Genomic DNA, 270,518 nt, shown 5'->3' with positions numbered 1-270,518 from the left:
TTTATATAATATATAATATTATATATTATATAAAAAATAAAAAAATTAAAAAAAAAAAAAAAGAACAAGAACAGGGGCACCTGGGTGGCTCTGTTGGTTAAGTCACTGCCTTCAGCTTGGGTCATGATCATGGAGTCCCAGGATCCAATCCCACATCAGTCTCCCTGCTGGGCTGGAAGTCTGCTTCTCCCTCTGACCTTCCCCCTTCTCATGCTCTCTCATTCTCTCTATCTCTCTCAAATAAATAAATAAAAATCTTAAAAAAAAAAAAAAAAAGAACAATAACAAGTATTGGAGAGGATGCGGAGAAATTGGAGCTCTCATGCGTTGTTGCTAAGAGTGTACAATACTGCGGCTGCCTTGGAAAACCCCCTGGAAGTTCTTCAGAAAGCTTAAACGTAGAGTTACCATACGATTCAGCAATTCCACCCCTAGGTTATATATCCAAGAGACCTGAAAACATATGTCCATATAAAACCTCATACGCAAATGTTCATACCAGCATTATTCATAAGAGCCAAAAAATGGAAAGAGTCCAAACGTCCATCAGTTGATGAATAGACAAACCAAAGATAACATATCCCTACCATGGAGTATTATGCAGCCATAAAATAGATTGGATTAGTAATGTATGCTACCACCTGGATGAACCTTGAAGACATTATGCTAAGTGAACAAGTCATACACAGAAGGCCACGTATTATATGACTGGATTTATGTGAAATGTCCAGAAGAGCCAAATCCACACAGACAGAGGTCTGGGAGACAGGGTCTGGGAGGAGGGAGAAATGGGGAATGACTGCTTCATGAGTACGGGGTTTTTCGAGGAGCTGATGAAATGTTCCAGAATTAGATACTGGTGATGGTTGCATAAATTTGTGAAGATAATGGAACCACTGAAATGTGCACTTTTAAAGAGTAGTCAAGCTATATCCCAATTTAAAAAAAAAAAAAAAAAAAACTAAAACTTCTAAAAGAAAACATAGAAGACTTTTGTGAACTTGGGTTAAGCAAATGTTTCTGAGACTTGGCACTGAATCACAATCCAGACAAGAAAACAAGTTGATACACTGAACTTTGTCAAAAGTAGCATTTTCACTCTGAGAGAAGTTGCTAAGAGAATAAAATAACACGCCCTACCCTTGGAAAGACTCTTTGTAAAAGGTGTATCTAATAAAAAGACTTGTGTCCAGAATACATAACAGACTCTAGAAACTCAACATTGCAGACAACTGATTCTTTAAATGGACTAATGATTTGAGCAGACACTTCAACAAAGAAAGCAGACAGAAAATAAATAGTATGGGAGAAGATCTCAACATCATTAGTCATTAGAGAAATGCAAATTTAAAACCACAGTGAGGTACCACTACATGTCTCTCGGAATTTCTAAAATTCAAAAGATGGCCACACAATTATTGGTAAGGGTGTAGAACAACTAAAACTTGCATGGGTCAACCATTTAGGAAAACTGGCAGGTTTGTTTTGTTTTTGTGTGTGTGTTTTTTTTAAATAAACATATTCCTACCCTATAGCACTATATTTACCCAAAAGAAAAGATAGAACAAGCCCATAAAAGACCCACATAAGAATGCTTATAGCCAGGGCGCCTGGGTGGCTCAGTGGGTTAAGTCTCTGCCTTCAGCTCAGGTCATGATCTCAGGGTCCTGGGATCAAGCCCCACACTGGGCTCTCTGCTCAGCAGGGAGCCTGCTTCCCCCTCTCTCTCTCTGCCTGCCTCTCTGCCTACTTGTGATCTGTCTCTCTGTCAAATAAAATTAAATTAAATTAAAATCTTTAAAAGAATGCTTATAGCCATTTAACTTGTAATAGTCCAAAACTGGAAGCAACCCACACTCCCATTATTAACAGAATGGAGAAATAAATGGTGGGACATCCATACAATGGAGTATTTTTTTTTTAAGATTTTATTTATGTATTTGAGAGACAGAAAGAGAAAGCACGAGTGAGGAGAGGGGCAGAGGGAAAGAGAGAAGCAGCCTCCTTGCTGAGCAGGGAGCCTGACGCAGGTTTCGATCCCAGGACCCTGGGATCATGACCTGAGCCAAAGGCAGACGCTTAACCCACTGAGCCGCCCAGGTGTCCCCACAATGGAGTATCACCCTGCAATAAAAAGAAATGAACTCCTGTACACACAATATGGATGAATCTCGAAGTAATCATGCTAAGTGAAAGAAGTGAAAGAATTATGTGTAAAAAAAAAAAGTACATTTTGTACAATTTCATTCATATAAAATTTTAGAAAATGAAAACTGATCTATAGTGACTGTGGTTGCTAGAGGCAGGGAGTAGAAAAAGCAAGAAAGAGTGGGAAGGACGGATATAAAGGATCACAAGGAAACTTCTGGGGGTGATGTGTAGGTTCACTATCTTGATTGTGGCAACAGTTTCATGAATACGTTTAAAACTTTAAAAAATTGTAAACTTTAATTATGTGCAGTTTACTGTATGCCAATTATACCTCCATAAAGCTTCAGGGAGAGAGAGAGAACACTCATGAGAGAAGATATAACTTCTTATTACAATTTTCTACAAAGTAGGAAAAGTCCCATTTTTATTCCACCCACAAGACTTTAAGTGTTTTAGGATGGAATGATCCAAGAAAGCCCAGACAGCAGACCCTCCCCCAAGATCGTTGAAACTAACTCTCCCTTTACCAGAACACCCTTCCTTCACCTTACTGCACCTTACTGCCTGACGAACGCAGAGCATCTTTCAAGCCCCGCTCCTCTCTAACCTACCCCCTTGAAGCTTCCCTTGTCTTTTCCAGGCAGGGTTAGGCAAACTAAGTCTCCTAGCACCCAGGACTCCAGTAATATATTTGCTGAGCATTCTGGAATGTAAGATCTGCGGTTTCAGAAGTTCTCAAAGGATCCCAAGGATCCACAGCTTGCAATGATTTGTCATTTCCCCTAAGCACAAACTTGACTCCAGCCAGCTGGGAGGTCCCCACAGAAGAGGAGTAGCTGAGACAGGAAGTGAGTCGAGCCCCCAGGTAACTCCAAGCCTTCCTAGCACAACCCAGCTTGATTGGCCTCTACTTGTTATAAAAACTTTTTTTTTCCTTTATGAAGGATGGAGTGCCCCGAGAAAAGCTATCAGTTTGTGATAGAAATGATGACTGAGTGAAGCCATCCAAGAGAGGCATGGTTCTTAGCCAGAAAATAGCTTTATAAATTACTTTAATCTTTTATTAAGAATCTGGAAGCATCACTTAAAAATCTTAGTTGTACTTAACAGCATTTAATGGGGAGAAGTTACGTACCACAGTGGCATTAGCAGGATTGGAAATTTGAAAAGGCTCTGGGCTTGCCCCTCTGTGGTGTCAAATGCTCCCAGTACTTCTAGTGAGTACTCGTCACACTGCATCATAAGTATGTGTTCGGCTATCGCTCCTCTAGTCTGAGAAGTACCGTGGTTACTTTAACTAGACGTTAAAGCTAGGTTGTCTGGGCTCAGCTCTCACTTCACTTCATAGCTGGGTGACCTTGAACAGGTTACTCAACCTCCGCGTGCCTCAATTTCCTCATCTTTGAAGTGACAAGTAAAAGAGGACCTGCCTAACAGAGTTAATTCAAATGATTAAATATGGTAATACATAAAAAGCACTTAAATCAGTGTCTGACCCATCAGAAGTGCTTGATAAATGCTAGTAATTAGTTTGAGAGTTTCCGCTAAGGCAGTGTTTATGTATTTAGGGACCTTTGCAAAAACTTCTAGTTCTCCGGTGGCTCCCCCGGTGCTTAGCATATGGAATGTGCACTAGAGAGGTTCAGAGAAGAAGTGAGCAAGTCAGTGAGTAAAGGAGTTACGGCTCTGCAGTTGAAGGAGCATTACGTCTGGTAGAATGGGGGCATTTGGGCTTGGCTTCTCGAGACACCACTGATGTGCTCGGTATCCCCACCACCACCATGGGCGCCGCCATTATCAGTATGAAACTATTGGGAATAGGGCGTACGAGTGGGAGGGACAGGAGGAGCCGAGAGGATGATGGTAGAGGATCAGAGTCGGCCTGTGTTCCTGCTCTGGTCAACATGGTACAGACAGATGACGACTGGAATCAGATAAAACACTCAAGAGAGAAGCAGAGAGGCCTTGGGATTCAGTTAGCACCCTTGCCCCCGTAGAGTTGATTCCCAACCCAACACCCAGAGTGATCCTGTTAAAACAAGCTGAATCTGGTCACTCTGCCCTGCACAAAGCCCTCCAATGCCTTCTCATCTTGCATGGAACAAAACCCACAATTCTCACAACAGCCTGCAAGGTCCCACATGTTCCAAGCTGTGCTACCTCTCCCACCTCCTCTTCTGCCTCGCTCCTCTTTACACACTCCACTCCAGCCTTCTTGCTGGATGCTGGCCTTCTTGCAGCTCCTCCAATACACCCAAGGGACCCCTGCTTAGAGTCTTTGCACATGCTGTTCCCTCTGCCTGGTGTGCTTTTCCCCAGCAATTCGTGGTGCATTCTGTCACTCTGTCAGGTCTCAGCTCAAATGCCACCTCATCAGACAGGCCTTCTGCGCCCACCTCGGTAAACCCCCATGAGAGCAGAGACTTTGTCTGTCTTCTGCATTGCTCCAGTCCCAACATCTCACCCACTACCTGCCACGTAGTACCCGGTAAGTACTTACCAAATGATTAGGTGAATAAAACCCCAGGAGTCCACTGATTTCTGATTCTGTTTCCCTCCCAGGGCCAAGTCCTCCCCAGATGGAGACCTCTCCCAGCAATGAACTGTGTCCAAAAGAGTGCTCGTGCATCCCCAACAGAATATGGTAGATAAGAATGTGTTCCTGGTGGGGCACCTGGGTGGCTCAGTGGGTTAAGCCTCTGCCTTCAGCTCAGGTCATGATCTCAGGGTCCTGGGATCGAGCCCTGCATCAGGCTCTCTGCTCGGCAGGGAGCCTGCTTCCTCCTCTCTCTGCCTGCCTCTCTGCCTACTTGTGGTCTGTCTCTGCCAAAGAAATAAATAAAATCTTTAGGGGAAAAAAAAAAAAAAAAAAGAATGTGTTCCTGGAACAAGAGGGAGCTCTTGAGTACAGAACAGTCTGTTGGGGAATCTCAGGAGTCTCTGGCTTAACAAAAGGAATATACATTTGCCAGCATTTTCAAGAAAATTATAATAAGGTATAAGATATTCAAAAGACAAAAATATTGGCCACTGTAGCCTCTGAAACAGCTGAAATAGAGGATGACGATGTGGAATGAAAAGCAAGAAAGAGAAAGGAAGAAACTAAATCTTTGATGACATTCTCCCTGGGGCTGGGCTTAAGAATATGCATTTTGGGGCACCTGGGTAGCACAGGCAGTTAAGTGGCCGGCTCTTGGTTTTGGCTCGTGATCCCAGGGTGGTGAGATCAAGACCCTTGTCAGGTTCCCTGCTCGGCGCAGAGTCTGTTTAAGACTCTTTCTCCCTCTCGGGGCACCTGGGTGGCTCAGTCGGTTAAGTGTCTGCCTTTGGTTCAGGTTATGTTCCTAGAGTCCCAGGATGAAGTCCCACATGGGGGGGGGGGTCCCTGCTCAGCTGGGGGTCTGCTTCTCCTTCTGACCCTCCCCCCATCATTCTCTCTCTCTCTCTCTCTTTCTCTCTCTCTCTCTCATTCTCTCTCTCAAATAAATAAAATCTTTAAAAAAAAAATGACTTTCTCCCTCTCCTCCTGCCCCTCCCACTTCTCTAAAATAAATAAATCTTTCATTTAAAAAAAAAAAAAGGGAATACGCATTTTAACACATTCCCTGAGCGATTCCTAAGTGAGCAGCTTGAGAAAGGTCCTTAGAAAGGTTTTTGGAGATGTAGCCAAGTATAAATGCCACACACTACAGCAGGAAAGTCCTGGGCTGTTGGAGCCAAACAGGCCTAAATTCAAATCCTACCATCACTACTTTTTATCAGGATAACCCACTGCTAGTACTTAACCTCTCAGATTCTAAGATTCCATTCCTAGTTAGAGAGATAATTACACTTATCTTATTGAACTGTTGTGAAGATTGAATTAAACAACACAGGTAGGGCACCCAGCGGCTCAGTCGGCTTATCATCTGCCTTCAGCTCAGGTAACGATCTTCAGGTCCTGGGATCCAGCTTCACGTTGAGCTCCCTGCTCAGCAGGGGACTCTGCTTCTCTCTCTCTCTCTCTCCCTCTGTCCCTCCCCCTGATCATGCTTTCTCTCTCTCTCTCTTTTTCATTCTCTCTCTCTCAAATAAAGAAAATCTTCAAAAAAATAAAAAATAAATAAACAACACATATAATGTGCCTGGAATATAGTAGATGTGAGTTTATTTTCCTGGTCTTCTGTTTTCCGAGTGTTTGCACCTCCCTCCATGGTTCTACCGCAAATTGGCATTCTTACCCCTCCAGCACTCACATAGATGAACACATAAAGTCAAAGGGTCAACTCTTCTGCAAATAGAAAAGTCTTCTGCTCATACCTTCCCTAGAGTTCCTCTTTCCCCCTCCAGAATAGATCAAGGCACATATTTTTGCTCTTAACTACCCGTTAATCATTAATAATAAATTTGTATCTTTTTACAGTGTTCAGTCTGCCAAGGCTTTCGCCTGTATTTCAGGACAAAAGCTTGAGAAGAAGGTGGGGCAGACAGGTTTATCACTCACTCAAAGAGGTCTGGAAGTAGCTCGTGTGCACAAGCTAAAATGTGGGGGCACTGGGACTTAGAAACCACCAACCCGTGTGTTCCCCATTGGGCTATACTCCCCACCATCAAGACCTCAAGACTCAGAGCTTGAGGACAAAGAGGAAAAAGAGTCAGGGAGTATCTATCTCCCGTTGTTTCCTGCCCCTCTCCCAAGGCAACATGGTTCTGGAAGGATCGCTGGAGAATGAAGGGGTTGCAGAAGTCTGTCTCCCAGGCTTGTCTGTGCATACCCCAAGCACCTCATTCCTCAGAAGAGCTACTCCCGTCCAAAGTCCAAATCAGAAGGTTGCAGCCGAAAGGCATAGGCGGCTCTGCCTTCCCGGTCCAGGGGAGGCTACCAGCCTTCTGCAACTCCACACCCCCACCTGCTGGACGCTGCCTTGCACAGATCCTGACTGTCCACAGCCTGCCTTGGACAGCTGCTCTCGAGGAGTCCCCCACGCACACTTCTGGGGCTGCTTTGGGGCCAGAAAAGGGCTGGAATGGGTTGGGGGGGGGGGAGCTCTGCTATTTCATTCCCTATCTTACTATAAATCTTAATTCTTGATAGTGAGTGAATGCTTTGCTCTCTCAGAACTTGTTTCTCCCAAGTAGTAACCAGAGGAAAATTCAGCCCTGAATTGCCCTGCCCTCCTAAGGGTGAAATGGGATAGAATAATAAGACACCCACTCTGCCAGATGGAAAGAACTGGGGCTTTGGAGAGGAAACTGCTATAAATTTCAGAACTAGAGAGATAAAAGCAGCAGCGTTCCCAATAAACGACTACAAAAAAGAGACTTTATTTATTCACTGACTTATCCAATTACTCAGATATATTAATTGAGCACCTACTGTGTGCCTACCATGGACTGTGCTACATGGATGAAAACTCAGTTGCTGTATTTTGAGACCCTCTCCTGGACCACTCATCACCTCTGTCCTCTCCACCTCCCTGTCTCTGTTGTCCTTTTGACTACTTCCCCCTGTGCTCTCAATAACCCTCATTCTGCTATAAACAAATTCGATATTCACAACACCCTCCACGAACTTTCACTACATCTCCTCCTCACCGTAACTAAAACCTGGCCTTACCCCAAGGACACTGGTTCCCTTGCAGCCTTCTGGCATGGAGGCGGCTCTTCCTCCCACAAGTTCCATTTTCCAGCCAAGAAGGGTGCACTTGGAGTCAGCAGTCTCCCAGCATCCCCTGCCATTTCCATGCTGTTGCTTTTCTACTCTCATTTAAAGCCCTGCTCAAGCTGCATGGCTCATTGCCCTCACCTTTTGTTGCTGTCATTGACCCTGGCCCCACCCGCTGAGGGCTCTCCCCACTCACCACTGCATTAACTCCCACCACCATCCTGAGACAAATTACTGAGGCCAACCCTCTGGCACCCTCGCCTCCCCCAACCAGGTCCTGAGCACTTCAAATAACCTACTCTATTTGTCAAGTCCACAGTTGGACCCTTACTGCGTGGCTCCACCTCCCCAAAATTAAACTGCAGCATCCCATTTAGACCAAGATCTTGCCAACTCTCTTCTAGTTCTACTTCTCCGCTCCTCAACCTCACGGAGTTCTAGCACTTTCCCCCTTTTATGGCCTATCAGTTTATCTTCCCTTCCTCCTCAACCCCGGGGCTCAATCCTTCGAAACCCAAGCTAGACCTCTGGTCAGTATTTTGGATGATTTCTCATCAGCCTCCTCAATATTCTTGTTCTCTTTCCCTTCCACTCACAAGTCCTGGAAAACCCTGACTCTGAGTCAGTTCTACAGCTGTCTGCCCTGCTGAAGGCTGTATTTCTGAGTCCTGGTAGAGAAAACTGTATACTCCAGCACAAACTTGTCTTTTGCAAATGTTCATCAAGGGCTATTACAAATCCACCTCATGCTCCCCAGCCCCTCAGCGGATAGCCTTCCTCCTACTTCACTGAGAAAATCAAAGCCAGGAACTCCCTCCGCCTCTCATTCCCCCCTTCTCTCATAAATATAGCCACAGGTTACCCACCATGAATCCCTCCTGTGGTCTCCAGGCTCAAAGAATGTTTCTCTCCCTGTTCAGAATCAGCCTTTCCCCCAGGTTTGAATTCTTGTCTTCCATGTCTTCTCCATCTCTGACATTTCTATTCCCTTCTTTTATTGGTGTATCAGTCAGGGTCCACTCAGGAGACAGAAACCACACCCTAATGGAACAGGGAAATTTTAATACAATTATTAACTCTGCCGGGGATTACCTTCCAAAGAGAAAGAGAGAACTCTCTAAAAGACACACTCCCCTATATAGGGAGCAACTTCTACCTCTGGGATTGAGACCAAGTATCCAGAGAAGACATAAATCCAGACAAGGCCCCAACCCCCAGGGGCCTAACCTATGTTGCAAAGGGATGATGACAGGCTGACTGAGACAGTGTGCCAATAGATTTCAGCAAGAAGCCACCGTCTGGCTTCTTAAAGTAGCCATGTGCATGGAGGATCTGGGCTTCAGAACTTGCTGAGACTACTACACACAGCCCAGAAAGCTATCCAGGGTGCCCAAAGGACACACTTGGTGAGGTGCTTGCTGGGAAAGCACCTGTAAGGATCCCACACTCTGGTGTGCTGACAGCAGCTGTCCACAGGGAGGGGGCACCCCACTTGCACCTAACTACCATACGCTCTGACATTCAGCCACAGGAACCTGCCAAGAGAAGCACGTGGAAACCAAGAAGGAAAGCTCTTTTCTCCCAGGGTCCCTTCTGCACCTTTTATTAACAAAGCTTAACATTGTGCCAGTTGGTGAAAGAGTAATGTGTACAGGGTTCAGCTCTCAGATCGTGGAGCAGGCAATACAGGGTATATTTGGAGTGGAGAAGCAATACACTGGAAACTAACATATTGGTATCTTCCACTTTCTTTACCAGCCTCTTTCACTCAGCCTATAAACATGTGCAAGTATTATCAAGTAAACACACAAACACACACACACACACACACACACAATCTCTCCAGGTTCTCTACTCCCCACTGGTTAGGACAATATCATTGTCCTTTCCTTCGAAGCCAAGCTTCTAGAAAATGGAGTCCTCACGAATTGTTTCCTTTCTTCTATTTTCTTGTCACCTCCATCTCTCTTTTAACTTGGCTCTAACTACCACTATTCAAAAAATTTTCTATAACCAAACTCGTCAATGAAATTCAAAGAATAATTTGCATCCTTATCTTCTTTTACTTGACACTCGAGCACTTTACAGTGATAACGGCTCTCTCTTCCCTTGGATTCTGTGACATTCGCTTGACAGGTTATGTTATTGGCTTAAAATTTTCTTCTTTCCACACTTGTCATGGGTCACTGTAGGCAGAGTATACTTTCCTTCCCCAGTTTACTTGGGGCATGACTAATGAGACTTGACCTGGCCAATGACAGGACAATGTGGACATTCCAAAAAGAGACTTTTTCACTGCCCTCTTATACTCCAGTCCTCAGCCATATAAAGTGGATGCCCACAGTCACTGCTTCTCTACCACCCTGAGCCCCAAAATAAAAAACACACAAAGCAGACTGGAATACAATCCACAACCTGGATCTGAGCTGTCAGAGCCTGGTCACAATACCATAAACATGCTGTAAATATGTGTGTTGTAAGTCATTAAAATTGTAGGATTTGGCAGTGCAACAAAAGCTAATTAATCTTTACATACATAAAAGGAAAAAAAGAGAGAGAGAGAAAAAACACAATTGTCAATATCAAGAATAATAGAAGAAACCACTACAAATTTTATTAATATTAAAAGGACAGGATTTAACTATCTTACAATTTTATTTGTCAATTACACTTCAATAAAGCAGGGGGAGGGAGAAAAATACATGAAGTGTACAAATTCCTTGAAAGACAAATTACCAAATCTGTCACAAGAGAAATAGAAAATCGGAATAGCCCTTTATCTATTGAATAAATTGAATTTTTAATGTAAAAACTTTCCACAAGGAAAACTCCAGGCCAACAGCTTCGCTGATGAATTCTACTTATCACTGAGGGGAGAGATGATACCAATCACACTTGCATTCTTCAGAAAGTAAAATAGGAAAGAATTATTACCAACTCATTTTATGAAACCAGTATTACCCCATATCAAAACCTGACAAACACACTACCAGGAAATAAAATTGGGCCAATATCTCTAATGAATGTTGATGCAAAATCCTCCATAAAATATTATTAAATAAAACACATAAATATAAAGAAAGGATTTTTAAAGGGATAATGCATCACAATCAAGTGGAATTTAGCTCAGGACTGCAAGATTGATTTAGTGATAATTGACCATTATAATTTACCACATTAAGAGCAAATAAAGGGGAAAAAATCATAATCTGAGCCAAAATCAAGAGTTGGACACTTAACTCACTGAGCCACCCAGGCACCTCTCAAATTTACATTTCCTGCACACTTTTCCCCAGAGCTCCAGACAAATTTATCCAAAGGCCTAATGAAAAACCTATATCCTCAAATCAGCATGTCCGAAACCGAGATCAAGTATTGCATATAAATTCAAGCCTGCGTTTTCTACTGTACTCTTCGTGTAAGCTGAGACACTGTGCCTAACATTTAGTAAGCACTGTATGTATATTTGTTGAATAAACAAAAGATGGAATCACTAGCAGCCAAAAACTCCTTCACATCTCTTTCCTTCTCTTATATTAATTAAGCACAAAACCTGCCTATTTTGTCTAGCCCTCCCTCTCCCCACCCCCATCCCTTTGCTCGCAGACTGGCTATGTGACCCTGAGCGAATGTCACCCCTCTCAGGGCCTCAGAGACATAAGATAAAAGACACGAGGTTGGGAATCAGATAGAAGCAGATTCAAATTCCTTCCTACAACCGATATATCTTTAGAGAGCTATGTTGATTCTTTGAACCCCGCCTTCCTTTTCTATGAACCAGAAAGACCAATATCTCTATTCTCGGGTTATTCTGAGGATTAAATGAAATAGAAGGACACCATGGCCTGGAACCTAGGAAGCACCCCTAAATGTTGGTTCATTCTCTTATCCTTTCCTTCTCCCCCCTACCACCTCTGCTCCCACCCCAGAAGGGTGGGGTGTGAGAATGCAGTTGGTACATGTCTCTGAATGGCACCTTCACAGACTGACAAGCTTCCGTACTTCAAGGTAAGGAATGCTGCTCTCCCCCACCCACTCCCCCACCCCAGGAGCACTGTGGTCACCCCCAGAACCTCCCGCCATTGGTATCCTCATCAGATGCCGCCAAGTCCAGAGACACTATTGATCCGACGGTGCATCTGTCTGGGAAACCAGAAAAAGGAAAACTGTGTTTAGAAAGTATATTTTCCCCTCCCCGGGTAAGCCAGAGAAATAATGGAATTCAAATTGGTATGACCATGAGCTAAAACTCCTGCTCACCAGGTATTTATCCCAGCTCATAAAAACAACTACTCTAAGGTAATGAAAAAACACTCCCTGTTGGGGAAGCAAATGGAACCACATGTGTCTGAAACAGTTTGAGAGCTAACAGCAAATTCCATGAACCGACAGCAGCTGCATGTCAAGGAGGAGATGGGCACAGGCAGTGCTCACAGATACTTTCCACTGACCAGGCTCCAGGAAGGCTGGACCCCTTGAAATCCCACCACCTATAAGGAAACCATATGCACCTTCCATCTGTCAAGCCCCCCGCTTCAGGGGGATGTGGAAAGTCTTCCCTTTTTTCCTACATCCACAGCTGGAGAATTCAACCTCATTTCTGTCTCTTTGCTGCTGCCCTACCAACTCTGTCCCTTATGACACGGCCTCCCCTGTGCTTCCTTTTTCTCTGTTGTCCCCAAACATAAGTGCACAATCTTTTATGGTTAGAAGCATTTATTATTAATGACTAAAAAAAATGAACAAGAAGGAGGCACCTGGGTGGCTCAGCCGGTTAAGCAACTGACTCTTGATTTTGGCTCAGGTCATTATCTCGGGATCAAGCCCTGCATCCGGCTCCACACTGGGCGTGGAGCTCACTTAAGATTCTCTCTCTCCCTCCGTCTCCCTTTGCCCCTCCACCCCCGAAAAAATGAACAGGAGTAACAAAATCAACAAAAATGAAGACATTATTTATTTATTTAATGAGCCCTTACATGTAGGGTAATCAAATGTCTCTGTTTGCCCAGGAGAGGCCGAGTTTACAACTGTTGTCTTGACATAATTTTTTTAAGAGAGAGAGAGAGAGAGAGCAAGGGAAGGGCAGAGGGAAAGAGAGAATCTTGAGCAGACTCCATGCTGTACGCACGTGGAGCGAGACACAGGGCTCGATCTTATGACCCAGAGATCACAACCTGAGCTGAAATCAAGAGTCAGACGCTTAACCAACTGAACCACCCAGGCGTCCCTTATTATTCATGTTTGGTAATAGAGTAAAACAAGTTATTATGTTTATATGGCACTTACTCACCTGCTTTATGCCAGGCATGTGAACATTAACTTATTTAACCTTCAAAGCAATCCTGTGAGGCAAGAAACAGTTTTAAAATACTATAATGAAATCAGAGCATAGAGCGGTTAAGTAGCTTATCCAAGGTCACACAGATAGCCATTATCTGAGTCAGGATTTGAACTGAGGCAGTCTCTAATGTCACTGTCCTTAATCACTAGTGTAGCTATGACAAAGATTTAGGAAATGCACTTGTTCTTTCATTTAGCAAATATTTATGCCTACTGTGTGCAGACACTATGCTATAGACTAGACAACTATGAATCAGGCAAAGCCCCTACCCTCAAGGAGCTTTTGTCTGGGGGAGACACAGATAGAAGTAAAAAGACCAGAATGAGAAAGAGAGGCAGGAGACCAAGCAAAAGATCAGGGCACCATCACAGACACCAAGAGAAGGAGGAGGAAAAGGAGAAGAGCATCCAAAGCTTCCGGGAGCACAAGTTAGGGCCCAGATATCTGCATGGTTTATCAACAAGATGATCACAGGGAACCTTAGGAGAACAGTTGCACAGTGCAGGCAGGGAGGGATAAAGCTAAAAGGAGACACATAGAGGGAGGATGGGGGATGGGGAGAAGAAAGTGATCTCCAAAATCTTAGAACTAAGGGAAGGAAGAAAATGGAGGGAGGTGGAATTGGGATCAGGTTCTGGAACAGACTTCTAGCTCCCTGGTTTCTTGCGTGTCCTTTCCCTCCCTGCTACCCCTGCCCCGAGTTCTACTAATAAACACTACAGGAAAACAGATGGCAGTAAGAGAAATAGGAAGTCTTACTGAGTTCGTATCGTCATTTCCCTGTTTTATAGCACTAAGCACCTAGCAAAGGCCCTCATGAATTTTATTCTCCACAGGACATCTTTTGCTAGCTGCCATCAGGGCAGAAGAGGACTAGCATCATCTCCATGAACTCCCATCCAAGAGACCATTCGTCTTAAGAGGATTACTGGTACTCCTGGGAACCACCCAAACAGGTCAGTACATGGGTCAATTCCAAGATCATTTGTCTGAGTTCACCAGGTCCCAGGCACTCTTCTAGACATTGAAGAGTAAATCATTAGAAAGGGAGCTTTCAAAAGGGTCATCTAAACTCTCTGAACTTCTCTGGTACCTCCAGGGGTATAACCCAGGGTTTCTTGCTAGGAAGGTTTACAGTAGGCTGAAGTAGGCCACAGAAGGTTGTATCTCCCCCAACAATCGTGTTCACGATTATCACCATAGCTGGAGACGAGGGAAAATGATTCATAGAGCACATTTTTTATAGTGCACTTTCTTGTATGCATTCCTTCCATCCTTCCTTCCTTCAATAACAAACACGATAGAATACCTACTATGTGCTAGGTACTGCGTTAAAGTGCTAGAGATAAGAATCATGAGCAAAACAGACACGGTCTCCCTGCCCTCAAGGAGCATACAAAAGGGTTATGGAAAGCCACATTAATCATCATAATTGCACAAATACATATTTACAAATTGTGACCCATGCTATGAAGGCAATATACTAGAACCTACACGATCTGGGTTGAAGAAAGTCTCCTGAGCAAGTGCCATTGAGGTGAGATCTGAAGGATGTATGAGTTTTAGAGAGAGAGGAGAAAGAGCAGCCCAAGGAAACAATATGAGTGAAGACCCCGAGGAACAGAGTCTTAAAGCCAGCCGGCGTTAAAGAAAAAAATTATCCCAGCACTTGTCGAAACAGTAAGGCAGACTTTATTTAGAACTATTGCCAACAGGTGTCACAGCTGTGGCCAAAGGGGCGAAAGATCAGGTTCAACTCCAAATCCAAAAGGACAAATGGGGAACCAACAAGGAGAGTGAGGGGTCCGCACAAGGAAAATGTCTAAGAGGTCCCATCAAGGGTAGGGGGATTCTTGCTAAACCGGCTTAACAGGATTCTTGCTGAAGGTTAAGGAACTTTACGTCAAAGAAGGGGGATGGAGAACTTGATCAGATATCATGAGTGATACCCTCCTCAGCGGGGTTATCTCTAAAGCCAGCCACACAGGCCCAGCAAGGCGGGGGAGGGCTCGAGATGGCGCAGGGGAGCCTGACTAAAGTTTGTCTTTGTCACTAGATGTCTGAGGCAGAATGGCAGCAGATGATTCTGGAGAGATACACAGGAACCAAATAAGGAGGGCTTTGTGAATCTGGTTGTCCTAAGAGCTCTGAAAAGTTTTGATTGGGAGGGAGGGGTGTGACACGATCAGGCTGTGTCTTCTTGGAGTTGGCTCAGCCCATTACAGAGAGGGGACTGGAGGGGCCAGATGCCTCAGAAGACGTCACGGAGAGAGAAGCTATGGTCACGGAGAGAGAAGACAAAGGACAGACCAAGATGGAGGTGAAGGTAGAAACAGACATAGAAGGATCTGAGATATTCAGCAGGTAAAATGGACAAGACTCGGTGACAGATTGGTGGCAGAGAGAAAAAGGTATAAGTAAATCTCCTGGGGTCTCGTTTCATCTTCACTACAATCCCATAGTAAACACAGTATTATTTTCTCAACTTTATGGATGGGGGATTTGGAAACTCACGGTAGATAAGTGACTTGCTTGGGTCCCACAGCGAGTAGGTGGGGCCATAAAGTCACTCTCTTTTCACTGTGGTCACCCTGGGGTCGGGCAGCTCTTCCTGACAGAGTCCACTCCCCTTCTTGTGCCTCTGAAGCTATGGCTCTTCAGTACCCCTGGCCCTGTCGTTCACCAACATTGGCTCGTCAATGCCGAGGGAAAATAAATAAAAATACAATCACGGAGGCTGGCTGCAGTTTGAGTCAGTTGACTTCACCAGAGAGTACAAATTGATTCCTTTGTTGAGGAGAGTGACTTCCTGGGTTTCTCTGGCAATGAAAGTGAGGTCCCCTGGGTAGAACTGAGATGAGAAAAGTTTGGGCCACAAGGAATTAAATTGCTCTGCCTAGCAAAGCTAAAGACACTTTGGACCAAACCACCCCTGCGGCCTTAGTGCCCAGCACACAGGCACTCAACATATTTTTGTTGAAACTCTGGAAGCGGGGTCCAGCGATCCCTGATTTAACAATCTGGTTTCCAGATGATTCTGATATACCCTCAAATCTGAGAACCTCCAATCTTTTTTTTTTAACTTTTTTTTTAAGATTTTTTTTTATTTATTTGACAGAGAGATCACAAATAGGCAGAGAGGCAGGCAGAGAGAAGGGGGGAAGCAGGCTCCCTGCTGAGCAGAGAGCCCGATGTGGGACTCGATCCCAGGACTCTGAGACCATGACCTGAGCCAAAGGCAGAGGCTTTAACCCACTGAGCCACCCAGGTGCCCCTTTTTTTAACTTTTTTAAAAGAAGATTTTATTTATTTATTTGTCAGAGAGCAGGAGCACACACAAGCAGGGGGAGCAGCAGGCAGAGGGAGAAGCAGGCTCCTTGCTGAGCAGGGACCCCAATGCAGGGCTCCATCCCAGGACCCTGAGATCATGACCGGAGCTGAAGGTAATCACTTAATGGATCAAAACAGTCACTTAATGCCTGGAGCCACCCAGGCATTCCTAAAGAACGTTAAATCTTTAAAAGCTTTTTCTTTTCTTTTCTTTTAAGATTTTATTTATTTGACAGAGGGATAGAGAGGGAGCGCAAGCGGGTGGGGAGGGAGGCACAGGCAGAGGGAGAGGGAGAAGCAGGCTCTCCACCAAGCAGGGAGCCCAATATGGGGCTCACTCCCAGGGCCCGGGGACCACGACCTGAGCCAAAGGCAGATGCCCAACCAACTGAGCCACACAGGTGCCCCCAATCTTTAAAAGCTTTTTATAACACTGTCCATATAATCCTCAGACCCCAAATCCTCAAAAAAAGCTGCTGCACACAAGAATCTTCCTTCAGTAGTGCTTCAGACAACAAAGGACAAAGACCAACCATCCCAGAGTTTCTGACAATGACCAGTAGGCAAGGAAAGACGAGGTCAAGAGTTGGGCAAGGCTATAGAAGCAGGCTGCACCTCAAATTGACCTGAGAGCAAACATGAGACCACCCCCAAATGTGGTGTAAACACTCATTGTTTGCTTCCCAAACATCCATCCTGATTTTTCTCTGCTAATGGAATGAATGAATGAACGAATTTTCATTTGAGGTTATGGCTTTTCCCCACACTTAATCCATAGCTCCAAACAGAGCACGTGACCCAGATCTAGCCAATCAAAGCAACTCTTCCCCCTGATCACAATGAATGATTGAAGGATGAACATAAAGTCCAAGAGGAGCCCAGAGAACAGAATGGGATTTTTCTCAGACTTCTGGGAAAGAAAGAGGAGAATATGACCAGATACGAAGCCCGAGTGACTCTGCTTACTTCCAACTGAGGAAGAAAGCAGGTCTGAAAACAGAACCAACACAGAAGTAGAGTTAAGAGTCACAGAGAGAGAAACCTGGTCCTACTAACATTTTTTTGAGAAGCTGGATCAAGCCTTCTCTGAAGACAGCCTTATCCTGGACTTTTTCAGCACATGAGCTAATGAAGACTGTTTTTGCTTTGGCCAGTTTAGTTGGAGTCTCCTGTCCCTTACATAGGGAGGAATCCTGACTATGATGTAAAACAGTGGATCGAATGATGTTATGTGGAAAGTGTGGTTACAGAAAGAAAGACAACTGGGTTCAACCACAAGTCCATCTCCCCTCAGGACTATGAGCACCTGAGGTCAGACCCATGTGTTATTTCTCGTGGTAAGGATAATCGCCATGCAATGGTCCCTTTAGGAAGAAAAGGAGCACAAAAAGAAAGCAAGGTGGCAGAAATAAAAGGTGAGGATAAATGTACAGATCCCTTCCAACTTGCATCCCCTGGTCACTCTGTTAAAGGCTGACCACACCCTGCAGGGGCCCAGCAAGAGCCGTGAAACAGGAAATGAGGGCATAGAAGTTTCTAGCATCAGCCTACTCCAAAGGGCTACTTACCAGGAAATTGCCTAGAAATGATGATACAGTCATAACTGGGTCATTACTTTCCCTAGAAATATTTCTCCCTTTTGTGAGCAACAAGGACCCATTCAACCAACTGTGTGGTACCTCAGTTGAAAAAACAGACCAGGGGAAGTGTGTAGTTGGCTCTTCTCAGATCGAAACTGTAGGGCAGCTAGGCTGAGCCGAAGTTCTGTCTCTGACTATAGCACAGAAATTACTTTTTGCTTAATGTCAGCCCATGTATAGGGAGGAAGTGGGGATAGAGGAAAAGAGAAAGAGAACCAGCCTTCTGGTCAGTTTCAGCCCTTCTGGCAAGGATACTCAGCCCAGGAGGGGGCTCTGGCTCCAGACTTTGGGGAGAGAAGTCACCCGGGACAGAGGAGGAACAGGAAGAGAGACTGAAAGGGGAGAGGCTGGAAGAGAGGGAAAGAGTTAACCTTTAATGAACTAAGTCAATTTACCAATTAAAAAAAAAATGGCTAACCGAAATCTTTTCCCATCTGTTTGCCTCTGTGAAATTTATATTTGGAAATAACAAACATAACATCAACTAGTTTATCAAGTCATCATCTGGTATCTGTCTCTCCATAATAATTTAATAATTTCAGAGATTAGAATGAAAAGGGAAATTTGGGACTCATTCAAAGGGGCATGGAGTGTTCTTCCAGAGACCTATGACTAATCTGTTGTTTGGTTATGAGGGGGTGAGTTAAAAATGACCCCAATCCTCGGGAACTTGCCTGGGTGATTTGGGAACTTCGTGGCTTGTCTCATCTACTTCCAGGAATTTTGTGTCTGGGCTAGGGCCGCCAGGCAGCCCAGGTAATGAAAAGAACAGTGAGTCACAGAGGCCTGGGCTCCGTCCCATTCTGTCTACCTGCTGGCTCCACGGGACAGTGATGCAGGGGAAACTGTGGGATTGAGGTCAAGAGGACCTTGCACTTTGACCTCGGTCAAGCTTCTCAGCTATCTACTTCTTACACTCCCTAAACCTCAGTGACCTCCTGAGTAAAAAGGAGATTACAGTAACCATCTTAAAGGTTTGTGGTGAGAATTAAAAGAAATAATGTGCCCGCTGTGAAGTAGGCACTGAACAAGTTGGCTGATGTTGTTAACATTATTGTTGTTCTAACCTCTCTGCACTAGCTTTGTTATCTGAAAAAACAGAATAGTAATCACCTCTTAGGCTGATCACAAGGATTATATATGTAAAGGATCGCATGTGTGAAGATCACAAGGATTATACATGTAGAGATTACACAGGATTGTACAGGTAATATAGGTAAAGCACCTTGGCACAATGCCTGATGCAGGGAGATTTCATATCTTTCCCTTTTCTCCCCAACCTTCCCCTAGCCCGTCCAGGATAAGAGTGTTGCCGCTCCCTCATGGCCAAGCTGGCCCCAATATTTAGCGAGAAGCCAGAAGAATCTGTCCCTGAAGGTGGTCCTTGGAGCCCCTTACCTGCTGAGCGCTGGCCTACATCCATAAAAGGAAAAACGGCCAGGTGAGAAACCTTCCTTGAGCGCATGGGTATGGCCAGGAGGGAAGGGAACGGCTGCAGGATGCATCTCTGGGCACTAGGGGGAGCAATAAGCTCGGGAACACAGTGAGGACGACGCCCCAAATCTCTCCACTCCCTCTGTGCCCTAGTCGCCCAGTTGGGCCTATACAAGCCGGAAGAGAACGCTTAGGGATTACTGGGAAGGGCCTTTGTGGGGATAAATGACGGGAGAAAATGCAGGGATCTGTAGAGAGGGCGCACCTTACCTCCTGCGTCAGCTTGATACCAGCCTAGAAAGCTCTTCTTGGCTTCTAGACTTCTACCTTTGGGTCTTCTGGTGAAGGAATTCCATGTCGGTCAAGGAAAACCCGAAGTAGGGAAGACTGGCCACTTTTTCCAGTCACTCCAACTTCTACATTTAGCCCCCTAGCATCTCAGCAGTCCCAGTAGCTCACAGCTAGAAGAAGTCTTATAGAGAGCCCCAGAAATTGAACCCCCAGATGTTAGCTGAAGGACTGGAGCCCAGAAAAGAGAATGAGCTTGAGCAAGATCTCCCAGACAGTTTATAATAATCCCTCAGAGGTCACCAAATACTTTCATGTCTATCATCTGTCTTGGATAGTCACCACCACCAGATTTTGGGGTCAGGAACTATCCCATTTTACAAACAGGGAAACTGAGGTTCAGGTAAGTACCCATAACTCTCCTCTTCCCTACTAAATTTCCATGACCACCCACCATCCCCTCCTTTCTTGCTTTCCCTTGTTTTAAATAGGTCTGAACTATACTCATAACCTCAAGAAGATTGCTACACAGCTCCAAGTAGTCCATAAATCTTGTGACATTCCCCAAACTCTCAACCTATCCAGCATGATAGAGAGATGATAGAGCAAAGTAATTAGGAAGGTACTCTTTGGGAGCAGATCTGAGTAAATATTCATTGTTCGTCTCTTACGAATTCCATGACCATGAACTTCTCTGTGCCTCAGTTTCTTCATCTGTAAAATGGGAATATTCATCCCTATCTCTTGGAGTTCTTTTATAGGTTAAATAAGATGAACCGTAAGGCAATTTCACAATGCCTGGCATATACATAAAGACTTGAGAAATGTTTCTGGTATATACAATTTATCATATAGTCATAGAACTGAAATGACCTTTAAGAATCAGTTCCTTAGTTTCATGCCATTTACCAATGAACTTAAATGGAGTTAAGTGAGGAATGTTACTTTGTGAAGTAGGTTAGCATACTGGTTTGAATGGTTTTCTATCCTTCCCAAAATTCACGTCCACCTGGAACCTCAGAACGTGAACTTGTTTGGAAACAAACGCCTTTACAGATGTAATGAGTTAAGACAAGGTGGTACTAGATTAGGGTGAGCTCTAATCCAATGGGACTGTTATCCTTATACATCCTTATAAGGAGAAAAGAGGAGGTACGGAGACAAAAGACACCCAGGAAAGGCCACATGAACACAGGCAGAGCCTGGAATGATTTAGCTACCAGCCAAGGAAAGCCAAGGATGGTCTAAGCCCCCAGAAGCCAGAAGAGAAGCAAGGAATGGATCCTTGCTCAGGGCTCCCTCCCTCAAGGAGCCAACTTGCCAACACCTGGATTTCAGACTTCTAGGCTTCAGACTGAAAGTGAGTAAGTTTCTGTTGTTTTAAGCCATCCAGTTTGTGGTAATTTCCAGCAGCCCTGGGAAACTCATATGGTTTGGGGAGAGGGAGAACTCCAACAGAACTCTTTTTTTTTTTTTTTCCCCACTTCTAGTCTACTCCATCATTAACTCCCCAGGCCAGCAAATAAACATTTGTAGAACACCTACCTAGGAAGTTTACCTATTTGGAGAAAAATCGACACAAGCTATAATTGTGACCACTTCTTATAAAGTTGTCGCCTGAAACACAGTAGTTGCCTGAAACACAACATTTACTGGCAAGTTGATAAAGCTATAGATATACAAATGTAATACAAACTTAAGATATTACTATGAACCCACTCTCTACCTCTGCATACACCTTTGTACCAGACTCTAAATTTATTTACATGCTTTTCATATCGAAGAATCATAAAACTTCAGAACCATCTCACACTGCAGCCTAAAGGTCACCATGGGCTTTACAAAGCCTGCCTGTTCACTACCTCCAGAGGTGATGAATTAAAAGGAACGCAATCTGAACACCCTTAGGACTCTGATTCCTCCCAGACAGGGATGATGTCATTCTTGGAGATCCTCCCACACTCACTCAGGAATGGGCAGAGGGAGCCAGGAAGTCAGGAGAGAGGCTGATTACCATCAAGGAAGTAAACCAGGCTGGGAGGCGAATGGGTGGTGGTGGGTTAGCAGCTACAAAGGAAAGGAGGGGAAGGAGGGAGGAGCTGATTCACTAGGACAACTCTTAGGGTGACTCAGAAGCTAGCAGAAAATAGCCTGTTCTCCCACATCTGCCTCATTGTCAGGCAGTGAGGCACTTCCCTCATTGCAAATGCAGAGGCAGGGCGAAAGGGAGGAGGAAATGGGATTTTTCACATTTGTGGGCCTGTTCCAGCACCGCCACTCTATGTTTTTAACCATTTCAGACATTCTGTTTCAAGTCAGGTCAGTGTTCACTGAACACCTACTATGTGCCTGGCCTTCATCGTGCCTTTCGGATTGTCTGCTCTCCTGAACACAGGGCATGATCCCTTTCGGTTCTGAATTTCCTATGTCATTACTTCAAAAGCACTTGGCCTGCCGCTGAGCTTCTCCGTACAGTCTTCCTGTCCTTAAATAGGGATGATTCTCTCAAGCCTTGCAGGCAGGCATGGAGCCTTTCTCTGGCTCTGATTCTGGTTTTGTATATACTCTCCCAGGCCCATTCTGTGGACCCGTCCTCCTCGTGAGAGTCCGTGTGCAGTAAGCAGAATATGGCACAGGTTTAGAGTCATAAAACCTCGTTGGAAATTCTTTCTTTACTATTTACTAGCTCTATGCCCTTAGTTATTTGAGTTCTTTTCATTGCTATCTTCTCATCTGTAAAATGGGCAGGATGATGTCTATCTTACAAGTTAGGACAGATTTATCATATAATAGCGGAGATTAAGTAAGATAGCATATGAAAGTGCCTGTCACAGTGATGACATATCTTCCTAGATCAATACTATGCCCCTAGTACTATCTTGCTCAATAATAATTGTTATGATTAAGAATAATATATTTAAAACAATACATTACTTAGCCATTATAAATTTTAATTGTATCATAAGTATTTATTATATTGTATTTTAAAATAATGTTATTATTATTTTTTATTATTTATTTATTTATTTACAGACAGAGATCACAAGTAGGCAGAGGCAGGCAGAGAGAGAGAGGGAGAAGCAGGCTCCCAGGACCCTGAGATCATTACCCCAGCCAAAGGCAGAGGCTTTAACCCACTGAGCCACCCAGGCGCCCCAGTTATTATTATTTTAACCAGCTAAATAGATCTGGTGACCTGGAGAGTAGTCTATGGGAAAGGAACCCAGAAATCTTAACCTCTGATAGGGATGCATCCCTATCCTGGGATAGGGATGGTCCTGGAAGGCTTGCTGCTAACAGCAAGATTTGCATTCCTGTGTTCACAAGAAGGGACAGACATTTCTTGCATCTTCTACATTGCCTTTGTTCCAGCTTCACTGCAAACGCCATTGCCCCACAATATAATAGGACCAAGAACACAAAAATATCCCCTCATCGGACACGCATATTGACAGACTAATCTGCAATCACTCGACTTTTGCCTGGAAGGCAGGTGGGACTGGGTTTTGCCCTCCCTGGTGCTACCCAGTGTCCCCGCGCCAGGAGCTCCAGTGCTAGTACTTCCCTTCCAAATGTAATGGGAAAAGAGAAGGCCGAGGTGGGGCGGGGAGGTGGGGGTGTCTCCGGGTTTATCATCTTTACGTTCTTGCTTCTAGCACCACACCCACAAGCTGGTCCCAGAGAAAGAAACAGCAGGAAAGACACGTTACCAGGTTTGCGACAACTAATTCTAAAGCAGACGCCAAAGGGCATTTCATTTATTAACATTTTGGATAGAATGAAACGTTAATGTGCCCAATCAACCTGAGCTCCGCCATTCCTAAACCTCCCAGACTAGGAGGGTAAAGCACGAAACACTCGGCACCGTGCTGCCCAGAAACCGCATACAAGGTGGAAAGTTGCAGAAGCCGAGCCGGGAGGGGAGCAAGCCCACCCCGGAGCCCCGGCCGGAGGAGCTCGCTTCCTCCAGGAAGTGACGCGGGCTCAATCCCAGCCCGGCTCTCCCCAAACAAAAGGGATCTTGGGGCCCCGGGAGGAGCCTAAATGACTTTGGAGAAGCCCCTCCTCCATCCGGCGCGGATTGGTGCCGGTGCTGAGGAAGCGAGGTGGCGATTGGCCCTAGTGAATGCCATTGCGCCCGTCTCGCGGTTGAGGGGCGGGGCCTCAGGAGGCTTGGATGGGAGCCGGTGGCGGAGGCGACCGGTAGCAGAGTCCGGAGCGCGGGGAAAAGGTAGGAGCCGCCAGGGCTGGGGCTTGGCGGTGGCTGGGGGGCCGGGTTCTCGAGAGAAAAGCAAGAGTAGGACCACCGGTGTCCTCCCACCGCCGTCCCAACTGCCACTTGCGCCCATCCCCTGAGGGGGCGGGGCCGTCTCCTCCGCCTCCCGGTATTCCCCGAGGAGGCGGCTCCTCATCCTCCGAGGGTCCTCGCAACTGCTTATTGTCCCCCGTCAATCCCAGCTCCGTATAAGGGGCTTCCCTCCTGACACCCCTCGTTTAAGGGTCCCGCTCGCCCGGCGCCTCAACCTTGGGGAGGGCGCACAGGTTCCCATTCTCTAGGCTGCCGCCCCCACCCCCATACGGTACCCCCGGGAACCCAGACATCCCTCCCTACACTTGTCCCTGCTCGCCAGAGTGGGACCAGAGCTAGTTTCACCCGTAAGATAAAAATCAGTATTTTCCCAAAAAGATGGGTGAGGCAGAAATCAAGACCCTATCTAGACAGCCAGCTCCACAGAAGAAGCGGCCTTCCCCCACTTCAGTTCTTCCCATCCCCCACGCTCTGATACTCAGGCTTCCTCTTGAAGCCCCTCGGATCCTCTCTTCCCTTGGGCGGGGGAGGGGTAAGGTGGCGCGGGCCCAGAGCTCACCTGCTTCGGGACTGTTTTAGACTCTGGAGGAACGAGAAATACTAACTCCCCGTTCCCCCTTCACCCTTTGTGCCGTCCCTCCAATCTTTGCTCCTTGAGGGAGAACCCAACTTCTAAGGCTTTTTCAGGTTTGAGTTGCGTTTCATTTGCCTTTCTACCCTATTTCTGCCTTGGGAACTTGATGAAAAACCATCCCTTTCTGTTTCACAGATAGGTGGGTGTGTTGGTTATCTGCAGAGGTTGCCTTACGTGGGTAGAATGCAGTGTATATCGTAGGACTGCTAGTGAGTAATAGCACGTTTTCAAATAAAACAGTGTAGATAAGTATACAAAGAGCATTAGATTAGGACTGAGTATCTCCCAGTCTAGGGTGGGCTGGTCCGTTGCTCAGGGAGACTGCAGTTAACCTTGAAGGTATAGTTCTGTTGAAACAAAAGGCAGGAAGTGTTTGAAGAAAATTCAGGTTCAGCCATCTAGGTTTATCATTAATCCCCTCTGTGGCCTTTAGTTACTCTGTAGCCCCTTTTTTATGGCGGGTTTTTCCTTCCAGAGGAAACTGAAACACACATGATGTTATTGACTGGTTTTGTAACAGTGGTATCACCTGCCAAAATTTAAGGGATGAGAAGTAAGAGCCAGGTTTAAATCTCAGAGATAAGGATAAATAAAAAGCAAGGTCAGCCCCAGCTATTCATGGACCTGTAACCACCAAGAAGTGTCTCTGTATTGTGCTCATAAAGGCTTTGTCAAGTTGACCTTCATTTCAGCAGGTGCAAAATACTGATGATTTTGGCCTATTGTTAATGATATTGAATCCCCAGTAATCATCTATTGGTAGCACTTCCATGTATTAAAATTTGCCATATTTTTTTAACATCGTTTCTTTTGCTTTCAAGTTTATCTTACTACTGTTAACTGTAGCCAGGCTTATAGCCGTGAAATGCAAAGAGTTGAAATCATGGTGGGCAGTTATAATGGCTGTCTCTTACCTTCCTGATTAAACTTTCTGAAGGTAGACTTCCTGAAGTTTATTATTTTTGAATAGTTAGCTTTGAAGTTTTCAGAGCCACTCTTAGTGCTCACAGATCTGTTCAGTGATTGTTTCCAGACCTCCAATAAAAAAAGCACAAAGAAAGAACCATGTGGTAGGTCTCCCCAGCAAACAAAACTTATGTGATAGGAGAGGGTAAGACATGGGGCCCCCGGCAAAAGCAGCAGGAAAAAAATAAAAGCAGAACAGGAAATCCCAAAAAGATATATCTTATTACATGAGCAGAGAACAGAAAATAAACTGAGGTAAGAGACTAAGAACTAAAGCAGTGATGATTGCCAGAGCCTTAATGAGCAGAGACGAAAAAGCAAATAATGCTCTTTGATTATTTGGCACAACAAGCAGGACCTGTCTGATACACGTTTGGGTCTTGGAAATCTTTGCTCTGACTTTTTCAACAACTGTTTGGTCATACTAGATGAGGAAAAGTATTGTATGCAGAGGATTTTATGTATATATCTACTCTATGTGACTTAATTATAAATTCGTTGAGAGCAAGTAGTAGTAATTCTTTTTTAATCATTGTGTGTTTCCCAGTCCCTGGGACAGGTGTTTGTTGAACTTTGTTTGAAGCTGTCACCTTAGGGTAGACTAGAAAGATAAATTGCTGATAGGATATGACACAACTTAGTATAATCCGTTTCTTTTTGCTGTGATTTAACATTATTTTCCCTACCTGATGTCTTAGGAAACTCCAGTATCTTAAGTGACTCTAAAATATTGAATTTCCTATAAGAAAATATCTGCTGTTTATATATATATAATTTTGCTGTAATGAAATCTGAAACAGACTTACTAATGTAATCACTGCTAGTCATTTTGGAATTTTATTTCTCTGAGACTCTGACCTGAGTGGAATGAGGTAAATTTAGGAGAGCACACTAGGAACTGATTGCTGGTTTTTAAGAATGGTTTCCGAGTGTTTGATTTAGACAAGTTACTCATCTACTTTGGGATTTTTTTCAAGTGGATTTTTAGTCAATTTTGTGCTTTTCCGAACTAGCACTAAATACATGAACAAGGACACAAATAGAATTGGGTCCCTGAATGGAATCATGTGGACTGATATGGTGGGCCCAGTGCACTCGGGTCTATAATGGATGTGTCTTGGCAGAATCAGGTTTGCAATGCTACCAGTTTATTTGCAGAACAGGATTGGAATTCTTAGCTTTTTTGAGTGTAGGAGACCCATGTTTCAAGGGGTTGCCATTGAACTGGCATCTGGTGGCATGATATGAGAAGCAGAGATTTATTTCTAGAGGAAATATGTCCAGTCTCTGGTGGTTGACCCCAGGAATGACTTGTCAGCCTGTTTCTGAAGGCCCATTTTTTCTTATTTCCTACATGTTTGCTGCTAATAACTAAAAATCACATCTTGTAAGTTGCAGTTCAAAGCATTTCAATGACAAAATGGCTTATTTGTTTTGAAGCTATAGAGTGTGGGAGTTGACAGCAGAAACTCTAAAGGCAAACCTGGGTTCAAATCCCAGCTCTGCTGCTCTTTTACAAAGTGTGCCCCAGGCAAGGGCAGTTTTCTATCTCACCACATCCCGTTTTCCTTAGCTGTGACATAGAAGTAATTTTTAGAGTTTTGTTTTTTTTTTTAAGGTTTACATGAACTAATGTATACATAAATCACAGAGCGAGGTCCCTGGCATGTAGGAAGCATACAGTATTGGTAGGTATTATTGCTGTCCTTACTAGCACTTTGCATGTGAATTACAGAATTTAGTGTTAAATATTCTTTTACTCCTTTGGCATTTTAACGAAAGTAAATAATCAGTATATGACTTTAGTTATCATTTGGTTGCTTTTAACTATTTTAGTATATAGCCAAGATTCCTAAGTTGAGGAAACAAAGCTTCTATACATCATGATCTCAAACATCTGATACAAGGATACAAGGATTTTTAGGGGAGTATGTATGTCCGCCTCATAGAGTGTGTATTTCATAATTTTGTCATGCAAATTATCTTCCTTGAATTTTTTGGCCTGAGAAAAAGAAAGGCAAGGGATTCAACCATCTTGTGTCTTCTCTGACTTGTCAGTTGCTACAATCCAAACTCTACCATCTTAGGTACCTCCATCCTCAGTGTCCTATAATTGGTTTTGTGGACATGGGGATGACAGTACAGGGTTGCACCTTCTGTTAGATTTAAGGATTTTCAGTGGTAATTTTGATCAAAAGTGGTTTTTGCCTTTTGAAGACAGCTCCCCCAACTGCCCCCAAAGTAAGGATCGATGATGGAACAGGTGAGAAGAAACAATAGACAGGAGTTAAGAGTGGAGGTGAAAGGAGTTGAGGACAGGGGTGTGTGGGTTGAGGAAAACAGGACTACAAGCAGGCATTGAAGTAAAGAATGCAGTAATATGCTTCCTCTCTGCCAAGTATTTCCAAACTCTGTATTTCAGGTCCAAAGCCAGAGTTTCCCATCTAAATGTATCCTTTGCTGCTAAATGAAGCCTTTCTGACTTGTGGAGCCACAAAGAATGTTATCCTTAATTGTTACTGAGTTCAATAAAAACTAGAAAAGAAAATAGGAGAGCACAGGATGATGGGGTTTACAGACCAAAAAAACTTCTGACCTTGAGCCTTAAGAGCATCTGCTTGGGTCCTTTGTACACAGCTGCTAGGCAGGGCAAGGCTGAAGAGTGCTGTAGGTTTGCCATCCTAGACTGGTGAGAGCCAGGGAAGAAGTATGGCAGGGAGAAGCAAGCAGGGAGGAATTGTTTTCACAAGAAGTAAGAATTGTAAGTTACAAAAGAGAAAGGAACAAAGGGTAAGTGACTGGTAGGTTATAGGAAAAAGAGAAGCACTAACTTTGCTTTGGGGACGTGTGGGGGAAGGGGTGCCCCGTCTCTCAGTTTCTGCCAGCCAGACCTTTCTGTTGCAGCAGATGGTTCAGGAATAAGGACAGAACAAATCTGGTTCTTAAGTGATTTAATAGTTGAGGATACAAAAATGATCAGGTCTCATCCCATGTATCAGCTCCTTCCTATTGCCTCTTGTTCTTAAATTGAAGGCACAGAAGGAATTTTCTTAAAAGGCTCTACCCATGAAGACTTCTCCACTTCGAAACCTTTAGTCTTCCCTACACTGACTCTTAACACATTTTGTTCTTCTTGGGAGTCTGATGACTTCTCATTCAGTATGTCTCACATCAGTGACCATTTTCCTCTAAAACCAGTTCCTTTTCTAACATCCCTGTTTCTGTTAATGGTGTCATCATTCTAGTCAATCAGTCTAAAAGCTCAGCCAAGCTGGGATAATTTCGCCTCCTGTGTCATAGAATGGAACCAGTACCAAGTTACTGTAAATTCTGAACGAAGTCTCCTGCATCCATCATTTCTCTTCCATCCTGACTGCTGCCATCCTACTTCACACATTTTTGCCTCATACCTGCACTGTTGAAGTTTTCTCTTAACTACTTTTTCTGCTTCCAATTTTTCAGTCAAATCAGCTCTTTCCCTTCCTAAAAGTATGCTTCTGTTATGAAATTTACCTGATGAAAAATGTTTAGTGGCTTCTCATTTCCTAGAAGATAAAGCCCAGTCTTGCTGGCTGTAATTCAGGGCTGTACATTTCTTTCCAACCAGCAAACTTTAAAAAACCCCTTTGAACCACACTGCTAGGTGCTAAGTGTAATCAGCTTGAGTTTGTCAAGGAGAGAGGTCTTAGAAGACAGATATGAAAACAGAAGAATTGATACAACAGAAGGTCGTAATTGCTCCTGGGTTATAAATATAGATACATATCCACTATGCATTTAACATAATATAAAAAATAGCCATGTTATGTTTAGAAAATCAATTTCTCAGGCATTAAGTTAAAATTGTGACTTGAAAAAAAAAATTGTGACTTGATTAAAAGCTGTAAAAAACTCTGTGGAAATGAAGTCATGCTTTTCACCTGTGTCCTAAAGTCACAAAAAGCTAGTGTAGGCAGAAGGATGTCCTTTTCTTTTCCCAAGTATGGAGATAACCATTGGCCTGAACAAATGCTGTGCATATTCCTGAGCTGTGACTTTCAACCTGCCAAGTCGGAAGGATTAAACTTGTTTTGATTTCTAAATTAGACACATGAATAATAGAAAATGGCAACTCATAGGAGAAGTAAAACTTCATTATCTTTGCTAATGAAGCCACATATGTGCTCCAGGGATGAGAACTGACCAGCTACTCATTCTAACTGGTCGATATCCTGTTAAAGTAGTTAGTATTAGCCCATTTTATAAATGAAGAACTGAAAACTCAGAGGTTAAGTGGATAGAGGAATGCTGAAGTAGCAGAGCCAGGATGCAAACCTAGGTCTGTCCTACTCCAAAGCCCACACAGCTTTTTGCTGCAACATACCACCTCTCAGGAGCATTACTGTCCCTGAGGAACCTTGGAGCAAAAACAATTGCTAGGTCCATTGTCGGTAATTTTCAGCTGATAGCAAATTGTTAAACTTTTACTTTTTAAATCCATGATCTGATTTAGAATACAAAAATTAAAGGGTGGCTGGGTGGCTCCGTCGGTTAAGCTTCCGACTCTTGATTTCAGCTCAGGTCATGATCTCAGGGTCCTGAGATCTAACCTCGAGTTGGGCCCCACATTGATTCTCTCCCTCCCTGTCCCTGCCCCGTCCTGCCTCCCCCTACTTCTGTGCAGTCATGCTCGCTCTCTCGCTCTCTTTCTCTTAAAAACAAAAAATTTTTTTTCATTTAAAAAGGAAGACAAAATTTGAAAGGTAAAACACGCACAGTTATAATATTTATTGTGGAATTTTTTGCAGTTCTAGGAGAATCAGGTTCTGAGCATAGCTACAATACAGATACCTTGATTGTTTTATGGCTTGTATGTATGTTCTGTTTCTTCCCGGTTTGGAATCCTGATGGAGTCAACAACTTCCTTCTACATTGACATTTGAAGGGTTTTTGTATTTCAGGCTGTTCCTAGAATTGTGGCCCATGAATCATTTTACTGGAAAGAAAATCAATCTATATGTTATTTTTTTTCTTTGTTGTAGTATTTTACAACTCATGGTGGCATTATTTCAGAAATACAGAAGTTTAGGGGAATGATAGGCAGATAGATGATACAGACAGATGTATATGTCAATGAATCTTGTTATAATTTCATTTAAGCTAAATAAAGTCAACCAGCATATACTTAATGGTTCATACTTCTGGTATTTTTCTAATGCTAAAAGACATTTTTAATGAAAAATATTAATGTAAAATCTATTATTCATTTTCGTTAACACACATTCCAGTAGCTTAACTAATGTAGTTCTTCTGGTTTGGTCTTGTCTCAGATGAGAATACTTGAAAGGCTGTAAACAGATATCCAGGTAGACAGACCTGTTTTTAATAGCGTTGTGCTAAATGTCCTCATTTTGGGGGAGAGATGTTTGAATATTTGTTTATGGGCATGAGGCCACTTCCTTGTTTTCCTCAATACTCCTGTAAATCTTATTGGCAACAAATAAGAGAAACAATGAGAGAAACAGACATACACACATACACACATAGTGAGAGGAGATGGATATTCACACATAGAAAGAGATAGACCAGAGATGCAGGAGTCTTCAAACAGAGTGAAACAAAACAAAAATCTCATATCCATCATGGTGTCCCAGAAGGTGGATTAGACTGGATCTATGTTTTCTATAAACATAGGTGTTAGAACTAGTTTTACTATTTAACTGTAATCTTCAGGAATTCACTGAACAACCCTGGCCTCAGTTTTCATCTGTAAAATGAAGAGTGCCAAATGAGATTATTGCTGAGGTCCCTTCCAGATTTGTGGATCACGTTTTAGAGAGGTTTTTCTACCATACAGTTCATAAAGCTGGTAAAATGAGAAGATCAGATGTGAACAATGGTTACCAAGTTGCAGTGGTTGTTAAGGAAGCCACTGGAATCAAATTACTTAGGCTCAAATCCCATTTCTGCCGCATACTGTATCGGAGACTTCAAGCAAGTTATTTAGCCTCTGTACCTCACTTTTCTAGTCTGTAAGATGGGGATGTGATGGTGGTTGTAGCATCTGTCATCTAAGGTTGTTGTGGGGATTGAATTAATTCATGGCATGTACTTGGAACACTGCCTGGAACACATTAATGTTTATCTTTTTTGTTTTGTTTTTATTTAGCTCGATTAATGTCTTTTTTGTTATAACTATTCCTGCTTGAATTCTTCTTGGAAAACTCTGCTATAAAACTCTGAGGTGGTGGTGATTAACATTGATAGGCTCAATTATATCATTATTCATTTCTGCACTAAACATAAATCCAGAAAATTTGGCATCCTAGAATCTGCTGTGAATAGAGTATGTTTGAATAGAGTACTGAAAGTATTTTAAATGTCGACGTTAATTAGCTTCATTACAGAACTGGTTTCTTGAGGCCTACTTCTGTATTGACTATCGATGCACAATCATCTCGATCCCTTAGCACTGTTGCAATTTCTTTCTAAGTGTATTCATTTCAGGGTCGTGAAATTTATAATCTTCAAAACTGTTTTGAGACCATTTTGTTTTATATAATACTATCTATAGTGTGGCTTGAGAAAACAAACTGATAGCAATAAGACAAAGCAAGGCATTCTGAGAAGTGTATAGCACTCTCTCTCCTGGTAATGGGAAGGCTCAGATCTAGTTGCTCTAAGAGTCTGTAAAGTAGTAAATGGTTAACATGTTGTATTCATTTGCTTAGACTGCCATAACAACGCAGACCGGATGGCTTGAACAACAGAAATTTATTTTCTCGAAATCCTGTAGGCTAGAAATTGGAAATGTGTCAGCAGGATTGGTTTCTTCTGAGGCCTCTCTCTTATACTCGTAGATGACCCTCTTCCCCCTGTGTCTTCACATGGTCTTTCCCTGTCCCTTGTTTGTATCCAGGTTTCCCCTCTTACAAGGCTACCAGCCATAGTAGATTAGGGCCTACCCTAATAACCGCATTTTAACTTAATTCCCTCTTTAAAGACCCTGTCTCCAAATGCATTATATTCTGAGGTGTTGGGAATCAAGACTTGAATATATGAATGGGGGCAGGCATCCAATTTAGCCCAAACAGTTTTGTGGTTTTTTTGTTGTTGTTTTTTTTCCTGAGAGAGAACGAGCAGGGGGTGGGAGCTGAGGGAAAGGGAGAATCTTAAGCAGGCTCACACTCTGCGTGGAGCCCAATGCAGGGCTTGATCTCACAACCCTGAGATCATGACTTGCGTGGAAATCAAGAGTTGGAACTTAACTAACTGAGGCACCCAGACACCCCTAGTCCAAACACTTATTATAACACGTAGACATATAAGGATCCAAATAGTCCAGTAATATCTTTTATCTTCAACTGAAAGATTGATTTGACATTTGTAGTAAAGCTTATATTGCTTAGTATTGCAGAATTCAATAAAATGATATTTGTTTTTATACCTTGGTTTTAGAACCTTTGTAAATAATAGCAAAAACAACTCTCTTTAGTAAACATACAAAAGATCTGCTTTCTTGGTCAGAAAATTATTTTCTGATAGTATTTTGACATGTTTTTCTTCCCTAGACTAATCCTAAAATGCCAAAACCAGAATGAGAAATACAGTTTGGAATAGTGTCACTCTCTTACCCCCAAATGCATAAATAACCCTTCCGAAAAACTAGAAGTGCCAGAGGGTGGGGAAACAAATCTTTTTGAGATAGTCAAGGTAATGTGTCAACGCCTTCCACCCCCAGATAGTAGGTTGCTTTGGATACATTTTTAAAAATAGCAGTGCATTTTTGTCCATATTTAGATTTAGTATTTATAAATATGACATGTTTATTTTATTTTTTAAGTTTCATATATTCTGGATTTTTAAGAAAGTACATTATCTAGTGGAAAGCTCTCAAAAACACCCATTTTGTATGTCAGTGTTGACTCTGAATTTTAAGAATTAATTGGCCTCCTATATGTTGCCTTAGCTGATATGTATGTGAAAATCCTCACATAGTGGGAGCAAATTTGCTTTCTGTCTTATTGCTAATACTAAAAACTTACTAAATGGCCTGAATCCCAGTCAGTTGCAGCCCAAGTATAAGTTTTTTTAAATTTGATGTCTCAGTTTATATTAAAGAAGTGATTTTTATGCAGTTTGCAAGTGTGATTTTCTGGGCAAAACAACTGATTTGTTTTTTATACTAGCCAAGTTGACTTAAAAAAGAAAAGAAAAAAAAAAAAACCCAGATCTGTGTAGATTTTTTTAAGGTGTTTCTATGTCCAGAAGTACCTAAGACTTACCAAAAATGTGCTTTCCCTCTTTCATGCCCCATACTACCCACTATTTAGAAGTCAAGCCTACTGTTCCACATAAAGACATACACACACCCAGATACTAGATATACAAACATGTACTTGCACTCCACCCTGCCCTGCCCTCCTGCTTACATAGCTATAGAAACCTAGGGTGTTTCTTTTTCTGCCAACCAGTGTCTCTGTGATTAAAAAAAGGCAGCAACTCCTGCTCTCCTGTAGAATTAATTCAGATTTCTAGAGCAAAACCTGGGGCTTCGTCAAGAACGAAAAGGATCACCCAGAACCAGAACGAATGGAGCTTGGGTATTATCCAGAGAAGGGAAAATGTCAGAATAAAATGAACAGAACCCAAGCCACAGCAACACACCTCCATGGCAAAATCAGCACTGCCACTGAGGAGGGTCGGGGAGGGGTGAGGGCATCCTTCTTGGTAGCCTCCATTCTTGTGACTGTTGGCACATAAAAGTTTGTGTCAAAGACTCACACACTCCTGACTGTTGGTCCTGGCTTGATGGAAAGTAGCCTGTGAATAGACCAAATGGTGTGCTGGGCAAACTGGTGTTTAAAATTATTTATTGATAACCTAAAAATAAGTTTCATACCTATCCCATAAATAGGTTTCTTTTTCCCCAGGTAGCAAAATATGTATAATTTATCTTTTTTTTTTTTTTTTTAAGATTTTATTTATTTGACACAGAGCAAGATCACAATTAGGCAGAGAGGCAGGCAGAGAAAGAGGAAGGGAAGCATGCTCCCTCCCTGCTGAGCAGAGAGCCCAGTGCGGGACTCAACCCCAGGATTCTGAGATCATGACCTGAGCTGAAGGCAGAGGCTTAACCCACTGAGCCACCCAGACGCCCTGTCTCTTTTCTTATATACATTTATTTTTTAATTGAGAAAACTATAAAGCTTACTATAGCTACAGTTAGCTGTGCCACAGTGTGTAATAATGTATTCAGACAACTTGTCTACGAGTGGTTTTTATTTCAGATTTATAGACTGTGGCATGCCTTGAACAGACATATCTGCCTCTAAACTCTAAGGAAAGTTGTGTCTTGGAGACTTTCAAATGGAAAGAATGAACTGAGCATCTGGTTGAAATGATCTTGTCTTTCAGTGTTACTTAATGGATCATGACAGTGACAAGTAACAGCTCATTCAGAAAGCAAGTGGAGAATGAGTCTGTAGATGACGACGCGCCAGAAATCTGGCACTCTTACTTCTGACAATTAATATGGAATTAGCAACAGCCTTTTTCCAAATATCTTGGGCCACATCACTTATATATTAGGCAAGAATGGGAGTCAAGTTTAAGAGTTGGTGCCTTAAAGTACAGGACAAAAGTTGTGTTTCCTCATAAAATTTAAAGTCTTATCATTTTTTTAAAAGTTTGCAGGGTCTGATATACTGTTAGGAAAATATAAACACAGAATTTGCATGTAATTCAACACTTAATGTTTGGGAAAAAATGGGGAAAAGTAGGAGCTAGGATGAGGAATTAGCCTTACAGACAAAGTCCAGATGGTGACAGGTTGATTTGTCTGTTCATTGCCTGGCAGAAGGTGAGGGTATAAAGGCGTACCTTACAAAATTTAGCAGTTTGAAAAGTTCGGTTGTAATTATGTAATCTTTCCATCCGAGTGTATTGTGCATCAGTCATGGTGATTTAAGCAAATAGGCTTTTGTCAATTCAGGGAGACAAAGTCATTTCTCTTCTAGGGCATTCATAAGTTAGTCCTTGAAATGGCAGTGCACATCTTAAAGTAAAAAGGTTTTGAAAGCCCTCACCTTCCCTAACTGTAATTGCAAAAAGGAAGTCAGATGCATGGTATTTTTGTTTTATTACTCAGCTTCGACTTGAAGAAGTGGCTGTTTTCTTTCTTGTCTGTGTCAACCCACACCTCTCAGGCCTTATTAGTTGTAATAATAGTTGACATTCATGGGGTTTATCCAATCATTTATGGTATAGTAACATAGAAATAAATTTCTTATTATTTTGCAGCATCGGACACTCTTCCACCATGCTGATGGTATTTTAAATATTTTGCTGATTTTCCCAAATTTTAACTGAAGAAGACCTTAAGAATTTATCCTCCAGGCGGAAAGTGTGACTGCCACTTATCAGGTCAGTATCATCCCCACCCCTCACCTTTACCCCCACTCCCAGGAATATCGCTATTCCCCTAAAACATGATGTGGTTTTATGGTCTTTCATTTATATTAAATTTATTGCAAATTTAAGATTGGATTCAAATATAAAGAACAGCAAAGAACTGCTGAATTTTAGTATTTCCAAAGAAAGGTTATAAGAGTACATGAAAACAGACCTATTGGTTTTTCAGTTACAGAGCTGTGACCCCTTTCTTCCTCCTGTGTCATATTTGTATTGTATTTACCTTACGTAGACACTCAGCTGGACGAGTGAGTACATATTAGCAGATTGTTCCAGATACTAAGATTTGTATGGCGAAGTGATTTACAAATGCACATAACAAGATTATAGTGCTTTATGCCATTGACAAAGATTGGAATTTTTTCTTGCCTAGGCTGAATAGTTAAGTGACTCTGAAGATTGTTTCAATTTTCCTCTTTTATGAGGACGTATATTTATCACAACAGAGCCAAGACTTTGATCTAGGTACTGTCTGTTTTAGTTTATTGTATATTCACTTTATTCTTATTTCACTGGATTCTCTAACAATTAGTTCTGGATTTTTACCCATGAAAGTTTGGAATGGAAACCAGAAGGACTTTAGAGATGATCTAGTCTGTCTGATTTACCTGTGAGGAAACTCCGAGCCAGAGCAACTGGGTAACTTTTGTCCCCACAGCCATAGAGCTGCTCAGTGGCAGAGCCCAGACTGAAATTCTGCACACCTCGCTCCCGGTCTGTTAAGCTTTCCTCACCGGGCACTGCTTCCTTCAGCCCCAGTTTTAGATCTCTAAATAAGAGTTTTGAAGGACTACAAAGATACTGAAGGAAAAAAAGGAGAATACGTGTGAACACTGCCATTGTTATTTTGGTGTTTCTGCAACCTGTTCATTTCCTCAGGGTAGCTGGTGTTTACAGAGTACTTGTCCAAGTGCCTATTATTCTGCTTAACATCATGGGAGGGAAGGGAATGGGCATAAAATGATAGGATTTTTCCTCTGCTTTTTAATCTCTGCGAGATTGAACCATGAAACCGTCAGGAAGAGGGGGAAGGGTTTCATCCACGAAACCAGTGTGACTCAACTGGTGGCTTAAATTCCTCACTGTTCTTCACTCCAGGATGCTATCACCCCTCTCCACTTGTGTTTCCAAACCACAAAAGGGCAGCTTGAAGGTATTTCTGAGGTCATTGATCTTGGCTGCCCCCAATTTTTATAATGCCTTTCTTAGAATTCTTGTGGAAAATGAAAGAGGATACTAGTTATTAATAATTAGACCATTGTTCAGCTTGTATCGGGAATTTGGCGAGATGTTTTACATTTATTAACCCGGTCTTCCCAGCAATCCTATGAGTTTGATATCATCATCCCCCTTTCACAGATAAGAAAACCGAGAATCAGAACACTTGCCCCAAATCACACAGCTAAGGTTATACAGACCTGGCATCTATCTGACTGCAAAGCCAGACGCTCTTTCCAGCATCCCATCTTAAATTAAGTGTGTGGCTTTATTAGGTTTATGTGGTTGTGTGTTTGTTTTTTTAGTTATGTTTAAAATACCTGATGTGAGAGGTCTTCTCTAATCTCAAAGTGAGGACCACTTAACCAGCTGCTAACACTCGGTAGTTAGAAAGTTAACAGTTAAAACTGAAGTTAGATGGAACATATTTTGCCACGTGGCAAAAGATTCGTACGGCATGTCTTGGAACACAATCTAACAACAGTGAAGTAGGCCTTCCCTACATGCTCTCCCTCACTGAGAGGCGGTAGCTCTGGAAGGAATCAATGACTCTTTTGTCTGCCTCCTAAAATTTCATGTGCTCGTAAGAGTTGGGAATTACTGGAGGGTGTGTGAACTAGTCATGTTGTAATTCACTTTAAAGGAAACTATACGAGAGTGACAATTTGGAAGTAAAAAGAGGGAAAAGGAAAGTAGTATTTGCTCAGCCTCGGAAGTTACAAAATGTATCTCACCATACCCACTGGTCAGAAGACCCTTGGAAAATTGTGTAGCAGTCTAACTTCTGTCTCTTTGTGATTTTTGAGAAATTAATCTTATAGAAAGGATTGAGTCTGTGGTATGCAGTTTGCCATTTAACGTATTTCAGAAGATACAAGACTTCTTGGAAACGTGAACTTGCTGAGTCAGATAAATTCAGTTTGAAGTAATCTGTCCAGTTAAGATGTTTAATAAGGAGGGTATATTTTAAGAAATTATTTGAAAGTATATTTGTATGATGGTTGCATTGAAGTCTTATTTTACTATATGAAATATAAATACCATGGTAGGTGTTTTTCCTTTTAAACTCTATTTCAGAGAGAACACCTATCACGTGAAAGCAGATGGTTTAAAAAGAATTGTCTCCCATACTGCCACCAGCCATTGTCTTTGCCCAAGTTTTGTTTCATCCAACTTCAGAGGGATGCCAGAATGTTTTATAAACAGTTTAGGAATTTGGTTCTCTAAAACTGGGAAGTCTTTTCATGATCTCGTGATTTTCTGGTGAAATAGTGTTCATGGTAACAGAATTTTACCTGTGCTTCTAGTAACAAAACTCATGACTAACTCTTTCTGAGACCTCCCAGGATGTTCGTAAATATGCCTGGAGGAAAAATGATGAAAAATTGATCTTTGTGAATAGTGATGAAATCCATAATTAAGGTGAATTTTATTTTCCCTTACTGCTCAGTTTATGATTAACATCAGAGGCTCTTATTTCTTCTACTTAATTGTACTGTTTGCCATCTTAAACCATTTTTTACTGTAATTATTGTTCTTTTCTTGTCTGACTCACTTTATTTTTTTCTTTAGTAATATCAAACTCACTCTGTCTTCTGGAGATTGTCTGATCGTTGTTTTTGTTTTAGGCTTTCAGGATGAATCTGGAAAAACTCAGCAAGCCTGAACTCCTAACGCTATTCAGTATTCTTGAAGGAGAGCTTGAAGCAAGGGACCTCGTGATAGAGGCTTTAAAGGTGTGTTAAACCAAAAAAAAAAAGAGGTCATCGTATGTTTTGAAAGTCATTTCATGGGTTGAAATTTCTTTAACCTGTTTTAACCTATTTCTGTAGCCCCTGTTGAAGTTCAAGGTCTGGTTATACATACTGATACTTGCTCTGGCAGCTACCTGTGTGGTGTGCTTTTAAGGATGCTGGTAAAGCCTTTCTGACCCCAAAATAGTTCTTTAGTCTCTCTACCTCATGTCTGGACCTTGAACTTCATTCTTTGGCTTAGAGGCCTTAACCATTTTTGAATGCCAGCTGCTTCAGAACGCAATGAGACTTGCTTCCTAAAAAATGTATATATGTCCATATACCAAAATTCAGGTTATAATATCTGGGCGATCAAGGACTCCATGAAGACCATCTCTGGATTCCCTAGACCCCAGATAAAGGATTCTTACTGTTGTTTTAGTATTTGATATCTGTTAAGACATAAGGGGGAGGGGGGAGGCAGGTATGACATATGTGGAAACTCTGCTTTCCACTCAGTTTTTCTGTGAGCCTAAAACTGCTCTAATAGGGGTGCCTGGGTGGCTCAGTCAGTCAAGCATCCGACTCTGGATCTCAGCTCAGATCTTGATCTCAGGGTCATGAGTTCAAGCCCCGCATTGGGCTCCATACTGGGCTTGGAACCTACTTAATAATAAGTAAGGGGCGCTTGGGTGGCTCATTGGGTTGAACCTCTGCCTTCGGCTCAGGTCATGACCTCAGCGTCCTGGGATCAAGCCCTGCATCAGGCTCTCTGCTCAGTGGGGAGTTTGCTTCCCCCTCTCTCTCTCTGCCTGCCTCTCTGCCTACTTGTGATCTCTGTCAAATAAATAAACAAAATCTTTAAAAAAAAAAAAAAAGTAAAAATAAGATGAATAATAAAACTGCTCTAAAAAAATAAAGTCTAATTTAATAAATATAAGGGGGTATACCTCCTATCAAGTTTCATGAACCCTTTACACCGTTGTGAGGATGTTTCCCAATCTGTTCTGAGATCAGATTTGCAGATGCAAAGAAAAGACAGTAAAGGTATCTGTGTGAGCAGCAGGAGGAAGAGAGGGAGGAGAAATGGCCAAAGAAGAGAGACTTGAGCATGCTGGAGAGAGTAGCCCCTGCAGAGCGCTCACCGAAGACTAAGGATCTAAGAAGAGGTTTATAGTCTCAAATTTTAATTAGAGGTTATATCCGTATACATCTTAAAACTCACTGGTAAAAAGTTTATGAAGTATTTTGGGTTTTTTTGTTTTGTTTTGTTTTCAAAATTATCTGCTTTTTAAAATATTGCGTTAATATTTATTTCATGTGTGTTCATATGAGGCTCCATTGTTGAAGATTTTTTTTTAAAGATCTTATTTATTTATTTGACAGACAGAGATCACAAGTAGACAGAAAGGCAGGCAGGGCGGTGGGCAGGGGGTGGGGGGAAGCAGGCTCCCCAGTGAGCAGAGAGCCTGATGCATCCCAGGACCCTGAGACCAAGACCTGAGCCGAAGGCAGAGGCTTAACCCCCTGAGCCCCCCAGGCGCCCCATGAAGAATTTTTTTACAGCAGCAAAGATAATTTTCTAGATAATTTCAAGGAAGCTTAGAGAATCAGTGATTTCCTAAGTAGCCAATAATAACCACTCAAAAGAGTTCATACAAAAAGCCTTTTTCCCTTCATGCGCTGATACAGAGTAAATGTTTTGTTTGTTTGGTCATATCTGGGTAGTCTTTTCTTTGATTACTCTAAAATTATAATTGTGATAAAATTAAATCTAAACCTATTATTTCTATGTGCTCTTAAAGTGACATGCTAATGTGTTTTTCAAGAATGACTGAAAAAGACTGACATTTCTGTCTAATGAGTATGCCTCAGGGTAGTTTATCACTGAAAACTATTGGTTTTTTTGTTTTGTTTTGTTTTCCCTGGTAGCTTTGTCATATGTGATAAGTAATATCCAGTGGTTTCGTTCTCCAGAGTGCATGAGGCAGTTCCCTTCTGATATGTGGGGGGTGGAGGTAGGGATGGAGTCTGTTTTCTGTTCTTCCTTTCCCTGCTTGCTTCAGTCTTGGGTTTGCGTGGCTCCCTGGGAATCACATGTTTATGGCTTTGACACATGCCTAGTCACATATGTTAAAGTTCATTGCCTGCGTCTTTGCCTCCCATACTGCTAATTAGAACTGTATGACTTTGGTCACATCATTCAGTCTGTCTGGAGCACAGCTTCCTTTTCTGTAATAAGAATAAATGATTAATAACTAGTATTTGTGTGTAATATTGTAATTTGCCAGGCATTGCAGATCCTGCAACAGCATGGGAGCCATTTTTTACCCTTTATGTAGATTCTTTCAGTGCATACCATGTTCCCCATATCCAAGGAACAGTCAGTGGTTGCTAATATTATGGATGGATGACTCTGGTGTGCCCTCAGCGGTGCCTAGTTTTTTAATGACTCCCCTGCCAACGTACGTTGCATATAAATGTTCACTCTGGCTGGTGACTCATTTCTGCCACTTCCACAGGCCTCCCCCTTTTGTCACTATTAGTGAATTTTCTTCCTTTCCCTGTACATCCCTGGAAACTATTCTGTTTCTCATAACCCCATCCCATTGTTACCAGTAGTCGTAAACTGATTAAACCCAGGACACCCTCCCATTTCTTATCCCGTATTTTTCTGCTCAATGAAGAAAAGAGAGAAAAGGATTGGGGGAAGTGTGAGCTCGTTCCTAATTCTCATTTGTATTGCCTGTTGTTTTCTCATTTCTTCTCTTGATTCTCATCTGAGAACCTGGCTCTCCTGCCCATAGGTGTTGCCAGCTTAGAACCTGAAGAGTTCTCTGCCTAAGCTGCACTGGGAAGTGCTTGGCTCATACCAATGACTCCTTGTAAAACCCAGAAAGCATTTTCTAGGAGCATTATTATTATAAATAGCAATCAGATTTTAGAAAACTCCAGTAGTTTGGCAACATGTGTTAAAGACACTCAGCTGAAGATCTACCCCTGTTGGCACTGGGGCTCCGGAAGGCAGTTCCCCATATAAATATTACAGTTGACTTACAAAAACTTGTGGGCCTCAACCCCTTCACAATTGAGGTGGGATGGTGGGGGGATGGCTGCCTCGAATGGAAAAACCAGGCCAACCTTATTTTCTCTTTGCTTTTCAGCCTTAGAAACCAATGTGTCTATTTTGCTAATCACTGTATCCTCTGCACCCAGCATAGGGCTTACAGACAGTAAAGACTTGTCAAACAGATGAAATGATCGTGCCATTGTGATACGCTTTAAAAGACTGCCAGAGGGGCCCTGGGTGGCTCAGTGGCTTCAGCCTCTGCCTTTGGCTCAGGTTATAATCTCGGGATCCTGGGATTGAGCCCTGAATCGAGCCCTAAATCGAGCCCTAAATCGGTCTCTCTGCTCAGCAGGGAGCCTGCTTCCCCCCTCCCTCTCTGCCTGCCTCTCTGCCTACTTGTGATCTCTTTCTCTCTCTCTCTCTGTCAAATAAATAAATAAAATATTCAAAAATAAATAAATAAATAACGGACTGCCATAAGATTTCAGAATGGATGTTGTGAATTGTTAAATTTTACAGCTGCCTTCTGGTTTTAATGTTAACAGATGCGTAGGTGCTTGTTGCACATGTTTTCCTAAAATACATTTTTTCTGCGTGAATCCAATTTTAGTTACTTTAGGCAGCTTCTGACAAGTTGAAAGAGCAGCTTGAGAAGCAGGAGCTATAATTAAGGGAGCATTTGGATATAAGATACCATTCAGAATGGGGCACAAGTGTTGTGTTTAGTCTGCATAGGGCTTGGAGGTGATAAAGTTGTCTTCTGAAGCTTAAGCTAGATGCAGTCTAGGTTGAAATGAATAGCTTCACCAGAAGTGAGACGTCTTTAAACAGTCTATTGTTAGATAAAATCAGTAGCAGCTGGGGTCAAAACTGTTTCAGTCCTTTTGAGAAAAGCAACTGCCATACCAGATTCTTAAAGTTAAAATGAAATCTCTGTTTGTAGTTGTTTGTTTGTTTGTTTGGGCTTCTATAATATATAAAGATTTTACTGTTACTATTTTTTTTTTTTAAAGATTTTATTTATTGGTTTGACAGAGAGAGATCACAAGTAGACAGAGAGGCAGGCAGAGAGAGAGAGAGGGAAGCAGGCTCCCTGCTGAGCAGAGAGCCCGATGCGGGACTCGATCCCAGGACCCTGAGATCATGACCTGAGCCGAAGGCAGCAGCTTAACCCACTGAGCCACCCAGGCGCCCACTATTTCTATAATTCTTGCGTAGCAGCAAGCACCTGTTGGGCTTCTCAGACTAATATGGCAGCTTACTAATTTTCTTACATTTAGTATTCTTTCTTCATTCATGTTTCGTGGGTTGAAAAGTTTTTGAAATAGATTGGTTTTTTTCCTTCTGTTTAAGTAAAAAAGCTTATCTTTTTCCCTCTTTACCTTCAAAATAGATTTTTTTCCTGGGCAAAAAATCTATTCTTCAACCTTGCAACTTTGAACAAAACCATATGGTTCACAGTTGCTGCTAAATAAATAGTAGGTCACATTGGCAGGGCTTGGGTTTTTATAGGAATATATTTATTATAAAGGTCCCAGATCCTACATATAGAGCTATATTTATAAAAGAACTTCATTCATTTTCCAGAATTTCTGCAAAGTGCCAGATTGCAACTATACCCTTCTAGAAAAGCCCCCGCCATATTTACTTTTCTCCCCAAAATCTAAAAGCCTCCTCGTTCTTCTGTTGCAGCCAAGGCGTGTTTGGCATGGAACCAGGAAAGTCGGTAGAAAATAGTGTAATATTCAGCTTCTCTGTATTTAAAAATCTAGTTGCTACAGAGGCCATTTATACTGTATTTGGTCCTAATTGAACTTTTATATAAAGTGATTTTCTGTTTTACAAGAGATTATGTCAGAGGGAAACATTCTTTGTGAAAGTCTTTCTCTTTCACCAGTTTATTTTCATGAATGAGTACACTATAGAAATCCCTTCCACAGTGAAAGCAAATTACATTGCTCATGAACTAACTGTCCCGGGTTGCCTGGGCTGGCATCGCACAGTTCAGTAAGAGAGCTCATTAATTCTAAGCAGATCTAGGAGATGGCTTCCCAGCGAGGTTTGACTACTCCAGAGGAAGATGGAGGACCTTTAATGGCCATTTAAAATATTTGGAAAAATAGATTTGATTGCTAATAAAAGTTAGATTAAATCATTTATTTTTGAGTCTTCCACATTGGGTGTACTATATCTGCATGTCTTAGATCTGATGCAGTGTCAGGTTTTATTAAGGTTTTTAGATTTACGTTCATAACCTTTACTGTAAAACATGTTTTAGAAGGGATTTAATCAGTGGGTGTTTTGGGCCGTATTTTAATTTTTTTATAGTTAGAATGGCTGATATTTTTTATTCCTACTCTCTCTGAGTGAAGTCCAGATGTGAAATCCTAGCTTTTCAAACAAGAGAGACATAAAGATAATTACTAGGCAGTCTACAAAGCCATTGATTAGAATATTCAAATTAAGTATAGCTGTTAAGAGTATGGAGCTTTCAAATCAAAAGTTTAGAGTACTGCCATTTAATTGTGTGATTTTTTGGCCAGTTATTTACACTATAAGCTTTATCAGCAGAATGATATATTGTGAGGATTAAATGAGATAGCAAGTGCTATTTGAGGTACTCAGTAGTCATTTACTCTTAGTTATGTTTATTAGAACAAAAGTTTTACAGTCCATCCATTTCGAACAGTATATTCAATAATATGCTGTTCTTCATACAAAAGATGAATCTTTAGGTTAAATATTTTTTGTCAATAGGGCTTACACTTTAGCTTGTTTTTCTTATGGGAATTGATGGTTGTGAGTGGGTCCATCCCCACCCCCACCACCAAAAGCATGTACTTTGAGACAGCTGGCAAGGGTTAAGGGTGTGCTCTGGGGCATGAAACAGATGTTATGTTATATCCCCCTTCCACCCATAATGAAAACAGGAAATACAGGGACATCGTGGAAGCCTTTTTAGAAGTAATTTTTTTTCCCATTGATTTCCTTGTGTATTTCTCTGTTGTTTGATTTGGCATGCTGTTACATTTTGTTTTTCTAAACAGCTTTATTGAGGTATAATTGACATACTCTAGCTGCACTATGTATATTTAATGTGTATAAATTGATGTTTTGTTACATGTATACATACTGTCGTGAAACCATTACTACAACCAAGATAATGAACATATCTATGTATCCCCTCCCCCAAATTTTTCTTATACCTCTCTGTGACCCTTTTACCTAACCTTCCCCTCTTTTACCTTCCCTTCTCCCTCTACTGGCACCCACCCCACTAATCCACTAGAGATCAGTTTACATTTTCTAGAATTTTACAGAATGTACATTTTTTTTTTCTTGGCCCAGTATCTCACTCAGTGTGATTATCTTGAGATTTATCCATGTTGTTACTATATTGATAGTCCATTCCTTTTATTCCTGAGTAGTGTTCCAGTGTATGTCTCCTCCATATCTGTTGGTGAACATTTTCATTGTTTCCAGTTTTGAACTGCTGCAAATAAAACTGCATATGCAAGGCTTTACATAGACATATGCTTTCTTGCTTTCTGCTTTCTTGCTTTCTTTCTTCTTCTTCTTTCTTTTTTTTTTTTTGGATGAATACCTAGGAATGAAATGGCTCTGTTACCTGGTGGGTGTATGTTTGTTTTTGTTGTTGTTAAGAAACTGCCAGACTTTTCCAAAGTGTACTTTACATTCCCACCAGCCATGTGTAAGTGTTCAAGTTGCTCCACATCTTCACCAACACTTGGTATGGCCATTCTTTTTAATCTTAGCCTTTCTAATAGGTGTGTAATAGCTCACTGCAGTTTTAATTTGCATTTCCTTGTTGATTTAATGTTTTGTTCCATTAATCTGTCTTGATGCCAGTACCACGTTTTCTTGATTACTGTGGCCTTATAATAAGTCTTAAAATCAGGTGGTGTTAATCTTTCAACTGTGGGTTGGTTTGTGTTTTTTCCAAAGTTGTTTTAGTGATTCATGCTCCTTGGCATTGCCATATGAATCTTAAAATCAGCTCATCCGTTTCTCCAAAAATGCTATTGGGGTTTTGATTGGGATTCCATTGAATCTATAGATCAATCTGGGGAGAATTGACATCTAAAAATTGTCTTCTAATCCATGAACATGGTATTTGTCTCCATTGATTTAGGTCTCTTAGCAGTGCTTTATAGTTTTCAGTGTATAGGTCTTTCCCATCTTTTGTCATATGTATCACTAGTAGGGTAGCTCTTTTTTCAATTTCTTGAGGAACCTCCATACTGTTTTCCAGAGTGGCTGCATGGCTGCACCAGTTTGCATTCCCACCAGCTTGTAAGAGGGTTTGCCTTTCTTTGCATCCTCGCCAAAATCTGTTTCCTGACTTGTTAATTTTAGCCATTCTGACCAATGTGAGGTGATACCTCATTGTGGTTCTGATTTGTATTTCCTTGACGCTGAGTGATGTTGAGCATCTTCTTGTGTGTCTGTTGGCCATCTGGATGTCTTCTTTGGAAAAAAGTTAACTGGATTATTTGTTTTATGTGTGTTGAGTTTAATAAATTTTTTATAGATTTTTGGATACTAACCCTTTATCACTTATGTCATTTGCAAATATCTTTTCCCATTCTATAGGTTGCCTTTTAGTTTTGTTGATTGTTCCCTTTACTGTGTAGAAGCTTTTATCTTCATGAAGTCCCAATAGTTCATATTTGCTTTTGTTGCCCTTGCCTCTGGCAATGCTTATTAACCTTCTGTTAGATCAAGTAAAGTGATGCAGAGTAGCTTTTTCAGCTTTGCTCTACCGCTTTTTAGAAATTAAAATTCTGTGGGGCGCCTGGGCGGCTCAGTGGGTAAAGCCTCTGCCTGCAGCTCAGGTCATGATCCTAGGGTCCTGGGATCCAGCCCTGCATCAGGCTGTCTGCTTAGGAGCCTGCTTCCTCCTCTGTCTCTGCCTGCCTCTCCGCCTACTTGTGATCTCTGTCAAATAAATAAATAAAATCTTTTTTTTTTTAATTCTTTTTGAAGAAATTAAAATTCTGTAATTTAATTTTTAAAATTTTGCTGAAGAGAGTTCAGTAATTATTTTTCCAATGGCAAAACTTAATAGTAATTTAAAAATCATAGCCATCTCAAAAAAAGAAACAGTACTGCTGCTTTAATGAACTGCTCCCTTTAAAGCAGCTTTTTATCCCTTGTCTTTATTAGTTTTAATAGTTTACTATCTTGTTTTTTTTAAGATTTTCTTTATTTGAGAGAGCAAGAGCAACACCGAAAGAGAGAACACAAGTGGGGGACAGAGGAAGAAGGAGAAACAGACTCACTGTTGAGCAGGGAGACAGAGGCAGGGCTTGATCCAAGGACCTGAGCCGAAGGAAGGCAGATGCTTACCTGCCTGAGCCACCCAGGCGCCCCTGTATCTTATTTTTTGATAAATAATTTTATTTATTATTTTGAGTAATTTTTCTAAAGAGGAAAAAAACAGTATGTACATTTTTCACCTTCTGATAGAATATTATTACCTCTTTCCTAAAAGTAACAGAACTGATCTAATTGAAGTTTAAAGATCATCTTAAAAATTAACGTTTTAGGGGCTCCTGGGTGGCTCAGTGGGTTAAAGCATCTGCCTTCGGCTCAGGTCATGATCCCAAGGTCCTGGGATCGAGTCCCGCATTGGGTTCTCTGCTCAGCAAGGAGTCTGGTTCCCCCTCCCTCTCTCGCTGCCTGCCTCTCTACCTACTTGTGATCTCTGTCTGTCCAATAAATAAATAAAATCTTTAAAAAAGTTTTATATTAAATGATTTTCACTAGCCCGTAAATAGACATTAAAATATACTGTTTCCTTATTATTTCCTAGAAAGCATTCTTTTTCTCATTGTTAATTTGGACCATAGGAAGAAAATTTATTTTAAAGGGGATTTATTTATAGGCAACATCCCTGTATCTGAGTGCTATTCCAGAGGGTTACTACAGAATAGGTAGACATAGTATTACCTTGCTGTTATGCTTTTGAATTAAAAATTCCATGTTGGTTTCTTTCATTAAATATACTAATCTCAAGACATATATTTATTGAAGAGACTTGTTGTAGTCTAAATGGTTTTATGTAAAAATTTATTTACAGAAAAAATTTTCTATAAGTTACTTCCAGTTACCCCCCAAACAGCTCATGATAACATAGTTATATTGTTTTATTTCCAATTAACTCTTTATAAAGAGTAGCCTTTGGTTAATGGCTACATGAATTAGGTAATACATCCACATGGCGACTGTTAGGTAGCTATTTTACGTAGCTATTTTAAAACATTGGCGTGCCTGAGTGGCTCAGTGGGTTAAGTATCTGCCTTCAGCTCAGGTCCTCCTGCTAGCAGGGACCCCACTTTTCCTTCTCCCTCTTCTCCTCCCCTCTATTTGTGCTGTCTCTCTCTCTCTCTCTGTCAAATAAAAAGTAAATAAAACCTTAAAAAAACATAATGCATATGAAAAAGTTTTAATGACATGGTAATGTTCCTATGGTGTAATGTTAAATTTGCAAAGCAGTGCATAACATTAAATATATCATTTAATCTTGATTATAAGAATAACATGTGCATGTGTGTATATACAGGAAAAGGACTCAAACAAATAGATTGAAATTTGTAGTTTTATTGTATTTATTTATTTTTTTCCTTGAGAGAGAAAGAGTGCACATATATGCACGAGTGGGGAAGAGTAGGGGCTGAAGGAGAGAGAGAAATCTTAAGCAGGCTCCATGCCCAGCACAGAGCCCAAGACAGGGCTTGATTTCACAACCCTGAGATCATGACCTGAGCTGAAATCAGGAGTCAGACAATTAACTGACTGAGCCACCCAGGCACCCTTGAAATTTGTAGTTTTAATATTAATAGTGGTTGTCCCTGGGTAGTGGAATCATAGGTACATTTTAATTTTTTTCTCCAAAACCTATGTATTATATGTAAATTACTTTGAAATCAGAAACATGTGCTTTTAAATACAGTAATCATATACAACAGCTTCTTGTTCAAATTTCTGTTTGTTAACAGTCATGCCCTAAGACAATAATTTAGTTACATAATATTCACTTTGTAGGGAAAGATATCAGAGCTAATTAGAACTACAGTTAAATTATCCCGTTTGTTGTTCCTGATATTGTTAATATTATTCTTTTTCTAGCCCACCCTAAATAACTATCTCTGCCTGAAAAACCAACCTCAATTCCCAAGCTATACAATAAAAAGATCATAGAGTTTAGGGAAAGAAGAAAGAAGGCTATAATAAAAATACCTCTTTATCATACCAGAGTCTAAAGAGGTGTCTTTCAAACAGTTTTGCAATATATTCCATCATTCTGCCACAATCCAGGCCACATATAGACAGCAACAAGTATGTATTAAGTAAAGCAGAAATTTCACCAAAATGTATACTAACTTTATGCTTTACTATAATATTTATACTATACCGTACTGTATTATATTATTTTCTGATCTTTTGCACTTTATTTTTCATTAAATGCTCTTTGTGATCCTACTAACCTAATTTCATGACCCACTTTTAGAAATTTTCCTCACAGATGTACTTAGACCCATCCAATCAAGTGTATGTGTAAGGATATTTATTGCAATATTGGTCATAGCAGCAAAATGCCAGATACAACCTAAGTGTCTCAGTAGGGTTCCAGCCAAGTAAATTATGGTAATATTATGCAGTAGAATACTGTGCAATCATTAAAGAGAATGAGAGATAGAGCTTTATGTATAACATTCTCCAGGATATGGTTAAGTGAGAAAATAAGTCACAGAACAGTGGGCATGGGGGGGGGGGGAGGAAGAAACAGTATTAAGTTGCAACTGGTGAAGCCAGAAATACATCTCACAGTGCCTCTTTCTTGCTTCCCGTTGGCTTGGTTTCTTTGAGAAAAGTAGGAGCTCCCAAAAAATGTTCTGCCCTGGGAAGAGAGTGATATTCCTGAAAGGATGTACTGGGTTTAATGGTGGGTACTCTGGCAGAAAAGAGCCAAAAGAAGCAGGAAAGGCCGGTCCTATATGGACTGTTTCTAAATTGGGTATTTATATTAAAGAGAGGACTGCATTCTTAAATGATGAAGCATCTTTGTTGCATTCAGAAAAATGTGGAGCCCCAGAAGGAAAAACTAACTGACTCCTGAGAGTAGTTGTCTGCTATCAGCTGCTTGCCCTGCAGATTTTACCACATCATCATTCGTATTACAAATTATGGCATTTAGGGGTTCAAGAGGGAAAGTTCCAAAAAATAAGCAGATTTCTCATTTCACCACATCTTCCTGTGGCCTGTTCTCTGTATGCCTTTGAGGCAAGAAAGGGGGAACTCAGCTTGTACAATGCTACCTATTTAGAGAACGCACAGTTCTCTAGCAGTTGGGGAGCAGTTCCACAAAAGATTATAGCAGTGGGGGATTTCACCGCATTTATTCAGCCTGAAACTAAAGCAAATAAAAAAGGGAAACAGCTTATTCCTGTTATTTTGACTTCCTCTTATTGTGTCTTATTGCATGTGTGAGCCTTGTGATTCGGGATTAATCAGAAGTTATTTCTAGTTGCTCCCCTTAAAGAGAGAGAAAGGAGGATAGCGAGGTTGCTTGCAAAATTAAAGCCTGTGATCCATCATTTAGTATTTCAGTTTAGCCAGTTATAGGAATATTTGGAAAGACAGGAGGAAGCCATCATCTTGTATGTTTGCTGAAAATCTTAAGTGCTGGGGAGCATATATTGAGTGAAGCAGGGAATTTTATCATGTGGGGATTTATTTCCTTAGAAAAGCAGAGGAATGGATCTATTCCACCAGACTAGTCACATCCATGAACAAGAATGCTCATTGCAGTATTGCTTGATACAGTATTAGAGAACTATAAACAATCTAAATGTCCATTAATAAAATATAGCAACATCAAGTGGTCCATCCTTACTATGGCATATTATCTAATTGCTTTTTTTTTAATGAGAAAAAAAAACAAGCAATGTACTGACTTAATTAGAAGGATCTGAGACACAATAAATGAAAAAGTGCACATATACACATTTATGGATATACTTGGAGAAAGTCTGAGAGGATACCCATGACACCAAAAACTCTTGAAGAGAAAAGAGAGATTGGGTTGTGTTCAGGAAGGACTTTGGCTTTATCTGTATAGTTAAGTTTTTTATTAGAAAATATTCATTTATGAAATTAAAAATTATATTTTAAAGAAATATAGTATGAACTGGAACATTAAGGAGTTAAGAACCACATTTATTTCTTAAGTGTCTTTACTTCTAAGTGATTTATACTCTCACATAAATCTAAATAATTCTAAGATACAGTTAAGAGGGTAGAGACAAACCTGGCATACTTGGGAGAGCATGGGCTTGTTAACACCATATCCCTGATTTTCTCCCAAAAAGAGCAAAGAGTAAATTTCCCATTAATTTTCAAATTCTCCTTTTGAACAGGATGCCTAAAAGTTCTTTCAAAGCAGATTCTTTCACAGGTCATGGACTCAAATTTAATAGAGCTGACAACGTATATATGAGGAACTACGTGACTAAAATTTCAAGAAATACCATTATCAAAGCAGGAGACCTATAACCCTTCAAAGTACTTTTCCTGGCTTCAGTTTCATATCTGTAGTTCATAATATTCCATTGTTTAACAACAACGAAAAGAATTTCTGTGTCGGAAAAGCCAACTCCACCTAGTGAGTTCTAAGATAGGCATAACTTCCCAAAAATTATTTTAATCTATTCACTGGCAGTCTGTTTGACAAAAGCCTAACTTCATTGGTAGAACTGAGTATGGGACTGTGTTACCGAAGTCAGAAGTCTCTGTTCGTATTGACTGGAAACTCCATACATAAAACCTCTCCCATTACTGTATCCAGTAAAGTTTTGTAGGATTGAATCATACTTACGTGATTTCTGTTTCTCTGTCTGCACCAGATTAGTGATAATATGGGAATGTATCAATTCCTGCTGCTAAGTATCACAGAAGATAGAGATTTTCATCTCTTTTACGTCTGGTATTTCTCTTTTGCAATAAATGTAAGCAAGCCCCACGAGGGATGGATGCTTCATCTTGTTCAGCCCTGCATCCTGAATGTCTAGAGCCTGCAAAGTTCTTGCAGAAGTATTTGTCCTATGAGGGAATAAGTTCAGGCCCTTAGGGTCTAAGTTGAATGTATTCAAGGCCCGAAACAGATTGCCTCTTATTCATTCATATTTTTGAGAAGAGAGGCTTCACTATCGTAATACAATTTCATAACTTTTACTGTTGATAATTCCCACTCGGTGACATTATTTACATTTCACCCTGCACTAAGAAGGAACAGTTTGTTCTTCAGACGGGAAATCATTGCTTGTGTTTGTTTCCATATTTGTCATAAAGGATACCAAATAATTGGGATATGTACCTTTGTTCACTATGCCTGTGTCTTCATCTAAAAAAAATGAAAGACCGGGGCGCCTGGGTGGCTCAGTGGGTTAAGGCCTCTGCCTTCAGCTCAGGTCATGATCCCAGGACCCCGGGATCAAGCCCCCGCACAGGGCTCTCTGCTCGGCAGGGAGCCTGCTTCCCCCTCCTCTCTGCCTGCCTCTCTGTCTACTTGTGAACTCTGTCAAGTAAATAAATAAATTTTTTTTTTAATGAAAGGCCATATTTTAGTGGTTTTTAAAAATTTATTTATTTATTTATTTGAGAGAGAGCAGGAGTAGACCCAGGATAGCAGCAGAGGGAGAGGGAGAAGCAGGCTCCTCACTGAGCAGGGTGTAGGGAGCCTGATGATACCAGGGTCCTGAGACCATGACCTGACCCAAAGGCAGACACTTAGCTGACTGAACCACCCAGGCACCCCCATATTTTAGTTTTCAGCTGGCATTTTACCTCGGGGTCCCTGTCTGTCAGAGTGGAATGTAGTCATCTGCACTCCCTGACTGACCAGCAATGGGAGCTTTGTGAGCCTCATTGAAAATCGTATATTATCTTTTTTTAAAGAGTACGGTATCGCTTGTCTTTCCTTATGTATCTAAGTATATCCAAAAATACTGTTGCCCAGACACTGCAGCTAAGGGCCTCCATGGGCATCTGTCTAAATTATACATATCCTCTCTCTTAATCTTTCAGAATTTGTTTACTTATGTCCCATTTCATGAGTGGGTTTTTGATTTTGGCTCCCACCAAATCTTCCTCATTCCCCCCTTTCTCTGGTTGCTTTCCAAATTGTTCGCTTTTCCCTTTGAAATCCTTTCTTTTCCCTTTAAAACCTTTTTTTCCTGGGACAAGTGACGACCTCCAGAGGAGGCCAAGAAGCCATTAGGGAAGAGGCTGAGACAGACAGAGAGGCTTAGAATAGAGCCACTGGTGCTGTTTCTTTGGGGATTGAAATGGTCAAGGTTATCCCATTCTTGTCCTTGGTGACATTAAAGTTTCCTAAAGGTATTGCTACCCTTTAAAGTAAAAAGGAAGCGCTCTTATATCTCCAAGCAAAGATAACTTCCCATCCATTCATCCTCTAATCTCCTCAGTACACTTTTTCATGGAGATAAAAGCAGTAGGGGGTTGGGATTACTTGGGATTAGTAGTAGCAGGGGTCAATTTGAGCACGCTGGGTTTCTCCATACCTGTATTTATCCAGTACCTTCTTGTAGTAATAAACATTGCCAGTTCACATTTAATAAATTTTCATGAAATACCCACAATGCACTTGTAGCCCACCTTTCTCTTCTCGGTCTTGGCTTCTTTACTCCTCTTCCTCTTCTGTTCTCTAAAGAAAAATCATCCTGCCCTACTTTGAGTCTCCAGTTTCCCTGTATGACGGCTGGTTCAAACTGAATAGCTAGCTGCCTCCTCCTCCATGAGTCCTCAGTGACCATAGAGGTTGCCACCTTTCCAGCCTCAGACTTGTGACAGAGGGCTTGTGCTCTCTCTTAGTATATCATCATAAATACTGTTTTACCTTCTCTCATCAGAGGGTAGAATTAGCACAGTCCCTGCTTCTGTTTGCCTGCCCTCACATCTTGCTCTCCCTGTGGCTTGAGAGCCACACAAGTCCCCTTTCAACCCCCACAAAACTTCTTAGCCCTGTTTCCTCACTAAACTTCTCAGTGTGAACACTTTCTACTCCTGAGTCTTGCTAATAAGGACCCTCTATCTATGACCTTACCACTGAGTGGCTGGTTTCTTGCCACGCTTCCTTGTAGTATGACTGCGTGTGTCATTTAAGAATCTCGCCTTGAAAAAACGATTAGAGTTAAGACTCATCCCACAATCATACAGCTCCCTCCATAGGATCCCCTAACTAGAGGAAGAGGAAGATACCCTTTTAGTCTTATTAATGAACTCTTTTTAACTATTTTAGCCTTGAAGTTAGTTTCTGCACTGCTAATACATTGTGAGTTAAAGAGGCTGAGCACACTTCTAAGAAAGAAGTTTTTCAAGTTCACATTTGCTTAAAGGATCACACACAGGTTATAGTCTGTGGTCTGGGTCTCCCTGTGCCATACTTCAGAGACGGTTTTTGGATTATATGCCCGGCTCAACCTCCTGGTGTTTCCTGTGATTCATTATATCGCTGATAGTCCCATTTATCTGCCAGAACCCGCCCACTTCCAGGGTTGGCCTTTTCCTTCCTATTCTGAGTGTAAGATCTGAGTCTTAGAAAGTCCTGATCAAATAAATTGTACTTGGTGTTCCTCTAAACATTAATGATACTGTTTAGAAAACATTTAAACAGCAGAGGCAGCTTGTTTATTTCTGCTCTTAGGTCTTGAACTTGTCTGGAATATTTTAAGCCCCTTTAGAGCAGAAGACTACATCTTACTTAGTCAAGTCTTATATCCCCATTATCATTGCCCACATCACTCAGTATTTGTAGTACCCCGCAAACATTAAGTGGTCAGTAAAGGCATTCAAAACATGTGTCCTTGTGAATCAGCCATGTGTCCAGGAAATTTTCCCAAACCTCTCCAGTGCTGTGTTTGGTTGTCTAACCCTGATAACACGGAGATTTTTTTTGTTAACATTCTTGTATATTTGTTGTTAGGCCAAACATCTCGTGGCTTGTAGACATTTATAACATTCATTAGTTTAAAATAAAACAACAATACTGATTACTTTATCACTTCTTTTAGAATTTATTTATGATAGCTTAAGCTGTTTAAAATCATAGATTCAGCTGTCAGACTAATTGGGTTCGTCATTCTATTCTAGTGTTTTTCATATTTTTTTGACAGAGACACAGTAAAAATAGACTGTATTGTGACCCAGGGGACATACATGCAGACACACGACACACATACACACACCTATATTCCTAGGTCAGAAGAAAAGTCTCGAAACACGACTCACAATATTCAGTGTTCTGTAATGTTTTCTGTTCTCTTCCATTTTTAAGCCACTGAGAGAGACCTACTAAATTGAAATTAATTCCTACAAAGTCCTGGGGAATATCTGTTTAAGTAGTACTCATTCAGCTAACGTATTCAGTACTTCTGTACCATTTACAGTACTTCTGCTACTTAACTGGCTTTGTGGGAAAGTCCCATGTTAATGTTCAGTTTCTTCTATAAAATGGAGATATAAGTGATGTCTACGTCCAGAGCTATGTCGTTTAGGATTAGATTAGATGTGCCCACTGCCTGGCAGGTAATAAGCACTACAATATTGGCACCTGCTTCATTGTTTAATTGTTATTAAAATCACATTGATTCCAGTGTCCCATGTTTCTGAAACACTGTATATAAGGAATACATTTCATATAACTTTGTTTTCCCTTTAACTTTTTATATTTTTGAATTTTGAGATATTTTGAATTTTGAGATATAATTTAGTTATAGTGGAGTGCACACATCTTAAGTGTTGATAACACAGATCAGTAAGTTTTGACAAATGCACCCATCCATTTGACCTCCATCCCCATCAAGATATAAACAGTCCCATCACACCAAAAAGTCATCTTGGGTCCCTTCCTGGTACCTTGTTCCCCTACACCCAGAGACAACCGCTGCTGTAATTTTTCCACCATAAAACTGTGGTGATCATTTCCAGTGTGGGACTGTTATGAAAAAAGCATGCTTTAGACAATTGTTTATGTCTTTTTGTGGATTTATGTTTTTGTTTCTTTTGGATAAGTACTTAGCTGGAGGTAGGCATTTTCTAACTCTATGATTAATTTCCAGTTTATTTCCAAAGTGGATATACCGTTCTCCCCGCAGCAATGTGGTGAGTGTTCTAGTTGCTCCAAATCCTTTCCAACATTTGATGTTGTCAGTCTTTAAGTTTAGCCTTTCTAGTGGCTTTCTAGTGTTATCTTATCATTGTTTTAATTTACATCTCTTTGATCACTAATGAGTTGAGCACTTTTTTATGTGCTTTTTGGCCATTCCTATATTATCTTCATGTCTGTGATCCATCCCTGTTTTTTGTGTGTGGTATGAGGTTGATGTCAACTCTCATTATAGTCTCCTGGATAAAAGAGATTAGGATCTAATGTACCATTAAAATTATACTTTACAATTCTTAATTAATGTTCATTAATTTGTTCAGTACTTATTGAATCTCTTTGCACATTTTCTTTCCCAACTCAAAAAATTATTTATGGAGACCCCAGTCCAAATTGTATATGTAATTTGTTTCAACCACACACATAAACCCACCTCCAAAATAAAACAGAACAAAGACAACAACACTGAATACATTTATTTCAATTTCATTAGGAGTTTTCACAAGGCTTTCTGGAATTTGAATGTTGAAGCAGCTACATTAAGCTGTTTACCCATTTTTTTTTTTAAGTTTTTGTTTAAATTTTAGTTAAGATACAGTGGAGTATTGGTTTCAGGAGTAGAATTTAGTGATTCATCACTTACATACAACACCCAGTGCTCATCATAACAAGTGCCCTCCTTAATGCCCATCACCCGCTTGCCCATGCCCCACCCACCTCCCTCCATCCACCCTCAGTTTGTTTTCTGTAGTTAAGAGTCTCTGATGGCGGGGCGCCTGGGTGGCTCAGTGGGTTAAGCCTCTGCCTTCGGCTCAGGTCATGATCTCAGGGTCCTGGGATCAAGCCCCTTATCGGGCTCTCTGCTCAGCAGGGAGCCTGCTTCCCCCTCTCTCTGTGCCTGCCTCTCTGCCTACCTGTGATCTCTCTCTCTCTCTGTCAAATAAATCTTTAAAAAAAAAAAAAAAAAAGAGTCTCTGATGGTTTGTTTCCCTCTCTCCTTCTTTTACTCCCTTCCCATGTGTTCATCTGCTCTGTTTCTTAAATTCCAGATATGACTGAAATCATATGGTATTTGTCTTTCTCTGAATGACTGATTTTGTTTAGCATGATACATTCTAGCTCCATCCACACTGTTGTGAATGGCGAGACATCTTTCTTTTTGATGGCTGAGTAATATTCCACTGTGTGTGTGTGTGTGTGTGTGTGTGTGTGTGTGTGTGTGTGTTTTGTGTTTTGCGTACATACACACACCACATCTTTATCCATTCTATCAGCGTCACAGGAGTCCCTAAAATTTGGAGTTTTGAAACCCAGTCCTACACCTGAAATAAAAAAGCTCAAACACAGGCAAGGAGAAGGCAGAGTTCTGACAAAAGCCAGGGACCCAAGAGTGGTGATTGATTGCTCTTCTGTGGGGGCTTCCTAAAGAGTGGAGGATGTGAACTTTCAGCTCCAGGGCTAGACTGGGGCGGGGAGGGGGCAAGGTAGATGGGGTCAGGGTGCCGCCATATTCCTCCCCCTATCTGTGCTGAAAGCCCCACCCCCCTGCACCCTGGAGGCCCATCTCCACTAGGGCAAGTCCACCTGGGACTTAGCACAACAGGCCCCTTCCCTAGGAGACCAGCACAAACACCTCGTCCACACCAAGTCTACCAATTATAGAGTGCTGCAAAGCTTCAGCTCTAGAGGAAATAGGATCTAGCTTCCTTTTATACCCATATTCTTAGTCTATCAACAAGCAGCATACTAGCTGGAAATATCACACTTATAGCTATTTGTACTAAACTTACCATTTTTAGTCTTCAAAAGAATTGAGTGCACTTTAGTCAAATAATATCAAATGGTCATTTATCCTTATGTAAATAATTGGTTTTATAAACAGCAGCAGCTACAAACTGACTCCAAAGGGAATCTTCGAAACTCTCTCTACTTCAAAGTCAGTTTGCTAAATGGATAAATTAATATTGCCTTAAATGATTATATTAAATAAATCCTAGATTTTGTTAATGGCGAAATGAAATATTGGCCTCACTAAAAATGATGAGAGTTCGGAGAGGCTGAAACATCAGGAAAGAGCTGGAAAGTGAACATCTGTTAAATGCCTTAGGCTTAAGTGGAAATATAGGATATAGGAAGAAGAAAGATGTATGAGAAGTGCTTTCTCCTTTGCCTCATTACAATCTGGGTGGGAAGAAAAACAAGACAGAAAACTGCGGAATGTTTAATCATAATGCAGGAGATAAATACCAAATGATGGTATTACATAAAATATCACATAAATTATTTATGTGATATTTATTACATAAATATTTATGTAAGTATATTACATAAATATTTATTATATTTATTACATAAAATATCACAGTTCAGGATTAATTGCTAAAGAAATACTATTATCAGTTATACAGGTTCCCAGTATATTTTTAGTAATGTATTACTTTGGAGTTATCTGTGGATTGGTTAATTTCATTTGCTTTTAATGAAGATTTCCTGGCTCAGTCCAATTTTAGAGACTCTTAAATATCCAGGGGTATGTTTAGTCATAGGGTTTAAAATAAAAGGAAAACCTATCCTCTACACTTGGTTACTGAAAACTTAATTCCTGTTTATAGTACTTAACAATGCACCAGGTACTTATAGGAAACATTTTATATTACTCATTTAATTTGTAAAACAAACCTGTAGGTAGGTCATTAACCTTCATTTTACATATGAGGGATCTGAGGTACAGAGAAATTAAGAGAATTGCTGAGAGTATACAGATAGAAAGTCATAGAGCCCAGATACGAACCAGTTCTGGTAAGGCTCCAGAGCCAAAAATTATTAAAGAAAATAAATGTTTAGAAAGTATATTAAAGAAAATAAATGTATAGATTTGAAAAAAATAGCATTTATGGTTAAGGGGAAAGAGCACTGGATTTTCAATAATATATTAGAAGTATTTTTTTTTTAAGATTTTATTTATCTGACAGAGAGAGAGATCACAAGTAGGCAGAGAGGCAGGCAGGAGGGGTGGGGAGCAGACTCCCTGCTGAGCAGAGAGCCCGATGCAGGGCTCGATCCTAGGACCCTGAGATCATGACCTGAGCCGAAGGCAGAGGCCCACCCACTGAGCCACTCAGGTGCCCCCAGAAGTATTTTTTAAATCATAAAAATTTTCATGTTTAATTCTGTACCCTTTTCCAAAAATTAAGATTTGATTCAAACATGGCTAAATCCTCTCTTATCAATATTGTCAAACACTGAAATCCAGTTTTCTTTGAGCAAGTCAAAGGCACTTTCAGAACAGAGGGTGTACTTGTTGTAATGTTCTTGCATCTTTATCCATGGTCACTTTATTTCCAGTTATGGTTCATCAGGGACTCCAGAGTATAAATTAGTTCAGGATTAGTAGATTCAACTTGTGTGTGAAAAGGATAGTTTTTAACATGCTTTTGGTGCTGCATTAGTAAAAACCATCCTGGAATCATGTTCTCTGGTCTTTCTGGTCTCTGTCCTAGAGATAGTCAGCTATTTTTAAAGGCACAAAGTTTGTATTGCTGATTATTGTTAAAAGTATCACTTCAGGATTGGCAACCAATTGCAAAGATGTATCCTTATCCAGTTAGGGTACCAGCCTGAGTCTTAAAAATAAAACTTGTACTTGAACGTAAACCCCCAGTTAAGTGGGCCTTAAATCTTCACTTTTAGATTTGGAACCATTTTTCATGTTGGTGAAATCCAAAGAATGAAGAAGTTGATTTCCTGTTTCAAGATTGGAAAAAAACATAAGGATAGGTACACACACATACATTACTATAATAGGGTACTATCATACTATACTATATATAGAAATATATTGCACTGCTTTTATGTATTATACTATTTAGGTATATTGTCATATGTGACATATCTAATAGTATAAATTGTGTTGGAGGGGGAGAGGAGGTGACTGTTTCATATTTCTTTTTGAAGTTTGTCATAGCAAAGCTGAAAATTTTGGAGAGCAAGTATGACAGACTCCCAAGAATTATACAGTTTTATTTTAAGCTTTCAATAGTGGTGGTGTTTCATTCAGCCTGTGACAGGAAAAGTGAGTAATAGATGACTCGTGTGTTTTGTCTGCTGTAGCAATACCCTTTATCAGTGAATCTGTCTAACCAGCCAGTTATATTCCTATTGTCTGAAATTAAAGACCATGATGTTTTCTGACATTGTAGAAATTTCTGTTCAGTTAAAATATATGTTGTCAGTGAAGTGAAAATAATGAAATTGCAAGAAGTTGATTGATTTTAGCTGTATTACTGAATTCCTCCCTTCAGAAGTCAAATCTGGATCACTTAAAATTTCTTACAAAATAGCTGATACACCATTAAAGTATTAAAATTCAGCCTTAACAGTTTTTAGTGTTTAATAGGGATTTGGTCTCTAAGTTTGACTTGAGACGTAAACAGTAGTGGTAGCATATCTAGTCGCTCATTTTGTGGTAGCCAGCCTTCAAGATGGCCCCCAATGGTCCCACCTGCTGATATTCACACCTTTGTGTAGGCCATTCCCACATTTGCCAGGGTTGGTCTGTGTCACCAATAGAATACATCAGAAGTGATGGTATGTCACTTCTGAAATTAAGTTATAAAAGACACTGGGATGCCCATCTTGGTGTCAGTCTCTCTCTCTGCCTCTCCCTCCCTCTCACTCACTCCCCCATCCCTCTCTCTTCCTGTCTCCCACCCTCTCCTCTCTCTCTCTCTCTCTCTCTCTCTTTCTCTCCTTCTGTCATGTCACCTGCTCTGTGGGAAGCCAGCACAAGCAAGGAACCAAAGCCTATGCCAGCATCCCAGTAAGCTGGGAGATGGATGCACCAGCCCCAGTTGTGTCTTCAGATAACCGCAGCCCTGGCCAAGGGCTCCGCTTCAGCCTCATAAAACAGAGTCAGAACCACCCAGTTCAACACCGCCCAGATTCCTGACCCTCAGAAACTGTTTGAGATAAGGAAGGGTTTACTATATGAGCTGCTGTATTTGGGAGTGACTTTTTATATAGGACTAGATAACCAATACACACCTCCACGAATGTTCTTTTCATTCTTCAGTTCTTAACGTCTATTTTTGTTGTCCTTATTTGTTCTGTGAAACCTGTTATCCATACAGTCCACCCAATTGAGGCATTAAGTTGGTTGAAAAATACCATATTCCTTCTCCCATTTTCCAGTTCAGTGTTTGGTTATAGTAAATGCAGACTTTGAATTCACTTTCCCCATGTCTGGGCCCATGTTTGAATGTACTTTAAAGAATTGTTTTGTGACAAGGAGCCTTTTTTAGATTATTCCACAGATTCTTTTCATTTATGTGCAAAACCACCAATTTTGTATAACTTGCAATTACTATGCAAGTGATTATGGAATTACTATGAAGTACTTCAAGAGAAAACAGACAGCTTAACAACTGTTCTCAGAGAAGTCTGAGACCTCACCAAAGAAGCTCATCTATTACTCGTAACTCAGTGATGGTTATTAATTATACAGGATAATAACAGTGTGAGTTTTAAAAAGTCATGTTTTTAAGTATTAGTTAACTATATACTTCAGCCTGAGAGACAGCTTCTCAGCAGATCTGTCAAGGTCACGAATTACACTCCCAGCTCCTGCTGTCCCATCCCACTTCCCCCTTGCTGTTCTGAAAAGAAAGCTGTAGAAATATTCAGGTTTCCGTGTTCCTTTCTGCCCTACCAAACCAATTTCAGTACTGAGAATCATTCCTTTACCATTGCTAATCAGACCAGAATGGTAATCATGAATAAAACAATGTGACAGTAAGAAAAATAGAATTTCAACTTTTCAAAGAGTCTTTTTTCCTCTTGCTTCCTTTGTCTAAGCATTTTTCTGAACATGGATTTGCCTTTAGGACGTAAATAGCTACGGACAGTTTCTTTCATCACGTCCTGGGTTGTCAATCTCGAGTTTTTATACCTGAACTTAAAGAAACAGATGTTCTTGGTGAAAGGAAAATATTGATGAGTCCCTGTTGTCTGACACTATTCCTTTTAAAAGTCTAACTCAAAACTAGCTTTTTCTGTTTTACTCCTGCCATGATTTTAAAAAACAATAAAAATAGCCAATTCAGGAATTTGTCTTGTGTTTCTCTATCCTAAAATGGAATAGAGACTATTTTGAAATTTTACTGAGGATTTTCTTTTTAATTGGGAGCTGAGAAAATAGGAGTCTGTCTTGGATTCTGTCTTTCACATCCTTACCTCTTTAATTCTCATGCTTACACAGATACACATAGACACACACGTACACACACACTTGTAGTAAGGTCATAAAGATGGTTATCTTAAGATGGTAACTTAAAGGAACAAATCGATTTGGTTCTTCATAATTCCAGTATACCAACACCCCAATAATGTCATCATTTAAAATGGTTATAGAGGGACACATGGGTGGCTCAGTGGGTTAAAGCCTCTGCCTTTGGCTCAGGTCATGATCTCAAGGTCCTGGGATCGAGCCCTGCATCTGCTCAGCAGGGAGCCTGCTTCCTCCCTCTCTCTGCCTGCCTCTCTGCCTACTCTGATCTCTGTCTGTCAAATAAATAAGTAAAATCTTTTTTTAAAAAATGGTTGTAGTTAAGGGCACCTTGCTGGCTCAGTCGAAGGAACTGCACTCTTGATCTCAGAGTCATGAGTTCGAGCCCCATGTTGGGTGTAGTTAAAAAAAATAAAATCTTAAAAAATTTTTTAATCATTGTAGTTAAGCCAGAAGTAAAACCCCAGGGCTTCTAACTCTGCTTTGAATATTTGCCAATTGACACCAACATATATTTATAGCATAAAGCTAAGTGATTCCTAGGTCTTGAAATTGGACAGTCTAATGAAGGAAGCATCGTGTTTTCAGGACTGAAACATACTTCTGTGTTAAAGCCCATGTTTGCTTTATTGTCTTGAGAGGTTTTTCTGTTTTTGTTTTTGCTTTGTTTTTTAAGCATAGCCATTGAATTATAAATTTCCCTTTCTTTTCAAATGGGTTCCTCTTTTTGGATGATGAATACTTAGCACCCCCAACCAAAAAAAAAAAAAAAAAGAAGAAGAAGAAAAAGAAAACCTAGCTTTTGATGAAATACTTTTTAAAAAATTGATAAATGACAGTAGTTTCCATGACTAGATTTCATATCAAAGTGTAAATCATACAGTACTTTGCTGTGGTTTTTGAGAAAGTTTCTTCAATGCTGTATTAACACTTCATTTTTTTTTTTATCATAAAATGTCTCAGGAACCTTTGTAATGTCTGTGTAGTAAAGTACTTGTTACTGTCACCTTGTTCGCCTGCATGTAATATATGATGTTCTTACAAAGTAGTACTTCAAGTCCTTCCTAGCAGATCTGAAAGAATAGGGAAGTCAAAGAATATCTTTCCACTCCCTTCCTGATCCTTGCATCCAGTGTGGCCCCAAGCCCTAAAGCAGACTCTGATACCAGCCTGCATTCCCTGCTCACCTTCTGTCTCATCCCTGAAGCCCACAAAGCCCTGAAAGGGACAGAAAGATGGCAAGTAGCAGCAAACAGACTAAAAGAAGGGGTGAAATTTGGAAGCCGGTAGAAGGGATTTTGTCTGCACCTCTGGCTGTGAGTGTCCTGGTCTTCTTGACGCACCAATAACTGAGTGACTTTCTGCATGTTCAGATCACAAATAGTCGTAGAATATAACATGAAAACACATTTAGCATTCTTTACTTATATACAACTGCCTTGTTACATCCCTAAATATGTAAACTGTAAAATTCTCATGTTTACCATATTTTAGAAATGCAAATGCCATAACAGAAGGAAAGGATAAGGTATTCCTGCTGGCAGTCACAAGCGTTCATAAGCAGAGGCAGTAAGCATGGTGCTTAAAGACAAAGATATAGAGCCTGACTGCCTGGTTTTAAATCCTGGTTCTGACCACCTGTTACTTGACCACTTTATCATAGTTTTCTCATCTGCAAGTTGAGCATGATAGCACTACCTTAGAGGCTTATAAAATTTAAGTAAGTTAGGGGCACCTGGGTGGCTCAGTGGGTTAAGTCTCTGCCTTCAGTTCAGGTCATGATCCTGGTGTCTTGGTATCATGCCCCACTTCGGGCTCTCTGCTCGGCAGGGAGCCTGTTTCCCCACCGTGCCCCCTCTGCCTGCCTCTCTGCCTACTTGTGATCTCTGTCAAATAAATAAATAAAATCTTTAAAATAAGAAGAAAAAAAAAAGTTATATCCTAAAGATATAACCACATAAAGAACCTAAAAAAAATTTTAAGTAAGTCAATGTGAATATAAATGCTTGTAACAGTGTTTACTACATAGTTGGCTCTACCTAAGACTTTGTCCTCATTGATGTTACTATACTGTGCCCCCTTTCTGGCGTTGCTTCTACATTAAGACGGCCTGATCACCAGTCAGATTTGTAGTCGGCACATTCCGTTCACACTCACACTGCCGTCTTTACCATATAACTCCTAGCAAAGCCCCGGCCACAGTAGTTTTAAAGAGCAAAATGCTCATTTTTTCCCTCTTTCCCAGGCCCAACACAGAGATACTTTCATTGAAGAACGCTACGGGAAATATAACATCAGTGATCCTTTAATGGCTCTGCAGAGAGACTTCGAGACATTGAAGGAGAAGAACGATGGCGACAAGCAACCGGTCTGCACAAACCCACTCTCCGTCCTGAAGGTGGTGATGAAGCAGTGTAAGAACATGCAGGAGCGCATGCTGTCGCAGCTGGCGGCCGCCGAGAGCAGGCACCGCAAAGTACGTTCACCCACCGGACTCGTGCCGCGTGGACCCGCACGGACACCTGCTGGGCAACGCCCCATCCCGTTCCCACAGTACTTCAGTCAGGGGGTCTCCTAGAGCCAAGAGTTCAGGAAGAAAACGCGAGTTATGCAGGATGTTAAATTTAGGGACTATGCCAGGCATGTTATTTAAGACGGCATTCCTTCCTGATAGGACACTCCAAAACACTTGCTCTGTCCTTTCAGCTCTTGAGCATCCAAACTTTGTCAACAGACTGGGGTTTGACCAAGCTCGCAGCTGAACAGAGCGTTCCCTGTGTGCTTCCCTAAGTGACAGATAGCAAGATTAACAGGTATTTGGGGAATGCTGTACAAGAGAGAGAGAATTTACCTGATTATAAACATGCAAGCCAATGGATTGTTTTTTATGTCTCTGGTTTTGAGATTCATTGCATTTTACTTCTCCTAAAACCATAAACAGTCCCAAGCATTGTTTATCTTATAGCTCTTCTATCGTATTAGGAAAGTGTAAGGGGGGTGTGGGGGTGTGTGTGTCTGCACGGGCACACGCGCACATGCACCTGTTTGGCTCCTCTTACAGACCCTAGTTAGGAAGGCGAACCTGTGCTTTCCTCTGTCTCATCTCATTGGAATTCTAGTGCTTGTGATTTTATTCCCCGACCTGATTTACCACTCAGATTTGGCCTGTAAAAGATGCCTGGCAGGAATCTACATTTTCTAAAACTATTGGTTTAGATTTATACCAGCAAGGGAGACATCAACACATTTAGTAGGAAGCATTTTATTCTGAAAAATTGTGTCAGCAATTGCAAACTGATGAACTTTAGCTTGCCTTTATGATGTCTTGCATTAGAGAATCTGCTTAAAATGCACCTTCAGATTGCTCAGGCATAGGTCTTGCCCATCATTTTTCTCACTCTTCCCAGGGTCCAAGTGAAAGGCCAGGATGGAGATTCTTAACCGTGGATGGGCCTCAGATGTTCCATGATCCCCCAGAAAATACACAGAATGCCAAAAGTCCATACGTTTTTATAGAATGTGAATTTTTTCCCCTATCTGTAATTGAATTCTCAGAGTTGTCCAAGACCCAGCAAAGTTTAACTGCTGGTCTAGAATGAAGGAATCTAAAAGACATTTATGCCCAATTTAAAATGTGTCAGGTCCGTGTTAGTTGCCTAAATTTGGGGGCCTTTTACATAATCCTCTAAGAAAGTCTTCACAGCATGGTTTGCTCGGCCTTTTAACCCCTTCCTCCATGAAGCAGCTGAGCCACCCTGAAGGGTTGGCTGGCTGTCATGCCCATGAAAATTGTAGTACTGGGATAATTTGTGGCTCTCAGTGATTAGGAGAGGAAGAAATTAAAAATAATTCAAAATTCTTTAATACTATATTTCACTGTAAGATTCTTTGAGCGTTAAATATTTTTAAACCAACTCCCTATCTGTAAGTGTTTTTATCAAAGTAAAACCCTGACCTTGTTACAAATCAAACAGTACCTAGAGGCTTATAATTAGGGTGCTTATTGTCCTAGTTTGCCCAAGAGAGTCCCAGTTGACGTCTGTCGCCTCGGCATAGTCATTAAGAATACCTCCTTTGACTCAGAAGTGCTTTGGTTTGAGCGGTAAATTACATGCTTACCCTGCTTATTATGAAACAGAGTTCCCTCGTCCACCTCTCCCCATTCCTTCTTCTCCGTATTCAAAGACCATTTATTTCGGTAGCTAAATTCCGTATTTCTAAATGGTGTATTATTCCCACACATCAATTTTTGACACCTGCCTTGCTTCCTGTCATTAGAGATACGGATTTACCTTACAGCCTGCCTCCCATTCCACCCTACCACCTTCCTGAAACAAACACAACCCCCTTCCCTCACCCTCATTCTCTGCTATTCCCAGATCCTCAGCCTGCCACATTCTGTTTCTTCTGAGGATAAACATTTGCCTTGTTCCTGGGCAGTGGATGCCTAGCATTTTATGTACGGGAATCAGGCTGAGGAGACAGATAACCTTCTAGAAAATAGAGATGTTGATTCAGTGCCCTTGTTTCCTACCCCATATCTCACTTCTCCTTTGTAGCACCTGCCATTTCCAGGTTCCATATCTCTTTGGGGCCCTGCAGGGCAAAACAGCTTCTTCCCCCATACCAAAGTAGCCACCGCACCTCCTGCCTCCTGCCCTCTTTAGATGTTATTAACATTTCTTGTGTGCTACAATCTCTGTCTTTGAGGGTTTTTATCTTTTCATTCCATTTCTGTAATTTTAGAGGGCTGTCCAAAAGGAGAGATGATTGACCACCATTAGCCAAAATTGTTTTTCTGTTAAATTGAAAAGTTAAGGTTTTGGGTTTTTTAGTTTAGTTTTGTTTTTTTAGAATTTTATTAAGTAATCTCTACACCCAACGTGGAGCTCAAACTCACAATCCCGAGATCAAGAGTCCCATGCTCTAATGGCTCAGCCCGCCAGGCGCCCCAAGTTAGGCTTTTTTTTTTTTTTAAACCAGAAGGAAGAAAACCAAGATGTTTTCATTTTTCTTGAATGAAAACATTTTGGGTTTCATGTCCCAAAAACTTTTCCTCTCTCCATACAAGAAGATTGTTAATGTAGAGAAACGCTGAGAAATGGTCATTGGGAGGACAGTGCTCTGCCCTAGAGGTCTGGGCCAAGGTATCTGGGAAGCAGGGGCAGAAGCTGCTAAAAAAGCCCTGGTCTTTCAGCATCTTGTGCAGTATTTATAGATGGGATTATGTGGGAAATGTTCCTTTAAATGTGGACAGTATTAGCCTTCAAATTGGGCTTAACCCTTTGGTGCCAGGATAAGTGGATTGGGGTGGCAGATGAGTTAAAAGGCCTTCTGAAAAAATCTCCACCTAGGATCCCAAGTGTTGAGGCTTTTTACGTGCAGGCTGAGCTCAAGAGTCTCTACCTGTCAGCTAACTCTACACAAAATGCGTATTGCTGACTGAGCGGGGCACAGAGATTTGAGCTTGGGAGGAGGATCTCGGTTCTGTCTTGCTGCATCCCCTCCCCCCAACCCCTAGTCTGAGCAAAAGGCCTGCGGTTGCTGGACCTATTAATTCTCGGAAACCTTCTCAATCCCTAGAGCTCATTAGTTGCCCTCCTCTGCTTACTTGCCATTTTGTATCTCCTCCAATAAAGCATTGATCTTACTGTTTTCTGGCACGTAGCTTGCATATCTTTCACCCTGCTAGATAATGTGATCCTGGATGGCCCTGACTAGGGTGGGTGGATTGATCTCTGGAACTATCTTAGGTGCTTAGATAGGTGCTTAGTATTTAGTTGTGTTGTATTATAAGTGTGTTTTCTTGATATTTGGAATTTTTGTTTCTTTAATTCTTTTAAAGGTGATCCTGGACCTTGAGGAAGAAAGGCAGAGGCATGCGCAAGACACAGCTGAAGGAGATGACGTCACCTACATGCTGGAGAAAGAGAGAGAGCGGCTGACTCAGCAGGTAGTGACGGTGCTCACAGCACCACGTGGGAGAAGTAGCATTTCTCACACATTGTTCTGCAGGGTGTAAATTAGTGTTACTCAGAAACAAAGGGCTTTGTGGTCACATAAATCTGGGAATTACTGGATTAAACAAAGTTAAATAGGTTTCTAATTTCTTAGACCTTTTAGTACAGAAAAGTGCATTGTGAGTCTTCAGAATAAGATGGTATTCTGAGGTTAGCAAATCTATATTCATAGACTCTTTTTTTTTTTTCATAACTCACTCACTGTGGGACTGTCATCATGTAGAACATACTTTGGGAACACTAGCTTTGAACTCACTTAGGAATCCAGAAACAAATACATCACAACCCAGCGTACAGACATACACAAACACATGCCTGAAACAGAAATCCCGTGAAATTATATATAACCCTTACTGCCATTCATTTTCTTAAAACTTTGATCGTGACTCATGAGACTGGTTTCCTCCACCACTGAGTCTCGTTAATGAGTTTGAAAAACATTGACTAATAGGGTTCCATCAACGCTCTCTCTCTCTCTTGCTCAGAGTTTCTGTGCCTTAAATAGGGTGGAAATAATAATTAAACTAGACTGCATTTGTGTAAAAAGTACAGTTTATTTATTTATTTAAATAAATTAACATATAATTATTAGTTTCAGAGGTAGAGGTCCATGATTCATCCGTCTTACAACACCCAGTGCTCCTCACATCACATGTCCCCCCCCCCCAGCCCCCTCCAGCAACCCTCAGTTTGTTTCATTTGGTTAAGAGTCTTTTATGGTTTGTCTCCCTCTCTGGTTTCATCTTGTTTTACGTTTTACCTCAAAAGTACAGTTTAAATGCAACTATGTGTTTGTTTTTAAGACCAGAAAGAATGATGACCAAAACTTGAAAAGTTTTATTTTCATCACCTAGGCTGATGAGAGCCCTATATCATATACCTGAAACTCCTGGAACACCGCATCAACTCTGCTGGAGTTAAATAAGATGCATAGTTTTGTCTTCCTCAGTATTCATCCACAAAACCCTATGTGTGTGGCTTTGTGTTATCAGTCCTGACCGGTTCCGATCTTCTGTCCCCACCCCCCCACCCCTGTCCCCGCAGACCTAAAACACAAACGATGGTCCAGATTCCCGCCGCTAACAACATCCTAAATCACCAGAGTAAGAGTAGACCCTAGTGTGTACCCCCAGGTGGCAGGCGTTCTGGTGCCTCAGAAGCACTTGAGCTGAGCACATGGCCACGAGGCCTCCGTGCATCAGATGAGAGCCAACCGGGACGCCCCAACTGACAATAGTTTTGCGACCGAGTTCTTTGTTGTCTTGTCCTAATCAAGCTGTCCGGTGGCCTTCTTTTCTAGTTGGAATTTGAGAAGTCCCAAGTGAAAAAGTTTGAGAAGGAGCAGAAGAAGCTGTCCAGTCAGCTGGAGGAGGAGCGTTCCCGCCACAAGCAGCTCTCGTCCATGCTGGTGCTCGAGTGCAAGAAAGCCACCAGCAAGGCAGCCGAGGAGGGCCAGAAGGCGGGCGAGCTGAGCCTGAAACTGGAGAAGGAGAAGAGCCGGGTGAGTAAACTGGAGGAAGAGCTGGCGGCTGAGAGGAAGCGAGGCTTACAGACGGAGGCCCAGGTGGAGAAGCAGCTGTCCGAGTTCGACATCGAGCGAGAGCAACTGCGAGCAAAACTGAACCGAGAAGAGAACCGCACCAGAACCCTGAAGGAAGAGATGGAGAGTTTGAAGAAGATAGTGCAGGATCTGGAGGCTTCTCACCAGCACAGCAGCCCTCCTGAGCAAGCGAAGAAGCCGGTGACCATGTCTAAAGGCACGGTGACCGAGCCTCCTGTGCTGGTGTCTGTGTTCTGCCAAACCGAAAGTCCGCAGGCAGAAAGAACCCAGGGGAGCAGCGCAGCCAAGGGGACAGCCACTGGGCTGCCTGGTCCCGCCACTCCTACTTACGCGTATGCAAAAGCCAATGGCCATTTTGAGCCCGAGATGCAGACTGCCCGGGAGCCAGGGGCAGGCAGCAGTGTAGAAAACCAAGTGCCTCCACGAGAGAGATCTGTGGGGTCTCTGGGGTCGGCCCAAGAGAAAGCAGTGGAGAATGGCGGGTGTCCTGTGGGAATCGAGACTCCTGGCCCAGCACCTGGTCACCTCCCATCCAGTGGGGGCTCGCTGTCTCCCAGCAGCACGGCCTCCTCCTCCCTCACGTCCTCTCCTTGCTCCTCCCCAGTGCTAACTAAGCGCCTGCTGGGGTCATCAGCCAGCAGCCCCGGCTACCAGTCATCCTACCAAGTAGGGATCAACCAGCGGTTCCATGCAGCCCGGCACAAATTTCAGTCTCAAGCAGATCAGGACCAACAGGCCAGTGGTGTGCAGAGCCCCCCATCCAGGGACCTGTCTCCCACCCTCATAGATAACTCTGCAGCCAAGCAGCTGGCCCGCAACACCGTCACTCAGGTGCTCTCCAGATTCACCAGCCAGCAAGGGCCGATCAAGCCTGTCTCCCCCAACAGCTCTCCCTTCGGCACAGACTATCGGAATCTGGCCAATACCGCCAGCCCAAGAGGCGACGCCAGCCATTCCCCGACTCCAGGGAAAGTGTCCAGTCCGCTGAGCCCTCTGTCTCCAGGGATCAAGTCCCCCACCATCCCCAGAGCTGAGAGAGGAAACCCTCCACCCATCCCGCCCAAAAAACCTGGCCTCACCCCTTCTCCATCCACTACCACTCCACTGACCAAAACTCATTCCCAGGCCTCCTCTTTGGCCACCACAGAAGACCTAGCCGTCAGCTGCTCTTCCCCGGCTGTTGTAGCTAATGGCAAGGACGTGGAGATACTCCTGCCCACCAGCAGCTAGTCCCTCTCAGGAGTCTCCACGGCTGACATTCCACCGGATTTCGTCCAAGAGCTCAGAGTCCAACCGTTGAGTCAGATCATGTTATTTATTTTGATAGTAGCTGGAACCATCTGTAGAGTCCATTTAGTGTTTTTCGCCATTTTGTATTTTTTTAAGTAGAAATTGAGTCCTTCAGATTTTTATGCCTTTGTACTAAAGCTAGAAGGGCACCTCAAAGACGTCTCAAGCTGAGCAGTCACCGTCTCATTGTGATGGAGAAGGCTAACTGAGGACCAGCTGGTGATTTGCTGTCTATTTGGGGACTGGAATCACTCAACACTCACGGTGAATTATGCAGAAGTGGTTTGCGCAGATTTTTATTCCAGATGAACATGTTTCAAAAGTGCCTGAAATAAGACCGCCACATGAATGTGATTCTGCTGCGAAAACACAGAGTGGGTCATTTAATTACAGAAAATGAGATCCTCCATGAATCCTGAATGTTAAAAACCAACACTGCTTTTAATCCTCTTTTACTGTTTTTAATATAAGCTTTGTGTTCAGAAACCAGGCTGCATCAGTAGAACGGGAATTGGAAAAAGGTGGATGTGACCTCGCCACCAAGCCGAGCTTTCTAGAGCCCTTGAGAATCCCTCCTGAGCAGGAAGCAGCTGGGGTGCTGATTTTTCTCATACTTCTGAAAAATTAAGTCACTTGCAGTGTCCTGCAGCAGTTCTTGAATAGAATGAAATCACCTCTCCCTTCAAAAAATGTCTTCAGGCATCTACTGTTGTGTAAGGAACTTCTGATTCCGATTACTATTACTTGAATAGGAAATGGTTACTTGTTCTGTATAAAAAAAAAAAAAAAAGGTTTGCAACAGAATGAGATCTTTATTATGTAATCAAAGAGCAATAACTTAAAATTCATTGTCTTTGTAATATTATGTCAGAATTATACAGGTTTTACCAAATTGTTACACTTACTCTTGGAGCTGCCAGCACTTGGTGTCTGTATCTGTGGAACCAAATTAACTTTTCCCTAAATGGAAGTATACATAGATCTGTATAGCTACACAGCCTTTTACGTGTCTGACATACACACTCTTAAACACATAAATATTAGTGTGATTATATCTTTGGAGTTTGCAATATAGCATAAAGGGCGAGTAGAAATGCACATTAAGATTACCTAACAGAGCAACTCGATGTGCCTGGGACCCAATCGGTCAAAGGAGGAGTCTTGTCCACAGGGATGGGGGCGGACAGGGTGGGAGGGAGTTCCAGATGAAGTCAGGTCTTCAGCACCCTAAAACACCAGAGCCAAACTGACCCGTAGCACAGAACTCAACTGGCCATATGAAAAGAGTGAAACAGGTCACTTGATCAAGTGCTGTAAGTCAGCTGGGGCAGGGGAAGCTGTAGCTAACGGAACTGCCCGAGCCCCCTCTGAAAGGCAAGAGCCAGCTGCTTGTTGCCATGCAACAGTGCTAGACCAGGGTTACCAGCTCCTCAAATTTTTGTGAAATCCAAATTTGCAGAGAAACAGTCTCACTTTTAAATATCAAAACAGACTCAAACACAATTTGAAACTGCTGGTTAAACACTTCTGCAGCTGGGTTTAGCTCACAGGCTGCCAAGCTGCAACCTCTTTCATTCTAGAAACTTCTGTCATTGCCATCATTGTGAGTTTGTGAGGACAGACACCTCCCCTCTTTCCAGCGTGTAGTCTAGTACAGCTGACAGTGGCCATAGAATATAATGACGATCTCCGCCCCACAATCAGGACTGCAGCCCAGCTCGGACAAGGTGGTTATAGGACTTTGTGGCCACAGTGATGGAGAGGCCTTGGTGTCCTCGCATACTTTCTCCCTAGCCAACATCTACCCAGCAGCCCTGCCCTCCTGCTGTAATTTAAGTCTATTTCCTCTTAATCCAATATGAATTGATGGGGGACCGGCCAGTGATGAAAATCAATGTATAAATCACAATTGGTGTCTCCAGGGCTTATGGTTTGATTAAGGCCAATACATCAAAAATTAAAATGCTCCTTGTGCCCCAGGGTGTCTACCAAGTGATGAACGGGGTATCTTTTAAGCTGCCCAAAGCAATCATGCGTTAAACTTCATTCCCATGTGCGGCCAAATAAAGTGATAAAATAGTTGAACTTCCTGAACAGGAGAGGGGCTACAGTCCCAGAGTGTTATTACCTCTCTTGCTTTAAATGGTAATCTTAAAAGTTGCATTGTGCTCTTCCTTTGTTTCGGCATAGATATATATATAGAGAGAGATACTATAAGGAAGTTTATTTCTTAGGAAGTGCACTGAATAATGTATTTCTTTTACAGTGTAATATGGGGGTGGGGAAATGCAAAAGAAATGTGTATTTTTGCTAGTTGCCTATCTTCTAAGATAAATAAGCACAATACTGCAATGGATCCAGTAATCCAGCTAGGTCTTAGAGATTAGTATTTAAGTTTGCTGTAGATCGTGTGTGTGTGCTAAGTAAAAGTTCCATGACTCACAATTTTGGTACTAACCCACGTTGTGGACGCTAGATGACTAGTCAGCAGATGCTAATGGATGTGCCGCGCATACCACAAGCATTAACTCGTCGTTCTCATTTGTAAAGCCAAGTGTACCATGCAGAAGTCTTCATCCATTTTTATAGCAGACTACATTAAAACAAGTTAAATCATACTGTCTGGGGAAATCTAGTCTTGTTTGTACAAAGTGAAGGATGTTGCACAACTGGGCCTGTTTTGTCGGGGAAGGAGCAGGTGGTGTGCAGGGAGCGCGTGCCTGGGGCTTTCGAAAACCAAGCGAAGTCCGTGACCCGTTCAGGTTAGACTCCAAAAGGAGCCAGGCTCTTGGTTTTCTTGAGAACCTTGGAGCTGCAAGAAGGCTTTGCGATGATCCAGCCTATAATTTTTAAGCCCTGGGGGGTTTAAAGGGGTTCTGGACCTTCTGAGAATCTAAGACTACCTCCCCCGAAAAATGGATATACTGACAGGCAGAATGTGGTTGATGGCTTCCCAAGATCCAAAGACCTTGAAGCCATCCATGATTCATGTACTCGAGCTAAAGAATGCCTGATCTTGCCCTGCCTGCGCGTTTTACAAGTGACTAATGTATCCCTTATCTCCTAGTCCAGTGCTGTGGCGCTACCCTGCTGTAGGCAGACAGAAGCACCTGAAAAATCCTTTGATGTACAAAAGACCTGGAGACAGTGTGGATGTTTACATATGTTAAGTTTCCACCATTTAAGGCAATTAATGATACACTGGGTGTATCTGTTTTCCTGTAAGAGCCTCACTGCCAGCTGTGCTGCCTTGTCTTCCCGGTGAGGGTCCCTCGTGCCTGGCGTGGAGTCTCTGCGCCCAGAGTGTCCCTCCCTCCCACGGATAGTCCCGCAGGTCTCTTTGCCTCCAGACCATGTCACCGCCCTTCCTACCCTCTTGGGTGTGGCCTCTTCTGGAGAATGTTCTACCAGTCTTTGGGTCGTTTTCTGGGTCATTTCTACCACTGTGGGGGTGATCTAGGTATGTCTGTGGGCCAAAGAGCCTAGGATCCTTCTGCTCTGCCATCTTCCCGGAAGGAGCAATACTGCCTTGTCAATTAATTTATAAAGTGCTCTTCTGATGCTTGGTCCTCCCAACAGAACTTCAAATGTCTTGAAATGCTGGCTTCAAAATAGTATCTGTTCTCAAGATCATGAGTCCGAAGTAGGTAATGAGCACAGTTCCACGGGAGTCATTTTAATTTCATTGCTGTAAAACCAGATGAGGAAACTTGAGAGCACCCAGCTCCTAGGGTACCAATGGCCAGTTCATTGGTAAAAGCAGAGGAGGAGAAAGGAGACCTCTCAAACTTTCCTGTAACCTGGGAACCCTTCCAAAATAAGGCCTCCTGAGGACTGGGCCTGTGGTCGGCTGATGCAGGTGGGCGGAGGCTCACATTTTGAAAGACAGCGCCTCACAGCCCTTACCTTGTTCTTTCTCAAGAACTTGGTCTTCGCCTCTGACCTGCGGAGATGTCTCAGACTCTTGAAGCCGGTTTGCTGGAACGTCAATGATAGACAACTGAATGGGAAAAGCACTATGGTAGCACACAGGGCTCTTGGTGGGCAGGAAAAAGTTCCTAGAAAGGAGCAAATGTCTTTTCTCCTCCTTCCAAAGCATTCTTCCCCTGGGGTTCTGCAGTATCTCCCTGTGTTTGCATTATGTCTCGGCTGGCTTGTCCTAGTCTTCAGCTGTGGTCAGAGACAGCCGCTCCGGAAATCCCCAAGAACGCAGTGCTGTTTCAGGGAGACTGACAGACACCCATGTGAAGTGCTCTTTGTGAGGGCTTGGGCTGGTGGAAGGAGCTCCCAGGGCACAGCACTCTGCTAAACATTCCCCAACAACTTGTACGGAAGACCCAGGAAAAGGCAAATAGAGAAAGGACCGTCTTGCGAAAATACCGCATTCCCCTTAAGTGTTCCTCCTACCCTCAAAATCTCCATAAGCAAAAGAGAAAAATGAACATCAAGCTTTGAAAAGAGGCAGACAAGTCCTGGGACACTCGTGAGTGGCTTACTGCCTTGGAGGGGAATAAAAGCAGCTTCTTGTCTTCTCGTAGTGTGACTGTGCTGCCGTTAGATTGGCAAGCATAGGGTGTTGTGTGGCTCTCCTTAGCGACTGGGAAGTGGAAATGGGAAATTCCTGGGAAGCGTTGAAACAAGACTGGCCTTATCCCTAGGGAGTCAATCACCTAGTTAATTTGACAGGAGTCCAACGGACTAACTCCACATGGTAGATACTCGGGTCCCCTCAGAAATGAAGGATTTAGGGGCATGTCAGGGGCTGAGTCAATTAAGCATCTGCCTTTGGCTCAGATCATGATCTCAGGGTCCTGAGATCAAGAGCCACGTTGGCAGGGGAGGGGGTGTTCCCTGCTCAGTAGGGAGTCTGCTTCTCCCTCTCTCTCTGCCCCTCCTTCCACTCCTGCTCTCTCAAACAAACAAAATCTTAAGAAAACAAAAAGGTTTTATTTTGCGAGCTGCTGGAAGGGCTGACAGTAACAGCCCAAAGCTACCCACCACTTCTAGGAATTGCCTGAACTGAAAGTAATTAACTTGACCAAGGTCACCTCTCCTTCAAGGGGCAGTTCATGTCCAAAGACTGATTGTGTGCAGTATAAAGACTTGGCCCTGGGGCTCCTGGGCGGCTCAGTTGGTTAGGCATCTGCCTTCAGCTCAGGTCCTGATGTCAGGGTCCTGGGATGGAGCCCCACATCCTGCTGTCAGCTCAGTGGGGAGCCTGCTTCTCCCTCCCTCTGCTCCTCACCCTCCACACCCCCATCCCTGCTCCTGCTCGCTCGCTCGCTCTCTCGCTCTCTCTCTCAAATAAATTTTTTAAAAACCTGGCCTCCTGTCCCAAATCAAGAGAACTCTGAAGAGTCATGCCCTGCTTCAAAACCCCTGTAGGGTTGGCTGAGCCGTCTGTTGGGACGGCTTCCTCCGTTTTTCCTCCCCTCTGTCCCTTCTTATGGACGCCAAGGGTACACCCCTGGTTGGTCTCTTGATTCCCAGTCTCCATCTCACACTCTGTTCCTTTGGGTCATGATTAAGTCCTCTCAAGGAGGGCAGGCACATTTTCTGAGTATTTATTTGGTGCCAGGGTATCCTCCATGTTATTTAATTCAATCAACACAACTACTAAATGAAGCAGTGAATCTTTCTTGCCCCACAAGGTAATGAAGGCCGCCTGAAGCCCGGTAAGTTGCCTGCAGTCCTGCAGCAGAGCAGGGCTGCAAGCTGGTGGCACAGCTGGGATTCAAACCTTCACCCGTTTGGACTTCAAATCCACTCTCCTTCCACAGGACACACGACAGCCAGAACAGCAATGATACGTTTGAGGAGTTAAGAGCATTAGCGTGTTGTCCGTCAAACATCTAAGTAGAATCCACTAGTTAGCTATCCTGCTTCTGGGACTCCCAGCAGGAACAGGATACCGAAGGCATGAGGGGTTTGGTGAAGAAAAAGGAGAAAGATGATTTGCCTACACACACGGATTCCTCAACTGCTGCAGCTAGCAGAAAGCTCAGATACGCTGGATTCTGGCTCTGACCTATTACTGATCAGGAGAATGAGGCCCAGCAAGGTCAGGTGACTTGCCCAAGTTGACGTGTCTCGTGGCAGAGCCCAGACCGCCTTCTCAGCCTGCACTGACTGCTCCTCCCTGAGCTGACGTGGACCCAAGAAATCCTAGCCCAGCCCCAACGGCTCCTTCTGGCGCTCCTTCCTCCTCTCACCTGCTTCTCTACAATGTCTGGGCTTTGATCTTGTTCACCTGGGCTGCCCCATACCCCCAGCTTTGTCCTCTGCCCATTGTCCTCCAGCTGCCTGCCACACTTGTTGCCACAAAAATCCTGTCCTCGTGTCCCTGGACCGGTTTGACAGCTGAAGTAAGGCGACGAGTGGGGAAGCTGGGAGAGCTTCTGTTCCCAGGCGTTGCCTCCCTCTGTCTAGCATCAGCTCTGGGAAACTCTTACGCATTGGGCATGCCTTCCTTGCTCCTCAGGTGTGGAAAAGAGGCCGCGGAAGCCGTGAGCATATCTCTCCCCTGTACTTGTGAGTGTGACCTGCCCATGGAGGGGGGACAGCTGAATGCTGAGAGAGAGGGAGACCCTCTTCCTCCGGTCCTCCTTCCCCACCTGAACTCCAGACACAAAGCTCTCCCAGGACGGGCCTCTGGCATTCCCAAAAGACTTGCCCATCTCCCTTCTGTGCAGTACCCACTCTCCCGCTCCCCTGGGGCACCTAACCCCAAGCAAAGCCTTCCAGGACCCATGGGGCCTCAGAGCAGACATGCTGTCCTCAGGGTAGCAGGGTGGTTTAGAGCAGTGACCACAGCATACAGGTCCCTTCTTCAGCCCTAGCGTGTTTTCCTTCCCCTGCGTCTTGGTGAGTCAGCACCATGGGGACACACACAAGGCTCCTATTCAGGGCTCATTTTCCTTCTGCTCTCACTCAGATCTTGGCATCTGCCTCTCTCTCTTTCTCTCTATGTAGGCCTTATTCTCGCCATGGGAAAGCTCTGCTCCCTGCCCTGTACCACTGCGCAGTGCCCCGGGCTGCTCCCCGAGCTGCACACGCCCACATTCCTTGTCCTCACCTTCTGCGAGTTCGAGTTCGGCAGTCCCAGCTGGATACAAACGTAAAGGCCGTAAAGGCCATAGAACAAAACATGTCAAACTGTTAAATCCTCCATCGCATATTTTCCATGGGTGTTTGTTGCTGCTGGCTCTGTGCAGGCCCTGAGCTATGTTACCTACACACACACACACACACACACACACACACACGCAAGCACACACACAGTGCCTGTCGGCCATCTAGTCACCATGTGTTTATTAAGAACCGACACGAGTCGGTTTGACACGATCAAGCCTCATGCTAAGGGCCGGAATTTACACTCTGTCGGGAGAACAAGTCTCGCACATGTGACGGCAGGCGCTGGGAAGGACCCAGCAGGTGCCCCCAAGTGGGTAAGAAGTTCAGCAGAGCAGGGAAATCGGTGGGGCTAGAGGCACCGTACTTCACCACGCAGAAGGGGGAAGGATGCGGGTTTGTGATGATAGCGGGGTGTGCACACTGTACGCCAGCACGTTGCACACGGCGATGCAAAAGCTAGTTCAGACGAGGGCATTGTCATTCCCTGTGTGGCTTTTGGCAAGTCCCTGAACCTCTGCTAGCCTCCTGGTCCGCATCAAAAAAATGAACGGCAGCCACGCGCTGAGGACTTCGCGAGAATTCGCTGTAATGACGCGGGCAACCGCTCGGCCCGCAGTGAGTATCCTGCGGAGGCCTCGCGGCGGGTGCGGGTAGAGTCGGCGAGTCTCTGGGGGGGCGCCCCCGCCGGGCGGCTCAGGGCCGCCAGCAGCCCCGCCCTCGGTCGGAAAGCTGAGTCTCTGGCGCCCCCTGGCGTTTGAGTCGTTGTGCTGCTCCGGGCCGGGGCCTGCGGTCAGGAAGGGACCTGCTGCAGAGCGGCGGGCACCAGCAGGGGCGCGTCCCTCTGGGGGCCTGCGCTCAGCCGCCTCCCGGCTGGGGAAGGTCTCAGAACGCGGCCGCAGACCCCGCGTGCCGCACGGGTGGCGGCCCGAATTAGTGACGGGGGAGAGAAGCACGGAAGCCGCCTCCGCAGGCCGGCTGAGAGCCTTAAAAGCCAGTCCAAGACGGCACCCTCCGTAGGGCACGCGTAAGCCCTCAGCACCCCATAGCTGGTAGCATTCTGTAACTTCGCGAACACTGACCCGTAATACTATTTTTAAAAGGGGGCGCCTGGGTGGCTCAGTGGGTTAAGACTCTGCCTTCGGCTCAGGTCATGATCTCAGGGTCCTGGGATAGAGGCCCGCATCGGGCTCTCTGCTCAGCGGGGAGCCTGCTTCCCGCCCCGCCCCCCGTCCCCCCTCTCTGCCTGCCTCTCTGCCTACTTGTGATCTGTCTGTCAAATAAATAAGTAAAATCTTTAAAACAAAAACAAAAACAAAAAAAAAACAGGAAGACGCGGCTGTGACAGAACAGTGAATTCTCCAGGGAGTCTGCAGTGGTCACACAGAGGCAGTGACACATTCGAGGGTCTTCAAGGAGGGGGAGATGCTCTCAAGAGAAGAAGGGGATGATGGACATCCCAAGGAAGAATAACAATGTTTGGGATGGACTAAGTTACCCGAGGGCGTGGTGAGAAGCCTGGGGTGGAAGTGGATCTGCCGAAGAATAGAAGAGGAAAGGGCAGGGTCTGCCCAAGGAAGGAATTTGGACTCTGGTCTGCTGAGCCACAGGGAGCCTGAACTGAGGCACCAGGAGCAGAAACAGTTATACCATGAAACTAATGAAGTTTCAATTTCCCAACCCTGAGGAGCCCAGGGAATGTGCTCACATGGTCATATGTCATCACAAAATTTGCACAAGGAAGATAACTGCAATCAGTTAAGACTGCTGGCTCTCTGGGCATCTGGGTGGCTAAGTTGCTTAAGTGCCCACCTTGGGCTCTAGTCATAATCCTTGGGTCCTGGGATGGAGCCCCATATCAGCCTCCCTGCTCGGCTGTGAGTCTTTCTTCCTCTCCCTCTGCCCTGCCCCCTGCTTGTGCACTCTCTTGTTCTCTCTCCCTGTCTCTGTCAAATAAATAAATAAAATCTTAAAAAAAAAAAAAAAAAGATTGCTGTCTCTCTCCATTCTGACTTCTCCTACATCGTATTTTCCCCATGTGGGGTGACCTTGGAATAGTGGCCACAAACATTTTTGGAATTCAGTGAAAGGGGACTATTTTTGAGTGAAATATATTTATGTGGTTTGCAGTCACTTCCATGTATAGTTTTTGCTAGCTATTCCGGTGTAAGAATGGCTTCCAGGAATGCTCCCATTCCTCCTCACACTACCTCACTTTGCATGATGTGAAGAAGTAGCACCGAAGGTTGTATGGCTGATCTACGAAAAACCCACAGCGAATATCATTCTCAATGGGGAAAAACTGAGAGGTTTTCCCCTAAGGTCAGGAACACAGCAGGGATGTCCACTATCACCACTGCTATTCAACATAGTATTAGAAGTCCTAGCCTCAGCAATCAGACAACAGAAAGAAATAAAAGGCATCTGAATTGGCAAAGAAGTCAAACTGTCACTCTTCGCAGATTATATAACACTTAATGTGGAAAACCCAAAAGACTCCACTCCAAATTCGCTAGAGCTCATACAGGAATTCAGTAGAGTGTCAGGATAGAAAATCAATGCACAGAAATCAGTTGCATTTCTACACCAACAGCAAGACAGAAGAAAGAGAAATTAAGGAGTCAATCCCATTTACAATTGCACCCAAAACCATAAGATACCTAGGAATAAACCTAACCAAAGAGGCAAAGAATCTGTACTCAGAAAACTATCATAAAGTACTCATGAAAGAAATTGAGGAAGACACAAGGGGTGGATTTTTCAGCAGAAACCTTGCAGACTAAAGAAGAGTGGGATGATATGATATAGTCAAAATACTAAAAGAATAAAACAGCCAACCAAGAGTACTTTAGCCAGCACAGCTGTCATTCAGTGACAAAAGAGATAAGACTTTCCTAAACAGACAAAAGCTGAGGGAATTTATTATGACTAGATTGGCCTTACAAGAAATAATAAAGGGAGCTTTTTAAGCTGAAATGAAAGAATGTTAATTAGTAACACAAAAAAACATGAAAGTATAAAACTGACTGGTAAAACTAAGTATATAGTCAAGTTCAAAATAGTCTGTTGTAATGGTGGCATATAAATCAATTAACTCTAGTATAAAGGTTAAAAGACATAGTATTAAAAATAACTATAGGGGCGCCTGGGTGACTCAGTGGGTTGGGGCCTCTGCCTTCAGCTCAGGTCATGATCCCAGGGTCCTGGGATCAAGCCCCACATCAGGCTCTCTGCTCAGCGGGGAGCCTGCTTCCTCCTCTCTCTCTGCTTTCTTCTCTGCCTACTTGTGATCTCTGTCTGTCAAATAAATAAATAAAATCTTTTAAAAAATTAATAACTACAACTATATAAATTTTTAAATGGATACATAAAAAGATGTAAATCGTGACATTGAAAACATAAAATGAGGGGGGAATAAAAGAGTAGAATTTTTCTAGGGCACCTGTGTGGCTCAGTTGGTCAGGCATCCAAGATCAGGTCATGATTTCAGAGTCGTGAGACTGAGCCCTGTGTCGGGCTCTACGTCAGCATGGAGTCTGCTTGGGATTCTGTCTCTGCCCCTCCCTCTGTCCCACCCCATGTGCTCTCTCTCTCAAATAAGTAAATGAATTTTCTTTAAAGGAGAATTTTTCTATGTGAACAAAGTTTAGTTATCAGTTTAAAATAGACTGTTATAATTATGTTTTATGTAAGGCTCACAGTAATAAAGCAAAACCTATAGTAGACACATAAAACAAAGCATATACCACTGTAATTATCAAATCACAAAGGAAGACATCAAGAGAGGATGAAATAAAGGCCAGAAACAATGAACAAGATGGCAATAATAAGTCCCTACCCATTGATAATTACTCTAAGTTACTCTAAATCAATTTAATTAATTAATTGATTGATTAAAATTACTTTAAATGTAAATTGTAAATGGACTAAATACGAATCAAAAGACAGAGTGGCTGGATGTAAAACAACAACAGCAACAACAACAAAAACCCAAGACCCAACTATGTGCTGCCTTCAAGAGAATTATTTCAGCTTTAAGGACATACATTGGCAGCAAGTAAAAGGATGGACTAAAATATTCTATGCAAATGGAAACAGAGGTCAGGGATGACTATGCTTTTATCAGAAAAAAATGGACTTTAAGTGAAAAGCTGTAACAAGAGATAAAGAAGGTCATTATATAATGATAAAGGTATCAATTCATCAAAAGGATATAACAATTATATATGTACCCAACATCAAAGCATCTTAAACATATTGGGACACAAGGGATGCTCAGTCAGCTAAGTGTCTGCCTTCAGCTCAGGTCATGATCTCAGAGTCCTGGGATCAAGCCCCACATCAGCCTCCCTGATCAGTGATGAGTCGAGGAGTCGGCTTCTCTTTCTGTCTTTGCCCTGCCCCCACTCATGTGAGTGCTCACTCTCCTCTCTCTCTCTCCCTCCCTCTCTCAAATAAGTTTTTTTTAAAGATTTTATTTATTTATTTGACAGAGAGAGATCACAAGTAGGCAGTGAGGTAGGCAGAGGGAGAGGGGGAAGCAGGCTCCCCGCTGAGCAGAGAGCCCGATGCGGGGCTGGATCCCAGGACCCTGAGATCATGACCTGAGTGGAAGGCAGAGGCTTAACCCGCTGAGCCACCCAGGCGCCCCTCAAATAAATTAAAAAAAAGAAGTGTCTAAATATATTAAGCAAATATCAACAGATCTGAAAGCAGAAATAGACAGCAATGCAATATTGGAAGATTAATTCAGTGCCCCACTTACGACAGTGAATGGATCATCCAGACAGAAAATTGATCAGGAAATATAGGATTTGAAGTACAATTTAGGTCAAATGGATCTAACAGATACATACATAGCATCCCATCCAACAGCAGCAGAATGCCCATTCTTCTTAAGTGCACAAAGAACACTGTCCAGGATAAATCATGTGTTAGATCACAGAACAAGGCTTAACAAATTTAAGGTTGAATCTTACCAAGGATCTTTGCAGACCACAGTGGTACAGAGCAAGAAGAAAACTGGAAAATTCACAGATATGTGGCAATTGTGGCAATTAAACAACAGTCTCCTGATCAATCAACAGATCAAAGAAGAAATCAAAAGGGAAATCAAAAAATACTATGAGACAAAAGAAAGTTGAAATGCAACTTACCGATATAGTATATTCAGCAAAAGCAGTTTGAAGAGCAAAGTTTATCATAATAATTGCCTACATTAAGAAAAAAAAGGAAGATCTCAAATAAACAACCTAACTTTATACCTGAAGGAACTAGAAGAAGAAAAAGAGAAAATTAAGCACAAGGTTAGCAGAAATAAATGAAATACACATTACAAACACAACAGAAGAGGTCAGCAAAACTTTTTTTTTTTTAAGATAAACAAAGTTGACCAATCTTTAGCCAGCCTAATGGAAAAAGAAAAAGAAAAGATTCAAATAAATGAAATTAGAAATAAAAGAGGAGACATTACAGGGGATACCACAGAAACACAAGGGATCAGAAGAGATAATTGTGAACAATTACATACCAGGAAATTGGATAGCCTATAAACAATGGATATATGCTTAGAAACACACATCCCACCAAGACTGAATCATGAAGAAACAGAAAGTCTGAATAGATCTGTAACTAATAAGGAGGTTGAATCAGCAATCAAAAATCTCCCAACAGGGGTGCCTGGGTGGTTCAGTGGGTTAAAGCCTCTGCCTTCCGCTCAGGTCATGATCCCAGGGTTCTGGGATCAAGCCCCATGTGGGGCTCTCTGCTTAGCAGGGATCCTGCTTCCTCTCTCTCTCTGCCTGCCTCTCTGCCTACTTGTGATCTCTGTCTGTCAAATAAATAAATAAAATCTTTAAAAACCAAAAAAAAATCTCCCAACAAAAAAAAAGCCGAGGACAAGACAGCTTCACTACTGAATTCAACCACTTAAGGAATTAATGCCAGTCCTTCTCAACTCTTCCAAAAAAACTGATGAGGAAGAAACACCTTCCAAATTCATTTTACAAGGTTACTATTATCCTGATACCAAAGCCAGGCAAGGACACTACCAAAAAAAAAAATAAATAAATAAAAAAAGGAAATTATGGGCCAATATTCCTGATGAATATAGATGCAAAAATCCTCAACAAAATATCAGCAATCTGAATTCAACAGCACAATAAACGGATCATATAGGGGGCACCTGGGCAGTTCAGTCCGTTAAGTATCTGCCTTCCAATGAGGTGATGATCCCAGGGTCCTGGGTTTGAGCTGGGTAGCAGTTTCCCTGCTCAGCGGGGAGTCTGCTGTGCTCAGTGTCTTTCTCTCTCAAATAAATAAATAAAACCTTGAAAAAAAAAAAAAGGATAATATACCATGGCCAAGTAGAATTTATCCCTGGGTTGCAAGGATGATTCAACAGGTGTCTGTCAATCTCATGATGACAGGGGGGTTATGGGGAGGAAAACCACAGAGGTAGTGTCTTGTTCATCACATCATATCCAGGGTACATATCATCAACATGACTTATGATTGTTGATGTTGACTTTGATAAGCTGACTGATAAGCTGACTGCACTGTTAAGTAATTCCCCGCCTTGTCCACTCTCCCCTTTTCTGTTCTGTACTCTTGTAAGGAAGTCACAACCTGGAGCCCACACTTAAGAAGTAGCTACATAAATTATTTGGGCTTCAGCATGGGAGATTCGCCCCCCACACACACACTTTGTATTTATTTACTCATTTATTCATGTCAGTACAGATACATGCATATTTATTTATACTTTGGGTTATAATCCAAAACTATTCTGTGGCTCCCGTTGTCCAGCTTTGGCCACTGGGATCACCCTCGGCTGATTCCTGTGTTCCTCGTAATATTTTCTTAAGATTTTATTTATTTATTTGAGGGGAGGGGAGAGCACCCAAGCAGGGGAGGGGCAGAGGGAGAGGAACAAGCAGACACCCTGCTGAGCAGGGAGCCCCAGGAGCAGGAAGCGAGTGGTGGGACCTTGGGATGATGACCCTAGCTGAAGGCAGACGCTTAACCGACTGAGCCACCCAGGCGCCCCTCCTTGTAATTTTTCATATGGATGGCTATAACGCTCATAAATAAAAGGACTTTGGGATCCTTGATAAGTTTCAGTGTAAAGGCGATCTGAAACCGAAAAGTTTGAGAACTGGAGCTCTAAGGGACCCCCGACTTGAACCCAAACACCATGTGTGGGCGTGGTTCTGCAGGAAGGGGCTGCAGACAGCGGAGGAGCAAAGGAAGCCGCACACCCGCACGCAGGGGACACGCACTTCTCCCTGCCAAGCGCTAAGGTCCTGGAGTTTTCTCCTGGTCCCCACGCAGACGCATCTCACCCTGCCGTGCCTTTCCAGGAGAGGCCACTGGGGGGCGCGCGTCCCGCAGAGTGAGTTACTCACCAGCGAGTGCGGAAGGGACAGAAGTCTTGGCTCGCTCCGCGCTTTCCTCCGCGGAGCCCGGCCCCGGCATGGCCTTGACGATCTCACTGTCTGCAGGCTCAGCCGGCTCTCCCGGGCCACAGCCGGCGTGCTGGTGTGGCGGCCGGGGACAGGAGCGCTCCCGCGGCAGTGGCGGGGCGCGCGAGAGGCCGCTGGGTTCTGCAGTTCTCGGAAGGGCGCCCCGGGGCCTTCCACCGGCCCGTCTCTGCTGAAAGCCGCCGGACAGCTCCCGGGGCCGGCCTCTCTCCCGCCCTTTCGTCTCCGGCCGGCTAGCTGGGCCCGCCGACCCTTCCTTCTGCGGGCGTACGGCAGACAGAGATAACCGGCTGCAGCTGGAGACCCGGCTAATTGATACAATAAGTTCTATAATTGCCTCGAAAATAAGGTAATGATTTGGCTGAGGGAATGCTTTGATCTTATCAGCCAAGAAAGACCTCTCCAAATGAAAGTTCAGGGGGGCTGGAGGCCTCCAACTCCGAGTGTGAAGCTGGGACAGCCTACTCTCCCACCCTACCACCACCCCTGCACCCCATGTCCCCTGGGCCTTGAGTCACACTCCAGGCTTTCCAGGCTTTTCAAGAAGGGATGGAAGCACCCTTTTCCTAGACTACAGAATCAGAATAATATTCGCACATATGCCATTGGTTATGTATGGAGAAGGGGTGAGTTCTGGGAATGATTTCTCCAGCCCTAGAGATGCCGTAGAAACGGAGATGGGGCGGGGTGGGGGGGCAGACTGGGATTCTGAAAACCCTGATTTGGCTCAAGCCTGATGAGGTTTCTTATACAGTGAGGGCTGCTGATTTGGGCCTTTCAGGCAGGAAGGGGTACCAGAGGGAGGAGAACCTTGGTCTTGCCTTCTCCGAGAATCTGCGTGCGCACACACACACACACACACACACACACACTCAGTGCGCTGTGGGTGTCCCTGCCTGGCAGAGGCCCCAGCACAAAGAGGATTAGAGAGATGAGCTAATCTGGTTTGTATGCCAGACATGGCCCCAGAAAGGGACCTTGTCTACCCTGATGTTTAAGGAGGTAAAGGAGTGAGGAGTCCTCCTTTTGGGGCCTGCTGGCTGACAGTATCAAAGCCTCCTTCCCACTGGGGTTCTGGAGGATGTGGAGTCCTGGCTCTAGAAGCAAATCTTAGGGAAGAGAAAGCAGAGGCCTTGGAGAATTGGGTGGGCTGTGCTACAAGAAACCAGAGAGATAAAGACAGAAATTGGCCCCCACAGAGGGAACTAGGTGTCTGCCCTCCTTGTTTTGCCAGTGAGGAAACTGAGGCCAGGAGTGCAAAAGTGACCTCTAGAGGATGGAAATTGTGCATGGCTAAGTGGAGGGGGAAACTCCAGTTTTCTAATTTCTTTCAGTCCAGTGCACACACTCCTCACTGTCTCAGGGCCTGCCGAGGCAAGTGTGGGACAGAGAGCAGGAGAAAGGAGCAGAGACAAAGAAAAACAAAGAGACACGGGGTTGGGGGAACAAGAATAGAGAGGGAACACAGTCCGGTACACAGAGAGAGTCAAAAAAGACATGGAGAGTGAAAGAAAGATGAGAGAGAGAGACAGTCAGTATAGATTCATAAAGACAGGGAAAGATGAAGAGAGGTTCACACAGAGGACGAAAGGCCAGCAGACACAGACACAAAGAGACACAAAGAAAGACAGAGAAACGAACACAAAAGATAGGAATGGACACAGCATGATAGTAATATGAGCCAGACAGAGACAGACCTAGAGAGGCAGAGAGAGGACATGGAGAGAGCAAGAGCCAGAGCGAACTGAGGGAGGCAGAGTGGGAGGGGGGCAGATCGAATGGGCTCTGCAGATTTGTGACCACTGGAAGCAAATCTCACTTCCAGAACGTTCTAGGGCCCAGAACAGGTGGTGGGGAGAGAAAGAGAGCTCAATGTTTAGACTATTTGATACAGGCAGATTGGGAGAGGGTGGCTGGGGGCAAAGTGGGAACCTCTCTCCCTTGGGGTTAGGCTGGTCAGTGACCACCCAGAATCCCAGCAGCACACCCACTGGCCTCACACAGAACCTGGGCCACCCGCCCAGGATGGCTGGGAGCCCGCCTACCGCCTGGCTCCAGTCTGATTACAGCCCAAGTGCTAAAAGGCTCCAGACCCCCTTGCCCCGCCCCCATGGTTCCGCCTCCCGAAGCCTCCCCTCTTCGTTTCCCTTCTCCCTTAGCTATTTTCCTTTCTCCCAAGCCCCTTGGGGGAAAAATCTACTCTCCTGTTTGTTTGGCCACTGGCTGGGAGGAAGAGGGTCCCTGTCTCTGCCTCTGCCCCACTGAGCCCTCTTCCCTGATTTGGGTTGGATCCTCCTTCCCTCCAAAGCCCTCTTGGCCTGGCCTCTTGGAGACACGCTCTGTGCCTCGCCTGGGAGCTCATAAATACCAAGGAGGGGCCAGTCAGGCTGTGTACAAAGTGTAGATTCCCTGCTCTACTCCCCTTAAAAGCCCCCGAGTTCTTCCCAAGCTCTTTCCTCTTCCCTAGACACCTACATGGGGTGGCCAGGGAGGGAGAAATGGGGTGGGGGCATGAGGGGCTTGTGTGAACCTGGCCCCATTTCAAATAAGACTTGCCTCCGTCTGCAAAGAAACCTCAGGAAAGGCGTCTCAGGGCCCCTTGTGCAAGCAGCAGGCTCAGGAATTCCTTGACTCCCATCCAAACCTCCCCCCCAGCCCCTTCTCAGCCTTTCTCTCTGCTCATTACCATCCACACCACCTCCCACCCACCAGGAAAGAGAGAAGGTCATCACCAAAGGGGCCCAGGGAATGGGGGAGTGGCCTCCTGGGGGGGTCAACCTGGGTAGAGTAAGAGCTGTTTACCCACACCACCTGAGCTCCCCTTAGCTCATCTCCACTCCCATCTAAGGGCCAGTAAAAATTCGAAATCATTCAGCCCCACACAGCTGAGAAGAGAGTGAAAGTAGTCCCCATGGGGGAGCAGAGTATGAGGTTAGACATCCCCGGTGAGGGGAGACCCGTCTCTGATGGGCAGCCACTTATGAGAAGGCAGGGGGCTATGGTGCCACCTTGAGGAAGAAGGGAGAACTTGGCTCTGCGGGCTGGGTGGAAGGTGCCCACCTGGAGGCCCCAGGGAATCCAGAGGCCTCGAGGGGGCAGGGGGCGGGGGTGGGGCTATGTGTCTGGAATTCTTCCTCCCATCTCGGCTGACATTGCCCACTAAATCTACAATATACAGCCCTGAACAGCAGGGTCCCGTGTGCGGCCCCTCAGGGGGCTTTATGGTATTTGCCTGAAAACATCAGGGGACTAAGACCCTGTCTCTCCTTCTGTGTCATTTAGGATGCTCTGGCCAGTGCGAGGCATACAGCAGGTGCTCAGTAAGTGCCAACCTGACTCCATGCAGCGCCCTCCAGACCAGAACTTGACTCCCAAATCAGTGATTACCAGATCAGAACTCGACTCCCAAATCAGTGATTCCCCGCCTCCCGCAACTAGGGTGGGGTGGGGGTAGGGGGTGGGAGGGAGGGAGGGGCAGGTCAGGCCCTAGCCTGAGTCTCTGGCCTTGGCCCTCTGGCTTGAAGTCCGGCAGCGGGCCCTCACGTGAGCTGCTGAGCTCTCCAGTGGTGTCTAGGACCTTGAGACTGGAAGTTTGTTTTGAGATCTGAAGTCCAAAGTGGCAGATCCCAGAAAACCTCTTCTCTGGCTCTGTATTTGTTCTCTAGTTAAGTGGTAGAGTGCAGCTCTTGCACTCAGCTGGCTCCTGCAGCCTGGGGTTCCTCCTGGGGACCTGGGGGCTCAGATGGGAGGGGAAGAAGAAGAGGCAGGAGCAGTGCTGCATTTGGCTTGTCCACTCTAGAGCAGAGGTAGCCTGTAAGCCCAGGGGAGAAAGTCTTGTCCCCTCACCCACTGTCCTTGCTCTTGGAGCTGCTGCTGTTTCTGGGGGCCCCCTTCACTCAGCAACACGCTTCAATAGCTGAGCATCTATGTTGTGCCAAGACATGGTCCCACTTGACTGTGAAGACAGCTGAAGCCAAAGAAGGGGCCTCAGAAGTGAGTCTGGGGCCCACGTGGGTGAGTCCATGCACGGTTAGGGCCGATGTGATCATCTCCAGCCCACCCCACAACCTCGGGCCCATATGTAGAAATAAACACAGGGCCAGAGTCACACCCAGGCCTAAACACACAGGGGAGTCTGGGAGAGGCTGCCAGAGCCTGCAGACCTTGTAGACCGCTGCCCAGCCTCAGGGTGGGGCTGGGCTGGGAGAGGTGAATCAGTGGTTCAAGGAAAGGGTCCCAGCCAGGAATGAGCCTGGGCCCACTCCTCTCTCACCTGTCCCTCTCAAGGATCCTCAGCAGAGAGTCTGACAGGAGGGCCAAATGGAGCCTCCCAGACTGAGAGGAAGGAGAGGAGGGGAGGGAAGGGTCAGCTGGTTGGCAGGAGGGAGGTGTATGGCTGCATGCTGGCCCTGCTTGGTCTTTGTATTCAATCCTTTCCCATTCTTATGCAACTCCAGTCCACCCCCTACGTTCAAGCCCTATCCCCCACAAAGCTACAGGACGTAGACCACCCTGGCTACCTAGCTGAACTCCTCTCCAACCCTGGTCCTTGACTCCAGCTGGCTGGCCCCCTGGCTAGTTTTTGCACATCAGCCCACACCCACCGTGGGGTCTCTAGGTTGGCTGTTCCCTGTGGTGGGAATACTCTTCACCAAGAATCTGCCTGGCTTATTCCCGGCCTCAAGTCTTTGCTTGAAGGTCGCCCTCATGAGCCTACCTTGATCATCCTAGTTACAACTCTGTTTTCCCCACTGTACTTACCCATTCTGACATACTAGATGTTATGACGTCTACTGTGTGTTGTCCATCTTCCCTCGATAGAACGTAAGCTCCATGAGGGCAGAAATTACTTTGTTTTGCTCTGTTCACTGATGCGTCCTTGGTGCCTAGCACAGTCTGGAACGTGGTAAGGAGTAAATAAATGTTTAGTTAATGAATACACTGCCTCCCGCCACAGAAGGTGAGATTAAAGGAGTGAGAGGTGGGAGAGGGGATAAAGGTCCTTCTGAGTCCTTCTCCCCTATATCTGCCTCTGGATGTCTGCAGCATCTCTGAAGCCAGCTGCGCCCTGTCCACTCACACTCTGGCGTCTCTAACATCCCCCATTGGACACCCCCCCCCCCCCCCCCCCCCCCCCCCCCGCCCCCAACCAAGAACTGGCAGGGAGTTTGGTGTGGAGGAGGGTGGGCAGTTTCCAGAGCATTGTTTACACCAAGGCTTTAGAGTTTAGATAAATCACGGGGAGAGGCACAAAAGACACCTGGGAATGAGGAGCTAGGCAGGAGAAACTGAGGCTGGAGAAGTGGTCAGGGCCATTCGCAGGGAAACTCTCCAAGTTGTAAGGCCAGGGTTTAAAAAAAAATTTTTTTTTTTTTTTAACATCTTGGTGAGGGCCACTCTGACCCCAAATGTCCTACCAGCCTGCCTGATGAGTGCGAGGAGAGAAGAGCAGTGTCACTTTCAGCAGTCGGGGCTTTACTACGCCCCGGGGCGGTGTGCAGAGGATAGGTGGCGGAGGGGGTGTGGGGGAGGTGGGGAGGTGGAAGGATGGTGAGACGAAGAGGAGAAATGGCTCCGGGGCTTCCACTCTCTCAGCAGGACCCCCACCCCGGCCTCTGGTTCGGGAAAGCCGCCCAGCTGTTTCTGATTCTTCCATACTTGCAGCCCCGCCCGGGGGGGGGGGGGGGGGGGTGTGGGGGGGGGAGGGGACCGAGGCGCCGGGGGAGCCGGGAGAGACTAAGCCCTGCCGAGGCCGGAAGGCAAAGGGCGGGGAGTCTGCCTGGTCCGCAGGTGTGCCCCCTCTGCTTCCGTCTTCAATTCATCCACAGGACAGAGGGAAGCATCGGGGCCGGAGAGGCGGGTGAGAGCCATGTCTAAACATTGTTTAGGGGAAGGGGTTGCCATGGGCAGTGGGTCGGAGGAACGAGGATCAGCAAGCCCTAGATGAGAGAAGCTCCTACCTGAAGCCGGCTGCCTAAGGCGCCCCAGTTGGCAGCGCTCAAAGGGAGTTAAGATCCTCTCACGACTCCCCATGGCAGAGGTTCTACCCATTTCACAGAAGCGCAAGAACCGAGAGAGGCCCGAGGAAATGAGTGCATCCTCCGTGGCTCAGCTCCAGTGTCACCGGAGGTTAGAGGACAGGGGAAAGTGTCTGCAGCCCCCCTTATTCTGCGCTCCCGGCCATCACCCACGGAACTTGGGGTTTCCGAATGAAGGGCGCTAGGACCCGGTGGCGCGGCGTCGGCCGGGACTGGGCTCCGCGGGCTCCGAAGGGCGCCCCCGCGCCCCATCGCGTCCCTCCGGAGCAGGTGGGGGCGCGGCGCGGTGCTGCGCGGAGGGGCGGAGGCGGTCGCCACACCTAGGGCGCTGCGGGGCCCGGGGCTGGCGCGGGCGGAGCCGCCCAGAGGGCCGCGCGTGTCCCCGGCTTCGGCCCCGCCCCGCGCCGTCCAATGAGAGCCCGCGGCCGAGGGGCTGTCCGCACACTCTGCCCGCAGCCCCACTTCGCGCCGCCGACCCCCTGACACCGCGCCCTGTGCCGGGGCAGCGCGTCCCAGACCTCGAGCTTGGCGCGCCCTCGTCGGCTTCCGGACCCCGTTCCTTGCGCCCCTCTCCGGGACGCTGCGCCCCGGCTCCTGGTCTCCAGGTGCCCCTGGGTCCCGGGCCAGCGGCGAGCCCTATGGCCCCCCAGGGGGATGAGGTAGGAGCAGCCTGAGTACCCCGAGCCGGTGCCCCGTCCACGCCCCTCCGGGCCGCGCGGCGGGAGTCATCGGGGAGCTATGCTGAAGCCGGGTAGTGCGGAGGAAGCCGCGCAGCTCCCCCCTCGGCGCACCCGCGCCCCTGTCCCCGCGCTCGCGCCAGGACCCGCGGCCCCCGACGGCTCTCGGGCTTCTGCCCGCCTCGGTCTTGCCTGCCTGCTGCTGCTGTTGCTGCTGACGCTCCCGGCCCGCGTAGACACATCCTGGTGGTGAGCGTGGCTCTCGGGGTGGGGTGGGTGAGGGGCTGGGTCAGAGGCCGGAGGCGCCCAGAGGGACTACGCAACTCCTGGCACCCGCTGCTCTGGAGACCAGGCTCTCGCTTCGACGGAATTAGAAGACGATCCGAGCAGGACTGTCACTTAAGTCGCGGAGCGCGTGTGAGGAAGTGGGTGGATAGGTGTGACGCTCGCCCAGGGAGGTGGGCCCTGGGCATTTGGAGCAAGGACGCCCGGTGGTCGAGGCTTCCCAGACTCTCCTGGGCTGTGTCCGCTCCATTTCAGCTCAGTCTTCTTAGAGGGAAAAGCTACTTTCCAAGTTTCCCTCAGGGTGGATTTAAGGAATCAGTTGCCCATCTAGGGCCTTCGGTGACCGTCCAAAGGACCCTCTGATCGCCTAGGTCGCCCCCCTGAGAAGTGGAGAAAAGGGCAGCTGGCAAGGGCGGACAAGCCTCTCGCTAGTCTACCCCACCCGGTAACGGTAACGCGGTAAGATTTTAGTGAGGCTTCAGCACGCAGCGCAAGGTTTAGAAATGGAACCAAGGCAAAAATACTCCATTAACTCCCACAATTAAGACAAACAAAACACTTGGGTTTGCATAATTTTGGCGTTTGTCTTCAGCCTCAGCTTTGAGGATGTTACTTCGAACCTTGATAACTCTCTCTTCTTCCTTTTTCTTCCCCAGATGACCACCCCATCTCTTCCATCTCTCTCCCCTCCAAGAACTAGAGGCTTCTGGAGTCCCAAAGTATTAAGAGATTTCTTGCAGGCCTGAGACTCCAGACACTTCACAAGAGGGCAGATGAGGCAAAAGGCATTAAACACCCACTGGATGTCTGTTCTTTTCCCAATCCTCCTGCCCCCCACCCCATGGCATTCATCTTTTTCTCTCAGGATAAAGAGCTGCTCTCCCCGCTCCCCTACCTTCTGTGGGGAGGGGGGAGAGGGGGAGTTGGACTGAGAAAAGACAGTCTTCTCATCTTTCCCCTTCACTGACCACCCCGCCATCAAACTGGCCTGAGACTGGGCTCTTGCCCCTCCCTACCCATGCCCCCTTCCTTTCCTTACTCTGCGTCCCCCACCCTCCCCACCACAAAGAGGGGTCTCTCCCCCCCTCCTTGCACCCTGTGGCTTTTCTCCTGTAGACTTGGAATCTTGGCTAGAAGGGTGAGGGGTAGCTGGCTGAGGGGCCAGCAAGCTTGGGCTGCAGATTCCTATCATTTCAAGATGCGTTGCTCTCCATCCCCACCCCCCACCCCCATTTTCCTGTTTCAGAAAAATCTCTCTTTTGGATCTTTTTAATCTCTGCAGTGTTGGGGAAGGCAAGGGAGGGGGTTCTGGATGGGGGAGAAGGGAGGCCCGTATCTTACATCTGGCTTGAAACATTCTTTTAGGAAGGGAAAGAGAAGAGGGGACGAAGAGGAGAAAAGCCTTTCAAAGTTCAGAGTGAGATCAAAGCCACCCTTTACGTCAGGGGCTGTTTGGCTGGGGGTTTGTGTGTTCAGTGGCCCCATGGCGAGAGGATGAAGTGACCACTGCCCATCTTTATCCATCCCACATGGCAGTTTGCTCTTAGGGATTCTTGATTGCTTCTTACCAGTTTGGGAGGTAGTTTGGGGACCACTTGGTGTTTAGGTGAAGAAGTGTCACTCTGCTGATTTCAGCATCCTGGTAGAGCTTCCTAAAGACCCAAATGGGGTGCTTCCTCATCCCCAAATGCTACTTGGCTACTCCCTCTCCCTTCGTTTCCCCCTCCTACTACTCTCACCCCACGTGGTTCACATTAAATATTTTGGAAGAACTCTGGGTAGAAGAGCTGGGGGGCGGGGGCAAGCCAGTGATACAGAGGAATTCAGCAGTCCCAGTGAAAGCGAGGAAGGCAGCAACGGAGCCAGGATGGGGAGTGAGTGCAGAGGTCATTTCAGTCTCCTTGCGTCACACCTGTCATAGCTGTCAGCCCCAGATGCCTGCCTTAGTGGTCATCACTTCTGAGATAAAGTGGAAAGCTGCTTTCTAAAGGCAGGTCAGGCCCCCAAGGTGATTATCTCTCTTTCCTTTAGGAAAAAAACCCAGCAAGATTGATATTCTGTCCAAACCCTGGAAGAGATGCCTATTGACTCTGTGTGTGTCCATGTTCCAATCCGGAGCAGGTCATCACTATCGCCAGCTAACAGTCTGATCTTCCCCACAGCCTTTCCCATACTCCCTGGTCACGCCTTCCCTCTCCCCACCTCTCGCTGGAGGAGGAGACAGATGGTCCCTTCTTATTTTGTGATAAACAGAACAAGAAATAGGGGGTTCCTCGCATGTGCTTTCCTGTTCCAGTTTGCATTGTGCAGGGAGCTGGATGTAGGGAATCCCAAGAGCAGGGTAGGGTTCATGGATTCACAAAGGGAGAGGAACAGAGTGGTATAATATTAGCATTATTGTTACCAACAACAGCAGCCGTTTCATGAGCCTTTACTAAGCTCCGGACACTATAGCTAAGTGCCTTACAAGCAATCATCTTTTTCAATCCCCGAGTAACCCAGGGAGGTAGATACCATTATTATCCCCATTTCACGCATGAAGACAGGGAGGGCTAGGAGGGGAGTGGTAAGACTTGCCCCAGTGCACACCAGTTTTAGAGCTATCGCTCTATTTGTGGTTAAGCATTGTATGTCTTTCTTGCTCTTGGGATGAAAATGAGCTTGGACTTTGGAGTCCCATATCTTTGGTTCAGCCTGGTTCTCCTCTGGCCAGCTCTGATGGACAGAGCTGGGTGTTATCACTTACACTCCCTGAACCTCAGTTTCTTCCTCTGTAAAATAGAGCTTTCTGTCTTGAGGGGTTTTGTTAAGGAAAACATTTCATGAACTGCAAAGCACCATATAAATGTTGTGGTATGGAGACACTGAGGGAGGGTAATAGTTTTATCCCTGCATTCAAAGCCCTGTGTGGGCTGGGCTGAACTGTGTACACTGCGGACCATACCAGGGGAAATGAAAAGAGGATCCCTGGCCTCATTAAAAAGACACAAATATAAAACATCTGCAAATAGGCTGGCAATGTCAACAGGAGTGAGGCTGTAATTGAAATGAAGTTTATGGCCGGCTGGGGAGAAAAGAGAGTTGGCGGCAAATCAGAAGGGTTAGGTGTTGATTCAGCAAACAGTTATTAAGTATGTACTATGTGCCAGACACTGTTCTAGGTCCTGGGGATACCCAAGTGAACAAAACAGACGAAAATCCCTGCTTTCGTGGAGCAGGGTGTCTGCATCACCTGGGGATGTTGGTAAAAACACCGATTCTGATTAAGTAGGCCTGGGGTGGGGCCCAAGGCTCTGCATTTTTTTTTTTTTAAGATTTTATTTATTTATTTGACAGACAGAGATCACAAGTAGGCAGAGAGGCAGGCAGAGAGAGAGGAGGAAGCAGGCTCCCTGCTGAGCAGAGAGCCTGAGGCGGGGCTCCATCCCCAGACCCTGGGATCATGACCTGAGCCAAAAGCAGAGGCTTTAACCCACTGAGCCATCCAGGTGCCCCAAGGCTCTGCATTTCTAACAGATCCCCAGATGATGCTGATACTGCTGCTCTGCATCGGGGTCACCCTTTGAGGAACAAGGGGTGAAAGGAGGGTATGAGTCACTCTGTCAAAGGGAGGGGTGTGACTTGGTCAAAAGCAGGTAAAGAGCATTCTGGGGCAGGAAGCTGAGAAGGAAGTGAAAACTTCTGAAAGGGAAAACGGAGCTGGGGGTCAGAGGCATTTCACCCACTCTTACCAGCCAATGAGCTGGGGGATGCCTTAACCGTCTCTGTGCCCTAACAGCTGGGCTCTGTGCTTGGCATGTGGTAGGCATTTTGTAGGCATGTGCTGAATTGATAGGGGGCTCAGGCTCAGTTTCATTGGAGGCCCCCACCCCAACTCCAAGGGCCTGACCCCAGGCCAGCAGGCGAGAGCCCTGCTCTGCAGAATCTTAGTGGGGTACTTACTGCAGCGACATCAGTAGGGTAGGGGTGGTAGAGAAATGTAATTATCTTCCCGTCTGAGATACTCAACAGATGTTCCCACGCTCAGTGAGGATGTAACAAGAAGGACCGACGTGGGCTGCAGCAGAATGGATTTAAGTCAGACCACAGGAAGGACTTTTTGCCAGAGTTTGGCCTGCCCCACTCCAAACTGTCTCATGAGGGCTGGATTACTGGTCTCCCATTCCCATCCAACCCCTCCCCCTTTCCAAGCCCCAGTAAAAAAAACAAACACCCATTGCTTAGAGCAGTACTTGGGCTGAACTGGGGAAGCAGAACCGGTGGTGAGACAGGGACGAGCTCCAATTCCAACCGTCTTGATTCTCCAAACAAAGCACCGCGGCAGTGGGTGTAACTCCAGGCTGTGCGTCAGGCGGCCTTTTCCGGCCTGGCCCAGCCGGGGGTGTTTATTTTGTTTGTTCCTGGAAGCTATTGCCCTGATGGACAGTGCTGCTGGGGACGCTGATTGCATGGGATTTGTCAGTGGTGGGCCAGCCCTCTCCCCCCTCCCAGGGGACAGATGGGCCCCATCAGCCCTGCTGAGCTCCAGAAGAGGCAAGCATCAGCCCTCCTTGTGTTTGTTTGAGTTGGTGTCACCAGTGGTGACCTAGTTTGTGGGTGAGGGCCGGGTGCGTGAATGTGGGTGGGGGGTGGGCATAGAGCCCAGGGCAGTCCAGCTTTTCCCCTCTCCCCACTGGCTGTCTTCTGTTCTCTTCACCCACTTCTAGGCCCATTTTTGGGATCTTTCCCAAACCACAGACTCATTCACAGACCAAAACAAATCTTCTCAGCCTGTAGCAGCAACTGCCCTCCTTGACCCCCACCTGTTCAGAGAAGGGGATAAAGGTATCCTTTTGATGTGTTAGGATAGGAGAGAAGAGAATCCGCAGCAAGCCAAGGAAGGTGCTAGGTGTTGGGAGAGACAGCAAGGGAGTGAGAAGTGGATGAATGGGTCAGGTCTCATTTGGTAGCCTTGTGGGGGAAAAAAGGTCACGATGCAGTCCTGTCTTCTCTGAAACATTCTTCCCGAGGCTTGTGGTGGAGTCTAGGGCTAAGAGTGTTTGAGTGAAAAGAAAATAATGCCTTGAGAAATCTGAGAATGACTAACAACCCACCTAACTTCTAGTAACCCACCCCAATTGACCTTCTTACAATTGCTTGAATTAGTTGCACTGGGGATTGGAATATGGGGAGGGTCACCCCCGTTGCTTTATCTTTGCTTCGGCTTCCCACTTCTAACAGCCCTCTGCCCCTGCAGGCTCATCCAGGACATCATGCCTTATAGGTTGGGGAGGATGATGTTCGAAGACTCATTAGTTAAGAAAGGCTATGGGACCTGGAAATAAAGGGTATAGGGAGGAGATCTGTGGGTGGGGTCTTCCTCCCCAGACCTTAGGATTGGGGATGAGGAGTTGTAGCTACATGGATCTGACTAGAGCTGGAGGCATTCCTCACCATTGCCCCCGATGTCTCTTCCCACTGGCCCCGCCCTGTCTCCATCCTTCCTCCCCCAAACCCTGTCTTTGTGGACCAGCCATGAAGGACGTGCCTCTCACATGTGGGTGTAAGAGTGTTGTCTTAGACTCTTGTTTTGTTAGTTTATTTTTCTCTGAGGCTCTTAATGTTTATTAAATAAACAGGCAATGGGTTTGTGTGACATGCTCATGGCCTCTATGTATGTGACACATGCCTGGCCTGTATTCTGCGAGTGTGTGTCACTTTGGTCTTTGGCTGGGGAGTGGGTTACGGTGAGAGAGCACTCAGTGAGTGTCCTTGACTGCGTAACCATTTCTCCAGAGCTCGTGGGGAAAGCTGCACCCGCTGGCCTCAGGGGATGACTGACGGACGTGGTTGGAGGAGGGGAAGGAACCTCTTCAAGTTCTGAAGGCCAAATGTCTCCCCTCCTTATCCCCCATCCTGAGGCAGGAAAAGGACCAGGATGCTCTGACAAGGCCATCTCCACCTTGCAGGTACATCGGGGCCCTGGGGGCCCGAGTGATCTGTGACAATATTCCTGGTCTGGTGAGCCGGCAGCGGCAGCTGTGCCAGCGTTACCCAGACATCATGCGCTCGGTGGGCGAGGGTGCCCGAGAATGGATCCGAGAGTGCCAGCACCAATTCCGCCACCACCGCTGGAACTGCACCACGCTGGACCGGGACCACACTGTCTTTGGCCGTGTCATGCTCAGAAGTAAGGGCCTCTTGCACCCTTTCTGCCCCACCCCCACCCCCGCCACACCGCTTACCTTTCTGTGCCTGGTGTGGTGAGTGGGTAGGACAGGCACGATCTCCCTCCCTTCTCCTACACACTACCTCATAATCAGAGAGACAGCTGAGGGCAGAGTCCAGGATCCCCTTGGGAAAAGACCCTCAGTACCCGAGAGATGTCGGCAGGGACCCCTCTAAATTCCAGTATTCTGGAATGATGGCACAAAGGTACAGCGTTCCCTGGTAACTCCTTCTCTCTTCTTCCCTTTCCCTTCCCTCCCACCAAGCCCCAACCCAGCCCGGGTGTTCCCAGCACTGTAAGGCTGAGGGTTAGGAATGGCTGCTCTGTTCTTACTGCCACCATCACTACCCTAACCCCAATGCTCCCAACACTCCAGTAATGGCGGCAAGGGATAAACAGAAAGGTGATATGTAAATATTTGGAGAGTTGGTGGCTTGGCCCTAGCTCAGCAAAAAAGCTAAGTCGAGCTAGACAATGAACTAGGAGGAAGGGAATGAGATGGGAATCTGACTGTGTCCAGGGGACAGGGGTGATGAGTCATCAATTCCCAAGAGCAGGGTGGGAAGGAAAGTAGCAGGTCTCCCCAAACAGGCTGACCCCTGGGCTGGGGTCTCTATTGTAGGGGAACTGTCCAGCAGAGTAGGCCTGAAAAGGCCTGGAACGCAGACTGAGGCTGGCTTAGCTGAGCCAGGATTGGTACTCTGTGGGAGGGGATGACTCACTGTGAAACTTTTCAATGGATGGACCAGGGAGTTTGGAAGAAGGCAAGAGTAGAGGTCAGCCCAAGAGGTCAGATGCATAAAGAAGTGGATGGAGAGTAGTGAGGGCCGAGGCAAAAAGGTCAGATACTCTGGGGAATGCTCTTGGAAGGGAAGGGTGCCTTGAATAAAGGGGGTACAGGAGTTGCTCTGAAGACAAGAAGATAGGAGGTTGCAGAGTTGCGGGTTGTGTGGGCTGAACAAGGGGCAGACGTGGGCCTCTGCTGAAACCTACTCCTGCCCTTCTCTCTGCAGGCAGCCGGGAGGCAGCATTTGTATACGCCATCTCATCAGCAGGGGTGGTCCATGCTATTACCCGCGCCTGTAGCCAGGGTGAACTGAGTGTGTGCAGCTGTGACCCCTACACTCGTGGCCGACACCATGACCAACGTGGGGATTTTGACTGGGGTGGCTGCAGTGACAACATCCACTATGGTGTTCGCTTTGCCAAGGCCTTTGTGGATGCCAAGGAAAAGAGGCTCAAGGATGCCCGGGCCCTCATGAACTTACATAACAACCGCTGTGGCCGCACGGTCAGTACTCATGTCTATGCATATACATTCGTGTCTTCTAGGGGTGACCAGGATGTGTGATCATGGACTAAATGCGAAGGTGGCAGCACTAAAGGCTTCTGGATCACTTCCAAAGACCCCAACTCCCATGGCATTGGAGCAATAAAAGCAAGGGAGCCTGGGAACGCCTAGATTCAACCAAGTGCATAATGTGTCTTCACATAGGTGGAAAGAAGGGAAGGGTGGAGAAAAGAGGAAGAAGTTCCAGGAAGGAGTCATGGAAGAAGAGGTTCTTGAATTTGGTCAGGAAGAATGGGTGGGATCTGATGGGGGAGAGAACAGCCAATGCCCCTTCTGTCCAGCCTAGGCCAGGTCTAGCAGATGTCAGAGCACTGCTGCTTTTAGCCCTGGGGAGGGCTAAAAAATGCCCTGACTGGCTGCGTCTCCCTTACCTGCTTCCCCAACCCCCAGGCTGTGCGGCGGTTTCTGAAGCTCGAGTGTAAGTGCCATGGCGTAAGCGGCTCCTGTACTCTGCGAACCTGCTGGCGTGCACTCTCAGACTTCCGCCGCACAGGTGATTACCTGCGGCGGCGCTATGACGGCGCGGTGCAGGTGACAGCAACCCAGGATGGTGCCAACTTCACAGCAGCCCGCCAAGGCTATCGCCGTGCCACCCGGACTGACCTTGTCTACTTCGACAACTCCCCAGACTACTGTGTCTTGGACAAGGCTGCCGGTGAGTAAGGAAAGTGGGTAGGGACATGGAGCCCCAGCTCCTGGTGCAAGCAGCCCCGGTTAGTCACGGGATTTAGGGAAGCGGTACTGTGGAAGGAGTTGGTCTCCTCCCTACATGAACACCTTACAATGAGGCTGGTGGTGAATGCCTGAGTCCACCAGTCCAGGGCTTCCCAAGCAGGGGAGAGGTCATCTGCCCCTCCTTTATATCCCCAGCCTCTGGGGTACAGTAAGTACCGTGCAGGGAACATTTAAGTGAGTCACTCATTTCTCCATAGCAAGCAATGGGTGGGCTAAACAGAAGAAACATATGGTGGAGCCCTAAGTCGCTGGCTCTTTACAATCCAGCTAAAGAGAAGAGATGTAAAGGGAGACACATGCAACTGCAAAAGACAGATGACTGGAGAAATCCAGAAAAGCTTCTTTGAAAATGTGGAACTTAAGCTCTTTCTTGAAGTGTAGGCATTACCTGGACAACCTAGAGAGAAGAGCAGACAGAAGCAGAGCGGTAGGGGGGGAAAGTACATGTTCTTCTAGGAACCAAGAACTCAGATTAATCTGACTAAGTGAAGGTTTGGGATGGGGGGACTAGAGGTAGATAGCAGGGTTCAGATCAGACCATGAATGGCCTTGGAAGACTGTATCCATGAGGTGCCTGGGTGGCTCAGTCAGGTAAAGCGTCTGCCATTGGCTCAGGTCATGATCCCGGGGTCCTGGGGTTAAGTGCCGCACCCGGTTCCCTGCTCAGAGGAGAGCCTGCTTCTCCCTCTCCCTTTGCTCTTCCCGCCCTGCTCATGCTCTCTCTTGCTCACTCACTCTCAGATAAATAGATAAAATCTTTTTTAAAAAAGCCTGTATCCAGTGTGCTGCCATTGAAGATTCAAAATGGAGTTGGGGAAGCAAGGAAAGAGGAAATCCCAGGAGGGCTAACCACTAGCAGAAAGCAGCAGATTGTTTTCAATCTGTTCCAGGTATTTGTGGTGGAATTCTTGGGGATGGTGGAAGTTGATATGCTATTAACCCCAAAGAGTAGAAGTCACCATCTTGGCTCCGATTTTAGGCTGAGACAGGTTAGACAAGGAATAACCTTATGTGCTGAAGAACTGTTCTTCCCCTGGTCTGTCATGGGCTCCCAGGCTCTCCTCCATGGACTTGGCACTCAGGCCTTAGGAGAGATAGAGCCAGAGCCCTCAGCTGTTTTCCATTCTGTTTGTTTTCACCCATCACGGTTATTCCTGGAGAGTCCAGTGGCTCAGAGCAAAACTGGGCACAGAAACAGGGTGGGGCTCCGCCCAAGTAACACAGAAAGTCATCTGTGTCCTTTGGATGGTGCTAGGAGAAAAAGTGAAAAGAGTCCTTCCGGTTGTTCCAGTGATTTCCTGCCACTAGGTATGCTTCCGTCCCATGGGATGGAATTCAAAGGACTACTCTCTGAATGTCTTGCAAAACTCCATGACACCTGAGGCGTAAGCCTATGCTGCTGTACCTAAAATGAAACTTTGGGGTAGGATCTTTGGAGTTAGAAGGGAGGATAGATCATCTATATGTTGGTTTTCCTTGGAGGCATAAAATGAAGTCTCATAAAACCCAAAGTGGGGCCTGGAATTCAAAGGGTTCGAAGTCAGCCCAAAAGGGAGTAGCGAGCCAGAAATTCCCTTCAAAGCAGTCCTGTCCGGTTGAACTTTCTGTGATGATAGAAATGTTCTACATCTGTGCTTTCCAGCATGGTAGCCACTTAGCCACATGGGATTATTGACTATCTGAAATATAGCTAGTGTGACTGGGAAACTAAGTTTTAAATTGTATTTAATTTTAGTTAATTTAAATCTAGATGACCACATGTGGCTAGTGGCTATTACAATGGACAGCTCAGCTCCAGAATGAAGAAGAGGCTCCGGGTGCACAAGAGAAGGACTTCAGACCCAGCCCTTAGAGTCCGGAGAATAACAGAGAGTACAACTAGTTAACTCACACATCAGAGGAGTGACCTCCTAACATTTTGGGTTATATACTCCTATCGTTAAAAATTTCTTGGAGCATGCACTTCCACAATGTGGATATTTACTTATAACAGATAGATATGTCCTACTGTATTAATATGTACATTATAAAACATACAAAGTAGAGATTTTAAGTTTATGAGAAAAAAGCAAATATAGAAGTTCTAAGTTCTAGCATTTTCTTTGTGTATCACAGTAGAATGTGCAGCCTGCTGTGACAGAATCAATCTGTCAATCAGTCAATCAGTCAATCAATCAATCCAGTCAATCTCAGCCCCCAGGTCAGTTCCTGTCCCATTTCTGGGGAAACACTAGGCTAGATACTTTCTAGGGTCCATCCCACCCAAAATTCTATGATTTTTATGATCTGTTGGCAGGATCTCTTTTGCTAAAATCGGTCAGAATGAAGCCCTAAGCATTTTCTGTGCAGAGGGATAACATCATCCCTACCCTTCAAGGGTTCCTACTATAAGGGGTAAGGGATATTCTGTAGGAATTCCATAGGGATATGCTTCTGGGCAGTCACGTGAATCAGTTTGCACCCTCAGCTGAATGGAGATTATAGACATAGTATAACAGTCCACTGAGTTAGATGCTATTATTATGCCTATTTTCATAAGAGAAGGCTGAAGTCCAGAGAGATGAACTACTTTGCGAAATCACACAGCTAGGATGTGGCGGAGTTGGAATTTAAACTTGGACAAGCTGATAATAAGGCCTGTGCTTTTAGTGGCCATACTGTACTACTTCCCTGTATGGTACAACTTCATAAAATATCAACTAAGGACCAAAATACTAACAAAGGGTAGCTGGATTCGAGCTGTGGCAAGACTTCTTAGAAAAGATAAATTATAGGCTTAGTTGTTTTGTTTTTTTAACTTTTAGTATGGACAACTTCAAACACAGAGAGCCCTTACACAGCTTTAACAGTTGGGAGCATTTTAAGGCCAGGTCTTGAAAGAGATGCAGAGCAGTGTATTGGCTGGGGGATGGTGCAGGTGAAGTCAATGGTCTTTGGGGAGCCTTGATGGTGGGAAGAAGCCAGGCTGGTACAGAGGGAAGCAAGGAGATGGTCATTTTGGCTAATTGGGCATATTTTCAGGAAAAGGGATTCTCTATGGTTTCCTCTTGAGGATGTGGGTAAGGGAATCCAGGGCAGCTGAAGGAAGAGGTAACTTGGTTCTCACTCTCTCTTCCCCAACCCAGGTTCCCTAGGCACCGCGGGCCGTGTCTGCAGCAAGACATCTAAAGGGACGGATGGTTGCGAAATCATGTGCTGTGGCCGAGGGTATGACACAACTCGAGTCACCCGCGTCACCCAGTGTGAGTGCAAGTTCCACTGGTGCTGTGCAGTGCGGTGTAAGGAGTGCAGAAACACTGTGGACGTCCACACGTGCAAGGCCCCCAAGAAGGCAGAGTGGCTGGACCAGACCTGAACATATAAATACCTCACTCGTCCCTCTACTTCAAACCTCCTGACTCAGAAGCACAAGATCTTTGCATGCACACCTTCCTCTACCCTCAACTCTGGGCTGCTACAGTTTCTATTTAAGGACTTGGAGAGTAATCCAGAAGGACTCTGGTGTCCTGACTGTTTCCTTAGCCCTGGGAAGGAGTTGACAGGGGATGCAGGAAATTGAATGGTTCCCTGACTGCCCCCCTTGGAGGTGAGATGGGAGAGGAGTAGAGGTAGGGTCTTCAGAGTGATAGAAGTTGCACTAAAGCCCACAGTCAAGGCTCATCTTTCCTTTCCTTTGCACCAGCTCCCTGACACTTCTGGTGTGTGCAAGAGGAAGGGTACCTGGAGAGAGTTTCTTTGTGTTCCTACCTGACTGAGGGGAGATGGGACAGAGATGAAACCACATCTGTTCCCTGGGTCAGTTTGAGCAGACTGCCTAGTACCCCAAAAGAAACTCTTAGGCTACAACCGTCTTCCATTATCAAGAGCCTGGGATAGTTAGATAAGAGTTAGCCATAGTGGAAAGGTTCCATTCACATGCTCATAAGGTTCATAAACTGCTGTACTTTGTAGGGGAAAGAATTATATAATTATACAAACAAACATTCTCTTCCAATCTTCCTCCTCTTTTCAACCTATATCAGACAGCATGTTGCTCACTCGCCTGTTGCTCACTTGCTGCCTGTTCAAACCGAGTGGCATGTGGAGGTTCTTATGCCTAACAGATCACTAGAACACCCTGGAACACTCCTGAGAAAGAGTAATTTAGTAAGCCTGCCTAGGCCTTGGGATTTGATTTTTTTTTTTTTTTAAAGTTCCTATGCATTATTCTGGAGGCCAGCCAGATTTGGGAAACACTCAGTAAAAGTATGGGACTCATGGAGGGTGGGAGAGGGTAGTAGGCCTGATCTCAAGGGCCCCACATGGGACATGAGTGTATAGTAGGCAGGAATCTCTGGCTTGGGCAATTTTTAGGAGAAGATCCTGGTCTTTGAAGCTGGGAATGGAAGCCAGTGGCTACAGAGGGCAGGAGAGCTAGGGCTTGGGGCCAAATGGTAAACAGCTTAGAAAGCAGCCTTTCTCAATTTACTCAACAAAATTTTTTTAGTGACTCTCCAAGTCCTCGTGATTATTATTTTTCACTCCATCTTTGGCTCAAATAGGGGAGTTCCTTCTATGCTACTATCCGCTGCTTAACTAAGCTTGCAGTAGTGGAGTCTCCAGAAATGGTAGTAAGTTAGAAGCTAGGACATGGAGTCCCAAAAACCGTGATGTCCTATTTTTATGTGACTTGGACATTGGCTATCTCTTGCCTGGTGACACTCTAAAAGACGAGAATGGCATAGAAATTTGTAGTTATGACAGACCTGGGTTGAAATCACAGCTGTGCCATTGACTGTTTTTGATATTTTGAACAAGATATTCAAATTCTCCAAGGCTTTATCATCTCATCTGTAGAGTGAGGTTACAAACCTATCTCAGATATTGAGTTTAAAGTATACCCCCAATTTCAGCCATCGGACACTCTCACCAAAGTCCCTAACTGGTCTAGCCCATCATGACGTCTCTTGGAACCCTCCATTTAGAACTGTAAAGTATTGGCAGCAGGCTGAAGATTAAGGGCCCTACACAAGGAATTCTGAATATAGGCACCACCCCCCACCCCGCCGCCTTTCCAAGTTCCTCTCCAACATCCCTTGGGGTCCTCACGTGTCTGTGGAGCAGCTTCACTCTGCACAGGCAGCAGAAGGATGGGGGAGCAAGAGCTCTGGGCCATGGGGGCAGATTTATTTGGATGATAGGACTAATATTTGTGTAACCTGCTGAGACCTGTGTGGGAGAGTTTAGGGTGGTTTTTCTTTTGGTGAGGGGTTTGCTCTGGTTTCACATCCATTAACACAAAACATGAGCTAGTCAGGGCCCTTGTGGTCTGCGGTGAGGGGATTCCTGTGGAGAAATGGGACTGAGTGAGTCAGGCCAGGGGAATGTCTTCCTTGCAGACTGGAGTCAACTGGATAACTGACGAGCCAATGGTGGGATAAGGGAGGGGGAACGGGAGGGGAAGAGAAGAGCTTCTGACATCTTGAGCTGGGATTAGGAGGAGGAAAGCCCTGGGGTAGTGGGAAGGTAAGGGGGTCGTAGTCAGTCTGGATCAAGAATAGAGCTGCAGGAATTTACACAAGGGTACTGTTTTTGGGTAGAGCCTCAGGTCCCAGTCCACCGGTGCTCTCACAAGAATGCCCGCATGACTGCATAAATGTCCTAGTTCTTCCTGGGACTTCAACCCAAGTTCACTCTGCCTGTACTCTGTTACCTATTCCTTTCTGTTCTTACCATGGAAGGAACAGAGCCTCTTCAGACATCTCATAGTGCTCTGTGCTTCCCCCCTGGACTCCAAATTGAAATTCGTAAAGATCCAAGTTTTACAGTTTCCTATAAATGGTTAAGAGAAGAGCAAGCAGGCCAGAGAGTGACATGTATGAACAGTGGGGTGGATAGCGAGGGAAAAGAGGTCCATGTGAGCCCCACTAGAGAAGCTATTCCAAGAAGGAATGATGGCTAAACAATTAATTTTTCCTCTTATTTCTTAGCTTGCCTCTGCATTCTGATTGGCTTTAGACAACTAGCATCTATTCTGCAATAAACAAACTAATTTATCTGGAATGAACAGCAAAAGGAGAACTGCCTTTGGTTCAGTCAGGGCTCCAATTAGGTCTGCTGCCACCCACTCACTGCCTCTAACCCCCCACAACCCCCTCTCTGGTCAGTAGAGGTCTGTCTCTCTGGCAGCAGTCCCTGTGCCCCTCTCCTCTCTGACACTCCGTGTAGGTCCTCATTTCTTCTAACTTACAATATTTAGTAGAATGCACTGCAGAAGATGCCATCTGGATACAAAGTTAACTTCAAACACATGACCGCTATCCTTTAAAGGTCTTAGACTCTCTTAGAGAAGGCACGTGGCTGCGGTACCTTGGCTGCATGGCCTGTGGCCAGTTTCCCTCGTGTGCAAGTCAGAATGCCAGCCTGAACCTAGTCCTGCACTAAGAGCCAACTTCTGTGATTGCTAGCCTCAAATAATAGCGCTAACCCATATGCTTTCTTAGAATGATGCTGGAAAAATGAAACCAGGGACTTCGGATTATTTTTAAAAAATTAAACACTGCCTGGCCCTGAATGTCTGTTTGCAAAAAGTCTTGTAGGTCTGACTCATGACCATTTACGGCCTAGTTTCTCTTCCTCCCTATTGCAGAGAGTAATTTCTTCTCCTTTTTCTCACCTCCCTTAGCAAGAACACCAGCCACTAAGTGTTTTGTCAAATTCTTGGACTCACTCAGGACATTGGTTTCTACACGGCTTAATATAAGAGAGATAATCAGGATTTGTTTTTTTTCCCTTAGCCTTTCTGAGGTTTTTAAATGCCCTCAGTGGTCACAGGGTAGAAGCCCAAGGGAGGACGCCAGGGAGAGTATGTTTCTCATCCCTGGGAGGCCGTCAGCCTAGCTCCTGCAGCCAAATTACAGCACCAGAGAATAATGTGATGCATTCCTGGGCAGGTCCGTGGGACCCTGGGCGCCTGGGCCTTGTGGAGAGAGGTGCCAGACACAGAGCTCTCCGTAAGCAATCCTGCAGAGCTGCCCCCTGGGTGCAGAAATGAAATACGGGAGAGCTTCACATTACACGGAGACCTGTAGCTCACACCTGGTTATTGATGGCCTTGGTGGAGGCCTCTGCCCCCACCCTCTACTTGGGAACTGCCTCCTACTAGGGGGGTTGGGCACCTTTGAAGTAATGTTGGAAAACAAGAAAGAGATGCTTCCTTTCCACTCGTTGCTCCTCCTGTGAGCCTCCGCACAACAGTGAGGAAATGCACACATGTGAGATGCGTGTCTGTGGACACACACTTACTTCTCCCAGGTCACAGCAGAGTTCTAGTCCACCTCCCTCTCCCCCAAAACAGAACTAGCAACTGGATTTCAATCAAATCCTTCAAAAGTCATACCAACATCAGGGATTCAGCCATCACCAAAGGAATGTTGAAGAGTTCCATTATTAATATGCAAGCAGCTGTGTGGTTTGGGGACTGGTATTCCCCTGAGGGGTAGCAGGGTGAGGATTCAGAAAGAGCAAGGACTGGGGCGCCTGGGTGGCTCGGTGGGTTAAAGCCTCTGCCTTTGGCTCAGGTCATGGTCCCGGGGTCCTGGGATCGAGCCCCGCATCAAGCCCCGCATCAAGCCCCGCATCGAGCCCCACATCGAGCCCCACATTGGGCTCTCTGCTCAGCAGGGAGCCTGTTTCCTCTTCTCTCTCTGCCTGCCTCTCTGCCTACTTGTGATCTCTGTCTGTCAAATAAATAAATAAAATATTAAAAAAAAAAAAAAGAAAAAAAAAAAAAAAGAAAGAGCAGGGAGAGGAGAGATCAATGGGAGACTACTGCCACCCAAGCAGAATGGTTAAGACTGGGGGACTTCTTGTGGCTGGTTCACGCTGGAGATAGAGCAATTCGTGCCCTGTGTGCTAAGGATGATGGGGCAGGCAGCCTCCTAGGACAGCACAAGGTAGAACTGCCAAGCCTGCTGCCCAAGACCTGTTCAGTTTTGTTTTAAAGATTTTATTTTTTTGACAAAGAGAGACAGTGAGAGAGGGAACACAAGCAGGACAAGTGGAAGAGAGAGAAGCAGGCTTCCTGCCGAGCAGGGAGCCCAAAGCAGGGCTCGATTCCAGGACCCTGGGATTGTGACCTGAGCCGAAGGCAGACACTTAACAACTGAGCCACCCAGGCACCCCCAAAACCTGTTATTTTTAACTTTTATTTGGTTAGAAAATAGGATAGCTTTGGGTTTCAGAGATAATGTCCACAAGAGAGAAGTCCTGGAGGGGAGCAAGCAGTGACTTTACCAGGGTAAATATGTTACAGCTGCTGCACTGAACTGAGCTTTCCTAGAAGCTGTTAGTCTCTTAGGGCGACTGGCAGATTTCAGGCAATAGCCAGTGGAGTGTCAGTAATATGCCTGTCCCTGACCCCAAAGGTCAAAGGGATAGAAGACAGGGAGAGTTTTTAAGTACATTCTTCCACTTCCCATTCATGGCTTAAATTATCCCTGAGCATCTTTGTGGCCCTTTCTCATTTAAGACATTTTAGTCATCCTGGAGTTGAGAAAGCAAGGGAAGCATTGTCCCCCTGACCCCCTAACTCTGAACTACTGTTTGCTCACTTCCTTTCTGCATATGAGGCTTTAGACAGAGCAGCTAGACACAGTTCTCTTTCTCTGACCAAAAAGAGCTGAAATCTGGTGACTTTACTTCACCACCACCAGCCCCTGCAAGCAGGCCTGACCAAACAGAAAGGCTAAACTGAGTGAAGAAAAAGGGAAGACCAGGCAATCCTCAGCTGTCCTATTGACAACTTTCAGGGTAGGGATACATGGATTATTCTTTAGGATGTGATGTTCATGAGAAGCATTTTCAGGTACAAAATGGTTCAACATATACCTAATTTTCACACTGATCCTGTGAGGCAGGAGACATTCTCGCTGCACGAGAAAGGCTCAGTGATTTGTCTGAGGTCATCTGATACTGAGTGGCACAGACAGAACTCAAATAAATCCGGGGCTTCTCACTTCAAACTGTGTGCTCTCCTCAAGGACTAAGAATACCTCAGGCTGGAAGGGCCAGAATCCCAGCCCCTTCAGAACAGAAACTGATACAAAATATTCTAGGAGCGTATAGGTGAGCAGAATTTACAAAAGGAACAGCCTAGGCCTTCTTTCACCACATCAACGAATCCCCTGTCATTTCCACTGCCAAAAAATGATCATTACACTAAGTAGTCGCATTTAATCAACTCTGGCTCCTAGCACTTTCTATTTCTTTTTTTCTTTTTCAGATTAACATTTGTTTTCATTTTATCCAGTTCTTTTTTTTTTTTTTTTTTTTAAAGATTTTATTTATTGATTTGACACAGAGAGATCACAAGTAGACAGAGAGGCAGGCAGAGAGAGAGAGAGAGAGAGTGGGAAGCAGGCTCCCCGCTGAGCAGAGAGCCCGACGCGGGACTCGATCCCAGGACCCTGAGATCATGACCTGAGCCGAAGGCAGCGGCTTAACCCACTGAGCCACCCAGGCGCCCCATCCAGTTCTTTTAAAGTGAGGCTAAGCATGCAGAGTATAAGTAGTCCTGAGAAGCCATGAGAGGAAACTGTTAAGGCCTTGGGTCTCTAAAATATATATTAGAATTTCCTTTGAGATTTCACTCTTTTTTTTAAATGTTGTCAACTCCTGAGCTAGGGAAGTATGAACAGGGAATGAGAGTGCTAAAAACCCGCCCTATCCCAGGCCAGATGCCTACTGAAGGCCTGGTAAAAGGCCTTGGGACCTCTAGCTGAGACAAGTAATTTATCTACACCAAGGCAAGGAGAATATACCTTGCAGAGAATCCCCTACGAGATGAGGCAGACAACAGATTTTTACTTGATCAAAAACTTCTACTGCTCTCAACCCCATGTCCCACCCTCATTCAAAATCTGGACTTCTGTTTAGGTCCAAGACAGTGAGACAAAGCAGCTCCAAGAGAGGATGTGTGCAAGAGGAACCCTTCCCTGTTCAACCCTGGAATGCATTCCTTCAGAAACAGCATAAGCCTGCACATACCCTACCTATCCCACTCCTGCACCCCAACTGTGAAGGCAGAAGGGAAAACTGCAGGAACACAATGTTCATCCATCACAGACTCGGGCCCCCACTTGAGCTAGGGGAAGGACACCTCATGAAAACAGTCTACCTTTAGTCAGGATCTGTCCCAGAGCAAACCTTACTTTTTGGTCCATCCATCTTGGCTCTCAATGCTCTCCCTGCTCCCCACCCCCACTGCCTCCGCATGTGGGCTCAGAAGTCATCATCTAAAGAATTCCACTGCTCACCTCCTGCATAGCTGCACAGCCCCATGAGGCCGCACACCAGATGGAGGGGATAAAAGTACGAGGTCATGGCTTCTAGCAAGAGGCTTTTTCTGAAACTAACCCCAACTCCTGGAAAAGAGGCAGAGCAGGAGAGTGTCGGGTGAGCTGCTGACGACAGCAGCTTCATGGGTCTTGTGTGAAAAGGAAGGAAAAAGCCTTCATTAAAAATTTCCCTGCTCCCGTCTCCAGACCTATTTCGCATCCCCCATCTACTCCTTGAAGGCATCTGAGTAGAATGCAGAGATTGCCTAGCCAAAGGGTTAAATCCTTCCCATTTGTTGGGGCCTATTCAGCCGGCTGCCACACACAGGCTGAGGTGGAGGCCAAGCCCTGAACACGTGCCCTGTTCCTCCAGGCAGTCAGCTATGATGTAAAGGGAAAAGGTGTGGAAGGCCGACTAGAACACTAGGGAAATGGAGAAGGCCGTCAGTAGGCCTCAAAATGTTTGTGTATAATGGACAAAGACAAGAGATGCAGGAAAATCATCACTCCTTGGGTCATTATGGCTGTTGGGTGACAAGGTACACAGGCAATAATCACAAAGGAAAAACAGTTGCAGGAATGGATTGAGAAGCAGACGTCTCCCAACACGGCAATGGGGGCGGGCAGGTGGGCGGTGCAGAGGTGTATGAATCAGCCTTTCTACAGGGGTGACTTCTGAGTTGGGAGTTTTAAAAGATAAGGGATGGACTGGTGGAGGGGAATCAGAGAAGGCGTTCTACAGTGAAGGAACTGGTATGTGCTGAAACGTAGAAGGAAGAATGTGCAAGCAATATATAAGGAATTTCAACTGGTACATATTATATACACTGGGGACGCCCGAGAAATGAGAACGCTGAGATAAGGGCTGAACTAATGTGAGCTAGCTGCGTGCGCCTCAACTGTCACATGGTGTGGAGCCCCTGCAGGGCCAGGCAGCATCTTGATCTATGTCCGTCAACGCCAGGGCACCAATGGGAAAGCACAGGGCTGAGTCCGTTTGTTACTTATACAGGGACGAAAAGAGAGCTACACTGTAAATAACAAATGCTAAGTGTTAACTACAACTCACTAGCATTTGACGTTCTAGACTAGTAAGAGATGTGAAATATTTTATCCAGAATTGTGATGCATTAATGAAGGCTTACAGGCCCAGAGCCTGGCATAAATCAAGCCAAACTCTTGAGAAATTACAAGGTAAAAAAGGAACAATTTAAAATTAAAACTATGTGGTTCTTTCCCTCATTCCCTACCTTAGAATTTGACAGGCTTCGATGTCCTGTTTGACATATGGGACTTCTGTGGCAAGCAGATTCGTCATGTCTGAGGCCACAGTGAATGGCAGGAGAGTGATGAAAGAGCTTTAGGGACCACAAAACCAGTTCACTGATAAGGGTGAAGATAGGTCTCGTGCACTACAAGCTGCTAGACAGAGCAGCTGACAAAAACAAGAGACAAATTCCCAACTCCTAACTTCCAGTTAGGTCTCTGGCTTCTTGCATCCGTGAAGGTAAAAACAGAGCTATTTACCAGGCTCCTGTTCTACTTCCTTACTGAGCTTTCCTAATTTTTGAGGACAAAAATCACAAGGATAACCAGGCCTTCCACAGCACTCTCCTTGTGCTTCTTTCAGAAACAGAGTAAGCTGACGCCCGCACAATACAGGTTTGAAGTGCATGGGTCCACTTCTATGCAGATTTGTTTTATGAACACATTGCAGGGCTGTAAATGTATTTGTTTCTCTTCCTGATGACTTTCTTAATAACATTTTCTTAATTATAAGAAATTATATAACAGTATATAATCCATATAACATATAATACATAGTATATGTGTTAATTGTTTATGTTGAGGAGGGTTCTGGTCAACATTAAGTTTTTGGGGAGTCAAAAGTCCTAAGTGGAGGGACGCCTGGGTGGCTCAGTGGGTTAAAGCCTCTGCCTTCAGCTCAGGTCATGATCCCACGGTCTTGGGATCGAGCCCTACATCAGGCTCTCTGCTCCATGGTGAGCCTGCTCCCCGCCCGCGCCCCCCTCTCTTCCTACTTGTGATCTCTGTCAAATAAATAAATAAATAATCTTAAAAAAGAAAAAGTCTTAAGTAGATTGACTGTACAGGAGGTCAGTGCCCATAACACCTATGTTGTTCAAGGCTCAACTATATTACAAGACACACACACACACACACACACATACCACTGAATAAGCCAAAAGGTGAACAGTATCCCAAGTGTTTGCTTTACTTAATTGGCACAGTCTGGTGCTAGGAAGCAGCCACTTACACAGTGACAGCATTTGTTGGTATCATCTTAGTTTTTTCCTCCTTCCCTAGGCAGTTTATAAAAGGTGATTTCTGAAACCTTTCACAATAGAAAAGCTCAAGGGTTTACATTCAACTGTGACACCACTATGAATTCATTAAGAAGCATGTTTCAGGTTGCACTATAATTTCTCTATGTAACATAAACCCATGGAATCTGACAAAAGCTGATTGCTCATGCTGGTTATTTTATTTACATTTCTGAATGGAAGGGATTTTGATACTCTTAAAATATCTAACTGACTTATTATTTTTCATCTGTTCTCCCAGAGCAGCTAGCATAAAATAGACATCAAGACAAAAGCCTCAACTTGTATGACTGGTTAAGCAACCAAAGAAAAGTTATTGCTCAAAAGCAATTAAAAAAACAACTTAATATGGAACTTGAGGCCAAACAAGAGATATGATTAGTCTCAATGCCACCTGAAAGCTAGGAGTTAAAAAAAAAAAAAAAAAGTTAAGTAACTGTGTCCATTATCTTTGTCCAAGTCCCATAGGAGTAGGTAGTAGCCAGGGGTTCAGAGGGCCTAGAGTTGACTTTTGACTTAACTCTTTCTCTAGAGACCTAATACTGGCAGACATGGTCTAGTCTACATGGGAACATAGGTGAATGGATGAGAGTGGGCTCCTTACAACCCAGAAATATGAATGTGCCTCCTTACCAGCATGTTACAAATCAGACTTCTGAGTTGGAAGATGCTATCATGCATCTAATTCACTATTTGGAGATACATATTCTGTTAACCCACCCAAAGAATAATAATTTCTATTTATACCAGCAGATATAGTAAGCTTGGATGGATTGCTAGAGAACTAACAATCAGCAGTAAATTCCAAAGCCTCATCTGTAGTCTTCTGTCTCCAAGTCATTGTTCAAATTGTCCCACTTCCTTTCTTCTACTGCCACACCGAGTTAAATCAGTATACTCTTTGGGCCCACTATTCTACTCTATATACTTCCATCACATTACCATATTTATTGATGACATGCCTAATTATTATAAGCTCCCTAAGGACAGACATGTCATGTGCCTATTTTGAAATATGTATTCCAAGGTCATATCCCCAATGATCAGTTAGCACATATACTTAAGTGAGCCAATAAAGATTGGAAATATTTTGTAGTTACTTAGAAAATCTTGGTGGTTCCCCCTATAAAAAGGTATAACTGTGCAGGATGTAGAATCGATCATCAAAATTCAGCTTGAGAGAGAAAGAAAAGGTCCCTATTTCAGTGCCTACCCCAATATCCTTTTATTATTTTTTAAAAATGAACATATGTTCCGATTTTCAGAATCAGTGACTGACTGGAGGATGCAGCTTTGACGTTAACAGTAGGCTCTGGAAAATTCTGTAGTGGCTCTTTCCCATCTTGCTCACATGACCTAACTCTTACTATCCCATTCTGCTTCACCATGATACTGCGCTGTTTCATTTTCCAAACCAGAATGGCCCTTACCTCTTATCAATCTGTCATTAATAGGGATGAGAGGACACGAAAGAGGGTGATGAAAATGTAAAACCACGAGAGGCTTTTGTCTCATGGCAGCTGATACGTGAATCTGAGGCGAGACATCTCTTACTTAAGTTCTGATTTGTGGAACACTTCACTTTTTGACAAAGTTTAAACTATTCAGGAAAACATAATGAATACCACTGTTTATAAAAATATGCACTTGGTCAGTTAGGTGTTAAGATGAAGTCCTACATGCCTCATGTTTGGAAGAGAATAGAGGCTCCTCTTTCTATCTTCCTTGTGTGACCGAAAGGGCTCCTAACTAAACAGAGTCTTCTGAAAGGGAAAGTCCTCTCTGAGTCTAGAATGATTTTTTAGGTCACTACATCTTAGGTGAGGCACGTGAAAATAATTCCCCAGTCACTTCCAGTCAAATGAATAAACATGCAAGGGTAAGCCAATCTACTGCTGTAGCAGTAGCTTCTGTCTTGTACTAATAGATCCCTTGCCTGTCTCAAACCCCCTGCTGCTAGACTACGAGTTACCTGTGAACACACACTGTACCTCATTCTCCATGAAGGTGCCCAACATGTATCTGCTTGCTGCATGGAGAAAGGAATAGATCCATCCGTAGTAACATCTTAACATAATGAAGGCGAATGCTGAAAATGTGGAGTACATTACAGAATAATCATTACCACACTGTGGCATGCTATAGAACGAGAGTTTACGTAGTTTTAAATGCGGAGGCTCTTTAAAAACTACACTTTGAAAACAAACTAAGATAAGCCCTATTGGAGTCCAGTCAATCAGCCAATACCGAAAGAAGAAATCTTTTCAGGGTCTCCTGGCCTCTAAGCTACACGTTCTTTAGTGCAGCTGTTGTTGCGGTTGTTGTTTACGGTGGTCTGAACAAGAGCTAAAATACATCCAGAGCAAATTAATAAGAAAAGTCTACACAGCTAGGGCTTAGCTGAATTAGAATCCCCAGGCTCCCAGTAAGGGCTAAATCCAAAGGGATCAGAGTCAAGTAAATAAGAAATCCAGCTGAATTTTATCAGAGGGCAAAGTTTCAACTCTGAGTACCCCGGCAACCAAGGATGAATTATGCATAAGATTAGTAAAGTGCCTTCATCCACACCCCAGCCAGAGAACATTCTTCTATCTCACTGTGATTGCAGGAAACACAGCAATGTGTTTGCCTGCCAAGAATGGTTGCAGCTATACTCTAGATAGGAGTCTAACAAACACTAAAGGATTAAATTTAATTGTAAAGCTGCCGCTACCTGGGAGTCAAAGCTTGAACTCTGGCTTCACAAAGAAAGTGGGACTCCCGTATCTTGAATAGATGAAAACAAGAGCTGGCACGTTCCTAGCAAAGGGTGTGAGAATATGCTCCTTTCTGAATTCTTCCCTAAACTGCTTCTCTCGCTGTATTTCCTACTAGTAATTTACAAGTGCTCAGTAAGAATAGAGCCCTTTCCTACACTTTGAAGAATATATACGTTTCATTTTCAGAACACTTGAAATTATAGGATGAAATGAGAGGGTGATTACGTGGTCTGAATATCAGTTAACTGAATAGGAGTTCTCTTAATTTTGTCGAGCAGCATCTGAAACCCAAGTAATTTATTTTCTCGAAGCTGGCTGTTAGAGATGGACATAAGGCAATCTTAATGTCATCAGAGAGCTAAGACAGATAATTTTATTTTTTCCTCAAATTCAGAAAGAATACTAAAAATAGCTAATCTTGTATTGAGGCCTCATCAACATTAAGAAACATACCTAAGTTTCCTACTTACTAATACAACTACTAGAAGTACACCTGCTACCTAAAATTCCCATGTTAACCAGAAAATACACACAAGTTATATTTTAGACCAAAAGTTTATTCTGTTCAGTTAAACTTCCCCAAATAATCCTTCACAAACTTACCCTCTGATTTTGAAAGAAGAATGATATTGAAACATGGGGTTTACATTTGTAATTTAAATTAAGTTTCTTTTTTTTTACCATTTCAGAGAGTTGATTAAATTCCCTCTGAATCTTTACAAACCGGTGCCTACTGTTTCTTTAGTATTACTGTACATTCAGAGAGTTAGATAGGCTGAAGTTTTTTATACTGTTGTCTAAGTATGTGATGGAATGACCAGTGTTCTTCATTCTTAAGAGGCTTACTAGCAAGAAAAGGAATGAAATTAAAGCGAACCAATTTGAAAGACAAAAAAACAAATGGGCATTCTTTATTTTAAAGCATCAGAGTTCATCAAATAGGCTTATGCTGTAAAGAGGGAAGAGTTCTCCAGGTAGTTGGTCTACTGATGTTTTTGTTTTGCTGAAGCATTTCTGCAACCTAAATGTCTTTTCTATTTTCTGAAAATCTGTATCGGCCTTTTCATTTAAAACTCTTCTCCAAATTCATCTCCTGTAGGAAGACTTCCCTAGCAAAACCACTGCACTATCACCACTCCATCATTCTATATCCCTTCAGCATTACTATTTTGTTTAAAATGTATTCTTTTGTACTTGTTCTGCTCTAAGTTGTGAACTGACATATTATTGAAACCAAAAATATATATCATGACTAAAGGGCTATCTATTGTGTGATTTTAAGCAAGTCACTTAACTTGAATGACTCAAACTTCCCCATTTAAAACATTGGAAAACCACAATCTGTCCTCCAATGGCTCAGTTAAGAAAAAAATGAGAGTCTAAGTATATACTCTTAAGAACAAAGATAATAACTAACTGAAACCTAAATTACTCCTGGTTTAGAATCATAATATATTAAGTAGTCATACAAATTTAGTTCTCTTGAGCATTACAAATTTGATTGGTGGGAGAAGGAGCAAAGCTTGACTCAAGAAAGAAGCCAGTAGGGGCGCCTGAGTGGTTCAGTGGGTTGGGCCTCTGCCTTCGGATCCGGTTGTGACCTCAGGATCCTGGGATGGGGCCCTGCCTCGGGCTCTCTGCTTGGCTGGAAGCCTGCTTCCCTCTCTCTCTCTGCCTGCCTCTCTGCCTACTTGTGATCTCTCTCTCTGTCAAATAAATAAATTTTTAAAAATAAATAAATAAATAATAACTAAAGAAAGAAGCCAATAAAAACTATTCCTCAAGATTATAATTTTATTCTGTATCCCATTATTCTCTCCATTTAGGGGACTGCGCTGGGTCTGCAAAAACAAAGATGTTTTCTAAAAGAAAAATCAGTAGGTTTCCTGATATGAATTCTAGTATCACTTGTGTAATGGGTTTGGGAATAAGCAACCGACATCAATATCTAAGCACCAGTCTTCTGAAAACCGTAAGGCAGTCCGTTTGCCCCAAGTGCTAATGATTAAGCAATCAGTCTATCAGTAGCAATTAGTGACAGGATGTCCTCAACTTTGACTCTGGGACGTTGCTTTGAAGGGGAAAGGATGGTTAAATATACTGCCAAATAAATTCAGGAAAAGCTTTTGTGAACTTCACAGTTGACAGGCACATGTTAATAGGGAAAGAACATGTTTTCCACAAACTTCACAACTGAAGGAAACCCTGGGGAAGGGGTATAAACATGCATTAAAAAGTACATTGTCTTGCCTTTTATTCTTTTTTCCTCCTCTTTGTAAAGAAGAGTTTAGTACTCAGAAAAAATGGATAAAGAAGTGTAACAGCAATATCACAAACTTCAGTCTGGTTCTTTTTGAAGAACAATCAGAATGAAGCATGAGAAATACCCCTAATAGAAGTAGAGAACATCTTTTCTCTTGATAGAAATATCCCAATTAATTAAGAAAATCAAAATAGGAATATGCTAGACTGCCCAAATAACGACTGAATTCAGTGGCACTAGCAAGAGAACAAAAATGTAAGCATACAAAATGTTTTGACCTGTCACTCAATGGGCTCCTTTTGTTATCAGTATGATCTCTGGGAAATGCCTCAGATATACTGCTGTGGAAATAGTATGGTTACAGAAAAATATTTTGTGGGACTACAAGCTTGGTTGCAATTCAAAATGTTTTAAGAACTATGTCAGTTCTTAGGAACTAAAGAAGTCTCACAGGTTTGAAAAGTAATCCATTTTCAAACAAACTGAAGAAACTTGTTTTACTTGTTGGTTGAATTTCTGAATGTGGCCCTAAGTATTTAATAAAGAGGGATACAACTTTCAAAGATTTTTAGTATGAATGAAATCAGATGGAGAATATAAAAAATCACTTCCTCCTACGAACAGGTTTCATGTCATGGTTATAACAATGGAAAATTAGGAACCTTTGGAAATAATATATTTTTCCACTGGTATATATCAATATAAAATTATACTTATCTATCAACTCCCCTAGGTATGAAGACGGTCTTTGCCCTGAAAAAAAAAAAATGATGAGAATAGTGTACAAACCTCAAAAGTTTTGATCCCTATTCAGTAAAGCATACTTGGCATTTATTTCTGCTTATTATTTTTTTAAATGTAATTTGGGGAGAAAAATGTTAATTATTTTTGGGAAGGGGCTGAAGAAATCCCAGTGGAACACTCCGTAGAAAGGTCTTTTGTTAGCATAACATCTGACCTTCTATATCTTTGGAAATCATACAACTTGGCTAATGTAGTCCTTAAAGAATTAATCAAGCAGATTGTTAGGCCTTAGTTACACTGGAGCCAGCCAATTATGAGTTGCTCAGAAATTCATCACTGGCATGTCCAACCACATTTTCCCACATAAAGATTAGTAAAAATATGTGGAAACAGGGCCCATTCCCACCTCAGCACAGCTACAGTATGTGTTCAGTGAAACAGATTTCAACAAAGTTTTGCTTTAGTGAAACAAACTATTTATTTGGGAATCTTTCTGATCCCTATCTTTGCCCACTAACACCTTTTTCTGCCAGGTTGCAAAGGCTAGCTATTCTATTTCATTAAAACCCAACTAGGGGTTTTTATATATGCCAACACACTTCTGAATTCAAAGTACTAAAATCACATGTTACAAGCCTGAATTCATCAGTAAGTCAGTGAAACCTCCAAAGACCATCTATAGTCTTCACTGCTGTGATAACGCCCTCCCAAGACTTAGTAAGAAGAAAGCTTTTCTTGCAGGAGAGAAATGAAAGGGGCCAGGCTAGATGAAGATTGGTTCTCTAAGGAGAGGGCAGTGCTGCTCTTAAATAAAGAAGCTCCTTTCAGATAAGCAGAATCAGATTCCAGTTCATTTGGTTTGCTGGCTACCCTTACTTTGAACTCTCATATTTAACCCAGCAGGCTTCAAAGCAGGTGAGAAAATGACCTACCACTTAAAAGCACTTTTTCCTTTTTCAGGAATTCTGGTCTTGGAGAGTATCAGCTCTGATATCAGCACATTCCACATCTCCAGGGATTTATGCAATTTTTTTTTTTTTATTGCTCTATGTCGAATGTCAGACTTGGTTTTCATCTCAGCCAGGAGAAAAATCAAGAAAGAAAGCCCTAACTTGCTGAAACTGAAGTCTTATTCCACACAGCTTCGTACATGCAAAAGATAGGGCACTAAAACCACTAACCATTCTAATTACTCTTCCATTTATCTCAATCTGAGGCACAGTGAGGATTATAAAAACCATTAATCCCTAGTGCCTTGTTTCACAAAAAAGCAATTTTTGTAACAAACGTATTTTCACAAATTCAGATTAAATTTAGTCTATCATATGAGCTAATATAAAAATATATCAGATGAGGAAGAGACCATGATAACAATGGAAAAAATTTAGGCAATTTTCTTAAATTGCTTTGCCTGACTAAATAGATTAATTTCCATTATATTTGGCTATCAAATATCTGACCTAATTGAAAATCCTAACATAGGCAGTTTGCAATTTGTCAATATTTGATGTTCTACAAGGCAGTTTGCCAGGACCTACAACCTGAAACATTTCTCCACTTTTGGTGGTACAAATACACATAATGTACCAGCAGTACTGCTTAAATGACACCTAGCCACCATTTATACTGCAATTTCTATGGGAAAATACATTTTGAGTTTACTAGCAGAACACAGCTCCTCCCAACCGTGAGGGGGTTAGGATTTCTCATCACAGCTGCACTTTGGTGATAATGATGACAATGATGGGTGGCGACAAGAGTAACACTTCCCTAGTTTCTATTGTGGACAGACATGGTTCTAAACACCTATCATATTTTAAACTCATCTAACCCTCACAAGTGCCTATGAGGGGGAGAAATGGTTAAGTAACTTACCCGAAGTTGCACAGATAGTAAGTGTCAGGGCTGGAACTCAAAGGAAAGCAGTCTGGCTCCAGAGCCTATGCTCATTGCTATCCCGTAACGCTGCGCCTCTCTACCTGGAAGAGGTGGCACTCTCCAGGCCATATAAATTCCTCCTGTTGCAGGGAGAGGACAGCAGGGCTTCTCAAGTTTTAAAAGTGCATATATGATCACCCGCGGGTCTTGCTAAAATGCAGATTCAGGAAGTTGCTAGTGGCACCAGAGGTTCTGCTTTCTAACAAGTTTCTGGGTGATGGTGAAGCTCCTACTGCATAGGCCATTAAGTAAATAGGGAAAGAAGTAGAATTTGAGCCCCTAGCTCCCTCCTGGCTAGCCGGCTGGTAGGCATTTTTACGCTGTGTTTATAATCTGAGGATTGCCTACATGTAATCACTTTTCATAAATTCTTCAATGGAACCTGCCCTTGGTACTGCTGCATGGCAAATATTGGTGTGCAGGTACCTTGAGTAAATATTTAGCTTTTAGGAACTAAAACATGTAAAGGCCACCGGATAAAATGTGGCTATAAAAGTTTGCTGTGAGGCACATTTTTAACTATATGCGACCAACTATACAAATATCTAAGGATGGTAAATAAATGCCTGTTTATTGCTCACTACCTAGAACCACAGTAGATTAATAACTTTTGGTCTAAAAAAGAAGCTTTCAGTTTAAAATGTACAATTACTCATTCTCAGACTCTGCTAGAGGAGTGCTAAGGAGCCTGTGCTATGTAATCTTCCAGATTCTCTTGGAGCGCCAGCCATGTCTCAGATAAAGACAGATACTACATACTAACATTGATGGCTACAGCGGACGGTGAATGCACCCTGCACTAATTTTAACAGGTATCTCATGGAAGTACACGACTAACATATGCTACATATCGATTCTAGATTCTAAATCTCTCCCTCACTCCATTTTACCTCCTTTCCAATGCCCTGAGAGAACTCCAAGGACCATCCCTCCCACCGCTTGCCTGTGATCTCAAATACACAGCTGCATATATTTTTCCAGTTCTTAAATGGATGGGATTCCCTTTCCAGTCAATTTTTTTCCATGCCAGAGTACACATAAGGTCATCTCAGTTTGAGATGCACTCACTCCCCAGCCAGCACCACTGCGAACAACAGTTGCCGTATGATCACTACACTTCGCTTTTACACCGAAAGGAAACAGTCAGTTTCCAACCCAAATATCTATACTCCCTGAACAATAGTGGAAAGTCATTCTCCTTGAAGACTGACCCAGAATCAATGTAGTATCAGACTGCTAGGCCTACTGCCAGTGGCAACTTAACACATTATGCAGCTGACCTTCAGGGAAAAAGGGAAACCAGTGCTTTTACTCCTGGTGCCAGAAGAAAACCAACTAATCTTTAAGGCACCAAATAAACTGTTCTTAAGGCAGCAAAAAAGATTGTGAGGAAACAGGGAGTTAGAACAGATGCATATAGAGAAAAATACAGAAATTACATTGCTGAGTAAGGGCTAGTGTTTCTACAGTTCCCAGTGCTTTTTGATTTGGGACTAAAATGAATTAGCATTTTCCTTCTGTGTTTGAAAATGTGAAGTTGTATAAGAAAGACCCATTTTTATCCAAATGGCCAAAAGACATATGAAAGTATTCAACATCACTCGGCATCAGGGAAATACAAATCAAAACCACACTGAGATACCACTTCACACCACTCAGATTGGCTAAAATTAACCAGTCAGGAAACAACAGGGGTTGGTGAGGATGTGAGAAAGGGGAACCCTCCTACACTGTTGGTGGGAATGCAAGCTAGTACAGCCACTCTGGAAAACAGTGTGGAAGTTCCTGAAAAAGTTGAAAATAGAGCTACCCTACCTACGACCCAGCAATTGCACTACTGGGTATTTACCCTAAAGATACAAACATAGTGATCCGAAGGGGCACATGCACCCCAGTGTTTATAGCATCAGTATCCACAAGAGCCAAACTATGGAAAGAACCCAGATGTCCATTAACAGATGAATGGATAAAGAGGATGTGGTATCTATATATATAATGGAATATTAAGCAGCCATCAAAAATGAAATCTTGCCATTTGCAACAACATGGATAGAACTAGAGAGTATTATGCTAAGCAAAATAAGTCAATCAGAGAAAGACAATTATCATATGATCCCACTGATATGAGGAATTTGAGAAACAAGACAGAGGATCATAGGGGAAGGGAGGAAGAAATGAAACAAGATGAAACCAGAGAAGGAGACAAACCATAAGAGACTCTTAATCTCAGGAAACAAACTGAGGGCTCCTGGAGGAGAGGGGGATGGGAGGGATGGGGTGGCTGCGTGATGGACAAGGTATGTACTATGGTGAGTGCTGTGAACTGTGTAAGACTGATGATTCACAGATGTGTACCCCTGAAACAAATAATACATTATATGTTAATTTTAAAAAAAGACCTTTTTTTAAAGGCTTATCAACTTAAAGGGACTTCTCTTTGGTAATTTTACTTTGAGCCAGTGACATTAATTACTAAGTTTGTGTAGAAGAGTAAATAATCGTGGGATAGTCTCTCTAATATCAGTCTTCACATACCATCTAGACTCAGCTCAGGAAATGGGGAAGTAGTTCAAATTAAAGGAAAAAATGAGAATAAAGGTCTATCCATGGTTCTACACCCAAGGTTGGGGAAGGCCAATTAAGAACACACAGATACAACAGTGAGAAGCTTTGAGTAAAGAAGCACATTCTGTACCCAGGCGAATGCTCCATCTGTCCATCTTACCTACTTACTCTCCATCAGCAGACTTTATCATTAATTATTTCATTTAAACGGAAAAATTGAAATAGGAAATTGTTTCCCAAATAGGGATTTTTTTTTTAAATGCCAAAAAGAAAGAATTGAAAAGAATTGGGTTATTCCTTAGCTAGGAACAGCGCTATATTTACCACCAAAAGTGATCTACAAAGACCAACTTTATCATGTTGTACCATTGTATTCTTTAAACTTTTAAGCAACAAAAATAAAGCTCAAGTTACCAAAAACTTATGTTTGACATATTTATGGAGCTACTTGACAAATCAATTCCTGTAATTTACGGTAACAAACATCTTCCCCTGATCAGCTGGTTTAGCACAAACAGATCAGAGATGGTTTCTTATGTGTTTTACAAATACTCTACACAAGTCCTTGAGATCATACTTACAGCTTTAGCAAAAACACCCATGATTTCAGGAAACTGGTGTGTGAGAAGAGCTATCACTGCTGTAGAAGAACACAGTCCTGCTGTGAAATGGATGAAAAAAGGAAGCTCCTTCTTTGGGTAAACAGAAACATGATGAAAGGCTGCAAGGGAGAAAAGGTAGAAATGGATTTTATTGGAGAATAAATATAGTGTAAGCCAGTTTTGGTATTTTCAAACAACGTTTGAAACTAAAAAGGAAAATAATTGTTTTAAAAAAGAACAAGGCATCTCTGGCTAAGTAAGGCAGAAGAAAGTTATCCATTATTTATTCCAGCAGCAACGGTGTATCTACAGAGCCAGATGACTGTGCCAGCGATGGGAATAGGATGGCATCGTGGGAAAGAACACTAATTGTAAAGTCATGCTGAGGTGGTTTGAAAAAGAGCTTTGTCACTTATTAGCTGTGTGATCATGAATAAGCTGCTAAGCCCTCTCCTAGTTGCTATGGAGTTGTTATGATGAACACTGTAAGTCCCTAAATGTGAGTTGTCATAATTCTTTCTCTTCAGGAGTTCGAGAGACAGAAGTGTGGTTGCAGATTTCCCAGAGCCATAATTTTACCCAGTTATTAATAAATGTTCTACGTATGGCATTTCATAGAGCACCATAAAAATTGAACCAGAACACCAAAGCCCTAGGATTCTGAGCATAAATGAAGTCCCTTGTCTTATCTTATCACATTCCCACATTAACTCAGGTATTATTTTACTAAGGACTGGATATTTCATTACTAATAGTATTCAAGTACTTATATCTTACTTGAAATTTGATTGAAAATACCTGAATACCAATGCTGACATGAGCCTATTACCATGCTTGGCACACAGTAGGTGCTCAATAAATATCTGTTAAACTGAGAACTATTCTGGGACTTCATTAGTCCAGGAAGTTGACTGCTTAGGGCTGGACACAAACCCAGGAATTCCTGATGTAATATCCTGCATAAGTAAGGGATGACTAATTCAGTGCTGAATCAAGGTCAGCTATAAATTTCACTTTTTTTCAACATAATGATTCACAGAGAAGATTACACCTAAGTTTCCTTTGGTAGCCATATTTTTTATGTCTTATACTATGCTTAAAAGTATAAGCCAAAAACTGAACTCATTAAAAATCCAGAAAATTTCCACAGGCTTGAGCCACATTTAAAGTAAAAGCACACCAAATCTGAATTTTTTTTAAAAAAAGTTATAAACATTAGAAGCTGTGGACAACATTGTATTTTCAGGACCCAAAAAACCTGCAGTCCCTTTTGCCCTGTCCCTCAAACATAAGAGGTCAACTTCTTCCAGCAAACCAAGGAAATAAGCTATGGTACTTGCAAAGACAGGAACACTTATGTATATCAATGCTTACTAAAATTCCTATCATGTGAGAGACAGCAACACTGATAATTAATTAAACTGTATAGCATTTTATGATTTACAAAGTGCTTTAATTTATATTAATTTTATTTTTTCAACAGCCTTAAGAGATAGTATTATTTCCACTTTATAAGGTAGAAAACGATATAGCTTTAAGATAACTTATATGATAAGATAACTTAAACAATATAGCTTTAAGATAACTTCCTAAAATACAAGCCTTTTATATTATAGGAGACACCTAATTTTTTCTTTTTGGATTGCTTTCTTTCTTTCTTTTTTTTTTTTTTTTTTAAGATTCCATTTATTTATCTGATACAGAGAGAGATCACAAGTAGGCAGAGAGGGCGGGGAGGCAGGCTCCCCGCGGAGCAGAGAGCCCGATGCGGGGCTCGATTCCAGGACCCTGAGATCACAACCCAAGCCGAAGGCAGAGGCTTAACCCACTGAGCCACCCAGGTGCCCCTTGGACTGCTTTCTGTAGATTCGTCTGTCAGTCAATGTTTGGCCAATACATCAGTATAATGAATGACTAGTACAGAAACACTCCCTTGGACGTAAAGTTCAAATTTCATCACTGGCTTGTAGAGAAAAATTTATCAGGAGGCATAAAAGACAACTAAATAGCTATGTGAACTAAGGGAATAGTTCAAGTCTGAACTTATGAGGTTCATAAGCAAATTCCAGAATGCTGTAAGTCATATCAAGGTTGAAGGAGAATTGAAAACAAAAAAACATTAAGTACTCCTGGGTATTAGAACTCCACATTATTAAAAATGTGTGCATTCTACCACAGTCTGAGACAGACAAATGCTCTCAGAACAAATAATATAATCAAACAAAACCCCCAGCATATCCCTCCTCTTCTACCTCCTGGATTTGCAAATGTGCAAGTACTCTAGAAATAATAAAGGCCTGCTAAAAAAAAGCAAACTCTCCATTCTTGTAGCCTGTGACTCTGGCAGTACATAATAATTACCCTGATTTTATTCATATTACTATGTAAAATTGGCCTTATATCAGGGAACTTTTGTAATGATTTGGGGGAGGCATTATATTAGGCTAAACGTATTAACCTAATATAATACACTCGTGCATATTGATGTTCCATAATTCCAAAGACTGATTTCTTTGCTTAAATATCCTTGTTTCTATAAATGGAAAAACAACAAGAACAACTACTACCAGCACCACTGTAGGAAAGAAAACAAAATTTCTTTCACTAATGACCTTCTAATTGCCAGAGTTAATGGATTCTTCGTAGTAATCACCTTCTTTGATATCAGATACTCCTCCTCACTTGGAAATTTTTCCCTCCTTTTAGTTCCTAGCCTATCTAGTTCTGGTTCTTGTCCTGTCTCTCTGACCACTCCTTCAATGAATCTTCCCAACACCTTATCAGCCACCCATTCCTTCAACATTTTTGTGCCCTCACGGTTCCACTCTGAGTTTACTTCTCACCTACACAGTCTCCTTTAGTGATTTCATCCATGCCCAGAAAATGAGGATTCCCAAGTTGGTTTGGTGATGTAGAGCAATGCAGAGAGAAAGAGAGAGTGGAGCCCCCAGGAGTCCTGTTTATACAACCTGACTCTGTCCCTAGGCCACAGCTAACTACACCAGGAATAAACACCTGGATAAATCCATGCTCTCTCTCTTCCAGAAGTTTTAGAAGCTGGACTGAGATCTTATTCATGGTATATTATTTGCTTGAACTGATGATGTGTAAAGTAGAGCCATGTAAGGGCATCAAGTTTGGTACATGAGTGTCTAAGAAGGGAAAGCTGAATGACAAAGACAGAAAAATGAAGCAGACACACTGAGAGTAGCAGAAATGAGAGCTCATACAGAGAGGAGATGGAGTTGGGAAAGGAGAAAAAGAGAAGTGTGAACAGGAGAGACAGAAAAAGGCAGCCAGAGATAGAGATATACAGATAACTGACTCCTAGAAATCCTGATAGCCTTCTAGTTTCTGGTTCTAGTGCCTTCTGAGGTCTGACTAGAATTGCTGCCTTTGGATTCTTTGAGATAATCCAGTCTTCTCCTATCAAATTCCTTTGAAGTTTAAAACAGCTATTACCCAAAGAATACCTACAACATTTACTATTTATATAATGTACATGTATTTATATACATATATATCTTATAAATATATCTTAGGCCCACATATTATTTAGAGATATAAAAAATTAAAATGTGTGTATATATAGGTACTAAATAGATTATATAATAAAATATTTAAGAATGCGTTCATACACATGTACACACACACACACACATATCTGGTATACATGCAACATACTCAAAGCCTGAATTTATTTACTTCCCCGCACTCCTGTTCCCAAACCCGCTCCCCCTGCTGTATAATGGATTTCCCATTCTTCAAGTCAATCAAGTCAGATTTGGGAATCATCCCTGGCCTTAGATAGACAGGCACTCCCCATTCCAGCTTCCTTATAATCTATCTCATATATGCAGCACTTAACACATGGTTTATCAGTTTTTCTATTAACTCGTGAGCAGTTCAGGAGTTTGGAGTAGGATAAGGAGGAAAAGGTACTAAAATTTAATATTTTTGCTGGGTACTAGCAATGTATTTGGCCCATTTATGACATTAAGGAGGGCACTTGATGTAATGAGCAGTGGTATTATATGCAACTGATGAATCACTAAACTCTACCTCTGAAACAAAAAAAAAAGAAAGAAATTAATAAATTTGACTAATTAAAATATTTACTGAATATCAATTTTCACTGTGAACATTATAGAGATGCATAGAGGGATGATAAAGAGAATCCTGGCCTCCAAGTTTACAATCTAGAAGGGGGAGGTTAAGAAGTACACGAAGTACTTTGAGAGTTCAAAGAAAAACAGATAACTTATCTCAGAGGATGGAAGAAAATAAAAGACCCTGGGAGAAAAAGATCAGCATACTCGATTTCCATAATCTCTCCTATATTTTCATCTGTTTGTTTGGACTTTTCAGCTCACTATGTTTGTTGGCTGTAAAACTGCAACTTTCCTTCTTTGACTTGAGTTCTAATGGCCCCAGAACTGTAAAAACTGTGGCGTGGGTTTATATCACCTAAGGAAATATGGTGCTAGTGTTTATAACCTTCAGCATGCTTACTTATTGGTTAAATCATAAAAAGAAAAGTTACACATAAATTTACCAGTTCACAGGGAAGAAGAGTAGTGGATAAGGCAGCTGAGACAAATAAGTATAGATCATTCTTTTGAGGTCTGGCTTCCTGAAAGCAAGGACTCAATGAGACTCTCAGAGATCATAACCCTATATACATCTGGTTCTGCCCCTAAGTCCGTGACTGCTCTTTTTAGAACTGGAAAGTGTAGTCCCTTCAATTTCATTCTTCGTAAAGATTGTTTTGGCTATTCTGAGTGTCATACCTTTCCATATAAATTTTGAGGTCAGCTTCTCAGTTTTTGCAAAATCCCTCCTGGGATTTTAGTAGGGATTGTATTGAATCTATAGATCAATTTGGAGAGAATTGCCATATAAATAATATTGGGTTTTCCAATTAATAAACATGGAAGGTCTCTCCATTTACTTAGATTTTCTTTAATCTCTCCCAGAAAATTACATTGTTTTTAGCATACAAGACACATACTTCTTTTGTTAAGTCATTCCTAAACTGTTTGTTCTTTTTGATGCTACTGTGATTAGAAATGTTTTCTAAAGTTCATTTTTGGACTGATTATTCACTGCCAGTATATAAATATGCAACTAAGTTTTATATGCAGATATTATATCTTGCAAACTTGCTGAACTTGTTTATTAGATCTAAAGTATTTTTATGAATTTCTTAGGATTTCCTACAGAGAACATGATGTCATCTGTGAATAAAGACAGGTCTTCTTCCTTCCCAACATGAATTCCTTTTATTTATTTATTTTTTTCTGCCTTGATTGCACTGATTAGGATCTCCAGTACAATGCTGAAGAGGAGTGGGGAGAGCAGACATCCCTGCCTTATTCCTAATCTTAGGGAGAAAGCATTCAGTGTTTAAATCATAAAATCACCATTAAGGATACTGTCAGCTGTGGGGTTTTCATAGATGCTGTTTGTCAGGTTAAGGAAATTCTCTTTCATTCCTAGTTTGTTCAAAATTTTTACCATGAATGGTTGTTGGATTTTTTTGTCAGCCGCTTTTCCTGCATCTGTTGTCATGTATTCTCTTAACATGACGCATTGCCTTTTGAAATGTTAAAACACTTGCATTTGTGAGGTAAATCCCACTTGCTCTGGAGTATAATCTTTTTTATATGTGGCTGGATTCAGTTTGCTAATATTTTGTTGACCATGTTTGTGTCTATATTTATGAGGGATATCGTTCTATAGTTTTCTTGTAATGTCTTTGGTTTCGGTATCAGGGTAATACTGGTCTCACAAATAAGCTGGTAAGTGTTCTTTCTCCCTTTCTTTTCTGAAAAGAGTTTGTGAAGGATTGGTATTATTACTTCTTTAAATGTTTGTAAGATGACTGCTCTTTTTAATATCTTCAATTCTTGTGTTCTTCATTGCATCTCACATAGCATTTTACCCCAAAAATACATGGGAATGAACTTATGCAACTATATCCAAGAAGTGGCTAAAGTAATATTTTAAACAGTATCCTGAACTTCAACCAAAGGCAGTTTTACTATGAGAAAAATACTATGAAAAACAATCTCACAAGTACTTTTAAGTTTAGGAAAATTAGAATATTTACTTACTAGGTAACAGCTCTCTATCAGCAGTCTCTGTGCAGCTGGGATAAGGATAAAATAGATGGCCTTTCTCTAATGGATATGGAATCATTCTAAAAGCTGAGGAAAAAAAAAATACACAGGTTGACATTCCATTCAGATTCACTTTCATCCCATACTACAGATCGAAGCTATTTTGGAGACATATCTTTATAAAACTTTCACATAGAATTTATTAATTTTTTTAGAGATACTTTTAGATGAAAGAAACAAAGTAAGCAAAAGAAGGACTAAGAGGAAGAATAAGATTTATTTAGAGAATAAAATGGTCTGGCTGGAATAAAACTAAAGGGAGTAATGGGTGATAAGGCTGGCTGGATCCTTCTTGCCTCTGTCTCCTGGCTATAAACACAACAGACTTAACTCTGTGGGTATGAATTCCTTTTCTTCCAGGAATCTTCATAAAATTGCCACATGTATAACTGTTGTGACCTTAACTGTTAGCAACCTATAAGAGTTCTCAACGGCTCCTAACTTCATGTGTTAGATGTCACTAAAATTTTCTATAAGCAGAATTTAACTTAGATCAGAGGTCACCAAAGCATCACCCATTGGCCAGACCTGGACCAATATATATATTTATAAATAAAATTTTATTAGAATACAGATGTTAAAACTGCTTGTTCAGGGGTGCCTGGGTGGCTCAGAGGGTTAAGCCTCTGCCTTCAGCTCAGGTCATGATCTTGGAGTCCTGTGATAGAGCCCTGCATTGGGCTCTCTGCTCAGCGGGGAGCCTGCTTCCCCCTCTCTCTCTGCCTATTTGTGATGTCTCTCTCTCTCTGTCAAATAAATAAATAAATAAATAAGACTTAAAAAAAAATCCTGCTTGTTCATTTATATATTATGTAATGCTGCTTTCATGCTACAAGAGTTGGGTAGTTATAACCGCAGCTATAGCCACAGAGACTAAATACTTACCATCTGGCTCTTTACAGAATGAGTTTACCCAACCCTGATCTAGATTATCATCAGCTCTTTCAGACTTCTTAAAGAAGGAATCTTTGTCACCTACTCAACTAGCTGAGTATTCATAAAAATTGTGATAAGGTTTCTGTTTTTCCTTTACTGCTTAGCTCTATAAACTTCTGTCAAAACATGAATTTTGTTCTGCCACAATAAAAAGTAGGAAGTTGTCCAAAGTCACAGAACAAATCAGTGGTAACACTAGGAAATCATTCATAAAGAAGATTATTTATGAAATGCAATGTAAGTTCCATATTTACTGAAAACCTCCTATGTGCAAGGCAGAACATCAGGCACTGAAGATACATAAAGGATCAATGAGATAGAGGACCTAGCTTTGAGGAGCTTATAGACTACTAGAGAAAAAGCAAAAGGAAGTCTAATTACCCAAAGACATTCCACTCCTCAGTTTTAGCAGTCCCAGTTTCATTAATGTGCATATTGTCAGTGGCAAGCACAGTGCCTGACTCTTAGCAAGCAGCTAATGCAGAAGTTCCCCAATTCTCTTGCTTCAAGGATACACAGTACCCTTCATGTCTCTGTTTATGATGTCCCTAGGCTGAAAGAAATAACTAGCAGTTCCCTTTGCATAGTGGGTCCAATATACATATATATATTAAAGGAAAAGAAAAATACATATTTGTATGTATATACATATACATATAACTTAAAGGGAAATATATATTTTTACATATATATAAAATAAATCTATAAATATAAATATATAAAATATAAATACATTTATAAAATATAAATATAAATATATAGTATATATTTATATAAAATATAAAAAATATATATATGTAAAATGAAGGGGAAAACAATTATTTCATTTTTTAAAGGATTTTATTTTTTTAAAGTAATCTCTACACTCAGTATGGGGCTTGAACCTACAACCCCAAGATCAAGAGCAGTATGCTCTACCGACTGAACTAGCCAGGTGCCTCTAATGATTTAATTTTTAAACAATTACATTTTCTTACTAATGGCATGTATGGACCTCTTGGGCACCACATAACTTTTAAAACCTTGGAATCAGATTAGGCACTGCCATCCTCATTTCCTGTTCCACATTAATTTTTTTGTGTGGTACTTCTTTTAACCATAGCAATTAAGAAAAACCCAGCTTTGGGGGCACCTGGGTGGCTCAGTGGGTTAAACCTCTGCCTTCAGCTCAGATCATGATCTCAAGGTCCTGGGATCGAGTCCCACATCGGGCTCTCTACTCCGCAGGGAGCCTGCTTCCTCCTCTCTCTCTCTCTGCCTCTCTGCCCACTTGTGATCTCTCTCTGTCAAATAAATAAAAATCTAAAAAAAAAAAAGTAAAAGAAAAACCCAGCTTTGCGAAGCTATGACATCAAAAGAAATAGAGAATGGAGAGCCACCTAATGGTGAAACCTTCAACTATGCAGAGCTAACAGTTTGAATGATGCTTGACAGATGTTGAGTACTGCTGTGTTTCCACTGAAAATTTTAAATATCCCATGGCACGCTTGTGAATTTGCTACAATGCCCCAAGGTGCCTCAGTACAAAGTTTGGGAACTGAGGGGGTTAACCAATTCTAGTTAATGAGTATTGAATTTATTTTTGAATTTTTATTGATAGCAGGAGTGTACTTTTCAAGACAATCATTATAAGAATTCAACTGACAAAATATTTTGATTAAGCTTTTTCATTTTCTAAGTGATCTTAGGAAGTTACAAATAAGGGATCTGGTAGTTAGTTGAAAAACAATCTAGTTTTCCAAAGAAGATACACAAATGGCCAGTTAGGACATAAAAAAATTTCAACAACACTAATTATTAGGAAAATGCAAATCAAGCCCACAATGAAATACCACTTCACACCCATTAGTACGGCTATTATTAAAAAAAAAAAAAAAGAACAAATGTTGCCAAGGAAACAGAGAAAGAGAAACCTTTGTGCATTGCTGGTGGAATATAAAATGGTACAGCTGCCACAGAAAATAGTAAGACAGTTCCTCAGAAAATTAAACACAGAATTATATAAGCTACTGGTTCCATTTCTAGGTATATTCCCCAAAGAACTGAAAGCAGGAACTTGAACAAATACTTGTAATACCCATATTCATATCAGCATTATTCATAATAACCAAAAGGTGGTAACAACCCAAATGTCCACTGACAGATGAATGGATAAACAAAGTACGTATATACATACAGTGGAATATTATTCAGCCCTAAACAGGAATGATTTTCTGACACGTGCTGCAACTTTATGCTAGTGAAGTAAGCCTGATTTAATATGACAAACACTCATTATAGGATTCCACTATAGAATATACCCAGACTAGTCAAAGTCAGAAACAGAAAGCAGAATGGTTACCAGGGGCTGGAGAGGAGGGAAAAAATGGGGAGTTACTGTCTAATAGGTACAGAATTTTCAGACTGGGATGATGAAAAAGATCTAGGGATAGATGATGGTGATGGTTGCACAACAATGTGAATATACACAACGCCACTGAACTGTACATTTTCAAACTGTTAAAATGGGGGTGCCTGGCTGACCCAGTCGGCAGAGTATGCAATTTGATCTCAGGGTTGTGATTTTGAGCCCCATGTTGGGTGTGGAGATTATTTAAAAATAAAATCTTTAAAAAATAATAAAATGGTTAAAATAGTAACTTTTATGTTATGTGTAATTTACCACAATAAAAAAACAGATTTTTAAAAAAGAACAAGAATTGATACTAGTTGTGAAGAAAATAGTTTCAAGATGTAAAATCAGAAAATAAAACAAAAGTCCAATTTAAAAAATATTACAATAACTCAACCATATTAAAAAGCCTATAAATCAAGGAATGTAAGTTTTCATTTTTTTCCTTTACAAATATGTAATTTAAATGAACATACGGCAGATACTACAACAGTTTCTCATTTTGCTCTTCCTAAATGTGGCATCAGTGTAAGTACATTAAGTATTTCTCCTACCAGTAAACCAAACAAACACCTCTGGGTTCACTTTGAAAGCAATCTGAAAAACAATACATAGGGAAACTCAGACAATCTCATTTAAAAAGGCTGTTTGGGAATGCAATTAATAGTCTGAGAGATTAGTAGTACCTTTGGAAAAGAATACTTACTGCCTTCCCACGTACACTGTAGGAGATTAAGAGCACCTTCTATTCTCTTCCAGTGCTGAAGATGGAAGAAGGCATAGGCGATTGCTTCACTATCACCCCGTTTCAGAATGTGTTCTGGAGGTAAAATTAGACTTTTCATCTCTAGTAAGTACTAGAAAGATAACACACACAAAGACATACCACAGAAAAATGAAAAATTACATAATGTTAAGTTCAAATACCCACAAAAATGCAGATTCAAATTTTATAATGTCAATTTGCTTTAAAAAAAAAAATTAAGCTTGTTGAGATGACAAGAGGGTCACACTGATAACATGTATGTAAAATGCTTCTATATGCCAATTCCAAAGATTAGGATATTCCTAAAGTCAAAAATAAGGGGTAAATGGCTTATTTATGATCTTGGTAAATATGTAATGGAAACTCATGCTGAGGAAATAATGTGAGAATAAATATCCATTTTTCCAAAAGAGAATTAAGTATAAAAATCATAAAATACAATTTTGGAACAATATTTTGTGGTGACATTCAACTTTTTTTCTCTTGTTCTCATTTTATAAATGGAGGAACTTAATTGTGAATACATTCAATTAAATTAATATCTACTGAGAGCAAAGCACTATGTTTGTTAGGAAACACTAGATTCTCTGGAGCGTCCTAATATAATGAGAAAGACAGATTTCTTAAGTTAATAATTATAACAAGACTCTGCTGAGTGTTTTACTAGAGGTATAAACAGTATATGTAAGAATTTGGATAGAAGATACTATTTTTTTTAGCTTTTTAATAATAGCTTTATTGAGATATAATTCATATTTTACAATTCACCCAATTAAGTGTACAACTCAAAAAAAGTGTACAACTTAATGGTTTTTAAATATATTCACAGATATGTACAACCATTATCACAGTCAATTTTAGAACATTTTCATCACCACAAAAAGAATCCCACCCTCCTTATTACCCTCTAATCCCCATTCCCCCTAAGCAACCACTAATCCACTTTGCATCTCTATAAATTTGCCTGTTCTAGCTATTTCATACAAAGAGAATCACATAATATATAGTCTATTTTAACCAGTTTCCTCCACTCTGCATAGTGTTTTCAAGGTACATCCATGTTATATCATATACCAGTACCTCATTCCTTTTTGTGGCTGAATAATATTCCATTATATGAATATACCACATTTATTTATCCATTCATTATTTGATGAACATTTGGTTGTTTTCATCTTTTGGCTATTATGGATAATGCTGCAATAAACATTCATGCACACGTTTTTATGTGAACATCTGTTTTCATTTCTCTTGGTATATACCTTGGAATGGAAGTGCTGGGTCATATGGTAACTATACATTTAGGAGGTATTAATTATGATTTAGGAGTTAAGAATAAACCACTTGATGGAATTTGGGATTCGAATTGATATAAAATGATGTGTAAAACGTAGGTGAACAGATCAGGCAGCAGGTTGGGGAGACACAGCAGGCTGGAGTACAGGCCAACTTAAACAAGTTAAGAAAGCTTAGAGCAAGATACATCTAAGAAATTAGTGAGTGTGCCTGTTAAAGAAGTTATAGCCTATCAGTTCTTATTCACATATGAAATTAAATTATATCTTAAATTCTTAAAGAAAATACTTATCTTAATATTATAATCCACAACAAAAGCAGTCTAATTAAATGTACTAATTACATGAAGAAAGATGCAAAATTAACCACTTGTACATCATCTTTACTATTAAAGTGGTCAACTTAAAACTTTTCAAAAAATGTTTAGTTAGCTAAATACTTCCTCCAAAGACTAAGACCAGAGTACCTTTCCCCTACTAGACTGGTCTGAAACAACCTCTTGGGTTCTACATAATTTGATACCAAATTATGTGTCATAAGGTCCAAACCACATTAACTTCTGTTATAAAATATAGAAAGAGAAACACTCCTAAGAAGTGTTGTACATTGTATATTCTCAAACTTTAAATTCTAAGTTCCTCAGGTTACACAAACTAAGGGATAAACGACATAAATTTGAGCTGAAATTTGTGGCACTTTGTAAAACTGCTATAAGCAGGAAGAAACAAAAAGGTGTAGTGGTTTCAAAATTGAACTTTAGTTTATTAGTCAATATATATGTACGCATTGTATTAATATAGCTAAAATAATTTTTTCTTTTTTATGAAATGTGCCTTTCCAGCACTCACGGAGTTTTTAGCAAGCTCATCTTTAATTACGCTTACTCCTATACCTCAATAAAGCTGGGGGGGGGGGGGAAAGCATAGTTAATCTTGATGTCTCTGGCTCTCTCCTCAAAGTGTAAGAATGCAGTCTACTCATCAATTTATTTTAGCAGATGTCACAAGCTATGAGATTATTTACTAATCCAGTTTGGGGACTTAACATTTCCCATTCAGTTTCTTAAAGGAATGCAGCAGAGGTTGTGTCCTGGTCAAGCAAAGCCCATTTGCTGCCTGGCTGGGTTCTCTCCCCTTAGTGCCTTGGGCCTATGTTCGGGAGGGTAATATTCTTTCTAATCCTCTCTAATCCTTGCCCATTTTTTTAAAACACAGTAAAAGATCACTCGCACCAGGCAACTGTGGGAAAATGGACTCAAATAGCTGACCTCTGACATGACTCCTTATGTTCTTAGCAAGTGCACTAAGAGCTTCTTCAGTAGGAAGCAAAAAAAAAGAAAGAAAGAAAGAAAAAAGCAGCAATCACAATGGAATCTCCATCATAAAAAGAGTATCTCATTTTCAGAAGAAAACTGTTTAAATACATAAACCAAATGCTTTCTATTAAAATTCTGCTTCATTCTACAGGTAGAGGAGACAAAATATCCCAAACGATTTTCAATGAGTTTTAGAATCCTGAAACTTTAAACCAAACCTACCTTGGTAGCAAATGGTAAGCCAAAGATATTCAGTTAACAATTATTCAGTCAAAGTTAGAGAAAATATCAACTAAGTATGTCAAGAAAATCCTCTTTGTACAGCAACTATAAATCTGTATTTTCACTGTTTAATGATCTGAGTGACAATTCAGATCGTAGTCAAACACATATGGCATCTTTATTAGGAACTGACTTCATGGGTTTATATTTTAAAATGTTTGCCCTTTAATCACTAAAAAAAAATCTTTCTTATGCTATCTTATTTTTTCATCATGTCTCACCTACAAGCAAATGTCCTTTCCAATCTGACTTTACAACAAAATAATTCTTATGTTTCAGTTCCTAATAAAACACTGAAATAAAGTTTCATCCTCAAAATTAAGGGAAATTTTTCAATTTAGAGAAAATATCTTTAAAATAGGTAATTATAGACTATAACTTATTTTATCTCCTTCACAAACTGCTACTCAGGAATTTCTTCTACTCAGCATAAGCTATAAGTTACTACACAAGAGAAACTACATCCTTCATATTCTACTACAGCACCTGGCACACTATACTCACACAGTAGGCACTTAAACACTTCCTAACTGACCGGATCTCATATGTATAGAGCTAAAACATCTTCAGACTCATGTTTATATTTCAGTTTTTACTTAAGGATATTTTTTAACTCTCTGGGCAAACTAAAAACAAAACAAAACAAACTTCTGCTATCTAGACTTTATTTTTTTGTGAATAAGAATACGAAAGGTTGAAAACTAAAGAGTGGTTGGTTTGGTTTTTTTTTTCTGCATCTGAAAGTATATGCTTAGTGTACAAAAATTTAAACATTGCAGAATTATACAGTAGAAATACTATATTAAAAGATTGGAGAATAAGGGCACCTACGTGGGTCAGTCAGTTGAGCATCTGACTCTTGGTTTCAGCTCTGGTCATGATCTTAGGGTTGCGAGACTGAGCCCCACATTGGGCTCGACACTCAGCTTGGAGTCTGCTTTAGGGTCTATCGCTCCCTCTGCCCCTACCCCTGCTCTCATGCTCTCGTGCTCTCGCTCTCTCTCTAAAATAAAATAAATAAATGTTTTAATAAAAAGTTTGGAGAATAAAAAAATAAAGAAAAAAGGATAATCTAACATATTTGTCTTGATTTCTTTACACATAACATCCTTAAAAATGGGATCAAACTTTTATGTAACTCACTTTTTACTTCACAACATATGTTGTACATCTCTTCTTATTTCTATGGAGATCTAGCTCATTATTTTTAATTGTTACATAGTATTCCATTAAAAGCTGAGTTATTTTATAAGAAATAAGGCCATGCCGAAATTGTACTACCATTCTTAAAAGGCCAAAAATAATAACATTAAGAAAAACTCATAAAAATATTAAGCAAAATGGCTTCAAAATTCCAAAAAGTGATGGGATCTAAAATTTTACTTTGTTTACTTAGGTCTTTATAGCAAAATAAGTCTAAAGTACAGACATGTCCGTTTACCAAACATTTACTAAATGCCTGATCTGTGCAAGCAGAGTTGCAGACACAAAATGATATGTAAAACAAGAGTTCTGCTTTTTTAGGGAACTAAGGAAGAGACATATAAACAGACCAAAAACCAAACCAAACCCAAGATATGATTAAGGCATTGGAGGAATGGAGAAGAGAGCCATTATCTCTGCTTTGGGAAAAATGGTAAAGACATAAAGACACCTCAGCAGAACAGGCAACAGATGAGCAGGATCCTGAAGAATGAGTAGAAACTTGCCATGTAGAGAAGAGAGTAGGCATATGTGCAAAGGTAGGGAGACATGATGAGGCATGACCAATCCAGGGAATAATGAGATAAGGAACAAAGCAGAAGTGGCAAGGAGTAAGGTTGGAGACAGATGCCAGGCCCACACTGTGAAGGGTTTCTATATATGCAATACTAAGGGGTTGGTCCAGATCGGATAGGTGATAGGGAACAAGAAGAGCTCTTTAAGCCGAGCAACTTTGCTATTTAGGTAGACAACTCTGTTAATGGCCAGTGTGGAGATGGGATTAGGCAGGGAGACTACTGAGAAAGCTGTTTTAATCAGCCAAGCAAAAGATGGAAAGTATTTGAGATTATTTCCACATCTTTACCTATATGTTTAGAAATGCATAGAAAGTGTCTGGCAATAATACAAACCAAACAGACACAGTGGTTGCGTGAGAGAAGTAGAATTGGAAGAGAAAGAATTGGATTTTTTATTTTATAAACTTCTGAAGGTTTTGATTTCTTTTTTAAGAAGCATTCATTACTTTTACAATGATAATGAGAATTTTTTAAAGAGCAGGTGGTGAGGGCATACACTGGGTCAGTGACAGAGGGGAGGCAGTAGATGGCTAGATCCAAAAAACAATTCAAAGGTTATGAGCTGGCAGTCTGGGAAGGGCAGAAGTAAAGATTAATGATGAGAAGATGTTAACAAAGCCATAAATCAAAATCCAGAAATAAGGAAGGACAGGTAAATTGGGGAAGAAACTTAAAAATAAGATTTAAAAAATTCAGTTTGAGGGGCACCTGGGTGGCTCAGTTGGTTAAACATCTGACTCTTGATCCTGGCTCAGGTCATGATCTCAGGGTCATGAGACTGAGCCCCCTAATGGGCTCTGTGCTCAATAGGGGATCTGCTTGTCCCTCTCCCTCTGCTCCTCTGTCTGCTTGTCTCTCTCTCTCAAATAAATAAATAAAATATTTTTAAAATATTCAGTTTGAGGGGCACCTGGGTGGCTCAGTTGTTGGGCATCTGCTTTCGGCTCAGGTCATGATCTCAGGGTCCAGGGATCGAGCCCCGCTTCAGGCTCCCTGCCCAGCGGGAAGCCTGCTTCTCCCTCTCCCACTCTCCCTGTTGGTGTTCCCTCTCTTGCTGTGTCTCTCTCTGTCAAATAAATAAAGATTACTTACTTGCTTAATTAATTAAAAATTTCAGTTTGAGACACATTGAAGTGGCTGAGGTACCTAACAGATATCCAGGTAAAATTCCCACAAGTAGATAAAAATACAAGTCTATAGACAAGGGAGGAAGCCAGAGTTAAAACATACAGGTTTGGAAATTATCAGCAAATAAAATATAGTTGAAGCTATAAACCAAGGCTGGTACCTAGTATATGCTGTAGGACCTTCCTTCCGTATTACCTCCAAATCACTCTACTGTTATATCTGGAACAGAACTGAAATTTTTGGAACAATTTGTATCCAACTATGAACAACATACTCAAATGACTACTCTTTTCCCTAAAAATTAAAAAAAAAATTGAAGCTATTTTAGAAGTTATAGTTTAAAAAAGACAAATAATGTATGGTCTGAGGTCTTTTTTACTCTAAAACCATACCTACGCTTACACTCAGATTCACTTTAATTTTGAATTGCTTTGATCTTCATAATTTATCTTTAGATTGCTTATTTCTATTACTTTGTAAATCTTACAACAGCTTTTGACCAAAAGCAATATAATTCTGACCTGAAGTAATGATAATACTTTATAATCTTCCTCTTAAAAGGAGAGGTTAAAGAAAAAGCTCTCCGAAGGCATCTGAAATTAAGGTACTTTGCTCTTGATCGGTCATGCACATCAAGAACCAATTTATCTCTGCAATTAGTTTTCTCAGTGCACATTCTATGAGATTGGACAGGCAGGCTGAATGCAAAGAGTCCACATGGATGTGTATTAAGGGAGGAGACTAAAGATTGTTCCCAGAAAGTAAACAGAATTGCCATATGAAAAAATTGAAAGAGAACATAATACTCATGGCAGCCTCAGGAGCAAAGTGAAAGTGATCTTATATTGAAAAGAAAAGGAAGGGAGACTAGAGAGGCCATCTGCCACAGGGAAACTCCTTTCCACATCATCCTACAGAGCAGTACCTCAAGAGTTAAGCATTTTATATATCCATTCTTCCACCTAGGCTACAGTGTACAACAGAAAGGCAAAGTGCCCTCTGTGCCCTAAGTTTGGGTCAGAGACTTCAACACCACTTCCCATTTCTCCTTTGATTCCTGCCATGCCACTAAGTCTCAATCAAGTACGTGTTTCCCTCTTTTATCCTTCATATATGCTACTATAATATAGGTAGTTTGGCCAATTAAACGTAAGCTTGATGCTAACGAGCTGGTATCTTTTGTTAGGGGATGGGACTCAGAACATCCTACATGCTTCAATTCCTTGATCAATCAGAATGGATTTTTCCCTTTCTGTATCAATTTATTTTTAAAATCCCCCTTACACTTTAAAGAAACCTCCAGGCACGGTCTGGTTTCTTGGCAACACAAAATAGCTTTTTTTTGGGGGGGGGGTGTAAAATAAATAATAATTTTTAAAAGCTACAGATACCATATTCTCAAGTTGTTATTTTGTTTTTAAATGTTCTACTTTATTCCCTCAAGAGCTTCTCTTACCAGACTCAAATAAGTTGTCTTCAGGATATTAACTAATTCAAATTAGTTTGAATTTAGTTGAATTCAGTTGAAATTAGTTATGTAAAGAATAATCCTGACTCTTCAGCATTCACATCTAAGCAAGGTTCATGATCTATCCTCATGTTTACATTTCAGGGGTGAAGTTACATTATAGTGGTATTTTCAACTATGGAGATTCACAATGGTTTTGGACCATATTAATCAAGAGTACAAATAGCTTAGAATATAGCTTAGAATAATGTTAAAGAATACCTTCTATGATAAAAAGACAAATTTAAGTGTTCAAAGAATTTGAATAAGCATTTATCAAAATAAATTATACAAATGGCCAAAAGCACATTAAAAGATAGATGTTTGACATCATTAGTCATTAAGGAAATGCAAACCAAAATCACAAGACACTGTTCACAACTACTAGAATAACTATAATGAAAAGACAAACAGTAACAAGTGTTGTCATGGGTGTACAAAGGTGAAACCCTCACACATAACAGCATAGCCATTTTGGAAAACAGTTTGGAAGTCTCTCAAAAAGTTAAACATTGGGGGCGCCTGGGTGGCTCAGTGGGTTAAGCCTCTGCCTTCGGCTCAGGTCATGATCCCAGGGTCCTGGGATTGAGCCCTGCATCGGGCTCTCTGCTCAGCGGGGACCCTGCTGGGCCCCTCTCTCTCTGCCTGCCTCTCTGCCTACTTGTGATCTCTGTCTGTCAAATAAATAAATAAAATCTTAAAAAAAAAAAAAAGTTAAACATTGGCGGGGGCTAGGGGCGCCTGGGTGACTGAGTGGGTTAAGCCTCTGCCTTCGGCTCAGGTCATGGTCTCAGAGTCCTGGGATCAAGCCCTGAATCAGGCTCTCTGCTCAGCAGGGAGCCTGCTTCACCCCCTCTCTCTGCCTGCCTCTGTCTACTTGTGATCTCTGTCAAATAAATAGTGGGTTGAGCCACTGCCTTCGGCTCAGGTAATGATCTCGGGGTCCTGGGATCAAGTCCCACGTTGGGCTCTCTGCTCGGCAGGGAGCCTGCTTCCCTCTCTCTCTCTCTGCCTGCCTCTCCGTCTACTTGTGATCTCTCTCTGTCAAATAAATAAATAAAAATCTTAAAAAAAAAAAAGTTAAACATGGAATTACCATATGATCCAACAATTCTGCTCCTAGGTTTATAGCCAAGAAGTGAAACTGCGTGTTCACACAAAAATGTTCACAAAAAAATATTCATTGCAACATTATTCAAAATAGCCAAAGAGTGAGTGGGACCAACCTGAATGGCCATCAACTGATGAATAAACAAAATGTAGTATATCCATACAATGGAATATTACTCAGCCATTAAAAGGAATGAAGTATTGATAACGCCACATTATCCTAACTGAAACAAGTCAGACAGAAAAGGCCACATATTCTATGATTCCAAATCCACAGAGACAGAAAGTAGATTAGTGGATGCCAGAGATTAGGGAAGAAAAGAATGGGGATTGACTATTAATAGGTACAGGGTTTCAGTCTGGGACAATGAAAATGTTCTAGTATTAGGTAGTGATGACTGTGGAGACTTATGAATATACTAAAAACCATGGAATTGTGTACTTTTTAAAAGGGTGAATTTTATGGCATGTGAATTATCTCAAATAATAAAAAAAGAAAACTTCAGGCACCCGGGTGATCCAGTTGGTTGGGCAACTGCCTTTGGCTCAGGTCATGATCCTGGAGTCCTGGGATCGAGTCCCGCCTCAGGCTCCCTGGTCCATGGAGAGTGTGCTTCTCCCTCTCACTTTCTCCCCTCTCATGCTCTCTCTCTCACTCTCTTTCTCTCAAATACATAAATAAAATCTTAAAAAAAAAAGTTCTATAAAACTTTTGATGGTTGGATAATAAAGGATATGAGACACTAGAATGACTGAAACAGGGTACTATGAATACTTAGAAGGTATGAAACATATTCTATTCTTATAAAAGAACCTATTTCTATAGCGGCTGAAAGATGCACAATCTTTTTCTTGTCTGGTGACTAAAAAAATTCTGAACCTGCCAGGGTAATGAAGAACAAGTCAAAACCCATGAAAACATGCTGTTCTAATTTTTTGCTATTACTATCGTAGTTACTGTACATTGAAACTCATTCAGTAGATTAAAAAAATCTGTACAATCAATATTAATGAAATATCTAAAGCAAATTCATAGCCTGAAGAGATTTATGTGATCTTTCTCTATTGTGCTTCTAATACTTTCCAGCTTTAACAAATTGCACTGCTTTAGACCTGCAGTCATTTCTGTTGTAGTTATGTGGAAAGTTGCCAAAAAATATTTCCTGCTAAAACAGCTTTATCCTTTGTCATTTTACTGGTAAGAATCATACAACATTTGACAAATTTGCATAATAAATTTGTAAGAATAAATGGTTAAATTTATGTATGTATGTATGTATGTATGCATGTATGTATGCAAAGGCCACTGTCCATTAGGTTAAATAAGATATCACAACCCACAGTTGAAGTTTGAGGAAGAAAACTCCTAAAGCCCTTCATGTTTGCTTGGCTCCAGCTGAAAGGCAGGGACAGAGAACATCACTGGTGGAGAGGGATCTGAATCAGTACATATTTCATCACTTTTAAAATCCTAGCAAAAATAGTCTTACAACCCAGAGTTCTCCCATTTCATGTAACACCAATGTTACTTAGGTGGGATATTATCCAAGTTATTGGAGCTTAAAATTTCTCCAAAATACCTTACTAGTTATCCTGTTTGAAAATACCCAGCCTAAAGTGTGTATCCACAAACTATACTGCAAGGCTTATAGCACCATTCTACTTAGCTGGATATTTTGATAGAGTTGAACTGTCAACTGGCTTTGATGTTCAGTTGGAGGGAAAATACTTAAATTTCTACCTACAAATAGAAATGATGTAAAAATGTTAAAGTATATGCATATTATGCTAGTTAAGTATGTACTTATATTAAATTATATATTATAGTTTTACTGAGATACGTATTTCATATCACAAAATTCACCATTGTTAAGTATTCGGTTCAATGATTTTTAGTGAATCTATACAGTTGTGCAACCATCACCACAAAAAGTTCCCTCATGTCAGTCTGCAGTCAGTCCATACTCCCACCCCCAGCTCCAGGGAACCACTGATCTGCTTTTTACGTCTATAGTTATCCCTACTCAAGAAATTTCATATTAATGAAATCATATAATATGTTATCTTTTGTGTCTGGTTTCTTTCACCGGGCATAAAGTATTTGAGGTCCATCTACGTTGTTACAAGTACTTATAGCTTGTTCCTTTTTAGTTCACTCACCTGTTTCCAAGTTTTTGGCTATTGTGAATAATACTATTATAAACACTTGCATATAAATCTTCGTATGGACATATGTTTTTATTGCTCTTGGGTAGGTATCTAGGACTGAAATTGATGGGTCATATGGCAAGCATATGTTTAACTGAAAAATTGTTTCCAAAGTAGCTATACTATTTTATATGCCCAGCAGCAGTATATGCAGTTTCTCCACATTCTTGCCAACACTTGATTTTGTCAGTCTTTGTGAGTATAGCCATTTGAGTGGCATAAAGCAGTATCATATTGTGCTTTTAATTTGTATTTCCCCAATGACCAATGATGTTATCTTCTCACGTGTTTATTACCTATTCATATATATTCTTTGGTGAAGTGACTATTCAATCCTTTACTAATTACTTTTTAATTAATTTATTTGTCCTCTTATTATTGAGTTGAAAGAGTTCTTCGTAAGTTCTGGATATGGAATTTAACAGTATATGACTTCCAAATATTTTTCCCTAGACTTTGGTTTTCCATTTTCTTAATGATGTCTTTTAAGGAGCAAATGCTTTAAGGAGTCTAATTCATCCATTTTTTTAATGGATCATGCTTTTGAAGAAATCTTTGCCTAACCTGAAGACACAAAGATTTTCTTCTGTTTCCTTCTCTCAGTTGTACAATTTTACCTCTTACATTTAGATCTATGTTCCATAGTGAGTTCATTTTTGTAAATGGTGTGAAGGAAGGGTCTCAATTCTTTTTTTTTTTTTCCTTCTTCTCCAAATAGATACCTGATTGTTCCAGCACCATATTTTTCCAGCCCCATAAGAAAGACTATACTTTCCCATTGAATTGCCTTGGAACTCTCGTTGAAAATCGACTGATCATCACTAGGTGAGTTTATATCAGGATTCTTTATTGTCCTCTATTGATCTATATTTTTAATATATATTATTGATATTATTTTAAATCCTATAGTTTAAAAAGGCATTGAAATTGGGAAAGCTAGGTAACTTCTAATTTTGTTCTTCTTTCTCAAAATTGTTTTGGCTATTCTATGTCCTCTGCATTTTTGTTTCAATTTTAGGATGAGCTTATAATTTTTAAAAACAAGCCTAATAGGATTTTAATAGGAATTAGATTGAATCTCAGATCAGTTTGGGGAGAACTGTGGTCTTAACAATACTGAGTCTTCTAATCCACATACATGATACATATGTCTCCATTTATTTGGGTCTTCTTTAACTTCTCGTGTGTTTAAATTTTTAAAAAAATCCCTAAAAGCATTATAGATTATCTAGAGTAGATTCAATCTGGAGATTTATATATTTTATCTATCCAACAATTTATTTTAAATTAAATTAAATGTCTGGAATTTCTACCACCCTCCCTCCACCCAAGTGCCTCCAGCAGTAGTTTTGAAGACCAATGCACAATGCACCTTATCAGAATTGTTACTGCTGGGGTGCCTGGGTGGCTCAATGGTTAAGTGACTGCCTTTGGCTCAGGTGATGATCCCGGGGTCCTGGGATCGAGCCCCATATTGGGCTTCCTGCTCAACAGGGACCCTGCTTCTCCCTCTCCCACTGCTGCTCCCCCGCTTGTTCTCTTTCTCTCTGTCAAATAAATAAACAAAATCTTAAAAAAAAAAAAAAGAATTGTTACCGCTTAGAATATATTTTGCATGAAAGCATTTTTGAAGCAGAAAACAAGTCCACAACTATAGGGTGCAGATTTTGTTATTTTCAGTGGAAATTAAATAAAAATTTTAGACACCATAGTAATGTATTTAATTTGAATAGTTCCAATTAATAACTGCCACTTATCCTCTCACAGGGAATAGATTTCTATTCCATCCTGAATAATAATAATAAAAATCACTTCTGAAATGTTTACTGTGTGTCAGGCATTCTTCTAAGCACTTTAAAGATACAAACTCTTTTAATCTTAATAACAACTCTAAGGGATAAGGGATATTAGCCCCATTTTACACATGAGGTCACTCAAGTCCAGAGAACTTGTCTAAGGTCATACAGCTGGGAAGTAGTGGAGCCAGAATTCAAACCTAGGCAGTGTAGCCACAGAATCCTTTCTCTTAACCACTCTGCAGCAAGAGAGAGCAGAGCATTTCATATAGAAGGATTTTCAAACCTCTGCTTCCAGTAATTGAAGACTGGACAATTCAGATCAACCCTCTCAGACAACAAAATATTTTTAAAAACATAATCAAATACATCAGAGAATCAACAAACACTCCAAAGAAGGCAGCAATAAGAGAAGTAAGCCACATTTGGGGCTTCTTATACCATAGAGACATTTGCCAATTCTGGACAAGATGGCTAAGAAGCTGTTCAACCTTTTTGCCAGTTTTATAAGACTAAAGGAACAAAAGTCAGGAGTTCACGGTGTGTTAAGCGCGAGAGCCTTGGTAAAATCCTCAGGATTGAGTTGAGACCCAGAATGGCTGCATCCTAGGCATAAGCGTAAGCCAGAAATAAAAACCAAACTTTCACAGATTTTAGCCCAATTTCTAGTCATCTGGGGAGATCAGAAAATATCAATCCCTCAAATTGAATTAAGGTGATTCTGTGTTGCTGGTTGCTTCTTCTAGGCATCTAAGAGCAAAGAAAATCCTCTCCAAAAGAAGATACTATTATCGGAGGTTCCAAGTTATTTCTACAGTTTTTTCCAATAAAATAGCAGGTATGTAGTCAAAGAAAATCAGGCATAAGAGAAAGAAGAGAAGACAAGAAGAAAAAATGTAGCAGAAAAAAACACATTACGGAAACAGACACAGAAGTTCCAGATATGTGGATTATCAGAGAAAGACTTTAAGATAATTACTTTAAACAAGTTTCAAAGACATAAAAGAGTGTACTTTAAATTTTGGCAGAGAATTGCAAACTATAAATAACACAGGAGATGTGAAAAATAAACAAAAATTCAAGAATTGAAAAATGTTTCAAAGGAGTGAAATCACACAGAGTATGCTCTCTGGCCATAATGCAATTATGCAGAAATCACTGATAAAAAGATAATCTCTGCATGCTTGGAAATTAAGAAATAGCTAAATGGAATAAATGTATCTCTAAATCAAAGAGGAAATCAAGATGGAAATTAGAAAATATGTTGAATTAGAAAATATGTTGAATTAAATTAAACAAGAAATATTGCTATCCAATGCAATTAACACTGTACTTAGAGGTTTACAGAAGAAAGGCAGAAAAATAATGTGTTAATTTAAGTACCTATATAAAAAGATACAGGAAATAAAAAAATAATAAAATAGAGCCAAAGAAAGTTGAAGAAAGGCCATAAAGAGCAGAAATGAATGAACCAGAAAACAAATAGTAGAGTGGATTGACAAAGCCAGAGCTGGGTTCTTTGCAAAGACTAATAAAACTGCTAGATTTTGGGGGACTCTGGTAAGGAAAATTAAAAAGATAACTAGTGTTAGGATCTAAACAGTGGATATCACAACGGATCCTGCAAACATTAATAAGATAAGGATTTTATGAAATCTTTGTGCCAATAAATTTCAAAATTTTGATGAAATAAATTCCTAGAAAATGTAACTTTACAAAAACCAACACAAGAAGAAATTTGAAGAGTTATGGAATGGCTAAAGAAACTAAACTTGTAATTAACCTATTAAACTAATGAAATAAAATTTGTAGTGAAAATACTTTTCACAAAGAAAACAGAATCAGGGGTGCCTGGCTAGCTCAGTGGGTAGAGCACGTGACTCTTGATCTTAGGGTTCTAAGTTTGAGCCCACACTGGGTATAGAGATTACTTAAAAAAACAAAAATTCGATAAAAAAAGAAGAGAAAACTGCAGAATCAGACAGCTTTATCAGCAAATTCTACTGGTCATTCAAGGCAGAAATAATTCTAATTTTACACAAATTATTCCAGAGAATTTAAAAAGGGAAAACCACTCCTTATCTTATAAAGCCAACAATGAAAAGTATAGACCAAAAATATAGGAAAAAAATAAAATGAACATAGTTAATGTCAGAATAGCGATTACCGTTAGGCACGAGGAAAAAGGTGTAACTGGGAAATGGCAGGCAGGCAGATGGGCTTCTGGGGACTGACAGTGTTGCTTCTTGACCTCAGTGGTAGTTTCCACTCATTTGCTTTATAATAAATCACTAAGATGCTTTTTATACTTTGCTATACATGTAACACAATTCATAATAAAATTATTTAAATTTATGGGACTGGTGTCACTTAGTAAGAGAATGGTATGAATATTTGTTGACTGTCATCCGTAGACTGCAGTAATTTTCTTGATTCTATCTATACTGTTAGAGTACTAACAGACTTACAACTTCAACTTCTTCGAGATTATCTTTTAGAGATTACTCTCTTTCATGTTTACTTGCTTCCAAATTCCATTAACGCACATTACACTGGAATCAATAGTTATATTACATTTAGTAATAAAGGCAGCTATTTCTGAAGATTCTATACTTTCTAACACAGAGCATTACTTTTAAAAACCCAAAACTTAATCTTGGGTGACAAGACACAAAGATTAACCAATAATCTGTGGTCTGCAATGTGTACAATATAAAGACAAATGAGATGGGTATAGTTTCATCTGGGACTAAATAAACATCAACTTGGCAGTGTTTCTGCGAACTTCCACATCTGTTTTCTATCATTGATTATTTTAATCTATTTGTCTTCAGTCTTTGTCTATCTAGCCCTAGTTTCAAACCCAAGCATCTGTCTAGATGTAAAAAGCCTTTATAGTAACAGGAAATTTGATGTAATGATCTGAAAAATCAGTGATCTTCTATTAAGACCATGCCATTTTATTTCTTCTCTGTAACTAAAGTAAAAGGAACTGCTAAATGAACACATTTCAAATTTTATTTTGACAGCAATTACAACGCCTACAGTGAACGACTGCTCCTATTCACCTCACTGAATGCCTTTAAGATCCACTTTACAGTCAGTAAGTATCAAAATATAATAGACTTGGGGTGCCTGGGTGGTACTGTCAGTTGAGCATCCAACTCTTGGTTTCAGCTCAGGTCGTGATCTCAGGGTCATGAGAACAAGCCCTGCCTCACGTTCCGCGTTCAGTGCGGAGTCGGCTTGGGGCTCTCTCTCCCTCTCCCTCTGCCACTCCCCACAATGTGTATGCTCATGCACGTTCTCTCTCTCTCAAATAAATAAGTGAATCTTTAAAAAAATATGTAACAGACTAAAATAATTCTGACTCAAATTATGGAGACCCAAACTTTGATCTACATGCTTTCATGAATTTGATAAACTCAAATAAAGGTAGCATTTTCATCATAAAGTTTCTCACTTTTGGAACATGAGGATTAAATTCCACAGCTCTATGAATTGCTTCCACAGCATTAATTTCTGCTGTGCTTAGCCCTCTTCTGGAAGCTGTTTCGGGAGAGAATCTGTAAGAAAACCACAAAATGAAGAAATGAATACAAAAATCCATGGATTTTGATCATAATCTAACTTCCTGAAGCAGGGGTTTCTGGTTGATAGCCAAAGCCAAAGCCAAATAGTAAACATGAAAGTAATGCCCTTGGTTGAACATATAAAGAAGGGCAACGCAAAAAATGGAAATCCTCAAATTTAGGTAATGAAAGCCTTCAGGAGAAGTCCACTGGCATATGATGGGAAAGATGATAAAATAAGAAATGCTATATAGGGACATCCAGAGACTGTAATGAAATAGAAGTACATTCTTATCAAATTTTCACTGAGAGGAAACAGACTGTGAATATTCCCTTCTAATTTGTATTGAGGCATAGTAATCTAAGGCGAAAGAAAATGGTTGCCATTTGGTTTCTGAAAATCTTATCTGTGGAATAAAGAGAAATTCATTAAGGACAGCCAAAAAGACAAGGGAATTATAATCTCAGGACAGCATGAAACTATTTCCCTACCATACACCTTATCATTATCATCATAGCTACTATGTACTCCATGTACTTTCTAGCATTGTTTTAAGCATTTTAAAACACACAATCCTCACACAACCATGCTACGGTATTACTATTCTCATTTTACAGAGAGGAAGAGACTCAAACTGATTAACATGCCCAAAGTTTCACAGCTGGTATGCAGGAGATTTTGAATTGGAATCCAGGTTTATTTAGCTCTAAAAACTGTGCTCTTGGGGCACCTGGGTGGCTCAGTGGGTTAAAGGCTCTGCCTTCAGCTTAGGTCATGATCTCCGGTCCTGGGATCGAGCCCTGCATCAGGCTCTCTGCTTAGCGGGGAGCCTGCTTCCTCCTCTCTCTCTCTGCCTGCCTCTCTGCCTACTTGTGATCTCTGTCAAATAAATGAATAAAATCTTAAAAAAAAAAAACCCCACAACTGTGCTCTTTCCACTACACTGTTAAGAAGCCTCAAAGTCCCATCAGATCAAGGGTTATTCCAAAGGAAATAGGGAGAAAAAAGCATTATTTAAAGTCAGTGGTGAAAAACATAATATACGTTTCCCCTGTGATCTGCAAGTAGAGCGTTCCTAAGAAGTCTTTCCTATGCTAGAATGGCATAAAGGGAAGAAGCAATTACCATTTCATAAATGTGAGCATCCTGTTCAGATTTCTTTTGGTTAGCAAACACAGGTATTAGTGTAGGGGTCTTGTAAAATTGAAATGGCATAAAGTGAACTTTCAGATAGCAGGGGAAACCCGTATTGAGTTTAGTAGTCTACTGTAGTTTTCAATACTTACTTATCTGAAACAGTCCTTGTCTTCAATAGTGCTGCTGTGTAACAGATTGCTGCTGACTTTGGAAGGCTTATATCTGTAATTGTAATTTTCAACTTAGGTAAGAATCACAAAAAGTTTCTTAAGAATTAAGAATTCTTAATTATTATTCTTAAGAATAATTCCTGGTACAAATTCAACAGATACATTATAGTAGTAGAAACAGGTAGACATGTAGTTGGAAGAGCTGAGTTTTAATTCTGATTCTAGTATATATTAGCTATGCATCCCTGAACTAGCAGCAACTTCTTTAACCTTTAATGTCAGTTTTTTTTTCTTCTCAAAATAAAGAAATAATACTTTTCTAGCAGAGAAAATTATAATTATATATATAATTATATCTGTATAATTATATATATTAAATTATAATTAAATTTTGTCTATGAAAGTCCTCGGAACAACAGTGAAAAGTACTCAACAAATGTTCATAATAATCTGTTAACAATAAAAGTATTCAGGGAAAAAGACATATAGACCTAGAACTACTGAAAACTCCACCTATTCACAGAGAAAAACTAAGATTCAAAAAAAAAAAAAATTTAACAGGAGTTAAGTCCAGGTAATACAACAGGTGATTCTAATTTTTTCTTCTTCCAGTGTTTTTGATTTTCTACATTGTTTTAAAGGATTTTTTTGGAAAATAAAATAATCAGGAAATATAATTAATTATACCAATCCTTTCTTAAAGAATGCCCAAAATAATGTTATCAGGAGAATAGTATTAGTGGACTCTCTTGAAGTTTTAGATCCCGGAGTTATACCAGCAAATTGAGAACTAAAGAAATAAATTTGCTTTTAACTTCTACAGGATTCTAGAATGGTAAAACCTGGGGAATCATAAAAACAACTGAAAACACAGAAGCATAGCTAAGTTGTTAGTTTTATTTTATTTTAAATAAATCAGATCCTATCTGATTTTTTGTATTTGGTTCCTAAGCTTGTTCACTGTATCATAAGCAGGCCACGCACCCGATAAGTTACATATGGAAAGAATTTCTCACAAATTTCTCCATGAGCCTACACTATCGTGAAGCACTTGTAAGAATTCCAGATGTTTATAAAAATAAACTTCTCTTTCCAAGTGTGACACATTTCAAACTTTCCAAATCATGGGGATTCCCAAACTAATGGCTAGGAACTGAAAACAGAACACGCGTGAATATGTGACCTGTAGATGTTATGTTACAGTGAAAGATGTGACCAGAAACATTATGCTAGTTAGGATGTTTCCATCTTGAAGTTAAAAGGGGATGCCTCACTCAAAATGAGGAGAACTGGCATGCTTCTTAAAAATTCTCCCAACTCCATTTGTGCTGAACTGGCACTGTTTAGTATAATAATAAAAATAACCAATATATGTCAACTTCTTACTATTGGAAGACTAGTACACAAAGAAATGGAATAGCTGGATTTAAGTGTTGGCTTGCCACACTGACTGGCTGGGAGACCTTATCTTCTTTAACTCCAGTTTCCTTGTTTACTAACAAGAGTAAAACAACTTGTCCTACCACCTCACAAGAGTATTATACTCCTCATATGAAATAATAAATTATACTTTGTAACCAAAAAGCATTGTAAAAATGTTACTCTGAATTTTTTATACATACCATAAAGCAACTTCTGTTAACTATCTCTGACACTCCAAAACAAATGAGGTACCATCCCATGTCCATAGCACCCCACACTTTTCCAATTATCTCACCTTACACACTATGCTTCAATATAACTATTGTTCATTTGTCTTTGTCTATATGTTCCTTTACTAAACTGTAATTTCTACAAGGACTAAGTCCATGTCTTCTTGTTCACCACTGTATTCTAAGCCCTTCACTCAACAGACAAATGACTAAATTTTTAAAGAAAATTTCTTCCTTGTAGACTTTTGCTCCCAAAAGTCCTGATAAAGAAGATACTTACTATAACTTGCATCCATGGATTCTAAATACTGACTTGAAAGAATGCAAAAAGAAAAATCAAAGAAATACCAGAATAGGATCACATTTATGATTACATAATTGAAAAAAATATTTTAACCATGTTATCAACTACGTCAATTATCACTCACCATCATATTTTGCTAGGACTGCCTGAACATCTGCATAGGCCTGTAATTCTAGAAGTGATTCTAGGAGATTCTCATGGATGTTCAACATGGTAAGAGGAGGAAATTCTTTCATCAACTGTACATTAAAAGGAAAAAAAGGTTAAAATTATAGCAAAGGAACTCAACAGAGATGAATCTGATTCATTAAAGTAGAAATTCTTTAGTTTCTTAACAAAACTGTGGAGACTCAACCCTTAGAAATATATGTATATTAATAAACACCTTATTACAAAAGCTACCAATTAAAAAACAATGGTTTTACATTAAAATAACTGGCAGCTTAAACCATATTTTCAGTTTTTGAAGGAAGAAATACAAACATCCAATCATTAAACTTACTTACATCTCTCATTATTTTTACTGCTTCTCTTATTCTTCCTAATTTTCTTGCACACATTGCTAATCTTCTTTTAATATATACCAGTACATTGGTATCTCTTCCTATTTAAAAAAACGACATAATTATCACTTTGTATTATGACCTACTATTTCGTTAACACATCATCCATTAACTATAATTATAAGTAATTATTTGCTTATCCTGGAAGTTTCAATTAAAATTAAACTGTCTCAGAATGGAAGACTATTAAAGATTATTAAATTTGGGTGATGAACATTGAATGGGGGTTTATTATATTGTTCTATTTTTGTATATATTTGAAGTTTTTTATAGTAAAAGCTTAAAATCCACATATACAGAATCATTGTTGCTTCTAACAGTAACCTGAGTACATTATATATTAATTAATTAGTGTATACTTGACAAGTATATTTTAATATTAACATAAAAAATACATACAATAGGAAAAATAATTCTGACCTATTATTTTGAGTTTCTGCATAAAATTTTTTTTAATATTCTCTATTGTTTTAACTGACAAAAGATGTTCAAAACAAAATATGGTTTTTTCCATGGTTACTGTGAACTTTTGCTCAACAGCTAGTAATTAGTAAACTATAAAACTATTTCTAGAAAGAGCTAACAAATATTTTTGTAACTATCTCAGAATCATATTTGAGATTATACAAAGACAAATGGCATGGCTTTTTCACAGATGTAGTTTCATTAGTTCCAGACTGCAAAATTATATATTCCCACAGTTGTGTGCTATAACAACATACATTAATGAAACATACTGTATACATCAATATTTAGTTTGGAGAGAAAATATTATCCAAATTTTAATTTCCACAAACAAAAGATTTAGAACTTAACTGCTAACAGATAATGCATTATGTAAACATATTTCAATTTATTGCCCAATATCTGCCAAAATCATTAAACGAAAACCCTCTGGCCACGAAAAATAGCAGGAAGCAGGAGCACTACAGATTCTAACATCTTTGGTGGAAGTATCTCAATCCTAACTGAGAGAGTATCCTTAAGAGCAGAAAGAATCTCGGTTGGTTTGGCCCATATGTTCTCAAACATATCACAGAGAAGAGGCAAAGAAAGAATCAATGCCACATGTGGAGCTGGGTGTTGTACTGAAGCAGTCACTTCCTGGCACTATGTGGAGATACATACGGTCCTAAGGGCACAACCAAATGATGTACTTCTGCTACTGCTTGGGGGAAGGGTAAGAATAAAGCTACTGATCATTACCAGAAGGCTCTCCTGAATCTTGGGGATGTCTGAGTTGTGTTTCTCTGATGACCAGTCCAATTCTCACATGAAATAAATTACCTTAAATCTCAGAGCAGCACATCTCTCAATAACCAAAGCACATCTGTTCCCTTCCACAAGCATTCTCTAGCTAAAGCCTGTTTGGCTTGTTGGCTTATAGATATTACGAATAGATTAGTTATTTCTTATGAAAAGAAGCTAACTTCTAAGTATGAAGGGTTGTTTTTACTATTGTTATTTTGTGTCTTACACATAAAAGAGCCAACTGCAGGAGCTAAATAAAAGGTAAAAATCAGTACAAATTTGCTTACGCAGTTGAGCTTCATGCTGAGGACTTTGGTGCTGGCACTGCTGTGACCGCCTGTAAATTGTTTCTCCTGCCTTGAGTGCCTGTTTAAATAACCTTTCAGCATCTACAATAGTTGTTGCTTCTTCCTCCGCCAGTAAAACGTATGCAGTGGCACAGCTATGAAGAAAGCAAGCAAGGCAATTTTAAGTAAAATGGTAAAGAAGTATTTTCTCCTGGATATGTCTTTTGTTCTGCATCACACTTTCCTACCTTTACCTACATTTTCCATCTCTTGAAGAAGGAAAAAAAACTTCACTCGACATGCTAATTTGTTAGGGGCATGCTGGTATATTTTTGGTGTGTTTCCACTATTTTCTCCTTTCTTACATTTCTTCACTGTATTTTCTATCTGGTTTACTTCTATGTCTATTCTCTAACTGCTTGTCTCATATTTTCCTTTTGTAAAAGGGGGGAGAAAATAAGATCTATAAAGCCTTAGTAGTTCAAGGAACTATAAAGTAGTTCAAGGAACTATACATTCTAGTGGTCATGCCTGCTCTTAGCCAGTACACACTTTGTAATATCCATCTAACAGGGGCAAGTATGGGAGAGGGTCAAGATTGAGAATAAAGTCCCATGGCCACCTAAGGACCTTTAGGTCCTTAACATTTGACTTAGAAATATATCATTCCAGGACTAACCCTTTTTTCCAATCCTGAGCCTTCTTTCTGTGTGCTGCCCCCATCCTCTCTTGGGCTTAGTCACAATTGTATTGCAGCAAAACTTCCTTGGTGTGAATTCTAGTCTTTCCTTCAACACTGCTGCTTTTACTCATCACACCCAGGCTCAATCCAAGTTCCCTTTCTTCACCCCACTAAAACAGAAAGATTTCTCTTTGTTATCAATTATGTCAAAGGCTGGCTAATAAATCAACTTGTTTGGGGGACAAAAAAGAGAAACAAAAAATTTCCTTTCCATTCCCAGAAATAGCAAGTACATACTGTAGCTCCTCTGGAGACTACATTCTAGTTCTGATTATCTAAGCCTGCATTGTCCAGTACTGAAGTCCTTCACTACATATAGTTATTGAACACTTGAAATGTGCCTAGTCCAAATTGAGATGTGATGTCAGTGTTAAGTGCACACTGGATTTTGAAGACTTAGAAAAACGTAAAAAAAAAACTTTAATAGTTTAAGAAATATATCAATTGTATATTAAAATATTTTAATATTTTCAATATAGCTAAATAAAATATATTCATTAAATTAATTTCACCTTTTTCTTTTTACTTTTTAAATCTGGCTACCAGGAAATTTAGTTACAAATATGTTATATTTCTATCAAACAGTGTTTAAGCAAGAGAAGAGAAATTGTTGGCAAAAGTACAAGACCAGGCATGAAACAAAAATAATGGCAAGGGGGGTGCCTGAGTGGTTCAGTTAGTTAAGCATCTGACTCTTGTTTCCAGCTGAGGTCATGATCTCAGGGTTGTGAGACTGAGCCTTGCACTGGGCTCTACACTCAGCATGGAGCCTGCTTGGGATTCCCTCCCCCTTTCTGCCTGCCTGTCCCCTCATTCACACTCTCTCTCTAAAGTAAATAAATAAAACCTTTATGAAAAATGATGGCAAGGTAGCTATCAAACAACTGGGGACAAGGAGGATCTTTTAAATTCAGAAAATGCAAATCAGACCGTTTCAGCATCCTTCCAACAGTACACTAAATTGAACTATCTGATAATTTCACTAATCAAGAGATTTCTCCATTACATATATTAGATTTCTCTGAAACATTAGATACATTGCTGCTTTAAACACTGGGCTCCAGGGGCGCCTGGGTGGCTCAGTGGGTTAAAGCCTCTGCCTTCGGCTCAGGTCATGATCCCAGGGTCCTGGGATCGAGCCCCGCATCGGCGGGGAGCCTGCTTCCTCCTCTTCTCTGCCTGCCTCTCTGCCTACTTGTGATCTCTGTCTGTCAAATAAATAAATAAAATATAAAAAAACAAAACAAAACACTGGGCTCCAAACTGCCATTCTAAACCTAATTCAAATGTTTTTAAATAACAAAAAACAAAACATTTTTAAAAGATCTAGATGGGTATAAATTGATGCAATAGAATCAAAATTAAATATTTTAAATTACAGTTTAGCTATATGATAAAAAGAGGTTCTTTCCTCTGAGAGCTTTCCTATATTTGTTAAAAAATATTTTTAATATTTTTGAAATATTAAAATTAATATTATGAATACTGAATGACACTGCTATGAAGGTTTTGTTTTTTTTTTCCCTGAAGGTTTTTTTTTAAATTAAGGTAAAATTCACATAATAAAATTAATCATTTTAAAGGATGTCATTCAGAGACTTTTTTTTTTTTAGGGACTTTTAATATATATACAAAGTTCACTCATGTAGCATGGAGCAGTATTTCATTCCTTTTTAAGACTGACATTCCACTGTGTAAATATACCAATTCTGTGTATCCCTTCATCATCAGCTGATGGACATCTGAGTTGGTTCTAGTTTGGGGCTATTATAATATTGCTGTGAACACGTGCTTTCAGTACTCTTCAGTATATGCGTAGGGGTGAACTGCTGGGTCATATGATAGTTCTAATTTTATCTTTTTGAGAACTGCCACACTGTTTTCCACAGTGGCGATACCATTTTACATGCCCACCTGCAATGTATGCGGGTTCTAATCTCTCCATATTTTTGCAAACACTTGGTATTTTCTGAAGGTTTTTGTTAATACCCATCTTATGAGGGGGCATGTCACTGTGATTTTCATTTTCATTTCCCTAATTATGAATAATGTTGAGAACCTTTTCATGTGCTTACTGGTCATTTACATATATGTCTGTTTGAATTCTTTGAAGAAATGTCTGTTGAAATCCTTCGTCCTTTTTTAATTGGATTATTTTGTAAATGAGTTGTTAGAATCCTTGATACATTCTGGATATAAGACTCCTATCAAATATGATTTACAAATATGTTCTCTCATTCTGTGGGTTGCCTTTTCACTTTGATAGTATCCTTCAATGCACAAAAGCTTTTAATTTTGATGAAGTCTAATTTATCTAATTTTCTCTTTGTTGTTGCTTCTGCTTTTGGTGTCGTATCTAAGAGACCATCGCCTAATCCAGTCATAAAAATCTGCCCCTATGTTTTCTTCCTGTTTTAGCACTTAACTTAAGGTCTTTGATTAATTTTGAATTAATTGTGCATCATGTGAGGTAAAGGTTGCTTTTATATGTGACTATCCATTTGCCCAGCATCACTTGATGGAAAGACTATTCTTTCCCCATTGAATGGTCTTGGCACCCTTGTCAAAAATCAGTTGACCATAGGGGCTCCTGGATGGCTGAGTAGGTTGGGCATGCAACTCTTGGTTTCAGCTCAGATCATCATCTCAGGGTTGTGAGATCGAGCCCCATCTGGGGATCCCCACTCAATGCGAGTCTGATTCTCTCCCTCTGACCCTTCTCACTCTCTCTCTCTAAAATAAATGAATCTTTTTTAAAAAATCAATTTACCATAAATGCATGGGTTTATTTCTGAACTTACAACTTGATTCCATCAATCTAGATGTCTGTCTTTATGACATAATTACTGTAGCTTCATAGTAAGCTTTGAAATCAGGAAGTGAGTTCTCCAATTTTGTTCTTTTTCAAGGTTGTTTTGGCTGTTTGAGAGCTCTTGTAATTCAATGTGAATTTTAGGATCAGCTTGTCCATTTCATAACAATGGCAAATGAAGTTTTGATCAGGATTGCCTTGAATTTGTAGACTAACTTGAGGACTGCTGCCATCTTACCAATATTAAGTATTCCGATTCATAAACATGGGATGTCTTTCCATTTATTTAGGTATTCTTTTAACTTTTCAACAATATCTTGTCATTTTTAGTGTACAAGTCTTACACTCCTTGGTTACATCTATCTTTAAGTGTTTTAACACATTTTTGATCCTACTATAAATGGAGTTGTTTTTTAAATTTCTTTTTCAGGGGTGCCTGGGTGGCTCAGTCGGTTAAGCATCTGCCTTTGCCTCAGGTCATGATCTCAGGGTCCTGGGATCTTGCCCTGCATTGGGCTCCCTGCTCTGTGGGAAGTCTGCTTCTCCCTCTCCCCACCCTCCACTCATGCTTTCTCTTGCTCTCTCAGCCAAATAAAATATTTAAAACAATTTCTTTTTCAGACTGTCCACTGCTAGTGTATAGATATACAACAGACATAAGGAAAGACTTGTTTTTGCCATTTTCCTATTTGTTTTATATATGTCTATAGACAATAAATTCGTTGAACTCTTTTGCTAGCTCTAATGGTTTGTGTGTGGATTCTTTGAGATTTTCTATGTATAAGATCATATAATCTGTGAATAAAGACAGTTTTTACTTTTTCCTTTCTGATTTGGAAGCCATTTTCCCTTCCTTCTTCTTGCCTAATTTCACCGGCTAGCAATTCTAGTACAATGTTAAATAGAAGGGACAAGAAAAGATGTCCTTGTCTTATTCTTGATCTTAGAAAGAAACCTTTCAGTCTTTCATCTGTAAAGATGTAAATAAAAACTGCATATCTACAGATGAAAGACTGTGGGTTTTCCTTTACCAGTTTGAGGAGGTTTCCTTCTATTCCTTTTTTATTTCTTAGTGTTTTTTATCAGAAAATACTGTAGGATTTTGTCAAATACCTTTTTTCTATCAATAGAAATGACCATGTGGTTCTTGCTCTTTTTTCTATTAATGTGGTATCTTACATTGACTGATTTTCATTTGCCTTCTTGGGACAAATCCGACTTGCTCCTGGTGTGTAATTCTCTTAATATGCTGCTGGATTTGCTGTGCTACTATTTTGTTGAGGATTTTTGCACCTACATCATAATGGATATTAGTCTATAATTTTTGTTTCTGGTGATGTCTTTGGTTTTGGTATGGGATAATACTTCACAGGATGAGTTAGGAAGAGTTACTTCCTTTCTATTTCCTTTTTTTTTTTTTTAAGATTTTATTTACTTATTTGAGAGACCGTGAGAGAGATCATGAGAGGGAAGAAGGTCAGAGGGAGAAGCAAACTCCCCATGGAGCCGGAGCCCGGTGCGGACTCAATCCCAGCACTCTGGGATCACGACCTGAGCTGAAGGCAGTCGCTCAACCCACTGAGCCATCCAGGTGCGCTTCCTTTCTATTTCTCTGAAGAATTTAAGAAGGACTGGTGTTTATTCTTCTTCTATTTCTTGGTAGCACCTGCCAGTGAAGGGATCTAGTCTTTGGTTTTCTTTGGAAGTTTTAAAATTACTGATTCCATCTCTTCACTTGTTGTGAGTCTACTTAGATTTTCTATTTCTTCTTGAATCAGTTTTGGTTCCTAGAAATTTGTCCCTTTTATTTATCTAATTTATAGATTATATAATTGTACACTGTATTCTGCTTTAAATTTCTGTAAGGTTAAGTAGTAATGTTCCCAGTTTCATTCCTAATTTTAGTAATCTGAGTCTTCTTTCTTTTTTAATTGATCAGTCTAGCTAGAAGTTCATCAATTTTGTTGATTTTTTAAAAGACTTTATTTATTTGACAGAGAGAGAACGAGCACACAAGCAGGGGGAACAGCAGGGGGAAAGGAAGGAATAGGCTCTACACTGAGCAGGGATCCCAGTGTGGAGCTTGACCCCAGGACCCTGGGATCATGACTTGAGCCAAAGGTAGAGGCTTTAACCCACTGAGCCACCCAGGCACCCCAGTTTTACATTGTCTTTTAAATCATATTGAAAAAAATAATTGCAAACCCAAAATACATTAACTTTTATATGTGCTTATGTAATTATCTTTACTGGTGTTCTTTATTGCTTTGTGTGGAGTCAAGACTGTCTAGTATCCTTTTATTTAAAACCTATCCTTTTATTTATAACATATCCATTTATACATAACATAGATCTGCTAGCAATGAACTGTTTCTGTTTATCTGGAAATGTCTTAATTTCTCCTTCATTTTTGAAGGATAGCTTTGTTGGATATAGAATCTTTAGCTGTGGAGGCACCGGGGTGGCTCAACTGGTTAAGCATCCGCCTTTGGCTCAGGTCATTATCCCAGAGTCCTGGGACTGAGCCCTGCACTGGGCTCCCTGTGGGAGCCTGCTTCTGCCCCTCTACCCTGCTCATGCTCAAGCACACTCTCTCTTAAACAAATAAAATCTTTAAAAAAAAAAAAAAAAAAAAGAATCCTTCATTGACAGTTTTCTTTCTTTAAGAATTTTGACTTTGTTATCCCACTGCCTTCTGGCTCCTATGGTTTCGGATGAGAACTTAACTGCTTATCTTACTGAAGATTCCTCATTCATGATGCTCTTGCTGCTTTCAGGAATTTCTCCTTGTCCTTGGTTTTGGAAAGCTTGATTATAATGTGTCTCATTGTAGATTTCTTTGATTATATTTTACTTGAGGTTCACTGAGTTCTTGATCTTTATTTCTGGATCTCTTTCTAAACTTTTTTCCTAGATTTCTTTTTATATTTCTAAATCTTTATTGATATCCTCTAGTGGTAAGATATCCTTCTCATGACTTCCATTCGTTCCTTGCACATGGCTTCCTTTACCTCTTTGAGCATATTTAAAATATTTGATTTAAAGTTTTTGTCTGGAAAGTCCAAAGTCTGGACGACTTCCGTCAGGACAGTCTCCATTCATTTCCTTTCTTTTCTGTGAGTGGGGCATATTTTGTTTCTTTGTGTGTCTTTTTTAATTTGTTTAAAACTGCAAATTTTGAAGATCATAATCTAGCAACTCTAGCACTCAGATTTCCCCCTCCTCCCCATAGCTTGTTGCTGTTGCTTGTTGTAGCTGTTTAATGACTTTTCTGAACTAATTTGCTAAAGTTTGCAGTCATTATCATATACCAGTGAATCCTCTCTCCTTTAGCCTGTTCATCAGCCATTGATTTGATAGAGCTTGTCTTAAACACTTGGAACCAAAAACAAAACAAAAAAAGCCAAGTCTTCGCAGATTGGTTCTGAGTGTATTGGGGCACACCTTCAACATTCAGCCAGGCAGTTTACAACCCTGCCTTAGCCTTTACTTTCTGTTTGTGCAGAACCTGAAATTCAGACAGACATGAGAGCTTAGGGTCTTCTTAAGTCACTTCTGAGCATGTGCCCAAACTTGGGCATGTATGGAACATCTGAGATTCCCAGGAATATGTGGGAGTTTTTCAAAAGCCTTTATTTTCCAAAGTATCTCATTCCCCAGCCTTTCCTCTCAAGCTTTCTGGTGTGTCTATTATTTGCCCCAGCTGTTATCCCTTGCTCCAAGGCAACAGGGACTAATGCATTTGTCTTTATGTGTTTTGAACAAATGCCCCCCAGTGTAGCTGTGTCAATGCTGGGAGAGTTCCAAATTAACCCAAATAAAGGCAATACCTTTGAGCTGGCCCTTCAGAGAGCCAACCAGACAGATAAAAATAAACAAGCACAATTCTTCAAGAATAAGAGTCATTCCACTTACTCGGATAGGAGGAACCTATACCCAGAACGCAGACTTTTGTCTTCAAGACTGCCACTGAGCAAGGGAGTGGGAAATGGGGGGGGGGGTGTAAGTTAAAACACCATAAAACTCACTTACAGAGATTCAGCTATTTTTTTTTTAATTGATTAAGTATTCTCTAGGATGCCACAAACTTTTGATTAGTTTCCAGAGTTTTAATAAAGTTGATTCACTGCTTTTGGAATTCCCTACACTGATTTTTGTTCTACCTTAGGAAGGTCTTCTTAATAATGATAACATATCTTGGGGGATGGGGTTGTTGAGGGGTACCAGGGACAATGCTAAATTCATACCATTCAGGACGCATTCCCTGATTAACCCCAACTAGGGCCATACTTTTACTCCTGGCATTTATTTAGTATCAGATTAATACTTACTGATCTATTCCATTTAAATATTAGGCTAACTCGTGATTTTACATTTTGCCTTTTCAAAATGAAGAATTGATATAAAGAGCTATAAAAAATAAATACCTCTGGGATGACTGAGTGGCTCAGTTGGTTAACTGGCTGCCTTTGGCTCAGGGCATGATCCCAGCGTCCTGGGACTGAGTCCCACATCAGGCTCCTAGCTCAGCGTGGAGCCTGCTTCTCTCTCTGCCTCTGTCTGCCACTCTGCCTGCTTGTGCTCTCTCTCTCTCTCTCTGACAAATAAATAAGATCTTTAAATAAATAAATAAATAAATAAAGGGCGCCTGGGTGGCTCAGTGGGTTAAAGCCTCTGCCTTCGGCTCAGGTCATGATCCCAGGGTCCTAGGATCGAGCCCCACATCGGACTCTCTATTCAGCAGGGAGCCTGCTTCCCCCACCCTCTCTCTCTGCCGGCCTCTCTGCCTACTTGTGATCTCTGTCTGTGAAATAAATAAATAAAATCTTTAAAAATATACATACATACATACATACTACATTTGGCTTATTTTGAATCCTCTTCACATGCCTCCAATCCCATTAGCAACTAAAGTTCTCAGGACTGAATGAATGCTTTGAATGAATGATTTAAATGAAAACAAAATAAAAAAAGGTGGCATAAGTATTTTTGTACTCTTTAACTATCAAGAATTATCACCAATGAGATCAGCATTCCCCATTTTAAAAAATATCTCTAGGATAATTTCAATTCAAAAGCACAGGTAAGTTTATAATTTCCGAACCAAAGTATAGATGCTCATGAACACTAAAATTTGTCTCTAGTATACGAAAAAAAAAGCAGGGGGGGGGGACTGCTAATGACTCTAAGTGTCTTAGGAAAAGAAAAAAGATAACATTTGCCTGAGTTTCCTACAAAACAAAGTTACTTTCCATATATTTCACACTTACTCATTGTTTAATTCTAAAGCTTGATAGGCTGCTTTGATTCGAGCTGGAGGATTTCTTTCCCTCCATGCCTTCTGCATAACTGTAGGAAAAATATTGTAAAAAGTAGATGAGATGGTAAACATAAATAATCTTATGCAAAACGTATGAAGAATGAGCTAGGAGAGTAAACAAAGATTTAAATAACATGTTCTTAAACATAAACAAGAAATTGGGGTGTCAGCTCACAATAATCTAATTTACATTAAATGGAAGCATCACACAGAAGAAAAATATATTCTTTCTCTGATTTGAATAACAACATATAAGGTATTTAATCCAGTTAACTATACGATTATTATACATAAACATTTATATTTCTAAATGCATATTAAAATTGGATAACATCGAATTATAATCATATGAAATATTCTAGTCCTTTTATCACTTTGAAAAGGGTCGATGCTAAAATATACAAAACACTTGATTCAATGATTCAATCCAGGAAGAATGTTTGAATTTGTATTTCGTACAAAAAGATGGAAAAAGCAATTAATTTAGAATATAGTATGTTTATGGAAAATGTCAGTCTCTACCAAGATTCAAGAAAAGCCTGAATTAAAACCTCTCTAGAATAACAATATTAGTTTTGCTACCAATTACTGTACAAAATGAAAATTAAGTTTCTTAAAAATTAAACAAACAAACAAAGTAGATTCATGAAACTATCTGGTCTATTTCAAATTTGATAAGAAAAATAGAGAATCTATGAATGTTGCTTTTGGAACAAAACCTACAACTGTCTAGAAAGAATAATGTGGAAAATGTTTGCGTTTTCCTTTGGAAACAAAATATTAGTCTTGGCTTGGAAAAGAAAACAATATATTTCACTTGTGTAACAAAAATACATATCTCATATCGAACATGTCACCAGCTGTCTGACAACTAATGCTTCCTGAACTTGACAAATTGATGCACGTCAGCACCCATCTGATAATAACCAGGTAAAGAATAGGGTTTTGCTAAAACATTAAAATATTACATAAAAATAAAGAATATTAGACTTGCCAGTTTTAATGATGGGGATTTCTCCTTAGCTTACATGATTTAATTTACAAGTCAAATTTGGATACTGAAATCCTTATCAACATTTTAAATGGCTATTTGGGATTCTAGCCTATTACGTATATATCAAAATTAATCAAAGAAATTCTTTTAAATTATTAAGTTACATGCAATTTTTGCTAATTATAGAAATGTTATAACCACCATCTTTTAACATCTACTTTTGCATACCTGACCAAATATTTCCTTTCTAGAAGTGGAACGGCTGATTAAAATGTATGCATCTTCTAAAAGATTTTAGATATAATAAACTCCCAAACTCTTTTCAATAAGATTGTATTAATTTACATTCTTTCAGACAGTGGAGAAGAGTGAACGTTTCCCTACTTAGCAACACTGAGTTAGTATCAATTTTTGCTAATTTAATACATGGAAACTATCTCATCTTTATTTGCATTTCTCTCTTTTTTACTGAGGTCATCTGATCCACCTTTAAGCATTTTTTTCTTATTAGTATTCTTAGAAAACGTTTTCAACTGCTCTATCCAGGCTTTTTTTTTTAAAAAAAAAGATTTTATTTAGTTATTTATTTGACAGACAGAGATCACAAGTAGGCAGAGAGGCAGGCAGAGAGAGAGAGAGGAGGAAGCAGGCTCCCCGCTGAGCAGAGAGCCCGATGTGGGGCTCGATCCCAGAATCCTGGGATCATGACCTGAGCCGAAGACAGAGGCTTTAACCCACTGAGCCACCCAGGCGCCCCATCTATCCAGGCTTTTAAGATTAATTCTCACAACTAATTCAGTTCTAAGCCAAAGGGAAAAGGGGAAATAAAGTACAAGAAGAAATTTGTATTTCTTTCTAAAACAAGGCTTAAGAATAATTAAAAGGAAAATGCTGATTTAGTATTTAGCTGTCTTTTTTTTTTTTTTTTTCATGTAAAAAGGTGGTTTTATTAAAGCACAGGGACAGGACCCAGAGGCAGAAAAAGCTGCTCACCTGTCCTCTTTAAGAGCTCTTGATATGCTTAAAAAAACAACACAAGCAATTAGCAATTCAATCAAATTTATCTATTTTTTAAAGTTAAATAATATTGCAATATGCTATCAATCAGAAAATAGTCAATCCCAAGATCAGGGGCTATGAAATGTAGATGCCTACAAAGACGAAGCAGAAAACAGAAATGTGTAAATTTAAAGGCATTTGCACAATCTAAAGGAGAGAGTCACAGCTCGGGTCTGATTATTGCCAAGGTGTACATACAGGTCCAGTTTTGCCATATTTTCCAACTTCTAAAAAGTGTAAAACCGGGTTTAAATGTCAAATCTCGAGGCACCTGGGTGGCTCAGTGAGTTGAACCTCTGCCTTCTGCTTGGTTTGTGATCTCAGGGTCCTGGGATTGAGCCCCACATGGGGATCTCTGCTCGGCGGGGAGCCTGCTTCTCCCTCTCTCTCTGCCTGCCTCTCTGCCTACTTGTGATCTCTCTCTCTGTCAAATAAATAAAATAAAATCTTTAAAAAAAAAGTCAAATCTCCTGATTCTTAAGTGTTGAATTGAGAATACCATGAAAACAAGTTATTCAAAAAACACTGCTGGCCGGGGGGCCTGTCTGGCTCAGTTGGTAGAGGATGAAACTCTTGATCTCAGGGTTGTGAGTTCGAGCCCCACATTGGGTGTAGAGATTACTTAAAAATAAAATCTTAAAAAAAAAAATCAAAAACAGAACACTGCTGGCTGGCCCTGAAGATATGTTTGTTTTACGCCTTAAATAAATAAATCAATAGGATGAGAACAGAATCTACTAGTAACTGATGGCAATTCATCAAGAGAAATTTGTCACATCACACATATGTACACATTTTTAATAAAACTACAGATATAAAATCATTACCTTTATGTGAGTATCTGAAAAGATCAATATGGATCAATTCACAGATAAGAGACTGTCCTTGAGCTCAGTACTTACCTGGGATTACGCATACCTCTAGAAGTACATGAAACTTTGCAAGGACCAAAACAGCATGCGTGGTTTTAAGAGAACCAATTTCTATAAAGTCTCAGCTTTATATGACTCTTCCTAAAACTGATCTACTTGAAGAATGTGCCTCTGACTGGTCTATGCACCATGCTGGTTGCCCTTTCCTACCCAGTATCTGCTTCCCCGCTCTCCAAAAGATATATTCCTGAAAAAACTCTTCTCACCCATCCTGAATCTTTCTAAGGTACATTCCGAAGAGTGTAAAAATCTCCAAGTGCCCACAGGAAAATTCAAAGTTTAGGTTTCGGGGCAGCCATTTTTTGTGAAGGCACCTACAACAGGAATTCCTTTTACTTAAGAGTAAATCTTGGCATTAGAAATAAGAGTATTCTGGCCCCTGGATGCTCTCCCTAGAGAGGAAGTGATAACCGTTTTTATCAGTTCCACTTATCAGCCTCCCCTGCCCCTTACTATTAAAGAAAGTGTTGCTCCTAAGGAAAGGTCCCCTCACAGCAAGGCAAAGGGGGCATTAGTAAAGGAAAATAAAGGTGGTGGAATCTTATTTTGGTCAAGTGATAGGCCCTAGGCAAAGCTCCAAGAATTCTCTAGGTTTCTATCTTAGAATTTAAATTCAGAAAGAGAAATGGTTGTCATAGGGATGCATGTTAACATGGTTATTTGACTTAAAAAATGAAGTCAGACTTTTCTGTCAGAAAGTCAGTCCGATTTGGTCAATGAGAATTCACCCAGCCAAGTGCTGTTCTATGGAGGACATTTTCTAAAGCTGAAAAAGCCAAATATGTAGCTCCAAGGATTTGACAAAAATATAACTAAAGTACATATACCATTTAGAACCTTATGATCAAAGCAAATTAAAATTTTTAAAAACTTAGGCAAAACAATTTTATTGTGGAAAAGCATATGTGATAAATAAGACTCTCAAGTATACAATAATTATAATATGGAGGTGTGAAATGGATGAGTTCAAGAAGCAAAAGAACTAGGGGCACCTGGGTGGCTCAGTGGGTTAGGCCTCTGCCTTCGGCTCAGGTCACGATCTCGGGGTCTTGGGATCGAGCCCCGCATCGGGCTCTCTGCTCGGCAGGGAGCCTGCTTCCTCCTCTATCTATGCCTGCCTCTCTGACTACTTGTGATCTCTCTCTCTCTGTCAAATAAATAAATAAAATATTAAAAAAAAAAAAAAGAACTTACATAAAATTTACTACTGCTGAAGAGTATTCGTCGATGTCTTTTTCAATAGGTAACGGTGGATATCAAGTCATTAGATTTCTTGAGATACATTCAAATATAGGGTATTCTAGTTTTATTTTTAATTATCTGTAATATGCTAAAAATCATATTCTTTGCAATTATTTAATCTTATGATGTCAAGTTAAAAATGTTTGAAAGGATACGTAGTTTTTCAAAATTACTTTAGGAGGTAAGTGAACAATAATGTTTTAAGAGCACGGCTTTAGTGGATAGCCATGGATACTACCAGAAAAGCCTGCCAATGTCTGCAATTCTGCTTGCAAAAATGAGGTGAAGCCTTAATTTCTAGAGTTACTTTTAGAGTCAACTTTAGTCCTTAAAGTTAACATACTAATTTCCATTTCAGTTATTTCCCCAACCCAACACTTTTGCCATTAATATAAACATAAGGCAATTCCTTTTTCTCCTATTCACAATTAAATCCCTTCATGTAACCATTCCAAAGATCCCTGCATTTACTGCTATCACCCACCCTTAATATATTTAATCCAACAGATACAGATCACAAAGAATTCACTTCAATGCTGGAAAACTGGCTATTTTTCAGACCCCCTAGTAGTGATCTTCTTTTGCCTGTCACTATGGTGAGTAGAAGCAACAGTAGTATAGTGGTGAGGAGTCAGACCTGAATTTGAAATCCAACTTTATCATTTATTAGTTAGGTTACTTAGGGCATATTACTTGATTTTCCTTTGCCTGCCTGCCTACCTGTCTTCCTTCCTTCCTTCCTTCTCTTCACACATTTATTTCTGAGGTTGGTAAAAGTACCTATCTCATAAAATGATCGGGAATACTAAATCAGTACATTTATGTAAATTGCTTGGAACAGTGCTTGGTGCATAGTAAGTGCTACACAAGTGTTAGCTATTATTAGTGAAATTGCTTAAGACATCTGTGACACTAAGGTCATTCATTGATATTTTCATCGAAGAATAAATATTAATATATTTACAGTATGCCAGGCAATGTGTTAGATGAAAAGGATTCAAAGATGATGAGAATACAGTCCCTGCTTTCCAAAGTTTCCCACCCTATTAGGGAAGGTAAATGTTAAAACAACATGATAAAATTAACATGTAAATGTTTGTGGTTGAATAAATTAACTAGAATTGTTTCAATGAGGCTTGGACTAAGTACTGCAAAATTGCAGAAAATAAAGTGTTTAACTCTCAAGTTCCTAGAGAATGTAACTTTTAATTTGGATCTTGAAGGATAAAAGCAGGAAGCACAGAAGTAGGAGGATAGATAGGAAAGGAGAGGGCATTCAAAGTGAAAGAACAGTGATAAAGATCTGTCTTTAACCGTGTATTTAAGAGTCTTAATACTCTCTTCCATAGAGAAGACTTAGACCTAAACACAGACATTTCTATGATCTTCCACCACTTTCCACGCACCTCTAACTTATGACTGGGATAAAATATATTCCATTTTAATCTACATGCCATGCCCCAGAGATTACACTTTGCCTTACTCTTATGTATAATTGCATATGTTAATTCCCCAGACCAAACTGGGTACACTGTTCTCTGCTATATTTGATCTGAAAGGTTTTTCAAGTAATAAAAGAAGTAATTTTATATTTTTATAAACTACTTTAAATTCTTTATAAGGAGGATACGTAGTGTAACAACCTAGTTTACATTCATATTTAGTTTCAATTTAATCTGCTTCTGTTATCCATGATGCAAACAACCTCAAGCCAAGTAACTTTGTGTATTATAAGTAATGCTAAAGAATTTTAAAAATAATTTTCATCACCACTGTTTACCCCATGAGCAGATATGACACATACCTGTGTCTGAAGGACGTAAAAAGTCCGTGTCACAGGTGAAAAAGGTCTGATGGTCCTGAGCTGACAAATTCATGTCATAGTATGTAAGTGGCTCTTTACCAGTCACCCAAGTGTATCTTTACCAAAACACAAGAAAATATGTAAATTGAACATGAGAGAGCCTCTACCTACTACAACAGACACTATTTAAAATGCAAAAATATATGGTTACAAATTCTGTATCAGGATATTTAAAAAAAACTTATTATCAGAAAAACAAGAGATAACAATACAGACTTACAGTATGACAACAAAACATCAAAACCAAAGGGAAAAGGCCAGATTATTAGTGCTTCTATATTAGATTTGAGAGGATAAAACAATTTGACTTAGATACATACCTTATTAAATATACTTAACTTCCCAGTGAATTAGAATTTTAAAAGTAAAACTACAAAGAAACTAGAAGAACACATGGGTGGACTTTTACTAGATGTCAAAATGGTAAAGGGCTTTCAAAGCATAAAGCAAATAGAAACTATTTCTAGATTTTACTAAATTATAAATTTAAACTTTCATATCCCCCTGAAACCCACAAAAATTAATAGCAAGTTAACAAACCAGCTAATAAATACATTTTTAAAGGTCCAATCTCATTAATAATTAACAAATAGTGAATTAAATTAACAAATTTTTACTTTTCATCTGTCAAACGGCAACTACATGTTGCTGAGGATGAGGAGGAATATGGACTCACATATACTGCTGGAATAAATTAAATTGCCATTTACCTTTCTCTTTCCAAAAAATCGATTAGGTAATATCTATTAGGAGTCTTAAAAATATTCACTTCTAGCTAGGGGGTGGGCATGTGGAATTCTATTATGCCATTCTCTCTACTTTTTAATTTTTGAAAATCTCCATAAAGAAAATAATAAAGTGGAGGGGGGAAAAAATGTTCACATCCTTTAATTCGGGAATCTCAGTGCCACAAATCAGCCCTAAGGAAATAATCATAGATGTTTAATATCATATGCTAAATATTTATATATAAAGATACCACTTTAGTGTAAATGTTGACAGTGAAACATAATCTGTGACCCAGATAGGGGAGCAATAGGTAAGGTAAGGTACCTCCATATAATAGAATAGAGTACAATCATTAAAAACCATATTTTTGAAGAAATTCATGTATGAAGGGGAACTTGGGTAGCTCAGTCAACTTTAAGCATCCAACTTGATTTTGGCTCAGGTCATGATCTCAGGGTCCTGGGATTAAGCCCCGTGTCAGGGTCCTCACCCAGTGGAGCATCTGCATCTGCTTAAGATTCTCTCTCCCTCTCCCTTTGCCCTCTGCTCCCCACTCTTCAAAAAAAAAAAAAAAAAAGCAATTCACGTATTAAGAAATTTTGAGGAAAATTCATACATTGTGTTAGAAAAAAGGATGTGAAATTATATACACATAATGATGCCCAAGTTTTGTTCCTATACATGGACACAGAAGAGAGACCAGATGGAAATACTAATAGCAGTTATCACTTAATGGTAGGAAACGGTGATTTTTACTTTCTTTTTTTTCCTTTCTTTTTGATACATCTCTTCATTTTCCAATTTTCTACAGTGAATATGCATACATTTTAAAATTAAAAAAGGCATTTTAAAAGCACATTGTATTATTTATATGTATATGATAAAAGATTTTAAGTAATTTAATAAATCTCTTCATTTTCCAATTTTCTACATGAATATGCATGCATTTTTAAATCCAAAAAGCATTTTAAAAGCACATTGTATTATTTATATGTATATGATAAAAGATTTTAAGTAATTTAATAGTCCAAGTTGCATTGCTATTTAAAGTTTTTAAGCTATTTTGTGAGAAATTATCATAAAGAAAAAAGTAGATCCTTTTTCAATAAGCAAAGTTTTGCTACATATTCTAAACATGTAAAAAGATTATTTATTAACGATCTACATTATTCCCAAAATGACTTAAAGGAATTAAAACATAAAATGTACAATATTAATGGCCTTAATTTAAAAACAAATAAAAAAGACTCAGTGAAAGCAAAAATTGGGCCATACAGTGGAGCCAGGAATGAATCTAACATATGAAATACATACCAAAGTTCCGTACACTTATTAAAGGCTGACTACAGTAGGACTTTAAGCTTTCTAAAACCACACAATGATTATCAGTGCAATTGAGGCTTTTACATTAAGACAAACTAATCATTCAAAAAAAAGTATAAGTGTTCCTGATATCAAGATAAGAAATTTCTTTTTTAGATATTTGTGAAGTGAACCCTGTAATACAACAAGAAATAGCCTAAAACCTTTTTATTTTAACAAATGGACTGAGAAATTCAAGGACTTGTTTCTTACAGAATCCCTTAATACAGACTAAAGGCATCTCTCATAAAAACCTAGCTTTTCCTTTCCAGGATACTACTATCCTACACTATCAAGTCCTTAAGCACAGGGATTATCACTCTGTCACTCTGTATTCCCATCATTTTCACAGTGGTCATAGATAGTAGATACCTAATGTTTCTTGTTCAATGAAATGTACATAACATGCCCCAGTCTACCTAAAGGTAAAACACAGTCCTTATTAAAATAAAGTATTAGGGCACCTGGGTGGCTCAGTGGGTTAAGCCTCTGCCTTCTGCTCAGGTCATTATCCCAGGGTCCTGGGATTGAGCCCCACACCGGCTATCTGCTCAGTGGGGAGCCTGCTTCCCCCTCTATCTCTGCCTGCCTCTCTGCCTATTTGTGACCTCTCTCTGTCAAATAAATAAATAAAATCTTTAAAAAAATAAAATAAAATAAAGCATCTTTGGGTATCTTTAAGTGTCACAAGCTGTTTTCTCATCTAGAGTTAAAACCAGAAGAGAAATGGACACAGCAGTATGGATAGCAAAAGGCAATATAAAATACAAGGGGTGCCTGGGTGGCTCAGTTGGTTGAGTGATCAACTCTTGATTTAGGCTCAGGTCATGATCTCAGGATCGTGAAATCAAGCCCCACATTGGGCTCCACCGTCTGCAAGGAGTCTGCTTGAGATTCTCTCTTCCCTCTGCCTCTGCTTCCCCCCATACATGTGTATGTGCTCTCTCTCAAGATAAATAAAAATCTTTAAAAAATTTTAAAAATACAATATAAAAATACTTTACCCTGTACTGTTGCACAAATTAAGTTCATATTCACATTCAGATTGATATTTTCTAGTGAGTGTTCAAATAAATTTTGAAATTGAGCATATATGCATAAGAACATGCTGACATTTGTACTTCTTTTCTTAATCTCATGAATTCTCTGAAAAGGTTTTTTGCCAAAACCAGGAGCCAACTGTATACTTACTATTATCATAAACATATGGCTTGAAGCAATGTTTCTCATGATTATAGAAGTAAATACAGTGAAGATGCTGCCAACTAAAGGTTGGGCTAATCATTTTACCTTATTATGTATCAGTGTCTCCAACTAAAAGAGCTGTAATGTGTTTATGAAAACAAATGTTTCCATAATACTTCTACTCTAAACCTAATGCTATGGTTATACTGAAAGCAAAATGTAATACCTCCTATATTCTGCTCCTCTGAAAAGATTTAGAGGGTTTCTCCATACCTTGCATTCTAAAAAACAAAGAGGGGAAAAGGGAAATGAATTAGCTTAACCAACTGCAGTTCAATCTTAATTTCATCAACATTTATGGTACAGTCAGTATATGCTATGCACAGTGTTAGCCAAATAGCACAAAGATGAATAAGGCCTGGATCACCCCTGCTGTCATGCAGCATACAATTAAATCTAGTCATTCTCCTATTTCTATTATTTCTATGGCATTTAGTTCATGATTCAATGACAGCACTTCACTTAACATATTATAATGTGATTATCCATTTGATTTTCAGTTTCTCTCTTTAGAACATGAGCTGTTACAATTTATTCATTTTTGTATTCTTGGAGCCTAGCACAGCATTTGGAACTAACTTGTTTAAATGAATGAAATGTCACATGAGAGTCAGTCATGTAAACTACCATCTGAACTGTATGGTAAGTCTACAGGAGAGATATATTTTGTTCCAAGAGAAGAAAAACAGAAAATTAATTAATATTTTTCTGGGGAAATTAGAAAAGGCTTTCGAAAGGAGGTAACTTGTGAACTGACACTGAATCATGGTAAAAGACATTGAATCATGATAAAAAAAAAAAATCATGGTAAAAGAAAGTTGCCAGATGACGAACATTCTAAGGAGAAAACATATCATAAAAACCACAAAGTAGGGTGTCTGGATGGCTCAGTCCTTAAGCGTATGCCTTTGGCTCAGGTCATGATCCCAGGGTCCTGGGATTGACCCCGGCATCAGGCTCCCTGCTCAGTGGGAAGCCTGCTTCTCCCTCTCCCACTCCTTCTGCTTGTGTTCCCACTCTCTCTCTGTCAAATAAATACACAAAATCTTAAAACAAAACAAAACACCAGTATAGTTAGGCTAGAGTGCAGGGTAGGGAGTGTCTTCACTCTCCATATGCAATGATATACTCAATCTCACAATAAGGAATAAGATTATATAATGCATTTTTATCATAATTATTTACATACTGGACTCAACTTCTTTTTTTTTTTTTTAAAGATTTTATTCATTTATTTGACACAGAGAGATCACAAGCAGGCAGAGAGAGAGGAGGAAGCAGGCTCCCCGCTGAGCAGAGAGCCCGATGCGGGGCCCGATCCCAGGACCCCGAGATCATGACCTGAGCCGAAGGCAGCGGCTTAACCCACTGAGCCACCCAGGCTCCCCTGGACTCAACTTCTTGAGGACAGATCTATGTCATATTCATCTTAATATGTCTCATTCTTAGTAGTTCTGTAATTATTTTATGAAAGAGGAGAAAAGAAAAGGAGAAAGAAAAGTATCATTATTCCATCCTGTACTCTTGAATGGCTGCTAATCCCATCCCTACTGTTCCTGGTCAATACCCACTCATGCTTCAGAGCTCAGCTTCAATGGCACTTTCTCAAAGACTTTCCCTGACCATATCTAAAAAGTGGCAGTATTTTTCTACTAAACTAATACAACTCTAAGTTCCTAGGGTTACCAAACAAATCAGATATCTATGAAATTAAGTCATTTGTGTTATTACTGTATGAATTTTACTGATATCAAATTAAAGGAACAATAATCCAAAAATATCATTTTTATCTGGCCTTCAAATTTTTAATTTCTAATTGCATATCACTAATAATATTTACTTTGTATTACTGGATATATATAGAGGAAAAGCCTACAATTAAAGTGTGATTAATAGAGTATCTATACATGAATAACTAAGATTTCGATACCTTTGTAAATATATTGAGAAGAAAAAGTATTTTTCCTTACTTTGCTATGTTGGCAGAAATGGCTAATTGTCTCTGTTCTTTCCTTTATCTAATAAGATCTCCTAATTATTAGCTGAGCATATGTATGCTGAAAAAATGGTTATAATCTCTAGCTTCCCTTATAGCTACTTGTGGCCATTTGGCAGAGGTCTGACGCAGGAAATAAGCTGAAATGGTAACGTAACATTCTGAGAAGTATCCTTGGTTGCTGGGGGTTGAGTAGGAAGAAAGGGTGGCCTCCTACTGGCCTAGTCTCCTTCCCACTGACTGCAATGTGGATATGATGGCATAAATGACAGGAACTGTTTTGGACCACAAGGGAAAACTTCACTTGAAGACTGGCAGGCTAACAAAATAGGAGACTGATGATCACTGGGTCTCTGATGATCACTGTTCTCTGTATCAGTGCAGATTACCTATATTTACATGGAAGACAAACTTCTCTCTGTTGTGAGTTTTCTATCTCCCACAGACAAACAATCTTAACTATACAGCTCTGAAAACATATTACACAAATAGTCACCTGACAAATTCTGTCTGCTGGTTTCACTTTCTCTGTTGCTAGAAGAAGAACCTGGCTCTGAAATGCTGCTTTCTGTTCCTCCCATCAGTGGTCGCAAATGGCTCACGGATACTTGTTCAATAAAAGACGTGCCATGTTTATGGAAGTACCACCATTCAAATATCTACGACAAACCAAAAAAAAATCCTTTATTTAAAACAGAACTGATCAGCAGATATATGAGCTCAAACTAAAACATTCCTAAAAGATGCTCCCATTTAATCTGGCATTTTAAATATACTCTCCTTCCAAAAAATAAACCAAACATAAGATTCCCCAATAACACATGCTAGGCAGAAATAAAATACCTTTTTTATAGCTTTGTTATGAAATTTAGAGAAGCTGAGGCAATACTAGAAGAAATGTATCTGTAAATGAAATATTAAAAGAACAAGAAACAGGGGTGCCCGGCTGGCTCAGTCAGTAAAGCATGTGACTCTTGGTCTCTGGGTTGTGAGTTTGAGTTCCATGTTGGGTGTAGAGATTACTTAAAACAAATAAACAAACCAGCAAAAAGCATTTAATCTATAAATAATCTAACTCTGTTACATTACATTGTCATTTTATTCTATCTAAAGCATAATTAAAATAGAAATAATTTTGAAACTAGCATGGTGGATTAAGACTAGGGTTAGAAAGCTCACATTTGACTCCCAGTCCCCCTGCGTGCTTTGGGTAAGTCACTTAACCTTTAGCCTCTCAGAGCCTCAATGTCCTATCTATTAAATATAGTTAACAAGAACTGTAAGTGCCTTCTGAACATGAAGTACTACTCCAGTATTTCGCAGTATAATTAATGTAGGTTAAGAGGTTGATTCTCATATTGAACCATTTAAAAATCAGGATATTCACTCCTTTACGTTTTCATGGTTTATCAACGTTATGAAAAGAGGAATCAAAAGAATCCCTGTGGGAGTGCCTGGCTGGCTCAGTTGGTACAGAATGAGACTCTTGATCGCCAGTTCTAAGTTCAAGCCCCATGTTAGGCTAGAGAATACTTTAATAAATTAAAAAAAAAAAAAAAAAAGCTCTGTGTTGAATTAGCAGAATGTTTCATATTTGGATACTAGCATTCCCAACTACCTTTGCCTGGCTTTTTGGGGGGTTTCAGCTTAAATGACAGGTCCCCAGGGAGATTTCCCTGATTCCATAGAACAGAAAACAGTACTATATGCACTCCCCCTGGATCCTCCATTTTCCTTTCAGAGTAATCTTTTCATTTGTAATAATTAGCTAAACAACTGGTTTCATTGCTATTCTTCAAGCTCCCAAACACACTATCCCCCACCCCTTCTGGTGGAAGTAACCCAATCAGCATAGATAGAGCTCCATATTTCAGGAGGTAGAAGAAATTATAAAAATAATAACCTTTGCCAATAAAAAGTCATCAATATTACAAGGGTCATGACACAGTTTAACCTTTAAAATGTTACTTGAATTTCCTAATTTTCTTTGCAGTATATTGTTATGACCACTCTATTTTTATTATTAGCTACTGCTGTTAACTATGTTAACACATGGTTTGCATCCTAAATTCCTCAGTATTTTTTTTTTTTAATCAAGAGAAAATCCCTTTTTTGGCTAGCATTTCACTTTCAAAAAATGGCCAAGTATTAGTCCTTATTAAAAAAAAAACCAAAAAACAGAAACAAAAAACACTCCAATACAAATGCCATTATTTCTACTATAATAGAAGAGCACCATCTAGAGATGAGAAAAAAGCACAGAAAAATTCCTTGGTCATGTATGCCATACTTCCTCAGATTTTTATCTGTAGCAGTATTTTTCCGAGGTTTATACTAGGACACACTAGTTCCCAGGGATGTTAATAGAGATTATATATATATACATATATATATATATTTTTTTTTTAATTTCTTAATTTAAAATTCCCTTGTCAATTAAGACAAGGGAAAGCCAAATTAAAGTTACAACTTCTCAGAATAATAACAGTCAAATTTCATTAAGTGCTCACTGTAAGCTAGCTACCATGTTATTGAAAGATCTTAAGACACATTATCTCATTTAGTTTTCATAATCCTATGAAGTTGATTTTATTTTCCCCAGTTTATAGATGAGGAAATTAAAGCTTAGAAAAGTTAACTAACTTGCTCACACAACTAAAGTGATGGTTTTGAAAACTAATAAATATTGTATGTGAACTATACTTCAATTTAAAAAAATTTTCTTCTCACAATTAAAAAATAAATAAATAAAGTGATAGTTAGCTTGGCTCCAATACTCTGCTCTTAAACACTCCAGAGAAGATAACTGGCAAACTATAGGCTGAATTCAAGACACGAATTTTCAGTCTGCCCAATGTTGCCAAGATTAAAGTATTGGGAAACTTTTATATAAACACTTGATGCATCCAGAGTCTTCCAAAATCATATGAAAAATTGGTCTGCAATCTATATGGCAACAACTAGCTTTATCCCCTTCCAAAAGGAGCATGCATTGTCCAGATTACCCAGTGCTAAAAGTAAATAAGAAACTTAATTTTTACACATTTTTACACTCTATATCATTTGTTGCTAACTTGGGCCCTGCGAGCGTTTAGTTGGGAATGCACCCCCAATCCCTGCCCCTTCCAGTAAACAACAGTCTCATATACAAAGGAATACTGCCAGTCTCTAAATGTGGAGAGGAAGATGCAGTATTTTTTTTCAAATTCTGAACACATATTGAGAATGATGATTTATAAGTATTTATAATTATTGTAACCATATAAAGATATTTGATCTTTAGATAAATACCAAAACATGAAGGAAATGGAAACTACTTACAAATATTAGTCCTGATATCAAAGAAGATGTTCCTGTAAGTGCCACATAGAATTTTGGTGTCAATGAATTTAAAAATACTGTCACTGCAAAAGGAAAAAAAAAAAATCAAAGTTTAAAAAAATGCAAATTCAAAATACTTCAAGTTACAAATATGCAGCTGTCTTTATGAGTGGAGGAATATAAATAGTGTTAATATCTAGTACGAGATTCCTTTGAGAAAGCTATAATTTTTAAAAAGGTACTTTAAATTTCCATTCTATCACATCTTAAAAATTAGCTTTGCACATGTAAGGGTAGCATTTTAAACTGATAGTTTGTTAAATAAGCAAATCAAAGTGGGATAATTCAGTTTACTTTTCAGAATAAATTAAGAACTTATAAACCATAAATTCAACAAGAAGTTTTGCAAATCCCTAAGAATAAACTAAACAGACATCCTGTTACAAAGGAGATTTAAAACAACTCACTAATTATTTTGGTGAGATACAAACCAGTGTTTCAAATTAGAGGCAAGGAATCAGTATGTGTATGTCAGCTAGAGAGGCAAAAATAAACCAAAGAGAATAGTAACAGACTGAGAGAACTCCTTGAACCTGACTCATTGGAAGCCTGGACCAGATTTTTCATTTCAAATAACTGTCTCATAAATACCACAGGTTTCAGAAATTAACTACTAATTAATAGTTAACTACTCTCATCTGAATGGTGTTATCTAGGTAACACATGGAAAAATAAATGATAAAATCAATGAATAATATTTCACTGAGCATGCAAACCACTAGTAAGCACTTCATTAACCAGTTACAGAGACAGCAAATTAGCTCTTCCAAATAGTCTAGGAAGGCCAATTTACTTAGTTTTAGTATGTTAGTTACATCTGAACTTACATAGAACCTATCTTCTAAAAAGTCCAGAACATTATCTCACAGTATTTCATGTCATCTTATGAAAAAGAAAAGGAAACATTTGCCTTTTCTTGCTGCAGAAAAATAAACCACAGGTACTGATAGTCACAGTTCATCACACAGCAGAAATACTTTGATCTGTTCAGAGCTTGAGTGGAAATAATTTAATGTAATGGTAAAAGGCCTTGGCTCCCATCCACTTTGTCCTGGCTACAGGTAAAGGATAGTATTTGCAAAATCCACGGGGATCATCACTTCTGACACGTCTTTGTATCTTCAGCTCAGACTACATAGCAAGCTTTCTACGAATGTTGAAAGAACCCATTACTGTTTGTGGCTCTCTTCCCCTTTACTTCCTATACTGTTTTATTACTGAAGATAAAGCCTAAAGCAAAGAAGAGAACAAGATACCACAAAAACTTTCTTGACAGAACTATCTTAGAATATGATAATGGTTAGCTAAGGTCATGGCATTTTTTCCCCCCCTTTTAGGTCTTTGAATGCAGAAACTCTCATCTTTGTTGTCTGGGTATGGGAACTCTTGGCTAACCGGCGAGAGACTCAAAAGAATGATTTTCAATGGATCCTACCAATGCTGGGAGTATATATAAATTCTGCAACCGATATGAAAATGCTCTCATCTGCCCTACTACCTGAAGCCTACAGCGTGTCAGGTGGCGGGCTCTTCCTCGGGTAAACGAGGACAGTTGAGAGAGGGCGGATCTTAAGAGCTCAAGGGAGGAGCCCATAGCTGCCGCTCAGGTTTGACAATCAGCTGCGGAGTTGCAGACCTGGAGAAGAACACACTAGGTAGCGCACAACCGACTCTTTCTCTGAAGCCCTCCAGTGACTGCGGAGAATCTCTGCCCTTTGCCTCTTGCCCCCGGCCCCTCTTCTAGCTCCCGCTCTCGTCCCCAGGGAGGTCTGGGCCTCTCACCCGCAGCCAAATTCTCACACAGCCTCAGCGGGACCCTCAGAGCGTAAAGCAGTCCCAGCCCCGCCACGAACCACAGCGAGGCCCCAGTCCCCGCCAGTCCGGCCCGCAGCCGCTCCCTCCAGCCGAGCGACGGGCTCAGGCCGGGAGCAGGTGCAGGAGGAGATGCCGTAGCAGTAGCTGCTTCACCCAATCCGTCTCCGTCCGCCATCTTGCCGCTCCCGCAGGCTCCGGGAGCTGGGAGGGGAGAAGGGCAGGAAACCGGGAGTCGGGAATCCTGGGATAGTGGTGGACCTGAAATTGGCCTCTGTAGAGGCTGAGTCCCAGGGAACGCGGACCAAGAAAATTTGGAACGTGAAGGAGCGTCCCAAGACTGAGGTTACCTTTCCTTCGAAGGGCAGGAAAGGGTGACTGGCGGCACATATTGGAGGAACTGGACTGAGATGTGATCTCTGCGTGAAATGTTTTCGCTTCCATACGAGTGACGGTCACCTCTCACCCTATTCCCAGGGTTGGAAAAGCCACCGACCGTTCCAGGGCCCGAGCAGCATTTAGCCCTTTGGACTCGGCCGCCACAGAGATCACTGGTACTGGGAAAACCTACAGTAGCAATTGCGATTTGGTCGGATGGAACTCGGGTGTCAGGAATAGTGGAAACATGCTCCCAGCGTCTCATAGATGAATGGGGGAAATGAACGTAACTCAGTGAGAAAGCTATTAGTTTTAAAATCATTTAAGGAAAAATCTTAAGGCAGAGTTAGAGACTTCGCGGAGGGACGGCGCTCAGAACCACCACCCCGCCCGAAACTGACATGGCGCCCTCTGGGTCGGCGTTTCCGGGCGGGTCCTTCCGACAGCCCCCGCGATGATTCCATCACTCAGCTTCCTTCCCGGCCTGCCTCGCGCCGGGGCCGGGCTGGGCCAGAGCAGCCCAAGATGGCCGACTTCGAGGACCGGGTGTCGGATGAGGAGAAGGTAAGGGGTCCGCCTCTCTCTCTTGCCTCCTCTCGCGACAGGGAACGGGGGCCTGACCTGGCTGCGGTGGGAACCCTGGCGGTGTCCCCAGAAAAAAGAAGCTTCTTGGCCTGTACTGGGATACGCTCTGCAGTTGGGACGCTTCTCTCTTTAGGGGCTTTGGTCTGCCTCACGGTGGCCCCAGTTCCCCATTCCTCAACTCTCTTTTTCTCTTCCTGGGCCTGAAGCACAGCCTAGTGACCCTTAAGCAAGAGAAGAGACTTTCGTTCACTGAATCGTGACTGTGGACTTTTTTCTGTAATTAAGAGTGGGGGCGATGGTGATGTCTCGACGTATCAAGAAGCAGTTATTTTACCGCCTTTAACTGTTGGGGCTCTCCCCATCCCCCCATTTTTAGATACGATTGAGGCTAGTTTGGGGCGAGTCACTTCCTGGTCAGGATGGCCTCTTAACTTCCCTTTCGCTCCTCCTTCCTCAGGAAGTGATTTTGCTGTCACGACTCCTCGACAGGGAGAGGTCCCCATGTGTTGTCCGCCCATCCACTCTTTTCTTACTTACTATCGGCTGAACTGATTTTCACTAATAAATATGTAAGCCTCAGGACGTTAGCTTCAGAATTTGACCACTTTTCCCTGTGGACACTCCTTTGATTGATTGCATGTATGCACATAAGCCCGCGATGACTCCATCCTTTGCGTCTTACATCCTATTAACGGTAATTTTTGAAAAATAGTTTTCTGTTTCTTGTTAACAAATCAAGAATAGCCAGCGGATTTTTTTTTTTTTAGCTCTATAAAGGTTTTTTTATATAGCACATAAACTTCATATTAACACTTTCAAGTCTGGACAAAGCATCATGCCTTCTTTGATGCTCCACTGTTAATGTCTTTATAGTTAAATTTGTCAGTGTGTAATTTGCATATTTACTTCTTAAAATGTGTTTTAAATACAAGAGCATATTCTACGTTAGGTAGAATAACCTTTTGCTGACAACTGTACACTTTTAACACTTCGTCAGGCATTTCAGTAACTATCTGATTTTAAAGTCTATAGAAATTAGAATGATTTCACTAGATGACTCGTTACAGGACAAGAATTATGTCTTTTGTTTCCTACAGTGGCTGTTACAAAAATGTGCATTCTTGCGTGCTCTGTAAATGTATCTGGGCTCTTTTTTTAGTAAAAGAGAATGGGATGGCACAAGGGACTGTTTATGGTCCAGGAGTACTCAGTACAGAATAATTTGATTTGTTGTACCTACATATACCATGTCATTTTGAAATGTTGAAGGATGTGCTAACCATTCACAAATCATTGAATAATACTTTAGCATTGAATTTTCTCATTCTTGAAAATTCTTGAAATTTCTCATTCTTGAAAACTCTCACATAGAGGAGAAAAGGACATCTTATATGTGAATTTATGCTGAAGAGAAGGCTGTAATAAAATGTCAAGTCAAAGAGTTATGATTCAGATGAAATTAAATTATAGTAAAAATCGGAATAACCAAACATTTGTTAGCTCAACTGATGGTCCACTTGTTTTAAGGAAAAATATGGTACAACAAGATTTCACTAAACACTTAAATAACAATAAACTTCAAAATTTATGGTGTCCAAACAATACTGCATTTACCAGTATTGTTGAGTTTTTGTCTTTAACAATAGGGTAGAATGCCTTCTTAATTAAACTTGGGAAAACATAATACATGTATTTCAAAAGAAAAGTGCAAATTGAGGTATCTTTGATTATTGACAATATTTAATAACATTGTCTTCATTTTATAACAGCAGGTTTTTTTATTAAAGTATTTTGCACTTTATTTTTTTTTTAAAGACTTTATTTGACAGAGAAGGACAGAGTGAGAGAGGGGACACAAGCAAGGGGAGTGGGAGAGGAAGAAGCAGGTCTCCTGCCAAGCAGGGAGCCTGATGAGGGGCTCTATCCCAGGACCCTGGGATCATGACCTCAGCCAAAGGCAGCGGCTTAATGACTGAGCCACCCAGGTGCCCCTATAACAGCAAATTTGTGACGTTTCCTCTTATCTCCCAGGATACTTCTTTTGTTGCTTAATTTTAATAATGACACAGCAAGCATGTCAAAATTAGTACAGTAAATCTGTCCCAAAATGCTGATGAATTTCATATTCAGTAAACAGTTTTAGATTAGCCACATTTCTTCATTATTGTGGATAACTATGAATAGCTGTTATTAAGAAGTGTCATATAACCCAGTGATTTGAGATTACTGAAATTTTGTTAGATCCTTATTTCCAGACAGTAGGTAAATTGTGTTTCTCTGTTGCAAATCTGTAAGTAAAAAGAAAGTGCATTAACTTGTAAGATTACTTCAGTTCTCCTTTAGCTTCATTGCCCCCTTTCCTCCAAGCTTCTAATTCCTTTTAACTGAATTCAGGAATTGAAGTATTTTTCCAACAAAACTAGTTGATTTGAATATGTTAGCATTCATAAACAACCCATAAGAGAGATTCTTGTCCTATAAAATTTTCACAACCAAGGCACAATTACAAACAAATTTTTAAGTTATTTTCAGCTGTAATTTGTATTGATTCTTCTTTGAAGGAACTCTAAAGTTTCCATTTTATGTTCTTTTTAACCAAATTCTCAACTGCATTGGATTTGGATTTTTTAAGGCATTTATGTCATCATGTGGGGTATATATTTTTTATGTGTATATATATATAATCTGTGAATTTGATGTTGATAATCTGTGATTTCCTTGCAAGTATTTCCATAAAAGCTAGTAAGATCAACCATTCTCATAAGTAACTGCTTAGGGTTTTTATCACTTTACAAAGAGGAAGTTGGGTTTTTTAACTTCTACATTGTTACCTGAAATGGTCATGATGAGCTGCCTAAATAAAACAGGAAGTTGAAAGTGTAAAATTACTTGCAGAAATAAATGCTTTTAGTTTTCTCCTCGAGTTCAGTTTCCGAGAATGAGTTATAGTCTTCCAGTCACTTAGACACTTCAGTTACTAGGTTCCAAATGCTTAACAAGACCAGTATGACAATTAGGAAACTTGAAGTATGAGACAAATTACTCATTTGGGCTCCTTGCATTGTCTGTTTCCTTTATTTCATGATTCAGCATTTTAAAAACATAATTGCAAAAAGAATTTTAAGGCTGAAAAAGAGTGCAGTTAGCGTATTTTTCCCTTCAGCTTATTAACTAGTAGAATATTTGTGAACAACCTCAAAAATGCCATAACTAAGAAAGAAATCTATATGCCTTAAGCTTAGACAATTGTATCATCTTTAGGGCACTTTTTGAGAAACACATTTATCAAAATTATTTAGGAGTGATGTGGGAGATGTAAATAGATAAGGAATTTGAGGGCTCTGGGGTGCCTGGGTGGCTCAGTGGGTTAAAGCCTCTGCCTTCCGCTCAGGTCATGATCCTGGAATCCTGGGATCAAGCCCCACATTGGGTTCTCTGCTCAGCTGGGAGCCTGCTTCCTCCTCTCTCTCTGCCTGCCTCTCTGCCTACTTGTGATCTCTGTCTGTCAAATAAATAAAATCTTTAAAAAAATTTTTTTAAGGGCTCTGTTAAAGCTCATAAAAAATACCCTTTTTTAAACTGGATTTTTAAAATTATATATTACCTCTTTATTTTACCAGATGATTTATTACCCTCATAGGATAAACCCTAGAGCTTATTCCCAATAGGTATTTTCTACGAAGTCATCAATTAGGATTAGTACTGCCATTCTTTTATCTTCCCTTTTTTCAGTTGGCTTAGCTGAGTAGTATTCATAGAATCTGTTACAAAATCCTTGGATAGGCTCATAAAGGATAAGCAGGTGCACATTCAGATGCCGAATCTTTGGTTAAGAGTGTAGGTTTATTATAATTTCTTCCAGAACATATTCCTATTTAGGATCAGCCTTAATGCTAAGCAAAGTGGTATAATTTGTTGAAAAATTCAGACCCTAGGTTTGTCTGAATCAGAAGCTGTGCATTTTTCACTTTACTGTTTTTCCCATGTAACTGTGAATGAAAAACCAGAGTAGAGGTGTCCATTAATGAATTATCAATGAAATATTGTGATGTAGTAGGAAAGAATGATTCTGAGTGTCAGGAGATTTGGCCTCTCTCTGGTGAGCTTTTAGCTACCACAGTGATTTTGGAAACATCACTTAACCTCTGTGGGTCTCAGTTTTCCTGTAAAATAGGTAAAAAGAATTGAATCAAAGTAACCCAACAAAGTTTAATGAACCTTTGCAAACTCTACTAAGAACAGTCTTTTAAAAATCGGAACATTAAAATGTTTCAGGAGTTTCTTTCATTGTCTGCTTTTGCACATTTGCCTGATAAAGAAACTTAGTTCTTTGGTAACTGAAACTGTATCTTTTTATTTAGTGCCTAGCATAGCACCAGGTACAAAATTGAAGCACAGTTTATTTATAAGAAGACCAATCAGTCACACTTTCCTTCATTCTCATATTTCCTCAGCACATGCTCCCTTTCCCTTCCCCCGTCCCCAGTTATTTCTGGGGTATTTCTCTAGGTATTTCTCGGGTTCTGGAATGTGTCTCACACTCTGGGTTCTTCTTTGGACATTCATTGTTCCTGAGCATCTGCTACTAATACTGGTGATCTGCCATGCCACTGCTGGGAACCTTAGATCCCTCCAGGAACATTTCTCCTAGTAAATACCATAAAACTGCAAAGCCTTATACATTCCCATATGACAATGAATATATACATCTAGCCTTGCAGAACCCCTAATAAAAGTATTTCCTTCATTCACTTTAAGTTCTTTCCTTTGGAGCTCAGAAAAGCACACGCTATAAAATAGGTATCATTTGTGCTTTTCTACTCACGAATTTCTCTCATTTTCTCATATGCCAAAAAAAAAAAAGGAAGTTCAAGTTCTTCTATGAATTGGCTCCTGAAAATAAAAACCCTGGATAGGAGAAATTAGTCATGATACTGAAGACCTTTTAACTACTTGAGGATTTCTGAACTAGGTGATAATTTTAACTTGCACTTAACTGTTGTTTTCCCTTTTCCTTTCCTCAGAACTTCCTGACACCCTTTGCCTTTCAGTTAGTTCATCCCACCATTGTTCGCTTTTAGTCACAGAGGCCCAGTACCTTGGCATCATCTTTTTCCTTCTTCTCTCACGTTCAGTTAGTATTCCAGTTCTGTAAGTTCTTCCTTCCTGTCATTAGATTCTGTTCCTCCATTTCCATTAGTATTTTTAAGAAAATTATTTTTTATGTATATGAGTTATAATCACATGCTCAAAATTAAAATGTAAGGGCGCCTGGGTGGCTCAGTGGGTTAAGCCTCTGCCTTTGGCTCAGGTCATGATCTCAGGGTTCTGGGATGGAGCCCTGCATCGGGCTCTCTGCTCAGCAGGGAGCCTGCTTCCTCCTCTCTCTCTCCCTGCCTCTCTGCCTACTGTGATCTCTCTCTGTCAAATAAATAAAGTCTTAAAAAATTTAAAAAAAAAATTAAAATGTAGGACAGAGCATGAGTAAAAGTCTCCCCACCCTGTTTTCCAGCCATCTAGTTCCTGAGAGGCAGCCAATCTTAAGCAGTTTCTTCTATACCTTTTCTATTCTTTGCATATACAAGCTGACAAATGTACTTTTTACTTAACATCCCGCCCATCCACATTCCTTCTCCATTTAGTCTTCAGGACCTTTTCTGATGCTTAAGTTATTTTAACAACATTCTTAATTGTTCTCTTTGCCTCCAGCCTCTTTTTTCTCTCTACATTTTCAAGTATTAAAATTCTATGTATCACAGCTTCTGCAGTCCTTCTCCTCTTAAAGACATCTTCATTCTTGAGTTGCTCAGGCCAAAAAGTTTAATGTCATCTTTGACTCCTGTTTCTTTCATAATCCACATATAGTCTATTAGCAAATCCTGTAGGCTCTGCCTTCAAAATATGCCCAGAATTTGACTGTTTCTCACCACACCTTATTCCAAATACTATGGAAGAAGCCACTGTGATTGCTTACCAAGGTTATTGCAGTTGTCTTCTCTCTGATGTCCCTGCTGCTACTCTTGCCTCCTCACCAGCCGCAGGCTATCTTCAGTGCAGCACTCAGAATAATCTGGTTAGAAAAATATAAGTCAGAACATGTCACTTTTTTGCTCATAATCAATGGCTTCCCATCTTCTTCAGAATAAAAGTTCCTACTCTGACTACAAGTCCCTGTGTCTTTACCACTACCTCTCTGACCTCATCTCCTACCTATTTTCCAGTGGTCCTCCCTGTTCTAGCCACACATTCTTGCCTAAAAGGGTCTTTGAGTTTCCTCTGTGCGCTGGAGTTCTCTTCCTTCTATGTCCTTACTTCCTTCAGTTCTTTCATCAGAAGTCACCTTTTCAATGAAATCTTCTCTGGTCACTCTGTATATTTCCAAATCCTAACATTTTATTATCCCCTTACCTTCCTTTATTTTTTATTCCTTAGCATTTATCAACGGCTTTCATACCATGTAGTTTATTTAATGTTATCTGTTCTTTCTCCATTTGAGTGTAAGGTCCACAAGTACCATACACTGGTAAGTCTCCACTGCCTAAAACAGTGCTTGACAAATAGTATGCTGTCAGATAATTTGTTGAATGAATGAATGAATCTGACCAATAATAGCATCTGTCTTGATTTCATAACTCTTAGAGGACAGACTGATTTCCAGGTTTTATGAAGACATATTAAGGATTCCAATACTTCCATATTACTAACAGTTTAATTTTATTAATGGAACTTCCCACTCGGAAAGTTTCAGCACTTCTCCATTACCTACAGAATAAAACCAGACTTGATCTTAGCAAAACTACTTACTGCCTTCTGACTCATCTTATTCTACTCTTCTCTTTTATTATCTCCAAATAAACCCTCTGTTTCTGCGAGACTGGTCTGCTTACAAGAGGCTGTTTTCGCCCCGTACCTTTTGTCAATCTTACGCTTTCCTCATTTGTAATGCCCTCCTTCTCCCCCCCACCCCCCAATCTAAAGCACTTTGGAGAGCTCAATTTAGACCCACCTTCCATTTCCTTACAGTAGTCTTTCACCAACCCAGCCCGTATTCATCTCCCCTTTCCTCTTAAGTTCTGTGCTCTGTATTTGTACTAGTAATTTGGCTTTGAATTAGTTATTTTTAAATGATTGATAGATCTTTACTGAGGGCTATTATTTGTATAAATTCTTTTGCTAACAGTGATAAAGTATAAAAGATTTAAAAAGCCAAGGTGCTGACTATATACAGTCTTTAAAAAAAAAAAATCTTGATGCCCAAGCTCTACCCTATATCTGTTACCTCAGAATGTCTGTGGTTGAAACCTAAGCATCAGTATTTTTAAAGTTCTTCAGGGTGTCCTAACATATAACAAAAAAGTTCAGAACCATCAGCTTAAGGCAAAAGGGGATTCGTTGGCCTCTTGCACTATTCTTTTTTTCTTTTTTTAAAAATGATTTTATTTATTTATTTATTTATTTATTTATTTGAGAATGAGAGAGAGCACATGACTGGGGGTTTGGGAGCAAAGAGAGAAGGAGAAGACTCCCTGCTCAGCAGGGAGTCTGATGGGGTGCTTGACCCCAGGACCCTGGGATCATGACTTGAGCGAGCGGAAGGCAGACGCTTAACTGACTGAGCCCCCCAGGCACCCTCCCCACCCCATTCACTATTCTTTCACAGAAATCTGAACTTTAAAGAAAACATCTTATTCAAAATTCAGTAATATATAGGTATTTACTTAGGTAAAGAAAGTTAAGTATTTGCTATGTGTAAGTCTCTCATGTTACCTCATTGGATTCTTAAAACAATCCTAGATATGAGCAGGTATTATATCTACAAATGAAGAAACAAAGACCTAAGCAATTAAATGTTAAAGCCAGCATGTGAAACCACATCTAACTCCCAAAGGTTTTGAAGAAAAATTAAAATTGGTAAAAAGATGTAACTTTGAGTTAGAATGCCATAAATGCCAGTTGTGCAGTAGATCTTAATTTCAGAAGCGTTTGTTTCCATGCAGCAGAGGTTTTCACCACTGAACGCTACCCTTTTGGACTTTGGTCATTGCTCTCAGCATCTGCATCTCAAGGTGTTTAGTGTGGATTTTTCCCTAGTTTCGTACTTGGTCTTCCTGTTTCCAAAACGATGCCCATTGTATATATGGCACTTGGAATCTTTGACCTGTCTGCCCAGTCACCTAGAATAGATGGTGAGAGTGTGTACATTTTAACCCACCTCCTAAGCAGCAGGTTGCTTACATGATCTTTTCACTCATTTTTATCTTTTTATCTGACTCATTAGTACATATCTGACTTTCCTACTTCCTCAGTTCTTTTTTTTTTTTTTTTAAGATTTTTTATTTATTTGGCAGAGAGAGACAGATCACAAGTAGGCAGAGGCAGGCAGAGAGAGAGAGGGAAGCAGGCTCCCTGTTGAGCAGAGAGCCTGATACAGGGCTCCATCCCAGAACCCCAGGATCATGACCTGAGCTGAAGGCAGAGGCTTAACCCACTGAGCCACCCGGGCACCCCTACTTACTCAGTTCTTGATCTAGACACTTAGATCCTCTAATTAAAACAAATAGGGTCTTGGGGCACCAGGGTGGCTCAGTTAAGCATCTGCCTTCTGCTCAGGTCGTGATCCCAGGGTCCTGGGATCCAGCCCCAAGTTGGGCTTCCTGCTGAGCAGGGAGACTGCTTCTCCCTCTGCCTGCTACTCTGCTTGCTCATCTGCTTATACTCACGCTCACACTCTCTCTGTGTCAAATAAATAAATAAAATCTTCAAAAAAATAAATAGGGTATTTTACCTCCTTCCATATGAATATCAGTGCTATTTTGCATTTAAGGTAAGACATTTTTTAAGGGTTCACTGAGATTGAGCCAGTACTTAATTTTTTTTTTTTCTGTTCAATAGTTGGTGTCTTATGGCTTACCACTGACTTTGAACTTCTAAATGAACACTTAAGACATATACTTGGAAATCTTTTTATCAACATTCTGAGGTTTTATATTAGAGTCCAGAATGAGAATGAAGGGACAATTTCCTTCTAACTTGGTGCGTAGAGAAGTTAAAAGGGAATGGTTGGGAAAATAAAATAGACAAGAGCTGATTTTTTGTGTCTCTTGTTTTATGCTTAAATATGTCATGTTTGTATACTGTTATACTAGGTGACATAAAATACAACAATGACCCTGTTAAAGAAAAATTATTCTGACACTTGTTAAAATAAGAAGACTTTATTCAGTATTTTTGTATTAGGGGAGAGAGCTAGAGCTCAGCTCCAAATAAGGTAAAAACACTGGGGAGCTATAGCCATCAAGCAGAGTAAGGGGGTCAGTGATAGAAAATTACTAAGAGGACACATCAAGGGTAGAGGGATTCTTGCTAAACAGCTCTAACAGGATTCTTGTTAAAGGCAGATTGAGGACTTATACTTCAAAGGTGGGGGATAAGGAGCTTGATCAGATATCAGAAGTGGGGGAATTCTCACTAGACTTACAACAGGATTCTTGGTACGACTGGGTTAGGCAGGTGCTAGATAGGATGGAGCCAAGATCAAGGCCTGGCTGAGGAGAGAGCTCAGAGGAGCCTAACATTTGGTCAAGGAGAGACTTTGATACTTCCATGTATGTTATGTACTTACTTCAATAAATTTTCAAGCAATTATTCTTTAGAGTTGATAGAGTTTTAAAAATGAAATTGTTGGGAGGTCCTTTCTGTTTGCTAGATGGAATGCTGCCCAATTCATGAATCATTTAATAAAGCCAATTAAATCTTCCATGAATGAATGAGTGAATGAAATTGTTCTACTTAAGACAAACTTGCCTGCTTTCCCTACCTATTGTCTGTATCTGACAAACTTAAAATTGGTTGCTATAGAGAAAACGGTTTCTAAGAACTACTTTAAAATGGCTTTTAAATGATGGACGTGCCATCATTTGTTTTTTATAGTATCTATCCTAATTTAAAACATTTTGTGCTTTTGGGGCGCTTGGGTGGCTCAGTGGGTTAAGCCTCTGCCTTCAGCTCAGGTTATGATCTCAGGGTCCTGGGATCGAGCCCCGCATTGGGCTCTCTGCTCAGCAGGGAGCCTGCTTCCCCCTCTCTTTCTCTGCCTACTTGTGATCTCTCTCTCTGTCAAATAAATAAAATCTTTTTTTTTGTAACGATTTTATTTATTTATTTGACAGAGATCACAAGTAGGCAGAGAGGCAGGTAGAGAGAGGGGGGGAAGCAGGCTCCCTGCTGAGCAGAGAGCCTGATGTGGGGCTCAATCCCAGGATCCTGGGATCATGACCTGAGCTGAAGACAGAGGCTTAACGCACTGAGCCACCCAGGTGCCCCTAAATAAAATCTTTAAAAAAAAAAAAAAAAAAAAAGATATTTTGTGCTTTTAAGCCATGCCCTTACTGATAATGATAAACTGTATATAGCTAAATTTTTATTTCTAAGTACATTCTGAGTCTTTATAGTGTCTCTAGTTCTAAACTAGAAAAATAATATTTATTTGAAATTTTTAAAAAACAGCTAACAGTTTTATTTAGTGAAACCAATATTCCATTTGGTCTAGAGATCACTGAGAATATATTTTTTTTCTAGCATTACAGCCCCAAATTCAATTCTCACTAGCCTCTGAGAACCCTCAGCCAGGAGGGATTTTGTTTATTTTGTTTATTTTTTTTTTTTTAAAGATTTTATTTATTTATTTGACAGACAGAGATCACAAGTAGACAGAGAGGCAGGCAGAGAGAGAGGAGGAAGCAGGCTCCCTGCTGAGCAGAGAGCCCGATGCGGGGCTCGATCCCAGGACCCTGAGATCATGACCTGAGCGGAAGGCAGAGGCTCAACCCACTGAGCCACCCAGGCGCCCCGGGATTTTGTTTATTTGATAAAGGCACTGAAACTGGAATTCTGCAGCTTTGATACTATCATATATACATGTTATCAGCTTGGAACCTGCCTATTAAATTATTGCCCCAGACAGTTTATTGTTGATATACTGAAAGCTTTAGAATCAGATGAAGAATTGAACCACATTGAGGCAATGTATTTTTTTTTTAAGATTTCATTTATTTATTTGACAGACAGAGATCACAAGCAGGCAGAGAAGCAGGCAGAGAGAGAGGAGGAAGCAGGCTCCTCGCTGAGCAGAGAGCCCGATGAGGGGCTTGATCCCAGGACCCTGGGATCATGACCTGAGCTGAGGGCAGAGGCTTTAACCCACTGAGCCACCCAGGCACCCCGAGGCAATGTGTGTTTAAAAAAATTTTTTTTCTTGTCAAAATAATATTGAGGGGTGGCCAGTGGGCACCTGGATGGCTCAGTCAGTTAACACCTGCCTTTGGCTTAGGTCATTATCCCAGGGTCCTGGGATGGATCTTCCCATTGGGCTCCTTGCTCAGTGGGGAGTCTGTTTCTCCCTCTGCATCACACTCCCCTCTCCCAGCTCCTGCTCTCACTCTCTCACTGTTTCAAATAAATCTTTTTTTTTAAAAAAAAAAGGTACCATGCTAGGGGGAGGGAGGGAAGAGTAGGCAGAGCACAGTGAATTTTTAAGATGATGAAAATACTCTCTATGATACTATAATGGTAGATACATGTCATATATTTGTCCAGATCCATAGAATGTAAAACACAAAGAATGAACCCTAATGTAAACCCTGGGCCTTGGATGATAATGATGTATCAGTGTAAGTTCATGAAATGAACTAACAAACTACTCTGGTGGGGATGTTAATAACGGAGGACGCTCCTGCTCTCTCGTTCACTCACTCTCTTTCTCAAACAAATAAAGAAAATCTTAAAAAAAAAAAAAAAAAAAAAGTAAAGCCTGAAAACAGAACATCTAAATATCTTCAAACGGGGGAAAAAAAAAAAAAAAGTCTTAGGAAATAGCATTGAATTCCATAGAAACAGAACTTACTCTCCTAAATGGATAAGAATAAGGTAAATCTCTTTCAGGAGGAGAAATGTAGTTATTAATCCTTGAATACTTCTGGAATGATGTAGAATAAAAGTAAGGAAAATAAACATTAATAAAAGTACAACTGGTTACTATTCTTTTTTAAGTCTAGCCTAGTTGAAAGCATAAGTAAACTTTGGAAGATGTGTTACTACTTTAAAGGGAAGTGAAGCAGAGACATTTTGGAGAATTTTTGGTCAGTAAAAAGTTTGCTGATGTTTATAGTTTTTGAAAAAGACTAATGATGGGGAATATAAGGTGACTAGGATCCAAAGAATTTCTAGAAAAGAGAAAGTGTTTTCTTAATAATTTGAAGAGTTTGTTCAGTTTAGTAATTTGAAGCAGCAATTTGTCTGGCTAGGACCAGTTAACAATAGCTGACATTTATTGTGCCTATTTTATTTTTTTTAAGATTTTATTTTTAAGTAATCTCTACACCTGACATAGGGCTTAAACCCACAACCCCAAAATCAAGAGTTGCATGCTCCACCAACTGAGCCAGCCAGGTGCCCCATGTATTAAATATTCTGCTCACAACAAATATTATTATCTTTTTAAATTTCATAACAATTGAAAGTAGATACTATCCCGCTTTAGGGTAAGGATATGATTTAAAGACATTAAGTGACTGACTTTCAAATCCAGGTCTCTCTCCAACTCCAGAGCCTGTATCTTTCCAGTTTACCGTAGTATCCCATAGTAATTTGAAAAGCTAAGAAGACTTTCATAGTATCCTGTTATTCGGAAGAATTTTTGTAAACATTTAGTAATTGCCTTCTATGTGCTTTTTGTTGGACTTTGTATAGTACAGAAAAGGAAAGCAAGGCAGTTTTCAAAGAAAACTTTAGTTTTGGGGGACAGAATAGTATCTATAGAACTAATTATCATAGCAGTTATATTTTGGGTGCTATAATAAATGTTCAAGCAAAGTATGGTATAGTATGGTAGAGGATTCTTGAAATTGTAAGTACTTGGAGTACTTCTTGGAAAGAAACAGAAGAACCCAACCTTTAAAGATAGGAAGGGTTTAGACGGGCAAAGATAAGTGGAGAAGCAAAACTTTCAAGGATAGTGTAAGTCAATCCCAGAAGCAAAGTCTTTAATACACACAGTAGTCTAATGAGGGAGGTCAAGGTTTTGGTAGACACCAAAAAGAGAAACAAGCTGGCAGAGATTTGGCTCCTGAAGTATTCAAAGTTTGGGCAGTATAAACGGGCCTGGGCCTTCCTGGTAATAGAATGGGGCTATTATCTAGGGGAAATTTCTTCCTTGCCTGTACAGAATTATCCAGTAACATTCAAACAGAGCTGCAGTTGTTAAATACTCTAGTCCTGTTTTATGTGATCGTCAAGAAAATCATTTTTAAATCAGTTATGAAGGTATACTGTTGAAATATGTGGATCTGTTATTAAAAGATTATTTAATAAGCTAAAAACCCAAGTTTTATAAATTTTCTAAGTGTCTTTTAATATATTTTCTAAAGCTTCTTACTATAGTATTTGAAAATTAACAAAATTAGCAGTTTCTGGGGTAACAATAAGATATATTAATCGGTTTGATGTTTAAACTTTCAGTACAGGTATTAGTAATAATGAAATTTTGAATCTTGCAAGGATTAGGTATTTTCTTTATTTCCCCCTTTTGGAGAGGTGAAAAGATAAGAATGGGAGGAAAACTTATCTCTAGGAAAATCTAGGAAAACTTATCTCTGATACTTACAGAGTCTAAATTCTCCCTTTTTAGGTTAGAAACATAGTACACTGGATTCCGTGAAATTAACATTATTGCAGTATTTAAGTATATGAAGGGATGGAATTGTGTGTGAGACTTGAGTTATTCTCTCTTCAAAATACATATGCAGGCACCTGGCTGGCTCAGTCTGTGGTGACTCAAGAGTCTGTGTGACTCTTGACTTCAGGTCATCATCTTGGGGTTGTGAGACTGAGCCTGCTTAAGAATCTCTTTCCTTTTTCTTCTGCCCCTGCCCCACTCTAAAAACATAAATAAAAATAAATATTTTTTTTAAACTTTTTAAAAAAGTGTACATGGAGGGACTCCTGGTTGGCTCAGTTGGTGGATTGTGTGACTACTAATCTTCAGCTTGTAGGTTTGAGCCCCTCCACTGGGTGTAGAAATTAGTTAAAATATTGTACAAAATAAAATATATGCGGAGTTATATCCTTCACTGCAGATGACTGCTATGTGCAGTGAAACTATTACTTTATGGAACAGGAATTTATTTTAAAAGCCTTGTTTTTGGTTTGTTTTTTAAAGCAGCAGTTAAGTTTTTGTTCCACCAGAACCTCCATAACAGTGATTCTCTCCTAGGCTGGGGATGACATGCCTCCCCTCTATAGGATATATGCTTTTTTTAAAAAAATCAATTTTATTTATTTGAGAGAGAGAGAGTGAGTGAGTGGGAGAGCACAAGCAGAGGGAGAAGGAGAAGCAGGTTCCCTACTAAGCTGAGAGCCTGATGCAGGGCTCGATCCCGGGATCCTGGAATCATGACCTGAGCAGAAGGCAGATGCTTAACTAGCTGAGCCACCCAGGAGCCCTGATATACCTGCTTTCAACTTTTCTTCCCCTACCCCAGTCTTACAAATGATTGATTAAATCACTGTTTTTAGAAGTGTCATCCCTCGGGACACCTGGGTGGCTCAGTGGGTTAAAGCCTCAGGATCCTGGGATCAAGCCCCACATCGGGCTCTCTGCCCCTCGGGAGCCTGCCTCTCTGCCTACTTATGACTCTGTCAAATAAATAATAAAATAAAAATATTAAAAAAAAATGAAAGTGTCATCCCTCATTTGCATTGCCCCCCAAAATATTTTTGCGATCTCTAACTACTTAGCCATTTCACTTTCCCTTTTTACTTCTGCCACTGATTTGGTTTACCTCTACCAAATTTCATCTTGTTTTTATTTATTTATTTATTTGAAAGAGAATGAGTGATCACAAGCAGTGGGGAGGGGTAGAGGGAAAAGCAGACTCCCTGTTGAGCAGGGAGCCCAAAGTGGGACTCTGTCCTAGGACCCTGGGATCATGACCTAACCTGAAGGCAGGTGCTTAACGGACTGAGTCAGCCAGGTGCCCTTCATCTCATTAATTTTGACCAAGTTTTAAAGCTAGATAATACTGATTTTTTTTTAGAGATTTTATTTATTTATTTATTTATTTGAGAGGGAGAATGAGGAAGAGAGAGAGCATGAGAAGAGGGAGGGTCAGAGGGAGAAGCAAGACTCCCTGCCAAGCAGGGAGCCTGATGCGGGACTCAATCCCGGGACTCTAGGATCATGACCTGAGCCAAAGGCAGTCACTTAGCCAACTGAGCTACGCAGGTGCCCTAGATAATACTGACTTTTAGAGTTATTTATTTTTTTTTAAAGATTTTTTATTTTATTTATTTTTAAGGATTTTATTTATTTGACAGAGAGAGAGAGAGAGAGATCACAAGTAGGAAGAGAGGCAGAAAGAGAGGAGGAAGCAGGCTCCCTGCTGAGCAGAGAGCCCGATGCGGGGCTCGATCCCAGGACCCTGGGACCGTGACCCGAGCTGAAGGCAGAGGCTTTAACCCACTGAGCCACCCAGGCGCCCCTTAGAGTTATTTTTTATCATTGTATTTATCCCTCCTAACTTTATTTCAACTACAGCTTTTATAAGCAAGGCTCTGACTCATTTCCTGACTTAAAAAAAAAAAAATTCTAAAAGGACTAGGCTAAATCCATGTGATACCATGCTAAAAACAATCCTTCTGAATTTTAATACCTGTTACTACTGCGTAGTACAGTTGATTGTCCATTTGTATGTCCACCTCTGTATAGGTATGTGACCTCGGATAAGGCACTTAAACTCTGAACCTGTTCCTTTTATAGTGGGGATAAGTGTCTCTTGCCTGCCTTCTTAAACAAGCTGTTTTAAGATCAGAAGAGAAGCTGGTTATGAAAGAGTTTTGTAAACAATAAAATAGTAGTCATTCATTTACATTCCTAGCATGTGCCAGGTCTCAGTTCTGGATATACAGCAAGGAACAAACATGATGAGTTTTTTACGTTCTGTGCCAGGGCTTGGCCAGTCTGATCCACTACATGTTTTTATATAGACTACACGCTAATGTTTTCTGAATGTTTAGGGGGAAAAACCAGAAGAAGAATATTTCATGACATGGGAAAATTACATGAAATATAAATTAGAGTATCCAAAATAATGTTCTCATTAGCTCAGTGGAGGTGGAGGTAGCTGGGTGGCTCAGTCTGTTAAGCATCTGATCATGATCCTGGGGTCCTGATACAGAGTCCAGGGTCCGCCTTCCTGCTTGGTGGGGAGTCTGCTTCTCCCTCTCCCTCTACCACTCCCCCTGCGTGTGCTCTCTTACTCATTCTCTCTCTCTCTGTCAAATAAATACATAAAATCTTTAAAAAAATAATTAGCAGGCCACCTGGGTGTCTTGGTTGGTTGGGCATCTGCCTTCAGCTTGGGTTCTGATCTCTGAGTCCTAGGATCAGCAGGCCTGCTCTTTTGGCGGCGGGGCGGGGGGGGGGGGGCACTTCTCCCTCACCCTCTGCCTGCTGCTCCTCTTGCTTATATTTGCTCTCTCTCTCAAATGAATAAATAAATTTTCTTAAAAATTTAGCTCAGTGGCAATAATCCTTTACAATATATACATTTATTAAATCGCATCTTACACTTTAAATATCTTATAACTTTATTTCCCAGTAGTACCTCAGTTAAAAATGAGTAAAACTTATTTGAACATACTGTGCTCATTTGTTTACAGTTGGGACCAAGACCATGTGCCCCACATAGCTCTAAAATGTTTACTGTCTGGCCTTTTACATTAGTAGTTTCCTGGCAGTTTACATTAGCAGTTTGCTCTGTGTTCTTGGAATGCTTTTGGGGGTATTGAGAAAGAAACATTAGGATAGTTCTTTTTTTTTCTTTTTCTAGAGTGAGGGAGGGGGAAGGGAAGCAGAGACAAAAGAGAGAATCTTAAGCAGGCTCCACACCCAGCACAGAGCCCTACACGGGGCTTGATCTCACAGCCCTAAGATCATGACCTGAGCTGAGATCCAGAGTTGGACGCTTAACTGACTGAGCCCACGAGATGTCCTTGTAGTGGTAATAAGTTTATTGAAGAACAAGCAGGTAAATGGGCTACAGTTGTGAAGGGTGCAGAAAGTATCATGGCTAATTTGTATATAGGAGTCAGGAAATCAGAAGGTGACTTTTTTTTTTTTAAGATTCTATTTATTTATCTGAGAGACCGACACAGCGAGAGAGGAAACACAAGCATGGGGAGTCGGAGAGGGAGAAGCAGGGTTCGGCTAAGCAGGGAGCCCAGTTTGGGGCTTGATCCCAGGACTCTGGGATTAAGACCTGAGCCAAAAGCAGACACTTAACCCCTGAGCCATCCAGGCACCCCAGAAGGTGACATTTGAACAGAGATTTGAATGAAGAGTGATGCTCTGACAGAAGAGTATTTCTGGCAAAAGGGACAAGAAATGTAATCATCCTGAGGCAGTAGTGTAGCTAGCTGTAAGGTCTCAGAGCTGGACAGTAGGAGATGGGGTGAGGGAACCAAATATTGAAGGGCCTTGGAGACCATGGAGCAGATTTTATATTTTTATAGAGAATATATAAATGTAGCATTAAGATTTCAACTACTGTTTCAAGGTATTTTTATGGTATTGTTACAGTGAGAAATCACCTTGCCACTTCAGAGTCTGTTGTCAAAGACTGGCAAATTCTAAGACTTACCTGATACTACGTAGCCCACTTTTTTTAAATAACTCTCAGAAAATCACATGGGTATTGACCATGACAGTGTTTTTGGGATCCACCTTTGGCATTTAATGATGACTACATTCTTTTTAACCATTCATTTAGAATTTCACCCTTGCTGTTGCATATATGTCTCCACCTCTCACCAGCTTTCATTTAAAAGTGGGGGTGTTTTCATTTCTATAATTGGACATTTTTCCTATTTTATTTTCTTTAAGATTTTACATATTCATTAGAGAGAGAGAGAGAGACAGAGCACGGGGCGGAGGGGGGGAGTGTGTGGGGAGAGGCAGAGGAGGAAGGAGAAGCAGACTGCCTGCTGAGCTGGGAGCCTGGCATGGGGCTGGATCCCAGGATTTGGAGATCATGACCTGAGCCAAAGGCAGACGTTTAACCATTTAAGCCACCTGGGTGCCCCCATTTTTCCTATTCTTGATATTCTCAGATTTATGGGGATCACTTTTTTTCCCAGCACTTTAATTATAATTCTTCAGCACTTAAGCCTGAATTCAGATACTACTAACTCGATATTCCTCCTTCTCTGACTTTTGTGCACTTTGTGGTTTTTTTTTTTCTTTAGAAAATGGAAGCAAGCTTTTAGTTTACTTTTCTCTTTCAACATCATCCCTTCATTTTACCAGTTAACTATCCTGTACTTTCGAGCATTACGCACTGTGCAGCTACGAAGTGAATAAGGCTAAGCTCCTGGTCAAAAAGCCTATGCAAAATATGACTTTGAAAAGCCTTCCTTGTTGCTTTCAGCATTTTACCAGCCTCATGTTATCCTGTCCTTCAGCTTCCTTGACCTATAGCTTCCTTGACCCATTGCTTTCAGTTTTGATGTCACTCCAAAGCCTTTATCTTGTTTATGTCCTCTTTCATCTTTTTTTTTTTTAAAGACTTTATCTCATACCCAGCGTGGGGTTCGAATTCACAACCCCAAGATAAAGAGTCTCATGCTCTACTGACTGAGCCAGTTAGGTGCTCCTCTTTCATCTTTAAAAAAAATTAATTTATTGGATGGGAGATGTTGGCATGCTCCTCTTTGGATTTTTAAAAATTTAAAAATTATCTTTAATGTACAAGTAATGAAGTAATGGGTGAAATAGATAAAGGGGAGTAAGAAGTATTAACTTCCAGGAAAAAAGTTCTCTTAATCATACAAGTAATTTATATTCCTTGTACAGCTTTTTGAATATGGAGATAAGCCCAAAAAGAAAAGAAAAATATCTTGTAATACCAGAGGAAGTCCTAATTAAAATTAGTAGCTACAGTTGTAGGTGAATATATTTACTCTTAATAAAACAGGAATACACCATTGTGTGAACTTTTTCACTCAACAGCAGATGATAAACATCAACCTGTGTTAACAGATAGAACACTTCTCAGACTTTTTTTGCTCCCAGGACCCCTTTGCACTCTTAGGAATCAAGTTTTTATTTATATAGCTTATATCTATTTACTAAATATCAAAACTTAAGAGGGTTTTTTTATAAGTTTTTAATTTTTTTTTAAAGATTTTATTTATTTATTTGGTAGACAGAGATCACAAGTAGAGAGGCAGGCAGAGAGAGAGAGAGAGGAGGAAGCAGGCTCCCTGCTAAGCAGAGAGCCCGATGCGGGGCTTGATCCCAGGACCCCGGGATCATGACCTGAGCCGAAGGCAGAGGCTTTAACCCACTGAGCCACCCAGGCGCCCCAAAACTTAAGAGATTTTTAAAGCATTAGTTCATTTAAAAACATAATTATTACATGTTAATATAAATGATCGGTATTTTGTTCTGGGGGGAAAAAAACTATTTTCCAAAACAAAACAAAAAGTAGTGGGAAAAGTAGAACTGTTTTACATTTTGCAAATCTTTTAAATATTTACATTCATTTTTTTGTACAGTGTTGTCTTAGTTTATACATATTGTTTCCTCTGACTGGAATGCCCTCCTTGATATTATTCATCCTTCAGTCCAGCTCATACGTCACTGTATTTAAAGGCTACCCCACCCCTCCTTACATGCATTAGAGCTGATTACATCTTCTTGGTGCCTCACTGTGGTCTTTACTACTTGCTGTGTATGTGTCAGGTTCTTGAACTACACACACTTCAATTTTCTTGACTGAAGGGAGTTTCACAACTATGTGAGGGTTATGGGGAAAGCACCTGGACAGACGTGGGATAGACCACAGCCACTCAGCAGATTTGCCACAAATAGACTACAAAATAGTTTGCTGTCAAAGTAGGTTTACTAATTTCTTAAATGAGTGATTGACACCAACAGTTGATGAGGACAGAAATATGATTAACTGCACAGGCCAATGCAAATATACACAGTTGGCAATCCATATGGGAACTGTTAGTCCTGTGTAGTGTAATTTTCATGAGTCGAGCAACATTTCTTATTTCCTAGTTAGAGCTGCTCTTTTTATTGTTAGTTAATGTAAGAGCTTTATGGAGTATTTCTTCTTAATCTCCATCAGTTTTCATCCCAGAAAAATAATACATTATCTGTAATTACCCTGTCCTGACAGGGTTCTCAAATTTTATGTACATAGAATATTTTAAGGTGTGTGGTGTGGATTCCTTGCCTCTGCTTCCATACACATACAGGTTTTGTTTTCTAAGTCTTAAAAAATCAGGTAGAGTTTTATAGCTCAAAGAAATTTTGCAGATATTCTCATCTCTTTTAGGAGTTGGATTATAATGAGGCAATTCAGGACCAAAAAAAGGTTAGTTAGATTCTAGTGTTTCTAGAATCACAAATCCAGTTAGTTAATGGACTGACACAGCTAGTAATTAGAATCCAGGTTTCTGGTCTGCCTTGTTCCACAATCAGTAGACCTTTCTTGATGAAGAAATAAGTTTGTCCATGGGACAGCTTTTCTTTTATTCTTAGAATAAGAGTGTAGTCATATAAGATCTCTTCTGTATAAACCTAAAGTTGTAAAGTGTTTTTTGTCTTTTTCTTATTTTCTTCTCAGTTCCCAGCCTTATTTTCAAGACTCCTGAAATTCTTTTTCCTGCTTAAGAATGGTTTGACTTTGATGGTAGCCTTAATTTGATTGGGTCAACAAAAAATTTAAATTGTGTGAAGGAGGGGCGCTTGTGTGGCTCAGTCATTAAGCAGCTGCCTTTGGCTCAGGTCATGATCCCAGGGTCCTGGAATCAAGCCCACATTGAGCTCCCTGCTCCACAGGGAGCCTGCTTCTCCCTCTTCCCCTGCTTGTGTTCCCTCTCTGGCTGTGTCTCTCTCTGTCAAATAAATAAATAAAATCTTTAAAAAATAATAAATTGTTTGAAGGAAATTAAGAGGTCAACAGAGGATGCCTATTTGGAAAGTAGGGCTTAGTTTTTTGGTAGATATATCATGTTCCTCTTTGCCTCTCATCAGTGGATTGAATCATCTTCATACTCATTATCACATCAAAAATTAGGGAATTTTCATCATTTTTTCTGTCATAGTGTGTTAGAATTATACTGAGACTTATTTGAGGTCAGTCCTATTATTGCTAACATCATAATTATATATTTAAAATGCCAAATGATACTCCACATTATTTTTTCTTTTAAATGGGTTTGTACATTCTTTGTATTTCACATTTGACTTGATGAGAGTTAAGAGATTAAATTATATGGCAGACTGAGCACATGGTTTCACCTCACAGTTTATGCCAAATCTTTTTTTCTTTTTTTTTTTTTTTTATTTTATTTTTTATAAACATATAATATATTTTTTCCCCAGGGGTACAGGTCTGTGAATCGCCAGGTTTACACACTTCACCGCACTCATCATAGCACATACCCTCCCCAGTGTCCATAATAACCCCACCCCCCCTCTCCCAAACCCCCTTCCCCCAGCAACCCTCAGTTTGTTTTGTGAGATTAAGAGTCACTTATGGTTTATCTCCCTCCCAATCCCATCTTGCTTCATTTATATGCCAAATCTTATTAGAATGGAAAGAGTGGGGGAAAATCGAATGAGAGGAGAAATGAACTAGTAACTTTTAAAAAGTGGGAGTGCCATCATTGGACCAAAACTTTTTAGCAGTTCTTCATAGAAAGAAAGCAGAATGGTAAATTCATAGTGGTGAGAAGTAAGATGAGAAGAAATTATAACCCAAAGTACATTAAAGAAAACTGTTATGGAAGTAGGAGTCATTTGGAGGAACTTTATTTTAAAAAATTTGGGGGGGGCACCTGGGTGGCTTAGTGGGTTAAAGCCTCTGCCTTCGGCTTGGGTCATGATCCCAGGGTCCTGGGATCAAGCCCCATATCGGGCTCTCTGCTCAGTGGGGAGCCTGCTTCCTCCTCTCTCTCTCTGCCTGCCTCTCTGCCTACTTGTGATCTTTGTCTAACTTGTGATCTCTGTCTGTGAAATAAATAAATAATATCTTTAAAAAAATCTTTTTTTTTTTTAAAGATCATTTATTTATTTAACAGAGAGAGAGAGAGAGAGACAGCAGGAGAGGAACCGAAGTAGGGGGAGTGGAAAGGGAGAAGCAGGCTTCCCCGCAGAGCAGGAAGCCTGATGCAGGGCTCAGTCCCCAGGACACTGTGATCATGACCTGAGCCAAAGGCAGATGCTTAATGTCTGAGCCACACAGGCGCCCCATGGAGGAACTTTATTTAAGGAGCAAGAAAGAAAAGATTCAAAAGAATCTTAGTGTAGATTGATTGGGGAACTTTTCTGTAAGCTAACTCTACCACTTGGCTCCTCTTTTCTCTCCCATTTGGCCTGAACTGCAGACAGAAATCCATTTGTCCTCAGAATATAGCATGAGAATGAGCATTGAGAGCAGAGAGGCGGGGTAGTACCTCTGGCCCTTATGAGGCACCCTCAGAAATTAATCTGCTCATACCCACTGCTCATACCCAGCAGCAAGTCTACTTTTTCCCTCCCCTGTAATCACTGGAGACAAACTGCAGGTAAACAGAACAGGTAAGCTAAATTAAATTCAAGGAGGAACACCAAATATTTCTGGAAAACCAATACTATGGAAGAAAATCACCAAACTCAAGCAAAAAGCAGATCTAAATTCTTAGGAGACAGTCCATAGAACAAGACTTTAAAGTCAGTATAGTTTAAAAAAAAAGTAATACCCTCAAGGAGACTCAAGAGATTATTACACACAAAAAAATAAAAGTTGTGGAAATTTAAAATAGGACAGTTAAAATAATTATCTGAATAGCAAAGTAGACTTAACTGAAGAGCATTTTAGTGAACTGAAAAATGGAGCTCTGAGGCCTTCTCCCCAAATAAAGTATATAACATAACAATAGAAGATAAAAATCTAGGAGAAAAAAAATGTGATATACAGATCAGATTCTATGATTTCAACATCCGTCTCTAATAGGAGATCCAGAAAAGTAGAATGGCAGTAGGGAGCAGGAGAGGGAGTTAGAAGGAAGAACGGAAGAAATTTTGTCTGTAGTATTCTTTAAGACCTTTAATGGTGTTTAATAGTTTAGGTGATGTCATTTTGTCTTATTTTTAAAATTAGGGGACACTGCTTGCATTGTTGCATCATTATTAGGTATGCTGTAGAATTTTGGTAGATAATCCTTTTTCAAGTTTAAGAAGTTTATTCCTACCCCAAATTAGTAGTTCTGTGGTTTTATGATATTTGAGTGTTGAATTTTGTCTTTTTTTCCCAGCATGAGTTAAGAGAATCACAAGGGTTTGCTCCTTTATACTGATTTATTGGTATTGAACCATTCTGCATGGCTGTAAACACCATAAACACAATTTGGTATCCTACCAGTTTACTAATTTATTTAGTTTTGTTTAAATGTTTATAAGAGATTAGGATCATAGATTTCTCTTTTTGTGACTGTGGTGTATTTGGAGGAAATTTTTAAATTAGCAATAATTGTGCTCGGATAATCCTCGTTGGCTTTGATACTGCCAACTGCACAAAGCTCTAACTGTAGTATATTTTGACCAAAAACTGATTATTCAGCTTTTTAAAGAAAAATAAAACTTAAAGCAGCATAGATATCCCTAAATCAGGACTAAGTTATATTGATGCTAAAAGTTTTGGGATATTTTGTGAAAAAAAAATTTTTTTCTCCTAAACAGTAAAGGTTTAAATAGGAAGTGTTATTTCAAGGAATGTGATGAAATTTTTGTAATCTGTTATATTCTTTTATATATTAGTCTCATTTTATATCTTTTTAGGTGCGCATAGCTGCTAAATTCATCACTCATGCACCCCCAGGGGAATTTAATGAAGTGTTCAATGGTGAGTAAATATTAGTATATTTTAAGCTCTCCTTAATTACATATAAGCTATCTCTTTTAATCCTTACAGCACATTATAGCTATAGCTAAGGAAGTCAAGATTCAAATAGGTGAAAGTAACTTATCCATTGTCACCTAGCTAGTCAAGTGTCAGAGCAAGGATTCTCACCCAGCTCTGAGTCAAAAGCAAATTCTTAACCCATAATTGAGGTTACCTATCTTATGTGAGAAAAGATCTAAAGTAGTTTAATACTGATTAAGTAGTGAAGCAATATTAAATTGTTTTCATAGTCTTTTATCATTATAAATCGTAGCTTAAGCTTCTTCAGTGCTTTCACTCAAGACATGCCCATAATGCATACGGGACACGTTCTAAAACCATTGGGGCTGAACTCATTGCGTCTGGGTGGCTTGTCACATATACAGCTTCCAGCGTTACTTTCCTCTTAGGATTTCTCTTTCATTAAATCTGAGGTAGAATTGGGTAATCTGTTTTATCAGGTTCTCCTAGGTGATTCTGAGTCATAGCCAGTTTGGGAACCACTTTTCCAATACATTTATAACCTTCTGTGCTACTCACTGGCTTAACATAATATAGAATGAAAAATGTAGATGAGGCATCTCGAACTTCATGATAAAATCGATCATTACAATCCCATTTTAAGTTGTTAAATTCATCGTAAAGTTCTTTGTGCACCTTGGCTCATTTGCGCAAGCATTTATTTTGAAATTGCAGTTTTACATTAGACAGCTACTTACTTAAAAGGAACTATGTGATGATATTCATCTGTACTTGGCCTAGAGCCCTATACATCATAGAACAATCAGTAATCTCCACCGATAAAAATTCTTTATGTAGATAAAGAGTAACCAGGAGAACATGTAAACATTTACTATAAGGAGTAAATAATACAGTAGAAATAAATCCAAATATTCTTCCTTATGGACTTGTTTGTGGATTTTGAAAACTAATAGCAAAAGAAACAAACGCAGCCTTGTTTTCTCTGGTCTTTTTTCCATATTGATCAGATATAAATTTTCAACAACTGAGCTTTTAGGAAGTTTTCCTACGACTTGAGCTTTATTCAGCTGATTAGCTCTGATAAATTCTTGTTTTAACAAGTTAATAGCCTTTGTAGTTAGAAGTCCCTTGTTTTATTTCTGACAACTGAATGTACTTTACAGGACTATCATGAGAATAATTGATATGGAAGCATTAGATTAAGAATTGGCAAGCTATTAAAAAAAAAAGTTGGCAAGCTACTTGTGGCATGCGGGCTGGTTTTTATTGGCATGCTACACGTTGGCCTCTGCCAGCCTCTTTCGGAAGCCCTAAGAGTCAGTGGCCTTTGGCTTATAGTCTTCTCTATTAGAGTTAATGCTTGATAGTTTCTTATGTAACAAGGACTCTCTTCTCCCAAAAGAAGAGTGACTAGACTCTCCACACACAGCCTTTTTTTTTTCTTTTGACGCACAGTTTTTTAAAAGGATATAGTCCCCTACATTAGATCCTTCATAGAAAAATACATTCAGTGATTTCACTGCCACTGATTGAATTTTGCCCAGCTTTCTTGGTCTGATGTTACAGAAAAACCTCCAGTTCTTAATCTCATTTTATTTATTTATTTATTTATTTTAGAGATTTTATTTATTTGACAGAGAGAGATCACAAGTAGGCAGAATGGAAGGCAAGGGGGGTGGCGGGAAGCAGGCTCCCTGCTGAGCAGAGAGCCTGATGTGGGGCTCGATCCCAGGACTCTGGGATCATGACCTAAGCCGAAGGCAGAGGTTTTAACCCACTGAGCCACCCAGGCGCCCCTCTTAATCTCATTTTAAAGGATTCTTTAGAAACAAAATTAATAGTCCTAACTATAACTTTCTTTAAACCATGTTTTTCATTTGCTACGAAATACTTTAAGAAGTTACTGTTGTGGCGCCTGGGTGGCTCAGTGAGTGGGTTAAGCCTCTGCCTTCGGCTCAGGTCATGATCTCAGGGTTCTGGGATCGAGCCCCACATCGGGCTCTCTGCTCAGTGGGGAGCCTGCTTCCCTCTCTCTCTCTGCCTGCCTCTCTGCCTACTTGTGATCTCTGTCAAATAAATAAATAAAATCTTTAAAACAAAAAGTTACTGTTAGATTATTGTATCACAAATAATTACATGAAAATTTATGAACATTAGCATCTGTCACTTGCGTTTTTAGAATTTCTGTGTAGGGGTGCTTGGGTGGCTCAGTTAGTTAAGCATCTGCCTTCCACTCAGTTCGTGATCCCAGGGTCCTGGGACTGAGACCCACCAGGGAGCCTGCCTCTCCCTCTCCCTCTGCCTGCTGCTCCCCCTGCTTGTGCTTGCTCTGTCAAAAAAAAAAAAAAAAAATTTTTTTTTTAAAGATGTGGAGCTCGATCCCAGGACCCTGGGTTCATGACCCGAGCCGAAGGCAGAGGCTTTAACCTACTGAGCCATCCAGGCACCCCTCAAAAATATTAAAGAAAAAAACAGAGAATTTCTATGTGTACATATATCTGAAAACTAACTTGGCAAAGCCTGATTTTTAAAAAATTTTCTGAAGTTCGTCCTTTTAATTTTAACATCTTTTAATGATTTCAATTTTAACATCTTTTAATGTTTTTTCCTCAGATGTCCGGCTACTACTTAATAATGACAATCTCCTCAGGGAAGGGGCAGCACAGTAAGTATCCTACAAGATCCACTTATATATTTATTTTAATTTTAGATAAAGTATGTTGATAATAAATTTGTACCCTGAAAACTAAGTTTAAACTAAAATACTTCAATATAAAGCAGTTGGTTTTAGCAATTTTAGTTGTGTTTTTTTCTTGGAGAAAACATGCCATGTTGTTTACTTCCTTTAAGCTTATTATATATAATCTTATTTTTTTTTTCTTTTTAATTTTTCTTTTTGTCCAGATTTTCCCTGTTAAAGCAGAGCTTAATATGAGCTCTTAGGGTTACTTCTGTACTCCTTTTAGTTCATGTTGGATTTTTTTTAAACACTGGCTGTAGAAAAATTAGGCTGCTATAGAGGAATATTGTTCTCAAATTGCCGCAAAATAGTAGATATTCATAAAGTGCAATAATAGAGTTAACCGTAGAATAGTAGCATGGTTATTCAACCCAGACACTGATTTCCTAGCACTGTCAGGCTAATCTTTCTAAAGTACCGTTTTCATTTTATTATTGTCCTCAAAAACATTATAGTGATGTGTGTTTTTGTTTTCTTAAAATCTAAACACTGTCTAGCTTTCAAGGCCCCCTGTTATCAGGCTTTATCACTACTCTCTTTTACATACAAAATTCTCTTTCAATTACTGTCTTATCTAATTGGCTGAGAGTTCCTTTGTAAAGAGGAAACCAGAAAAGGATAATGACTGGGAAGGGGTGGGGTAAAGAGGATTGGACGAGGATTTTGATGTAGAGCAACAAATAATTATCATAAAAGCATTTGGTATGATATACAGTTGGATTTTAGCTATAAAAAACTGTCTTAAGAGCTGCTGCCTGGGAAACAGTCATCTTCTGCCCTGTGTCCATGCTGCTTTTTTGGAACTCATTTTGGGACCAGATTCTCCAAACCCTAACATTTGTTCAGCATCACTATAATTGTCATCATGAATGATATTCTAATTATACATTATTTAGGCACACACCAAAGATACATTCCAGTGCTGGTGCTGGTTTCTCTTAGATGCATAGAGTGCCATAGAAAGGCTTTCATGATTTGCTAGTTCAACCCCTATCTCTGCCCTGTCATTGAAAGAACCTCATCTACATTTTGTCAACAGATGGCTGTCCAATCTGAATGCTTCTAATAATAAGGAATTCACTATCTCACAAGGCAAGTTCCTTGCCTGCAATATATTGATCTTAGTTTTATCCTTGAGAGCTACCCAAAATAAATCTACTTTGTCTTTCACATGGTAAGGTACTACTGAAGAGGAGGTGGGAAGTGGAATGCCAAGATCCAAGATTGATTGCATCCTAAGCCTATTGTCCCATTTCCAATTAGGAGTAACAGTGGAATTTAGTTCAGATGCTTTAATTGCCCTGACAAAAAATCTTTGTTTTTATAAATATTCAGGTTCTTATAGATTCTAGATTTTCAGAGAACATTCTTACTAAAGGAGAACTGCCTTATGCCCAAATATTTGATTTTCCACAGGGATGAAAAATTCAGGTTTTTTTTCTGTAATGAGGTGCTTCAGTCCCTTGGCCATAGTCCTTCATAGTAAGCATTCAGTAAATGTTTGAGTAATCATCCTCGTCATTATTGCCTTCTATATAAAATGAAGGAGGCCTGAACAACTTTGGATTTACTCTTTCCTGGATTTCTACCTTTGCTTCTGATCTCTAGATCCATTCTCTAATAATTCCCAGCCCTTCTGGACAAAGTAGGGTGTTGTAGACCATGTTAAAGAGAGGATTTTATTTTAAAGAGAGGGCAGATTATTAGTGTTTTGAGCAGAGAATGACTCGAGATTATAATTTAGAATAATCACTGGTTGCTATGCAGGGGGCAAAGATTGAAGCAAGATAAGTAGTTAGAACACTTATAACTGCAGTAGTTCAGAGATAAACGGCAGTTTGGACTAGAGTGGTAGTAGTAGGGGTGATAGGAAGGAATCAAGATTCTGAATATGTATCAAGGTAGTAGAACCTAGGAAATTGGCTGATGGGATTGCATGTGAAATTTGGGAGAAAGAAGAATCAAAGATGATCTCAAGTTTTTGGCCCACATGAATGGTAGAATGGAGATACCATTTTCTTGAGATGGGGTTAAATGTTAACAAATTTTGATGTTGGTATTTGTAATCTATAATCTTAGGATCTGTTTTAGAATTGAGTACTTATTTACCCCTCACTCCTTAAGCTTTTCTTAAAAAAAAAAAATTCACTGTCCATGAACATTTGATTTATATTCCTTTCTGAAGAACCACTGTGTTAAAGACTCATTTTGTAAATGGGGTTGTGTTATGAGGAAATGATTAATTAAAAAAACACAGCAATAACTTGAAATGATTGAAGATTAGCTTTAAATATCTGTTTCTTTGGTCTCTCTTGAAAAGTCTAGGAAGAATTTAATAGTCTGCTTAAAAACAATGGTCTAGTAGGTGTTGTAGTAAAGTTAAAATTGGGCTAGAGAGGTGTTTAACTCTTGCCTTGCCAAGTGAATTCTGTGAGAAGACTGACACTTTGTAAGAGTATTGTGCTTTTTTACACTGCAGCTTATTTCCATTTTTCTTTCACTTTACCTTTTTACTTACTTTGTAAGATGTACTAGGGAGCCACTGAAAATGCAGTTTTATGAGTGTAGCATTGGACAAGTAAACAATAACATTAGGCATGCACTTTGATTATTCATATCCCCCTTTTCAGATAACCTTTAAACTCTCATCTTAGACTTTACTCATGTTCATGTCTTACTTTACCCTCTCCCCATGTCAGATGTCTTCCAGTACATGTAATTGTGGTCTCTCCTACCTGCCCTACCTCAGAGAGCCCAGAATAAAGAAGACAGCATTACTAAAATAGTGCATCAATTGAAGATTTTTTTGAATAACTAAAAGCTTCTGTCTAAATGATTAAAACTGTTGGTAATTCATGAAACTGATTTCTTAAAACTTATGAGTAGTCTAAAGGGGACTTCTGTTGGAGCCTAGGACTGAAGAGGAAAGGATAATTTCAGAGTTTGGGGCACATCTGAGATCTCTGTGGAGAAGAGTTCCTTCAGAAAGCTGGAAGGCATTAGGAGAACACGAGTTGCCTAGAGGGAAAGCGAAAGAGCACCAGAGAGTGTTTTCACATTCTCTCTCACTATTATGTGAATTACCTTTGTATTTATATGTTATTCTCCCCCCCTCCTTTTTTTACTTTTTAAAAAAACAGTGCATTTGCCCAGTATAACATGGATCAGTTCACACCTGTGAAGATAGAAGGATATGAAGATCAGGTAATGATTGTTCGTTTGGTAGGCTGTGCCTGGGTGGTAGTAGAAATCTTAGAAACCAAAGCAAATGTCTGAGGATAAGATGCTGAATAAATTCATGTCTTAGTTTTCATAACTTTTGTAAATGTTCTACATATTAGGAAATTCTTCCTCTCTCATAATATTGGGAGTTTCTTTGACAGGAAAAATGAGGTGCCCCTAGCAAGAATAGTGAAAATAAGAGTTGAGTTTTACACAGATTTATAGGTTTTATGTAATTCTCCTTGGTAAGAATAACAGGAGACATCAAATTTGACATCATATGGGAAATTAGGCATCCCTATTCAAATAGAGGAACAAAGCAAAAATATCCATCATTATTATCTTTATTATTAACCTTGTATGACTGGGACGCCTGGGTGGCTCAGTTGGTTGGACGACTGCTTTCGGCTCAGGTCATGATCCCGGAGTCCCGGGATCAAGTCCTGCATCGGGCTCCCAGCTCCATGGGGAGTCCGCTTCTCCCTCTGACCTTCTCCTCGCTCATGCTCTCTCTCACTGCCTCTTTCTCAAATAAATAAATAAAATCTTTAAAAAAAAAAAATTGTATGACAGGACTTAACAAATTTATTAATGTACACTTCAAAGGCAGTATGTCGCTAAATACCAAATGCTTTTTAAAAGTCGGAATCTTCCTTGAACCCACAAATTTGCTGAATTTCTCCTGGGAAAATAAGCATGTAAATGTATTTAAAAAGATTATTTGAAGCAAGGTTTATAATAGTGAAAAACTGGGAACAATCTGAATTCCCAACATTAAATTAAGTATCTGTAGACCAAAATACCATGTAGTCATTGAAAACCAATATAAATGCTGATCTGGGAATATTAATCTGGAAAGATGTTTGTGATATATTAAGCTAGAACATAAAGGAGCCTATGTAGAATTGTGCTAGTTTATTTTTCTTAATAGGTATTTAAGTGAATGTAATATATCAGTGCATTTTTTATTTTATTTATTTATTTATTTATTTATTTAGAGCATGTGTGGGGAGGAGGAGCAGAGGGGGAGGGAGAAGCAGGCTCCTGCTGAACAGGGAGCCCAACACGGGGCTCAGTCCCAGGACCCTGAGATCATGACCTGAGCCGAGGGCAGATGCCTAACTGACTGAGCCACCCAGGCACCCCTCATTATCATGCTCCTTAAGAGAGCTGCCCTATTTCAGGGCACTGAATCCATGTTCCAGGAAGGGAAAAAGAGGAAATTGCAGAAGGTGCTATTGGCCTTTCTAGAAGCAACTTCCACTGATAAGTTATTGACAGAACTCCTATCACTTTGTCGTTCATTACTAGCTGGAAAGTGTCTTTTTATTAGTTGTACACACGGTCTTTTTGAAAATCTTCGCAGTCCTGTTAGTAAGGGAAAGCAGAGAATAAATATTAGATTGGAAACTAGCAAAACTCTGCAGTACAGTTTACACACACACATGCACACACACACACTTTAATCAGGGAAATAAATGGAAAATCAAATAGATTTGAATGCTGTGTTTCTGAATAAGAAGTATAAATAATACGGAAAGCTTATCTGAATAAGAAACATAAATGAAACTTGGTTTTTCAAATAGATTTCATACAATTCCTATGAAAAATAGACCATACAGGATCATTCTAATCAAGAAAAACAAATGAAAGAAGACTAATGAAAGACACAGGCAATAATCAAAAAGCACCTAAGTAACATAAAAACAGAAGGGAAAAGGAAACAATTCATAAAATTTATGAGATTAATCTAACTTTGATTTCCAATGCCAACTGTACACTTACATTAATTCCAGGTGGAGTTTAAAGGTTAAATATTTTTTTAAACATAAAAATTTAGTAGGAAATGGAAAGGGAATCATAACTTAAGTAATGATGAAACATTTAAAAAGTTCATAAAAGGATGCAGGCGCCTGGCTGCCTCAGTCGGTAGAACATGCAACTCCTGATCTCAGGGTTGTGATTTTCAGCCCCACATTGGATATAGAGAGCACTGAAATAAATAAAAACTTTAAAAAGTTTATAAAAGAAAGTGACCTTTGCTTAATAAAAAGTTTTAAAAATACGGTTTAAAAAAGGAGTAAATGTTTCTCAAGCATAAAGAGGTTATTCAGATACCTAAGGATGATGCCAAGAGTACAGTGAATAAATAAGCAACAGACATGAACCACTTGCACACAAGTGGGAAATAACAAAGCAAACTTAGAAAAGTGTTAGATTGCCCAGAAGTAGTAATTAAGGAAATCCAGCTTAAAGTTTAACGTGACTATACCTTTTAGTTATAAAAGTTGCAGAATTTTAATAAAGATTTATGAAGGGAAGACTAAGGAAATAGTTACATTCATGGTTCCTACTATCATTATAAACAAGTTTTTTAAGGGTTAGTCTGGTAATAAGGGTGGGAATCTCAAAACTAGGAACTCTTTCCCAAGAATTTTTTTAAGCAGATTTTATTTATGGTAGAACTTATAGTAGCTTTCAATAATGGAAACCCTAAGTAGCTTAAACCTCCTTCAATTCAGAAATGATTAAGTAAGTATATTATGGTATGTCAGTTATTATGAAATTGTATGTAATTATTAAAAATGGTAAATGTGTCAAAAGACAAATGGGAAATTAAGGAAAAATAAATGAAACTCAACACACGCAAAGCGTTATCTGCCTAATTAATAAAGAGTTCAACTAGAAAATTATCCTTTTTAAAAAATGAAATGCCAATTATAATTTCTACTGCTTGTAACTTGGTATGACATCCTATATTATGTATATCAATATTAGGAATATATTTTCCCTTTGACCTAGTTGTCCCCCTTCAAAGGATTTAATCTCACCTGCGTGCTTGGCACACATACATAATGAACATACGAGGACAATTGTGGCAGTAATCATAATAGCAAAAGATTGGAAACAACCCAGCTACCCATTAATAGAAGACTGGTTGAATAAATTTTTGTATATCCATTCAGTGGTGTAGTGTGCAACTGTAACATAAAAAAAGGAGTTCTCTGAGTACTTATCAGGAAAGTTTTCCCAGATATATTAAGTTTAAAAAAAAAAAAAACTAAGTACAGTATAGTGTATTAGTTTTTGTGTAAAAGAAAGGATTGGGGAGTTAGAATACGTATTCATACTTGCTTCTATTTGTAAAAAAGAAACTCTGAAAGAATATGTCAGGGATTGGCAAATTTTTTTTTTTAAAGATTTTATTCATTTATTTGACAGAGAGAGAGAGAGATCATAAGTAGGCAGAGTGGCAGGCAGAGAGATGGGGGGAAGCAGGCTCCTTGCCTAGCAGAGAGCCCGACGCGGGCTGGATCCCAGGACTCTGAGATCATGCCCTAAGCCAAAGGCAGAGGCTTAACCCACTGAGCCACCCAGGCGCCCACGGCACACCCTTTTTTTGAAAGGGCCAGAGAGTAAATATTTTCAGCTTCGCTGGACATAGAGTGAATTGTGACTTCTCAACCCCGCTGTTTCAGGAAAGCAGCCATAGACGATACAAAAAACAAGCAAGCAGGGCTGTGTTCAATAAAACTTTATTTACAAAAACAAGTGGCAAATGCCATGCTGAACCATGCTCTAAATAGTCAGTTGCCTTGTGGAGAAGGGAAAATTTATTAGGAATCTGATGGATAGGAGTGAAAGGTGAGAAAAAGATCTCACTTTAGATAAATTTTTTCATTATTGAACCAAGTAAATAGATTACCTATTTTAAATGCTAAATATAATGACTGGGAAAGTTTTATGAAATATGTAAAAAGAGAATATTAAAGTGTATTGGTAAGTTATTGTTCTAGCTCTGTATAAGGTATATACACTGGCAGTACAGTAGACAGAAACCAAGAAATAAAGGGTAGATGGGGAGATGTTGTGGTTTAGAGGTAGGTGATTTAACCATAAACGTAACACTTTTATAATAAAAATGTGAGAATTTAAGAAAATAAATAAAAATTTTTTAACAAAAAGAATAAAAATGTGAGGAGTGCCTGGGTGGTGCAATCAGTTGAGCGTCCATCTCTTGGTTTTAGCTCAGGTTGTGATCTCAGGGTTATGAGATCAAGCCCCTAGCTAGGCTCTGCATGGAATCTGCTTGAGTTCCCCCCCCCCAACTCTCTCTCTCTCTCTCTCTCTCTCTCTCTCAAATAAATCTTAAGGAAAAAGAATAAAAATGTGACTGAAAAATCATCATGGAAGAGAAATCTAAGTTTAAATGAAAAGTTAACTGTCTTCAGAATTTTTATTTGTTTTGTAAAATTTGACAAGAACTGTCTTTTTACAGTTACTCATATTTGTAATTATTCTTTGGAAGGTCTTAATTACAGAACATGGTGACCTGGGTAATAGCAGATTTTTAGATCCAAGAAACAAAATTTCCTTTAAGTTTGATCACTTACGGAAAGAAGCAAGTGACCCCCAGCCAGAGGACGTAGATGGAGGTCTGAAGTCTTGGAGAGAATCCTGTGACAGTGCTTTAAGGGCCTATGTGAAAGATCATTATTCCAACGGCTTCTGTACTGTTAAGTATCTGCCTGCTTAATATTAAAGAATGTTTTATTTCTTACATTTATCTTATCCTTTGGGGACTTTGGCCAGCCAAACATCACTTCTTTTCTTCTTAGAGTCTCATCTGTATTTTATTCCCTAATTCATTTTTGAAAGAGTTTGTATAAATGGAAAATTTTATATGGAAAATTCTTTTTAAAAATCCCAGTGCGTTAAAATTTTAAATTTCATTGTATCCTATTTCACCTTTGTCTTATTTATTCATCAGAAATTGCCTTATACCCATCAAAAAAAAAGTTTTTAACATCTTTAGACATGGGAGAAAAGTAAATTAAGATTGTCAAAGCAGCTATTGCCATATTTATGACTTTTTGGTATAGGCATTTTTATAGAAAGCTTCTTCTTTCATACTTTAGATGCTTTCATTAGATTGCCAGAACTATTTGTACTATTTTTTTAATCAAATAATTTGATTTTTTTAACTACCTCTTGATATTAAAAAAACGATAAATTTGACTCTATCATAATTTTTCCTTTGTAAATTGCAGATATGATTAAGAAAAACGTCTGTTAGAATATTTTCAGTATGTAATGATGATGAGTTAAATGTCAGTAATAGAATATTGGTTAAGAGCCCTTAACTTGAAACCATACTAACTGGTTTGATTTCTTGTCTTGCCACTTAGTTAGCTCTGTGACCTTGGGCAAATCAGTTAACATATCTGTGCCTTTTCACTAAAAAAATGGAAATAATAGTTCTTACCTCAGAGGATTGTTGTGAGAATTGAATGAGCTAATAAGGCATATAAAATGCTTGGAAAATGGCACAAAGAAAGCTCTCCCTAAATGTTGGATGTTGTTACTATTACATGTTTTATGGTTTTGTTTTGTTTTTTTTTTTTTTTAAATAATGGAGAAAACCCATTATGGTGGATAAATGCAGTTCTGTTTTGCAACCCATTATTGCAAAGGAAGACACAACACAGCCTCTTTTAGAAATTGACTTTGCAATCCTAAATGTATTTTCTACTTAACATTTGTTACCTATTTAAAATTTGGCATTACCTGTTCTTACTTTGGAGCTTTTACACCAAGTAACTCTATTGTGTCCTTTTCTTACCTTTTCTCACTTGTCTTAGCTAACAAATGAGCTACAGAAAGCCATGGAATTGTTCTAAGAGTGTCTACTGTACCCAAGTATTTTATGTCCTCGGAGCTGTCCTGCTTAGTAATTCTTAATGTCATTTCAGTATTTCCTATGATGTTTTCTATATAGATTTTTCCAAACCATTCCCATTGTCCTTAGGCATCTGTCTGATCCCCCACATTTTAGTAAGACTGACTTGAAATCTTTTTCTCTTCTTTCCACACTCTGCAGTTTTCCCCCTTCCACTGTACTTAATCTTAGGAAGAAGGATCCTTATTCTTGATTTTATATTCTCCTATCTGATATATTTCTCTTTACCTAGAAATATTTTTATTTCTCTGCCTTTAAAGAGAGCAGACTTTTCCTCAGTCATAATAATTTTTCTTTTCTTTTCTTTTTTTAGTTGTAATAATTTCTGTAAGTTACTTCTCTTTTCTCCCTCCTGCTCCTCCTCCCTCTCCTTCACTTCTCTCCTCTCTGCTACATAACCGCACCTGGGAGCATTCTGCTCCTACTAGTGCCACTTATTCATTACCTATCTACTTCTCGACCCCATGAATCTTGGCTTCAGTCTTTACAGAAACCTGTGAGTTATTGACGGTTCCTGAATTGCCTGACTCAGTATCCTTTTCTTCATCCTTGACTTCCGTATGGTATTTCACACCGAGACCAACCAGCTACTTCCAGAAATTCTCTTTTGCTTAGACTGCTCTGTCAGCACCCTCTACTCATTCTAAGTCTGTCTCTACTTCTTTTCTTCTCCCCTCTCTTTGTAAATGTAGGCATTCCCCATTGCTGTATTTCTCTCTCTTGAAAACTCGTAGTTATTCAATATAAGGAAGGTAAACGTGAAAACATTTTGTGGACTGTAAGCACTATTTGTTTTTTTTGCTTTTCCTTCCTATTGCATTTCTGTTCACCTCTTCCACATTAAGGGAGAGTTGGGGTTTTTAACTACTAGCTGAATTTCCCAGTTTGTTAATGACACTACCATCTTTCTGGTCATCTCAGCATGAGATGGCTTTGGCTCTTTCCCCTTTTTCTGCTCTTCACTTGCAGTATATTGCTAGACTTGATTATGCTTCTATATCGTGATACCCACTGATACTACCCTGCCTTATTGCCTAGATTAATGCTCTGGCCTCCTAACCAACTTGAGCTTTTCGTCCATTGTATCACATATACCAATATTAATTATTCTTCCAAAACAATAGTTCTGGTTTTGTTGTTTTGGTGTCTGTCCATTGCCTGTAGAATAATGTCCAGACTTTTTACATTTACGACTACGGAACTTAAATCTTCTATTCTGGATTATCACCATTCATCGACTTCACACACAACTGTCTAACCTGAAAGAACTAATTGTCATTTCACTGAATAAGTCCCCAGTTTCCTGTCTGAACAGTTTATTCATCTTTCTTCTCAGTCTCTGCTTATGAATATCTCATCTGTCTTGTAAGTCCCAGCCTAACTGGCACCTCCCCTGTAGCCCTAGTCAGGAGTGGTTTTTCCCCTCAATTTGAGGGGACATTAATTCTTCATTCATGGTACCACTGTCTCTTGTGGAACTAAACATGTTCTTTTCTGTGTTCACACCCCATGAAGTCTTGTGAGTTGTAAGTTTATCCTGTCTGATCTTTTTGTCTCCCCCAAGGATTTAGTATGCTGCTTTTTGTACAGTATTTGTCACTTAGATTAAGTACGTTTTCGGAGTCTAACTTTTTTTTTTTTAACACTAGGTTTATGCTAAAACTATAGATGGCCAACAGACCATTATTGCATGTATTGAAAGCCACCAGTTTCAGCCTAAAAACTTCTGGTAAGAAAGTAGATGTTCTCTTTTATTTTTATTTAACTCCTATTGGGAAGAAACCAATCCAGCTGTTGATTGAAAGTTGTTTCTTAATCTAAATAGTTTGGGATAGATAAGTTATTTGACCGAGAGACTTCAGTTACCCATCTGTAAAATGAGGGATTTAGATGTGAACATTTACCTTCCTTAAACTCTGAGATTTTATAATCTTTTTAAAAAGGGCTCTTAATATCAAGTGAGAATAAGTGGTTGATTAATAAAGTGCCTAGTTGAAAATTTGAGTTTTACTTGGGTTTGGTTAATAATACTTGAGCTAATTATAAAATTCAGCAGCCCATCTATCTGTGTATGGAAGAGACTTCCATGAACAGTATAGGCATGGTTTTCTATACCAAGATTGAAAAATTAAAAATGAAAGTCAGAATAATTTAGAAAAGGTTTATGTTTAGGGACTTGGATACAGAATTATATTTGAGTAGATAGAGCCTTAGATATGTCAAACTGGAAATGACCACCTCCCCACCCCACTTTCCCAAATTCTGTGCCTCAGTGGCAAATCACCTCTTTCTCGGGCTTACTACTAACTCTGCAGTCTTGTGTGTGTTTTAATAGGAATGGTCGTTGGAGATCAGAGTGGAAGTTCACCATCACACCACCTACAGCCCAGGTGGTTGGAGTCCTTAAGATTCAGGTGAGACCCCCACATGTTAATAGGCCATGTTAAAGTGTCACATTTTGAAAACAAACATGGAAGTTGGTATTTGAAATAAATGACTATATGTAGATAGATGCAAAGGAATATGGATGGTAGTAAATAGAAATAGGAGCCTCCTTTGTGGGGAAGTAGTTAAAAAGCTCTTCTGGATTGATAAAGGATAGTCATGTGGTATGTACTGCTTGCTTATTATTTTTCTCTTCCAAAGATAACCTAAGGTTTTTCCAGGAATTATCAAATAGCGGTTCTAGGGGCACCAGTGTGGTTCAGTCAGTTAAGCATCCAACTCCTGATTTCAGCTCAGGTCTTGATCTCAGGATTGTGAGTTTAAGCCCTGCATTGGGCTCCACGCTGGGCATGGAGCCTACTTAAATAATAATAATAATTTTTAAAAATAGCAGCTCTAAAAAAGAAGAAAACAATTATTAAGTGACCAAGTAGCAGCTACTCTAACTTACTTAGGGTCTCTTTGTATATTACCTCATTTAAGCATGTACATAGATATAAAACTTAACTCTTAGCTCTGAAAAAAGCTACCTGAATGGGATTTTTATTTTGTTTTTTACAGTAATAAGAAGGTTTTTAAATCAAGTTAAGTGACACAGGAACTAGAGAAAATTGCCAAGTGTCATCATGTATGGAATATAAGTAACCAAGCTGAGTAGATTTCTAATGCTTGTATCAGAACAGATAGGCAGGTGAATAAGGAACTTGTTAATTCATTGGATGCCTATCTGGGTCAAAGTCTTCTGGTATCCTAGCAGGGATTTGACTTTCAAATTGTGGGTGATTTAATTCTTAAGCCCAACTAACTCTCAGGTCAGATTAAAAGTTACTGATAACAGAAAATCAGTACCTAATCGTACCTCTATTATATTGTGTTAAGTCTTGCTTTTATAATAATTAGCAAGAGCTACCTTTTTAAAGGATATAATTTAATCAGAGCATATGTGGTAGATATCTGTACCCACTATTTTCAGGATAGCTCCCTGCTACAAGTAACAGCAACTTTCTTCCTGGGAACTTTTCCTAGCCGCAGGAGCATGCCCAACTCCGATTAGGCAAGCTGGAAATGTTAATTTCACAGCTCTGGAGCAACCTGTAATGCCATACAAGAGTTGGTAGATAAATAAATATGCCGGCTTCCTCACCTATCAGGTGGGACAACTCTGAAGCATGTTCTACTTAGTCTTCCAGAGACCTACTGTTCATTAATGCACCTATAACACTTCCTTCCCTTCTGTGTCTCAATACCTCAGTCCTTACTAGTCCTTCCTGAGGTTACCTCCCAAATAAATTAACTTCCTCTCAAATCTTTGTCTTGGGGTTTGCTTCTGGGGGAACCCAACCTAAAGGCAACACACATACTATTCTATTTCTGTTTAACTGTTCATATGAGTAGCCTAATGCTTTAGGTCTCCTGTAACTATGATATTAGCACTAACCTAGTAGCTTACTATAAATTTATGTAACTTTATTTTCTTCTAGAACGAAATGGTTGCTTGTGTTTCAGCATTGCCAGTGAAAACTTATAAATTAAGAGTACATTATCATAAAGAGTGATAGTTTCTGATAAGACTTAAAACAGGGGCCAGTACCCAGACCTCATTTATACCTTTTAACCAGATTGGCCCATCACATCTTGGGGAAAAGCTTGCTTCATATACATATCTTAAAAATCAGAGTGAGAATTACTTGGAAAAGTCACTAAGATATTTAGCTCTTTGGTTATTCTGTAGGCCAAGGGGTAGTTCTGGGAAGTCAGTGGTTTCTGAGGATTTATGTTGATGATAGTCATGTTGAAATTTTTATTAGCGAATGAGACCTAGAAAGGTTTTATTGCTTTTGGCAACTTTGAAGCTGGGGAGATCCTGGCCAAGGATCTTATTGAGGATATCTGATGTCATTGTCCTCCCAACCCTTGGACTCCTCCCCCTAAGCATCTCAGTAAAATGGTTTGTTCCCTTCCCTACCCAAAAAAGAAAGTTTGTTTTACAATAGAGTTTGGGGTGCCCAGCTGGTTCTTGATCTCGGATTTATAAGTTCAAGCACCATGCTGGGTATAGAGATTATTTAAAAATAAAATCTTTTTTAAAAAATTTAAAAATTAAAAAAAAAATAAACAACCCTCAGAGTTTAAGCTTAATTTATCATTGGTGTATTAGATAATGACATCAATATTTTTAGAATTTTCAACTGAGTTTATAAACAGCAAGACTTAGTGGCCTTAGTCTATATTCCTAGGCACGTCCTAGTTCTTAAGACACATGATAGAAGTTCAAACCTGTTGCATAGTCCTTCTTCTTGGACAAAAAAAGATTGCCCTGCATAGTTCCTTCTTTCAGATGGTTCTTTAGACACCTGTCTCAAATATTTAAGTCCTTGTTTCTTCTCTGGACAGAGCTCCATTTTTTAAATATCCCTTGTCCTATTTGTACTCATTCCTCTTCTTAGTGTTCTTTTCAGTCTCTGGACTCTTAGTTAAAAAATGATCAAACAAAACTAGTGTTTGGGTGTGACCCACCTGTATCTTGAACATCCATGTCCTTGTAACATAGGCGGGCCAGATCTGAGGACCCAGAGGGGGCCCCACAGGACCAGCCAGGAGGGTCGTTGGCTTTGCATAGGTTAGAAAATGAAATTCAAGTCAGGAGGAAGTGAGAGCAGAGTTTATTGAATAGTGTAAGGGATAGAGTATGGCAGATAGAATGTCTGGCAGATTCAGAAAAGGAAAAGCAAGGCTCCCCATCACTTGGGATTAGGGATTTATACTGGTAAGGGATCCAGGGTACATGTTCCTTCAGGAATTCAGGTTCCAATCAAAGGTGAGTGCCAGGTGAACAATAGGTATATTCCATAAATCACCGAAGGTAGGGTATATTAATGCCAGTGTCAACCAAGTTTTGTTTGAAGCTAATGTCCCAGAACATGCTTGGGATCCAGTTCTTCTTAGATGTTATCAGGTGTTTGAGGGCCTGGGATGAAACTTAGAAAATGATTAACTTTCTTGTGTCCGCATGGAGTGGGAACATAACTTCTTTGGTTTACTCAGATGCAAGTATGAAGAACATGAGTAACTAGGACTTAAGCAGAGAAACAGCAGAAATAGGGCCTTTCTAGAATGGAGTCCATTCAGCTATATATCACTTGTGTGTTGGAATTTTAACCTTTATATGTCATCCTTCCTTAGCGCAGTCTTTTTTGCCTAGATCTTTTCTCTTCTGATTCTTGCATGTAGGTATTACAGGCATTTATCAACTCCCTGCTTTTCCAGTGTATTCTTAAGTCGTCTTTTTCTCTTAAAACCCCTTTAGAAAGCCAAAAGATAAAATTTAAATGTCTGGAGAGGGTATGGAAAGTCTGGTTTGGCTTGCCCATCTGGACAGAGTGAGCTGTTTTTTTTTCTCCCCTTAAACAAGGCCCCGTAGTGGATTCATATTGCCTAGGGAAGTCCTTTTGTTGCTAATAGGATCTTGATTTCTGTCTAGATTAAGGCTTGGGTATTTTAATTCCCTTCTGATGATATCTTAGAAGAGTTAAGTCCCTAATGAGACCTGTTACTTCTATCTAAATCAGGGAATTCCCAATTTTTTGACAAAACTCAACAGTGGGAGGTGTTACGCATGTTGGACATGGTTTTAGTTCTGGAATTTGACCTAATTCATTGTCTAGCTCCTCTTCTTATTCAGTATGTGAACATGAGTAAGTTATTAAGCTGCCTCAAGCCTCAGTTTCCTTAACTGTAAAATAGGAATAATAGGGTTGCCTGGGTGGCTCAGTCAGTTAAGTGTCTGTCGTCTGCTCAGGTCATGATCCCACAGTCCTGGGATCAAGCCCCGTGTCAGGCTCCTTGCTCAGCAGGAAGCCTGCCTGTCCCTTCCCCTCTGCCTTCCATGCCCCCGCCCGCCTTGTGTTCTCTCTCTGTCAAATAAATAAAACCTTTTAAAAAAAAATAGGTATAATAATGGTCCCCATTTCAGAGTTTTTGCAAACATTGAATGAGATAAGTAATAACTAAAATGTTTGGCATAGTGTTTTGGTTTTTTTAAAGATTTTATTTATTCATTTATCAGAGAGAGAGAGCACAGAAGCAGGGGGAGCAGCAGGCAGAGGGAGAAGCAGACTTCCTGCCAAGCAAGGAGCCCAATGCAGGACTCGATCCCAGGACCCTTGGGATCATGACCTGAGCTGAAGGCAGATGCTTAATCGACAGAGCCACCCAGGAGTCCCTGGCATAGTGTTTAACATATAGTAAGGACTCAAATAATAGATATAGTATTACAGGTATAGTTCTTCTTTTTTTCTGCTTTATCTCTGCAAACATTCCTTTTTGTCCAGATGTCTCCTGGTAGCCTGAACTAGATGAAGGAAACAAACAGTACCTAGACTACTATTCTAGCATTATGCCCCAGTTTCAGCTCCCTCCACTTGATTTTCTTCATAGCACAAGTGTAATCTTTCAAAAACATTCCCTTTCCCTGAGTCCTGTCACCTTTAATAGGATAAAGTCTGAATTCTTAACATGGTTTATAAGGCAGTTTGCTTTTCATAGTCTGTCTCCTGCTTGCCTCAGCACTATCTCCTGCCACACTCCCCTCCACACATACTCATCTGCAGTGAGTTCTTCATTCTTCCCTAAGCCGAAGGCAGAGGCTTTAACCCACTGAGCCGCCCAGGCGCCCCTCTTTATTCTTCCCTAAACTAAACCATTCTCTTGTCCTTTTTTTATCCCCTTGCTAGATGTTGTTCTCTACTTGTCCATTTAGGTGACAGCTCCTATTTGCAAGACCCTGTTCAAATGCACATAACAAAAGGATACTCTCATCCTATTTTATATGACCAGATTGTAGCCATGTTAAGGTGACTGAACCTATCTTGTAAGTTGCCAAAACTTCTGACACGTTGTTGGTTAGTCTGTCTCTTGTGTACGCCTCCTTCTTGCTACTTGGTTTAATACTTATAGCACCCCACTTTACCATACATCCTTAGAACTGCTTTTGCCTTGCTTTTGTAGTCTAATTTACCAGTAGCCTGTTTGTTTTTTCAGTTTGTCTTTAACTGTCAGTTAAGTTTTTCCTGCACTTGGTCAGATCTACTTACCAATATTGATGATTGTGTATGTGGAGAGATGTATAAAGGATTAGGATCCATTAAAATTCTTGGGTTTTCACAGAGAAAAACTAATGTTAGATTTTATTTTAATATTTTAATACTCTTAAGAGTGGACTCTTATTTAAGGTCTTTGTATTCACAATACTAGCACAGTGCCTGGAATGCAATAAGCACATAATAAATATTTGTTGAACTTAATAATCAGTTTCCCCTGCTAAGAGAAAGAGAGAATTCTTAAAAATTGAAAGTGTTCTGTGAATTTTAACCACATTTTAAGTTACAGTTGGTCATATTAATATTTTGTTCAGAGTTGGTGAAGATTGGGGATGGCTTTAAAAAAAAGATTTGGCATGGCTTAAGGCATGGATTTGTACCTTAGCAGTGGGTTTCCATATGAACTACACATAAACTTGCTCAACCATTGTCTCCACAGGTTCACTATTATGAAGATGGCAATGTTCAGTTGGTTAGTCATAAAGATGTACAGGATTCAGTAACGGTCTCGGTGAGTGTGAAATATTTAATATCTGTCTCACTTGTGCCTTATTTTTCTGTAAAAAATTGATTTTTTTACAGAAAAATAGTACTGATTTTGAGTACTGATTCTGCCACTAGAAATTCAGTTTGTTTTCAGTGCTTTGATTTTGGCAGCTTATGCAAGTCATGTATGCGGTCAACCTGCTATATTAGTTCACAGTCTTTGACTAAATATATAAGTAATTATGTAAATACCAAAATGTAACATAACATGATATAACAACAGATAGGATAATGGCTTTAGAGAATCCAAACTTCTTTCTCTTTCTCAATAGTGAGATTTGCTCAAGAACAGCAGTATCTTCCAATCAACAAATCCTATAGGGCTACATTTGTATCACTAGAGAAGCTGAACATTTTTAGGAATATTCAATTAAAAAGTATTGCGTTCTGGGGCACCTGGGTGGCTCAGTGGGTTAAAGCCTCTGCCTTCAGCTCAGGTCATGATCCCAGTATCCTGGGATCAAGCCTTGCATCGGGCTCTGTGCTCGGCGGGTAGCCTGCTTCCCTTCCTATTTCTCTGCCTGCTTCTCTGCCTACTTGTGATCTCTGTCTGTCAAATAAAAAAATAAAATCTTAAAAAAAAAAAAAGGTATTATGTTCTGTACCTGAAAAGAAGGGACATAATTTTTTGCATTCTCAGTACTTCTTTATATCCTAGAAGTTACTGAGCACATTCAAAAAGCTTTTGTTTAGGGTGCCTGGCTGGCTCAGATGGTGGAGCATGCAACTCTTGATCTCAGGGATGTGAGTTCAAGCCCCACATTGAGTATAGAGCTTAATTTAAAAAAAAAAAAAAAAAGAATCTTAAAAAAATTAGGGACATCTGGGTGGTTCAGTGGGTAAAATGTCTGACTTCTGCTCAGGTCATGATCCCAGGGTCCTGGGATCAAGCCCTGCATCCATCCATCCATCCATCCATCCATCTATCTATCTATCTCTGCCAGATAAATAAATAAATAAAATCTATAAACAAGTAAATAAGTAAAAATTTTTAAAAAAATTAAAGGGGGCGCCTGGGTGGCTCAGTGGGTTAAAGCCTCTGCCTTCAGCTCAGGTCATGCAGGGTCCTGGGATGGAGTCCCACATTGGGCTCTCTGCTCAGCGGGGAGCCTGCTTCCCCCTCTCTCTCTGTCTGCCTCCCTACTTGTGATCTGTCTGTCAAATAAATACATATAATCTTAAAAAAAAAAAAAGAAAAGAAAAGAAAAAAATTAAAGGGATACCTGGGTGGCTTAGTTGGTTAAGCAACCAACTCTTGATTTTGGCTTAGGTCGTGATCTCAGGGTTGTGAGATCCAGCCCCACACTGGGTTCTGCACACAGCAGAGTGTCTACTTGAGATTCTTTCCCACTGCCCCTCTCCCCACCACCAGGTGCTCTCTCGCTCGTTCACTCACTCTGTCAAATCTCTAAAAAATAAGTAAAATATTTTTAAAATTTAATAATAATAATTTAAAAATTAAAAAGAAAAAAAACCAAATAGCTTTTAGGTATGTTTTATCTGTCAGTATATACCTTATTAGAAACTAAAACTCAGTAATGTTAAATATTTATTAATTTAAAAATACAGTAACAGGGACACCTGGGTGGCTCAGTCAGTTAAGTGTCTGCCTTTGGCTTAGGTCATAATCCAAGGGTCCTGGGATCGAGTCCCACATCAGGTTCCTTGCTCCGTGGGGAACCTGCTTCTCCCTCTACCTGCTTATCTCCCTGCTTGTGCACACGTGCTCTCTCTCTCTATGACAAACAAATAAAATTGGGGCACCTGGGTGGCTTGGTGGGTTAGGCCTCTGCCTTCAGCTCGGGTCATGGTCTCAGGGTCCTGGGATCAAGCCCCACATCGGGCTCTCTGCTCAGCAGGGAGCCTGCTTCACTCTCTCTCTCTGCCTGCTTGTGATCTATCTCTCTGTCAAATAAATAAATAAAATCTTTAAAAAATAAAATAAATAAATCTTTAAAAAATTACAATTAGAAACCCATTACTTGTTAACCCAAATAACATTTACATGAAAAACAACTATGTTTTCAAAAAACAATATAGTACAAAGAATGGCACTGATTTACATTTTTACGAATTGTATAGTGTCTGACTTAATAAAAGACAACTGGATTCTCATGTGCCCACACATTCCAGTAGCCATCACACATTATGCAGCTTCTGGGACCTGCATTATGCACACTTGAGAGGGGTAGTGGAAAAGCAAATGACTTAGAGTTGTGAAAACAAAACATGGTTTTGACTATTTGAAAGAATCTGGAGAATGCTGCTCTCGGCAGAAAATCTTACCTTTTACCTTTAATTCTGTTCTACTTAATGATGAAAGGAAGAGAGAGAATGAAAAATGAAGCAAAGTGAAAACACCACGTTAATATGTTCCTGAATCATGTAGAGCAAAATGTGGTTGGTTGGTTTAGTACCATTAGTAGCCAATAGAGGAGTGTGAGTTTAACATATATGGCTGACATTGGTGAGGGCATTGTTTATATCATCTTAAACCAGAGATATTTTCAAGGCATAAAGATTTCAAGACATCGTGATGATGTCTTTTGGGCATACTGTGGTAGATTGGAAAAAGCATGGGATCTTATGGTGAAGACATGGATTCAGACCCTGTCTTTATCTCTCAAGAGCTGTATAATTTTGGTCTAGTCACAAGGATTCTGTTTTCTCATCTGCAAAATAGAGGTGATGCTAATAACAGATCTACTTCTCAGGGTTGTTGTGAGAATCAAAGAAGGTAGCATGCATGGGAGCACTTGACAAACTACAAATTGTTCTACAAATCTTAAGATTTCTTTAAATGGTCTTTTCAATATGTTTTTATAGACTGCTTATACTTTAAGAAAAATTCCTATTTCCCCTCTTCCTCCATTAGAATGAAGTCCAAACTGCCAAGGAGTTTATTAAAATCATAGAGCATGCAGAAAATGAGTATCAGGTAAGATTTGGAACTGATTTTTCTAGATTTTGAGTACCTTATTATTTTGCTGCTAACACATTTTGTTAGACTTCTCTTTGTCCTTTAAATGTAAATATCGGTGGTGTTCAGTGTTAGTAAATGTGGAGACTGCAGACCTTGCAACCTGACATTGTACTTATAGTCAAGGTTTCAACATTGGAATGGATTATAGCCCTAGTTTTAGAAATAATTTAAGTGGGCTTCTTAACTCACTTCGGAGATGGGAGAGGAGCTTATTAGGACTATTACATGCTGTCTGTCCTTCTTAGAAGACTCAAGCATGTTCTTTGACTACAGAATTACTTTCCTAGTAACAACCATCCGTTTTCATTCAAGCAACTTATCTTCAATTATCTATTGCAGACAGCAATTAGTGAAAACTATCAAACAATGTCAGATACCACATTCAAAGCCTTGCGCCGGCAGCTTCCTGTTACCCGCACCAAAATCGACTGGAACAAGATACTCAGCTACAAGATTGGCAAAGAAATGCAGAATGCTTAAAGGCTGAATGTAGGATTCTTCAGTATGTGTAAAGAAAGGATTCAACATGCGGTCATATGATAAATAAGTGATTTATAAACAAGAGTGATATTTTGCTAGGGCTTTCAGAGTTAACAGGTTTTCTAGCCTCATGAAATACTGTTGAACCTATAGCATCGTCTTGATTCTTTTGTGTTCTCTGCCTTGTAATTTTCTGTTTTCACTATATCTACTTGTAAAAAAAAATTTTTTTTAATTCTGCCACATTTAATGATGGAGAGAGAGAGAGATCTATCCTGGAGTCATTTTACTGTTTAGAAAATTTTCCTAGCCATGAAGTCCTGTTACTGATACAGGTAATATGCTCAGTACTTTTCTACCCCTGTCCTTCAAAGCACTTCTGGTACTTCAGTGGTTTTTACTGATCCACCAACAGCTAAAGAGACTACGCTACAAACTAGCTGAATGGAAGACACATTCATCCTTCTCCCTCTGACTGCTTTGATCATCATTTATAGCATCTCATAACCATAGTTTTCAAAAGTTTGGATTGGGCTTTTCAGGTCCTTTCGTGGGGGCAAAGGAAGTTTTCTGGAAATTCCATTATAGTCAGCTTCTCTGGGGAAGTTGTTTTTAAATCCAAAGACTTGAACCACATTCCCTGCACATGAACGTGTTTGCTTTTTTCTCTTCCCTCATTGTCTCCTTCCCATCTAGTACCATTTTAGTTACAGACATCTGCATTTTTAGAAGGGTTTTACCCATTTATTATTTTTTATTATTATTCAAGAACTGCTGACATACTAGGGATGTAGTTGAGTATAAAACTTGAAAAATGCAGATGTTGAAGGAATAGTAGGTATCTTGTGCTTTAATACTTTGTGGCAGGATTGTATTATGAACAGATGAATCAAACAGCTATGTACATCACAAACAAAACTAAAAATGAACCAAAGTGAAAAGGATACGTTCCAGGCAGTATCTTTCTATTGTAACCTGTTATTTAAGGGAATACTAGTGATTTGTTCTAAATGGGATGTAAAACTTGTTCCAAATTACTCTTCCTCAGTCCTGCCTGCCAAGAACTGAAATGTAACTGTGATCTAGCAACCCTTCCCAGGTAGATTGGCAGGTATATGTGTGATCTCGGAATACACAGGTGACATAGATACGATATGACAACTGGTAATGGTGGATTCATTTACATTGTTTACACTTCTATGACCAGGCCTTAAGGGAAGGTCAGTTTTTAAAAAACCAAGTAGTGTCTTCCTACCTATCTCCAAATAAATGTCAAAAAAGAAGGGTGTTTGTGCTTCAGCTTTGTTTTTGCTCAGTAATACAGTCAAGCAAGTTTGTTTCCGAGTGACCTGTTGAGCTGTGTAAGCATTTTTGTTTATTTCAAATAAAATATATTTGTATTATGTGTCATTCATACTATCCATTCATATCACACTATCCTCTGTATCAGGTAGTCCAATAGAAATATACCTGTTTTGTTCTTAAATTGTCTGAGTCTCTCCTTTGCAATCCATCACTTCAGTTTTTGTTCTCAAGGTAAGGTAGAACTCTGGTCTTATTTGATGAGAATGTTCAGGGTTCTGAAATTGGTTCCTATTGCATAGTCAGTGATATCCAAAGACTTGGAAAGAACAGCTCTTCCCCCCCCCCCCCCCCCCCCCCCCCCCCCCCCGCCCCCAGTCTGAGCATTGTCTCTATGGATAATACTGATGTCTTCGCCCAGAGGCTACGGATGGTTCCAGGTTTGGTTTCTTGGGGTGTTTCTTGTTTTTTGTTTGTTTGCTTGTTTTTTAAGAGTAATCTCTACTCCCAACATGGGCTCAAACTCACAACCCTGAGATTAAGAGTTGCATGCTCTACTGACTGAGCCAGCCAGGTGCCCCAAAGTTTTTGTTTTGTTTTCCATTTCTGGTTATCTTCTCTGTCATTGAGAAAGCAAGGCCCAAGTATGGTTGTAGTCACTAGGCAGGAAGTAGAAATGAAAGAATCCCTGTACCTTGAGCTTGGGTGATATTTCACCTTGGCTTAACTCTAAATGCAGCTTTCCTTCCATGCAAATCTGACTTAGCTACAGACATGAGAAAAAGGCTTTTATCCTGGTTCCTAAGACAGAACCAGAGGAGTTTCAGTGATTCACATTCCATCTAAGGCCAGTTCAAAATTCCCACCTTTTGGGGGAACATTTGTTGTACAACATTCTGTACTTGTAGTGCAAGCAGACTCCAATGTTCTTGCCTTTAACTTATTAACTCCCATCAGCCTGTCCCCAGCCTATCCCATCCATTTCCCTAGCCATACAGACTTGTATAAAAATTCTTAATCTCTTGGCCATCTGAAGCCCTTGGTTACTTGTATAATTGGGAGGAAGTCAGCCCTTCTTGCCAAGTCCTGCAGAGACCTGACTTCCTTAACCTCCTCCAGCAGAATATTTGCTTGAATTGTGTCCATTTTATCGCGCACTGCTGCAATCAGCCTGTGGGATCCTAGGGCAAAGGTTTCTCAGCCAGATGGAAAGCGGTTTTCTGTGAGGCCTCACTCCTCTATTTGGACTTGAAATTACACTGCTGAAAACCATTTGTTTCATTTGAGCCTGGGTGGTTGTGCTGCTGTTAGTTGCCCAGTTCCAGGGCCTGTTCTCTTTGATAATCTGGAATTTTGATACTGGACTCATCTGGGTTCACGACATGCTTGGCAAACGTTGGCACATCTTTCTCCAAACTCACAAAAGACTGATACATATCTGAATGTCAATTTATAATTTTATGATTTTATACAGAACTGCAAAGCTGCCTACTGCTTGGAAGAGCAAAGAAAAAGGAGGATTGGTAAATACAGAACAAAATTGGATGGTCCCATAAGATAAGTTGAGCTAGCTAAAATTCTCTCTTGAACAGAGTATGTATAAAAAGACGGTAGATCTTAGCTGAGGGTAGAAACCAATCTCATACCTCTTCAAATCCAATGTATCAAAGAGCACTGTTACACATAAGAACGTACTACTGATCCTCCTTATTCACAGTAAGTGTAAGTTTGTTCGAAAACACTGAGTTTGCAAATACTTAACACTGCTACTAGGGGAATACAGGGTGAAGTTACTGGGAACTTCTGGCCACAACATTTTGGTCAACAGATCAATACATGATCTTGTTTTATATTGTTTCTATTTAAATCATTTAATATACATTGTTTATTCATTAACATTGAACTCCCAGTCAACAGCACTATACCTTGTGCCTGACAAAGCTTACCTAAAGGGAATTTTCTCTGTAAGACCTATTGCAGCATTGTGCTTAGGAACATGAGACAGCACTGCCCCACTACACAGGCGTGGGGACTATTTTAAGCAGGGAAACCAATGAAAAGGACGAATACAAAGGCAAGAAATGACACCACAAAATAGACCATGAAAAGGACATTTGTTTATAAAAGGAGCTGAAACAAAGGCAGAACATTACCTTGTTCCATCTCAGCTAGGACCACCTACACTGGGCAACTCGAATTTGTTTTGCCGTTCTGCATATGTCCACAAATGACTACAAAGGTACCACAAGTACCAATCTGGTGGTTTCGAATACACTTAAGGGCGTGGTGAACTTGGAAAAGATGCAATCTGCAAATAACAAGGATCAGCTGTACCTGCCAGAGCCTCACCAATGTTAGCATTCAGTTGAAGGGTGACTTAATTAGAGTTGCCTTAAGGACTACAGTCTGGTTGGAATACCTGAACTGAGAGGACACTGAAATGCTGAATCGTGGAACCCAAGTAACTATGAAGTGATGAGAAGTAATGAAAATACAGAGCTTTTAATAGTATCCAAAGAAGCTCTCTTGGGAGGCTATTATGGGTTTATTCTAGTAGTGTCGCCGGCCATGGTTAACTTTCAGATTCCCTTCAGTGTTATTTGGACCTATACAAAAGTCAACCACTTTTGACTCTTATAAGTGCAGATGGATTTGGGGAAGGTTTCGAGAAGTGAGGTCTAAGCTGGATGGGAAAGGTGGGAAGGAAGACCATTCTAGACCTCTAGACAGCCAGGTGTGAAAATCATTACAACACATGAAGTGTACTTTTCTAAATGAAACTGGTTTAGAGAGGTTTTATTGTAACCACAGCCACATCACATCACATCACATTTTTACTCAAGTTGGTACTGTCCTATAGCTGTTTGCATGTTTTGACAATGACTAGGAGATAGGCCTAACCAGGGAGGAAGTGCGCATTAGGTATACGAAAGTAATGGGGACTGCTCTTCAGAATGGAGCCATTCAGTGTGGGTGTGGTGGACGGTACCTTTTTGAAATGGTAAGTAACAAAGCGATTTTAAGGGGCTCCTCTCTTTCCTACTCTCACACCTCAGCAGGTAATTGTGGAGAAAAAAGGGTAAAACTGGCTCTCTTCCTAGTGTTTTCCTCTACTTTGCATAATCAATTTCTAAGGCGCAAATTCTAATACAGAACTTCCCCTGCCCGGTTTTCCCCTTCCCATTAGCTTTGGTTCACACTGACTTTGCATTTCCTGTTGCTAAAATCTGTTATTCCTGGCTTTAGTTGGTTGGTGGCCTGGGAGAAGGCACAAGAGTAGCCCAGCTGGAGCGTGACCTGGGTTCTGGACGTTCCTCACACTAGGTTAGACTGAATGTGTGGCCTCCTACAGGGAATTACTCCGAGAACAACACTACTTTTGATATATTTGAAACTCTGGTATATTTGTTTAAAGAAAATTTTTATGTAACTTTTATTATCTTTGCCCCATTCTGTGTGTGTGTGTGTGTGTGTGTGTGTGTGTTATTAGGGAGCATAAATAGATGCAGAGGTTCATCTTCTGTTTATTGTGGAAGCCCCACCCCCGTTAGTTTGTCTTAATAGTCTTGTCTTCTGAAGAGCGCTGCTCTTTTACTTCTCTTCCTGGTACTGATGCTGTAACAATTAACCAGTTACTGCCTGACAGAAGAGCTTCTCGCTCTCAGGCTGAGATTTTGATGACTGGGGCAACCCTTGCTTATATCCTCGTAACAATTAAAGAGCAATACACACTGCAATGCAATTAAGTGCCCAAATACGTAGCTCAAGGGCAGGGATCACCAGCCTTTACACTAAAACGAAACCTATGTGGCTGAGAAAAGTAATGACTGTTCGTGCCGGCGGAGCCCCTTGTCCCTCCCTCCCACACGTACACACCTTTATCTCAGAGACACTTGGTTCTTTCCCTCGAACTTCTCTGGCTCTTATGCCTTCCTCCCAGCGTCTGAAAAGCCCGAGAAGCGAGAATGGGGGAGGGGGGCGTGCCGCTCGCTTCCGTGCTGGTTTCTGTCCCTAACAGTCTGGGGGAGGTGCTGGATGAGCTGCCCCAGTCCAGTCGCAGCCAACCCAGGTCCCAGTCCCTGCCCTTTGCTCTCCTGCTTTTCAATAAGTCCCGAGGCCCTGGGGGGTGGGCGTGGGAGTAGCCCTAGCTGAGGCTCGGAAGTCCTCCAGGGCGGCTCAGGGGGCCCCAGGCGGTAGCCACGTTCGGATTCTGGCCAGAAGCCAGGGGAGGGAGCTTGGGGTAAGGGGAGGGCCCTGAGGGAGGGGTCAGACTCCTTAGGAAAGAGTTAATGGGAGGAGGGGGAGGGGATAGGACGGAGAAACCGAAGGGAAGGCTCAGGTAGGAAAAGAACAGAGGAGGGAAGCCTGGTGGGGCGAAGGGAGCTTGCAGAACCAGGCGTCAGAGTTAGGGGGCTTCCCCCTGCTGCACCCGTATCCCAGGGCCGCCAACTTACATCCGCGGCGGCGACTTTCAGTTTCATTTCCACGGACCCTCCTGCCTGGGCCGCAGCCGCCGCCGCGATGCCCAGTAAGTTCAGCTGCCGGCAGCTCCGGGAGACGGGCCAGTGCTTCGAGAGTTTCCTAGTCGATCGGGGACTGGACATGGAGACAGATCGCGAGCGGCTGCGGACCATTTATAACTGGGATTTCAAGATCAGGTACGGGCCGGCCCACTCCCCGGCGCAGATTCGCGGGCCCAGCTCGCCGCCACTACCCCCGCCGCGGGGCCACCCTTCCCGCCCCGGGGCGCGGAGGGACGCAGCTCCCCCAGTGGCGCAAGCCGGTCCCGGGGCGGCGCAGACCTCCCCTCCCGCGCCGTGCCCACGCCCCGCCAGCGCCGCCCGAAGCCCGCCGGCTCTGCCCGGCCGGGCCCCTGCACCCGGTCCCCGCGCAGAGCCTCCCGCGCAGCCCGCGCCCCCCGGCGGCCCGGGCCCGGGGCGGGGAGCGGGGTCCCGCGCTCACGCGCCGCTCGCGGGGGTGGGGGGGGGCGCTCGGCGTGGGGGGAGGGGAGCTCGGCAGGGAGTGGGGGACCCAGGCATCGCGGGACCGCGGGAGGGAGCTGCCTGCCGCTGGTGGCCGGCCCTGGCGCGGGCTCGGCGGGGACCCCCGCCCCGCTGCCGAGGGGCTGCAGCGGAGGGGGTCCGCTCTCCCGGGGAGCGGAGGAGACCCAGGTTCGGAGGGAGAATCTTGGGCATCTCGCCAAAGAAGAAAAGGGCGCAAACTACGTGCGTACCAAATCTCCATTAGCACCTGTGGCTTCTCCATGGAGACCCAGGGCCAGCCTCCTGGAGGCCCTTCTCACCCTGTGGCTGCAGGCTGTTTGGTCCCCTTTTCCTGTTAGCATCTAAGTGAAAATCAGACACTTCTCTCTGGCAAACCACCGAATTGTGCTTCCCAAACACCTATCAACAGGCTGCAGCCTTGGGCGGAAAAACCACGACACGATTTAACAGGGATAAATGTGAAGACTTAGACACAAATAACTACAGGGCGGCGGGGATGTCGGCTTCATAACCGACCTCCTGAAAAAGGCTCTGGGTTTTCACAGACCAGAAGGTCGGTGTGGCTGCTGAAAGAGTCAAAGAAGTGTTAGACTGTGTTAATAGAAGTGTGGTTTGGGGTTGGGGGAGGACGTAGTGACTCTCCATATTGACCAGATCATATCTGGGTTTGGTTTGCTTTTCGTAACGAGTGTCACATTTTAAGAGGGACATTAACAGGCTCGAGCAACCTCTGAGGAAGGGGCAGCGATTATGATCTGTTTATGCCCTCAGCCTGTGCTGGGCACTGTGGGGGACAGAGAGAGGAATAATGCACGAGGCTGTAATAGGCATGGAGTATGCGTGCATAGCGTATACCATCATAAATGGTCAAATAAGGAGAGAAATATAATAGAGAAAAGAAACCTGCTGAAGAGAAGGAGGGAAAGAGCAGTGACTATCGAGACATCAGCACTTAACATCTCTGAATTCACCTGTGTTCATGAAATACAAGTACTGTGTGGCTCTGAACACAAGTCAGCTCTTTCTTCTGGCTTTGTTAATGTATTATTTTGGATGCTTGGTAGACCAGTGGAGAAGGCTTTATTTAGGCTTTATTTTAGGGTTATTGTATGGGAGAGCGAGCTCTGCTCCCAACCCAGCAAAGACAGCTGGGAATTGATAGCCAGCAGCAGAGGGGGGCGGGGTCAGTGGATGGGAGATTACTAAGAGGACACATTAAGGGGTGGCGGACAGGGTTGAGGCCTAATGGAGAAGGGGTTCAGAGTAACCTGACTAAAGTAGGGTCTAGGAGAGAGTCTTTTATCAGCTCTGAACCAAAGGTAGTTGGTGTGTTCCAGTCTTGGGGAAACGCAGGCTCTGTCTGATGGCATATATGGAAAACCGAAAGTAATGCGCGCTGTGGGTGAATATAAGGGGTTTCAGAAGTAATTTTACTATATGCATTTGTTTTGTATGCCAGTAAGGTACCACGCCCCTGTCATTATTAGGGAATTTTCTGTCTTCTTATGCAAATAGGTTCCAATCCTCTGTAATTAGGGAATTTGCTGGAGATGGTGACATTGACCTTGGCTTTGGCCTTGGATTTGAAGGCCAGAGGTAGTCTTAAGTTCTCGGAGGGGCAGGCGAGAATTCTACCACTGAACCACCCATGCAGTTCTCAGAGGGGGAGGAGAAAAAGATTCTGTGTTTATTCATATTCTGTCATGAGACCTAGTTTAAAAGAAGAAGAAAAAAAAAAAAAGGAAGAGGGGCACCTGGCTAGCAAGCTGGTAGAGCGTGCCACTCTTGATTTCAGAGTCATGAGTTCAAGCTTCCTGTTGGGTGTAAAGATACTTAAAAACTGGAGAAATGTTTTTGAAAAGAGACACTGGAGAGAACAAGGTAGTAATCCTTGAATTTTGAAGACGGTCTTGGTGGAGAGGTTTATACTTCCCTGCCCCTCCAGAAGGCAGAACTAGGTTCATTCAACATGCCCCCCTACCTCCCCATGCCTGCTGGCTGGAGATTTGTTAAGATTAGAGAGATCTTTATTAGCGCAGCCTTTAAACCCAGGCTGGAATGCTGTGACATCAGCCCTCTTCCTCCCAGTGGGAATTCACTGCTGCTCTCTGAGCTCATTCTTCACAGCCAGGTTACATAGCCCGGTACACTCCCTTGTGTTGTGTAGGAACTGGTCTGTGGCCGGCTCCCCAACTAAACTGTCACAGGCTTTTTGTCACATTGGCACCTTCCCTCTGACCCCAGCCAAGAACCAGGTTCTACTCCCTGCTAGACCTGGGAGTAGACCCTCTGTAAGTCCTGGCATGATGTCATTGAATTAGTAAGTCAAGTGAATCTAGAGTTGATCTTCGAGAGGGTGGGCCGCCGGAGAACCATAGCCAGTCACCCCCTATCAGGAGGTCTAGGGGAGATTTCCTATGCTGGGAGGGGTGCATCCCATCCAGCTGGGTTATTTCAGGATGTTGTGATGCTCTGCGGCCAACTTTCTGCCTTTTCCCATCGTTCATTATTTAGCAGATAGGTTTAATGAGACTCTGCCTTGGTTCCTGCCTCTGATCCTAGTCTGGTGGGCGGGGGGCCGTGGCAGATGTGGAGACAAACGTCATAGAATACTGCAGAGGCTGGGATAGTTGAGATGGATAGCTGGAGTTCAAATCTTTCCTGGGCCACTTATGAGTTTTGCACTGGATTTTGAACAACTATCTAAATTTTCCTGTGAACGTGCATAAAAGTATGTCCTTCTCTCGGGCTTGGGCGAGGCCAGAATGAGCTATCCTAGGTAAAGCCTTTACCTTGCATAGCCTGTTACGTGGGCTCTGGAAGTGGTAGCTGTCATTACTCCAGTGATAGCTGGAATGAGGAATGGGGGGGTGTCACGAGAAGTTTATATAGTCCAGAGAAGAGTGCTCTTGCCTTGGGCAGGAGACTCATCCTATTTTTCAACAAATCTTGGCTGGATACCTCCTGTGAGCAAAGCAAAACTGTGCGAGTGGCTGTAGATGCACAGAAGGAACCTAAGGAAGGCGGCGGCCGTGAAACGTCCTTATTTAATTATGGTCATGATAAGTATTTGGAACAAAAGGTCCAAGACGCGATGGGAGTTATGGAACTTGGAGACCTGACCTGGTCTAGGAATGAGAGGTTTCTGGGAGAAAGTGATGTTGGAACCTAATCTCGGAAGATAAACGGGAGTTCACGGACGCCAAGGGGGAAGGGGACAGCATTCCAGACCCCGAGGGAGTAGCACCCTCACGACCTTAGAGTGAACTCAGTGACCGTGACCGGAGGCCAGAGGGAGGCAGGGGCTCCATGGGGCAGGACCTTGCCAGCTGCCAGAGAGGCCTTGTTTGTTTGCTTACTTTTAATCCTAACAAATAGGAAAGCACAGAAAGTTTCAAAGTAGGAGTTGACGGATTCACGGTTTTAGAAAGATCCCTCTGACTTCCTGCTTAGAGAATAACTGAGTAGTTAGACCTGTATTGGCAGGAAAGAATACATTTTACTTCGGAGCCTGGGGTACTCGGCTTTCAGAGGACAATGTGTGTCCTTGAAACAATAAAGAGCCTCACTCCCTGTTCCCTCTGATTTTTATTTTTTTTGTCCTTTTCTACTTCAGTTTTATAAAAATCCTGGTCTTGACCCACTAATGAGAGTTGCAACTCACAGTTGGTAAAAACACAGAACTAGATGTCCCTTTAAGATCACTGCCAGTTTTGATATTTTGTTCTGAAATGCCATTCCTCTAGCTACTTTTTCCTGCACCGCATCTAAAAAGATTTGTTATTGTTCACCAAACAAATGACAGGGGCCAAGGGCAGGGCATTACAGACTGAGGATGCCCATGGGGACAGGGAAGTCTGGAGAATGATCCAAATAGTTGGGAATGGCCGAGGTACGGTGGAGGAGGGTTGACAGGAGGACCTGTGCCTCGGTATTGTCTTCTCTAAAATGGGGTGATAATAGTCAGTACTTGGTTGTAAGGATTAAATGAGATAATGCATGCAGGGACTTCAGACGGCAAACAGGAGTGTTCAGTAAATGTTTCCTGTTGTTGATGTTGTTTTGTGTGTGCAGTGTCCTTGTTCCGAAGAGGATCCAAGTACGCCACCTTAAAAGGTTTGACGCCATCTTATAGATGGCGTAGTCATGGGGGAGGGGCATGATCCTATTTGTGTTTGGTGGTAACTCCTGTTGGTTTAGGGGAAGAAACACAAATGACTAATCAACGGAAGGAAAGGTCCTCGACTGTGTCAGTGATCTGGGGAAATGCAGATTGAAGCAAGATACTTTTTTTTGTTAAAAGTTGAGAAGATTGAAGATTTCTGATGTTAGGGCGTGGGAAAAGGGTATTCTCAAATACTTGTCAGTGATAATATTAAGTTTATACAACCTGTTTAGAGGACAATGTGACAGAACTTTCTTTTTTTTTTTTTTTTTATAAAGATTTTTATTTATTTATTTAACAGAGAGAGAGATCACAAGTAGGCAGAGAGGCAGGCAGAGAGAGAGGAAGGGAAGCAGGCTCCCTGCTGAGCAGAGAGCCCATGTGGGGCTTGATCCCAGGACCCTGAGATCATGACCTGAGCTGAAGGCAGAGGCTTAACCACTGAGCCACCCAGGCGCCCCATGACAGAACTTTCTGAAGGTGTGAAGAGTCATTCTGTTTGACCCAGAAGACCTACTTCGAAGGCATTTGTCCCATAAACTTCCTACAAGAGTTTTTGTGCATGGATGGTTGTTAAAACATTTGAAATAGCCAGGAATTGTAGGTGTCTAGCTGTCTATTACTGGACAAATAGTGAAACACACCACCCGCATTCATACCGTGCTGTCCTTTGCAGCCATCCAAATGAGCGAGGCAGCTTGGTAGAATGTCCAAGAAGGATGTCCGTCCGTGGTGGTGAAAGAAGTCTGTTGTAGGAGAATGTGTGCAGCACACAGGAAAAACTTGTGTGCTTAAAAAGTCTTTGGGATACCTGAGTGGCTCAGAGCCACCTCAGTGGCTCAGAGTGTCCAAATCTTGATCTCAGGTCTTTTTTTTTTTTTTTTTTTTTTTTTTTTTTTTTTGAAAGATTTTACTTATTTGAGAGAGAAGGCCAGAGAGCATTAGCAGATGGAGGCATAGAGGGAGAAGCAGGCTCTCCGCTGAGCGGGGAGCCTGATTTGGGGGCTCCATTCCAGGGCCTGGGATCATAACCTGGGTTGAAGGCAGATGCTTAACCCAGTGGGCCATCCAGGTGTCCCTGACCTCAGATGTTGATCTCAGGGTGGTGAATTCAAACCCAGCATTGGGTGTGGAGCCTACTAGGGGTGCCTGGTCCCACATCCGGCTCCCTGCTCAGCGGGGAGCCTGCATCTCCCTCTGCCTGCTGCTCTCAGTGCTTGTGCACAAGCTCTCTCTGTCAAAGAAATAAATAAAATCTTTTTTTTTTAAAGTCTATATAAAAAAGTGCATATAGAAAAATTACACATCAAGCAGTTTAATTGGTATTTGGGAGAGAGGGCCTTTAATGCTCTGTGTTACACGTTTGTGTTGTTCAGAAGTTTTTTGATCCTTTGGGTGTCCACCCCATCATTTATCTCTTTATGAACCCATACTTACATCACACCTCTGTCGGTTTGCACCCTCCCCCCCAGGATCATTATAATATGTCCTTGTTTATTGTGAGTCCCGCCCCACATTAGCATCCCACCTCCATTTCCACTTTCTGTCCCATGCTCGGAAAACTCATGTTATCAACCAGCGTGTTCTTTGGGTTGTTTTATTTAAAAAGGGTGATGCTGGGGCACCTGGGAGGCTCAGTCATTAAGCGGCTACCTTTCGCTCAGGTCATGATCCCAGGGTCCTGGGATCAAGCCCCGCATCTGGCTCCCTCCTCAGCAGGGAGCCTGCTTCTCCCTCTCCCCTCTGCTCTAACATTCTCTCTTCTATTGTGCCTCTCACTGCATCTGTCTCTGTCAAGTAAATAAAATCTTCAAAAAGTAAACAGACAGGGCGCCTGGGTGGCTCAGTGGGTTAAGCCGCTGCCTTCGGCTCAGGTCATGATCTCGGGGTCCTGGGATCAAGTCCCGCATCGGGCTCTCTGCTCGGCAGGGAGCCTGCTTCTCCCTCTCTCTCTCTGCCTGCCTCTCCATCTACTTGTGATCTCTCTCTGTCAAATAAATAAATAAAATCTTAAAAAAAAAAAAAGTAAACAGACAAATAAATAAAAAGGATCATGGTGTATGCATTTTCCATATTCTGCTTTTCTCACTCAACAATACATCACAGAAATCCTTCCTGATCATCTAGTGTAGACCTCTAATACATCATTGGAATTTTTTCCCCAACATTTAATTTAATTTAATTTTTATTTTATTTTATTTTTTGAAAATAAGCAGGGAGCCTGATGTGGGACCCAATCCCAGGACCCTGGGATCATGACTTGAGCCGAAGGCAGGTCCTTAACAACTGAGCCACCCAGGCACCCCTCCCCAACATTTTATTAATAACAAACTTCAAACGTAAAGAAAAGTTGAAATAACTGTACAATGAACACACAGATACCCTCACCTAGATTTCTTAATTAGTATTTTGCACACTTGCCCATCAGTCCATTTTAGTGTTTTCAGTGCATTTCTACGTAAGTTACAGACTTCAGTGCTCCTCACCCCAAAGACTTCAGCATGATGATTATTAACTGTAAGAGTTCAAAATTTAAGTGAAACTTACAAACTGTGAAATGGACGCATTTTAATTGCACCATTCTATGAGTTTTAACAAATCCATACATGGTGTGTGGTTTCTGTCAGGACACAGAATATGACATCACCCCCAAAGTTTCCCCCATCTTTCCTGGTGGGTCCTCCCCCTTACCCACCCCAAGGAAACCACTCTTGATTTTTTTTTTTTTTTTTTTTTGAGGTTGTGCTTGTCTGGAACTTCATTTAGTGGAATCAAGAGGTATACACTTGGGGGGGGGTTGGTTGTTTTTTGTTTTTTTTTTTTTTTTTAAGATTTATTTATCTGAGAAGGGGGGCAGAGGGAGAGAGAGAATCCCCAGTGGACTTCCCGCTGAGCACGCCCCCATCTCAGAACCCTGAAATCCTGACCTGCGCAGAAACCAAGAGGCACCCCAGGTATGCACACCTGTGAAAGCCACCTTTCACTCAGCATAATGTTTTGTTTGTTTTAAGTAAACTCTACCCCATCCATGGGGTGCGAACTCATGACCTCAAGCTAAAGAGTGGCGAGCTCTATCAGCTGAGCCAGCCTGGCTCCCCTCGGCGCCATGTTTTTGAGATTCATCCATGCTGTGTTCATCGCCAGCTTCTTTTTATCACTGAGTACTATACTGCGTCTGAATACAAATCACAGTTTGTTCCTCTGTTCTCCTGTTCGTGGACCCTGCTTTGGTTTTGGGGCCGTGTTGAATAAAATCGCTATGAACATTGTTGTACATTTCACTTGGGGATATACCTGGGAGACTTGCTGGATCACAGGGTAGATATGTGTTTATTGTTGTTTTTAAATCTTAGGCAAGCTGCTTGACCTCCTTTTTGGTGGTTGACAGCAAAGTTTCCCGACTCCTCCTCCGTTGTGACCTTGTCTAGGGTGGGGCTGCTCATCCTTCCCTACTTCCTGCCAGTTTGCAGAGCCCATTTCTCAACTTCCTGCAAGTTACTGATAAATAGGTCTTATTGCTTAAGTCAGACATAATTTACTCTTTTGGCTTATAACAATAATTTCAGATGTACGTAGTCCTCTAAAAGTAGAGTGGCTGGGGCTTGGTCTTCATGCATTTCACTTCCTTTCTACTCCCTGCCTCCATTTATATATATTATATTTATTTATATGTGAACTTATTAGTGTTTTTTTTTTTTTTAAGATTTTATTTGTTTGACAGAGATCACAAGTAGGCAGAGAGGCAGGCAGAGAGAGAGGAGGAAGCAGGCTCCCTGCCAAGCAGAGAACCTGATGCGAGGCTCAATCCCAGGATCCTGAGATCATGACCTGAGCTGAAGGCAGAGGCTTTACCCAATGAGCCACCTAGGCGCCCTAGTATATTTATATATTATGTGTGTGTTCAAGTTTGGACAGTGTATGTAAAGGTGTATGTAAATTATATACTTATCACATTTATAATGGTATGTAATATTATATAATTATATATATGTCCAAGTCTGGACCATGTGTCCCACCTGACATCTAACACTCCAGGCTCCTGCCCAGCAGCCCTCTGTGCCAGCCTATGGTTCAGTGTTCGCAGTGTGATCTGTTTTGTTCATAAAAGCATAGTCTGGGGGCACCTGGCTGGCTCTGAGGTTAAGTGTCTACCTTCAGCACAGGTAGACTTGCTTGCGTTGCCTCTCTCACTCTCTGTCAAATAAATAAATAAAATCTTCAAAAAACAAAACAAAACAAAAGTAGTCTGAATTTACTTGCTAATCCTTGCACCCACTTCTCCCACCCACTTACTGGGTAAATACTAGTGCGAGGTCTATACTGGGTTTTATTAATGGAATTTTTATTGCACATGTCATATTCTCTTTGTTAAAAATAAGAACATGGCATCCTGTGTTTAGTTTGACACGAAATGGCGCCTTTTTCCAAGTGATTACACCAGTTTCTACTCCAGCTGACAGTGCAGGAGTGTGCTGGTGTGTCTGTATCCTCACCCACATTTGGTGTTGTCGGCCTTTTAAATTTTAGGCATCTGGGTGGGTGTGATTCTTTTTCACCTCTGCCTAGCTTCCTGTGTGTGGGCGTTGGCAGATTACTCAGCCGTCTGCTAAGTATTGTCAGATCAGATCCTTTTTTTTTTTTTTAAGATTTTAAAAAATTATTGATTTGACAGAGAGACACACCAAGGGAGGGAACACAAGAAGAGGGAGTGGGAGAGGGAGAAGCGGGCTTCCCGCTGAGCAGGGAGCCCGATGCGGGACTCGATCCCAGGATCCTGGGATCATGACCTGAGCCGAAGGCAGATGCTCAAGGACTGAGCCACCCCGGTGCCCCAAATCAGATCCTTACACACAGGCACTTTTCTTTCTATGGGGTACCTTCCCAGGAATGCGGTTCCTTGGTTAAAGGAGACCTGTATTTCACATGTTCGGAGACGTTCCAGATTGTTCCCCAAAAGGTGGTCGGACTTCCCCTTTCTGTCAGTAGTATGTGAGAGCCCACTTCACATGCTCTGATGATTTTCCACTTTTGTCGGTCTAACAGGAGTCAAATGGTGTCTCGGTTTGACTGTAATTTGCATTTCTCTGCCTTTGAAACATCTTTTCATCTGGTCATGTAGGATGGATGTGTTCATCTTTTTTCCTAGAAATCTGGGCGACTAGATGAAGAGTACAAGAGTAGGGACTTTCTTCCCCACAAGCGTGTACTAAGTTTCTGATGGAAAAAAAAATGTTTTTGTTCTGCTGTTGCCTTAGACTCGGGGTAAGGGAATTTGGGGAGTTGTGATAGGGCTGGGGAGTAATTTGAGAAATACTGAGATGGTGGGTAGTACCCAGGGCAGAAGTTGCAAAACTTGCAAAGTTGAGTTCCTCCTGCCCTGTGCCCATGCGGACATTTCCAAAACTAGGAGACTTCACATTCATATTTTGATTTGGGCTTCTCCCTCTCTTTTTTCAAGATTGATTTATTTGAGAGAGGGGGCACAGAGGGGAAGCAGACTGCCTGCTGAGCAGGCAGCCTGACATGGGGGGACTCCATCTCCAGAGCAGGAGATGATAACCGGAGCCGAAACCGGGAGTCGGATGCCCAACCGACTGAGCCACCCAGGCGCCATGATTCGGGTTTCTCTTGAAAGCCAGAAGATCTGGCTGCATTGGACCTCCATTTCCTGCCGGCCACAGCGAACATGATAGCAAGCAGCTGCCCCCACCTTGAGACAGGACTGCGCTCTCGGGGTTGCGCAGCCCCCTTGGAGCCCGGCTTGCTCCCTGGCACTATGCTGAGAGCCCGCTGCATCTCTAGGTACCTGCACTGTTGTTTCCTCAAGTGGAGTTAGGGGGCATGTGAGTCTTTCTTCCACCCATGGCTCAGAAAGGGGAGTGTACAGGTGCCTGAGAGGGTCAGGTATGGAAGATGCCCATAGCTGGCGTCCACTGGCATTTGAGTCTGTGCTCGATCTGGGGTACTTATCGAGGGGCCCTGGGGAATGACAGTGACTCCTGATTTCGGACCCTTTGTGACTGGACCTCTGGGCAACCTTTGAGCCTGTAGACTTCCAGCTGATTCTCCTCCCTTTCTCAGGGAGTTTTCTCCTCCTCCTTGGGTCCCCCTGGTCTCGGCTCTTCTCAGAAGACTCACACTCCCTGGGGAGATCCCACACACCTCCGTGGTTGGAACGACCGCTGAGGATCTCCTGAGTGTTAGTCTGGACTCAGGCTTGGTTTTGGCCTGAGTTCTTGATTTCCGACTCCTGCAGCCAGCTGCCTCTGGACCCCAGGAATCTCGAACTGAGCGTGTCCAAATCTAAAGGTCATGGTCGGCCCTCCAGTGTCCTCCTCCTCCTCCTCTTGTCTTTCCCTCCTATCCCAGGAATGCTCCCAGAAACCAAGGCATGGATTTGAGTACTGTCCTGGACGCCTCCCTCTTCCCCACTTCCATTCCCCCCTCCTGTCAGTCACCAACTTCTGCTCATTTCACATTCTAAATACATTATCTGACCTGCAGAGCTCCTCTTCTGTCTTCACCACTACCTCGTGCAGGCCCTTGTCATCTTTTAATTGGACTGTTGCAATGGCCTTTTTCTAACTGGTGTCCCTGCCTTCAGTCTTGCCTCCAGCAAATCCTCCAGCAAATCCACCAGTCCTGGTGCCAGAGTGATCTGAAATGCACATAAGACCTTGCCACTCCCCTGCTTAAAACCCACCACCCGCGGGGGTTCTGTAACCACAGTGTAGCCTCTGCTGTGGGCTGCAAGTAAGTTGTTACTACTCCTACTACCACTGCTACTCTTAGTACTACTGTTACTACTAATACGAATACTAATAATAGTGGGTACCGCTTACTGAGCATTTTCTGTTATGTTTTGGAAATGATTGACTATCTTTTTAAAACAAATCAGAGCTGATTGAAAGTTTCTCGAATAGTATCACTCTCATTTGCTTGGGGTGAGAAGGGAGAGGGGCAGAGTGACAGGCAGGGGGCACCAGGGAATGGTCCAGACCATGAATGATCTCATTACACGCTAGTAATGACCATGCTGCGTTAGCCTTGCCAGTTAAGTAGGGCTTACCGCGATTCCTAGGAACGAGCATTTGCTTTCGTTCCCTAGAACACACTGAGGGAGGGTGGTCAGCGGTCCAGATCTTGGACATGTCACATGTGGGGATGCCCCCCGCCCAGCTCCTGGTTGCCAGGAGAGGAAAGGAGCTGCTGGGTCTTCAGGGTCAAGTCCAGGCTCCCCGGCCTGGCATGCCAACCTGCGTGACCTGGTCCTGCCCACCTCTGCTGCCTCCCACCACGCCCGCCCTGCCCTTCTCACGGTAGTGCCCCCGGCTGTGTGTGATGCTAATGCTGACCGGTACACACCTTACAGAGATCTTATGTGCCAGGCGCTGGCTAGACGGACACCGCAGCGCCCGTCTCTCGTAGCAGCCCCACCGGGGAACTTGGCATTATCCCTGTTTCACAGGGGAGGAAAGCAAGACTCTGAGAAGTGAAGTAGGCCAAGGTGACCCAGCCTGGGGCCAAGTGGGAGGTTCACCCCGCCCGGGGCCCCCAGCACCTCTCCTTACATAACCCTCCACCTGGGCTCACACTTTGCACTCCGAGCTCTTGTGCCTGGTTGACACCCATTCGTTCTTCAGGACTCCGTTCAGACCGCTATCCCCAGGGAAGCCTTTGCAGACAGCCTAGCTCTGTGTCCCTCCTTGGCTGCGCCCCCCGCCCCCGGCAGCACACCGGAATCCATGTGTTCAGTCTGTGCTGGGCTCCTCGAGGCGGGCCTGGGTCTTTCGCCTCCTTGAACCCCCAGGGCCTAGCGCAGGGTCTGGCACATAAAGGTCTCTGTAAGTGTTGACTAAACTGAATTCCAGGCACTAAACCTTGAAGTTGTTGTCCTTCTGACCAGTTTTCCCTGTCTTCACCTTCTCTAGGCACAAAAACAAGCTCTTTGATCTCTGGAGAAGGATCCTTTCCCTTCCTGCTTGGGTTTCACCTGCACCCTTTGACTTCGGGTGGAAACTGCTGTCTGATCAGCCACCTTGCCCACACACCCTGGACATCTGTGCTCTCTGACCCCTCTCTCCCCTCCTCCACCGTCAGGCAGGACCCCAGGTCCACCCCTCTGAATCCTCTCAGTTGGCTTCCCCTTAGCCCCAGCTCTTTCTGCTGGGTCACTGCTACCTTTTTTTCTGTCCCAAATAATCCCCCTCCCCTCTCCCCCACAAAAATCTTCATTTCTTTCTTTCTCTTCCTTTAGTCCTCCAAATCACTAGCCCAGCACTGGGCTTTCCTCCTCAGAAATGCACTGTCTACAACCTGCTGTTTTAAACAATCATATTTTGTCTTGGGAAGCCTACTGAATTCCCTAAGAACACTAAAAATTCCTATGAATCCCCCGGCCCGAGTCTCTGTCCCTGGGTCCTGTCCTGTTCCACAGCCATGCTGGTATGTCCCACATAGAGCAACCCGCAGACATGGTCCCCTTCTGCCCTCCCCACCAAGCTCCCCTGCCTTCCCTCACTTCCCAGTCTCCTCTGCTTCCGGCAGCTTTGGGACCCCTGCCCCTGGCTTCTCCTCCATGCTGTATGGAATGAAGATTGCAAATCTGGCCTACGTCACCAAGACTCGGGTCAGGTTCTTCAGACTCGACCGCTGGGCCAACGTGTGGTTCCCAGAAAAGAGGAGAGTGAAGCTAGGGTCAGACATCAGCAAACACCACAAGTCACTGCTAGCCAAGATTTTCTATGACAGGTGTGTTGGTATGGGTTTGGCGTGGGTATCCATCTGGCTGAGGGAAGAGTTGGTAGCCTCAGGTTGGGGTAAGGTGCCCTCCTTCAAGGAGTGGGGGAAGGGTGGGGAAGGAGGAAGCTCGTCTGGGGGAGAGGCGGTGGGGTTCCTGAGCTGAGCTGGTACTTTGCCAGCCTCCCCTGTTCTAGGCCCTTCCTGTCCCAGCCCCGCCTTAACTCCCACTCTCCCCAGGGCTGAGTATCTTCACGGGAAACATGGGGTGGACGTGGAAGTCCAGGGGCCCCATGAAGCCCGAGATGAGCAGCTCCTTATCCGCCTGGATTTGAACCGCAAGGAGGTGCTGACCCTGAGGCTTCGGAACGGAGGAACTCAGCCTGTCACCCTCACTCACCTCTTTCCACTCTGCCGGACCCCCCAGTTTGCCTTCTACAATGGAGAACAAGAGCTGCCCTGCCCACTGGGCCCTGGTGAGTGGGTTTCCACAGGAAAAAGCCTTTGGTGAACAGAGACTTGCCATGGGAAGAGTTGGTGCCTTGGGAAACACGCTCTTCTTGTCCCTTGGGTGAGGGGAAGGGGATGGTTCCTGCCCTGGGCTATAGCTGCTGGGGGAGTGTCCCTTCCCTGTCCCCTCTCACTCTGCTGTCCTCCTTCAGGCGAGTGCTACGAGCTCCATGTCCATTGCAAGACCAGCTTTGTGGGCTACTTCCCGGCCACAGTGCTCTGGGAGCTGCTGGGCCCTGGGGAGCCGGGTTCAGAAGGAGCTGGTACCTTCTACATCGCCCGATTCTTGGCCGCTGTTGCCCACAGTCCCCTGGCTGCGCAGTTGAAGCCCACGACTCCCTTCAAGCGGACCCGGATCACTGGAAACCCTGTAGTGACCAGCCGGATAGAGGAAGGAGAGAGACCTGATCGGTAACACCTTTCCCCTCCAACCCAGTCCGGGCTGCGGTACCCAGCACGACAGTGGGGGCCCGTGGGAAGAGCCCAGAGCCTGAGCCAGGGCCCCTTTCCCAAGTGAGTTTGTAACTCCTCTGGGCCTCAGAGACCTTTTCTGCCAGGGAAGAAAGTTGCAGGTGACCCTGGAAAAACGCTTAAGCATTTTCAGTCACATGCTGGATTGTCAGGCAGCCTGTGGTAGACCTCTCTCTCTCCCTTTTATAGCTTTGTGGAGATAATTCACATACTGTACAATTCACCCATTTAAAGTACACAATTTAGGTTCTCAGTATATTCACAGATAGGGGCCACTAACACCATGATCCGTTTTAGAACACTTCACCCGCAAAGGAACCTGTGCCTGTTCTTTCTTTCTTCCTTTCTTTATTTTTAAAGATCTTATTTATTCATTTGACAGAGAAAGAGATCACAAGTAGGCAGAGAGGCAGGCAGAGAGAGACAGGGAAGCAGGCTCCCTGCTGAGCAAAGAGCCCGATGCAGGCCTCAATCCCAGGACCCTGAGATCATGACCTCAGCCAAAGGCAGAGGCTTAACCCACTGAGCCACCTAGGCTCCCCCCGCCCACATGTGTTTTTTGAATGTTTCCAAGTATGGTTCTTTCCCAAAAAAGAATGGTCCAGCCTTGGGATGCTCAGCCTCATGGGGTAGTAAGTTCTGCCTCCTGGGGCAAAAGCTGCTGACCCCTTCAGCAACAGTTTTCTAGAAGGGTTTCTTGCATTTTCCGGGGAGGGGTTGTCTCCACCACTCTGAAGGGGCGAGATCTCGGACTTGTGGTCACTCTGCTTCCCCCCATTTGCAGCGCTAAGGGCTATGACCTGGAGCTGAGTATGGCGCTGGGCACGTACTACCCACCCCCTCGCCTCCGGCAGCTACTCCCCATCCTTCTTCAGGGGACAAGTGTCTTCACTGCCCCAAAGGAGATCGCTGAGATAAAGTAAGAGCCACCCTTCTGCCCCCTCGTGCTGCCTTCCAGTCTCTCCGCTCGGCCCCACAGCTCTGTCCCCAGCCTCCTGTGCTCCATTCCTTCGTTTCTGTACTGAGCACGCAGCACGAGCCAGGCACTGTTCAAGGTGATGAGGGCCTTGCCCATGGCAGTGGGGGGAAACGAGCATCTATCGTACAGTTTCAGGTAGTGCCAGGTGCTCCGAAGAACGCAAGTGAAACTACAATTTCAGATAAAGGGATGGTGTGTGCGGTCTTGTGAAGGGCAGTGAGTGCTGGCCTCTTTTGAGAAGGTGGTATTGGAGCAGAAAAGGACATTTGAATGAGGCGAGGGTGTACATCACAGGAGCATCTTGGCGGGAGAATGTTCCAGCCCATAGCATCCATGGTGTGGATGCCAAGGCAGGTCCGAAGTAGGGGGCAGGGGCGTTAGAAGGAAGGAGTAGAGCCAGGGCTCTGTGCGCCAAGGCTTCTGAGCTTCCAGCTGCTTCTCTGCCCTTCTAGTCTTCTGATTCCTGGTGCTTTCAGAGCCCCAGAGCCCCAGAGCCTTGGACGGGAGAGGGCGGCGGATCCTGGGCATGGGGGTGGCCTGACCCATCCTGTTCTCACCTCCGTGTCGTGCCCCCGCTCCCCCTGCACTGCTAGGGCCCAGCTGGAGACAGGCCTGCAGTGGAGGAACTACGAGGTGAAGCTCCGGCTCCTGCTGCACCTGGAGGAGCTACAAATGGAACATGACATCCGGCACTATGACCTGGAGTCGGTGCCCATGACGTGGGACCCCGCGGACCAGAACCCGAGGCTGCTCACCCTGGAGGTCGGGGCTCGGGGCTGGGGCGGGGCGGGTGGACTTGCATCAGCCAACCCATAGGCTCAGGAGAGAGCACTGTTCTGTATCCCTGATGGTGTCTTGTTAGAGCAGGGCGGTGGGGAGGGCGGGGCTGGGTTTTCGTCCACACGTGGCTACCACTAGCTATGTGGCCTTGGGCAAGTCTCTTGCTCTCTCTGGGCCTTAGTTCCCTTAGCTAAAAAGTACAGAGCTGGGCTGGATAATTCTTATATCCCTGTCCGGCTCTCAGATGTCAAGCGTTGTACACATAAGCCTAGAGTAACACATGAGCATTGGGTGCTGCACACAGGTGCCAAGGAGGACACCTGCTAAGAGAGGCAGTGGGGCTGGGATGATCAGGGAAAATTCCTGCAGGAGCTGAGTTGTTGCAGGTTTTGTTTGTTTTAGATTTTATTTATTTATTGGACAGACAGAGATCACAAGTAGGCAGAGAGGCAAGCAGAGAGAGGAGGAAGCAGGCTCCCTGCCAAGCAGAGAGCCCGATTCGGGGCTCGATCCCAGGACCCCGAGATCATGACCTGAGCCAAAGGCAGAGACTTTAACCCACTGAGCCACGCAGGCACCTCATGGAGCTGAGTTTTGAGCAAGATTTCAAGGGCAGAGCAGGATCTGAGCTGGCTGAGAGGGCAAATGGATGGGCTGGGAATCTGGCTCTCAAGTGCTGGTAAAAGGACTGCTGGGCTCAGTCTCTCTGTGCATTTTGGGGAGACTTGTCTTCTTGCCCATCCCCAAACTTCTGCCATGGCAGGTGGAAGGGTCTTGGGGTAGAAGGACAACACCACCTCAGATCCTTGGCTCTCAGAGGAGGTCTGGAGAGCTGGGCGGTCGGGCCCTCTAGTAGCCATCCCTGGGATAGAAGCTTGCCTGTGTCCACCCCCCCACAGGTTCCCGGGGTGACCGAGAGCCGCCCCTCAGTGCTGCGGGGTGACCACCTGTTTGCACTTCTGTCTTCTGAGACCCATCAGGAAAACCCTGTCACCTATAAGGGCTTTGTCCATAAGGTGGAATTGGACCGTGTCAAGCTGAGCTTTTCCACGAGGTGGGTATTGGGGGACCCTTGAGATGCTAGAAGGGTCTATAGATAATTCTTAGGCCAGAGCAGCAGCTGTATTTTTCCCTGAAATGAGTGGGACCCCGGGGACAGAGCTTTTCTTCAGGGGTAGTAGCCCTGAGATGCCTCAATAGCAGCTTCTCCTTGTGGGGTGGGGGGCGGTTTCCATATGGCTGTTTTGAAAAGTGGGAATGGAATCAGGATAGATGCAGAGCGTCCTGGCCCCTAACCAGAGCTCTTTCCCCCCCCTCCTTTCCCAAAGCCTCCTCAGCCGCTTTGTGGATGGGCTGACCTTCAAGGTGAACTTCACCTTCAACCGCCAGCCCCTGCGCGCGCAGCACCGCGCCCTGGAGCTCACGGGGCGCTGGCCGCTGTGGCCCATGCTCTTTCCCACGGCCTCCCGTGGGGTCCCGCTGCTGCCCTCAGATGTGAAGCTCAAGTGAGACTGGGCAGGGGTGCTCTGGGGCCACTTGGAGTGTGGGGCATTGGGGATGGAATCGGGGAGGCCTTTGGGACACCAGCTGACATCCTGTTTCTGGCCCTTCTGCCAGGCTGTATGACCGCAGTCTGGAGTCGAACCCTGAGCAGTTGCAGGCCATGAAGTACATTGTCATGGGCACTACCCGTCCAGCCCCCTACATCATCTTTGGGCCTCCAGGAACTGGCAAGACTGTCACCCTAGTGGAAGCCATCAAGCAGGTGGGGCCTGACCAGAGACCCAGGGCCTACACTGAAGTCCCCCAGGGACCGAGCCGCTCTCAGATTCTGGGTGCTTCCAGCTCCCTGATCACCCCCTGGCATCAAGACTCAGTGTGGCCGCTGAGCATTGTTGGGCAGGGGGGGTTCCACATGACTCGGAGTCACCAGTCACTTTTTGGCCGTTATACACTCGAATATTCACTACACTAGGTTTCCAGCAGTAAAGTGCGGACTTGGACTTGGTGGGGGGTGGGGGTTGGGAGGAAGAGGTCAGAACTTGGCTTTTGGGTCACTGCTTCCCTCAGGTCTGGGACATATGTGCCACCCCATGCCAACATGAGTCACAACCAGGTCCCTCCACAACCCCTCCCTCTGGAGCCAAAGAGGCTGCTTCCCACACTGTGCTTCTCCCCACCCCAGGTGGTGAAACACTTGCCCAAAGCCCACATCCTGGCCTGCGCCCCGTCCAACTCAGGGGCTGACCTCCTCTGTCAGCGGCTCCGGGTCCACCTGCCCAGCTCCATCTACCGCCTCCTGGCCCCGAGCAGGGACATCCGCATGGTGCCCGAGGACATCAAGGTACCTGGAGATGTGTGCCGGGCTGAGGGACGGCGGGTGCTAGCTAGGTATGGCTCAGGGTGGATGCTGGGGCCAGGAAATGAGGTTACCTGGATTCTGATACTTGCTGTGGGAGCTTGGGTGGGTCGGGACCCCTCTCAGGCCTTCCGTTTCCCTGTGTGGGAAGGAGGGGCTGAATAAAATGGCCTAGGAGACCCAGAGCCAGCATGAGGGTGAGGACGGGCAGAGTTGGCTGATTTCCCCCTGTGCCTTCGCACCCCACAGCCCTGCTGTAACTGGGATCCAAAGAAGGGGGATTATGTGTTTCCCGCCAAGAAGAAGCTACAGGAATATCGAGTCTTGATTACCACGCTCATCACGGCCAGCAGGTGGGAAGTGTGTGTGTGTGTGGTGTGTGTGAAGGAAGGAGGTAGTGGGCTGGGGAAGAACGGTGCCTGGCAGTGGGGTGAGAGGCCGGCCGGGGTGGGCATTCAGTTTGGTGGTCAGGTGCCCGGATGTGACCCCTGGTCCGCTTGATGCTTCCCAGGCTGGTCTCAGCTCAGTTTCCCATCGATCACTTCACACACATCTTTATCGACGAGGCCGGCCACTCCATGGAGCCCGAGAGTCTGGTGGCCATAGCAGGTGAGGGGTTCGGGGCGGGCTGCGTGTGAACCATGCTGCATGGGGTTGGGGGCGGTCCCACTGCTTAACCTTGTCCCCACGGCACCCCGCCTCTCAGGGCTGATGGAAGTCAAGGAAACAGACAACCCGGGAGGGCAGCTGGTGCTGGCAGGAGACCCTAAGCAGCTGGGGCCTGTGCTGCGCTCCCCGCTGACCCAGAAGCATGGGCTGGGCTACTCCCTGCTGGAGCGGCTACTGACCTACAACACCCTGTACAAGAAGGGCGCCAGTGGCTATGACCCCCAGTTCATAACCAAGCTGCTGCGCAACTACAGGTACCCTGCCCCTCACCGCGCCTGCCAGTCTGCGCCTTCACCCGCTCCACACAGTCCCTGCCCGGGGCTCCCTCCTACCGGCACGCTGCTCAGAGCTTGGGGGTGGGCCATGGGCATCCCGTGACCTCCGTTCTAGCCCCATCACTGCTGCTCACGGGCTGACCTTGCAAGTGGCTTCACCCTAGAGCAGTTTGCTTATCCGTGTATTGGGGGATTTGTCTGGTCTCCCGGCAGTCTGAAGGGCAATCAGGAAAATCCGGGAAGTGTGGCTTTTCAGAAACCTAATCGTTATTCAGATTAAAGAGCTGTACCTGATTTAGTCGAGGAGTTCATGTAGCTAAAATGCTCAAATGAATTTCTGAGCTCTCAGCTCCTCGCTAAGTCCCACTGAGCATTCACCCAGCGGTAGCTGTTGTGTTATTCTTTCTTTTAGGCTTAACACGTTATTTCATCAAATCATGGCAGTAGTAGATGAAAATTGGTTTTGTACTGTCCTTCCTTGACAAAATGGAAACCTGAGGATGGGTTCCCCCTTTCTTGTGGTTTCCTTTTAAATTTGACTGGCCCGTGAAATCCATGGACCAGATGCTCTCTGACTAGCACCCCTGCTGGGTTCTGCCTCTCATGCAGTTACGAGTGTCCAGCCGCACACTGTAGTCCCGCGAGTCTGCCGTCCACAGAGGGTGGGCGGCAAGGGGATGCCGTGGGGGGGCCCCAAGGGTGGGGCGGAAGTAATCTTCCTCCTCCTGCCCCCCAGGTCCCACCCCACCATACTGGACATTCCTAACCGACTCTATTATGAAGGAGAGCTGCAGGCCTGTGCTGACGTTGTGGACCGAGAGCGCTTCTGCCGCTGGGAGGGTTTGCCTCAACAGGTGAGGCTGAACAGGGCAGGGGCTCAGGCTGCCGCCCCTGTATCCTAGCTTCCCTTCTACTGAAGGTACAAGGTAGGAGGTGGGTCTGAGCAAAAGTCACAGGCTTTGTCCCCTTGGCCCGGTATCCCACATTCCCTGGGTGGGTGTGGGGCTGGGAGAGAAGGGACACAGGTGGTCTGGCTGAAGGTTTCCCCTGACCCCTTATCCAGGGCTTTCCCATCATCTTTCACGGCGTAATGGGCAAGGACGAGCGTGAGGGCAACAGTCCATCCTTCTTCAACCCAGAAGAGGCTGCCACAGTGACCTCCTACCTGAAGCTGCTCCTGGCCCCCTCCTCCAAGAAGGGCAAAGCCCGCCTGAGCCCCCGAAGCGTGGGTGTCATCTCTCCCTATCGGAAGCAGGTCAGGCCCTCAATTCCTGTTGAGGGTGTGACACCTCCCCCCCCACCCCCACCCCCACCCCCGCAACTAGATCGTACCTCCTCCATAGCCAGACCACTAGATGGAGATTCCAGGAGCTCAGGCCTCTGCTGAGCTCAGAAGAGCTCAGCGGTCAGCTGTCCCTCCCTCTTTGCCCCCCCCCCCAGCTCCCTGGCCTCCTGCCTGGCTCCCTCTTGCACTGGGGTAATGGCATGACAGAAAGGCACCTGTCCCCATCTTCCAGGTGGAAAAAATCCGTCATTGCATCACCAGACTTGACAAGGAGCTTCGGGGACTGGATGACATCAAAGACTTGAAGGTGACACTCACCACTGTTTCACCCTCCCCACACTTCCCTCCGCTTCCAGAGACCTCCCCAGGTGCCCCACCCTAACTGCCTGAGACCCAAGGGGGCTCACCCCGGCCCTCACTCCTGCAGATCCCAGCTTGTTGGCTTGTCCTCCTGGGCTGGGACCAAGAAGCACCCCAGCAGATTCTTGATTCTTAGCTGTAGGCTGTCTGAGGCCTCTGCCCTGAGATTAAAGTCTCAACTCCCAGCCTGCCTGCCCTGTCAGGTGGTGGTGTGCCCCGCTCACCATTCCCACCCTGTGAGTGAGTCTGCACCTTGACTCTTCAGGTGGCGGTCCTTGCCCCTGGCTGCAGATAAGAATCACCTGGAAAGCTTTTAGCAGCCGGTGCCAGAGCCACACCTGGCCTGCTGGCATGGCTCTCTGGGGACAGAGCCAGGGCAGAGCCATTTTTTTATGGCTCCTCAGGTGATCTAGCACGTGGCCAGGGTGGAAAACCGGTGCTTGAAGGTTTAAAGGCCTCCAGTTTGTCTATAAGTACTTAGCAATTGTTTTTCAGAAAGTTTGAAAACCACTGCTTTGGGTTACCAAGTCCTTGCAGCTCTGTTTCTTGGCTGAGAACCCTTTCTAGCCTGCACCCCTTTACCTGGACTCCCCTTTCAGGTTTCAGCTTCCAGGGCAATCCTCATGCTCTCTTTCCTGCTCAGTCCCTCCACTGACAAATGCCCAGGACGTCTGTGCACTCTCCTTGGTGCTCAGGGTCCCCGAGGAGGGGGCGTGGCCCTCGATTTCCCCTGCGAGCCCCAGGTTGCAGGCCCTGTCTCTCACCCTCCAGGTGGGCTCCGTGGAAGAGTTCCAAGGCCAAGAACGCAGCGTCATCCTCATCTCCACCGTTCGGAGCAGCCAGAGCTTCGTGCAGCTGGATCTGGACTTCAACCTCGGTTTCCTTAAGAACCCCAAGGTTTGAGGGCTGGTGGCTGGTGTGAGCTATTCCTTCCTTCAGGTCCTTCCCTCCTCTGACCCTAGCACTCCTTCCTTCCAGAGGTTCAATGTGGCTGTGACCCGGGCCAAGGCTTTGCTCATCGTGGTGGGCAACCCGCTCCTCCTGGGCCATGACCCTGACTGGAAAGTGTGAGCATTGGCGCCCCCATAATCCCTCTTGGGAGCCACCACCCCGAGCCTGGGCCAGGTGCAGCTATATTAAGTACCTCCTTGTGGCTCAGTTAATCCTCAGGTCTATTCAGTGGGTTCATCTAGTGGTCCTCAGTACCCCCCTTTAAGTTGCCTCACCGAGGATAAGCTGCTCGCCCAGAGGCACAGGCCAGTGTAGTAGGACCAAGCCGCGCCTCGGTCAGGCCTGCACAGCTCTGTGTGTGTGAATGTCCCTGTACCCCACAGATTCCTGGAGTTCTGTAAAGAAAACGGGGGGTACACCGGGTGCCCATTCCCTGCCAAACTGGACCTGCAGCAGGGACAGAACTTGCTCCAAGGCCTGAGCAAGCTCAGGTCCTCTAACTCAGGTATGGCGGGGCCAGGTAGGGGACAGCGCAAGGGGAGGAGCTAAGGAAGACAGGCTCACCTCTTTTTCTTTCTAGGGCCCCAAAGTCACGACTACCTCCCACAGGAGCGGGAGGGAGAAGATGGCCTGTCCCTGCAAGTAGAGCCAGAGTGGAGGAATGAGCTCTGAAGACACAGGAGACAGCCTTCTCACACCAGCCAAGCCTTAACCGCCCACCCGACCCTGAACCAGAACCCAGCCTGAACCAGAGCCCAGCCAAGCTGCCCCTCTGCAGGACAGGAAGGCTGGGGGAGGGGGTGTGGGGGAGGGAGTTTACAGTCCGCGCCATTCCACCCCCTCCCCCGCTGGGGAGAATGACACATCAAGCTGCTAACAATTGGGGGAAGGGGGAGGAAGAAAAACTGAAAACAAAAATCTTGTTCTATGCAAAAGCCTCCTTGTCTCCTCAGCCTGGCACCTCTGGCCTTGTGGCCTTCCTGAGCTCCCAAGAAGACCCCAGAGGGGAGGATGGGACTGTCACCCTGCCCTGGGCCTTACCCCTCCACGCCAGAGAGGAACCCAGCCCCCAGGTCCAGGGGGAGGAAACCCAGTGGGAGGTGGCAAGGAAGCCACCCACAGTCTTCTAAGTTTAGCCCCTGCTCCAGACCACTCCCCTCACCCGCCTCCGAGGCCCAGAGCCAGGCATGACCTCATCCTTTGCTCCCAGACTCCACCCTGCCTGCTGGGGAGTCCTGCCTTTGTAGACTGGGGGCCAGCCTGGCAAGCAACTTAAAGATGGGACTCGGCTCACAGCCAAGATAGGGACCAGTAAGAGACAGGAAGCTATCACACACGTAGGAGCCTGTGGCCTTTATTCATGCCCCCCCCCCCCCGGTAGAGCCAGAGACCCGGGGCTCAGGGTTGCACCCTCCAAGTCCCCTACCCCAGACACTCCTGTGAGCCAGAAGTGTATAAAGTGCTGGTGTGTGATGATCCTCTGGGGAAGGCCAAAGGGATCCAGAGCCCCACCCCTGGACCAAGGTATCGGGAGGAGGGACTCTGCTCCAAAGGGCAGGGAATTGCCCTAGGTACCCAGAGTGTGTGGAGGGAGAGCCACCTACCACCATCACCTTGGGGGCCAGTGGGGCTAGGGAACTCAGATGCAGTCCTGGGCGGGAGGGAACTGAAAAGGGAGCCTTTGCCAAGGAGCCCTAGGGGGTGGGGCCAGGAAATGGACAGCTTCTGCCCCCTGTGGAAGGAAGGGAGGAGGGAAGAGGGGAGGCCTCGGTGGTCTCAGAGAATGGGACAACCCCTCCGGCGCTTATTCTTGCGAACCTGGAGGCCGGCCCGAGTGGCCATCTCGAATACCTCCCTCACCCCCTCCTTGGTCTTGGCCGAGCACTCGAGGTAGCCAAAGGCACTGATCCGGTTCGCCATGTCCCGGCCCTCCTCAGATCGCACAGGTTCCTGAGAAGACAGAAGGCTAGATGTCAAAGAAAGCTGGTAGCCAAGTGTACCTCTCCCCATTTGACCTGTAAGGTGTAGTGACTAGAACAAATACCTCCACCAGCCCTCAACCAACAAAGCACCCAAGTCCCAGCCTCCCTGGATAGTTTCTGGGAGAGGACCCAAGACATTTACATTAAAAACGGCCTCCCTTGGCCCAGTTACCCCATGGTACATCCTCCTCTGGCCCAAATAGTATCTGCTGTCTCCTAACCAACCTTCCCCACCACAGTTCTCACACCCCATGCTCTACCAAAAGAATTTCTCTAACACAGGTGGGACCAGGTTTAGGACTTGGCCATAATTCTCCTTCTGGGAAAGTCCATATTCCTCATCCTGGCTACTTCTGTAATAAGCCCTAGTCCTCTGGCCAGAGAGCCACTTCCCCGGTAAGCCAGCGCCCTCACTCTCCAGGTCTGGCCATTTCCAATGCCCGCCTTCCCCTGTCCATGTCTGCTCACACCTCCCAGGTATACACTGATGGCCTGACCTGCATGCCCCAAGCAAAACACCTATTGTAAGAAGCTGCTTTCGAGGGTGGGTACTCCTCTTAATAGTCCTGACTCAACAGGAAGGGACAACAGATGACATTAAAATGCCAAGTGACCTTGGACAAGTCACGATTTTGACCACATTTCAACAGGGGTTCTTCCTCAGGAGGGAGGTCAGCTGGAGTGTAGGCCTCACTCCAGGGGCTCCCGGCCTGGCTGCCCCACCCACCTGCTTCATCTTGGCCAGCTCTCTCCTGGTATGTTCATCTTGCCTTAGGTCCTTCTTATTCCCCACTAGGATGATGGGCACGTTGGGGCAGAAGTGCTTCACCTCCGGGGTCCACTTCTCAGGAATGTTTTCTGCACAGACACGTCCCAGCAGGTGTCGGTGCCTCCACTAAGGCTAGAAACCCTACCCCCACCCCGCCCCCTGGGGCTTCCTTCTCTCCCCAGAGCAGTTGTTAGAGGCTCTAGGGCACAACAGTCCCTTGCACAGCTCAGAGCCCCCTCCCCCCGCCCCCACAGAACCCCCTCTGAGCCCCCCCAAGGACCAGAGCCTGGCCCACCCCCCTCCCGGCCCCAGCACAGGTGGCTAACAGCACCCTCTCTCAGAAGGTGGCTGAAATGAGCCAAGATGAGCTACCTCGGGGTGGCTGATTCCAAGGGCTCCCCAGTGCCCTTCCTCCATCACCCTCACCCCCACCTCACCCAAGCTGTCGGGGCTGTCGATGGAGAAGCACATGAGGATGACATCAGTGTCCGGGTAGGAGAGAGGCCGCAGCCGATCGTAGTCCTCCTGCCCGGCTGTGTCCCACAGCGCCAGCTCCACCTGCCGCAGGGGGCCAGTGAGTAGCTGCCTGCAGGTCCCAGTTCCACCCCCTCCCCAGCCACCCAGAGGTCCTCTGAAACCATGGGTCCTTTAGGTTCACTCAACAGCTATCTCTTGAGCACTTGGTGTGTGCCAGGGACAATGCGAGTCACTGTCCCGCAGTATAGATTTGGTGAGTTTCTAGAAATCCTGAGACATGGGCGCTTGATCTGTATGTAGCTTATGAGCTGTTGTGAGCCCCATGATTTGATTTTAAGTCACAAAGCCTTTTGAAGGAAGCCTTACCACTCCCCATTTTGCAGTCAGAGGGGCTTAAACTCAGAGGCAAAAGGAGTGGGCCCAGATTACAAAGTCAGGGCGTAGAGACCCAGGAAGTGTGGCTAGGTTTCCTAAAACTACAATTTCGCTTCCTAACTTGCACTGGTTCCAGCAGGGAGAGTGGAAGAAGGGGTGGGTGGGTGGTGAGGAAGGCTATCCAAGGTCTACAGCAACAGGGTGGGGCTTCCAGGGGGAGACAAGAAGGGTTCTTGGCCTTCACCTGCTTCCCGTCCACCTCTATGTCTGCGATGTAGTTCTCGAAGACCGTGGGGACGTAGACTTCGGGGAACTGATCCTTGCTGAAGACGATGAGGAGGCAGGTCTTCCCACAGGCCCCATCCCCCACAATCACCAGCTTCTTTCGGATCGCAGCCATGGCTGGGGCTGACAGGAAAAAGGCAGGGTAGATTTGGGGAAAAGCCAGTAAAACCAAGAACGTTTCTTTGGGGGCTCCCCAAGACCTGGAAACCAAGGCCTCCAGCAAAGGGAGGGAAAGGGGCCTGCTCAGGTGTGTTCTTGCCAAGAACCAATTGTTCAGACAACTGATCTTGAAATCGTAATCTCTGGGGCAGGAGCAGGAGCAGGTCTCCCCAGACAGGTCAGAATATGAAGGTGGGAGAACCACTCACCTGGGAGCCAACTATGGGGTTCTGGACACTTAGAGGGGTGCTCGGGGATTAGGGACATGCCCAGAAGAGGCAGCTTGAATCTGGTATATATACCAGGCCTTCAAGTCAGACTTCATGCGTTAGCAGGATTTTGATACTTTTTTAAAGTTTCATAATCACTAGGGTCCAATCAAGAACACATCGTCCCTCACTCAGGACAAGTCATGCCTGCCTCGCCACAAGCGAGGAGTCCCTCTCCCACAGGCTGGCAGAAGCAACGACCAGGTGACAGGTGGGTAAGGGAAAGCGTCCTGAGCATTCGGACAAAGATCATCTCCCTCAGTCCCGGAAGCCTGCAAAGGTGGATGGCATGCTTCCTTCCCATTCTGACACACTAGGAAAGTGAGGCTCAGGAAGGTTACAGTGTGTGTTCCAAGTCATGACAGGGATGGCATTCAGGGCACACAGGGCTGTGTGACTCTGGAGTCTGTTGCCTTTTCTACGTATCACCCCAGCGATGGGAAAAAGAGGAGGCAGAGAAACCCAGACAGAGGGCCGCAGCAGCCAACCGGCTTCCCTGGCCCACCCCAGCCCAGTCCCCAAAGCCAGCCCCGAGTCACACAAAGGAGGCTCAGTCCCGGCAGTGCCCACAGCCCACATTCGGGCAGTCTGCCCTCCTCCCCCCTTCCTCCTGGGCCTGGCAGCAACACTGGGTCACTCAGCCCCAGGCAGGGGACAATGACCACACTGTAGGGAGCCACACATCCACCCAGCAGAGTGACCGAGAATTATCCACTAGGGAATCACCTCCACCCATCCTCTGGAACAGCCCCTTCCCCCACTCTCCGTCCAGCTCACCCCCAGGCCCTGCCCACCACCCCTCCCTGTGACTCAGGGCAAAGAGTCAGCTTCCTGAGGTTTCCGTATGTCCCCGGCCCCCAACACACCCAAGTGAGCATCTGCACAGTTCATCACACCTACCCGGCCTCCCTGCCCCTGAACTGAGCCTCACTTCCTCCCTCCCTGGGGAGAGCAGCTGCCCTCCAAGCCGTCTGAGGTTCCCAGGCCTCCAGCCTGGAAGGAAGAGAGGGCGGGCTGCGAAGCCTAGATGGCCATCGAGGCTGTTGGGAAGGGGGAGGGGGCTAGAACCGGAGCCGGAGCTGGGAGGAGCTCCCAAAAAAGAGCTGAACAAGGGCCAGTCGCCTCACCAACCAGGCAGCGAGCAGTTAAGAGAGAAGGGGATGGTAACCTGATCTCAGCCCCAAACCTCGCTTTTTCTCTCAGTCCCACATCCTGTCAAACTGGGCTGAACTCCTGTACTCCCCACAGACCACCACCACCCCACAGCCCTGGCTTGAGCTGCCTTTTAGGAAAGCGAATACTCCAAGCCCAAAACTGGTTCTCTCCAAACGGTGGGATCCTGGGTGGCCTCCCTCCTCTCAAACACACACACACACACACACACACACACACACACACACACGGGCACAAAACTGGGATGAGAGGAAGTGGATATGAGTCAGAGAGAATTTATAGGAGTTGAGAGGACATGGCCACACTCTCCCCACCACAAAAGGGGCTCCCTTCCCGGTACCCCGAGGGACAGGCAAGAAGGCATTCACCATGCCAGTAGATCCTTTCAAAAATGGAAACCACCTTCAGAAAGGGGGTTCTCCCTGGAAATTCTGCCCAGGGGATCAACTCCCCCCACGCACTCCTGCTAGTTCCACTAGTCCAGCAGTGCAAAAACAGGCTGGAGCAGCCCCATCTGGGACATGACCACCATGGTGACAGTCACCACGACGGTGACAGTCACCACCATGGCGAGTACAGCTGCTTAGGTGTGAGCATGCCACTGGCCTCCTACAGCAGGTTAGTTTCAGTGGCACCAGATGCTGGGAGGCACAGGACAGAATTCAGAGGCAAGGGCATGCATTGAGTGACCTGGAGCCCCCAGCTCAATGAGAAAACTTTCCCTTCCGGCTCTCATTGGACAAGAAGAGCAGCTGGCCTAGGCCCAGGCCAGGCCACTAGGCCCAAGGCCAACATGGCAAGGAAAACAGCTCCCTGTGAGAGGCAGCGCCAGAAGAACTGCCCCACTGACCCTAAGACTGTCAGCTTCGGCCCTTTCCCGACCCCACCCCGACCTGACACAGAGGCTGGAATGGAACCTGAAGCTCCTGGGTGCTGCCTGCAGACAAGACATCCCACCGTTTCCTCAATCATTCTCTAGATTTCCAGATGACCCAGAGCTGGGCTGTCCCCTGTAGGCCAGGCCTGAGGGCCAGAGAACGAATCCGCTACCACCTCAACTTTAAAACCAGAAGAGAGCGCAGGACTCAGCCTCGGACCCTCCCAGCACAAAGCCCCAGGATAATCTCCGGCCAGGTTTGTGGGGGTGCAGGGAGGGAGGGGTCTGGAAGGGAGGAGATTGCTGCATACATAAAAACGAGCGCGATCCTTCCCAACCTCCCCTACATCCCGCCCCAGGCACACTCCATGGAACCGTCTAGGGAGGCGTCCAGACCTCTGGGAGCTGTGGCAGGCCCCACTCGGTCACACCACGCCCCTATTCCCGCCATTCCGCCGGCCCGGCCTGGGGGAATTCCCACCTCCAGCCGGATTCGAGCCCAGACCCACACCCCGGCCCAGGTCCACATCGGGCAGACCCGCCTGCGAGTCTGAGCGCCTGCACTGGGGCTCCCTCGCGGAGACCCAAGTTGCCTCCTGGCTTCTCGCCCGGCGGGACAGATTCCGGGAAGCCGGGCGGGAAGGGCAGGGACACAGGCTCGGACACAGGAGGCCAGAGGCCCCGCCAGGCAGCTCCCGTGGTGGGGTGGGGGAGAGCCCTCGCCGCGGCCCAGGGAGAGGCCAGCCCGGCCGACTCCCGCACAGTCCGGACGCCGCGCGTCCCAGGGGAAGGAGGGCGGCCCGCGCTCTGGCCGAAGCCCCCTCCCCTCCCGGCGGCCCGAGCTCCGGCCAAGCGGAGGAGGGCGAAAAGTGCTCTCCCGGGAACGAGTTCCTGGGACACCCCGCCACCCCAGCCCCCGGCCCCGGGTACCTTCCGCTCCGCCGCCTCCAGCTGCGCGGCCAGTGCCGGAGGCTGAGACTGACCCGGGGGGCCCTGCCCCGCCCTCCTTCAGCGCCGCAGCGGGGAGAGGCGGGCCCGCCGGGGGGAGGGACCGGCCGGGGGCGGGGGGTCGGCCCTTGGCTCCGCCTGCCCACCGCCCAGCCTGGGGCCTCCACGGCTTGCCCAGGCTACTAGCGGGGGTCGAGGGTGGGATCGCCGGGCGGTCGGGGAGTGGGCGGCGGGCGGGACCCCTCGAAGACCCAGCCTCTACCCCGCCTTCCAGCCCCCAGGGGCGGACCGGCGTCGGGAAAGTTGTGAGGCGCTCGGGGTGGGGTCGGGAAAGGGCCGCTGCTGCCCTCCCGTGGCCAACCCGCCACGCGCGCCTACACCTCCCGGGACCTCGCGGGAGGGGTCTGCGGAAGACGCCCCCCCCCCCCGCCCTCGCTCGTAAAATCCTGTCGTGTAAGTACTGCCCAACATCACGCCCCAGCCCTGAGGACTTTTCAGACCCTTTGAGACCCAGGCCACCTTTCCACTTGACAATTCCCTTCCCCCTGCCTGGAATTTCCTTGAGTCCAATTACGGAGTACCCCTCAAAGGGCATTCCTGGAGGCCTTTCCTGATCCCCAGCTGGGAAGTCAGCTTCTACCCCGCCAGTGCGTTATTTTGGTGCCGCTAGGGACACTTGGCCCAGTTTGATGTGTCGCATTGGGTTATTTACCTACGCGTGTGTCTCTTTTCCTCCTGAGGTGGATGACAACGGAGGATGAGAAGTCTGCCGCTACTTCATTAGTTTGTGACCTGTTTGCTACACAGCTCAGCCCTTTGAGAGCTCATCGGGGATCTTTGGGTTAAGTGTACCCATCTCCTTTTGCCTGCAAGGAAACTAAGGCTGAGAAGTTAAGTGGCTTGCCGAAACTTTTGCGGTGTGTATGGAACAGAGTGAGAGTTCAGATTGTCAGGCCTGCCTGGCTTCAGGGTTGGTGCTCTCTCCCTGCTGTCCTTTAAGCTCCTCCTGTCCCTCCCCACTAACTGGCACGCTGTGTGGCACCTAAGTTTTACAAAAATATTGTCTGAATGAATGAATGTCATAAGTCAGGTAGATTTTCAAGCTCTGAAGTGCAGCCCACACATTTGATAAATGAGTAAGCTGAGGTCCAGGGAACTCTGGCCCCCAGGCCTCTTCACCCACGCCATAAATACACACTGAGTGTGAACTGAGAGCTACATGCTCAGTTCTGATTGATTGGGGTCATCTAAGAGCTTACAGTCTAAATTCGAAACACACAACTTAAAGATATCAAGTTACTGAACCCTTACTGCATGTACCTGGCTCCACATTCAGATTTAAGTCCTTAAGACAACTCTGTGAGGAAGCACTTTTACTCCCGTTTTGCTGAGAAGCAAACTGAGGCTCAGAGAGGTTGCAGAGGACCCGGGGAACAGGACTCTAGAGCCTCCGCCCTTCACTGCTCCTCCATGTAGACAGCTGTATTTACAGGAGGCAGTGGCTGTCCTGGGGGCATGCATGGACTATGGGATACCCATCTCTGAAGGACAAGTGAAGTCTTCCAGATAAGGTGATGAGTAGATATTAAATGGGCTGGAGCCCCAACAGGCCCCAAGAGTTATGGAACCCCCAGGAGGGTGGCGACGCGGTGGAAAGACAGGGCTGGAGGAGGACACAATGGACAAATGGTGAACGTCCTTGGATGCCACACTCAACAGTTGGGTGTTGATTTTGGCCTAGGGGCAGTAGGGAGCCACTGAAATGTTCTCTCAAGAACCAACTTAGATTCACACTGCAGCAAGATCACATTCGGGAATATAGGGACATGACCTGGAGACATGGTTAGGAGCCTAATGTGGTAATAACAGTAGGAGTGGGGCTAGGTGACCGAATAGGAAATATGTTGTGTGGTATGTAATCAATGGCACGTACTCATTGATTCACTTGCTGGGTAAAAGCCAGAAGCCAAAGGTGACCAGCGCCAAGATTTTTAACTTGGGCTGAAGAGCTGGTGCCCACGGACATGATGAACCAGGAGAGGGCACACGTTTGTAGGGCCATGGTGGATTCTGTTTGAAGTACGTGGAGTTGGAATGCCTGTGGGATGTCTAGATGTTCAGGAGACGGCTAGGACACGTGGGCCTAAAGCTCAGGAACAATCTGGGGGGAAATACTGACTTGGAAAACACCACCAGGTGGGTGAAGCCATGGAAGTGGATGAGGGCACGTGGAGTGGGACAAGCAGAGGGTGAAGATGGAAACTGGGAGCGCTACATTTTTAGGATGGCTTTGCACCACCTGAAAGAGCCTTTTCGTTTCTCATCAAAGTAAATAAAGACACACATTTTTATCCATTGGGTTTATTTGCCACTAGCTATTAATTCTGGATCTAATTGACACTCCTTACATTAGCACTAAAGAAGGTGAGGGAGACAAGTTCAGAGTCTGGGTTGGCAGAGGGTAAGCACGGAGGGGCTAGGATGGTGGTGGAAGGGGTGGGGCTGAGCCCCTCAGGAGTAACTGCCTGGCCCCCCCCAGGGGGATGACGAAGACCGAGATGTCATCCCCGGAACCCAGCTTGTTGTTGGGGAGACGCCAGCCACGGTCCCGGGGGGTGCCCCGGGCCCCCAGGACCAGAGCTTGGGCCAGAGCTGTGTACCTGCCAGGAGCACATGTGCACACTCATGTTCCAACATGTATACGGGAGGATCTACACCAGGCCCTCAGGTGGGTCCCCAAGCATTACTTCCCTTTGCCCCTACCTTCCCCACTGTCATCCCTGCACCTCCACACAAGCCCTACCTGCTGGGGTCATTGGGCTCATAGGCTGACAGCACCCTGTCCACAGTGGCAGCTACCTCACAGTCACTGGTGACATCCCACAGTCCATCTGTTCCCAGGACTAGCACGTCATCTGGGCAGTGCTCATACTGTGTCAGGTCATACACTCGCACCTGGCAGGGAGAAGAGAGTGGAGAAGAAAGTGGAGAAGAAGCTGCGGGACAAAGGGACCCTGGAAGAAAACCAACTTGGGCCCCCGGAGGGGGAAAGGTCTAGTTGAGGAAGCCCCCATACGGCTCACCTCCGGGAAGCAGGAGAGGAAGGGCTTGATGGGCAGAGTGGAGCTGCAGACCTTGAGGTTGTGGTCTCCCAAGCCCCGGGTCACCCCGATGGTGGCCATCACACGAGCCTAAAGGGAATGAGCATGGGTGCTGCCCTGGCCCTCTCCCAGCCTCTGAAGCTGTGGGCCCTCCCACTCCTGCCCTGGGGTAGAACCTCCACCTCCCTAGACAAGTTGTGGTGGGTCCTCCTGCCCTCTCCCACCTCTACCATGTTTACCTTTTTGCCCTCCCCACAGACCAGAGGAAACCTGAGATCCTCCAGCTCGATCTTTTTGTAGGCCCTGGGGGGGGGGGTAGAGGAGGCATCACCCAGGCATCAAAGCCCCTCTCCCAGAGGAGCCACGCCCCTCACACAAACCCCTAAGAAGGACATCCCCCCAATCCCCCCCCCACCAACCCGCCTCCAGCTTCCACCTTGCTGCTGGTGAGGGACTGGTTGTGTTGCCATGGGAACGGGCCCCAGCTCAGAGGGAAATGTTACCAGCCGGTCATGTTCTGGTCCCGGTACAGCATCCTTTGGCCCAGCTCCTTCGGCTGAATTCTGCGGGGGAACTCAAGGTGGGTGAATTCACCACCTAGCAGCTCTGGTTTCAGGAAGCCCTGGGGTCGGGAGCAGCCGGACAGAACAGAGGCCCGGGGAGGCATCAGGCTTAGCGCACACCCTGGCGCGTAGATGATGTTAATTACTGCAGGGCCTTAAGTGGGCTTTCTTTGCCAGGTGCCATGCATTGTTCTAATACAAATAAGGTGTATGAACTCGCCTAACCTCATGACAACCCTGAAGGCAGGAGCTACTGACTCAAGTTAAGGGAACCATCTGCAGGTCCAACAATTAGCAAAGGACTCGAACTGGGGTTCAATCCCAGGTGGTCCAGCTCCAGAGTCAGTCCTTTAAAGCACTAAACCATCCTGCCTTTCAGGGGCCTTTGCTACTTCCTTTCCCCACCTCTGATTCCACTTCCTTCCTCAGCGGGGGCTACAGTGGAGTAGCCCATGTTCCTTCCTGCCACATATGCCACCAGCTCAGCCCTTTTCTGCAGAGTAGAGGGGCTTTCCCAGCAGTGGCGGGGGTGGGGGGGTAGCATAGGCTATAGAGAGCCATGAGAGTCAACAAAGAATGGGAGCAGGGAGGTTAGTTCCTACTTACAAGCAGCTGAAGACGCTGGCGCTCAGTCTCCGGGGTGAACTCCCGGGACATTGGAATGATTTCACCATTCCGGACAATGATGGCTCTGCCCAGAGAAAGAAAAGGTTTGGGCCAGGCTCTCCTCAGCCCCCTTGTGGAGAATTCCAGAAAGACCAGGCCTTCCCCACAATGACCCTAGGGGTTCCTCAGCCAGACCCCCATCTTTCCTCCCCTCGTGGCTATTTCAGGCCATCCCTTATGGCTGTGACTGCTCCTGACACCGTCCTTCTCTCTGGTTTTTGATTTTTAACACCCACCGACTCATTCTCTTCTATTCCCCCCATCCCAGAGTTTGTGACCCCCTGTAAGCATTCTCAAACTCTGCTCCCCATACCTGCTGTCACCTGCATTGGCCACATACACCTTGCCTAGCAAGTAGACCACAACCAGTGCACAGCAGCCCCCCTCCACTTGGTGGCCACGCCGCTCCCGGGCCATCTGCTCATCCTGCCATGTGAGGAAGGGTCAGAGGGGGTGAATGAAGGAGAGTTTCCAGGCACACAACCACCACCCTCAACTGCAGAAATAAACTGGCCCAGCCAAGCCACCCTGGAGGAAAGGAGGGCAGACATGGGAACCAAGCTCTGCTCAGGCCCTCCAAGGTGTTGTGGGTACTCAGGACCCCTCACACCACTTGATTTCTGTACACAGTGGACCAGAGTATCTGCCTAGCAGTCTCCTGCTTGTGTGCGGGGGGGGGGGGGGGGGGGGCCCCCCCCC

At 42.4% G+C, this 270,518-nt stretch overlaps 7 protein-coding genes across 20 annotated transcripts in view; 4 read left to right on the top strand and 3 right to left on the bottom strand.

Moving 5' to 3' along the window:
• The first annotated feature begins 36,010 nt into the window (after window positions 1-36,010).
• Window positions 36,011-71,691, top strand: CTTNBP2NL (CTTNBP2 N-terminal like). Its single transcript, XM_032881433.1, has 5 exons — window positions 36,011-36,141; window positions 39,036-39,143; window positions 64,945-65,175; window positions 68,545-68,652; window positions 70,020-71,691. Exons 2-5 carry the CDS (start codon window positions 39,045-39,047, stop codon window positions 71,508-71,510), a joined length of 1,929 nt encoding a protein of 642 aa, XP_032737324.1. The 5' UTR covers window positions 36,011-36,141; window positions 39,036-39,044; the 3' UTR covers window positions 71,511-71,691.
• A 9-nt stretch (window positions 71,692-71,700) lies between these two features.
• ST7L (suppression of tumorigenicity 7 like) lies at window positions 71,701-182,665 on the bottom strand. Of its 5 annotated transcripts, XM_032881435.1 has the most exons (15): window positions 182,105-182,388; window positions 180,263-180,345; window positions 177,438-177,600; window positions 175,112-175,166; window positions 171,550-171,665; window positions 165,469-165,547; window positions 156,645-156,799; window positions 155,050-155,147; window positions 154,668-154,782; window positions 152,567-152,639; window positions 151,171-151,273; window positions 135,225-135,375; window positions 131,125-131,217; window positions 124,988-125,127; window positions 71,701-72,338 (listed from the first exon to the last, which is right to left on the bottom strand). In XM_032881435.1, exons 1-15 carry the CDS (start codon window positions 182,310-182,312, stop codon window positions 72,330-72,332), a joined length of 1,641 nt encoding a protein of 546 aa, XP_032737326.1. In that variant the 5' UTR covers window positions 182,313-182,388; the 3' UTR covers window positions 71,701-72,329. The 5 variants fall into 5 exon arrangements, with proteins under 5 accessions (XP_032737326.1, XP_032737329.1, XP_032737327.1 ...); XM_032881436.1 differs by lacking the exons at window positions 71,701-72,338; window positions 182,105-182,388 and adding an exon at window positions 182,485-182,665 and having other exon boundaries at window positions 124,394-125,127; XM_032881434.1 differs by lacking the exon at window positions 71,701-72,338 and having other exon boundaries at window positions 124,396-125,127.
• On the top strand, window positions 86,440-105,462 carry WNT2B (Wnt family member 2B). 4 transcript variants are annotated; one of them, XM_032881443.1, is made up of 5 exons: window positions 86,440-86,531; window positions 99,131-99,351; window positions 100,404-100,681; window positions 101,132-101,396; window positions 104,602-105,462. In XM_032881443.1, the coding sequence occupies exons 2-5, from the start codon at window positions 99,225-99,227 to the stop codon at window positions 104,829-104,831; spliced, it is 900 nt and encodes a 299-aa protein (XP_032737334.1). In that variant the 5' UTR covers window positions 86,440-86,531; window positions 99,131-99,224; the 3' UTR covers window positions 104,832-105,462. The 4 variants fall into 4 exon arrangements, with proteins under 4 accessions (XP_032737334.1, XP_032737330.1, XP_032737332.1 ...); XM_032881439.1 differs by lacking the exon at window positions 86,440-86,531 and adding an exon at window positions 92,562-93,146; XM_032881441.1 differs by lacking the exon at window positions 86,440-86,531 and adding an exon at window positions 92,565-92,879.
• A 192-nt stretch (window positions 182,666-182,857) lies between the features above and the next one.
• Window positions 182,858-231,737, top strand: CAPZA1 (capping actin protein of muscle Z-line subunit alpha 1). The gene is made up of 10 exons (XM_032881444.1): window positions 182,858-183,076; window positions 206,988-207,051; window positions 209,686-209,737; window positions 212,953-213,016; window positions 217,344-217,550; window positions 220,424-220,503; window positions 221,110-221,188; window positions 226,758-226,829; window positions 229,740-229,802; window positions 230,187-231,737. Exons 1-10 carry the CDS (start codon window positions 183,038-183,040, stop codon window positions 230,325-230,327), a joined length of 861 nt encoding a protein of 286 aa, XP_032737335.1. The 5' UTR covers window positions 182,858-183,037; the 3' UTR covers window positions 230,328-231,737.
• A 3,842-nt stretch (window positions 231,738-235,579) lies between these two features.
• On the top strand, window positions 235,580-258,959 carry MOV10 (Mov10 RISC complex RNA helicase). Of its 7 annotated transcripts, XM_032881428.1 has the most exons (22): window positions 235,929-235,968; window positions 236,105-236,287; window positions 247,402-247,550; window positions 248,729-249,548; window positions 249,777-250,012; window positions 250,199-250,457; window positions 251,302-251,436; window positions 252,090-252,258; window positions 253,176-253,330; window positions 253,605-253,781; window positions 253,894-254,041; window positions 254,462-254,620; window positions 254,885-254,988; window positions 255,147-255,244; window positions 255,342-255,558; window positions 256,316-256,433; window positions 256,643-256,834; window positions 257,097-257,171; window positions 257,996-258,121; window positions 258,203-258,291; window positions 258,559-258,680; window positions 258,756-258,959. In XM_032881428.1, exons 4-22 carry the CDS (start codon window positions 249,184-249,186, stop codon window positions 258,845-258,847), a joined length of 3,036 nt encoding a protein of 1,011 aa, XP_032737319.1. In that variant the 5' UTR covers window positions 235,929-235,968; window positions 236,105-236,287; window positions 247,402-247,550; window positions 248,729-249,183; the 3' UTR covers window positions 258,848-258,959. The 7 variants fall into 7 exon arrangements, with proteins under 7 accessions (XP_032737317.1, XP_032737322.1, XP_032737318.1 ...); XM_032881426.1 differs by lacking the exons at window positions 235,929-235,968; window positions 247,402-247,550 and adding an exon at window positions 235,580-235,698 and having other exon boundaries at window positions 249,345-249,548; XM_032881431.1 differs by lacking the exons at window positions 235,929-235,968; window positions 247,402-247,550 and adding an exon at window positions 235,751-235,869 and having other exon boundaries at window positions 249,345-249,548.
• Window positions 258,960-259,514: 555 nt separating this feature from the next.
• RHOC (ras homolog family member C) lies at window positions 259,515-265,602 on the bottom strand. The gene is made up of 5 exons (XM_032881424.1): window positions 265,472-265,602; window positions 262,023-262,186; window positions 261,364-261,484; window positions 260,885-261,015; window positions 259,515-260,125 (listed from the first exon to the last, which is right to left on the bottom strand). Exons 2-5 carry the CDS (start codon window positions 262,176-262,178, stop codon window positions 259,952-259,954), a joined length of 582 nt encoding a protein of 193 aa, XP_032737315.1. The 5' UTR covers window positions 262,179-262,186; window positions 265,472-265,602; the 3' UTR covers window positions 259,515-259,951.
• A 2,232-nt stretch (window positions 265,603-267,834) lies between these two features.
• The window catches only part of PPM1J (protein phosphatase, Mg2+/Mn2+ dependent 1J), a 5,381-nt gene continuing 2,697 nt past the window's right edge, over window positions 267,835-270,518 (bottom strand). The window contains 8 exon segments of the mRNA XM_032881423.1: window positions 267,835-268,024; window positions 268,026-268,149; window positions 268,293-268,444; window positions 268,573-268,680; window positions 268,830-268,893; window positions 269,094-269,212; window positions 269,760-269,844; window positions 270,133-270,245. Coding sequence (XP_032737314.1) covers window positions 268,001-268,024; window positions 268,026-268,149; window positions 268,293-268,444; window positions 268,573-268,680; window positions 268,830-268,893; window positions 269,094-269,212; window positions 269,760-269,844; window positions 270,133-270,245 — 789 coding nt within the window. The 3' untranslated portion in view covers window positions 267,835-268,000.

The sequence above is a fragment of the Lontra canadensis genome, unplaced genomic scaffold, assembly GCF_010015895.1.
Source record: "Lontra canadensis isolate GAN:19392208 unplaced genomic scaffold, GSC_riverotter_1.0 scaffold75, whole genome shotgun sequence".
Classification (NCBI taxonomy): Eukaryota; Metazoa; Chordata; class Mammalia; order Carnivora; family Mustelidae; genus Lontra; species Lontra canadensis.
This window is presented reverse-complemented; position numbering and strand designations above follow the sequence as displayed.

Excerpts from the sequence above, each read along its gene's own strand:
- MOV10 (XM_032881426.1), top strand. The coding sequence starts at position 235,595 with ATGGGGGAGGGGGGCGTGCCGCTCGCTTCCGTGCTGGTTTCTGTCCCT. Across the intron at positions 253,331-253,604 it reads AAGCTGAGCTTTTCCACGAG|CCTCCTCAGCCGCTTTGTGG; the intron begins GTGGGTATTGGG and ends CCTTTCCCAAAG. Across the intron at positions 256,434-256,642 it reads GGGAGGGTTTGCCTCAACAG|GGCTTTCCCATCATCTTTCA; the intron begins GTGAGGCTGAAC and ends CCCCTTATCCAG.
- ST7L (XM_032881434.1), bottom strand. The coding sequence starts at position 182,312 with ATGGCGGACGGAGACGGATTGGGTGAAGCAGCTACTGCTACGGCATCT. Across the intron at positions 171,666-175,111 it reads AGAGGAGCAGAATATAGGAG|ATACACTTGGGTGACTGGTA; the intron begins GTATTACATTTT and ends GTTTTGGTAAAG. Across the intron at positions 135,376-151,170 it reads TTAATCCTCATGTTCCAAAA|TACTTACTAGAGATGAAAAG; the intron begins GTGAGAAACTTT and ends TTATCTTTCTAG.
- CTTNBP2NL (XM_032881433.1), top strand. The coding sequence starts at position 39,045 with ATGAATCTGGAAAAACTCAGCAAGCCTGAACTCCTAACGCTATTCAGT. Across the intron at positions 39,144-64,944 it reads TCGTGATAGAGGCTTTAAAG|GCCCAACACAGAGATACTTT; the intron begins GTGTGTTAAACC and ends CCTCTTTCCCAG. Across the intron at positions 68,653-70,019 it reads GAGAGCGGCTGACTCAGCAG|TTGGAATTTGAGAAGTCCCA; the intron begins GTAGTGACGGTG and ends CTTCTTTTCTAG.
- RHOC (XM_032881424.1), bottom strand. The coding sequence starts at position 262,178 with ATGGCTGCGATCCGAAAGAAGCTGGTGATTGTGGGGGATGGGGCCTGT. Across the intron at positions 261,016-261,363 it reads CGACAGCCCCGACAGCTTGG|AAAACATTCCTGAGAAGTGG; the intron begins GTGAGGTGGGGG and ends GTGTCTGTGCAG. Across the intron at positions 260,126-260,884 it reads AGCTGGCCAAGATGAAGCAG|GAACCTGTGCGATCTGAGGA; the intron begins GTGGGTGGGGCA and ends CTGTCTTCTCAG.
- CAPZA1 (XM_032881444.1), top strand. The coding sequence starts at position 183,038 with ATGGCCGACTTCGAGGACCGGGTGTCGGATGAGGAGAAG. Across the intron at positions 209,738-212,952 it reads CTCAGGGAAGGGGCAGCACA|TGCATTTGCCCAGTATAACA; the intron begins GTAAGTATCCTA and ends TTAAAAAAACAG. Across the intron at positions 217,551-220,423 it reads ATTCCAACGGCTTCTGTACT|GTTTATGCTAAAACTATAGA; the intron begins GTTAAGTATCTG and ends TTTTAACACTAG.
- WNT2B (XM_032881439.1), top strand. The coding sequence starts at position 92,959 with ATGCTGAAGCCGGGTAGTGCGGAGGAAGCCGCGCAGCTCCCCCCTCGG. Across the intron at positions 93,147-99,130 it reads CGCGTAGACACATCCTGGTG|GTACATCGGGGCCCTGGGGG; the intron begins GTGAGCGTGGCT and ends TCCACCTTGCAG. Across the intron at positions 99,352-100,403 it reads TGGCCGTGTCATGCTCAGAA|GCAGCCGGGAGGCAGCATTT; the intron begins GTAAGGGCCTCT and ends TTCTCTCTGCAG.